Here is a 274,723-nt window from a genome sequence, read left to right as displayed (position 1 = left end):
TCCACCCATCCACCCATCCACCCATCCACCCATCCATCCATCCACCCATCCACCCAACCATCCATCCACCCACCCATCCATCCACCCATCCACCCATCCACCCATCCACCCATCCACCCATCCACCCATCCATCCATCCATCCATCCATCCATCCACCCACCCACCCACCCATCCATTCACCTATCCATCCATCCACCCACCCACCCACCCACCCATCCACCCATCCATCCACCCACCCACCCATCTATCATGCATCCTTCCATCCATCCCTTTATCCCCATGGCTGGGAGGGGCCACAGGCCAACAGATGTCCATGGCCTCTGAAAGCTAGAAAAGGCCAGGAATGGCTCCCCCTAATGCCTCCTGAAGGAGCACAGCTCTACTGATATCCTGATTTTAGCCTCACTTTTGGACTTCTAACCTCTCAAACTTAACAGATCCATGTTATTTCAAGCCACCAAAACAGGTGGTAGTTTGTTACCACAGCAACAGAAGCCTAACCCCAGTCTCCTGTGAGCATGAAACGAGCTGTGGTCAAGGGCTGGCTCCCCTCTGCCCGCCATGCTGGGGCCACCCCGAGTGATCGGCTCCATGCTGGGCCCACCCTGGGTGACCAGTGCCATGCTGGGGCCACCCCGAGTGATTGGCTCCATGCTGGGGTCACCCCGGGTGATCAGGGCCATGCTGGGGTCACACCTGGCGACCAACGCCATGCTGGGGCCACCCCTGGTGATCGACTCCATGCTGGGGCCACCCCGGGTCATCGGCTCCATGCTGGGGCCGCCCCGGGTGATAGGCTCCATGCTGGGGCCGCCCCGGGTGATCGGCTCCATGCTGGGGCCACCCCTAGTGACCAGCGCCATGGTGGGGCCACCCCGGGTGATCAGGGCCATGCTGGGGCCACCCCGGGTGACCAGCTCCATGCTGGGGCCACCCCGGGTGACCAGCTCCATGCTGGGGCTGCCCTGGGCGACCAGTGGGGAGTGCTGTCCCAGGCCCACCTGCGGCCGGGCTGCTGCCGCAGAGGTGAGAAGGGTCGGGAGGCTGATGGAGCCAGCTCCTCGCTGGAATGGAAACTGCTGCCGAAGGAGGGCGTACACATGTACTCGCCGCAGGGACTACAGTCTGGGGTCCAGCTTCACTAGGAAGCAAACTCAACAGCCCAGTCAGGCCCCTGCCTCCCCCCGATGGAGGGGCCTGTCACTCAGGGCTGCCTTCCCTTCCCGGCCGTCCGTCTGTCCTGAGAAGCCTTGTACGCCGTCCTCACCCCGGTTTCCAGGGGGTGAGGAAGAAGTGCCAGGGAGCTGTCCGCACGCAGCCTCCTGGCCCCACGACTGGCGGACATTCACGCTCTCGCCTCTGCTGTGCAGGCCCCCGGGGCACGGCCCCACGTCTGAGTGAGACATGGCCGGGGCTCGGCTTCCTCACGCCGCGGGCTCCGCATCGCTCCCCGCACAGCAAGCTCTTGGGATGCTCTGAGCTGCTCTCTCCATGACGTAACCCTTGGCCTGGATTTTGCTCTCTTCCAAGTTCAAGGCAGCCGTCTTGCGTGTCACCGTCTCCGAGTGGCGAATGGCGGGTGAGGGCTGCTTTCTCGGGCCCGGGCCCCTGCTGCCCCCTCCTCCCCAAGGCCGTCCCTTGCCCATCACATCGCCCGTGGCAGCGGCCCCCTTCTTCTCGGGAAAGCTGACCTTTAACCCTTCATCAGCTTCTCTGAGAAGGACTCAAGGGGACCCCGACTTCCGTGTGGGGCTCCCTCGCATCTGAGCTGGAAAGAAACGTCATCAGAACTTGAAGCAAACTCCGTGGCAGTTTCTTCAGCTCGCGCACCTGCGAACCGGCTCGGCGTCAGAGAGGGATGGCTGGCATGCGGGGCCGGGGAGGGTGGCAGATGTGGAGGTCACGGACAGGGACGTCATGAAGGTCAAACACCAGGCACTGCTGTCGTCCCTGGTCTCGCCCTGAGCGTGCCAGGTGGCAGGCATGGGCCCCAACTCCCTGAATCCCTGCAGCCCCTCCAGGAAGCGGCCCTGTCACCATTCCATTGTACAGGCCAGGAAACTGAGGCTGCCGCGGTCCTGTCCATTCCCCAGCCAAGTCTCCCAGCCTCTGGCTGGTTTTGAGGACTGTCCCCTTCCTCCCCTGTCCCCTCCCTCTGCCTCCCTGGGGCCACGTTAGCTGGAAAGGACGTCTGTGGCCGGCCACCACAGGCCCCGCCCCGCGTGCGGCGAGCCGAGGAGCTGCCCTCTGTCCCAATAACTGGGTCTTTGTTTATCTGCCGCGCCTGAGTCTGCCCCTCAAACCCCACGCCTCCTCAGCCTCCGGTCCCTCTAAGCCTCCACCAGGGACACTCTGCCCTCTTGCCCCGGACCTTTGGCAACGTCTGGGGATATTTTCAGTTGTTGCACCTGTGGAGGGAGCATCGTGGGCACCTCGTGGGCAGAGGCGGGGAGGCTGGCACCCAGCAGCACAGAGCAGCCCCCGCAAGTGCCATCCGGCTCCAAATGCAAACAGTGCCAGGAGGCGGGGCTCAGCTCCGAGCCGGGGGTGCCGCTGTGCTCCTGTCTGACTTGTAGCTCGTCCCGAGTATGAGGGCCTCATGTCTGAATCCCCCTCTTTGGTTAGCCCGTGAGAGCGCCTTGCTGCCTCCACTCACCTTAAAACAATCTCTATTGTTGAAAGTAGGTCATCCTTTTCCCCGTTAACCTTTTCCAGCCGCTCCCGCACCCGCCCCCCCAGGCCCTCAGCACCCCATTGTCCACGGGTTATGCATGTACTGTACACATACAAGTTCATTGGTGGTCTCTTCCCACCCACCCTCACTTCCCACCTTGGGCCTCCCGTGTTCTCGCCCATCCTGACTCCTTGCCCGAGTGGCCACCTGCTCCCTGTCCCCCTCGCCACATGCCACTGACCACGCGGACATCCTCCCACCACCTGCAGCGGGTCCACCCCTCCCACCCGCCCTCCCATGGTGCCAGCCTTGCCACATGGGCATGGCTGCGCCCAGGTCTGGGCCAAGCCCAGCTGCCATCCCCGTGCTCTGCTAAGACATGGACGGAGCCCCGCAGACACGAGGCTTCTCGCTCGGGGACACGGTGTCCCGCTCCGAGCACCCCCCACCCCGCTTCCTGCCCAAGCCATTCATTTCCCGGGCGTGCAGGGCCCAGCTCCCCAGAGTCCGGAGCGGGGGCGAGCCCAGCGGCGGAATGAAAAGAGTCGGTGACCCGGGCCTAAAAATAAACACGCTAGCCCATTGTCAAGGCTGACAGTGCCTGACGCAAACAGCAAAGCCATGGCAACCGAGGAAACACGCGGGGAGCCTTTCTACTCGGTGGACTAGGACAGCTCTCAGCAGGGCCTCTGGAGACGCTGCGCACGGCCCGGCCCGCAGCTCTGGGTTCTGGGCCTGGGCGAGTGCGGGGGAGGGTGTGGGTGTGGGTGTGAGAGAGCAGGGGGCTCCCCTCACCCGCCCACCGGTGAGGGCTCCCGCTGCCCCGGGGCGGAAAGCAGCTTTGGAAGTGGATCTCCGCTAGAACTGGGGGACCTGGAGGGTAACATGGACACTCCAGGTGGGTCCCCAGTTAAAGCCAGTTCTTTCCTTCGGGACCCATGGGAAGTCGGGGCTCCGGGCCAGCCAGGCAGAGCCACTCCTTTGTTCCCCCAAATTCTTTTCCGACTTTCGGTCTTGCCTCTGGTCAGGGCCTTGCCCCAACCATCCTTCCCTGCCGTCTCTGCACAACCAAATCGGACCTCCTTCTGGACCTAGCGAAAATGCCACCTCCTCCAGGAAGGATTTCCGGATTGTTTCCCTTTCCGTCAGCTCTTCCCCGACCATCAGCAAGCAGCAGAGGTCTCGTCTGCCCAGGCTGCCCGTGGCACTTTCTCAGCAACGTGGAGCTGTGAGGTCAGGCAGCCAGCCAGTTCCCAGCCCTGCTCCTGCGTGGCTGTGTGACCTTGAACGTGGAACCCCCCTGCCTTCATTTCCTCGCCTGTAAAATGGACCTGACGTCTACCCTGCTGTGGTTTTAAATGGCACAGTGTGAGAAACTGCCTGCCCCGGGGCTTCCGACAGGGGGCGCCCCCTGCGGTCAGCACCTCAGGCAGACAGAGCCGAGCCCCGCAGGCAGACCCGGGTTTGAGGCGGGGCCCCACCCACAAGGTGTTAGGCGGAGGGAAACGGGCCGATGCCACAAGAAGGCGTGTTGAAGTCCTGACCCCAGGGCCTCAGAATGGGACCTCACTTGGAAGCGGGGTCGTGGCAGATGAAATGGGTTCAGATGAGGTCACCTTGGAGCAGGCTGGACTCTGCATCCAACGTGCAGGGTGTCCCTGTAAGAAGAGGACGGAGACACCCGAGAAGATGCCGTGGGATGTGGCGGCGCAGGTTGGTCATCCCGCTGAGAGCTCGGGGGTGCCGTGGCTTCTGGCCGCTGCCAGGAGCTTGGAGAGGGACAGAGCGGGTTCTCGCCCTCAGCCCCCAGTCCTCAGGAGAAAGCAGGCCTGCTAACACCTTGAGTTTGGACGTCCAGCCTTCTAAGCACCCCAGGAGTACACTCTGGTTCCTCTCTGCACCCAGCGTGTGGTCATTCGTGGCGGCGCCCTCGCTGCCTAGGACCACGGGTCCTCAGCTGTGGCCAGGGGTGCAGGAGGTGACAGACGCGAGCGCACAAGCGCCTGCAGGTGCTGACACGGTATCGATGGGCTCTGAAACGCACCAGCCTGAGGAGGTGAAGCGAGGCGGGAATGTGCGTTCCCAGCCGGCCCAGCACGGCCATGTGGCCCCCGGTGAGAGGCCCATCCACAAAGCCTCTGCTGTGCTCCTGCGTGCACGCACGCCTGGCACCCTCCTGGAGGCGGGCGAGGCGCTAGGCGGCGCACCGGGCAGTGAGACAGGAAAAGAACCCGCTGGAGAAACCCAGCAGGAGCAGCCGCAGCAGCATCTCTGGAAGCCGGCAGATCCCGTGGAGTCCCGCCGGCCCTCCTCAGGCCGCACGGCGAGGGGTCGTCAGCGATCTGCATCTGCCCGCACGCCTTCCCACGTCTTCTGGAAACAGGTGCTTCCTTCCTTGAACCGCTCTGCCCTCCATCCACCTGCCGATCTGGCACCTTGGCCCGATGGGCGGACGCGGCACCCGGGGCGGGCAGTGGGACCTGCGGGGACCCTGTCTGACCACGCCCACGTGGTAGGGGCTGGAGGGGAGGGCTCTGTACCCAGCTCTCCGCGGCCACAGCCCTCTCTCCCCAGCTGCAACGGGGACTCACTGTGGCAGCCCGCAGAGCTGTCCGCACTCCACTCCGAGGGAAGCGGAGGCATGCTGTGCGTGGGAGCGAAACCGGCAGGCGGGAGAAACAGGCCGATGCCACTGTCACAGTCCTCAGGCAGGCAGTCACCGAGTCCCCAGGCACACCGGCCTTGGAGTGCTCATGTTTGCTGGAACCGGTTTGAGTGGAGATCCTGCCATCCACGGTGCAAACGTCCTACTCAACCCAGGAGGGTGGTGGACGCGAAGGGGGTCACGCGGTGCGGCTTTCCTGGAGAGAGCAGCTCCAGGCGCAGGAGCGGTGTGTGTGTGTGTGTGTCGGCGGGGGGGGGGGGGGAGGGGTTGGGGGGGGTGTTATTCCACACTCTAGGCCTGAGCCCAGAGGGGTCTGAGCAGGGCCTGTGTGACCAGCTTCCCGCTTGCACAAGACCCCTTGGGTGGCTGGGCGGGGGGGGGGAGGGGGGGCGGGGTGCAGTTTGTAGGGGCCAGAGGAGAAACGGGGGGCCTGTGAGGAGGTTAGCTTGCAACCCAGGTGAGATAGAAACGGGGTGAGCCCAGACTCTAAAGCACCAGGGACCCACTGGGTGGAGGGAGACGGGGTCTGAGACAGGCCAAGGCAGCGGTGAGAGGCAGGCGGGGGACAGAGGCCTGCCCCGAAAAGCCAGATCTGGGGACAGAGGCTGCTGAAGGGAGAAGCGGGTTTTCAGGAGGGGCCCTGGGCCCCACCCCTGGGCCCTTTAAAAGCAGCGGGTCCCTCTCTGCCCTTTGCTGCAGAGCAATCCATGCTCCACACACGGCCCCCCCCCGCCCCACTTCAGTTTATTTGAGTCGCGTGGAAACGACTGGCTGGTTGGACTCCTTCCACCAGAGACACTGGTCTGCTGGGGGCCGTCACTGCCCCAGCACTTTCGGGGACAGCTAGACTGAGGGGACGGTGGGATCCCCTGCCCAGGCCTCTTCCAGGTGAGAGCCTCGGAGCCAGGCAGGCGGCCGGGTCCTGCCTCCACGTGGGCAGTCCTGGGAGCCTCCTCCGTTCCCTCACCTGGGTCGTCCCTGGGTCACTTCGAGGCCTTGAGGCCCACGGTCAGTGACCGTCCGTCCCCCCTCCGCCTGCTGTGAAAGTGGGGCTGCCTGGGCGCGGGGAATGCAGCCTGGCGCCGGCACCGGGGGTTCCTGGACTCGGGGCACAAACCGCCAGAGGCACCATTGGGTCAACGAACCCTATTGTGGAGTCTCCCGCTCCCCTAATTGTCGGGCAACCCAGAGACTGAGCGCGGATGGCCCTGTCCCCTCCCCCAGGGCTGTCGTTCCGCCAGCGAGCTCTCAGGGGACGGGCGTTTTTCCTGTGATGCTCCCGCGCTCCCTCGAGCAACAGGGGACCCGGGGCCCCCCTTATCGCATCTCATGAGGGTCAGGCCCGGGGTGGCCAGCCCGGGATCACAGCACATCTCCTCGGAAGCCAGAGATAACGGCCACTCGAGACAGGGCTTCAGAGGGAGCGTTCAGTTCCCTGCAAAGCAACCCCCCCCCGCCCCCGCCCCTGCCTCTCCCCGCCCCCCGCCCCCCCTCCCCCCCCCTAAACCGCCTCAGAAACTCAATCCCAGCGGCCCCAGCAGAGAAAATGAAAGCCAGAGCTGAGACGCGAGTGCGTGTTGTGTTGTTCTGTGTGTTCTGTGTGTTCTGTGTGTTCTGTGTGTTCTGTGTGTTCTGTGTGTTCTGTGTGTGCATCTTCAAGAGAGGCTGCAGATACCTGTTGGTTAGGCTCCTGCGTTCAACAGGGTTACACACTGAGCCGTCGTTCCCAGCAGCACGTGTTTGCTTTAGAGGCTTGGAGAGACCCCGGATGCGCAGGGAGGTTCACGTTTAGGGACAGAGGAGGCCTGGATTCCCCTGAGCAGACACTCTCGGTCCCGTGTTCCTGCCCGTAGCCCCGGCCTGCCCAGAGCAGATGCGCCAACCCACCCCCCATGTTTGCCTGAAGGAAAGGTGAGCCATGACCACACCAGCTCGTCAAGCGCTGGAGTGCCCCCACGCTGTCCTCCCCACGTCGACGAAAAGCCCTCCGCAACGCCCCCCACAACGCGAGTCCAGCATGCCTGGCCCAGAACAGACGGCCACCACGGGCCTGCTCGTGGCCGCCTCCACCCCCAGCCCCGCTGGCTGGCCCAGAACAGACGGCACCACGGGCCTGCTCGTGGCCACCTCCAACCCCGGCTCCGCTGGCTGGCCCAGAACAGACGGCACCACGGGCCTGCTCGTGGCCACCTCCAACCCCGGCCCCGCTGGCTGGCCCAGAACAGACGGCACCACGGGCCTGCTCGTGGCCACCTCACCCCCGGCCCCGCTGGCTGGCCCAGAATAGACGGCCACCACGGGCCTGCTCGTGGCCGCCTCCACCCCTGGCCCTGCTGGCTGGCCCAGAACAGACGGCACCACGGGCCTGCTCGTGGCCACCTCCAACCCCAGCCCCGCTGGCTGGCCCCCGTCGGGGCCGACCTGCCTGTCTCTTCTGGGTCAGCGTCTTCTCATTTCTCGGGGAGGAGCGTCCCACAGGCAGAGCCGCTGCCGTCACTGTGTTGTCTGTCAGTTACAGGTAGGCCCCTCCCCTGCAGAAATACTGAGATTCTAGGCCGAGTTCCGAGTCAGGGGCCGCCACGTGTCCAGCTTTGGATCAGCAGGAGCACAGGGCTGCGCCCCACGCTGAGAAGGAACTGCCAGAGGGGCAGTCAACATGGAGCGATATTGGAACCAAGAGACGGAAAGAAAAAGGCAGACAGGAGGGAGGAATAGAGTCAGAAAATTAAAATATTACGTGAAGCCCGGCCGGCGTGGCTCAGTGGTTGAGTGTCGACCTTTGAACCAGGAGGTCCCGGTTCAATTCCCGATCAGGGCACAGGCCTGGGTTGCAGGCTCCATCCCCAGTGGGGGGCATACAGGAGGCAGCCGATCCATGATTCGCTCTCATCATTGATGTTTCTCTCCCTCTCCCTGCCTCTCTGAAATCAATAAAAACGTATTTTTTAAAATCAGGGTTATTGCTGAAATAGGCAGATTAAAGAGCACAGCTTAGCCAGGTGCCTGCAGCCGGGGTCCCTGGTACTTCCCCGCCCCCACGAAGCAGGCACCGCAGGTGCATCAGCCAGCCACACCCCGCCACGCCCAGCACGGGCCCAGAGATGGGGTTTTATTTTATTTATTTATTTTTATTTTTTTCTAAAAACTTATTTTATTGATATTTTACACAGAGGAAGGGAGAGGGATAGAGAGTTAGAAACATCGATGAGAGAGAAACATCCATCAGCTCCCTCCTGCACACCTCCCACTGGGGATGTGCCCGCAACCAAGGTACATGCCCTTGACTGGAATTGAACCTGGGACCCTTGAGTCTGCAGGCCGACGCTCTATCCACTGAGCCAAACCAGTCAGGGCAGGAGATGGGGTTTTAGTTGGGTTCTCTGATAGCAGAGCCTACGACGCAGGCTGGAGTGAGGGGCGGAGGAGACAGCTCACGGGGGCCCGTGGAGGTGGCTGCCACAGGCTGGGGCCCAGTTCCACGGGACCTCCTGCGAGGAACCGGCACAGAACACCCCACGGGACCCTGCCCGACGGGTGACGGCGCAGCTCTCGACTTTCCGAAGGCGGCGAGGTCTGGGCTGGGCGGGCCCACATTTGCAGAGGGATTGGGGCAAAGCTGGCCTCTGCCCAGACGGGGAGGCCCTCGAGGGCAGAGGCATTTTAACGTAACCACTTGGCATGCCGCTGGGCACCAAGCAGGTACGAGTGCCTGCTGCCGGGTAAGTGCTCCCCAAATACAGAGGGAACAGGGCTCCCTCTCTGAGGGCAGGTCCGGGACAGCCTCACAGCCCCCAGGCAGACCCCCGGCATCACAGGGCACCTGGGAGTGGAAGGTCCTCCAAGGAGAGAGGGCTCCTGTCCGTCCCAGGAGGAGCGGGGGAAGCTGGGGACGCAACCTGCCCCAGGCCCAGGCGCTGCGTGGGGCCAAGGTCGGAGGTGAAGGTCGGCGTGTGAAGGAGCCGCAGCAGGTCCATCGCGGGGAGCAAGGAGGCGGGTGGGGCCGGACCTCAGATCTGACCAGCACAGAGGCCCTGGGGTCGGGGAGACGGGGCGCCTGAGCGAGTCAGTAGGTGAGCGGAGGCCTGGGTGCCCGGTGCCCCACCCCGACCCTCGGCCACCCCAGGAGGACCTGTGCGGCCCCCGGAGGCCACCTCCCCTGTCTCTGGGCTGGCCCCCTCTCAGCAGCCGGGGTCACCCTGGGGTACACACCAGGGGCAGCCCTCCATAGTGAGGATGGGGCGGCTGGAAACAGCCGATCTTTCTGCCCCTTGGTGGGCATTGCAGAGGGGTGCCCCTAGCCGTCTCTCTGAGGGTCCCCAGCAGGACTGAGCTCCCACAGCCCACAACAGTCCCTCGCCCTTTTGGCATTTCTCCCTTCCCCGTTCCCTTTCCTCTCTGACATCAATAAAAACATATTTTTTTAAATCAGGTTTATTACTGAAATAGGCAGAATAAAGAGCACAGCTTAGCCAGGTGCCTGCAGCCATTCACTCTTCTTCACAAGCCACCTCCCAACAAGCCAATTACACCCAAGTCTCGGGGTCCACTTCTCGGGGCACCCAACCACTAGTGAATGAATGACGAAAGCAAGGACAGCTCAGATGAGCTGCGGCCTGTGGGGGATGCGCAACGCGGGCGCCGCATGGACCGGAGTCCCCTGTCACGCTCTGGCCCGAGGCCCCCTCAGATCTGTCACGCATAAAAAATAAAAGCAGACTTCTCTCTGGAGCGTCATTGTTTTAAATTTATGATTATTTTAAAAAATATATATTTTTATTGATTCCAGAGAGAGGAAGGGAGAGGGAGAGAGAATAGACACATCAATGATGAGAGAGAATCATGGATCGGCTGCCTCCTGCACGCCCCCTACTGGGAATGGAGCCCACAACCCAGGCATGTGCCCTGAATGGGAATCGAACCTCCTGGTCCACGCTCAACCACTGAGCCACGCCGGCTGGTCTGCGAGCTACTTCTTATTGTTAACTGTGTTAGTCTGCTGGGGCCAGGCACAAAGCACCGTGGGCCGGGGCCACACCCAGCAGACATTTATTTCCCGCACAGCACGGGAGGCTGCAAGTCCAAAATCAGGGAGTCGGCGGGGCTGGGTTCTTCTGAGGCCTCTCTCCCCGGCTTGCAGCAGGCCGCCTCCTTCCTGCTTCTCCCCGGCTCTTCCTTCTTGCCGTTTGTCCTAACCTCCTCTGCGTATAAGGGCCCCCATCATACTGACTCGGAGCCGCCCTAGTGGCCTCATTGTAACCTGATCACCCCTTTACAAACCCCGTCCCCAAATGCAGTCACATTCGGCGGGAGGTCAGGGCTTTAGCATATGGATTTGAGCGACACAGTGCAGTCCATCGTTCTAACTTGAGTCTTCGATTAAGAATAGGTTGGATGGCCCTGCCGCGTGCCTCAGTGGTTGAGTGTTGACCTATGAACCAAGAGGTGGCCATGTTCCCGGGCAGGGCACATGCCTGGGTTGCGGCTCGATCCCCAGTGCGGGGCATGCAGGAGGCAGCTGATCACTGGTTCTCTCTCATCATTGATGTTTCTCCCCCTCTCCCCCTCTCTCTTCCAATCAATAAAAACCATATATCTTTAATAAGGGTAAGGGTGGATGTTCGTGTGGTTTAGGGGCCAACCCAATGGAAACGGGGCCGCACATGCTTCAGGGACCCCGGGGGCAGCCACTTCCTTCCCTGCCTCAGGCGCCTGGGCCACTCCTGCCACGTGTTGTTCTGAGCGGAGAGTGAACTTAACCCCCACTGGTTTTTTAACTTTAAATCCCGGTGCAGAATATTAATCCCACCTGCCTCTTTCCTCTCCGGGTCCCCGAGGAGTTGGCGGTAATTGAGAGCCAGCCATTCACTCTTCTCACCAGCGAGCGAGCGCGGTTCCCGAGGTGCAGCCGACGTGGCGTGGTTTTTATTTGCGTTTTAACGTCCTCCAACTCCAGAGCGGTCCCCTGAGCACCGAGGGCCTGAGCTCTCCTCTCCACCTGCTCCACAGACACAAAGCGCATTTGTCCCTGCGGCCGCGGGGGACGGCTACCCGCCACCTCCTCCACCCACAGGCCACGCACACCCGCGAGGTGAGCAGCAAGACAGGCCGGAGGCGCTGCCAAGCCAAACACAGGCCGCGGCCGGAGAAACCAGATTCCCCTGGAAATCGCGCCCGGCCCGTCTGGGGGCCGTCGGGGGGCCGTCTGGGGGGCCGTCTGGAGGGCCGGCCCCAATAAAGCGTCTCCGGAAGGCCCAAAGGACCCCCGCCCCATCTTGACGGAGATGCCAATAAAAGCCTCAGAACATCCCGCCTGCAGGCCCCTTGCGCTGTTGGGGGCCGTAAACCAGAATATGAGCAGCCGGGGAGCCGGAGGGAAGAGGCCTGCTCGGAGGAAGGCCACCAGCCGGCCAGCCAGCAACAGAGACGCCAGGGGGGACAGGGAGGCCCTAGGGACAGGGGGGCTGCGGCCGGCTGGGCCGAGGGGAAGCCACGGCCCAGGCCTCTGCTTCCCGACCAGGCCGCCAGCAATGGCAGGCTCCCAGAGGAACTGGGGAGGAACGGCCCCAGGAAGCAACCCCAGACCCTGGGGTGTAGATGCAACTCTGAGGCACTTGGGGACCCAACTGTGCTCGGTGACAGCGGGGGAAGAGATGTCTCCTGTGCACGTGCGGTGCCGGGCTCCACGGCTGGACACGCAGCCCTTCCTGTGCTGAGCGTGTCTGTGTGCACGGCGTGTGCCTGTGAAGGCCTGTGCAGGAATGTGTGAGGTGTGTGTACACAGGGCAGCCAGATGTGACAAATAAACATATAGCGTGCCCAGATGCATTTGAAATTTAGACCCAAACAATACTTTTTGGATATAAACATTCCCAAATATTGCATGGGACATAAACAGAAAAATTATTCATTGTTGATCTGAAATTCAAATGTTAAGTGCGTCCTATATCTTATCTGGTCACCCTGCGTGTGCATGAGCGTCCACATTTAGAGTGGAACAAGACATCAGACTATAGGAGGAGTGTTTGGTAATGAGATAAAAAATACTTCTATTAATTACGTTGTTCATCACTATTATGTCATATCATATCTATAATAATGAAAGCGGAATATGCTAGTTAGTCCGGACGTCCTTCCGGTCGAAGCCGGGGCTGCGAGGGGAGCCTGGGTCCCGGGTACCAGAGGGAAGCCAGTGCCGGCAGCGGGGGAAGGATGGCCTACGCTTGCAGGAATTTCTTGCCTCGGGCCTCTCGGTCTATTACTAGCATATTCCACCAGCTTGTAAGTTACTGTGGTAGTCCTCACAAGTTCTGCTAGCAGCAGCGGGTCACTCAGCAAGGAAGGCGGGTGCTTACCTGGTGCAGCTGTAACCTGCGTGCATTTAACTTGCAAATCTACTGAGGCTCCGAGAGAGAAGTAACACATGCAGATTGCTTTTGTTTGCTTTTGCTGCCCTCTCACCTGGTGGGTGAGGTGAGTGCAGGTGGAGGCAGACTCTGTCTCCTCCTCCGGGGCCCAGACCCCTCCCTGTGGCAGCACCAGCCGACGGGTTTTCCAGGCTTCATTCTGCCTGGGACACGGGACCCTAAGCCAGCTCCTTCATTCGGGGCTCACGCTCATGCAGACAGCTGCGTGGAGGGGGTGGGGAAGGTATCTGCACCTTCTGGGCCCCCGAGGACTGAGCATCCGCCTGGGAGACTTGTTTCCTAGGGCCCAGTGGTCGGCAAAGTCATTAGTCAACAGAGCCAAATATCAACAGTACAACGATGGAAATTTCTTTTGAGAGCCACATTTTTTAAACTTAAACTTCTTCTAACGCCACTTCTTTAAAATAGACTCGCCCAGGCCATGGTACTTTGTGGAAGAGCCACACTCAAGGGGCCAAAGAGCCACATGTGGCTCGCGAGCCGCAGTTTGCCGACCACAGTCCTAGGCTAACGGCCAGTGTGCAGAGGCTTCTCTGGCCCAGCACGTGTTTCCTGGACTCAGCAGAGGCAAACCTTCCCCCACATGGTCCCCCAAGTGGGGTGTTGCAGAGCACGCGAGGCTTCGGTGTTCAACCAGGGTGTCCCGCCGGCGCTGTGGACCCGTGGGGCTGCTCACCCTCGTTGGAAGGCCGGCCGGTCCCTGGCAGGACGTTTAGCAGCTGCCCAGCCTCTGTCCACCATATGCTGCAGCTCCCCTCCAGCTGTGACGGCAATGACTATCTCCTGGGGGGCAAACACCGGCTTCCATTTTTTAAAAATAAATTTTTATTGTTCAGATTATTACACTTGTTCCTCTTTTCCCCACCCCCCATAGCTCCCCTCCACCCCGTTCCTACCCCACCCTCTGCCCTTACCGCCCCCCACCCCGTCCTCATCCATAGGTGTACGATTTTTGTCCAATCTTTTCCCGCAGCTCCCACACCCCTTTCCCCCCAAGAATTGTCAGTCCACTCCCTTTCTATGCCCCTGATTCTATTCTATTCACCAGTTTATTCTGTTCATCAGATTTTTAATTCACTTGATTTTTAGATTCACTTGTTGATAGACATGTATTTGTTGTTCATAATTTTTATCTTTATCTTTTTCTTCTTCTTCCTCTTCTTAGAGAATAACTTTCAGTATTTCATATAATACTGGTTTGGCAGTGATGAACTCCTTTAGCTTTTTCTTATCTGTGAAGCTCTTTATCTGACCTTCAATTCTAAATGATAGCTTTGCTGGGTAGAGTAACCTTGGTTGTAGGTTCTTGCTATTCATCACTTTGAATATTTCTTGCCACTCCCGACTGGCCTGCATAGTTTCTGTTGAGAAATCAGCTGACAATCGTATGGGTGCTCCCTTGTAGGTAACTAACTGTTTTTCTCTTGCTGCTTTTAAGATTCTCTCTTTGTCTTTTGCCCTTGGTATTTTAATTATGATGTGTCTTGGTGTGGTCCTCTTTGGATTTCTTTTGTTTGGGGTTCTGTGCGCTTCCTGGACTTGTAAGTCTATTTCTTTCACCAGGTGGGGGAAGTTTTCGGTCATCATTTCTTCAAATATGTTTTCAATCTTGCTCTCTCTCTTCTTCTGGCACCCCCATAATTCGGATGTTGGTACACTTGAAGTTGTCCCAGAGGTTCCTTACACTATCTTCATATTTTTGGATTCCTTTTTTCTTTTTGCTTTTCCAGTTGGGTGTTTTTGCTTCTTTGTATTTCAAATCTTTGACTTGATTCTTGCGATCCTCTAGTCTGCTATTGGATCTCTGTATATTTTTTTTAATTTCAGTCAGTGTATGCTTAATTTCTAGTTGGTCCTTTTTCATATCCTCGAGAGTCTCGCTAAATTTATCGGCCTTTTCTAGACAATTCTTTAAAAACCTTATAACCGTGGTTTTGAACTCTATATCCAGTCGTTTGCTTTCCTCCATTTCTTTAATTTGTGACCTGTTTCTTTGTCTCTGCATTTTGGCTGCTTCCATGTGTTGACAGAGTGGCTTTGTGTGCTAGGTGTCCTATAGGGCCCAGTGGCTCAGCCTCCCCAGTTACCTGAGGTGGACACTCTTGGTGCACCCCTTTGTGGGCTGTGTGCACAGTCTTGTTGTAGTTAAGCCTTGGTTGTTGTTGGTATCACTGGGAGGAATTGACCTGTGAGGATCAGGTCAATTGGCTGTGAGAATCCGCTGTGTCTACGATGGGAGAACTTCTGTGCTGGAGACACCCTTATGAGACAAGACTTGCTTCAGTGGGGCTTTGGTGCTCACTGAGTCTGCCCCCTGAGTGTGTCCCTTATGGATCTGAGGAGTTGTAATCTGGATGGTCCCACTCTGACCCCTGGGTACACTGGCTCTTGGATCTCCAAGGAGGTGCTATTTTAGCCTCTGCCTGAGGCCACCCAGCAGGAGCTATGGAGAGATCTGCAGATTCCTCTTCTTTGTTTGGGTTTTGGAGGTGCCCAGATGAGGCCCAGCTGTGAAGCAATGCAAGCTGATATGGGGCCTTGGGCCTTCTTTTGGATGTTTTGGGTCTCTCTGACTCAGCTGCAGTCTGTGAGGTAAGTTTAAAATTCAAAGGACCAGGCCAGTGGTCGGCAAACTCATTAGTCAACAGAGCCAAATATCAACAGTACAACAATTGAAATTTCTTTTGAGAGCCAAATATTTTAAACTTAAACTTCTTCTAACGCCACTTCTTCAAAATAGACTCACCCAGGCCATGGTATTTTGTGGAAGAGCCACACTCAAGGAGCCAAAGAGCCACATGTGGCTCACGAGCTGCAGTTTGCCGACCAAGCCATTCATATGCAAAAGCCCCTGTGCTCAGCTTGGATGGGGTGGAGTCTCAGGGCAGAGCAATCAGCAATGGCTTCATGGAGCGGGATCTCAGGGCGGAACAAACAGCTATGGCTTCCCGTCAGCCCTGCCCTAAGAGGCCCCGGGTCTCAGTGTCCCTTGGTAATCATTGCAAGCACCTCTGAGAGAAAGCCGCCCTCGAGTTTCGCCCACTGCCAGACAGTCCAGTTTCTCCCCGTATGAGTCTGGGTCCCCAGAGTCTCACCCGGAACTGGAGTTCAGAGCAGTTGGGAGCTTGTGTCTCCCTCCCGATTGAGAAAGCCAGCCACGTACTCAGTTGCCAGCTCTCTCCGTGCGCGCGCCTCCATACCTCTACCTACCGCAGCTCCTGTGAGTCTCAGTGTGCTTTTCTGTTTCCTTCTAGTTGTAGAATTTCCACTCAGCCAGCCTTCCTGTGGTTCTGGATGATATCTGTTTTGCCTTTTAGTTGGAGTTTTGAAATTGGTGTGCGAGGCAGCAGTTTAGGCGTTTATCTATGCCACCATCTTGGTTTCTCCCCACCAGCTTCCATTTGAGGACATTCTCTTGGATTGAATGAATGTGGTGTTTAGTCCCTCAGGAAATTACTAATTTTAGTGGTTTTTTTAAAAAAATCTTTTTAGAGAAAGGATGACAAATTTGCAAGTAATATTTGCTATTCTAACCACCTAGATAACCTAACGAAAGGCTGATGAGCACTGGGGGAAAGGCCATTTATTACGTATGACACTTGAGGCAAACGAAAAGCTAAGGTCAGGGCCCGAGGGCAGAAGAGAGAGGGAGGGAAGCGAGGAGGGAGGGAGAGAGAGCATCCACTGGGGGCATGAAGCCCACAAGGGGAGAACAGGAGGCCAGATCAGAAAGGCCCCGCGGCAGGAGCGGGGCAGAGCTGGGGTTCCCTCTGCTGGTTCCCTACGAGCCCATGCTCCCTTCTGGGGAGGAGAGGGGATGGGGAGGAGGGTGTGGGTTCCAGGAGCCAGGCTGGCCCACCCCCTCCCCACACACAGAGAGGTGATGGGACCTCCTGGAGGACCAGCCATCGTTAAGAAGAAAGCGGGTGCACCCCGAGCTGGTCACGGCACTGGGAGGGGCTTCCTCCCTGTCTCTCTGTGCCCCCTGCTCCATACTCTGGCTCCATCCAATGGCCCCCTCATGTATGCACAGGCGGGTGGCCAAAGAGTGTCAGGGAGACTAGCGAGGGAGATACCTACACAGGTGGCGGGGCCCCAGGGTGAGGCACTACAGACCTGGCATGAGGGCCACTGAGACCACCGGATCCTTGTCTGCTCTCTGTCTCCTTCCCAATGAGCACCTCACGACTTGACTGCAGACAGAGGCTCATGTCTGCTGGACCAGCCCCTCACCCTGGAAAACTGAAGATCACACACCAGCCACCTCGGGTCACGGCCGCCAAGCTAAGCATTTCCGTCCCTGTTCAGATCACGTATGGCTCTCAGAGTGAGGATCGCCTCGTTTCGTTGGCCGTCGTAAGAGGAGTCGAGGCTCCTTCCCAACGGGCCATCCTGGCCTCCGCGCGAGCACACAGGGAGCGTGGTTCTGCCTGCGGTTCTGCGGGAATCTCCAGGCGCCAGAGAGGTTCCTGGTTTCTCGTGGACATCCGACCTGGGTGGAGGTCGGCCCTTCCCGAAGCTTCTCTGTGTGCCAGACGCCCAGGCTCCTGTCCGGTCCGCGGCAAGTGCAGTGAACGCCGGCTGAAAGGGCCTTGGAGAAAGCCGGGCATGACCCTCTCTGCGGGAGAGCTTCCCGCTGAGAAACCTGTCCCCGCGCAGACGCCCCTCTGAGCGCCGGCTCTGCACCGGGCGGAGCGGTGGGGCCGTGGCTCTGAGGCTGCGTGGGGCCCCTTTATTCCCGCAGCCACGAAGGCAGTGGGCCTGTTTCCCACAATGACCCGGCTCCTTTGTGCTGAGTGCTCTCTGCTTTCTTTCCCGAGAGGAGAGACCCGGGGTGAAGTCAGAGAAACGAAGAATGAACCAGAGGCTGCGGCTCCTCCCGACACAAAGGATCCCCCTGGGAAGGGGCCAGCCCGGACGACCTGTGAGCAGCCCCTTTGCCGGGAGGGTCTGTCACACGGGCGATGGAGGTGCCCGCCAGACTTGGGCTGCTCCTGCAGGGGCACCAGCGGTACCAGGGTGGCTGCCTCCACCCCGCCTCTTCAGACTGTCCAGGGAGGGGCAGGATCACCTGCTGCTCTCAGGGTGGCCCTGCCACGCCCTCCCCAGGGCTGGCGGCCTGTTCCTAGCCCCGCGGCAGGCTCAGGGGGCTGGAGTTCGCAGGCCGCCGGGGCCAGGCTACCTGCAGCCCTGTGTGGCGCCTTCCTGGTCAGCGACGGGAGCAGCAATCATCATCATCGCTGCTTTTACTGAGCACCTACGATGTGCCGGGTGCTTTAGCTTCATAGGAGCCCTCTGTGTTTTCTGTAATTACCCCCATTTTGCAGATATGAAAGTCAAGGCTCGGAGGTCCCAGAGTCAATGAGCATCAGAGCTGGGTTCTGCATATCCCAGGCCCCGGCTCCTTCCGCTGCACCACACGGCCCGGATCCTGCCGTTCCGGCAGGTGGCCTCTCTCCTGGGATTCAAGGTTTCCTTCCAACTAACATGCAGCAACAGCACCCCCAAATGGAATCATCCAGGCTCTGGGCCCCAGTGGGAAGAGACCTGGTTCTAAGTCACAGCATGACCTTGGGCAAGTCATTCCTTTAACGTAGCCCAAGAGGATCCGGAGGGCTTCCCGGAGGGGGTGATGCCTCAACTTGGACCTCAGGACCCCCCAGGGTCCTGCATGCGGAAAGTACTCGTGGGTGCTTGCAGGGTGTGTTTCTTGTGCGAACACTTCTGGAATGTTTCCCACCTGCAGACGAGGCCCTGGTGAGCAGGGTCAGGGCCCCTGCAGGCCCCGCAGAGTGCTCCCCGGCTCGGGCGGGCAAGAGCTGGCGCATCCCCTGCCCCGGGAACACATGACCATGTCTGGGCACAGTTCGGGGGTCACAGCCGCAGGGCTGCCTGCTCCTGGCACCTAGGGAGTCCAGGCCGGGGATGCACAGGGCGGTCCCACCACAGAACCGGGACCCGAATAGCAGCCGTGCTGAGGGCGAGAAGCCTGTTGGAGGCCGCTCTTCCGTCTCCTGTCATTTCACAGATGAGGAAGCTGGAGCCAGAGGGGAGACGCCGGCCGGCGGTGCCGAGACCCACGTCCACCACGTTCTGAGTGAGTTCCCTGTGACCGGGCAGCAGCAGTGATAAAGGAGGGCCGGCCCTGTGTGTGTGTGTGTGTGTGTGTGTGTGTGTGGCCGGCCCTGTGTGTGTGTGTGTGTGTGTGTGTGTGTGTGTGTGTGTGGCCGGCCCTGTGTGTGTGGCGGGCTCTGTGTGTGTGGCCGGCCCTGTGTGTGTGGCCGGCCCTGTGTGTGTGGCCGGCCCTGTGTGTGGCCGGCCCTGTGTGTGTGGCCGGCCCTGTGTGTGTGGCCGGCCCTGTGTGTGTGGCCGGCCCTGTGTGTGGCCGGCCCTGTGTGTGGCCGGCTCTGTGTGTGGCCGGCTCTGTGTGTGGCCGGCTCTGTGTGTGTGGCCGGCTCTGTGTGTGGCCGGCTCTGTGTGTGGCCGGCTCTGTGTGTGTGGCCGGCTCTGTGTGTATGGCCGGCTCTGTGTGTGGCTGGCTCTGTGTGTGTGGCTGGCTCTGTGTGTGGCTGGCCCTGTGTGTGGGGCCGGCCCTGTGTGTGGCCAGCTCTGTGTGTGGCCGGCTCTGTGTGTGGCCGGCTCTATGTGTGTGGCCGGCCCTGTGTGTGGCTGGCCCTGTGTGTGGCCGGCTTTGTGTGTGTGTGTGGCTGGCTCTGTGTGTATGTGGCCGGCTCTGTGTGTGGCCGGCCCTGTGTGTGGCCGGCTCTGTGTGTGGTTGGCATGTGGGATCTGATTAATGCTCATAGCGTGTGGCCTTGCCCAGCGCTGGCCATGCTGAGCCTCACTGTCCCACGGAAAGCAGAGGCTCAGGGCTAGGCTGGCTGCACACGGATGGGCTGAGTCCCAGGGCGTGGTTCCTCCCCAGCAATAGGGATCTGCCCTCTCCCAGACCTCCCCTTTGTAGCGCCGACTGGGGTGTGGTTCTGGGGTGACCGGTGGTCTTTCTCCAAGGCCAGGGTTAGGGAGGCTTTGCATATTTGTGTGGGCAGCTCCTTAGCTCCCTTCCCCCGGCTCTGTGAGCCCCTGAACAAAGAGTCCTCACAGCACCCCCACCCCACCCCCCTCCAGGGTCCACCTCTGGCTCAATGGAGGCTTGTGGCACCGCATTGTTCATTGTGTGGAGCCCATGCAGCCACTGGCGAAGGTCCTTAGATCAAGGTCCCTCCTGGGCTGGACTGGGGAGGGCGGTGTGCGCCAGGAACGCGGGCTGCCTCCGCCGAAACCTTAGCTCCCCGTACGTGTCTCCAGGGCCTCAGTCACGGGGACTTCCCCAAAGGAAGCCTTCCCAGCATCTCCCTGCCCTTGATAAAGGCGCCCAGCATCCCGGGCTACCAGCTCTCAGAGGTCAGAGGGAACCCAGCGGCGCTCGGGCAAACCCCACAACCCCCAACAGAACCCGAGCCGCGATGACCCAGGAAGCCAGGGCGGAACGGACTCTACGCCGGAGCCGGGGGTTCATGTTCCACGGAACCGGAACGGCATCGTGCTTTCCAGACCGTTCCCTGGGACATCCGTGCATGTGTCCTCCCACCTAATAAACACACGGTGGCCACTGCTCAGCGGGTCAGACACAGCTCCAGGCGCAGGGACAGCTGGCAGTAAGCCGTGAGGGGGGCCTGGGCCCCAGAAAGACAGGCCCGTCGGACGACAGCTCCGCCAAGGTCATCCGCCAAGGTCAGAGTAGTGACACCTGAAGAATGGGAGTGGGCATGCGCCGGCTCCATAGCGGGCACGTCATAGGTGCTCAAGATGTGTGTTCACCAAGTGCACAGCAGCGCAGGGGTCATGTGCACGGATGCAGGCATGAGCTCCTGAGTGACGGGGGCTGGACAATGAGCGGGCAGTGTGCCGGCCTTCGACCACACCTGCCAGGCGTGACAGGGCTCCGACTCTGCTCCCAGCCAGGCTTTTCTCTTCTCAGCAGAGTTGGCAAGCCTGGATTCTGGAACTTTGAATCCCCTGATTGAAAGTATAGACTTTGAATCCCCTGATCCTGTCCGTTGGAGAGCACCATGCGCTTTGAACAGAAGCCATGACAATGACCAAAATCACCCCAGGAACGCAAGCCCTCGGCCTGCTGGGTTTTCAAGAGAGTTGGCAGGGGAGGGGCGGGTAGGGGAGCAGACAGCAGGGAGAGCCCCTCAGAGGTGGGAACGGGGTCTGAGGGAGCTGTTTAGCAGAAGGCAGCTCGAGGGTGCTTGGTTGGCAGGAAGCCACCCTTCACTGAAGGCGGGCGAGTCTGAAAGCTGCCCATCAGGGATGTCAGACCGTGGGGTTCCGCATGGCATCCTGGAAGTCAACACATGGACTTTGCCAACCCTCCGTGAGATCCCGCCAGGTCTGCGGTGTGGTGCTTTCAGACCTCCTCCTAGCTGTCCAATACAAAGATGCCCAGCCCGGCCGGTGTGGCTCAGCGGTCAAGCGTTGACCTATGAACCAGGAGGTCACGGTTCGAATCCTGGTCAGGGCACATGCCCAGTGTGGGCTCAATCCCCAGTGTGGGGTGTGTAGGAGGCAGCTGATCAATGATTCTCTCTCATCATCGATGTTTCTATCTCTCTCCCCCTCTCCTCCTCTCCGAAATCAATAAAGATATATTTAAAAAACAAACAAAAAAATCCAAAATGATGCCCAGAGTAAGTGTTTGCAATAGTAAAACGAACTTTTGATGCCTTTACAATTGTTACAACATGCACAATGGAAGAAAAATGAAGAGCAAATCGTGTCAGTGTGTGTTACTAGCTAGAGACATCCAGACTGAATTATCCGGAAGAACCCAAAGTCGCCCACTGCTCCCCAGGCAGAGGGCAAGGGCGTGTGGGGAAGGAAGGGCATTTGTGCTGGGCACCTACTATGTGCCAAGGCCGCAAGAGGCACTGTCGCTACAGTATGCCCGCTCATCCCTACCGCAATCTGGAGAGTCAGTCACTTCACATACTGTCTGAGAAGCTTACAACACTATACTTCCATCGCTTCCCTCCTGGCCTGTTCGCTAATTTGTCCTAGATGTTTACTTCTCTGTATGTTATAAATCCCACACTACAGTGTTAGTATTTTTACCTTAAATATTTGATTATCTTTTAAAGGGATTTTTTAAAAGAAAACATATAGTTTATATTTACCCACATATCTATCATTTCCAGGGCTCCCCGTTCCTTTAAAAAGGCTCTGTCTGTCTGGCTTTAGCTCAGGGGTTCCTTTGCGTCAAGCCTTCCCTTGCCAACCGCTCTTGCTTGAGAGGGTGGGTCAAGGCCTGTGGGCCTCCTCCGGTCCTTTAAAAAATAAAAAATAAAGTGAAAAGACTATGGCAAGTCTCGTCAAGGATGTGGAGCCATTAGAATTGTCATGCCTTGTTGGCGGGAATATAAAATGGCATAACCATTCTAGCAAACAGTTTGGTGGTTTTGAGCTAAAAACTACACCTACATAATCCAACCATTGCACTCCTAGGAATATATGCAGAACAGAGGTCAGCATATTTTCAGCACAAAGACCAATACCGGAATGCTCATGACACTTTTGTTCGTAATAGCCAAACGTGGGAACGGCCCAGATGTCCATCAGCAGGTGATAGATAAGCAAACTGTGGTACATCTATGTGACAGAATAGTGCCGGACAATGCATAGGGATGCATTACGGACACATGAGACAACACAGATGAAGTATGAAATAGTTATGCTGGAAGAAAACAGAAAATAAAGAACAACACATGCTGTACAATTCAAATTATATCGAATTCTGTCTCATTATTGATGTTTCTGTCTCTCTTTCCCCTCTTCCTTCCTCTCTCTGAAATCAATAAAAAATACTTTTTAAAAAGAAATTAGAGATTAATCTATAGTGACAGAAAGTAGATGGGGATGGAGGGTGAGAGTGGAGAATGGATTTCAAAGCACAAAGAAATTTTCAGGACTAATGAGCAAACTCATTATGTTAATTGTAGTGATTTTTTATGGTTATAAACATATGTCAAAATTCTTCCAAGTTTACACTTTAAATATGTAATTTATACGTCAGCAAATTGTAAAAATGTATTGGGTGGGCTTAAATCAGAATGGACACGGCAGAAGAAATGACAGCAAACTGGAATCAAACACAATAGAAATTATCCAAACTGAGAAAATAATAAGTTAAAATAAAACAATGAAGAGGGACTAAATGATCAGAGGACATATCCAGCAGGTTAACATGTATTCAATCAGAGTCTCGGAAGAAGAAGAAGAGAGAGAAGGGGACAAAAAAAAAAAAAATACAGAAAGAGATAATGTCCACATTTTTCTTTTCAAATTTCCAACAAACTATTGATCCAAAAAAAAGGTCAACAAGCCCCAAGCAGGAAAACTATGAAAAAATTCACATCACTATCAAATGTCTGACGACCAAAAATAAAGAGAAAATCTTAAAAGCATCCAGAAATGTTTAAAGGATACATTAATTACAGGGAATCAATAATAGAATGAACAGCTGCCTTCTTAATAGGAGCAGAGGACAGAAGACAATGGGAGCACATCTTTAAACTGCTGAGAGATGCCCTGGCTGGTGTTGCTCAGTGGTTATGGCACTGCCTCACTCACTGAAGGGTTCTGGGTTCAGTTCCCAGTCAAGGGCATGTACCTGAGTTGCATGTTTGATCCCTGGCACCAGTCAGGTCACGTTAAGAAGGCAACGAATCAATGTGTCTCTCTCCCATGCATGTTTCTCTCTCTCTCTCCTTCCCCCTCCCTCCCTACCTTCCACTCTCTCTAAAAATCAATGGGAAAAAATATCCTCGGGTGAGGATTAACAAACACAAAAACACTGCTGAAAGGAAGTAACTGCCAACCTAGAATTCTATACCCAGTAAATGTTTTCTCCAAAACTACAGGGGAATAAAGACATTTTCAGATAAACAAACCACTGAGAGAATTTACTGCCAGCAGATCCGCACTACAAGAAATACCGTATTTTTCTGTAAGAAAAGATGCTATTTTTTTTCTAAAATCATTAGACTGAAAATCGAGGGGTGTCTTAGACATGGAAGTCAGCCCAGGAGGGAGCTGAGAAGGTGCCTCGCTGCCCATACCTTGTCAAATAGGCCTCCTCCAATCACGAGCCTTATTGTTACTGATGTCAGCTGATGCCGTAATTGGAGGTAGAGGTGGAGAGTGCACAGATGCAATAGGGACCTGAGTGTTCTGAGCCCATAAAGATGTCAAAAAATAAAAAGATAAATACCGGTAAGTGATTGTCTTACTCTGCAAAATTCAAACTGAATGTAATCAGCTGTGCAAAAGGGCATGGAAATAGAGCTGCAGAGAGACAATTTGGACCTCCTCCCACTGAGTGTATGATTGGACAGTGGAGAAAACAGGAAGAACAACTCCTTAAGATGCCAAAAAAGAAGAAGGCCTTAAGAGGAAAACCAGCAAAAAGTTTAAAATATTGATTTCTTAATTTTGGGTTGGAAAAGTGGGGGGGGGGGGCGTCTTATACATTGGAGCATCTTATACATGGAAAATACAGTATTATAATAAACTAGAGGCCTGATGCACGAAATTCATGCAAGAGTAGGCCTTCCTTCCCCCGGCTTCCTCTGGCACCCAGGACCCAGGCTTCCCTTGCAGCCCCGGCTTTGTCTGGAAGGACATCCGGTCTAATTAGCATATTATGCTTTTATTATTATAGATCCTTCTGGCTAAAGGGAATGATACATAAACATACAGATCAAAGGAAGGAAAGAAGAGTACTGGGAATACTCAATATGAATGACTGTATTTTCTTAATTTCTTTAAAATATGAGTAAGCATTTAAGGCACAAAAGTACATGTATTTAAGGTTTATAATTTATGTAGAGGTAAAATATATGACAAGAAAAGCACAAAGGACCAGAGAAGAATACATGGATTTATGGCATGGTCACATTTGCATTTTACATAAACTTATAAAATATTAATTCAATGTAAACTGTGATAAATTTATTTATTTATTTTGCACAATTTTATTTTTATTTTTACTTATTTATTTTTTAAATATATTTTATTGATTTTTTACAGAGAGGAAGGGAGAGGGAGAGAGAGTTAGAAACATTGATGAGAGAGAAACATCAATCAGCTGCCTCCTGCACACCCCCTACTGGGGATGTGCCCGCAACCAAGGTACATGCCCTTGACCGGAATCGAACCTGGGGCCCTTGAGTCCACAGGCTGACGCTCTATTCACTGAACCAAACCGGTTAGGGCTAAACTGTGATAAATTTAGGGTGCCTATTATAATACCTAAAGTAACCCCCCAAAATAATACAAATGCTAAAATGTCCATAGAGAAGAGAAAATGGAACACTAAAATTATTCTGCTATCCCAAAAGAAAGCCAGGAAGAAGAAATAAAGAAGCAAAGAGAAAATGTAAGGAAAAGAAAACAAGTAAGAAAATGAAGGCTTTCACCCAACCATATCAATAACCACATCTATACTAATAAAAGAGTAAGATGCAAATTGACCGTACCTTTGTGACACCCACCAGCCAATCCGGAGTGAGTATGCAAATTAACCCAACAAATATGGCGGGTTAATTTGCATATGCAGGCACCGAGGGGGCGGGGTGGGATGCTTGCATCCTTGCCATGGTGATGACGCAGGCATTCCGCACTGCCCAGCCGCTCTGGGCCTCTGGGCAGCATGGGAAGGCGGAAAGGCAGCTCCGGGCCTGAGCGAAGGTGGTGCTGGCAGCCAGGAGAAGGAAGGCCCATTTTTGCACGAAACTTCATGTATCGGGCCTCTAGTAGAAAATAAACACTCCGATGACAAGACGGCAGTTGTCAGGCTGGATGAAAGAGTAAACCACAAAAAATTAAAGTGAGATTCACTTCTATGCTGTTGACAACAGAAAACTTTCAATAGAATGAAAACATCTGAAAGTCAAAGGACAGAAACACACGTCACATGAAGACACTAAACATGAAAAAGCTAGTGCAGATATACTAATAGCAGAGCAAGGGTATCAAGACAAGGGGTATCACCAGAGGAAAGGAGGAACATTCTAGAATGTAAAAGGGATCAATTCATAAAGAGAAATCCTAGTAACCCTACATGCATGTGTGTGAGTAATAGAGCTTCGAAACGGGGGAAGCAAACATTCCCAGAATTAGGGGGAGAAGTGGGAAAACCCACAGTCACAGCTGGGGATTGTAACAATTACTCTGTCAGTCCCCAACAGAGCCAGGGCCAGGGCTTGGGTCAGGCAAGTGAAGCTCTTGGTGCAAAAGTTAAAAAGCACCGAGAAACTCTGTAATCGAGATAAACAATGTCTTAAGACAATATTTTAAAAAAATACTGATTTCTGAGCTCGGGCTCCTCCCCGGGCTCCTCCCTGGCCGTCTGTCGCTTTAAAAAATATTGATTTAAAAATTTATTTTTAGCCAAAACCGGTTTGGCTCAGTGGATAGAGCGTCAGCCTGCGGACTGAGAGGTCCCAGGTTCGATTCCGGTCAAGGGCACGTAACTTGGTTGTGGGCACATCCCCAGTAGGAGGTGTGCAGGAGGCAGCTGATCGATGTTTCTCTCTCATTGATGTTTCTAACTCTCTGTCCCTCTTCCTTCCTCTCTGTAAAAAGTCAATAAAATATTTTTTTTTAAAAAATTTTTTTAAATTTTAAAAAATTAAAATTTTATTTTTTTCTAAAAATGAAAATCAATGCAAAAAAAAAAACCAGCAGGAGCAAAACATCAACACTTTAAACACCGACAGGATCAGGATGGCTGCTTTTTCCTTTTGCTTCAGGCGACAACATGGATGAGACAAGCACCTTTACTGACCCTTCTTTATTTAACATTTTTATGTTTTCTGTAGCACTTCTACCCGTGTCATTCAAAAAAGCCACCAGGGGAATAGGAAGACATTCTAAACTGAATGATAATGAATATAGAACAGTACTATATGTGGGATGTAGCTAAAACACTTCTATGAGAAAATGTATGCCTTTCAATGCTTGTATTATTTAAAAAATGAAGTTTTAAAATCAATGATCTAAGCTTTCATGTTAAAAAGCAAGGAGAAAAAGAGCAAGATTTAACTTTTGCTAACACAAAGTTAGTTATAAAGAGAAGCAGAAATCAATGAATTAGAAAGCAAACAATAGGAAAAATTAGCAAGGTAAAAAGTTTAACTAAATTTAGCCCTAACCAGTTTGGCTCAGTGCATAGAGCATCAGCCTGGGGACTGAAGGGTCCCAGGTTCGATTCCGGTCAAGGGTCTGTACCTCGGTTGCAGGCTCCTCCCCGGCCCAGGCCCTGGTCAGGGCTCCAGCAGGAGGCAACCAATTGGTGTGTTTCTCTCACAACGATGTTTCTCTCTGACTTTCCCTCTCTCTTCCACTCTCGCTAAAAATCAATGGAAAAATATCCTCGGATGAGGATTAAACCCCTCCCCCCCTCCAAAAAGATGAACAGATGGACAAAATTTATAAATCTCCAGCTAGATTGAGGAAGAAAAATGTGAAAGAAATACACACACACAGAGAGCATTGCATTGCTACAGACGTTACAAATGTTAAATGGATCATAATGAACAACTTTATGCCAATAAATCTGACAATTTAGGTGAAATGGACCAATTGCTTGAAAAGCCCAACCTATTAAAACTGACTCAAGAAGAAACGGAAGATCTGAATTAGTTAGCCTTGCTCTTGCACACGCTCCCTGTCCCTCTAGCTCCAGACCCCGCACATCTTGTATCTCAGGGTCCCTGGTGTCCAGCCCTCCTCCTGGGAGAGCTAGTAAACCAAGGTTGTTAGCTGCTGTGTTTTATTGCAAAGCTTTACTGGGGGCCCAGTGCACAAATTCATGCACCAGTGGAGTCCCTCAGCCTGGCCCGCGCCTCTTGCGATCCGGGACCCCTCAAGGGAATGTTGGACTGCCGGTTCTGGCAGTCTGACCTTCCCCTGGGGGATGTAGTAGCGGGCAAAGCGGCAGACGGCCAGGGAGGAGCCCGAGCTCAGGCCGAGTACCACTCCCGCTCACCCCGGCCCCACCGCGCCTGCCACTGCCACCGCTCGGTAGCGCCACCACAGCTGCACTTGCCAGCCACGAGCCTGGCATCTGGCACCCATCCGTCAGCTGAGTGGCGCACCCCCTGTGGGAGCGCACTGACCACCAGGGGGCAGCTCCTGTGTTGAGCGTCTGCCCCCTGGTGGTCACAGTGCGCGTCATAGCGACTGGTCAATCGGTCATCCGGTGGCTTAGGGTTCTATGTATATAGATGTCACCTGGTGTAGATTCATTCCCTGATTAATTCAACCAAGGTTTGTTGAGCATCTACTGGGTGTCAGGCTCTGTGTTAGGTATTAGACCTATAATAGCCCCTTATACTAGTTAATGGGTAATTAAATCCAATCATTCATGCTTATTCTTATGAAAATTTGGGCCTTGGATTCTTGGTGAGGGACACAGTCCATCATCATGCCATTGTTTCTATGGAGACATTAGATTTGGTTGATGTTCTTCCTGTGCAGCATCTTTGCATTGGAAATCAAGTTCATTATAAACTTGAGGGCTGTCTGTATTCTATTGAGGCAGTAGAGGCGTGCATGATACGATTTAGAAAGTTTTTTGTTTTTTTTCTAACCAAAAAGACTGAAACGGTGGTCAAGGATTTAAGAGAGCTGGCAGCGATCTGAGAAACAAATACCCTTGGAGGCTGGTTCTAGAACAGTGTGCTTCTGGTTTGCCAGGGTCACGTGGTCCACCTGCTGTGGTGCCGATCTTCACCCAGACGCTGGGGAGTGGGGATGCGGTGGGGGCTGGGCGGGCGGGGGGTAGACCGAGGAGGAAGCTTGGGTCCTCAGGTGAGCAGTTTTCACAGCTCTTCGGAGAAGGCATTTAGCAGTAAGAGCCCCCCTTGGGGTGTTTGAGAATTGCAGGGGAGCATGCGCTCAGACCTGCCCTGCGTGTGGCTTGTGCTGACCCAGCCCCCTGCTCTGACCTGGCCCCTGGGCACCAGCGCAGCTGGCAGGGCCCCTAAAACACCTCCCTGCCGGGCTCCGGTCCCACACCCACACACGGTGCATGACCCGTTCCTACTGCCCCAAGTTCCACCGTAAGATGTTAAGAGGAGGAGCAGCTGGTGTGGCTCAGGGAGCATCGCCCTGTGATCCAGGAGGTCACGGTGCCATTCCTGGTCAGGGCACATGGCCAGGGTGCAGGTTCGCTCTCCAGTAGGGGGCGTGCAGGAAGCAGCCTATTGATGATTCTCGTCATTGATGTTTCTATCGCTCTCTCCTTCTCCCTTCCTCTCTGAAATAAAAACATATATATATTTTTTTTATAAAAAAGGGGAGAAGGAGCTACTTGTAGGTTTAGGATAACATCCATGTCTTTACCCGTGCGTGCAGTTTGCCCCTTGTGAAGCCCTCCCTCTTATCCCATTTGATCTTCACTACCACCGTTCTAAGGGCCTTGGAAGGGTAAGAAGCGTGTGCCCATTTCACAGAAGGGAAAACTGTTCTCAAAGGGAAGTTGACTGGCCAGGGTCCGCAGTGATTAGCTGGGGCTCAGACCTCCATACCATTGACCCGAGGAGTTGTTGGGGAGCTGGAGGTGCAGCTGGGGCTCTCCTGCCACGTCATGGAGGTGTGCAAATAGCGCTGGAGCCAGGTGGGGCCCGTAAATGCTAAGCAAATAAGGGCCATCTTTCAGGCAGGTGGTTTCTCTAGCCACTTCCTGGAGCCCGGGCCAAGCAGGCGAGGTGACGGGGTGACGGGGTGATGGGGGGGAGGCGCCTCTCCTTCTGTAAAGGAGCCGAGAGCAGCCCAGGGGGCCAGACTTCAGGGATGGGCCCCTGGTTTCTCTCCAAACCTGGGTAAACATCAGGAGGGTGTCCAAGGCTACGCAGCGTTTCCCAGGGGACACAGCCAGCCACAGGAGGCGCGGGAAGGCAGCTTGTCCCGAGAGGAGGGGCGCCGAGAGGCTGTTCTGGGCTCGGGTTTCCCCACTGTGCGCCGTGTCCCCCAGCTCCTGCCCCTGCTCCCTCAGACCCCGCGGGTGACAGGGGCGCCAGGCCACACTCCCCCTGGGCTCGTGTTCCTGGCTGTCTTCTTCCCGCCCCCTCCCCTCTGGGTCTCTGGAGCTTCCTGACACCTGGGTGTTTGGCTTTTTCTCCCCACCCATGAGCATGAACTTGCTTGTTTTGGGGAGCAGAAACCGGGACCTCTTCCTGCAGCCTCCTCTCCCCAGCCCACCCTGGGGTGCCTTCCAGACCCTTTCTGTCTCCTGAGCTCTTCCCGGCGCCTCCAACCCAAGCAAAAGGCCTCGCACCCAGACCCACCCCAGGACGGTTGCACTGCCTTGGTCTCCCCTGAGGTCCCTCGAAACCTCCCCCGAGGGGCATTGGAGGAGAGAAAGCACTGCCCTCGTCCCGGATGGAAGGAAGGTTCGGGACGGGGCACGGGGAGGCTCAGGGGCCGCACCCCAGGCCCCTGCCTCCTCTTGGTGGATGAAAGCTCATAAAACCAGCGGCCAGCCTCCCCCTTTGCAAGTTCCACCTGGCGACCTGGTACCTCTCCGGAATGTGGGGGTCCGTTCTTAAGCATAAAACAGAGAGTGAAATCGTTCGGCCTAAACACTACAGAGTAGAATGCTCTCTTCATGGAAAAGGGCCCAGCGCACAGCAACGTGCAGTCCGTGTCACTACCGACCACCGGACAAACGGCAGCCAGCGCTCTCACCCCCACGGCTCAGCACCAGCGTTCCTGTGCGGGCTTAGCCTCGGGGGGCCGCTCTGCAGTTGGGGCTGAACCCTCCCAGCACCTGTGGGCCCACCTGCGCGCGCCGTTTCATCTGCCCCGCGCGCCTTCCCATCCCAGGGGGCGGACTTTACCGATCCCTCCAGCCCCGTGGTCGGCAAACTGCGGCTCGCCAGCCACATGCAGCTCTTTGGCCCCTTGAGTGTGGCTCTTCCACAAAATGCCACAACCCGGGCGAGTCTGTTCTGAAGAAGTGGCGTTAGAAGAAGTTTAAGTTTAAAAAATGTGGCTCTCAAAAGGAATGTCAGTCGTTGTCCTGTTGATATTTGGCTCTGTGGACTAATGAGTTTGCCAACCTCTGCTCCAGCCCATTGCTGTGGCCACAGCAGCAGGCTATCTGTCCCACCGCCCCCACGAAGCTGAGCCCTCTCTTGTTCTGATGCTCCCTGCAACCTCGAATCTGTCCTGCCTCCATCCTGGCGCTAACCCGCCCACCGCGTGGCCTTCACCTGCTGCCAGGTCCCCGTACATGTACACACGCGCACACACACAACGTTGAACCAGCCCTAGGGTGCCTGTAGTCAGCAAGGATGGTTGAATGAATAATTGATGAGCGAATGAGTGAATGGATGCATCAGGGCAGTGGTCGGCAAACTGCGGCTCGCGAGCCACATGCGGCTCTTTGGCCCCTTGAGTGTGGCTCTTCCACAAAATACCACGGCCTGGGCGAGTCTATTTGGAAGAAGTGGCGTTAGAAGAAGTTTAAGTTTAAAAAATTGGGCTCTCAAAAGGAATTTCAATCGTTGTACTGTTGATATCTGGCTCTGTTGACTAATGAGTTTGCCGACCACTGCATCAGGGAATTTAAAAAATCAACCAATCAAGTAATTAATCAATCAATGTGCTAGAAAAAGAAGTGAAATCCTCGCAGTAACTCTTGCCCTAAGTTACTGCCTCAGCCGGGCTTGTAAATGAGACCTCAGCGGGTAAAGTCCAGCACAGAGAACATGGTCAATGATATTGTCATGGCCATGGATGGTGTCAGGGGGTAGCAGGCTTATGGGGATGATCACTTTGTAAGTTATGTAAATTATTATGTTGTATCTGAAACTAATAAAATATTGTATGTCAACTGTAATTGAAAAAAAAACACCCTACCAACAAAAAGAAATAGATAAAATAAAATTAATCTCCAGATCTTCTCTGCATACAAAAAAAAAAAAACACAAAACTATCTACATTGTTCTACCCTATCCACCTGCAAATATAAACCAGTGAGCGCGGTCCCAAGAGTGTGGGTCACTTCAAGTCTTAGGGCAACGCATCCAAGTGCCTGACCCCAGACCCCAGCCAGCACTTAGCTTGGTGATGGCTGGTCCTTCGCTCTTCACTGGGGTCGCCATTCTCGTGATCTGGGAGCTACAGGGGCCTGTTCCCTGTGGCCCAGGTGCCGTGGGTAGGAGCACCACACCTGGCAGGGACCAGGCCCTGCCCTGACAGCTTATGCAGGAAGGCGTCCAGCCAGTCTCACGGTGAGTCAACAGTCTGTAGACTTCCCATTTGCCAAACCCAGTGGCCGGTTCTCCTCCTCACCTTCCTGCCGGCATTTAACGCTGTTGCCTCCACCTTGAAACACTTCCTTCACTTACTTTCTGGGACACAAGCGCCTGATTGCCTCCGACTTAGCGGGTTGCTCGTTCCAGATCCTGCCCTCCTCTGTTCTCCTGTCACCTCCTCTCTTTTCCTCTCCTCTTCCTACCATCGCTTCCTCAGTGCCTTGTCCATTCTCAAGGCATTAAATATGATTTTACACCAGGACGTGGGAAAAGATACTAGTTATTGATATATACCCAGCACACACATGTTTGGCCATGTCCTAGAAACATATACACTCATGCTCCTAGGTTATGTGCCTAATGGAAATGCTTACATCCGTGTGTGGAAAAACCTTGAACAAAACTATTACCAGCAGGATTATTAAGAATAACCCCAACCTGGAAACTACCCAAATGTCACTCAACCCTCACATGGGTGAATAAATTCAGGTAGCGTTATATAATCGCTACTGGAAGGGAAAAAAACAGAAGCAAAGAATCTGCGAAATCCGGTCACTCCAGCCCTTAGGAGAACTGTCCCGTCTTGACGGTGATTGGGTGTGAGTCAGTGTGTGCCCATAAAAGCACATTTTCCTGGTTCATTCCCTCCCGAGCCCTTCCAGGACTCACAGCAGAGAACATGCCCCAGGCAGCCACCCATCCGTGCTGCGCTGGGGACCTGCCAAGCTCCCCCACATGCCGGAGCTTTCCAGCAACTCACCACGGTCCTTTGTGGGCTTTCTGACGTCAGCCCTCCCGGACCTTGCCAGGTAAACATCATCCTCATCATCGTCACTATTTACCGAGGGGACGGCAGGCAGGTGGTTAGAGCCTGGAAACATGCCCAGGCCACGGGCAGCCCGGCTGATGCCCAAGCCTGTTAGAAGTGGCTCTGCCCAGCGCATGAGCGAGCTGGCGAGCCCCAGGCCTGCTCGGAGCCCCACCGCCTCAGAGCCAGCACGGGGCTTCTCAGGATCTGTTCCTGGGGCTGGAACAGTTTTGGGGAAGCATCGCATTGAAGCGGATTTGCTCACTGGGACTTAGTTTCCAGGTCTTGGTGGATAAACAGACAGTTCTCACCTGCAGCTCTGGACCCTGGCTTCCCCTTGAAATGCTTAAATAGAGGCAGGGAATGGCACCCACGTACACCTATAAACATAGGTGCAGACACAGCTGTAAAGATAGGGAGTTGTAGAGAGGAGAGGAGGAAGTGGCCACGGAGCTATTTAGAGGGAACTGACCCACCCAGAAGGACAGAGACAATAAGTCACCTGGCACCCAGCACAGCATCCGCAGAGGGATGTGGACAGATGCAGACATTTAGTCAAGTGGCTCCCGACTGAGTGCAAAGGTCTCTGGGTGTGTGCCCAGCGCGCCTCCGCCCAGCGGGGAGCGCAGTGGGCAGGGGCAGGGGCGTGGGGGCGGGGGGGGGGTGCGGGGGGTGCAGGACATACTCTGGGAACAGGCAGCTCAGGTCAGTGCTCCCCGGCCTGGAAGGTGGCAGGCGGTGGGTCCTGGATCAGCCCTGGAATTGGAACCCCACGCGGGATCCTGTGGCTCTGCAGGCCCCAGGCTGGCGGCCCAGGGTCTCTGCAGGCCCCAGGCTGGCGGCCCAGGGTCCTGGGAAGAGCAGGCGCTGGGGAAACAGGCATCCTGGTCCCGCCCCCCATGGACGGAGGCCCGAGCAGTGGGCTGCCTCCCTGGGCCTTCTGGTTGGGGAGTGGTTAACTGTCTGTCTGCCCGGCTGGATGTGAGCGTCAGAAGGCTGGTGCGGGAGGGCGGGAGGGCGGGAGGGCGGGAGTCCCGGGCTCCGTCCTGAGTCTGCACGGAGCCGGCTCACGGGAGGAGCGCGGCAGAGGTTTGGTGGCGGGAACACGTGTACGCCCAGCAGCCGGGTCAGCGGCGGGTTCCGCCCTCGGTGGACACCCTGGCCAGCTTGCAGCCCTGCAGGTGCTGCCATTTGCAAGTGTCCAGCCCCTCAGAGCACAGAGAGAGATTCAGGGCTCACAGCTGAGCACCAATGACACTCCTCCGGGAGGCCTCCCCACACCGCCCCGTGCTTTCATGGCCCATCATGTGCCTCTACCATCCCCTGAGTGTGGCGGGGCAGCTCAAGGAACCCCGTGGGTCTCCCCGGGGAGTGAGGAGTCACAGGACGGCAATGCCATCTGAATTAAGTGTTTCCACCACGGGGGATGGAGCCACAACCCGGGCATGCGCCCCTGCCCGGAGTCGAACCCAGGACCCCTCAGTCCGCAGGCCGACATTCTATCCACTGAGCCAAACGGGCCAGGGCAAATTGTTCTTTAAAAAATCATTGGAAATGAACTCTTCCCTGTCACCATTTTGTCTTGCGCAAGAGAATCCCTTTGTATTCAACTAAACTTTGTTTCCAGAGTAGGTTCAGAAAATACAGAAACGTAGAGGGTGGCTATTAGCCTTACATGAGACTTCTCTATATACTTTTAAGATTTTAATTCTTGCCCTGACCGGTTTGGCTCAGTGGATAGAGCGTCGGCCTGCAGACTGAAGGGTCCCAGGTTTGATTCTGGTCAAGGGCGTGTACCTTGGTTGCGGGCACATCCCCAGTAGGGGGTGTGCAGGAGGCAGCTGATCGATGTTTCTCTCTCATCGATGTTTCTAACTCTCTATCACTCTCCCTTCCTCTCTGTAAAAAAAAAAAAAAAAAAAAAAAAAATCAATAAAATATATTTTAAAAAAAGATTTTAATTCTTGTGGCACATTTAAAATACAATATGATTAAATAAAATGACAACACGGATGAAACAATAAAAATAAAAAAAAAGTGAATCAAGTGTTTCCAGGGTCCGTCCGCTTGCTGAGCTGAGCCGACCGCAGCGGGGACCCGGGGCAGAGGCGGGGAGACTAGTGGGGAAGCAACGGCAATAATCTCGGCCGAGGACCGGGCCGCCGGCATGGCTCAGGGGTTGAGTGTCGACCTCCGAACAAGGAGGTCATGGTTGGATTTCTGGTCAGGGCACGTGCTTGGGTTTTGGGGGCATGCAGGAGGCAGCCGATCAATGATTCTCTCTCATCATTGATGTTTCTATCTCTCTCTCCCTCTCCCTTCCTCTCTGAAATCAATAAAAATATACGTTTTAATAAGAGAGGATGGTGGCAGTGAAGGTGGGAAGAATGGTTACGGGTTTGTTTGTTTGTTTGTTTGTTTTTTAAATATATTTTATTGATTTTTCACAGAGAGGAAGGGAGAGGGATAGAGAGTTAGAAACATCGATGAGAGAGAAACATCGACCAGCTGCCTCCTGCACACCTCCCACTGGGGATGTGCCCGCAACCAAGGTACATGCCCTTGACCGGAATTGAACCCGGGACCCCCCAGTACACAGGCCAACGCTCTATCCACTGAGCCAAACCGGTTTCGGCTGTTTGTTTGTTTGTAGGTAAAATGGACAGGATGTCCTAGGCAAAGACAGGGTCCCCAAATACTGAGATCTGAAAGACTGGGAGCGGGCGGGGAGTGCGTGAGATGGAGGCGGGCCAAGGAGCTAGTCCCAGCTTGAGGACGCGGCTGAGCGTTTGCACTGCGCCAGCTCCGGACCAGGAGCTGCGGGAGGGCGCGGATTTGGATGAGACCCAGTTTGGACCTCACGCAGCTCAGAGCCCAGCAGGGAAGCTAGAGCTCCATTTCACCCGCAGAGCCTAGGACCTGGGCACATGGAAGGACCCTGACCTCGAGCCGGGCAAACCTGGGCTGCACCCTCCCCCCCACGGGGCCTCCCACTGCCGCCCGCCGCCACGCCTTTCCCCGGTTGTAGGACTAGCTCTGGGCCTCGGTTGGCTCCTCCGTGAAATGGGGACAGTTACCCACCCTGGCAGAGAAGGTGCTGAGAGCTGTACAGAAAAGGTGTGCCCGGCACACAGGGTGCTCAGCAGCCTGTGCTTGTCTGCCGGAATGGCCCCTGGCCCGAAGCCCCGGAGCCCCATTTCCATGCACAGTATCGGTTAGGTTTCCAGGAATGGGCCTGGGGACCCCCTTGCCCGCTGCCTGGCCTTCCACCATGACTGATGCTGCCTCGGGTGGGCTGGGGACGTGCGGTGGCAGGGTCAAGGCCACGCGGCCCTTTAAAGTAATTGACGATGACAAGGGTATTTTGTGTCTCAGGGAGACTGTTGGAGATCAAAGGCAGCAGGAAGGAGCTGCTGCGACAGGCAGGAATTCCCTGGCAAATGCCACCAATTACCGAAAATTGGCTGCAGTTACGGCCATTACCATGAAGGGCAGCCTGGCTTCTTCCAAACGCAGCGGAGGCGCTCCTGACAGCGGTCCCTGCAGGACGCGGCGCGGAGTTCTAAGGGTCCCCCTACCACATGATTTGGAATTTTAATCAGCGGCCACAGAGCATGAAATCTCAAGCACGGACCCTTCAGAGCAACTGCGCTGGCAGCCCGTCCATGAAGAAGCCCCGCCCCCCCACCCCCCCCCCCACCCCCCGCCCCGCCAGCAGGTAGGTAGAAAGGAGGCTTTACCCACAGCCTCTCACCCTTTTCCCCTGAAGCTCTCAGGGGCCAATGAGATGAAAGCGACATTTCCACTATCACCTCATTGGTCAAATGGGGTCTGTGGCTACTGACAGCTACAAAGGAGCCTGGGAACAAAGGTATCCAGAGTTTTGAGCTTCTGTCGGAAGAGGTGGGCGAAGAAGAAGCTGGAATAGCTACTGGGTAGACCAGCCATTCGCAGCCTCTTTCGTCTCGTGGCACACATCAACCAGTTACTAGAATTCTGCAGCATACCAGAAAATGTATTTTCAGCAGATGTGACTTTTAGAAAGGCGTACTTCCGATTCATTCACACCGGACGGCTGTTGTCGTATTGGCTGTTGTCATTTTTTTTTAATTTGACAATCTAAGGGCAAAAGGTCAGCGCCCTGACTAAATAGTCAGGTACTGCATGTTTTAAAAACTCTTACGGCCCACCAGCGGAGAGTCGCGGGTGTAGACAATCAACAGGGGCTGCGGAGCAGGATGGGACCTGCCACCCGGATCCCTGAGGCCAGCGGGGCAGCAGCAGAAAGGCGTTCAGGGCCACTGGCCTGCGGAGGGCGGGGCCAGGAAGCTCCAGGCATCAGGTTCTCGGACACAACGCCCCAGGCTGCGGGTGGGCGGTGCTCACCCACTTTTTGCAGATTCGGAAACGGGGACTCCCCGCTTGAGGTGGTTGTCCTGTGCCACACAGGGAGGGAGTTAAGTGAACATGGGTTGTCTAACTTGCGGACCGTGGCCACAGCCCTCTTCCAGTCCCGTGCACGCTGAGGACAAGACGGTTTGGGTCACTTGCCTGTAGGGGTGCTGGGGGGCAGGACTCCCAGCCAGGCTGGCATCCTTTTCACTCTATATCGCTTCAGCTCTTTGCAGGAAGGGTCCCTATTGCACCATTAATAGGTAAGATGTGGAAACCTGTTTCAGGAAGGTCTCCACTTCGGCTTTTCAAAATATGTGACGAACTGAGGACTTGAGTAGCACAACAGTTTGCTGCCAGGAACAACAAAGATATCCCGTAAATACAACAAAAAAGGGCCCGGCTGGTGTGGCTCAGTGGTTGAGCGTCGACCTATGAACCAGGAAGTCACGGTTCAATTCCCAGTCAGGGCACATGCCTGGGTTACGGGCTCGATCCCCAGTAAGGGCGTGCAGGAGGCAGCCGGTCAATGATTCTCTCATCATTAATGTTTCTATCTCTCTTCCTCTCCCTTCCTCTCTGAGATCAATAAATGTATTTAATTAAAAAAAAAATACAACCAAAGAGGGTGTGTGGCCCCACTATGTGCATGGCTACGGAGGCTTTCAGGCTTCCACAGTCGGCCTCCACCCGATGCCTCCCCTACCGGATGTCTCCTCTACCGCATGTCTTCAGAGCTCTGCTCCAGCACATGGGCCTCCATGGCCGCGCGGTGACGACGAGGCCACGTGAGTTGCCCTCAGCAGCCTTTGCTGATGCTGTCCCCCACCACCCAACTTAGAAGGCCCTCCAGGTGGCAGGACCACCCCAAGGCCGGCATGGGGCGAGGGGGGAAGAGCACTGTCCAGGCAGCCTGGTGATGTGGGTCCTCATCCTGACTCTGCCACTCCTAAGCGGGGTGACCTTGAGGAGTCACTTCCTGTGTCCGAGCTCGGGGATGCAAGCCACAGACAGACACCGATCTAATGTACGCAGGAAAGGGCAGGCCCGAGAGGGTCTCAGAATTGGAGGAAAAGTGAAGGAGCAGACAGATGGGATAAGGCTGCTGGGGGGTGATGGGGCTGGGGGGTCCACTCACAGGGAACCGACAAAAGGGCGGGTCTCCTTAGCATGTTACTCCTGCCCCCCACCCTCCCCCGCTTCCCAGTGACAAATCAGCTTCAGTCATTTTTATTGCTGTTGGCCCTTTGCTTGAGATAGAACCTCTGATGGGCTGAGCTGCGTCCCAGACCCACTCCTTGGCCAGAGGATGTGGGCACCTTGATTGACAATCCCACCAGCCAACCCATCATGGGAAGAAGGTAATTTCCCCAATGAAGCCAGGGTAGTACTATCAGGAGGAGTGGAATCGATGTGGGACAGGAAAAACGAACAATGTCTACTGCCCTTGCCCCTTCCGGAGGCTCAGTTTCCTCTTCTGTAAAATGGGGACAAGGATAGCCACCTACCGGCAGGCGGTGCGAGTCAGGGCACCTGGGTGGGCCTGGCACAGGGCAAACAGCAGCTGTGGGTGTCCTGCCCACGGGGTGGCACAAGATATGGAGACCACCCCTCCGTCGATGACAGGGTTGGCGCTCAGAAGGTGTCTCCTCCCAGGAGGAAAGGGGAGGGTCATACGGGCGTTCATTCTCGTGAGTGCTCACAGCTGGGAACCGCGCCTCCGAGAAGCTCAACAGCTCGCTCGTCATGGGCATCGCTGGATCCCACGCAGGTCTGTGTGCCGCCCGGTCACGGTGGCCATCACAGTTGGGGCCGTGCTGCGCGGCCAAAGGCGGCATCCTGGCTCCCGGGGGACACCGCACCCCTGGGAGGGCCTGTGTGGAATTCCTCTGTGAGTCTCACGTGCCCGGGGCCCTACAGATGGTACTACTTTTCCTCCGAAAGAGCGTTACTTGGATCCACTTGGAGTCATTTTGGGGGTGAACGAGTTACCAGATGCTGGGACGCGGCCTCCCCTCGCTCTTCCTGAAAGGTAAGAGGCTTTAATTTGTGCTTTTCTTGCCTAATAACGGTGCTGGGGGCGGGAGGACACGTGAAATCAAAGGGAAATTGTAGGCAGCGTGCAGACAACTCCCGATTTCCAGATGCTCCGCAGGCGGCCCCAGGGGCCCCCTCACGGTAGGGGCTGCACAGCATCCGGCAGGAGAATTAGCGAGAACCAGGCCTCTCACCGGCACGGCCCTGGATTGAGCGGCTTTTAAGAAACAATCCCCCCATCACTGCTGGTTAAAAGGAACATCAATTTTAAAGGGAAGGTGTCACCGAAATTTGGCCACATGGCCTCGCTGGCAAAGGTCACCCTTTCTCAGAGTGTCTGCCTTCCCTACTCGGCACAGTGTGTGGGAGGGGGCCGCCTTCCCTGGAGAGTGGCCCGCCTCGGTCACTTCACAGGACTGAGTGTCCTCCTGGCAAAGACGCGCCGTGGCCAGAAGGGTCCTCTGTACAGGCCGTGGGCCGATGCTTCTGGTCCCCAGGCCTCCCCTAGGCACTCTGGGAAATAGGATAATCCCTCCCCCAACTACCCTCTTGTGAGGTTCCTTTGTGGGCTACTTCGTGACTGTGTGCATGTCCCACAGCCACACAAATCGGGGTGCCTGCCAGCTGCACCCTGTAAAAGCAAAGAGAAGCCGAGCATCTGAGTTGGCCCCGGCCTCCCAGGCTGCATGTTCTCTGCCACCTCTTTACCAAGGCCTCGCTGAGGCTGGAGAAGACGGGGCAGGCTTTCTGCAAGTGAGGGATGGAGGGCGCACTGGCCACCGCGCCCGAGCGCGTCCATCCCACGCGCTGGTTATATCGCTGTGTTTTGTAAGCGCAAAGACAAGGCATTGACGAGGGGATTCATTCCACGGCCCGAGCTGCACGCCAGTGCCGGTCACGGTGCTGAGAGCTGGGGGTGGGACAGATTGAGAAATGAGAGTAATGCAGGAGCAAGGCTTCATCTGTTCAGTCACTCATTAGCCATTCATTCATGTCCCCAAGCAACTTTAACTGAGGGCCTGCGAAGCGCCGGGCTGCCCGGTAAGCACTGGCATCCAGCCATGAGCAAGACAGACAAGATCCCTGTCTCCAAGGAGCTGTACCTTAGGGGGTGCAGCACCAGGGGCAGGGAGGACGGAGGAAACGAAGAGAAGCAAACACACAATGCCATAAAGATGCACAAACTGAGGAAGCAAAAAATAAAAATAACGTAATATAGTAATAATAATAATAATAATTAATAATAATGCCAGCTTGTGAGAAGAAAGACCCAGGGTAGTGAGGCAGTAATGGATTTCCTGTTGCAGGTTAAGGCACATGGATGTTACATGTACAGAGATGCATGTGTGTGGAGTCCAGTTCCACTGGGCAGCGGAGCGAGGGCCGGACCCTGAGTGAGGGCCGGGGCCGGGAGGCAAGGGGTGACCTGGGTCCAGGTGGAGCTGTGACCTGCATGAGCCTCTGAAGGCATGAGCCCTGGGTCACAGCATCCTTGAACTTGGCCCACGCAGACAGGAAGGACCTGCGAGGTCTCGGTGGCTGCACACGTTTCTTGCACAGAAAGTGTTTGCACCTTCTGCTCTGCTAGTCCCCCAGCCCTGGGCGGCCGCTTCAGCAGCCACTGGCTGTGCTAAATGCCTCCTGCGCTGCTGCAGACACCGTCCATCCACCTCCAGCATTTCGCCTGCAGCGCAGACGCGGCAGGTTGTTATGGGGTGGCTCTCATGCTGTCTCCTCCCTCCTGGGCTTGGGGAACCCGCCCACCGTCTCAATAACTGGTCTCGTCCCCTGAGCTGGTCACGAGCCCAGGAAGCTGGGCGTGGAGGTGGAAGGAAGGGCCGGGAGGAGGCAGGAAGGACAGGGCGTGACCCAAAGGTCACTGCCTTCCCCTCGTGAGAATCGGGCTCATCTGTTCTGGGAGCAAGCGGGAGCCCAGCCCGCTTTTCGTTCCGGGGGCGACGTGGCCCTCACTGCCCACAGGAGCGTCACCCAGGCCGGTCCCTCCAGGACAGCCCCTGGCTCCAGGCTCCAGGGCGGCTCCACCGGCCCCTCCGCTGCCCTCTGCTGCTCCTGTCCAGAGGTCAGGCCCCAGGCCCCAGCTCCAGGGCCTCTTCCGCTCCCCTCCCCGCGGAGCAGCCACGTCCACCGGACAGAGGAGGGAGCCCTCCCTTCCGGGGCGCAGGATTTCACTGCGGCATCGTGGTTTGGGGACTCTGAGCCGGACTGAGCTCGGCGCCACATCTTGCCGGCGGGTGATCATGGCCACAAAGCTTCCCTCAGCCCCGCTCTCATCCATCCCATAGAAATATGGATACTTCGCCCTAACCGGTCTGGCTCAGTGGATAGAGCGTCGGCCTGCGGACTCAAGGGTCCCAGGTTCGATTCCGGTCAAGGGCATGTACCTTGGTTGCGGGCACATCCCCGGTGGGGAGTGTGCAGGAGGCAGCTGATTGATGTTTCTCTCTCATCGATGTTTCTAACTCTCTATCCCTCTCCCTTCCTCTCTGTAAAAAATCAATAAAATATATATTTAAAAAAAAAAAAAGAAATATGGATACTTCTCGCCCAAATTCCTCACGGGGCTGCGGGGTGTTCGAGATTGGGACAGGGCGTGTTCATGCATAACAAAACCATTGAAACCTGTGAAGAATTTGTGTGAGTTTATTTGAGCCAAACTGTCGACATTTGCCAGGAAGCAGAACCTCAATGGATTGAGATAACGCTCTGGAGAATGGCAGGTTACATCTGTTTTTATACATTGCCATCGAAGGAAGGGACTTAGGTGGGTTACATGAAGTCCACTGGTGATAGACTAGAGAGGCGGGAGAAAGCAAAGCGGGGTGGGGTGGGGGAACCCCTGGGGTTGGATAAAAGGTAAGATGATAGACACACACGTAGGTGGGTGCAGGAACAATGAACATGATAATGAAGGAATTTGTGGCATCTGTCCTGGCGCCCAGCAGGTCCAGAAAAAGGGAAGTTACAAGTTACCCAGACATTTCAAGGGTGTGTTATCCTAGATGCAAAAAGACAGAAAGGCTCAGTGAAGGTCAAGGTTGACCTTGTCAGGGAAGACACCGGCCTAGGAGGTGACTACCCACCATCACTGCGTTTAGTTCAAGTTTCATCTCAGACCATCCTTGTGGTGACTTTAGGTCTCTGAGTTTGCAAGACGGCCACGCAGGCCTCCCCTGAGCTGGTCAGGTCAGCACTGGCCCCTTCCGTCCACAGGGGGCAGCTGAGCCATGTGGACAGCAGGAGGAAGGGATGGAGGCAAAGACGAAATGGGGACCTGGAGCCGCCACCCCCTGAGGCACCCAAGAGCTGAGCAGGCAGAAGAGCGAGGGCGGGAGGGCAGCCAGGCGAGAGGGACAGCGGAGCCACACTGCAGAGGCCACAATGAGAACAGCGAGTGGGGGGAACAAGGGCACCGCCTCCCCGAGATGGCCCAGTCTGCCCTCTGCCAACGAAATGCCTCCTTCTCCATTTCCTCCCTCCCTCCCTCCCTCCCGCCCGCCCGCCCTTTCTTTTTCCCTTTCTCTTCTTTCTACTTCCTTCTCCAGATCTGTATTAGTAATACCATTCCCAGCCCCGGTGCTGGCCACGGTGCATCCACACCAGCGCGGCCTGTGACAGGGAAGCGGGAGAGGAGGGACAGCTCCCTGTACAACAGCCCTTTGCCGCGGGGTGTGCCAGGAGGGACCGTTCAGGGGCCCGAGCAAGTGTAACAGGGAAGCTCTTCTCTGTGGGGCGGGGCAGGGCAGGGAGGTAGATTGTTCAGAGGACAAGGCCATAAGGATTCCTCCCACCCAGGGGCAGAGTTCATGTCTTCGGTGCTGGCATCTGAACTTGGCCGTGTGACTCGCTTTGGCCAATGGACTTGAGCAAAAGAGACACCAGCAGGGGCTTAAGCAGCACTGTGCATTGAGGCTGCCCGCTCTGTGGCCCTGGCATCCTGAGACCATGATGTGATGAGCCCAAGCTGGTCTCCTGCAGGGGTCATAGGGAACAGGACCCAGGCGTCCCACCAACAGTGCGCCACGTGGCACACACCGGAGGCCATCCTCAAGTCTCCAGCCAGCCAAGGTGCCAGCTAACTGCAGATACACGAGCGCACCCAGGCGAGACCAGCCCAGGACCCATCCAAATCAGCAGCCATAGAGTCATGGGCTAACCAGCGGCCGGTGCTCTAAGTCACTACATTTGGGTGGTTTGTTACACAGCCATGACTGACTGATACAACCAAGGAAGGTCTGTGCTAGATCGGAACAACTGGCAGGAAGTAAGCAGGCAAAGACTGAGAACGCATGGAGAGTTGCAGGCGGTGCAAAGGATGTGTGCGAAAGCCGTGTGGCAGGAGGTGGAGTGGTGCTTTTCCAAACACTTCACCTGAGGCTCAGATGGGCGAACCGTAACACAGTGAATGAACACGTGTGTAAGCAGACCCACAGAAGAAACAGGTCACGACCAGCATCACAGGGGACCCTCAGGTCTCTTCCCACCCACACCTCCCCCCTCCCCGAGGGCCGACCGCTGCCCTGGATTCCACCCCCACGGAGAAGTGCCTTGGAACTTCTGAGTTTGGGACTCCATAGGGTTAGCTTTTGACCAGCAGAACCCTGTGGCTGGCTCTCTCCTGTGTCTGGTTTCGTTTATTCCACATGATGGCTCTGAGATGCATCTGTGTTGCTCTTACCACTCTCATTGGCAAATTCCATCATTTACCCGTTCTTCACCTGACGGATTTGGGTTGTTTTGGCCATTAAGAATAATACTGCTGCCCCGCCGGCATGGCTCAGGGGTTGAGCGCTGACTTATGAACAGGAGGTCTTGGTTTAGTTCCTGGTCAGGGCACATGCCTGGGTTGCGCCCTTGATCTCCAGGGTGGGGCGTGCAGGAGGCAGCCGATCCATGATTCTCTCTCATCATGGATGTTTTTATCTCTCTCTCCCTCTCCCTTCCTCTCTGAAATCAATAAATACTTTTTTAAAAAGAATAACGCTGCTATGAATACTCGAACACATCACTTGAGGAATTATACAGGGTGTCCCCCCGAAATTGTATACACGTTTTAATAGCTGATAGCTCAATTTTGAAAATGAAATATATTCTAAAGAAACTGCCTTTATAATTATTCAAAGTGTGTGTGTACATTTTGGGGGGACACCCTCAAAATTTCACAGACTAGCAGTGAAATCGCTGGGCTGTGGGGTTTGCGTCTGAAGAACTGAAGGGCACAGGGTCTTGAATGGGGCAAGTGAGGAGGGGAAGTGAGCTCTGTGGGGGCGTGGGAGGAGGCTGGCCCTTGGAGAGTGCTGTGGGGAGCCAGGAGTGGCAGGCTCCCTCCCCCTGTGGGCTGCGTGGGGCACGGGCTGGGGTGTGAGGCTGGACACTCAGAGCAGCAAGGAAGCGGGCAGGTGGAGATGGTGGTGGCCTGGACCCCAGGCCAGCGGAGATGGAGACGGGGCGTCTGGTCATCCCGCACAGCAAACGCAACTTCGTGCCTTAAAACAGCAGCACCTTTTCTCCCACGGATTTGGGGTGGATTGGGCTCTGCTGGGCGGTTCTCACTTGGGGTCTCCTACAGCTACAGGCAGAGGGTCGCTGGGGCTGGAGTCATTCAAGTTCAACTGGACGGAAGATGAGCTCTTGTTCAAGGTGGCTTGCCTGGTGCCTGGGCTGGGCTGGGCTGGGCTGGCTGGAGAGGCCGGGCTCTCTTTCTCTGTGCCCGCGCCCCCCCCGCCCCCCATGACCCGCTAGGGTTCCTTCACAGCATGGCCGCTCAGATGACAGGGCCCCTGGCTCTCCCCAGAGCAGGCGTTCGAACAGGCCGCAAGGGCTCTTGGGACCCAGCCTCAGAGCTCAGAACTTCGCTTCCACCACATTCTCTGGGTCAAGCAAGTCCTGAAGGCCAGCCTCGGTTCACAGGAAGGGGGTTAGCCTCAACTCTTCCCGTGAGGAGCAGCACCCACACGGGAGGGAGGGTTGATGATGGCCGTCGGCGGGCACTGGCTGCCCAGGATGGATGTGGAGACCAGATAAAAGTGACAGGACCTGCTGCCGGCTTGGGACCTGCGTGTTTAGAATCCATTTGAACAGCACAAACATACACACATATATACATACATACATACACACATACATACATACGCCCAGGGTTCTTCACAAAGATCTCTGATCCGTCTGAGAGACTCAGGGTCAGAAACCCGCCCAGCAACTGCACACAGACCTAAGAGCCTCCCCGCGGAGGGAAAGGAGCGAGGCTTTCCTTCCTGACCCGAGGGCACACGGGCCCCTGTGGTCAAACTGGCTGCACTTACTCCGCAGCGAGTCTCCCGCATGGCCTGCTCCACTCAGCAACCTGGGCCAGGGCCAAAAGGCCAAGGCCTCGTGCAGACAAGACCAGACTTCGTTTCTGCGCCGCGTCTGGGGGCCAGTCCCTCCTCTGCTCACCTGTGACCCCGTGGCCTCAGGGATGTTTCTGAGCTTTTTGTCCTTGTTTCCTCGGAAGTGAGATCGGGATGATGATAGAACTGCCTTCAAGGGGCTGCTGATGAGATTAGATGAGATAATGCAAAGCCCTGGGCGCCATCCTCAGCACAGAGTGAGCTCCCGGAATGCTGCCTGCACGCAGACCTGATCCTCCCTACTCTGCTGAACCTGACTTGCCTGTGCAGGGAATGTGTGTGTGTGTGTGTGTGTGTGGGGGGGGGGGGGGGGGGCTGGCCCTGGGATTTTATTTGATCTTTTTTTTTTTTTTTTTTTTTTTTTGCACCAACCTGTGGCTTTCCAAGCATCCTTCCTGGGATTATAGCAGCAAAGTTTACTTTTGATTCCAAAATGTTTTTAAAAATTATATACACTGAGTGGCCAGATGATGATGATCTCTGAATGCATAATAATCTGGCCACTCAGTGTATATCCTATATAATAAAAGGCTAATATGCAAATTGTCCTCTCGACCAGGAGTTCGATCAGCAAGCAGGCTGGCCAACTGCCCATGTCCCCTCCCCCTGGCCAGGCTGGCCGGACCCCACCCATGCACGAATTCATGCACCGGGCCTCTAATACACACACACACACACACACACACACACACACACACACACACACTGAGTGGCCAGATTATTATGCATTCAGAGATCATAATAATCTGGCCACTCAGTGTATATATATTGTACTAGAGGCCCAGTACACGAAATTCCTGCATGGGGGGGGGGAGGGGCGGGGAGGGGTGTCCCTCAGCCCAGCCTGCACCCTCTCCAATCTGGGACCCCTCAAAGGATACCCGGGCTGTCTGACATCCCTCTCACAATCCAGGACTGCTGGCTCCCAACTGCTCACCTGCCTGCCTTCCTGATTGCCCCTAACCGCTTCTGCCTGCCAGCCTGATCACCCCTAACCACTCCCCTTGCCAGCCTGATTGATGCCTAACTGCTCCCCTGCCAGCCTCTTTGCCCCTAACTGCCCTCACCTGCCAGCCTGGTCCCCCCAACTGCCCTTCCCTGCAGGCCTGGTCGCCCCCAACTTCCCTCCTCTGCCGGCTTGGTCACCCCTAACTGCCCTCCCCTGCAGGCCTGATCACCCACAACTGCCCTCCTTTGCAGGCCTGGTCCTTCCCAACTGCCCTCCCCTGCTGGCCATCTTGTGGTGGCCATCTTGTGTCCACATGGGGGCAGCCATCTTTGACCACATGGGGGCAGCCATCTTGTGTGTTGGAGTGACGGTCAATCTGCATATTACTCTTTTATTAGCTAGAATATTTCCGCAGTGCTGTCACAAACACATCAGGCCGGTGTTTCCTCTCCCTCGGCTGCATCTGGCCTCCCCCCACATCTCCACGTGGTCAACCTCTCACTTTGTGGGGAAGAAAATCTCTTACCACTTGTTTTGCTGCAAAGTGTACACTTCTTAGCTAGTGTTCTAATACCAGCAGAAAAGCAAGCAAGTTAGCAGGCTGTCTCCAGGGGAGCTGCCTCTGACTAGTGGGGCCTGGAAGAAACGGAGGGTTTTATTTATGGAAATGGGGCACCCGGAGCTGTCTGCTTCAGAGAGCAGGAGCTTTTCAAACCACCCACCGACACCTCCACCCCCCAGGAAAGCACTAAAACCCCAGAGGACACACTCATATTTTACATGACAGGTCATCGCCCCAATCCAGGGCGTAGTATGTAACTACCATGTATTGAGCACTTACTATGTGTCCAGCATGGTACTGGGCTCTGGGGGTACACAGCTGACTTAGGCAGCCCTGCTTGCAAGGCATTCTGGAGGAGTCTGCAGTGAAGTGGCTGTAGAGGCACGCGCAAAACTGGAAGCATTAGCGGAGGGACCGGGGCTGCACCGCGCCATGGCCGGCCACCAGGTACTGTCAGTTCCACGGCCTGCACGACCGGAGAATCCGTGTCCGTGACTTCCGCTCTGGTGTAGGCCGCCACCCGCTCACACCCGTGTCCTGCACCCAGCAAGGCCGCCCGAGATCTGCCTACACCTCTGGCCCTTCTCTGCGCTACCACTGAACGGACAACCGGACCCACTTCACCTTCCAAGGCTCCTCTCTGTCTGCACAACGGAGTCTAAACGCCTGAGCCGAGGCCCCGCCCTGCAGGCCGCGTCTGGGTCTTGACCACCGTTGGGTCCTCGCAAGGGCCAGGCCATGGGCGGCCATTCAACCAACGTTTGTTAAGTGACTATACGAGGCCAGGGTGGGGGTGGGTCTCTACCCTGCAGTGGGGCCTTGTGACATCATAATGCAGACCCCCCGCCCAGGAGAGAGCATCTTGGTCTGTTTACAGGATAACCTTGTAACTGGGGTTAATGGGAAATTCCTATCAGTGTTTCGATGCAGATGACAGCTATGATTTTAATGGAGCTGAGACTTTGAAAATGCTATGTAGACATGACCATATAGGCAAGAATGGCTGGTACCAAGTGGGTGTGCTAGTCTTGTCTAGAGCGTAAGTCCAGCCATACTGGGGACTGCAATGGGGGGGCAGTGAGGACTACAGCCCCGACTCTGGTTGGGGCTACTCTGTGACCTGGAGCCGTTTCCTCAGCAGCTTTAAGCTCCATCTAAAAATGACCCCTGCTGCCCGGCCGGCATGGCTCAGTGGTTGAACATCGACCTAGGAAACAGGAGGTCACAGTCCGATTCTGGGTCAGGGCATGTGCCCGGGTTGTGGGCTTCATCCCCAGCGTGGGGCGTGCAGGAGGCAGCCGATCCAAGCTTCTCTCATTGATGTTTCTATCTCTCTCTCCCTCTACCTTCCTCTCTGAAATCAATAATAATATATTTTTTAAAAAAAAACTTAAAAATGACCCCTGCCCAGTGGGCCTAACGCGGCCGCTGTGAAGCCCAGCGGAGCCCTGCTGAGGAAGGGCTGTCCGAACCCGAAAGGGCCGGGCACACCGGAGAGACGGCCACGGCTCAGTCCAGAGCGGGCGGCTCTCTGTGGGGAGCCCTGACACCCCTCTCCTGGCAGTGGCTGGAGTGTGCACTGGGCTTGTCTTTGTTGTTCTTATTCTGGCCGGGGGGGGGAGAGAGGCAAACCTTCTGCCGGGCGTCGGGGCCTCGGTGCCCAGTCCCCGCGAACAGAGGCGGGAAGGACACGGGCCGCCGCTCAGGAGCTCCTTCCACGAGGAGGGAAGCTGGACTCGATGATCCCGAGGGGCAGACCCGGCATTCTCCCTGAGTCTCGTCCTTTCCCTTGGCAGGGCCCCGTTTCAGACAAAGACAAGGATTCTAGCAGAATTGGGAAACTCCCGAAGCCAAGCCTCAGACAGAGAACTTGTTCTTCCCCCAAATAAAAGGGCCATGAAAACCGGTACTGCCCTTTCGTTCATGCAAGAGGGCGCACACCTACCCGGGCAGTCACACGCCCCCGCCCCGGCCGGAACTCGGGCCCGGGAGGCTGTGCCGCCCAGGAAGCAGCAGCACACGGCCTGGCACCTGCCTGGGCATTGCCCGGCGCCCGCATGTGGACATTTCTGTGATCGCCCCTCAGCAGTTTCCTTGGGGCCAACTGTTTGCTGTTCGGTCCCTGCTTTCCAAGTTCAGGCCGATGACGAGAGGCACCCCTCATCCACTTGCTCAGTATCGAGACTGTCTCTGCCAGGCTCTGTGCTGAGTGTGCGGACAGAGAAATGACCTACACACAGCCCTTGTCCTCAGTCTCTGGGGGACCAGCCAGGAAACATGAGGACCACGCAACCTAGACACGGGAGAGTGGGGAGACTGTACTCAGTATCATGGGTTGGAGAAGGTTCTCTTGAGGGGGACTCGATGGAGCAGGCGGCCCTGTTGCCATTGACCCCTGACCCCGGCTGTCTCAGGGGTGGCTCCCTTCATCTCCCTGCTCAGCCCCAAGGCCAGACCTCAGAGACGTCTCCCGACCCCTGTCCCCATCCCAGAGATGTACCCCAGTTGATTTTCTCCCTGCTCAGCCCCAAGGCCAGACCTCAGAGACGTCTCCCGACCCCTGTCCCCATCCCAGAGATGTACCCCAGTTGATTTTCTCCCTGCTCAGCCCCAAGGCCAGACCTCAGAGACGTCTCCCGACCCCTGTCCCCATCCCAGAGATGTACCCCAGTTGATTTTCTCCCTGCTCAGCCCCAAGGCCAGACCTCAGAGACGTCTCCCGACCCCTGTCCCCATCCCAGAGATGTACCCCAGTTGATTTTCTCCCTGCTCAGCCCCAAGGCCAGACCTCAGAGATGTCTCTTGACCCCTGTCCCCATCCCAGAGATGTACCCCAGTTGATTTTCTCCTTTCCGGGATCACTTGCCACTGTAATGACCTTGTGTCCTTGTTTACTGGCTGTCCATCCCCTCCCCCCCTTGCCCACCGCCCCCCCCCCCCCCCAGCAATCTACCTGAGGTGAAGGTGAAGAGTGGGGAGCAGGGGAGGGAAGGGCATTTTATTTTTTTATTTTTTTAAAACATATTTTATTGATTTTTTACAGAGAGGAAGGGAGAGGGATAGAGAGCTAGAAACATCGATGAGAGAGAAACATCGATCAGCTGCCTCCTGCACATCCCCTACTGGGCATGTGCCTGCAACCAAGGTACATGCCCTTGACCGGAATCGAACCTGGGACCCTTCAGTCCGCAGGCTGACACTCTATCCACTGAGCCAAACCAGTTTCGGCAGGAAGGGCATTTTATTTTATTTTATTTTATTTATTTTTTAAATGTAAATAATTGGTTTCTTTTTCTTTTTTATTTATTTTTTTATTGATTTTTTACAGAGAGGAAGGGAGAGAGATAGAGAGTTAGGAACATCCATGAGAGAGAAACATCAATCAGCCGCCTCCTGCACACCCCCTACTGGGGATGTGCTTGCAACCAAGGTACATGCCCTTGACCAGAATCGAACCCGGGACCCTTCATTCCACAGGCCGACGCTCTATCCACCGAGCCAAACCGGTTTCGGCGGGAAGGGCATTTTAAAGGGAACAGAATGAGCAGAGGCCTGGAAGTGTTGGGCGTGGCCAGGACTTACAGCATTTTGTCAGCACTGGATCCAAAAGTGTAAACCAGAATTGATGGGCAAGGTGGTGGCACAGAGACCCGTGAGGGAGGCCCGAGCTTGGAGACACTGAGGGAAGAGGGGTGGATGGACACGTCAGAGAATGAATAGGAAGTACCTCTCAGAGGCCACCCTTGTGTTCAGTGCTGGCTCAGGCTCCTAGTCCACGTTACAAACCACCTAAAATTCCCGTTGTAGTTTTTCTTTTTTTTGCTCTAGGACTAGGTTTATGCTGCTGATGTAACGTCTGGTACAGTTGGTGCTCAGTCTAAGGTGGTCAGGCCCTTCCCTGCCTAAGCCATGTTCCCCAGAGATGGATGCAGTGGTGAATCTGTTCATAGGAACAGTCGGCCCAGCCCTGCAGCTACCATCCGCACTGCGCTGTTCCAAGCCTCTGTCCCGAGACCTGCCTCGGGATGGAAGGGGAGGCGGATGCTCTTAAGCTCTTTGCTTTGGAAGGAAACTTATTTTCAGCCCGACTTTACCCCATGGCAATTACGGAAAATAAAGTGTGAAAAACAAGAGATGACCAGCAGATGGGGCACAATCAGGTGCCGCCAGATACCCGCGCCCTGCCCTCCCGCACAGACAAGCAGACCCTGCTCCTTGGAGTGGGAAGTGACTGCGCGCTTTCTCATCAAGTCGGGGAGAAGGCAGCTCCCGCCTCAAGCCTGGGAGCATGGGCCGAGGCACCCGTGAGCCCCTTGGCATCCATGAGCCCCATGGGCACCAATGAGCCCAGGCACCCATGGGTCTCCCTGGCACCCATGAGCCCCACTGGCACCGTGGGGCCTCCATTGGGCCTCCAGGCCTGCTCACGAAGACCGCGGGGCAGGCTGGTGACTCCTGGAAAGGCCTCGAGAGGTTCAAAAGAGCGTGCTGGTTTCCTGATAGCAGAGATTGTGCTCACGGTGGGCCATGGAGAGCAAAGGATGCCTCTTGCCATTCTCCGCCTCCGTCCTGTGAACCGCCTCCCCACCAGTGTCAGCGGGCGCATGCCGCCTGTCCTGTCCCGGCTGTGCCCTGGTACCTCGAAGAACGAAGCGCACAGGGAGCCAAGGCCCTGTTTCCACTGACCCCTGACCCCTGACCCAGCTGTCTCAGTGGTCAGCCCCAAGGGCGGTCCTCGGAGACCTCTCCTGACCCCTGACCCCATCCCAGTGACCACCCCCAGTTGATTTTCTCCTTTCTGGAACCTCTTGCCACTGTAATGATCTTGTGTCCTTGTTTGCTGTCTGTCCATCCCCTCCGCTCCCCAGCCATCTACCTGCGGGGAGACTCGCTCGCCTTGAGTCGGGCCTCAAGGGCCCAGGTGGGCTCACCGTAGGGCTCTTAGTGAGGGAGGAGGCCATCCGTCCCCGTTGCCCGCATTTCAGTGAATAAACACAGCGATGATGCACAAGGCCCAGGTTTAAATGCTCAGTGAAGCCTGGCCTCCTCCCCGCCCCCCGCCCCTGCAATATCCCATATATAAGCCATTGTGAGTGCGTGTGTGCGCGTGCGCATGCTCGGGAAAGGGTCACAGCCCTCATGCCCCCAACTCATTCCCAGCCCTGGGCAAATTCCAGGGCTCCAGACAGTCGCCGTTCCCGCCTGTAACCCAATAAAGAACTCGCCTGAGTATGTTGTGAGCCCCAAACAAGATAAGATCCTGGGACTCTCAGCGTTAAAGAGACACAGGAATGGGAGGGCAAGGCCCAGCACTCATCTTCCCTAAAGCCCCAGAGGGGGTCGCACGGGGGTGCAGCGGCCCAGGACTGCCCGAGGCACCCCAGCAGCCCAGCGTTCACTGCTTCTCCCTCCCCCCCAGACCCGAGGCCGTGCCTGGACTGGATGCCCCCAGAAAGGTTCCCCAAATCCAAATCAGGAAAGAGGTCCTTTTTGCCATGCTCCCCTCACCGCCCCGATTTGGAGATAGAGGAGAGCCTCCCCCCAACTCCACTTCCACACTCTTCACCAGCTCCCCAGGCCCTGGCCCCTCCCCAGGTGCCCTTAGCTGCCCCTCCTAACTGCCAGGGGCAGGACCTGCCTTGGAGGCGTGTGTAGGAGGGGTCAGCCGCGGGACAGGGCGCAAGGGATGGCGCTGGGGCTAGAACTAGGCCCTAGGACCCGCGGGCTCAGGGCGCACCCCGCGGTTGCGTCACGCGGCCCACCGCCCCCTGAGATCACAATCTAGGGGCCGGGACCCCGCGCCTCATCACAGCCCGTCTGCAAACAAATAATCCAGCCAACAAACACTGGGGGCGAGGACACCAGCCCAGCCCAGCCTCCACCTCCGCTCCTCCCAGCGCCCCCCGGGGCCCCCGCCCCCACATGGGGGAGTGAGTGCGAGCCAGGGCGCCCGCACCCGCCGCCCCGCGCCCGCCAGCTGCCCGCCCGCGGCGGGGGCGGCCCGAACGCGCCCGCCCCGCCCGCGCCCCGCCCGCGCCCGCCGCTCCTCGGCTCCGCGGCGCCCTCGCCGGGTGCGTGCCGCTCGCGCGCCCGCCCGCCAGGCTCCCCGCGCCCGCCGCCCGCGCCCGCCCGGCGCCCGGCCCGCCGCCCGCGCTTCATGGCTGCTCAGGAATGGGACTGGTTCCAACGCGAGGGGCTCATCGGGCAGATCAGCGACATCCGAGTCCAGAACCTACAAGGTAACGCGCAGCCCCGCGCAAAGGGCGCCGGATGGGGGTCGCTGGGAGCCGCTCCCGCCCCCGCCGCCGCGACCCGCCGCCCCCTGCCGGGTCCTGACCCCGTGTCCGTCACTGGCTGGGAGGAAGAGGGCTTGAAGCGCCCGCCCCCAAACCCCAGCATCGCCGGCCCCGGGGGTGGGGCGGCACACGTGCGTGTGTTTGGGGGAGGGGGGTCCCCTTTTTTTTCTGCGGAGCGTCACGAGTCCCCTCCAGCCGCAGCGGAGAGTTTGGAGAAGTTTGTACGGGGCGCTGGGGGCGGCGGCCCAGGTCAGGGAGGGGAGGAGAAAGCGCGGTTGCGTGCGCCCCCGTGTGAATTCCCTCCCTCCTAAGTACCCCTGGGGCCGGGGATGAACGGGGCGGCGCCCCCGCCGGCGGGCTGGGGAGCGGGGGGCCAGGGGCTGATCTGTGGGTTCAGGAGAGCACCCGCCCCCGCCGGTCAGTCTGGGCCAGGAGTTGCCCCTCCCCTGGCCCCCGCGCTCAGCTCGGGAGGGGCGAGAGGCCCCGCCCACTGGGGGCCGGACCAGCGTCCACCTAGAAAGGGGGTGAAAGAGAAACCCAGGTGGCCAGTGCCTCTGACGCGGGTTGGGGGTGGCTCCCGCCACGGGTGAGGCTTATCTGTCTTCCAAAGGAGTGTATTCACGGTGGAAACTTAGCACAAAACCATTTCAAGGGAAAAAGTCACCCACATTCACCTCCTAACCCATCCGCTCAAACAAAGCTGCTTTGCCTGGAGGTGTATTTCCAATCCCCCCCCCCCCCCTCTCTCTCTCTCTCTCTCTCTCTCTCTCTCTCTCCCGTTCGTATGTGAACTTCGCAGAACTGGACAGAGTTCCACTTCCGGCCTCTCGGCGCACATGGACCTGGGCAGAGGGAGGTGCTTTAGCCGGTTCCCCTGCGGACTTGGGTTTCAGGGATTCCAAGGCTGGGGGTGGCTCAGAGGGAGTGGGAGGCGGGTACCAAGAGGTTTTGGGGCGGCTCTTGCCCCTGCCCCCAGCAGGTGGCATGACTTTATGGCTTGGGGGCGGGGCAGGGAGCCCCAGCTGGGGGGTGGGGGGGGTGGCTGAACAGTCAAGTTTAAACATTACACCCAGAGGAATGTTTCCGGGACCCACGTGGACCAGCTCCACCCCTAGGTTGGGCAAGGACAGCAGCAGGCAGAGGTGACCTAAAGCGGGAGGGAGCCGGCCAGTGGAAAGGAGTTTGCTCTGAGCTCCCCTGACCCCTTCTGGCTGTGATTTGTGTAAAAGGAGGATCTGGCTGGAGATGATGAAAATGATTCCTTTTGATAATGAGCCGCTGGCCTGGATCCGGTTGCCCCAGAGCTGACATCCTATTCAGGGGGCTGGCGTTATTATCTGCTGAGATGGCATCTGGTTTAGGCTGTGTGTGTGTGTGTGTGTGTGTGTGTGTGTGGGTGGGTGTTTAATAAACACCTTCTAAACAATCCTTGGTGCAGCTTCCTGCATTCCTCCAGGTTCAGCTCCCAGGGTGAAGGGATGTTCAGCAACGTGAGCAGGTAGTTACACCTGGAACTGTGAGAGAAGGCTTCGCCAAATGGGGGGAATTTGACCTGGGTCCTGAAGGTTGGGTAGGAGTGCACTGAGGGCTCCTGTCTCTCAGTTCCCAGTGAACTGTCCTCACCGTTAGGCAATGCCAGTTACAATTTGAGCATCAAAACCTTTGCCGTTAAAAAAAAGATAAACTTTAAACGTATGTATATACTTCATATGCATCTTATACATGACTAGTGTCCCCGTGCACGGGTTCGTGCACATTGAAAGAAAATTAGAAGAAATATTTTAATACCGCTATTCGCCCTTTCTCTATAATAGAAGTGTCAACCAAATTCACCATCGACAATGACATATCGAAACACACGTGTGTGATTGGCGCCAGCGAGAGCTTTATATGTATTGCTCATGGGCGAGTCAACTTAGCCTTTTATATATATATATATAGATACACTTGCTTAATTAGACCTGGTTTCTGATTTAGCTAAACTTTTTCCAGCCCAGTGAAGCACCCCAACTTCTCTTTCAGGTAATTGTCAGCAACACAGCAGTAAATATCAACACAAAGCAGATTATTATTGTAGATCACGCAGGGAGAAAAAAGGGCAAAATATTTAACTGCAGCAGTGTTTGACTATGTTCTGTGCAGTGAGAAAACCTGAAGTCATTTTCAAGGTCCACCATTTCTTACTTCTTTTCAGTCGGGCCAAGTTTCTAAATTTTCTAAATCTCCAGTTTTCTGGCTAATGAAAAGAAAATAGGATTCTACTGGGTCTCCTTTCTACCTACTCCAGGAATCAAATGAGATGAGGCACGTGAAAACACTTCACAGACATTTGGTTAAACTGTAAAATGTTTGCACCTGGCTATAAAGCAAGTCGGGTTCCTGGGCTGAAGAAACTTCAAGGAGGCTAGTCGCTAGGGAGAGGAAGCCGGGTGTTGCTATGTGACATCATTACCCGGTGCCCACAGCCACTGTTTCAGGGCTGGGCTGGGCTGTAGGCCGCATTTTGCGCCAAGGGGTCTCGTCGGCTGTGATTTGGTGGGCTGTCGCTCTGGGGTGGTGGCGGGGCCCGTGTCCCACTTGGGGGAAGCCGAGTATTGGTTTGTCCGCGCCAGGTCCGTGGTGCCGTTTATTTTGAAATGGCCAGTGCGTGTCGTGGCAGCTCCTGCGTCGAGCATCTGCCCCCTGGTGATCAGTGCGCATCATAGCTACTGGTCAGAGGGAAAGACAGACACTTAGCCTTTTGTATATATAGATTACATATCCTATCTAATAAAAGAATAATATGCAAATTGACTGTCACTCCAACACACAAGATGGCTGTCCCCATGTGGTCAAAGATGACTGCCCCCATGTGGATACAAGATGGCCGCCACAAGATGGCCAGCAGGGGAGGGCAGTTGGGAGGGACCAGGCAGGCAGAGGAGGGAAGTTGGGGGCGACCAGGCCTGCAGGGAAGGGCAGTTAGGGTTGACCAGGCCTGCAGAGGAGGGCAGTTAGGGGTGACCAGGCCTGCAGGCGAGGGAAGTTAGGAGTGACCAAGCCTGCAGGGGAGGGCATTAGGGGCAATCAGGCTGGCAGGGGAGCAGTTAGGCATCAATCAGGCTGGCAGGGGATGGTTAGGGGGTGATCAGGCTGGCAGGCAGAAGTGGTTAGGGGCAATCAGGAAATCAGGCAGGTGAGCAATTGGGAGCCAGCAGTACTGGATTGTGAGAGGGATGTCCAATTGCCCGTTTAGGCCCGATCCAGGTAGGGCATCCTTTGAGGGGTCCCAGATTGGAGAGGGTGCAGGCTGGGCTGAGGAACACACACCCCCCCGTGCATGAATTTTGTGCACCGGGCCTCTAGTATTTATATAAAATGCATTAATCTTAAGGATGAGCCCAACCAATTTTTACATATGGATACACCATCACCCAGATCAAGATGCAGGCGATTTTAACCATCCTGGGTGGGTGCCTCCTCACCCTCCCCAGTCAGTAACAATCCCGAATGCACACAAAGCAGCCATTGCTCTGATCTTTATTATTATTGTTTTGCCTCTGGAACGTCCTATTACATTGAACTGGACAGTGCGTACTCTTTGAAGCTGGCCTTTTTTGTTTCCCGTTGTGTTGGCGCAGTGGGTCCACTTGCTTGCTTGTTTCAGTACTCTTTGGGAGGGGGGAAATTGTAGAACTACTTTGCTAAGGTGTGATGTACTTATCATAAAATTCACCTGTTTTAAGTTTCCGTTTCAATAATGTTTAGTGAATCTACAGCGTTGTGCAAACATCACAGCAGTCCAGCGTGGGAACATTTTCATGACCTGCTGGTGCCCAGCATACGCGCCAGTCCCGCTCCCAGCCCTGGGCAGGCAGTGCGCAGGTCCTGCTGTTGCTGAGGACCGGTCCACCGTGTGCACAGTCATCGATGAGGGACGTTCGGGCTGCCTGTAGTTCGGGCTCCTGTGAGTGAAAGAAGCTGTGAGTCCCGGCCACCTAGCTTTGCTGCTCTGCCCAGCACCCCTGAGAAGGGGCTGGGAGAGGGGGTGGCAGCAGGAATCTGTCTTCTCTCTGTCTCCATTTTTCCCTGGGCTTCCCTGTCTCTTGATTGGATGTTAACAGACATGTTCTCTCCTTATCTCTGTGGTACTCAGGAAGTCCCACAAAGGGCCACACCCAGAAGGCACCCACGCCATGCCTACAGCATCTGCCCAAACCCGCTGATGGGTGTCAGCAGGCCCTGGATGGTCCGGGTGATCAGCTCTGCGGGCGGTGGGCGCGGCCGAATTCATCTGCGCGCTGTGGGTGGGAGCCCGCCCGGGGAGCCGGAGTCCAGGCCGAAGGGTTGTCTGTCTTGTAAGCTGTGTGTTACTTGGAGCACCGGTGGTCGCAGTTGTCATGGTGATGGGAGGGTGGGCACAGAGGGAGCTCACGAACCTGTAATCATAGGGACTCCATGCGCAGGTGGTAGCTGCTGTCCTGGCCAGACAGTCCTGACTCTTTTCAGAAAGCTTCACTCGCCCGTCCTGGGACCAGGTGCTGCCAGGGGCAGGCATGGGGACCCGGCATTTCAGGAAAAATGGTTCAGGAACATACAGACATCTTTACCTCTTTCTCTCTCTTTTCTTTTCTTTTTTAAAATATATTTTATTGATTTTTTACAGAGAGGAAGGGAGAGGGATAGTTAGAAACATCGATGAGAAAGAAATATCGATCAGCTGCCTCCTGCACATACGGGGATGTGCCCGCAACCAAGGTACATGCCCTTGACAGGAATTGAACCTGGGGCCCTTCGGTCTGTAGGCCGACGCTCTATCCACTGAGCCAAACCGGTTAGGGCTCTCTCTCTTAAAAAAAAAACACATATTTTGATTGATTTCAGAGAGGGAGAGAGAGAGAAACATCAATGATGAGAGAGAATCATGGATCAGCTGCCTCCTGTACACCCCCTGCTGGTGACTGAGACCACAACCCAGGCATGTGCCCTGACTGGGAATCAAACCGTGACCTCCTGGGTCATAGGTTGACACTCAACCACGGAGCCAAGCCGGTTGGGCTACCTCTTCCTCTAGAGCTGTGTGTTTACATTAACGTGGAGGCATGCTGACCTCTGCTGAATTGCTCATCTCAATTATTTTCCATGGCCCTGAACTGTGCCATTCTGCAATCCACATGGGTACGATGGTGGCATCGCCAGATCAACCCCCGGGGGTGGGGGTGGAAGGAAGACCTCTGGCTGCCTTTGAGGTCAGGTGAGCCGGGCAGAGAGCATGGCCTCCCCGGGGGGGGGGGGTGGGGGAGGGGGGCGGATCACGCACGCCCCTGGCTGTCTGACACCTGGACAGATGCAGGCCTCCCTGTTGCTGTGTCCACTTTGCGGTTCATAAAAAGGGTGTGAAGGAAGGGCTCTCTGGCAGAGCCCACTGGGGGTCCCTCCGGCAGAGGCTGCCTCTGCTGCCCTCGCAGTGTCCCTTGCAAGGAAGTGGGGGTGGGGGGTGGGGGTAGGGGGGTGGCCCACATAGTTGACCTTCCATTATTTTTTTTTAAATATATTTTATTGATTTTTTATAGAGAGGAAGGGAGAGGGACAGAGAGCCAGAAACATCAAGGAGAGAGAAACATCCATCAGCTGCCTCCTGCACATTCCCCACTGGGGATGTGCCCGCAACCAAGGTACATGCCCTTGACCGGAATCGAACCCGGGACCCTTGAGTCCGCAGGCCGACGCTCTATCCACTGAGCCAAACCAGTTAGGGCTACCTTCCATTAAGGAGAAAACGGAATTGCAGGATGTGGGCAGCCTCCACCTGGCGGCCCCTCGCCCTGGAGCCACGTGGGGTGGGACGGCGGCCACAGGCATTCGGTTACCGGGCTGGGCTGTAGGCGGCGAGGCAGCGCCTTTCTGATGACGAGGTGCTCCGGCTTCCCCTCCCCCTCCGGGACCTGGCTTTGGGGTCCAGCTGAATGTGAATGCGCCACTAGTTCTGGAGTCAAAGGGTGGCGTCCGGGCGGGATTTGGCAGGTGCTCCTGCTCCTGGGAAAGGCTCCTCCACCGCCGACACTCGCTGCCCTTCTCTGTGCACTTGGCCAACGTGCGCCAAGCATAGCGCCCTGCGGACCAGGGGTGCAGGCGGGTCTCTCCCTGCCTGTTAGGAGCCGGATCCGCGGGCGCCCAGCCAGACCGGGGCTGAGATTTTCTGCCTCTGGCAGTTCAGCTTGGGGCTGTCTCCTGTTGCCCTGGTGCCTGCTGGGTCGGATGCTGTGAATTTTGACCTCATTGTTCCCCAGCACCCAGAGCTGGAGGTGGTTGGAGTTAGTGGGGCTACCAGGGGTGGGCAAACTTTTTGACTCGAGGGCCACAATGGGTTCTTAAACTGGACCGGAGCGCCGGAACAAAAGCATGGATGGAGTGTTTGTGTGAACTAATATAAATTCAAAGTAAAGGAGCGGAGGGGAGAGCAAGAGAACCGGATAGAACAGCCGGATCCGGCCCGCGGGAGGAGATGCCCACGGCTGGGCTAGGTTCTGGGGGAGCCAGGGTGGGTGCTCACCTCTGCCGGCTGAGCCTCCCAGCCCTGCCTCAGTGTCTCCTTTAGAACTTTTAGGAAGCAGTACCGTCGGGTTAGCAGATGGGAACCGTGTGTGTGGGGGGGCACTTGGAACTGACCAAACAGAGGTGGGGCGGGCCGCTGTCTGAGCCGGTGCCCGCTGCTAAGGCTTCTTTCCAGGCGGTCCCCAGCCTTCGAGGCTGGTGTGCGTTGCGGGAGTGGAGAGGTGACAGGACTTGCCCAAGGTCATGGGCTTGTAAGTGGAGCTGGGATGTGAAACCAGGTCAGACGGAGCCCACGTATCCTGCGCACACGCTCCGCGAAGCCGGAGGAGAGCTGCTAGCCGGGGGCTGGGGGCTGGGGGCTGGGGGCCGCTCGGGGAGGCTGTTGGGTTGGACCTCCAGGGCTGAGCAGCAGTTTGGCTGCGTGCATGCGACATCTGCGGAGAAGGAAGGGAAGTGGTGGGTAGCCCCGAGGCAGGCTCAGGGCAGAGCAGTGCCTGTGTAGGCGAAAGGTCAGCCCTCGCCATGTTCTTCCTTGCGCCCACTGGCTCAGAGCCACTGCAGGCCCTCTGGGTGCTTGCCCGACTCCCTAGGGACCTCTGAGGGCTCGGGGCCTTGCGTCACCTCCTCCAGTCTACCCGCCACCAGCCACCCAACACACGTCCCTGCTCATCCCCTTCCCTGGGTCTCCATGGCCAACCCGTGGGCAGCCCCTTGGTCCACCCCGGGACTAACAGCATTGCCCATGAATTGCGATGGGCAAAAGGTTGGGCTGCACTGGCTTACAGGGTCAGGTCCAAGGCCCTCAGCCTGGCGTGCCGGGCCCTCTGTGCACTGGGTGGGGGTGCCACCCCAGCCTCCTCTCCCACAGACACCACCCACTCCCCCACCCAGCACCCTGCCCTCCGGTTCCACCTTCGTCCCTCCTGGCTCCTGTGCACACAGCAGCAGCATCAGGGCGGCCACTGAGGCCTCAGGGATCCCGCACCCCGAGCAGAGGCGTCCAGGAGGCTGCTGGCTGCTTCCGCCTCCCCTGGCTCCTGGGGGGCACAGCGAGGGCACTTGGGGGCACAGTGGGTGTGCTGGAGGTTTCTGGGTAAAACCACAGAAAATCAAATGCAGAGGTTTCATGCCCTCCAGGAACTTGCTGTCCGGCACTGCCCCAGGCTGTGTGCTCGGCTCCAAAGGACGAGTCACCGTGGAGAGCACTTCCCGCTGGGGCGAGCCACTGAGCTAGCTCTGGATTCTGCCCGCAAAAGCCATGTTCCCGGCGGCTCATCCCTAACCACGGGCAGGTCGTGTGTGTGTGTGTGTGTGTGTGTGTGTGAAGCCATGTTCCAGGCGGTTCATCCCTAACCACGGGCAGGTCGTGTGTGTGTGTGTGTGTGTGTGTGTGTGAAGCCATGTTCCCGGCGGCTCATCCCTAACCACGGGCAGGTCGTGTGTGTGTGTGTGTGTGTGTGTGTGTGTGTGTGAAGCCATGTTCCAGGCGGCTCATCCCTAACCACGGGCAGGTCATGCGTGTGTGTGTGTGTGTGTGTGTGTGTGTGTGTGAAGCCATGTTCCAGGCGGCTCATCCCTAACCACGGGCAGGTCGTGTGTGTGTGGGGGGGTTGGGGGGCGCACAGTCAGGGCGCGGCTTCAGTCCTGGTCTGGCCCTGGCTTGTTGCTAATTTGCTGTGGGATCTCGGGAAGCCTTCTCCATGTGCTGGGCCTCAGTTTCCCCACCACAGAGTGAGAGGGTTGGGCTTTCAAGCTCCAGCGGGCCCCTGGAAGGTGGACAAGGACAGAGCGTGCCCAGTAAAGCCATCACGTTCCAGTCCCTGGCACACATGGGCGGGCGGCGGTGTGGGCCGCTGGGCACTGCTGAGCGCAGCTGGCCGTGTGCCTGGATTCTTTCACCGTCAAGTGCTGGAGCCTCTCTCCCACTGAGGTCCTGCCCCCACGCTCCATGTAACCTAGAACCGGTAAACGCGCCTACGCTCCGTGTAACCTAGAACCGGTAAACGCGCCTACGCTCCGTGTAACCTAGAACCGGTAAACGCCTACGCTCCGTGTAACCTAGGACCGGTAAACGCGCCTACGCTCCGTGTAACCTAGAACCGGTAAACGCGCCTACGCTCCGTGTAACCTAGAACCGGTAAACGCGCCTACGCTCCGTGTAACCTAGAACCGGTAGATGCGCCTACGCTCCGTGTAACCTAGGACCGGTATATGTGCCTACGCTCCGTGTAACCTAGGACCGGTAGACGCGCCTACGCTCCGTGTAACCTAGGACCGGTAAACACGCCTACGCTTCGTGTAACCTAGAACCTGTAGACGCGCCTACGCTCCGTGTAACCTAGGACCGGTAAACGCGCCTATGCTCCGTGTAACCTAGGACCGGTAAACGAGGAGCATTCTTGGTTCACTCTGGATCAAAGATAGTTTCTATGAAAAGCCTGGGGAAGGTGTGGGACCCCTGCTCTGACCTAGCTGGGCACAGTGGAAGGTGCCCAGGGGCATGGGGTTCCTGCCTTCACCATGGAGGTGCCTGGGGGTGGGGTCCCTGCCTTCACCCGTGCACATTGGCATGGAGGAGGTGCCTGGGGGTGGGGTCCCTGCCTTCACCTGCGCACATTGGCATGGAGGAGGTGCCTGGGGGTGGGGTTCCCTACCTTCACCTGCGCACATTGGCGTGGAGGAGGTGCCTGGGGGTGGGGTCCCTGCCTTCACCCGCGCACATTGGCATGGAGGAGGTGCCTGGGGGTGGGGTTCCTGCCTTCACCCGCGCACATTGGCATGGAGGAGGTGCCTGGGGGTGGGGTTCCTGCCTTCACCCGCGCACATTGGCATGGAGGAGGTGCCTGGGGGTGGGGTTCCTGCCTTCACCCACGCACATTGGCGTGGAGGAGGTGCCTGGGGGTGGGGTTCCTGCCTTCACCCGCGCACATTGGCATGGAGGAGGTGCCTGGGGGTGGGGTTCCCTGCCTTCACCCGCGCACATTGGCATGGAGGAGGTGCCTGGGGGTGGGGTCCCTGCCTTCACCTGCGCACATTGGCGTGGAGGAGGTGCCTGGGGGTGGGGTTCCCTACCTTCACCTGCGCACATTGGCGTGGAGGAGGTGCCTGGGGGTGGGGTCCCTGCCTTCACCCGCGCACATTGGCGTGGAGGAGGTGCTTGGGCTCAGGTGAAGCAGGAGCAGGGCACCTAAACGGTCGGTCGGACGGTCGGTATTGAGCGGCGTCCGCAGACCGGGGCGGCAGGCCTAGGAAGAGGTTTCCCCACGGAATCACTGGTTCGTGGCTGGAGCTGGTGTTGGCCTCGCCTCCAGCAGCCTCGTGGGGGAGGCGGAACTTCTGACCAGCCCCAGCCCCAGCCCCGGGGAGAGGAGGGGGAGCAGGAAGAAGAGGCCCAGGTGATGTGCGCTGCCCTCCCTGACCCTGGGACACGCTGGCATTTAATTTTTGACTGAACAGCTGAGGCACTGGGCAGAGTCCTCCTGCCCGACCGGCCCAAGGTCAGGCCTGCTCTGTCTCCAAGGCAAAGAGAGAAAAATAAAGTCATTGTCTTTTCAGTGGTTGAACCATTAAAAGTAAACTCCCTGTTCCCATAGCAACCTTTTCTGATTGCTCCCGCCCATCCCTGCACCTCTGCTTAAAAACTGTGTCCATCACAGAAGGACTTAGAGGCAGCGTCCAAGGTCACACGTCCGGCTTTAAAGAATGTTTGCCGTGCCCTGGCTGGTTTGGCTCCGTGGATAGAGCGTCGGCCTGTGGACACAAGGGTCCTAGGTTTGATTCGGGTCAAGGGCACATGCCCGGGTTGTGGGCTCAATCCCCAGTAGGGGGCATGCAGGAGGCAGCCAATCAATGATTCTCTCTCATCATCTATGTTTCTATCTCTTCCTCTCTGAAATCAATAAAAGTATATTTTAAAAAAAGAACATTTGCCATTCCCCACCCACCCCCCGCCCCTTCACTGCTCTGTCTCCTTTTCTTTCCTTTTTTAATCAGAGCAGGAATTGGCAAACTATGGTTTGCGGGCCAAATCCGGCTCACTGCCTGTTTTTTTGAATAAAGTTTTATTGAGACATAGCTGTGTCCATCCGTTTGCACGCCGTGCAGGGCTGCATTTGTACCACGGTGGCAGTTTCGTGGTGACAGAGAAGTACCCACAAAGACAAAAACACTTCCTCTCGGGCCCTTAGTGCACACGAGAACCCAGGCACTCCCTGCAGGATGGCTGGGACCTGATTTGCTGGACCCAACTCAGGACACGCGACACGGAGGAGGCCTTGTGATGACGAAAACGGGGCACGCCCGCCGCCCGTGTCACGGGCCAGCCTTGCTTTCAGAGGGCTGACGCCTGCATGGGTGGGCTCCGTCCCGGATTTAGAAATGGACTCACCCACTTGAAGCCTGGCCAGTCGATCAATAGCCGTTCCGGAGTCTTCCCAAAATGCCGGGCGCCGGGATGGAGGACTGGACGGGACACTCGGGTCCCCAGGACACAGAGGCCGCCACATCGTGAGGCCGTGGGGAGGGTGTTAAGACTGAGGGGTGCACAGGTGGGTGCTGCAGGGGAGGGAGGGGAGCCCCAATCCAGCTTTCAGGGCGGGGGTGGGGCAGGGAGACATCTGAAATCGCATGGGCAGGCCGCGGGAAAGCAGGGAGCAGGCAGTGTGTGGTAGCCTGTGCCAGGATGGGGCAGCGCCTGGAGGTGGTCCCACAAGTGGCTGTGCCCTTGCCATTCCCCCTCCTTCTTGCCCTCGCTGAGCCCTGTCATGCCTGCTTTGTGGAGGTGATAGCTCACAGCCCCCGAGGGTGAGGAAGAGCCAGGCAGGACCTGGGCGATTTGCAGAAGCCCTGGGGTCACTGCGGGTCTACTCGGGGGGCCGTTTAGGGCTCTGATGACATCATGCCCACTCCTGCTGCCCTCGCCGGGGCTCTCCAAGCGGGCAGGGTCCTTTGCGATATTTATATCCCTCTCCTGTTTTGGACTATTTTTACTCCTCTTTGGGGTGACATACTTCAAAAGCGGCGCTCTGGGGCCTTCTAGTGGAGAACTGGGGCGAGGGGTGGGGAGGGGCACGGGGATGACCTGCCAGATCGGTGGTGAAATGACGTAACCTCAGAGGGCGTCCTCCGCTCACCCCTGCCCTCCGTGCCACCAGGCCTGGCCCTGAGTCTCCCGCGTGCGCCCATCCGCTCTTGCCCGCTCTTGTGAGCACCCTACCGTCATGGCTGGGACCTGTTTTCCCGCCTCCGTGCCCCCACCCCTGCGTCAGCCCTGCAGCCTAGAGATCTTCCTCTCTCCCTGGCTCAGGAAGAAGCCTACTGTGTGCTCTGGCCCCTCGCTTCTGCAGGCTTCCTGGAATGAACCAGACCCAGCTGCACCCGGTCTCTCCATCTCCCACAGGCCACGCCCTCTCTCCCCCCTGACCCTTTGTCTGCAAGGCTCCTCCCGCTAGGACCGGCCGTGACTGCACCTAGGGTGGCCTCCCAGAACCCCCGCCTGCGCCCGCCGGGTGGATTTCACAGCGGCCTCCCCTGGATTCTGTGGGGCCCACCCCAGAGTAGGTCCCCAAGAGAAGTAGGTTTTCTCAACTGTTGGCCAAAATTGTGCCCCCCACCGATGTCCACAGCCTAATCCCCAGAACCTAGGAATATGGTAGCTGACTTGGTCAAAGGGACTTTGCAGATGTAGTTAAGGGAGCGATGGTGACATGAGGGACGACCTTGGATTACCCAGGTGTTTGGTTGGTACAAGCACCCCTGTAAGAACGAGGCAGGAGGGGCAGCGGGGGCGGGCGGTGTGACGAGGGAAACTGGACGGAGTGATGCGCCGCGGGAGGAGGCCAGGAGCCGAGGCGTGCCGGCCACTTCCTGCTGGAAGAGAGAAGGAAACGGATGCTCTTCCGGAGTCGCCAGAAGGAACGCGGCTCTGCCTGCAACGTCGATGTTCGCCCGTCAAACCCATGTGGGACGTCTGGGCTATGAGATGATCAGTTCTTGTTGTTTTAAGCCACTGAGGATGTGGCTGTGTGTCAAGGCAGCAACAGGGAACTAATGTGAATTACAAGTGGCTCTTGTCTTCCTATGGGAGACACATCTGGGGGGCATTTGCACAGCTGGATGGCCCTTTAGGTTCCGTGGGAGTCTGATGGACACCGAGGGTGGTGGCACTGAGCCTGAGCTGGGACTTCAGAGACCTGGGGAGGCTGCCTGACCAGGGGCAGGAGAGCGGGACTAGGGGACAGGCGAGGGGGTCGGCTGGGTCAACAGAGCCTCTTTGTCCAGGAGTCCAAATGCAGCGGAGTGTGATCTGAGATACACACAGGACGTGGAATAGCCAGGAGCCAATGTCCCAGGACCCAGCCTATGCTCTGTGGTCCTCATCCTGGGTCACGCTGTGGCGACGACAGTCACACAGCACGCCATCTCCATTGTGTCATCGGACTCTACCGTGACCCTCTGCGGCGGCTGTCATGTCCCCACCTTGCGGACAGAGACCCTGAGGCCCGGCAGAGCTCAGCCACGCTGCCCTGTCCCGCAGCTCGTGAGCGGACATCTGCGGTTTCATGCCGCACGCTGGCGTCTGAGACCCCCGTGCCCCCACACCCAGTGGCACCTGCTGGGGCCCGGTCGCTACAGGGGCTCACTTTCCTTCCTGCGCGCAGGGACGGTGCGTGCGCGCCTCGGCACAGCTGGCGGGCCTTTGAGCTCGACTCTGATCCGAAACAAAACAAAACGTGATACCTTCCCCATCAAAGCGGAGGGCCTGGGCCTGGGAGGCGGGGTGCTGGCAGGGCTGGCGATGGCCTGCTGGGTTCTTGCGGGCAAGTGCCAGGAAGTGGCCTGTGATGGCCTAGCGGGGCATTGGAGGAAGGGGACAAGGCCCCACAAAGCCTGTGGGGTGGTGGGCGGGCAGAGGCGCAGACCGCAGTTACCCTTGACGGACTGTGACCGACAGGCGGGCACTGCTGTCCGTGTCCTTGTTGTTAGCGCTGGCTCGTTTCACCGTTGGTTGGCCCGAGGGGACCAGAAGCCCCCCTGGGTTGTGTGCTGGGGCCTGTCCTGCCCACCACGGGTCCTTGGTGTGACCTGTTTAGTCTCTCTGGAACTGAGGAAGGTCCCAGCCCACCCTCCTGCCTTGGGCTCCGTGTGTGTGCAGTGTCTCTGTTGGATATGCGTGCTCCCCCAAAGGGCCAGGTAGACCCGGGGGTCTGGCCGAACCGGGATTTTAGTTCCAGCCTTTTTGAAAATGTTGACCAGCTGTAGCTGTCGGAGCCTGGGATCCCTTTCAGTGACAGGAGCAATCCCAACCCCTCGTGGTGGGTAGAACGTTGAGGGATGTCGCAGGTCTTCAGCAGTTCTGTGTCCCCTTCCCTTGTCTTGGCCACGTCATGCATACCCATAGTTCTCCAAGGTTGGCAGGACCAACTGCGGGTCCCCACGTGGCCCATTTGCTCCCGGGCATCGATCGCTCCGGTTTCCTGTTGGTGTTTTCCTCGGTGTCTCTAACGAACGTGCACGGGGCACTCCGTCTTGCCGCTTTGGCTCCAGGCTCCCGTTCCTTGCTGTGGAAGGTGAGGATGCTGGTCTCCTCTTGGCCTCTTCCGCCTTCTCCCCCGTGCCCCATAGAGTCACATCCGGATTTGGTAAGATCCGCGATCGGGTTACACGGTCACTGCCGGGCCAGTGCCCTCCCGAGCTCAGCCGCGGCGTGAACGCTGCTCCCCTCCTTTCCTGCCCTCCTCTGGTGTCCTTTCCTGCCCTCCTCTGGTGTCTGGGGAGCTGGACGGCGCCCGTCGTTGATGGTGTCGGTGCTTCCTGTTCATCCCAAACTCGCAGTGTCTAGAGAGCCCCCCGGTTGTCCGGGTGCACCAGGTGAATTCCATTCCCTCTTCTTGAGCACGTCGGGGTCTGGGCCTGTGGCCCTCCGCACCTGGGCCTGGCTGCCACCTGGGCCCTCTGTCACCGTCACCAGGATGTCCCTCACCTGTCTCCTGGGTCAGCTCTCCCACTTCCTATCTCCCCAGGACGGCTCCGCCCCTTGAACGCGGAGCCCATGTTCTGAAGAGTGGAAGCCCGAGGCGGGTGCTCGGAGACCTTGCGCACGGGAAGTGACTTCACTCTCTGCTTCTCGGTCGCCAGACCAGCCGGACACCCAGTCCAAGGCGGGAGCCGTCATCGCCGACCCTGCCTGGCGGCCGGTGTGGTGGGGAAGAGTGGCCACTCCCGGTCCTCTGTGTGCCGGTTTTGTTCTCTCTGGAAGCGAATAAGGTCCCGATTTTGTCTCCAGCGCCTGAGACTTCAGGGTGACCGGCTTGTGCTGGTCTCTTCTCACCCCTCATGCCGAGCAGCATCTGGAACTGTGGCCTGTGCTTCTGGGACATGTTCCTGGATTATTCCAGCATGATTTCTGCTCCTGGGCTTTCCCTGCTCTGCCAGAACGCCTTCATTTGGATCTTGGTCCTTGTGGCCTGGCCCTCTGACATTCTTATCTTTTCCATTTCACATCCCTTTGGCATTTTGCTCCACTTTCTGGGAGATTTCCTCCATCTCCCATTCCCTTTTTTATCCACCGCCTTGTTCATTCACACGCGTTCTCTCTCATTCTCGAGAGAAGCCCAGGCGCGCTGCAAGCTGCGGTACCTCTCCTCACACGCCGAGGTGCTGAGGGTGGGCAGGGGCTGCGGGACGCTGTGGCAGGCAAGCGGCTGAGAGGGACCCCATGGCCTGGTGGGAACCCCGGCTCTGCCACTTACTTGGTTTGTGGCTTTGGGTGAGTTGTTTAGCCTCGATGTTCTTCGGACACCTCGTCTGTCGGATGAGAGGAATGATGCTGAGCTCTGCCTCCGGAGCTGTGATGACACAGGCGCTGCGCCGGGGAAGGGCCTGGCCCGGTCGGCCCCCGCTGGGTGTGCTGCGGGTGAGTCTTCTGCCTCTCGCTCTGCACGTGCGCTTGGCCTGGAGCGGTCATGGTGGAGGCTTCTTTCTTTACTGTTTCATAGTCCTGGGCTGTCCTCTCGTGTTTAGAGTTGGGGACTGAAATGTGTACCGCAGGCTCTAAGCGCGGGGGTGCGGAGCTTCTGGCCAGCAGAGTCTTTATATGTATATATATAGTTCATTGATTTCAGAGAGGAAGGGAGATGGAGAGAAAGATAGAACATCAATGATGAGAGAGAATCATTGATCGGCTGCCTCCTGCACGCCCCCTACTGGGGATCGAACCTGTAACCCGGGCATGTGCCCTTGACTGGAATCGAACCCGGGACCCTTCAGTCCGGAGGCCGACACTCCATCCACTGAGCCAACCAGCGAGGGCTCTAAAGCCTCTTTCTCTCCAGCCTTGGGCAAACTACGGCCCGCAGGCCAGATCCGGCTGTTCTATCCGGTTCTCTTGCTCTCCCCTCCGCTCCTTTACTTTGAATTTATATTAGTTCACACGAACACTCCATCCATGCTTTTGTTCCGGCCCTCCGGTCCCGTTTAAGAACCCATTGTGGCCCTCGAGTCAAAAAGTTTGCCCACCCCTGCTCTAGCCACACACGCTGGTTACCTGGGGCCGGGGCCCAAGGCCTGGGGGCCGGTCCAGGTGGGGTGCAGCTGTAGAGGCGGAGACTTCCTCCGAGGAGCTTGCCCGCGGGGTCCTCCCAGGCCTCCGTTCCTGCAGGTGCGTGGCGAGCTCCTCTGGGCTCAGCAGGCGGGCTTGCAGCGGGTCCCGCACTGCACGCCATCGCTCCCTTCCCGGCCTGCTCTGTGCGAAGCCGCAGCCTGTGTGCCCGCAGGGTGCCTGCTCCTTGGGAGAGAAAGCCACCCCGCTGGCGGCCCAGAGCCACAGGCTCCCTGGGGCCGAGCTGGCCGGCGCGAGCTTTTCAAGTCGAGCTGTGCTTTGTGACCAGATTCAAGATTATCCTGCCCGAGCCGCCTCAGACCAGCCAGGCCGACGTTTCTCGATCTTCTAGATTTCTGCGTGGGTTGGCTCACCCGGGGGAGGAGCGCCGTGGACATGACCCCATCAATCCGTGACCCTCCAGGTTCCCTGAACTGATGCCTTTTTATCCCGAAGCCCCCATCGAGCAAAGGCAGGCGATCAGTAAGAACAGAACCAGACCCCGGAGAGCCTGCCTGGCCGCAGCAGAGAGAGGAGGCGTTGGGAGCCGGGGTGGGCCTGATGTTTAGTGCCTGCACGTGAGGCTTCGGAATGTGAGGCTTCGGAACGTGAGCCGATGGACACGTCCCTGTGCAGCTCGGATCTCGTCGCTCTGTGACGGGACTTTCATAATAGCAACACCTTCCCAGGGTTGTTTGGAAGAGTCAGTGACATCCTGAATGCTGAGTGTCCAAAGCTAATCGGGACCATTGGGATAAACGTCTCTTTATTTAAAGAAGAAGGGGAGCCCTAGCCGGCCTGGCTCAGGGGATAGAACGTCGGCCCTCGGACGGAAGGGACCTGGGTTTGATTCCGGTCAAGGCACCTACCTCGGTTGCAGGCTCCTCCCCGGTCCCAGTAGGGGTGCAGACGGGAGGCAACCAATCCATGTATCTCTCACACATCAATGTTTCTCTCCGTCTCTCCTCCTCTCGTCCACTCTCTCTAAAAATCAATGGGGAAATATCCTTGGGTGAGGATTAACAACATAAATAAATACATGAAGTCGGAGGCGAGTTTCTTTGGCGTGGTCGTCAATAATTTGGTAGAGATTCAACTGACCGATGTGAAAGCCTCCATCTGTTAGTTAACATATGAGGTCCGGTGTAGTGTCTACACCATGGGTGGGCAAACTTTTTGACTCGAGGGCCACAATGGGTTCTTAAACTGGACCGGAGGGCCGGAACAAAAGCATGGATGGAGTGTTTGTGTGAACTAATATAAATTCAAAGTAAAGGAGCAGAGGGGAGAGCAAGAGAACCGGATAGAACAGCCGGATCCGGCCCGCGGGCCGTCGTTTGCCCATGGCTGGTCTACACTCAGGATCACATTGTGGAACCCACGGGCAGTAGTTGATAAGCCCTCAGGGAGCTGACCAGTTGGAGGCTTGGGATCCATTGGGGATAGGAAGGATGATGGGGTGAGCCATCCAGCAAGGTGTCCTGCAGCAGGGCTGGTGTTGGGTGGGGGTTGGAGGAGGCGGGGGTGGGCCAGGTGGCTGGGTGAGGATGTTTCTGTGAGCCACAGTGCGGAGAGGGAATGGGCTGGAGTACTCACAGGTGGGAAAGGGCCTGGAGGGGGCGGTGGGGTGGGTCTTCATCAGTACCGAGGTGACCTTGTGGGCTCATTGTTCCCCGCTGCCTGAATCAGCAGGGTGACGTGGATGCCAATGAAAGGGGGGAACTGCTTCTCCAAAGAGCCGTCTCCACGCTCGGACACACAGAGCTGTGGTGACGACGGGGTCCCTCTCGCAAAAGGCCCTTTGATGCGAAGCTCCGGCTTTGAGGCTCTTGGACATCAACAGTTGATGAGATGATGGTTCTGGGAATTACGTGCATTGGCACCGAATTCCCTCTGGTGGTTGTTGGAAGAATCCGGCAAAGCAGCCTGGCCATGGGTGACCCTTTTGGATTATCCTCCAGAAAATGACTCGTGTATCAGGTGCAGATGCTGCCACTTTAAAAAAAAATATGTATCTTGATTGATTTCAGAGAGGAAGGGAGAGGGAGAGAGGAATAGAAACAGCATCGGCTGCCTCCTGCATGCCCCACACTGGGGATCAAGCCTGCAACCTGGGCCTGGGCCCCCATCAGGAATCCAACAGTGAACTCCTGGTTCGTAGGTTGACGCTCAATCCCCGAGCCACGCCGGGCGGGCGATGCTGCAACTTTTATTTCTGTTTTCTCTCTGCGTCAAACCGATCAGAGCCCTCTGATTTCTGAATTAACTTCATCAGCAGCCTCTTGGGCGTGTGCTTGGCGTCGGGCACGCTCCCAGGCACCAGTCAGAGGTGGGCCCAGCCTCCCTCACCGCAGGGCCTCGGTGCCCACCGTCCCATCGGGATATGGGGACAGCTGGGACGGCGGACTATCATGTCTAGTAACGGGACCCCACCAGGTGCCACGGAGGACCTTCAGACAAGGTGGCATTTCAGGTCGAAATGCGAAGACTGCCTGGAAGGGGGAGAGGGACGTTCCCTGCAGAGGCAGCTGTGGGCCCAGGCGCAGAGGTGGGCGGAGCATGGCTCGGGGACAGGGCTGCCCCGGCTGGACCCCACAGAGGTCGCTTCAGGGGCTGTGTCAGACCTGAGCCCAGTGTGCAGAGCCCTGAGCCGCCCACGTGAGGACCAGTGTCTTTGGCATTGCAAGTAGAGCCGCTGGATTTTTTCCCACTCAGCCAAGCCATAGACGGGGGTTCCGGGCCGTTATCAGAGGGACCGCAAGGATTATGATTTGCTGCCTTTAAAATAGGCTCAGCTGCATCGATCTATGACCCAGGAGGTCAAGGTCTGATTCCCGGTCAGGGCACATGCCTGGGTTGTGGGCTCGATCCCTAGTAGGGGGCGTGCAGGAGGCAGCCGATCCATGATTCTCTCTCAGCATTGATGTTTCTATCTATCTCTCTCCCTCTCCCGGAAATCAGTGAAAATATAGTTAAAAAATAAGAATAAAATAGGCTCAGCTGTGTAGAGGCGCTCCCCTCACCTCACCACTCATAGCCCGAGGCTTGGCTCAGATGCTGGCCCATGGGGTTGGGGGGCTCCTGTTTCATCCCCTGTGTGTTAGGGTACAGCGGGTTCTAGTGCCCTGTGGGTGTGTCCTCCCTCCCCCCATGCCCATCGCTCCTTCCCTTTTCCTGCCCCTTTCCCAGGCCAGCAGATCTGCCCCTCCCGCGCCCCCTCTCCCCCCACCGCCAGCGGAGGAGGGACTGCTCCCTTCCAGCATGACTCTCCTGGGTTGGGGATGATTAAAATGTGGACGATGGAGCGGATGACGATGGCAGTGGGTGCCCCACCCGTATCACCAGCATGTCCCCATATTGAACGCCTGCTATGTGCCAGGACCTCTGTTTGGGGTGATAAAATATCCTCGATCTTGCATGTGGTGGTTCCGTGACTTTATTCATCAAAACACACAGAACTATGAACGAAGAAAGGGTGACGTTTACTCCGTGTGAGTTACTCCTCAGTAAATCTAAGGCGACTCGGGCCGGGGCCGCTGGGACGGAGACGGTCCCTGGGAAACTTGTTCAGGTGACACCGCGTGTCCATTGAAACAGGCCTGCACAAAAGGGGCTTTTTTCCTGGCTCTGTGGCCACTGATGCAAGTCCGCATTTCCCAACTGATCTTTGAAATCTCTTCCCCATGAAAGCCACAGGAGTCCCACCGAGCCCGGGGCATAGATTTCCCTTGTAAATGAGACTCGGCAGATTTCTTTCAAGCCCAGTAAAGTGAGACCTGCCGGGGGAGCCACAGGGAGGAGTCAGACCGCCACCCTTTCACTCTGGCCCCGTGGGCACCCAGCCCAGAGGTCCCCCCTCCCTGCCCTTCCCTCCCCCCCCCCCCCCCCCGGAGCGCACCAGCTGGCTGCCTCTACGTTCTCGCCCTCTGAGAGGCAGACCGGGGGTAACTCGGACTCAGTCTTGATTCGCGTTAGCTGTGAGTTACAGAAAGTCCCAGCTAACTGTGTCCTAAACATAGGCATTTCTGTACAGACAGTTCGGAGCTGGTATGGCAACTGTGCACCACAAAATGGGAGGGACCCCGGCTCTCTAGCTCAGAGTACTGCCGCCCCCCCCCACCCCGGCCCCCATGTAGCTTGTGACCGCGTGGCCCGGGAGGGCTGCAAATGCTCCAGCCATTACATTAAGTTTCAGGCAGCGGGAATGAGGAAGGGACCAGAAAGAAGGGTCCCGGGTGGGTGCCGGCTCTGTTAATGCCTGCGGCATTTCTGCTTACACCTGTTGGCCGGCACGTGGTCATGCACTTGCGGATAACTGTGCGGGAGGCTAAGCAGTAGTCTGCAGTGCCCGCCTAGGGACAGGCGGTTCTCCTTCAGTGAAGGAAAGCGGAAACAGGCCTTTGGGGTGGGGAAGACAACCAGCAGTCTCCGCTCTAACACCCGGTTTTGCCAGGTTTTTGCTCTGGAGCCTTGGACCAGTCTCCAACCCCTTTAGGTCTTAGTTTTCCTACCTGTGAAATGGGCGCAGTGACGCCTTTCTCTCTAGCTTGCCGTGGAAATTAAACGAGAGGATGTGGAGGTGACCCTTGGGGCATTCCGTTTCCCCAGGATGACCATGTCTAGGACTCCCACTGTGTGTTAGCTGTCCCGCCCATGGCCTCTGCCCTCACTGTCTCGGCTGAGCAGCCGCCCCGTAAAGAGAGGACACACTTTGGCGTCACCCAAGATCCAGTCATGCAACCGTCCTTATTCCACCCTTAACTCGGACAGGCCCGCGGGGCCGGGCCCCTAATGAAGACACTGGCACCACCGCTGGCTGCTCTGCAGAGGCGCTGAGCTCGGTGCCTTTCTGTGCACGGCACCGATGATGTGACCGTCCCCGATGATGTGACCGTCCCCATTTGGCGCCTGTCCGAGGCCCCGTGGCCAGTGAGAGGCAGGTCTGAGACCAGGCAGTGTGGGGCCCGGGCTCCTGCCCTGATCTGCAGACGCCCACAGCCTCGTGCAGAGACAGACCGCACGCCAGGGCAGAACAGCGGGGCAGTGGGCAGATGCATTCCGTGGGCCGTGGGATCCCCGAGATGGATGTGCCTTGGAAGGAAGAGCACCCAGTAGAGAGCCGGCCGACGGGAGGGGGCGGGCCCCGGCACTGGGAAAAGGTGGTGGTGATGGAGAGAGGTGCGCCCATCGGGGATGGCCAGGAAGGTCAGGGCGATTTACTCCGTGTCCCACTGAACCGCTGGAGTAAGTACGCATTGCGGGGAGTGCCGCTGACCGTGAGTGCAGGCTGATGGGAGTCCCGGCCTGCCGCCAGCCAGCTGCACGGCCTCTGAGCTTCTGCTTTGATTTTCCCCTATCGCGGGCCTGATGCCAGGCTCGGACTCACAGACACGCTCGGGAGGCGCCTGGCACCCAGTGGCAGCAGCCTGTCCTCCGTTCCACCCATCCTGCCCCCCCCCCCCCCCCCCGCTTTACCCCCAGGCTCTGTGGCCTCCTCTGCGCCCAGGCTGGGGACCCACGGTGCCCGTTCCCTGGAGTCCAGAGCAAGACCTTGTCCTGCCTCTGAGCAGGGCTACCGTGCCAGGTGGTCAGTGCGGGGGCCAGCCAGGGCCCAGGGTGGGGGGAGGGGCCGAGCCCCGTCACTGTCACCTCTGACTCCCGCCTGTGCCTTTCCCTGCAATCCCCGCCCTCGGCGGGGGGATGGGGGGGGCAGGGCAGGAGCGTTGGCTGAGTGGAAAGCCCCTGACCGGCCGCTGCCCCGAGCCCTGCGCACTCAGTGGCGCCTGCTGGTCCCTGTTGCCCTCTGTGCAGGGCTATGTCCCTGCCGCCCAGGCGCTGCGCTGTGACTACAGGACAGCAGGTTGGGAAGGACCAGCTCCCGTCTCGGCGTCGGAGCCCTGCCCGGCCCGCCTTACCTGCGGCTCAGCCCACTGGCGTTTCTGCATCTCCATTTAACCTCCGAGATGGCAGTGGAGTTTAGGGAAACTTGTGGATAATTCATATTCCAGAGCAGAGGTCCTCAAACTACGGCCCGCGGGCCACATGCGGCCCGCCAAGGACATTGATCCGGCCCGCCGGGTGCTGCTGCCTGTCCTGCTTAGCAGCCGACTCGTCCCGGGCCCACAGTGCGCATAGGAATTTGTTCATCGTTTTTTTTTTTTAAACTATAGTCCGGCCCTCCAACCGTCTGAGGGACAGTGAACTGGCCCCTGTTTAAAAAGTGTGAGGACCCCTGTTCCAGAGGGAGCGCTGGGTACCTGGGACCCCTCCCGTTACCCGCAGGGAGCGGGGCGGTGAGCTCCATGCACCAGGGGGCCCTCAGCAGGCACCTGGCCCTGCCTCCTCCCCGGCCAAAGAATGGTTGCACTTCGCTGCCTGTTCTGACCCCCTGGCTGTGGCTGCCTAGGCGCAGGCCCCCAGCCAGTGTCTGCCAGGGTGCAGGGTTGGGAGTGTTCCAGGGCAGGAAGGCTTACTGCCCCGGGCAGGGCCAGCTCATGGCAGAACCCAGTGTGAGCGGCCCCCAGGCCGGCCGCATTGTGGGGGAGCCCAGGCACCAGGGGACTGGCCCTGGCCGGTGGCTAAGCAGCCCCTCCAGGAGCTGCTGCCCCAGGCCCGCGGACCAGAGTTCCTTCCGCCAGGACGGACGGACGGAGCGGGGCCTGCTCCCTGCTTGCCCGGCCTCTCCTGTGCCTGGAGGACCCGGGCCCAGCCTTTTGATGCCACCCTCCCTTTGAAGCACCTGCCCTCTCTACCCACCCGTCCAGTCCTTACCCACCAGCGACTCTTCACCCTCCAGCCCTCAGCCTGGGGCGGCGCCTCCACTGCGCAGTGATCCCTGACCGTGACCTCCTCCGTGGGTTGGGAGGGCGACCGTTCTAGCACGAGCGCTTTGGGCGACCGTTCTAGCACGAGCGCTTTGGCCGCCCGGGAGGAGTCGGGGCCCAGCGACGGTGACCCTGCGAGGCAGGAGCTGGCCAGGGTCAGGTTTTCGATCTCGGGGGGCGGGGCCGGGCGGGCCTCTCTTGCCTCCCTCCTTACCTCCACTCCCAGTGCCTCTCTCTCTTTTTTAATGTTTTTATTGACTTCAGAGAGGGAGGGAGAGGGAGAGAGAGATAGAAGCATCAGTGAGGAGAGAGAAGCATTGATTGGCTGCCTCCTGCACGCCCCCTAATGGAGATCGAGCCACAACCCGGACATGTGCCCTTGACCAGAATTGAACCCGGGACCCTTCAGCCCACAGGCCTATGCTGAACTAAATTGGCCAGGGCCGGCTACTGACCTCTGAGATTAGACTAACCGCCCGTGAGCCTCGCAGCCTGTCATCTTGAGCAGCATGGACCGCGGTTAACGAGGGGGCCTTAGCCGCCAGGAGCCCAGAGAGGCTGACGGTGCATCTGCAGGGTTTGCTGGAGGCTGTTTACAGAGCGGGGGAGGGGGGGGGAGGGTCCCAACAGGGAGGCCCAGCATCCCCTCCTCACAGAGCAGGGAGCTGTTACAGGCAAGGAGGGGGCGTGGAGCTGGGGGAACCCCACAGAAAGAGAGCCGGGGAGACTAAGGGGTCTCCTGCAGGAGCTGTGGGCCGAGGTGGATGAATGCGGTCCTGGTTGGAACCACAGCCGAGGACCCGCGGGTGAAGGTGTCATCTGCTCCCTCTCTGCCCCATTGCCCTGCCTGCACCCCCCACTGCCCTGCCTGCACCCCCCACTGCCCTACCTGCACCCCCCACTGCCCTCCCTGTACCCCCCATAGCCCTCCCTGTACCCCTATAGCCCTCCCTGTACCTCCCATAGCCCTCCCTGTACCCCCCATAGCCCTCCCTGTACCTCCCATAGCCCTCCCTGTACCTCCCATAGCCCTCCCTGTACCTCCCATAGCCCTCCCTGTACCTTCCATAGCCCTCCCTGTACCTTCCATAGCCCTCCCTGTACCTCCCATAGCCCTCCCTGTACCTCCCATAGCCCTCCCTGTACCTCCCATAGCCCTCCCTGTACCTCCCATAGCCCTCCCTGTACCTCCCATAGCCCTCCCTGCACCCCCATAGCCCTCCCTGTACATCCCATAGCCCTCCCTGTACATCCCATAGCCCTCCCTGCACCCCCATAGCCCTCCCTGTACATCCCATAGCCCTCCCTGTACCCCCATAGCCCTCCCTGTACCTTCCATAGCCCTCCCTGTACCCCCATAGCCCTCCCTGTACCTCCCATAGCCCTCCCTGCACCCCCCATAGCCCTCCCTGTACATCCCATAGCCCTCCCTGTACCCCCATAGCCCTCCCTGTACCTTCCATAGCCCTCCCTGTACCCCCATAGCCCTCCCTGTACCTCCCATAGCCCTCCCTGCACCCCCCATAGCCCTCCCTGTACATCCCATAGCCCTCCCTGTACCCCCATAGCCCTCCCTGTACCCCCATAGCCCTCCCTGTACCTCCCATAGCCCTCCCTGTACCTCCCATAGCCCTCCCTGTACCCCCCATTGCCCTGCCTGCACCCCCCCATTGCCCTGCCTGCACCCCCCCATTGCCCTGCCCGCACCCCCCATTGCCCTGCCTGCACCCCCCCATTGCCCTGCTTGCACCCCCCATTGCCCTGACTGCACCTCCCATGGCCCTGCCTGCACCTCCCAGTGGCTGAGCCCAGCAGGTGGCGAGGGACAAGGGTGCCCAGCGATGCAGCCTGTAGGGGGGCCAGCCCCCCAGGTGGGGACAGATTGGTGGGAGGGTGTGCGAATGGAGACTGAAGGGCACAGGGACTTAATCCTCACCCAGCGCTTCAGGAGGGTCCTCCTGCCCAAGCCACGCTGCGAGGAAGGGGCAGGAGAGGGAGGGGGGCGCGGCTGGAAGGTGGGGCAGGTCGTCTCCAAGGCCTTGGCGCTCCTTCCATGCAGATCCCGGGGGGCTGGACTCAGCCTTCGCAGGGCCCCGAGCGCCCACTGTGTGCACGGCCTGCCCCAGCACACCAGACGGGCGCCAGCCCCTCCTTCCATGGACACGCTGGGTTTATCTCCCGGAGCCCCGCTTGCTTTCTCCTTTCTTCCTGCAGCAGTCGCCGTGTGTAAGTCTGCAGCTGCGCTGTCCAGATGAACGCCTGCCTGCCCAGGGCGAGCAGGGACCTGCATTTTGCTCATGATTGTCGCCTCGTCCCGTGCCTGGCACATAGTAGGTGCTCAGCAAACACCCCTAGAGATATGGGAGAACACTCTCCGTTCGTTTTAGGTTCTTCAGCAGGCAGGCTGACCGTACCCTCCTGGCTGCTTGGGGAGGGGGTGCCTGGAGAGGTGGGGAGCCCTCCTTACCCTCTTCCTCCTCCATCTGGGAAATGGGCCTGAAGCTGGACTTCTTCACAGGCTTGCCATGAAACTAAAAGACGTCATGGGATTGGACGTCGAGCCCTGGCACAGTGCCAGGCATCCAGTAAGCGCTCAGTAAACGCTTGTCACCGCCATTAGCAATGTCAGTGGATCGTGTGTTACGTAAATAGGGTCTCCTCCTTGTTTCCTTTTGTATTCGGATCTCAGAATTTTCCCACGCCTTAAACATTGGGTGGATTCACGCCCTTCCTGTGGCTGCGTGAGCGTCACCTCACGGTTTACGTGGCCGCCGTGCGCCTTCAGTCTCGGCTTTTCGCGCTTTGTGCTGTGTCCTGCTGCGATGACCTCCTTGCACATCCGTTCTCGTCCCCGTTTCCGATGATCTTTTAGGACCAATCCCGGGATGTAAACATACTGGGTCACAGGCGATGGGAATTTATTTCTGGGGCGCTGGGTCACGTGAGACCAGGGTGCTTTTTCAGGAGGGAGGTGCTGCTTTGCACTCGCAGCCAGAATTGCTGGGACTAGAACCATCTCGCCCCGCCCGCCCCATCACCGCATTCTGGTGGGGCTGATGCTTCTTTGCACAGGGGCCCAACCTGGCCATGCCGTACCTGGGAGCCTCTGGGGGTGAGGGGCACCCACTCTTGGCGTTTCCAGGGAGGGTACGTGGGCCTGGGTTTGTTCCTGGCGTGGGCAGCTGGTGGTCCCAGTCTTAGCTCTGAGAGGGGCGGGCGCTACAGGGCTGTGGGCTGCAGACTGGCATGGGCAGGAGGCGGAATCTGTTTACAGAGCATCGCCAGGCTGCTGGGCTCCCTGGAGGGCCAGCCAAGCCCGGGCAGACAGGAAGTGCCACGCCTCCTGCTCAGCCTTGGATGTTGTCATCTGTAACCAAGGACACTTTCCAGCCGGGTCCCTTCCAGCCGCTGCAGCCTTTTCCCAGGCGGTTCCTTTTTTCTTTTCTTTTCTTTTCTTTTCTTTTCTTTTCTTTTCTTTTCTTTTCTTTTTTCTTTTCTTTTCTCCCTCCCTCCCTCCCTCCCTCCCTCCCTCCCTCCCTCCCTCCCTTTCTTCCTTCTTTTTGTTAATATTCACCCAAGGATATTTTTTCCAGTGATTTTTTTTTTTTTTTTTTTTTTTAGAAAGAGTGCAAGGGATGGGGAGAGACACAGAGAGAGAAACATCCATGTGAGAGAGACACATTGATTGGTTGCCTCCCGCATGCGCCCCAACCAGTGCCAGGAATCAAGCCTGCAGCTGAGGTGCATGCCCTTGACCAGAATCAAACCCGGGACCCTTCCGTCGTGGGTGGACACTGGATCCACTAGGCATCTTCTTTATTTTTCAATTGTTCTTGTTCTTTTGGAAATTAAGAATCCGACGCAAGAGCTTGGTCAGGTGGGTGCCTAGCAGGTGGCTAGGAGGGTGGTAATAACAACAGTGACAACGAGCGCATCATCAGGGGACCCAGTGCGTTCCCAGTGTGTTTTCGTGTGACCTCTGCTGCGAGCCTGGGCACCACGTCCTCAGGGTCCCCATGTCTCTGCCTCATTATTCCTGGGCTGCTGAGACTTACGGGCCCTTTGCCGAACCCCCCTCCGTGAGCACTTAGAACCTGAGCAAAACCAACCCAAACCAGTGCAGGTAAAACAGCACCTGCTTCACCCGCAGGACACGGAGGCTCAGCGGGGTGAGCCGAGAAGAGGCAGAGCCAGGATCTTACCCGGGTCTGTCTGTCTGTCTGTCTGTCTGTCCCCTGACCTGTGCTTCCAACCTCCACCGCCTGCTCCCTTCACACATCCCGCGTTGAGGGTGTTCGTTCGCTGTGGCCGCTGGAACAAATGAGCCCAAACCTGGTGCTTTCAAACCGCACACCTACATTCCCTACACTGCCGTGGTCGGCAAACCGCGGCTCGCGAGCCACATGCGGCTCTTTGGCCCCTTGAGTGTGGCTCTTCCACACAATACCACAGCCTGGGCGAGTCTATTTGGAAGAAGTGACGTTAGAAGAAGTTTAAGTTTAAAAAATGTGGCTCTCCAAAGAAATGTCAATCGTTGTCCTGTTGATATTTGGCTCTGTGGACTCATGAGTTTGCCGACCACTGGCCTACACGCCCTGAGTCAGCAGCTGCTGCGGCCTCGCTGCCGGGACCAGCAGGGCTGTGTGCCTCCTAGAAGTTTCAGGAGAAAAATCGCTGAGCATGATCAGCTCGAAGACACCGGTACACGGCGCTGCCTCCCGGGCACGGTCGGGGCGAAGCTCCTGTGCCCACCAGCCGCAGACGCTGTGCACACTTCGAGGGCTCTGCAGGTGTGCGGGGAAGCGTACAGTGACGCTGTTTCTTTGCCAACAGGATACGTGCTGGGCCAGGACGCGAGAGGGGGCGGGGAGAGGTCCCTGCGGGCCGGGGATGTCTCGGGGACGCCCCCTGGGGCCAGTGGCAGCCTGTTCGCCGGGAGCCGTGGCCATCAGCAGCCCCTGCTCAGTGGAGTGTTTACAACCACAAGCGCCGAGCACAGGCTTGAGGCGACTTCTCTTTAAGGAGAGGCTTAGCCGCCTTCCTTCTCTGCCGGTGGCATCCTTGTGGGGCTCTCTTCCCCGAAAGACATCCCCCAAAGACCGGAAGCCCCGCCTTCAGGGCTTCCACTCCTCGGCTGCTGGGTTTCGCGTCTTCTGCGCCTGTAAACATTTGTTCGGTGAGGATGCAGGGTGGCGCCCCCTCCCCCCCCCCCCCCCCCCAGTTTTAGCTCTGTGCTCCCCGCTGTAGAAATTTCACCCATTTGGCAGGTAAACCCGGTAGTCCCTTCAGAGAGGGACTTGCTGAATCAAATGTCACATTTCCAGCATGGCCTTCCCAGCCACTGTGCTTAGGCCAGGGCTCTGGACCGCGCACTGTAGGCCTCCTGGGTCAGGTAACCCTCTGTCGCGGGCTGTCCTGTGCCCGCAGGGTGGAACTGCCTCCCTGGTCCCTGCCCACTAGAGGCCAGTAGCACCCTCCCCAGTGGTGATGCTCCAAACCCAGTCTAGGAATTGCCAGTTGTCCCCTGGGGGCAAAATTGGCCCAGGCTAAGGACAAGTTTAAGTTTAAATTGGGGAAAATAAAAATCACCCCTTTCTACCCATCCCTCCCTCACCCACCATCTCCCTTCCCCTTAGCCCTCATCCCCAGCTGACAGACTACCAGGGGTGGGCAAACTTTTTGACTCGAGGGCCACCATGGGTTCTTAAACTGGACCGGAGGGCCGGAACAAAAGCATGGATGGAGTGTTTGTGTGAACTAATATAAATTCAAAGTAAAGGAGCGGAGGGGAGAGCAAGAGAACCCTCCGCTCTTTCGGCTCCGCGGGCCGGATAGAACAGCCGAACGGGCCGGATCCGGCCCGCGGGCCGTAGTTTGCCCACGACTGGACTAGACAGTTTCCATGTTTATCCAACTGATGCTGGCCCCTCCGGGCCCGACTGCAGGTCGGCAGAGTCTGTGGGCCACAGCAAGAGTCCACACGGTTGTCCACGGGGCCTGGTGGCAGGCCTTGGAGGAGTTGGAAGGCGGAATATGAGCACAGAGCTCCATGATGTGTGTCCGTTCTGGCCTGGCGCGGGCCTTTTTTCAGGAGGTCTACCCCCGGGAGGGAAGCGGGTTTTCACACCAACACCGACACACTCCCGGATGACAGGCTGTGACGCTTCTTGTTTTTCCCCACTTGCGTCTCGTCTGAATGTGGCGGCCCCAGCAGGGCTCCGGTGCCTCGTGTGTCCGCGGCAGCCCCTCCCATGGCCTGCGTGTGGGAAGGGTTTCAACCGGGAGATGCGTGCTTGCTGCCGCCAGGAAGGCTGTGTGTGGGGCTGTTGCTATAGAGAACACCTGATTATCTGCGGACTCAGATTCATTAAATCAGAACGTCCTCGTTCCTGAAGGCTGGAGAAGGCCCCGCCTCCCTCCTCCTGCCTACGCCAGGCTGCGGGGAGGGGACCGCTCGCAGCGCCGAGCTGAGCGTGAAGAGCACCCTCGCTCCTTCCGATCCCGGCAGCTGCTCGGCATCGGGCTCACTGGGAGGGAAACGAGGCACCGAGGTGGCTCGGCCACTGCCAGTTACCGCCGACAGGAGGTCCCGTTCGCTTGTGGCGCCTTCCTCCTCCCCTGTCCGCACGCGCACCTGCCACAGTGCGTACCTGTGTGCATTCGGCAGGGTTCTCGGAGACAGCCAGCAGGATGGGTAGAGAGAGATGTAGTTTAAGGAATTGGCTCACGCGATCATGGAGGCTGGTGAGTCCAGAACCCAAAGAGTAGGGTACCTGGAGGTTCAGGGGAGGGTTTCAGTTCAGGTTCAGAGGCCACCTGCGGGCAGAACCCCTTCTTGCTGGAGGGAGCTGGGCATTTGTTTTATTCAGACCTTCAACTGGTGGCAGGAGGCCCACCCACATTTTGTAGGGCAGCCTGCTTTATTCAGAGTCCACTGATTGCCATGCTCATCTCCTCTAGAACACACCTTCTTAGAAACACCCAGAATAACGTGTGACTAAAGATCTGGGTGCATGGCCTAGTCGCGCCAACACATGACATCAACGAGCAGACTGCGCGTGTTCCGGATGCGCTCACAGCAGCAGCAGGCGGGCCGGCCTGCCAGGAGCGTGGACGCCGGGAAGCCTGGCTGTGGGCCTTCCTCCTGGATGCTCTGGGCATGGCGTGCCGACCTCTGGGCCTCTGGGCCCAGGTAAAATCCGGGCCCTTTATCCAGCCCCTCCTCCGACTGAGCATGGCGTTTCCGGTTCTCTCCAAGTTCAAGGCAGGGCATTGGAAGGGACGACCCCAGGATTGCACAGCTGCTGAGCGGGAGACCAGGGCCCGGATCCAGGTCTGGCCCGGAGGTCACAGGCTTCCCACCACTGCACACCAGGCGGGGACAAGGACCTATTAGAATAAGGTGCAGGCCCGGGCCCACTGGGAATGGTGGCGTTCCATCTGGACTTGCAGAACCTCAGGCCGTGATGATGGTGGTGACAATGGTAGTGACAGCCAGCACTGCCTGGGCCTTTGTGTGCTGGCCATTTGTCCAGCCTTCACAGGCGCCAATCCAGAGGTGGGCATGGCAGTTACCCCACTTTCCGGGAGAGTGAGGCTCCGCGTCTGTGACTTGTCCCCAACGTCTCACTTCTCCTCCCGGCACCTCCCGCGTCCCTCGTGGCTCCTCCCGGCTCTGCAGCGCCTCTGTCTCGGGCAGGTCGGCTGCTGTAAGAAGGTGTCAGGGCTGGGTGTTTATAAACAACAGAAATGGCCCTAACTGGTTTGGCTCAGTGGCTAGAGCGTCGGCCTGCGGACTCAAGGGTCCCGGGTTCAATTCCAGTCAAGGGCATGTACCTTGGTTGCGGGCACATACCTGGTAGGGAGTGTGCAGGAGGTAGCTGATCAATGTTTCTCTCTCATCGATGTTTCTAACTCTCTGTCCCTCTCCCTACCTCTCCGTAAAAAATCAATAAAATATATTTTAAAAAAATAAAATAAAATAAAATAAATAAACAACAGAAATGTATTCCTCGCAGTCCTGGAGGCCGCAGTCCACGTCAGGACTCCGGCAGACTCGGTGTCTGCTGAGAACCCACACCTGGCTCGCTGATGGCATCTCGTCCCTGTGTCCTCACCAGGAAGCCCTCTGGGCCCCCTAATGATCAGGCACCGAGGGCTCCATCCTCATGGCCTGGTCACCTCCCGAGGCCCCACCCCCTAGCACCATCACATTCGGAGTTAGGGTTCAGCATTTGAGTTTGGGGGGGACACAGACATTCAGTCCGCAGCGCTGTCCCCTCCCTTCCAGCTCAAATAGCCGGTATTCTACATGTGTGATCACACGCCGAGTAAATGTCCCGGCTTCGTGGCTGCAATTCCGCGTTTGGGGTGAAGAGAGCTGACTCTTCAGTCTCCTCTTGGGCCATGGAGCCCCCTCTCTGGACAGCGGTGGCCGCTCCGTTCTCTCGTGGTGCCCAGGCCATTCCGGCCTGCTGGGTTCCTGTCCCCGACGAGCCACATGCCCGCCAGGCAATGGGTTCAGCCTCCACTGACCACACCCAGCGTGGCGCTCCCTGCGTGGCAGCCCAGAGCTGGACGCTGAGGCCCAGCCCTGTCTTCACATCCCGGCTCCCGGACAAGCGGTGTGACCTGGAGCACTGCCCCGAGTCCTCCCACCTCCCGGCTCAGCAGGAAAATGGGGGAAGCATGGCCCGTCCGCGCGGCCGGGGCGGCTCAGTGGTTGAGCATCGCCCATGAACCAGGAGATGACAGTTCGATTCCCGGTCAGGCACATGCCAGGGCTGCAGGCTCGATCCCCAGTATAGGGGGCATGCAGGAGGCAGCCGATCCATGATTCTCTCTCATCACTGATGGTTTTGTCTCTCTCTCCCTCGCCCTTCCTCTCTGAAATCAATAAAAATATGTATTTTTTAAAAAGCCCGTACCTCAATCTCAGCAAGATTCGGTAATACCTGTAAAGTGCGAGCACGTAGCGCAGTGCCTGCCCGGCACACAGCAAGCACTGAGCAGACGGCCTCCGCTGTTCTTAGGCATCCACCAGATGCCACGCGGACCCCCCTGGCTGACTCCGCTTGTTCTGGAGCAGTGGTCGGCAAACCGCAGCTCCCGAGCCACATGTGGCTCTCTGGCTCCTTGAGTGTGGCTCTTCCACAAAATACCACGGCCTGGGTGAGTCTATTTTGAAGAAGTGGTGTTAGAAGAAGTTTAAGTTTTAAAAATGTGGCTCTCCAAAGAAATTTCAGTCGTTGTCCTGTTGATATTTGGCTCTGTGGACTGATGAGTTTGCCGACCACTGGTCTAGATGATTGTTCAGGCCCGAGCTTGCTGAGCTGTGTCCTGGTCACTGGAACGTGTTTGTCTCTCGTGGAGGGAGCTGGGGTTGGTGTTCTGGTGAGCAGACCAGCTGGGCAGAGCTGGTGGTGCTCAGTAGCCAGGCCAAGATCCGGTTCACCCAGGCGGGCCTGGTGCTCCGAGGGAATGTCAGCTTCGGGAGCGTCCCCGGAGCCGGCTGCTGAGAACGACTTTCATGCTGTTCAACAGGTGAAGACACGGATGCTGACGCCCACACGCTGCGGGGAGACGCGTGGGGAGTTCAGATTGAAGCCCCGGGACGTTTGGGAGTGGAGATGCGGGTGCTGGCCCAGCCCCAGTGCCTGTCAGCCAGCCTTTGGATGCTGGCTCTCCTGAGCCTTGAGCCCTGAGCTGCTCCGAGGAGAGATTCCTGGGAAAGTGGGGCGGGGGGTGGGGGAAGAAGGGGGGAAGCTGCCTGCAGGTCGTCAGGAGTCCCTCCTCCTCAGAGCAGCGTTGACGGATGCTCTCAGAGGCGGGCGGTGAGAGAACGGTGATGGTTTCCAGGTTCTTGCTGCGGCGGAAGACGGGCTGTGGGGACCCCGTGCTGTCTGGGGCACGCAGGGGGTGGGAGGAGCCAGCACACCTGCAGGCTCTTAGGATTAAGGCTGGGCTCGGAAGAGCACCCCAAGGGCAATTATGTGCTCTGCTGGGTCCCACTGCAAAGACTCCGGTCCTGGTGACTCTCAAACTGTTGGAAGTGAACTACAGCCCGGCCGGCGCGGCTCAGTGGTCGAGCGTCCACCTATGAACCAGGAGGCCACAGTTTGATCCCCAGTCAGGGCACAGGCCCTGGTGTCGGGCTCCATCCCCAGTAGGGGGCATGCAGGAGGCAGCCGATCAATGATGCTCTCATCATTGGTGTTTCCCTGTCCCTCTCCCTCTCCCTTCCTCTCCGAATCAATAAAAATGTATTAAAAGACCAAGAAAGTGGACCAGAAGCTGCTGTCCATTACAGTCCGTGCTTGTTACTTACCGATTCCATATCTGCCGCTCCCCTGCTCGCTAAAACTAGCCGTGACCCTCAACCCATACCTGAGCGGCTGTCATGGTCACTCGCAGACATGCACAGAGTGGCAGCCATCCGAGTCATCGGCTCCACGTGTCCCAGCCGCGATGGGACGGGGCGACGGTCCGGCTTCTCGGTGCAGCTCTCGCTCCGTAAACAAGTGTCCTCTCCGAGGCATGGTGCCAGCTGTAGCACGTGTGTGCGTTTTGTTGGTGAGCTTGCCGTGCACGCCACGCAGTGCTCAAAGCGCGAGAGCCGCCATGTGCCTGTCGGAGAGATCCGTGCGTTAGGTGAGCTTAGTGAGGCGTGAGTGACAGCGCTGCTGGCCGTGAGTTCAATATCAATGAGTCAGCAATATGTAGCGAATACGGTGCCTTTAGACCAGCCGTGGGCAAACTATGGCCCGCGGGCTGGATCCGGCCCGTTCGGCTGTTCTGTCCGGCCCGTGGAGCCGAAAGAGCGGAGGGTTCTCTTGCTCTCCCCTCCGCTCCTTCACCAGCAGCAGTGTTAACATGGCAACATCGGGAAACACGGCCGCAGCTCCTTCTTCTGAGTGGGCGGATTTATATCCCCATTCAGTAGAAGGAACAACCTCTCAATCTTCCAGAGGCTCCTTGGAATGCCCGCGGACGATGCGTCCCCCGACATCACCCTGGGAATGCGGAGACACGTTATCGTGGTGATGTAGGGAGACACGCCCCTGGAGAGCACAGGATCAGAGCATTAGCTAAAAAGGAGACCAACAACACTGTTCCCACTGAAGTGGATGTTTTAAAGACCAAAAACCTTTCAACCCAGTCTACATTGCCATCTACATCTACGTCCCGGGCATAATTTGGAAGTTGCACTAAAGAAAATGTTTAATTTACTGTTTACACATTTTGTCCTTTTCTATTTGTTTTCGTTTTAAATTATTTTGTGATATTTAAGTTTAATTTGCAAGGCTTTTGTGCCTTTCCTTTGTCAGGCAATTTTATTTTGCCTTTGCCATCTTCAATATAAGGTATGTTATTGTGCTATGATTCCTCCATTTTTTGAAGTTTCAAATTATAATAATTAGTGTTTACATTCTTCTTGTTAAAATGTTTGAAATGAATAAAACTATTGAAATAAAAAAAAAAGAAAGACCGTACCCTTTTATGTAATGATGTTTACTTTGAATTTATATTAGTTCACACAAACACTCCATCCATGCTTTTGTTCCGGCCCTCCGGTCCAGTTTAAGAACCCATTGTGGCCCTCGAGTCAAAAAGTTTGCCCACCCCTGCTTTAGACAGACACACACATAAAACAAGGTACGCATCGATCGGCTGACAAAAGTGTGGTGTCCGGAGGCTCACAGGAGCCTAGCCTATTTCCCCCGGGAGCAATCATTTAGTTATTTACTAATCGGTGTTCATGGCGACCTTCTAGATCATAACCACGGTAAATAACGAGGATCGACTCTATTGGGGTCAATAGGGGTAAATGAGGTCATGTAGTCACTCAAGACCTGACTCAACGCCGCCGCCTCCAGGAAGCCCCCAGGGTCTGCCCAGCCCCTAATGACCTTTTCCCTACCCATCTTGCCCCACAATATGTTTTATGTTTACCATGGACTTGACCAGGGGTGGGCAAACTTTTTGACTCGAGGGCCACCATGGGTTCTTAAACTGGACCGGAGGGCCGGAACAAAAGCATGGATGGAGTGTGTGTGTGAACTAATATAAATTCAAAGTAAAGGAGCGGTGGGGAGAGCAAGAGAACCGGATAGAACAGCTGGATCTGGCCCGCGGGCCGTAGTTTGCCCACGGCTGGACTTGACACATAACAGAGACTGCAAGATACGAGTCTTTTTCCCCCGTACGCTTATCTCATCGAGCGACAATATGATGATCCCCTGAAGCTGGGAATGTGTCGAAGTCTTGGAGCCGTACTTACAGTAGGCAATGCAGTAACCGTACGACTCCACACAGACTTGATTCGCTCGTATGATGTGCGTGTTGGATTTGTTCCTGTGATGGACACGTGAATAGCAGACTGGATGGGTGAAGGAATGATGTGCGCACTGCAGCCAGGCCCCCGTGGGAGGCAGCGAAGCCGGAAGGAGGAGGAAGTCATCATACATAGAATCTTGGGTGCCGCAAAGTGGGGAGCAGAGAGGAGGCCCCCCCCGCACATCTTAGGGTGGACAGGAGGCCTCCTGGGGAACTTGACAGTCGATGGAGAAGTGCGGGGACTGTGTCCCAGGCAGTGGGGCCAGCAAGTGCCAAGGCCTGAGGCAGGGCAAGCGGGCCTGCTGGGGGGGCCACGGAGACGGGCAGCACAAAGGCCGTGGCGGCCTGGGGGAGTGGGGCGAGGAAGGAAGGAGAGCTGGACAGTGGGGTGCAGGCCCGGGGCCACCTGTTTGTCTGTTGAGGAGTCCTGGGTTCTGCAGGGGTGGGGCACTCACGGTTTGTGGGTGGACGATGCTTTTGTCCCTAATCAGCTCAACAGTTAGCACACACTGGGGGGAGCTCTCCACCCCGTGTGGCCGGTGGGCTGAGCAGCCTGTGGTTCTCAGGAGGCCCTGCCCAGGAGGGGAGGGTGGGCGGGACCCGCAGAGGTACCTCCGTCCTGCCCCAGCGGCCAGGCCTGGAAACAGGCTCCCCCACACACCAGGATGGCCCTTCCGGGCTGCTCCCAGCAGCGCTGTGGGAGAGGCGGCGTTCCTTCCCTCCCAGTGGTTCCGAGACCCAGGAGGCCGGGCAGAGGCTGGCATCCCAGGTCCCAGTGAAGGCTTGTCCACGAGGCGTGTCCTCCTGCCCTGGCCCCTGAGGTCGAGCCTGGGGGTGAGCGGTGGGTGGGCGGGGTCTAGCCCGCAGGGAGCTCTCAGGTTTGCCCTGTGTCACAGCCAACGTACCATCACCTCGCTCCCTCCTGCCCACAGGAGGCGCTGTCTGCCCGGCTCCCTCTGCTTCCCAGCCCTGACAGCAGGCCTGCCATTGCTTCCGCTCCAGGCCCAGCAACAACCCCTGAGCGCACACACACACCACACACCACACACTACACACTACACACACACACACACATGCACATGCACCACACACACATACACACATACACCCCCCATACACCACACACACACACACCAATACACACACACACACACCCTCCATACACCCATACACCACACACACACACACCACCCACCACACATGCAACACACACACATACACACGCACCACACACCACACACTACACACACACATGCAAATGCACCACACACACACATACACCCCCCCATACACCACATGCACCACACACACACCAATACACACACACAGACACACCCCCTCCACACACCCATATACCACACACACACACACCACCCACCACACATGCAACACACACACCACACACCACACACCACACATGCACCACACACACACACACATTCACACACACCACACACACATACACAATATATCCCCCATACACCACACGCACCACACACACACCAATACACACACACACACCCCACACACACACCCATACACCACACACACACCACACACTACACACCACACATGCACCACACACACACACCACATACACACATACACCCCCCATACACCACACGCACCACACCACACACCAATACACACACACACCCCTATACACACCCACACACCACATATACACATATACCCCCATACATACACAACACACACGCACACACACACATACACACATACACCCCCCAAACAACACATGCACCACACCACATACCAATACACATACACATATACCACACACACACACACCCCTGTACACACCCATACACCACACACATCCACAGACATACACATATACCACACACACCCCCACACACCACACACAGGAGATACGCGGTTATTGGCTGCGGCCCAGCCCCCACTCGCTATTTCCTCGGAGTTACTTCCTTCCGGCGCCTTCTTTTATGGCTCGTGCCTCTTTGCTGCAGGCCCCGTGGCCTGCGGCTCCCGGCCAGCTCTTATTAATGTCACCCGGGCCTCACTGAGCTCGAGGCCACTGCTCCTCCACACAGCCCTCTGGGGGGCACCTGCTGACCCACCCTCACTCCCATCCCCTCTTCCCTTGGGTGAGTCACTCCGGTGGGGCCAGGAAAGTCCCCTCCCCTCCTCCGCTTCCTTTTGGCCAAGAAATTAAGTCAACAGGAGGCAGCACGATGAGAGAAAACTGCATTCGTATCATGTGCATGGGAGGGGTCCGAGGAAGAAAGGGGTGAGTTGGATAAGGCATCCAGAGCTAGGGATGAGGCAAGGTGCCCTGGGGCTGCGGACGGTCATTGCAGGATGAGGAGAGGGAAAAGAAGCCAGCTCTGACCATCTCACATGGACAAGGCCTCTGATTAGAATCTTTTAGGTAGAGGCCTAGCTGGTTTGGCTCAGTGGATAGAGCGTCGACCTGTGGACTGAGGGATCCCGGGTTCGATTCCTGGTCAGGGCACATGCCCAGGTTGCGGGCTCGATCCCCAGTGTGGGGCGTGCAGGAGGCAGCCGATCAGTGATTCTCTCATTGTCGATGTTTCCGTCTTTCCCTCTCCCTTCCTCTCTGAAATCAATAAAAATATATTTTTAAAAATCTTTAGACTAGTGACTGGGGGAAGGCCAGAACTTTCTCTTGAACCTGAAGCTTAAAGTAATCTGCGTACCACCGAGGCACATCATGGGCGGCTTGGGCTGGACCCAACCTGGAAGCCTCCCAGCCCCTCACGCAGGGACCCAGGTGGCTCCCCACCATCCCTCTCTTGGCAGTCGGGGAAGGAAAGGTGCAAATGCGTCACCTCCTTTTAGAACAGTGTTGCCAAGGAAACCAGGGCTTCCTTGAAGGACCAGCAAAGGGTGGAGAAACTTATGCAGCTCATGGGGCAACGTAATTGTTAGAACAGTAGAGGCCCGGTGCATGAATTCGTGCACCAGTGGGGTCCCTCAGCCTGGCCTGCGGGATCAGCTGAAACCAGCTCTCCGACATCCCCCTAGGGGTCCTGGATTGCAAGAGGGCACAGGCCAGGCCAAGGGGCCCCACTGGGGCATGATCGGAGAGGGACGCGGGAGGTTGGCTAGCCGGGGAGGGACCGCGGGAGCGTTCCAGGGCATGTCCGGCCCATATCGCTCAGTCCCAATCAGCCGGACCCCAGCAGCAAGCTAACCTACCAATCGGAGCATCTGCCCCCTGGTGGTCAGTGCACGTCATAGCGAGTGGTTGAGCAGCTTTAGCATATCATTAGCATATTATGCTTTGATTGGTTGAATGGACAACTGGACACTTAGCATATTAGGCTTTTATTATATAGGACTAGAAGCCCAGCGCGCGAAATTGCGCAGCCCCGCCCACCCGTGTGTGCCTCGCGCGCACGCAGCCTCCTGGTGACTGGCCTTTGGTCATTACGGCATTACGACCACTCGGGTTTTTTTATATAGATGAAGAGCAGCTACACTGAAGGCCTGCCGATGGCACTGGGCCTTGTGTGTGTAATCTCTCATCCTTATCAGGCCCTCCGGGGGTCCCAGGCGTACATCAGTCATTTTACAGGGGGGAGGAGTGAATGCACAGAGCCTGCTAGTTTGCTGGGGCTGCTATGACAAAGACCACAACTGGTCTTCAACAACAGGAGTCTGTTTTCTCACAGCTCTGGAGTCCAGAGGTCCAAGGTCAAGTTCATCTGGGTTGGTCTCTTATGAGGACCCTGAGGGAGCAGCTGTCAGTGCTGGGCCTCCCGCCTTGGCTTGTAGATGCTGTCTTTCCCTGTGTCTTCACACGGTCTCTGTGTGTGGATTTGTTTGTGTTTTTTTAAAAAATATATATTTTTATTTATTTCAGAGAGGAAGGGGGAGAGAGAGAGAGAAACATCAATGATGAGAGAGAATCATTGCCCATACTGGGGATCGAGCCTGCAACCCGGGCATGTGCCCTGACCAGGAATTGAACTGTGACCTCCTGGTTCGTAGGTTGATGCTCAGCTTCTGAGCCACACCACTTGGGCTCTATGGGTGTTTAAGGACCTGGTCACACTGGGTTAGCATCCCCCCTAATGGCCTCATTTTAGCTTGTTACCAAAGAGGGTCAGTTCTGAGCACTGGGAGTTGGGATACCAACATAGGAATTTTGAGGGGACACAGTGCAGCCCCTGGGGGAAGCATCCCCACCGCCGACCATGCAGCCGGTGACGGTCTAAGAGAGGAACCCCATTCTGCTGGACTCCAGAGGGGGGCAGCCACCTCAGAGGGCGTCTCCCGGCCCTCTGCTCTGTGGGGTGGGGGTAGGGCCTTCCTGGGAAGGGCTGGAGGAGAGTGGAAGATGCCAGCCTCCCACATACCTTTATGTCCTTAACTCCGGGATACAGGTCAATCCCAGGGACTGGTTTTCTAGTGCACATGCCCCAAGGTACGCTGAAAAAGATTTGGGGTCAAATTCTAGTTCTGAAACTTTCTAGCAGTGTGGCCTTGGGCACGGGCCCCCAGGCTCACTTTGGCATGGGTGAGGTGGCGATATTACCTGCCTGCTGGGACTCCTGGTGGCAACGGACAGAAATCTAACTGGAGCCCACCCAGGCACAAAAGGGGATACCTCCGCCCAGGGGTTCACCGATGAGAAATGGAGCAGCACCTGGCAGGGCAGGGACGCAGCTGAGCCCCGGAGGCAAACGGGACCGGATTTGGCATCACCAACTGCGTCCCTCCTCTGCGTTTTGTCTAATTCTCTCTCATCCTCTAGACCGGTGGTTCTCAACTTTTCTCATGCCGTGACCCTTGAATACAGTTCCTCATGTTGTGGTGACCCCCAGCCATAAAATTATTTTCGTTGCTACTTCATAGCTGTAATTTTGCTACTGCTAATGAATCGTCATGTAAATATCTGTGTTTTCCGATGGTCTTAGGTGACCCTGCTAGCGGTTCTCAACCTGTGGGCCGAGACGAAAATAATTTTAGGGTTGGGGGTCACCGCAACATGAGGAACTGTATTAAAGGGTCGCGGCATTAGGGAAGTTGAGAACCACTGCTCTGGACGGACTTTCTCCATGGAGTGGGGAAGGTGGCCGCGTCAGCCCTCAAGTTCAAAGCACAGCCTCAGTCCCGGGAGACACTCCCCAGTGGTCTCTGCCCTTCCAGTCCACAGCTCCAGGGGAGAGGCTCATGGCTCGGCCAGGCTCACGTCCTCTCAGCCAGCCTGGCCGTGACCATGGGCGGGGTCCTGGCCTAGACCTGGGGGAGCCACGGTGAAGCAGAATAGCTCCATCCCCCACGCCACGCCACGGGCAGGCAGGGCACACGGGGCAGCCTCTGAAGGGGGAGTTTGCGCCGTCCTTGCGAGAATTAATCAAGAGAGTGTTCCTGAAGCGCTTAGCCGACAGCCGGCCTCCAACATACTAGCGCCCCTCTCCCCTCCCCGCCCCGTGCAATGCGAGTTAATTAAAGGAGATTAATGTGGATTAATGAGGTGCAGGCGAAGTATTTTTAACGCTGAGCACATAGAGGTCCCACTGACAGCATTTTGCACGGCTGTGGCGGGCGCTTGGCCATGAAGAGTGCTCTCTTTTACCGTTGGCTCCTTCGCGTCCAAGAGAGTGGCTGCAACCCGTTATTTGTGGAGGAGAGAGGGCCACGCCTAAGCACAGCCACAGGCAGGTCCTCGTCTACAGGCAGGTGGCCGCAGGGCCTCCGGGGTGCAGGGAGCATCCCGGGTGGAGGGAGCATCGCAGGTGGAGGGAGCATCCCAGGTGGAGGGAGCATCGCGGGGTGGAGGGAGCATCCCAGGTGGAGGAAGTATCCCGGGGAGGAGGGAGCATCGCGGGTGGAGGGAGCATGGCGGGTGGAGGGAGCATCGCGGGGTGGAGGGAGCATCCCGGGTGGAGGGAGCATCCCGGGTGGAGGAAGTATCCCGGGTGGAGGGAGCATCGCGGGTGGAGGGAGCATCCCGGGTGGAGGGAGCATCCCGGGTGGAGGAAGTATCCCGGGTGAAGGGAGCATCGCGGGTGGAGGGAGCATCCCGGGTGGAGGGAGCATCGCGGGTGGAGGGAGCATGGCGGGTGGAGGGAGCATCTCGGGTGGAGGGAGCATCCCGGGTGGAGGGAGCATCCCGGGGAGGAGGGAGCATCGCGGGTGGAGGGAGCATGGCGGGTGGAGGGAGCATCGCGGGGTGGAGGGAGCATCCCGGGTGGAGGAAGCATCCCGGGGAGGAGGGAGCATCGCGGGTGGAGGGAGCATGGCGGGTGGAGGGAGCATCCCGGGTGGAGGGAGCATGGCGGGTGGAGGGAGCATCCCGGGTGGAGGGAGCATCGCGGGGTGGAGGGAGCATCGCGGGGTGGAGGGAGCATCCCGGGTGGAGGGAGCATCCCGGGTGGAGGGAGCATCGCGGGGAGGAGGGAGCATCGCGGGGAGGAGGGAGCATCCCGGGTGGAGGGAGCATCCCGGGTGGAGGGAGCATCCCGGGTGGAGGGAGCATCGCGGGGTGGAGGGAGCATCGCGGGGTGGAGGGAGCATCCCGGGTGGAGGAAGCATCCCGGGTGGAGGAAGCATCGCAGGTGGAGGGAGCATCGCAGGTGGAGGGAGCATCCCGGGGTGGAGGGAGCATCCCAGGTGGAGGAAGTATCCCGGGGAGGAGGGAGCATCCCGGGGAGGAGGGAGCATCGCGGGTGGAGGGAGCATCCCGGGTGGAGGAAGTATCCCGGGGAGGAGGGAGCATCCCAGGTGGAGGAAGTATCCCGGGGAGGAGGGAGCATCGCGGGTGGAGGGAGCATCCCGGGTGGAGGAAGTATCCCGGGGAGGAGGGAGCATCGCGGGTGGAGGAAGTATCCCGGGGAGGAGGGAGCATCGCGGGTGGAGGAAGCATCCCGGGGAGGAGGGAGCATCGCGGGTGGAGGGAGCATGGCGGGTGGAGGGAGCATCCCGGGTGGAGGGAGCATCCCGGGTGGAGGGAGCATCGCGGGGTGGAGGGAGCATCGCGGGGTGGAGGGAGCATCCCGGGTGGAGGGAGCATCCCGGGTGGAGGGAGCATCGCGGGGAGGAGGGAGCATCCCGGGTGGAGGGAGCATCCCGGGTGGAGGGAGCATCGCGGGGTGGAGGGAGCATCGCGGGGTGGAGGGAGCATCGCGGGGTGGAGGGAGCATCCCGGGTGGAGGGAGCATCCCGGGTGGAGGGAGCATCCCGGGGAGGAGGGAGCATCCCGGGTGGAGGGAGCATCCCGGGGAGGAGGGAGCATCGCGGGTGGAGGGAGCATGGTGGGTGGAGGGAGCATGGCGGGTGGAGGGAGCATCCCGGGTGGAGGGAGCATCGCGGGGTGGAGGGAGCATCGCGGGGTGGAGGGAGCATCCCGGGTGGAGGGAGCATCCCGGGTGGAGGGAGCATCGCGGGGAGGAGGGAGCATCGCGGGGAGGAGGGAGCATCCCGGGTGGAGGGAGCATCCCGGGTGGAGGGAGCATCGCGGGGTGGAGGGAGCATCCCGGGTGGAGGGAGCATCCCGGGTGGAGGGAGCATCGCAGGTGGAGGGAGCATCCCAGGTGGAGGAAGTATCCCGGGGAGGAGGGAGCATCGCGGGGAGGAGGGAGCATCCCGGGGAGGAGGGAGCATCCCGGGGAGGAGGGAGCATCCCGGGTGGAGGAAGCATCCCGGGGAGGAGGGAGCATCGCGGGGAGGAGGGAGCATCGCGGGGAGGAGGGAGCATCCCGGGTGGAGGAAGTATCCCGGGTGGAGGGAGCATCGCGGGTGGAGGGAGCATCCCGGGTGGAGGGAGCATCGCGGGTGGAGGGAGCATCGCGGGTGGAGGGAGCATCCCGGGTGGAGGAAGTATCCCGGGTGGAGGGAGCATCGCGGGTGGAGGGAGCATCCCGGGTGGAGGGAGCATCGCGGGTGGAGGGAGCATCCCGGGTGGAGGAAGTATCCCGGGGAGGAGGGAGCATCCCGGGGAGGAGGGAGCATCCCGGGTGGAGGAAGTATCCCGGGTGGAGGGAGCATCGCGGGTGGAGGGAGCATCCCGGGTGGAGGAAGCATCCCGGGGAGGAGGGAGCATCGCGGGTGGAGGGAGCATCCCGGGTGGAGGAAGTATCCCGGGGAGGAGGGAGCATCCCGGGTGGAGGGAGCATCCCGGGTGGAGGAAGTATCCCGGGGAGGAGGGAGCATCCCGGGTGGAGGGAGCATCCCGGGTGGAGGGAGTATCCCGGGTGGAGGGAGCATCGCGGGGTGGAGGGAGCATCGCGGGGTGGAGGGAGCATCCCGGGTGGAGGGAGCATCGCGGGTGGAGGGAGCATCGCGGGTGGAGGGAGCATCCCAGGTGGAGGGAGCATCGCGGGGTGGAGGGAGCATCGCGGGTGGAGGAAGCATCCCGGGTGGAGGAAGTATCCCGGGGAGGAGGGAGCATCCCGGGTGGAGGGAGCATCGCGGGTGGAGGAAGTATCCCGGGGAGGAGGGAGCATCCCGGGTGGAGGGAGCATCGCGGGTGGAGGGAGCATCGCGGGTGGAGGGAGCATCGCGGGGTGGAGGGAGCATCGCGGGTGGAGGGAGCATCCCGGGTGGAGGAAGTATCCCGGGGAGGAGGGAGCATCCCGGGTGGAGGGAGCATCGCGGGTGGAGGGAGCATCGCGGGTGGAGGGAGCATCCCGGGTGGAGGGAGCATCCCGGGTGGAGGGAGCATCGCGGGGTGGAGGGAGCATCCCGGGTGGAGGGAGCATCCCGGGTGGAGGGAGCATCGCGGGTGGAGGGAGCATGGCGGGTGGAGGGAGCATCGCGGGTGGAGGAAGTATCATGTGGTTTACTCTCGCCCTGGCCTTTGGTTACTTCTCCAACTCGAACACGCGTCCTGATGCCAGGGAGGTGTGAGCAGTGGCCTCACTGTGTATTGGCCCAGCTTCGAGGCTCTGTCCCCCAGAACTCCTCTGCCCCTCCCTGCCAGAGCGCGGGTTAACAAGCCTCAGGACCTGCAGTTACTATCAGTCCCACCCCAGCCTCCGTGTCCCCGCCGGTGGGTGCCCTGCCCCTTCCCGAGTCCCACAGATCTGCAAGTGCCTGCCCCGCTCACCCCACGCGGGACGCCCCTGGGGCGGTGGCCCCTCTGCCCAGGTTCCTGGGCCCGTGTTCCGCAGGTGCGGCCTGGGACCCCGTGTTCGGCGGCTTCTCCCCCTACCAGCCCAGACCCACTTGGTGTCCAGCGCGAGGCTCAGTTCCATGGGTGAGCGAATAAAGAAGGGGCCGGGAGCCGGGAGCCTCCTGTCCTCTCTGGTCAGTTAAGGGCCTGAGTGACTATGTGAGACGTGGAGAGGGGTGTGGGTCCCCGGAGCACCTGTGCGCGGGGCCCTGCAGGTGGAATGTGTACGCCCGCCCCCTCGCGGAGGAATCATGTCCTAAGGGAAGCATGTGCCGGGCTGGCCCTGGAATGACCTGTTGGGTCGCAGTTTCCTCAGCAAGACCCACTGTCGCTGAGAGCAGAGTTCGTCCTGTGGAGCGTCCCTGAGCCTGCGATTTGTGCACAGACGCGGGTTTGAGGTGAGAGCCCTGAGTCCATCCTCACCCATGCGGGGCGTGAGCCCTGAGTGCGGAACTCTGTGGGGGCCACCTCGGGGAGAAAGCATGGGGCTGTTCCCCACGGGTCCCCACGTGACCACAGCACATCGCGGTGGGCTGTGTGACTGCAGGCGAGTTCACTAACCTCTCTGTGCCGCCAGCAGCGTCCTCGTGTTTACAATGGGGATGAGAGCACCTGCCTCCCAGGGTGAAGAATTCAGGTGCAAAGCCTTCGCACGTGACATGCTTGGGGAGAGCAGGGTGTGCTGTGCCACGGCCTGCGCCCCTGCATGCCCCCACACTGGGGGACGTGGAGAAGGGAAACAGGCCTGGGGCACGTCTGTCCGTCCAGGCGCTGGAACAGGCTCCCGCAGGCCGGCCCTTCGGCAGCGGGAACGCGTTGCTCAGGGTCCGAGGCTAGAAGTCCCGGATGGAAGGGCTGGCGGGGCCGGGTCCCCTCGGCCTCTGTCCTCGCTCGCAGACGGCCGCCCTCCTGCCGTGTCCTCCCGGGTCTCCTCTGTGTGCGCATGGTCTGGGGTCCTTCTGCGTCCACATTTCCTCTTCTCAGGACACGGTTAGCCTGCCCAGGGCCACGGAGCAGCCCCGAGTTCACCCATCTCCTCTTTAAACACCCCGTTTCCGACGCAGCCGCCTTCAGAGGGCTAGGGGTCGGGCTTCCGCGTAGGGACGTGGCGGGGACACTGTCAGCCCCTAGCGCAGCCGTGGGCAAACTACGGCCCGCGGGCCGGATCTGGCCCGTTCGGCTGTTCTATCCGGCCTGCGGAGCCGAAAGAGCGGAGGGTTCTCTTGCTCTCCCCTCCGCTCCTTCACCAGCAGCAGTGTTAACATGGCAACGTCGGGAAACACGGCCGCAGCTCCTTCTTCTGAGTGGGCGGATTTATATCCCCCATTCAGTAGAAGGAACAACCTCTCCATCTTCCAGAGGCTCCTTGTAATGCCCGCGGACGCGTCCCCGACATCACCCTGGGAATGCGGAGACACGTTATCGTGGTGATGTAGGGAGACACGCCCCTGGAGAGCACAGTATCAGAGCATTAGCTAAAAAGGAGACCAACAACACTGTTCCCACTGAAGTGGATGTTTTAAAGACCAAAAACCTTTCAACCCAGTCTACATTGCCATCTACATCTACGTCCCGGGCATCATTTGGAAGTTGCACTAAAGAAAATGTTTAATTTACTGTTTACACATTTTGTTCTTTTCTATTTGTTTTAGTTTTAAATTACTTTATTATATTTAAGTTTAATTGGAAAGGCTTTTGTACCTTTCCTTTGTTAGGCAATTTTATTTTGCCTTTGCCATCTTCAATATAAGGTATGTTATTGTGCTATGATTCCTCCATTTTTTGAAGTTTCAAATTATAATAATTAGTGTTTACATTCTTCTTGTTAAAATGTTTGAAATGAATAAAACTATTGAAATAAAAAGAAAGACCGTACCCTTTTATGTAATGATGTTTACTTTGAATTTATATTAGTTCACACAAACACTCCATCCATGCTTTTGTTCCGGCCCTCCGGTCCAGTTTAAGAACCCATTGTGGCCCTCGAGTCAAAAAGTTTGCCCACCCCTGGCCTAGCGAGTTGGATGGCGTGGCTTTTCGCGACGTGGTGAACCATGGGAGCTGGCAGGTGTTTGAGGTGCCCAAACCCATGACACATGCGTGTGTGTTTGCATGTTCCACCTGGCTCTGTTTGGCTCCGGTCAGCCCTGCGGTGCCGTGGCCTGTCCCCTCCCCGCACCGGGCGGGTGGGGACGGTGAGGGAAGCACTCGCGCCATCACACAGCTGCAGGTGGTGGAGCGCAGCACCTTGACCCCTTACGGTGGCCGCGTTCGCCTGACATTTTAATTAGTAAGTGGCTGCTCTCCGTCACACGCCTGCTCGCCACCCCGTGCTCCCTGTGGTTTCCGGCCCTGGCAGAGGCGACCACCCCCAGCCGCCGGTGTGGGGCCCACTCGGCGGGAGCTGGAAGGAAGAGGCGCATGGCCATAAAGCAGCCCGGCGGGAAGTTCCTTTCAATCAAGTCGGGCTTTGCGGGCTAATCCTCCTCTTCTGCGGGGCCGAGGCCAGGACGCCTCTGCGTGAGGAGGGCCCCGGGCCTGGCTCCGACCCTCGCAGCTGAGTTTCAACCTGGCCTGCAGCTTGGAGAGAAGCAAAAGAGACGGGACGTGTCCCAGCAAAACACAGGCCTGGAGGGTTCCGGCTGCTGCTCAGGGGAACAGCGATTGAGCGGCGGGAGGAGGGGTGTCACCCACAAAGGCCCCCCAACTCTCTCCGAGACACCCTCGCTCCAGGAATCAGAGCTCATCTACCTGAGCCATTCGGAATTCTTTTTATTGTTTTAATATATTTGTATTAGTTTTAGAGATGAAGGAAGAGAGAGAGAAACATTATTGATGAGAGAGAATCATGGATGGGCTGCCTCCTGCATGCCCCACACGGGGATCGAGCCCACAACCCAGGCATGTGCCCTGACCAGGAATCAAACCGTGACCTCATGACTCATAGGAGTCATGACGCTCAACCACTGAGCCACGCCAGCCGAGCGGAATTCTTTCTTTCTTCTGTGTGATCCGGAGCCCTAAATTCCCTTGCCTGCCTGAGCCTCCGTTTCCTCACATGTAAAACGGAGACACTAACACTGCCTCGCAAGTGCCCCGCTTTTCATAAATGCAGGTTCCTAGTCTTCACAGTCCAGGGCCACAGACAGCCTTGGGGGTTTTGACGGCGGGCGCTCCCTGCTCTCTAATAAGCGAGTTCCGTTTATACACTGGGTGACGCTCGGAATCGGACGAGCGGGGAGCAGATGTGCCTAAGCGAGTGCGGAGGCCACTCTGTTTTTCTAGGGTTGGTCAGCGAGAATACGGGGTTCACTTCATAGCCAGAAGGACTGGACCCCATCGCAAAACGGACACTGGGTGCAGGGGCCCCCGCGTTTTTCAGAATGCAGGGTGCTGGATGGCGGCTGGACCAACATGGTCTATGCGCTAAGAAGGTGGGCGTCATCTGTGGCCCCTCAGTGCCCCCCCCCCCCCACGGGGCCACTGTGTGCAGACACCGAGCGAGGACGCCTGGGAAATAAAAAGCGGCTCAGGAAGCCCAGGGGGTACGGGATGCTGGTTCCAGGTGGTCCCCGAGCAGACTTCCTGTGTTGTCGCTAAGCACAGCCCTCCTAATGCCTTTTCAAGATCTCACGGCCTCGCCCGCTTTTCTTTGTATTTTTATTGATTTCAGAGAGGAAGGGAGAGGGAGAAAGAGAGAGAAGCATCAATGATGAGAGAGAATCATGGATCGGCTGCCTCCTGCACGCCCCACCCTGGGGATCAAGCCCCCAACCTGGGCATGTGCCCTGTCGGGGAATCGAACTGTGACCTTCTAGTTCAGTGGTCGGCAAACTCATTCGTCCACAGAGCCAAATATCAACAGGACAACGATTGAAATTTCTTTTGAGAGCCAAATTTTTTAAACTTAAACTTCTTCTAACGCCACTTCTTCAAAATAGACTCGCCCAGGCCGTGGTATTTTGTGGAAGAGCCACACTCAAGGGGCCAAAGAGCCACATGTGGCTCGTGAGCCGCAGTTTGCCGACCACTGTTCTAGTTCATAGGTTGACGCTCAACCACTGAGCCACGCTGGCCAGGCAAGCCCCCTTTTCTGGTGCAGGTCCTTCCCCACCCCTCACCCCCACTCCACCAGCCCACCCCCTGACACACACATACACAGACTTGTCTCATTATCTCCGAGGATTTTGTCCAGAGGCCCCGAGCAATCGGCAGCATTCCCGAGCCCTTGCGTGTGCCTTGACCTCTTGCGTCCACGGGTTCTTTGCACCCTGCGGTTGGAGACAGGCCTCCCCCAGGGCGACCTTCCCTAGGACCGATCTGCAGGGGTGGGGAGCCCGGATGACAGGAGCCAAGCTCTTCATGCGCTGTCCCTGCGTCTCACTCCTCGCCGGGACTCCGCAGCCACTGTTGACGGAAGTTGGTTGGTTTTGGAGCAGAACCTCGATGCTGGGGGAGCGTAAGGGAGACAGAGGCCATCGTGGATGATGCGTTGCCCATAACTTGGCTGCTGAGCCATCGTATCTTGACCTTCTTCTCTGGTTTCGTGAGGGAATGGAGGCGAAAGCGCGGTGCGGATCATAAAGTGCTATAGAAGCGTCAGGCCTCACAGGTTTATATGCATAAAAGTGCTTTGTTTCTGGAGTATTTACAGAAGGCAGAAGCGATGGAAGTAGCCCGTGTGGTTCAGAGCACGATCTGTTCACAAACACACAGGGTGGGCGTGTAATAGCAAGAAGATGGGGTTGTATCGGCTGGGACTGTGTGCAGCTGCAAGTAACAAACCCAAGGTACGGGGACTTCATCCCAGAGGGTTTATTTCTCTCAGACGATGAAACCCGGGGACCAGCAGCCTGGGGCCAGTTCTGAGGCCCCGCCGTGCCATCGAGGTACTGGCCACCTCTGTCCGCCGCGCAGTCATTCCTAGCATTGGCTGTTGGGTTTTCCAGCTTCACAGCCCATTACAGGAAGCCACGGGGCTAAAGGAAAAGGGCGCACACCAGCACTCTCCATTCCGTCTTCCAGAGCACTCCGGAGAGCCCGCCCCCTAACTTCCCCTTCCCCTTCATTGGCTGAGCTTTGTCACGTGACTACGCCTACTTGCAGGGGAGTCTGGGGAATGATCATTTTTTAAAAGTATTTTTTATTTATTTTATTTATTTTTTAAATCCTCACTGGAGGATATTTTTCCATTGATTTTTAGAGAGAGTGTAAAAGAGAGAGAGGGAAAGACAGAGAAATATCGATGTCAGAGAGATACATCGATTGGTCACCTCCTGCATGTGCCCCGACCAGGGGAGGAGCCTGCAACCGGAAGTATGTGCCCTTGATCAGAATCGAACCTGGGACCCTTTGGTCTGCAGGCCAACACTCTATCCACTGAGCCAAACCGGCTAGAGCTGGAATGATAATTTTTAATATTTTGTCTTGGTTCTTAGAGAGGAAAGGAGAGGGAGAGAGAGAAACATCTATGTGAGAGAGAAACATGGAGGGTTGCCTCCTGTATGCCCCCCACTAAGGATTGAACCCAAAACCCTGGGCATGTGCCCTGACCAGGAATAGAACCGGCAACCTCGTGCATGAGACGACGCCCAACCAACTGAGCCACACTGGCTAGGGCAGAATGATCATTTTTAAACAAGGCAGATTGCTGAGTTAACATCAGCATTCTGTTAGTTGAGAAGAAGGGAAGGGTGTGTATTGGGGAGACAACTAGCAGGGTCTGCCATAGTCGCCCCCATTAGCTACCCAGCATCCCTCCTCCTTTCTTTTCATATCAGAACTCATTCGCCTCCTTCCCCAGGGGAGAGTCACAGTGTCACTGTGTCGTCACAGCCAGGGCTCAGAATCCAGGACCATGAGGGGCTATGCCGGTGCCCCATCAAGTTTGAGTGGGTCAGGTTCCTTGCGCCTGTAAACTACAAGACAAGCTCTTTGCCCTCCTCCCCCAACACAGTGATGGAGAAGGAGCAAGATAAATAAGATCTATACACACACACACACACACACACACACACACACACACACACACTAGAGACCCAGTGCGCGAAATTGTGCGAGACCCAGACCCGCGGTGCAAGAGTAGCTCACTGCCGTGAGCCACCATGCCGTGCGAGCTGCGAGCCCCGCCCTGCCGCCATGAGTGGCTTGCGGGCTGGGGCGAGGGACCGAGAGGTGCTCCATGCACCTCCTGGTGACCAGTCGTTTGGTTGTTACAGCGTTACGGCGTTACGGCCACTGGCCTTTTATAATATAGATAAAAGGCTGATATGCTAAGTGTCCAACCATCTGACCGGCCACTATGACGCACACTGACCACCGGGGGGCAGACGCTCAATGCTGGAGCTGCCATGGCGCACACTGGCCATTTACAGAGAAACGGCACCGCAGACCTGGTGCCCACAAGCAACACTCGGCTTCCCCCAAGTGGGACACAGGCCCTGCCACCACCCTGGAGTGACAGCCCACCAAATCGCAGCCAACGCTGCCGAGACCCCGTGGCGCAAAATGCAGCCCCTAGCCCAGCCCAGCCCGGAAACGGCTGTGGGTGCTGGGTAATGACGTCATGTAGCAATGCCCAGCTTCCTCTCCCTAGCGACTAGCCTCCTTGGAGTTTCTTCAGGCCAGGAACACAACTTGCTTTATAGCCAGGTACGAACATTTTACACTTTGACCAAATGTTTGTGAAACATTTTCACATTCCTCATCTCATTTGATCCTCACAGAAGTCCTGGAGTGGGTAGATAGGAGACTCGGTGGAATCCTATTTTCTTTTCATTAGCTGGAAAACGGAGATCTAGAAAGCTTAGAAACTTGACCTAACTGAAAAGAAGTAAGAAATGGTGGACCTTGAAAATGACTTCAGGTTTTCTCACTGTGCAGAATATAGTCAGACACTGCTGCAGTTAAATATTTTACCCTTTGTCCTCCCTGCATGATCTGCAATAATAATCTGCTTCGTGTTGATATTTACTGCTGTGTGGCTGACAATTACCTGAAAGAGAAGTTGGGGTGCTTCACTGGGCTGGAAAAAGTTTAGCTACATCAGAAAGCAGGTCTAATTAAGCAAGTTTATCCATATACTAGTGCTAGTATATACTAGTAAAGCTCTTGCTGGTGCCAGTTGCACACGTGTGTTTCGATCTGTCACTGTTGATCGTGAATTTGGTTGACACTTCTATTATAGAGAAAGGGCGAATAGCGATATTAAAATATTTCTTCTAATTAATTTCCTTTCAATGTGCACGAATTCGTGCACCGGGCCACTAGTATAATAACAACAAGCTACTGCCATTCAGGATGGTGAGAAAATATAGGGGCAGGTGACTAGTAGAGTCCACCCCACGGAACACCACATTGCATATACACTATGGCCAGAGTCATGTTAAAGCAAGCAAGCAAAAGTTTTAAAAAAGTGTAAAAGGAAAAACAGAAGGAAGTAAGCTGCCTTAGCATAATTTAATCCATGTGATTCTTGCTTTCCATTGTATGTTTCATTTTTTTCTGTTAGAGGTAGCTATTAATTACATAAACAGAAAATTTGTCACGTTTTATAAATATTTCCCCCAATGTTGTTGAGGATAATAGCTCAGAAATATTACACCATGCACAGGGTTGAATACATAGTCATTTTTTAAAGTAAAACTTGAAATTTCTATGAACTATATGCACATAGCTTTAAAAATTAAAATAGCTTGCCCGGTGTGGCTCAGTGGTTGAGCATCGACCTATGGACCAGGAGGTCATGGTTTGATTCCCAGTCAGGGCACATGCCCGGGTTGTGGGCTCGATCCCAGTGGCGGGGGGGAGGGGTGGGGGGGGGGGGCTTGCAGGAGGCAGCCGATGAATGATTCTATTTTATCATTGATGTTTCCATCTCTCTCTTCCTCTCCCTTCCTCTCTGAAATCAATAAAAATATGATTTAAAAATTTTAAATGAAATGTGCAGGCCAGCTGATAATAAAAGCAGTAGGCTTCACCCCAGGGCTCCCCACCCTCCGGCCCGCTCCCATGGGAAGCCCGGTGGGGCTTTAGACTTGAAGATGGGGTCCTTCCCTTGCAGAAGTTGTCGCCTGGAGAGGGAGAACCGACTGCAGGAAGTGAAGAGGCGCCCGCCAGTGGCAGGCAGTGTGGCACAGGCAGTGACCCGGATCGGAAGGAGTGAGAATAGTTCCGCTAACCCTTTCTGACCTGGTGCCCTGGGTGTCCGTGAGTCGCTGTGGTGGATGGTGTCCCAGGCACGGGGGAGGTCACGGGTAGGGTGAGGGCTTTGGGGTCCGGCCTGGGCGCGACACCTGGCTCTGCCACCTCCCCGGTGGGCGACCTGACTTGTTCCTGCCTTGGTTGGTGCATCTGTAAAATGGGAACAGGCCCGTTACCATGAAGCACTCCCTGTTGTTTTTTAACGTGTAATGATGTATTTAAATTTCGTATTTCTTCTTTCCCTAATTGTGACAGTTTATATTTGCCTAAGAATTTATTTAGCTACGTTTTTCAAACGTTCAAAATACAATTTCTTTTTATATTTTATTTTATTTTTTATATTTTTTAATTGATTTTTTACAGAAAGGAAGGGAGAGGGATGGAGAGTTAGAAACATCAATGAGAGAGAATCATTGATCGGCTGCCTCGTGCACATCCCCTGCTGGGGATGTGCCCGCAACCAAGGTACATGCCCTTGACCAGAATCGAACCTGGGACCCTTCAGTCCGCAGGCCGCCGCTCTGTCCACTGAGCCAAACCGGTTATGGCCAATTCCTTTTTTAAAAAAACTGTTTGAATCAGGACTATATAAGGACCAGACTTTGCAATCGGTAGGTGTCCCTAAGCCTTTCCTAAAGTACAGGCTTCTCTTCATTTCTCTTTTCCTTTGCAGTTTGCTTATTGAATGAATTGTTGAGGATGCTTTTACTTGTAACGGACAGAAACAGTGAAGCTGCAGAATCGCACTTCCTTTGGGAAAAGCCCAGGGGTCCCACTGAACCCAAAGAACAGGGTGTGGCAGGGCCGAAACCTGTCGTCCCTACCGCCTAACTGTTGGTCCTAGTTTGTACCCTTTGAACTGTCCCCTTTTCTACAAGACAAGCTATGAGATCGTGGGAGCCTGATTTTGGATAGGTACTGAGCTCCTCGTCCTGGGAGGCATTCAAGCAGACTACTGCTGGATGGCTGCTGCCTCGATGGCTGTGTTGGATGGGAGCCACCCTCGGTGTGCAATGACCTCGCCAGTCGGAAAACCGATTGCCAAGTACTCTGACGGGCAGAATAATTCTGGGTTCCTCTTGTGGCTAAGAAATTGGGGGCGACGACTGTCCTTGAACAAAATTTGATCTACTGGGAAATTTTACCTCCCAAGTAGCCTTGTTTGATTTTTTAAAAAAAAAACCACCTGTTTCAATTTAAATTATACAGAAGAAGAATAAATATCAAGTGTGATTGTTTGGAGTCATTTTTCCTGTCCATGTACCCCTTGGATTCTCCAGACAAAGGGGGTGTTCCGTTGGGGACGCGGAGGGACGGGGGTGGGTGATGTGACCTAACTTGATGGGGAAAGTTTCAGCTGCTGAGGAGGGAAAGCAAAGGCAGGAATTACTGAAAAGTCTGGTTGCCAAATTTGACTTTTCTTACTGGTCTTGGTGGTGGGAGGAGAAAACCCGAGTGGATTTCTCGGACTTGCAGGACGAATCCCTCGTTTTTCTGCTGCGTCTGTTTCCCACACACCCCTGCTGCCCCCTCCATCCGTCTCTGCTCTTCAATTTCCTCATGACAGTGAACGTCGTGCAAACAAATCCACTCCTGGAGCCTGACCCCGAATATTCACAGTTGGGCTGAGCCGGGTACAGCCACCAGTAAGCTCTAGAAAGGCTGCTTATTGCTTATATCCACCTGCGGCCCACCGCCTGCTCTTATAAATAAAGTTTTATTGGAACACAGTCATGCCCATTTATGTATGGTCTCTCTGCTTCCGACCATGCTGCAGAGTTGACCAGTGGTCGGAGGCCGTGTGGCCCACAGAGTCTAAAACATCTACTGCCTGACCCTTGACCCTTGGCAGGAAAATGTGGCCAACTCCTGGCCTAGAGCAGTGGTTTCCCACGCCAGCTCAGTGTCAGAATCGCTGTGGAGCCCTAACATAAGGCAGAGGCCTGGCCCGCCCTGGGTCCAGACTCCCTTAGTCTGGAGTGGACCCAGGCCGATGCGTTAACGTTTCCCCAGGTGACGGTCATGTGCAAATCAGGCTGAGAATCACAGGTCTAGTCTCGGTGGGTTTTTTAAGATTACAGAACTGGAATTTGCCATTCTAAGAGTACAGGGACAGTGCTCTGACCTTGACCTCAAGGTCAGAGTGCAGCCTTTGAGGCTGAACCACTGTGCTCTGGCATCCGGGTGACCTTGTCATGATGAATCTCTCCAGGGACCCTAAGGACTCATTCCCTGAAGAGGGCTGAAGGTGAGCCCATTACGGCGAGGGGAGTGTGTGTGTGTGTGTGTGTGTGTGTGTGTGTACACACGCAGGAGCATGCATGAGTGTGTACATTTGGATGATTTACGTGAGTAATAACTTTCGTCTGTTTTCAAACCAATGTGTCTCACAAAGGCCCCAGCGGTGTGTGCAGCGCTCGTGTGTGCTGTCTTGGCACAGCTCGGTCCCTGGGCCCCGGCTCCGGCACCCTCTGTCCTCTCCTGTTAATTAACATGAAATGTTGGTGACGCATCAAGCTCTGGGAGAATGTGACACCTCTTGCCTTTCCCCATCACAGTTTCCAGTCGTGCCTCGTCCGCTCAGGAGAGGAATTGAAACACTGGTGTCACTTTTGTTGGCAGGTAGACGTTGTAAGTGGGAATTTCACAGTTTGCTTTGTCCCTTGCAGATATTAACCACCTTGCAGATATTAACCACCTTGCAGATATTAACCACGTGGCCTTCATGTCTTCTCTCCCAGGAGCTTCCCAGGGCCTCCCGCCCTCCCTGCTGCCGTCCCTTGCGGGCCTGCTCTCCGGAACACACCCCGGGGTCTGTTCCCTAGAGCGACCGACTCATCCTGGTTTGCCTGGGACCTCCCCAGTTTTGTCACTGAACGTCCTGGGCCAGTTGGTTCACACAGCCGATGGGCCTTTGCATGTACCTAAAAATGTTGGTATTCAAAGGGTGAGGGTGGGTGTTTCTAAGACAGGTGTCCTTGAAAATGCAAATCAAGGTCATTTGTATGAAGTGAGTGTTTTTAATGTCATTTAAAAAAAAAATAGCTGAACCCAAGAGGTTGGGCTAATGCTTTTGCTTTGGGTTTTTAGAAATATATTTTTATTGATTTCAGAGAGGAAGGGAGAGGGAAAGAGAGAGAGAAACATCAATGATGAAAGAGAACCATTGATTGGCCGCCTCCTGCACGCCCCCCCTAGCCCACAACCCAGGCATGTGCCCTGAATGGGAATCAAACCGTGACCTCCTGGTTTGTAAGTCGGTGCTCACCCACTGAGCCCCGGGGGGCCCCGGGGCCGGGCATGGGCTGATGCTCCTTATCAGCCTTGGCAAGCTCTGTGCTCAGGGGCAGCCCCAGGTCAGCCTCCACTCTGCAGGGGAGCCATCCTGCACCTGGCAGATTCTTCAGGAAGGTTCTTCAGTAAGGTTTGCTCTGCAGGGGCTCACCCTTCCCGTCATGGTGCCGGGGAGAGGGGCTCGGCTCACAGTGACTGTGTTGGACTCCTGTCCGAGTTTTTCCGCCGAATGCTGGGGCCCGTGCCTCCCTCTCTGAGACATTTCTCGTCATTCCTGCCTGCCGAGGTTGCCGCAAGGATTAACAGGGACGTCCCGCGAGCCTCCCTGCCTGGAAGGGGCTTCAGAAATGTTGCCTTCCCCCCTTCCTTCCTCGCAGGGGCGCCTGGTTCTCACCCCAGGCCGGCGTTATGCGCCAGGGTGGGCAACGGCTATAGCAACAACCCCAAATGACGGCGAAGATGTATTTCTCACTCACCCAGCGGCCCAACCCTGGCATTCCTCGTGGGGCATCTCTACGGGTGATCCTTGTCCACGGGGGTCCCGGGAGGCTGGCCTCCTTCCTCTTGTGGCTCTGTCTTCTCCGTCCTGGGCGCTGCCTCTGTGTAGTGGCGCCAAGCACGCAGGATTGCTGGCCCTGTCTGAACGTGGCATGCCTTGGCGCCCGCCTGTGCACATTGCATCGGCCCAGCCACCTCAGGGGAGGCTGGGAAGTGCAGTTTGGCTGAGTGCCCTGGAGGAAGAGGAAGCCAAGTTTGGGGACTGTGTGGCAGTCTGTGTCACGGGAAGCGTGGCTGCCTGACTCAGTGGCTGTGCAGACCCCTCTAGTGAGCGTCACGCCCCATTCCCAGAGCGGGGTTCTTGCAGGGAAGTGTGATGATGTGGACCCAGGAAAGGGGTCTGGCTTCCAATGAGCTTAGTTTAGACAAGTGGAACCAATGTCTTGATCACAGGACTTGTCAGAGCCTTTGCTCTCCTGGTCATAAACCTCCACGGCGGGCAAGTAGGCAGGATTTCCAGACACAGCGCCTCCTCTTTAGAGAGGGCTTTAGCACTAGGACTCGCCGCATGTGGTTTGGGAAACACTGCTTTAGAAGTTCCTCAAGTTTGTATTGAGAGACCAGAATGTTTTCCAGAAAACACTGGTATAAAAAAGTCACCAAAATTTGCGGTCCCCGACAGAAGGTTCGGTGCCCCAGGGATCGGGATGCCAGGGGCACATGAGGTGAGACTTCCTGATGTGTGAAGAGAGCGTTTTTCCCTCTCCCTCCCTTCCCTCTCTCCTTTCCCCGCGTCAGAAGCCTGGGCTAAGTGTTCCCCGGGGTTGAGCATCCTCACTGTCCGCTGCCTGCGTGGGTGCGGGCGCGCCCCGGACAGCCCGTCTCTCACTCCGGCTGCTCACCTCGGGGCAGTCTGCCGGGGCTGGGGATGCCCCGGTCTCCCCATCTGGGTGGCTGTAAGGCCCCTTTCCCGAAGCTGGGGTTTTTATGGCTGGCTGGCGTCGTCTGTCATAAATCCAGGTGGGCTGAGGTTGAGCACTGAGGTTAGCGTCGCTCTCAGGAAAAAAAACGAGAGCAGGTTCTTTATTTTGGGTCCAGGCACCAGCCCTACATATGTCTAGAGAGCTTAAAACTTAATTTGGTGTGTAATTGGGACTCGCCCTTCGGAGCCCTGGGTTATGTGTTTTGGAGCAGCTGAGAGGCAGCGGGGGCAGAGCCGTGCGGAACGGGCCCTCTAATTGGTGGCCTCTGGGACCCGTGAGAGAGTTGGATCTAAGTCCCCAGTTGGAATGCGTTTGGCAGTTTTATTTGTCTCCGGGGGGGGGGGGGGGGGCGAGGATCGGGGACCGGCGGTCTGTGCGGGCTCTAGCAGGCTGCTCTCGCTTTGTCCCGAGGCCCGGGGTCCGCGCCTCCCCGGCCTGTTCCGGGGGACAAAGGAGCGAAGGTGCGGAGGAGCCGCAGAGGGGGGCGCTGCCTGCTGGGCCGCCAGGACCTGCTCGGCCGCCAGGACGCTGCACACTGTGTCGGCGTTGCCTGCTGCTCCGTCTGCGGTCCCAAGGAGGGTTTTACATTTTATTACCAAAGTCTCGATAAAAGCGACTTGGGTCAGAGCAAACATTCGAGGAGGAAAAACAAAGGAAATTAAACGCAAAAACTCACTGCTGGTGCAGACCACATGGAGCCCCCGCTTTAATGCCGCCAGGGCCGGTGGGGGAGCGGTCCCCAGGAGTCGGAACCAAAGGACGCCGGCCCGGGATTCCTGCCGCCTGGCCCCTCTCCTGTTTGAAAAGCAATTGCCATTTAATTTGTTTCTGAGTTTTATTTCTCAAGTGAGCCAGCATGGGGCCATGTAATGAGGCTGTGTTTCGGGGAGGTGTTGAAAGATGGGAAAGGAGCGAAACCACAGGGCACGGCCTGGCCGTGGGGGCCTGGCCGCGTCCAGACGGGGTGGCCTCTTCTCCGAGCCGCCCTGGACCCCGGGAGTCCAGTGGCACCACGGCTGGAGGGGACAGGCAGGGGCCGCCCGGCTGGCTGCTCTGGGCACTGTCTGTGGGCTGGGATGCCCATGTATGGGGCTGGGGGCAGCCTGGCTGGTGCACTCTTTGTCACTCGCTTGCGTGTGGTGTGGTAAGGCAGCTGGGATGCATTTGACCCTCAAAACCGCTGAGTCCCTATAATGATTCCGCCGTCCCGGGCACTGGAGGGTGTGGAGCAGCATCCTGGGCCTCTACCCCCTAGATGCCAGTAGAATGCCCCTCAGTTGTGATCATCCAAAGTGTCTCCAGCCCCTGCAATGCCCCCTGGGGGCAGAGTCCCCCCCTGGTTGAACTCCCCGGGCCAACCTGCACGGAGTGTTCCTCCGTGGGGCACTGCGGCCAGCAGCCTGCTGAGGGCACCCCCGGAGGACCCTGCAAACGTGGGAGGCACATGGGGCAGTGTCACCCTGGCGCCCGGGTTCAAATCCCGATCTTCCAGTGAGAGGCCAAGTTACTTCAGCTCTGTGCCTCAGCCTCCTCCTCTGTGAAATGGGTCCGTTCCAGACCAGCTTCGGGATGTCAGCAGACAGCAGGATGGCTCCTTTGGTGCTTGGGCTCAGGAAGCGTGGCCGCTGCCGTCAGCCCCCCACTGCTGCTTTCAGGCCTTCCCGGCTGCTGCACGGGGCGGGCTCCCTAAATCACAGGTCTCCTCCTGCACCTCAGCTTCCCTGGGGGAGGGGAGTGGCTTCCTGTAGCTTGCCCAGAGCCTTCGTCCTGGTGTCGATCGGGGTCCGCGGGCACCGAGGGCGGATACCCTCCGCCTCCTGGTCTCTGGCTTGGAGGAGTGAGCACAGAGCGGTGGGGCCACCGTTCTCCCTCCTCCTGCCCTGGCAGTGCCCTGCAGCTGGCAGTAGATGCCCCCCACGGACCCACCTGGACGATGTCACAGGAGACGGCTCCCTGTGGGAACGAGTCCTCGCAGGGGAATCCTGACTCCTCTCTCAGGATCGGAGACCTCCCGGCTGTGTGCGGTCAGTGACGGCGGCCACTGCCTGGAGGTGCTTTGGCCACAGAAGGAAAGGAAGCGACGCTCCTGCCCAAGCGATGCCGCACGTAACCGTGGCCAGCCGGGGGGTGGCATTCCTCCCCACCCCGAGGTCTATGGCCGGCCCTGTGCTGCCTGCTGCTTCTCCTGGGCCGGGTGGTATGCCCCTGCATTCTCTGCTCTGCCCAAGGGGGAGCACGGAGCTGTGGCACTTGTCTCTGCCCAGCTAATACCCTGCTTCTCAAACTATGCACCGTCGTCACCCCCAAGCTGGTTAAAATGCTTCACCGAAGAGGGAGTGAGTCATAGGTCATGGGGGGCTTGGTGGCGGGGGATTAGCCTGTCAGCCGTCGATGCTGTGATCTGTCGGCTGCTTCGAGGAGCGTCGTTCACTGATCACGTTGAAATGGTGCGCAGTAATATCTCTCTCCAGCCTAGCTGATAGGCAATAAAATGCCAATAATAGTGGTGATCTCTGGGTATGATGAGAGTTCAAGATATTTTAGATATATTTCTATATGCTTTCCTAATGGTTTTAATTGTTTGTAATCAGTATACAGTTTTTATAAACAGATTAGAGGCCCAGTGCACAAGATTTGTGCACTTGAGGGAGGGGGGTCCCTCAGCCCAGCCTGTGCCCTTGCACAGTCCAGGAACCCTTGGGGGATGTCCGACTGACGGCTTAGGCCTGCTCCCCCGGGGGAGCGGGCCATCGGGACATCCTTAGTGCTGACTCAGGGGCGGGAGAGGCTCCCAGCACTGCCACTGTGCCTGCAGGCCGTGAGCAATGAACCGGCGCTCCCCCTGTGGGAGCGCACTGACCACCAGGGGGCAGCTCCTGCGTTGAGCGTTTACCCCAGGGATGGGCAAACTTTTTGACTCGAGGGCCACAATGGATTCTTAAACTGGACTGGAGGGCCGGAACTAAAGCATGGATGGAGTGTTTGTGTGAACTAATATAAATTCAAAGTAAAGGAGCGGAGGGGAGAGCAAGAGAACCCTCCGCTCTTTCGGCTCCGCGGGCCGGATAGAACAGCCGAACGGGCCGGATCCGGCCTGCGGGCCGTAGTTTGCCCACGGCTGGTCTACCCCCTAGTGGTCAGTGTGCGTCATAGCTACCGGTCGTTCCAATGTTAGGTCAATTTGCATATTACCCTTTTATTATATAGGATACAGCCACCAAGCCTTCCTTGTGGGCGGGAAGAACGGGAATTTTACGGAGGAAATATGACATAAGATGTGGGTGTGAGGGGACCGTGGGCAGAGGGAAAGAAGGCCACGCCTTCTGTGTAAATGGAAGTGTTTGCGCTCAGAGCTGTGTTCCTCCCTCTGTGGCTCCCACCTCCTGAGCCTGCCACCGACAGCTTGCAGGGGGCAGGAAGGCCCGCCTTCTCATTTCCACACTGTCTTGTGTTTGGCAAAGCAGGGACTCCACTCACGCCTGGGGATAGTGCTTGTGGGTGAGCCTGAAGGCTGGGCCTCCCTTTCCGTCTCTGTCCGTGGAGTCCTGGGCGTGGCGAGCTCCTCGCCCATCCTGGCCGGCACTGGGCGCCCTGGCCCGCCAGGCGGAGCCAGGGATGGCCATTTTACAGCACTGTAACTACTCTTGTTGCCCAGGAAACCCACAAAGGGCCCCACAAACACCGTGTGGGAAGGCCAGACCCTTCCCGGGCAATGGTTTCCTACACCTTTACAACGTGATCGGTGTGGTGGAAAAAAGGGGCCGTTGGATTTATGGAAACTATATAAAGTTTATGGAGTCTGGGCAGGCCAGAGGTAGCGAAGGCCTGCGGCGTGGGGGTGGGGCCTTGGAGGTGGAGAAAGCCATGAAAGAGCAGCGGACCTTGGTGTGGGACACCAGACACCGTAGCCGGAGGCCGGGGCGTGCCCGTGGACCACGGGGGCGGGGAAAGTGGAGATGACCCAATCGAAGTCCGTGTGAGCGGGCTCCGTCACCTTCCTTCTGTAGAGGGAAGACGGAGGCAAAGTTTTTTGAAAGCAATGAACTTGCCAAGGCCGCCCACGTGGATGGCTCTCACGTGGATGTTCTAAATTCACACACTCTCTGCTGTGTATTGAGTGATGTGTCCCAGTTTCAGGTCCAAAAAATATGGTCTCTGCACCCAATTTCACTTTGGGACTCGTCTGTTATTTGTGGTTTAGTCTTTTTTTTTTAATGTTTTTATTGATTTTTTAGAGAGAGAGGGATAGAGAGAAACATCGATGAGAAAGAAACATCACTGATAGGCTGCCTACTGCACGCCCCCCCCCCCCCCCCGCCCGCCACACACACACAGGGGATGGAGCCCATAACCCAGGCATGTGCCCTGGCCGGGAATTGAACTGGTGGCCTTTTGGTTCCTGGGTCAATGCTCAACCGCTGAGCTACACCGGCCAGGCTGTGGTTTAGTCTTACGGTTCCCTCATAACTTCAGTCACCACCTTGCGCTCCTGTGGGTCAGCTTTGCTGTCCACGCTGAACTGTATGTGCTCAGATTTGCCCCCTGGCCATGGCTGGAATGGAAGGAAAGCCTCCCGGAGCTTGGCTCTGGGTCAGGGCAGAGTGAGAAACATGTCCTTGTCTTCAGGAGCCCTACGTGTCCCACTTGTACTGTGGGATCCTCTCGTTCCTGGAGGAGTACCCCCTGGGGTCTGAAACCATGCCCTCACCTGGAAACTTCTAATTCATTTCTCCTTCCATGTGTGCTCCGTGCTGTCCATGTTTTCTCTCCTACTTGGCTGTGAGTTCTTGGAATGCTGATTCTGTGAATACTTAATTCTTTATCTGATTTTGCCTGTAGGGTCTGGCATAGTTCCTGGCATGTCATAATCATTGAATAAGTATCAGCTGGGAGAATGGGTGGATGGATGGATGGATACATGATTGGGTGGAAAGATGGGTGGATGGATGGATGGATGGATGGAAAGATGGATGGATGGTTACATGATTGGGTGGAAAGATGGATGGATGGTTGGATGGATGGAAAGATGGATGGATGGATGGATGGATGGATGGATGGATGGATACATGGTTGGGTGGAAAGATGGATGGATGGATGGATGGATGGATGGATGGATGGATGGATGGAAAGATGGATGGATGGTTACATGATTGGGTGGAAAGATGGATGGATGGATGGATGGATGGATGGATGGATGGAAAGATGGTTGGATGGATGGAAGGAAAGATGGGTGGGTGGAAAGATGGATGGGTGGATGGATGGATGGATGGATGGATGGATACATGATTGGGTGGAAAGATGGATGGATGGGTGGGTGGGTGGGTGGATGGATGGATGGATGGATGGAAAGATGGATGGATGGATGGAAGGAAAGATGGGTGGGTGGATGGATGATACATGGTTGGATGGAAAGATGGGTGGGTGGGTGGATGGATGGATGGATGGAAAGATGGTTGGATGGATAGAAGTAAAGATGGGTGGGTGGATGGATGATACATGGTTGGAAGGAAAGATGGCTGGGTGGATGGATGAGGCATATACAGACTAACAGACACCGCTTCCTCATTTACACCTTTCTGCACAGTTACCCCAGCAGCCTGACCCAGGTTCTCTCGGGCTTCCACTGAATGCACTTCTGTTTCGTACTCTGCTCTCTCTGACGCCATATGGAGAAACCAGCCTGAGTGCTGGAACGTGTGCATAAATACTTTACAATCCCCATAAACTTGTTTAAAGACAGTTGGGGGCGAAAGTATAAACTGGGGCAGCCTTTTGGGAGGGCAATTTGGAAGTAGCTATTAAAATTTTAAATGTGCCTACCACTAAGACCCAGCAGTTTCCCTTTTAGTTGTCCAGCGTGAGACATACAGGCACAGGCTTGAGCACAAAGAACCGCACGCCGGGTGCTTACACAAGGGTGCTCGTAACCGTGACAACAGGAAATAGCTAAGTGCCCATCGACAGAGAGATGGTCCCTAAACTGTGGGACACCCACCTGTGGAAAAAGCTGCAGAGGCACCAAGGTCTCCAGTGGGATTTGGGGAGGGTGTCTCCAACCTTCCGGAAAGCTCCGAGACTCTGAAGCTCATGCCCTCAGCAAATGCCCCCCTTCCTACCTCATTTCTCTCAACTTCCTTTCTCCCTCCTCTTCCTATGCACCAATTACCTGAATTAGACATTTAATCCTTTAGGCCTACTTGCCAGCGACCTTCCCTTATAGAAAAGGAGGAAAACGAGAGAAAAGTCAGTCTCATAAAGTGTAATTACTGTCTGCTGGCCCTTCAATTAAAAAGATTGAAGGGCACAATATTAAAATTTGATTTATGGGCACCACTATCTACCCAGTAATGAGGCCGGGAGGGAAAAAAGAACCGCAGTCATTAGAGAAAACTGTAGCCCTCTTTCTCCCGCAGGAGATAAATGGCCTCTCATTTGCTTATGAAATGTTTTCTAAAGAAACGTGAAATGGTCTTAAGTACGTGTGATGTGTCCACGGCTTGTTGAAACCCAGGACTCCGCGAGGAGAGAGTCAGCTTCCTGAGAGGCGTAGCGGCTTGAGCTGGCGGGGCTGCTGGCGGGCCCAGTCCTGGGACCCAGACTGCCCCATCGTGAAACAACCTTCGGGTCCAGGGGCGCCGGGCCAGGGACGCCACAGAGCTGGGGAGGAGCGCGGCCTCCGCTCCAAGTCCCGCTGTTGCTGCTTATTCGTGACTTGACCCTCCATTTCTTCATCTGCAAACTAGGAGCCGTGACCTTGGCCATCCTGTGACCTCGGCAGGTGCCCCAGGTTTCCCATCCGCCTCCACGCGTGCTAGGAAGGTTTAGAACAGTGAACGAGGGGGAAGGGCCTAGAGGGGTACCTGCCCCAGAGCGAGCGCTTGGTAAATATTTTTCAATCCCTGTCGCTATTATTGCCGATGTTTCTGCTGTAATTGAAAGACCTGGGATTTGAACCCAGACCCCTCCCCCCCCCCGTTTCCGAGTGCCCGTGGGGGGCAGACAGACCTGAGGGTGATGCCCAGTCCTGCCTCTCCAGCAGGTGCCCTGGGCAGTCCTGGTGCCTGTCTGGGCCCCGTTTTGTTCATCTGTAAAGTAAGTCTCTCCTCGCGGGCAGTGCTGTCAGGTGTCAAGATGAACAGAAACAGAGTTGATGGCGGGGACCCCTGAAATGGGGAGCTCTTTCCCGAGAAGCCTGTGCGGGGTGCTGTCGGTGGAGGAGGCACCGTCTGGCTCCTGTCCTCCGGCCTCGGTGGCTCCCCAGGAGGCTCCTTCAGGTCCCTCCTCCCGGGAGGAGGTCACATGTTTCTCGACTCTAGAGAGAATAGCAACAAAAAACTGGGGGGTCCCAGGTTCGATTCCGGTCAGGGGCAGGCATGTACCTTGGTTGCGGGCACATCCCCAGTGGGGGGTGTGCAGGAGGCAGCTGATCGATGTTTCTCTCTCATCGATGTTTCTAGCTCTCTATCCCTCTCCCTTCCTCTCTGTAAAGAATCAATAACATATATTTTTTTAAAAAATAAATAAATAAAAGAAAGTAGATGAACAGCCGTTGTTCCGGGTGCTGTGTCGAGTCGACCTGCAGGATTGCGGGTCTCTCGGGCAGCCTGGGAGTGAGCAGGTCCGTCGTGGGGACGGGTGGCTGGCCAAGAACACCACGCTGGGAGATGGCAGGGCCGAGTGAGAGTCCAAACCCAGGACTGTCAGTTCTCTCCACCCCACGCTGGCACACCCCAGAGCCCGCATCCCAATCCCTCATCGCTGGCCTCCGCCTGCCCTGTCTCTCCTGGGCCCCTGCTCCTCAGCCCCATGGCTCTGGCCAGGCGGGTGGGCAGCGCCGTCACCTGTAGTTAATTTGTATCTTACCACCAGCGCTTCTTTTTAAAAAAAATATATCTTTTTTTAAAAATATATTTTATTGATATTTCACAGAAAGGAAGGGAGAGGGATAGAAAGCTAAAAACACCGATGAGAGAGAAACATCGATCAGCTGCCTCCTACACACCTCCCACTGAGGATGTGCCCGCAACCAAGGTACATGCCCTTGACCGGAATCGAACCTGGGACCTTTCAGTCCGTAGGCCGACGCTCTATCCACTGAGCCAAACTGGTTTCGGCAAAATATATCTTTATTGATTTCAGAGAGGGAGAAACATCAGCGATGAGAGAGAATCATGGATCAGCTGCCTCCTGCATGCCCCCTACTGGAGATGGAGCCGCAAACCGGGCATGTGCCCTGACCGGGCATCAAACTGTGACCTCCTGGTTCATAGGTTGACGCTCAACCACCGAGCCACGCCAGCACTTCTGAGGCTGCAGAGTCCAATGCCCAAATGCTCACGCGAGGTCGTGTAGAACATTTTGTGGGTGCTTAATCGACGGGACGTGCTGGGGATAATGGATGCGAGGTGCCACCCAACCCCTTGCCGGCCCCCTTGGGCTGTCCAGGGGACCCTCCGGGCTGTCTGCCGTCCGCCCACGAGCCCCTGGGGAGGAGCAGGTGGGGCTTGGTGCGTGTTGCTCTGTGCCGGCTGACGCGTTCCTTTGTTCTCAGTGGAGCGGGAAGATGTCCAGAAGAGGACCTTCACCCGGTGGATAAACCTGCATCTGGAGAAGGTGAGCAGGCACCTGGGTTTGGCTAAGGGAGGGCTCATCCATAACTGAGTACAGCTCGGAGCCCGGTGAGGGGACGCGGGGACGAGGGTCTTCTGTTGTTGTTGCTGTTGGCATTCACTCATGTAACCCTCCGCCGAGTGTGTGCTCACGGCCTGGCATCGTGCTCGGGCCGGGAACGGGGTATAAGGCGCAGTCCTGTCCTGGGGCTGTCAGTCTAGCTGGGCAAGGAAAGGTCTACCTTTTTACTTATTTTATTTTTTTTTAAATATATTTTATTGATATTTTACAGAGAGGAAGGGAGAGGGATAGAGAGCTAGAAACATCGATGAGAGAGAAACATCGATCAGCTGCCTCCTGCACGCCTCCCACTGGGGATGTGCCCGCAACCAAGGTACATGCCCTTGACCGGAATCGAACCTGGGACCCTTCAGTCCGCAGGCAGACGCTCTATCCACTGAGCCAAACTGGTCTTGGCTTTACTTATTTTTATTTATTGATTGATTTCAGAGAGGAAGGGAGAGGGAGAGAGAGAAACATCAACGATGATCGGCTGCCTCCTGCACGCCCCCCCGTGGGGGATCCAGCCCGCAGTCCTGGCATGTGCCCTGACCGGGAATCGAACCAGGACCTGCCTCTGGGTTCCTAGATTGATGCTCAACCACTGAGCCACACCGGCCGCGCTGTTTTATCAGAAAGCTGACCTACCAGGACTCACCCCACCCACGTCACTTCTTTCTCCTGACACCCCACCATCTGGGTCTCCCCAGGCAGCGGCAGCCTCCATGCCTCCCGAGCCCGCGGGTCCTCGCGGGTTAGTGCAGGCAGGCGTGTTTGCTTCGCTCCTGCCCTCGCACAGGGACGATCCTTAGATCTAACCCAAATGTGGTTTGTGGCGAGTGGGACTCTTGGCTGAAATTCTCATCCACGGAGTTGGTTTTCGCAGCCTGGGGTATTTCCCCGGCAGCACTTGGCCACCCACACCTCTGTCCCCCACCTGTAGGATGGGGGACACTTGACCCAGGAGGCCCCTAAACTCTTCAGGTGACAGACTCCCTGTCGTGGATGAAGCGGTAAAAACCATTTTCCCGTTATTGGACGGTGGGTGCGTTTCTGGCAGGGCTCAGAGAGAGGAGCTATTTCTGGAAAAAAGCCCCAGTCCCGCGTTCACTGAACTCCCGATTCCCCGATGTGGGTGTGGGTAGCCGTGGCGGCTTTCTTCCGTTCTTTTTTTTTTTTGCTTTTAATTAAAAAATAAATATAGGGAGGTACAAAGGGGAATAGAGCCAATCCCCGCGCACTCGCTCACCGCCCCCCCCCCCCAAGTGCGCCCCCGTTAGCATTTATCCTGTGGGGGCTTCTCCCCCTGGCCTGGCCCGGCTCGGCCACGTCCGCGGGCAGGTGGGCCGCACCCACTCTGAGGATAAATCAGGCAGCACCTGGAACTGATGCCTAATAAATGGAGCAAAATTAACAGCCCCGTTTCCAACCCCGAGACTTTCAAGAGCAGCCTTTCATGTGAAGGAAACCCAGGATCTCCTTGGGGAATCGGGCTTACCTGCAATTTGAAGGCTGTCAGAAATATTTACCGAGGCTCTGGCTTCTGGAAAAAGTCCTTCATTTACCGAAGGGGTTAGATCATGAAGAAAGCCCTGGGGGTGCTGTTTGCTCGGCCATACCGATCTCATGAAGCCCACGGAACGTTCGGGCCCTGGAGTGTTTGTCCTGGAGCCGTTTCAACCCCCTCCCCCCCCCCCGCCCCGCCCCCCGCCTTCTCGCAGGGTGGACTGCGGCCAAGGCCCATGAGCTGCTGCCGCCGCCGCTGCCCAGTTCTACTCGCACACGAGGCTCAGCCACAGCGGGGCTGCTCGCTGGAAACGTTGTTTGTCCGTCCATCAGGGGGTGTTGGCTCGGGTCTCTCGATGGCTGCCTCCCATTAGCAGGAGAAATATTTCCTGGAGGCTCCGTACGCCGATGCCCGGTGCTCGGCCTGGAACGCGCCCCAGGAGCTGCGGGAGTTTGCAGAGCAAATAACCTGCCTGTGGCTCACAGTCAGTCGCTGTTGCCCTGGAAGCGAAGCCCTTTGCTGTGCACCTGTGGGTGGGATCGCCCTGTGTTTGGACCCCCCTTCCCCTCACAAGACAGACACCACAGGCCTCCCAGGCTGGCTGGGGAGGGGCCTTCCTGGAGGAAAGGGTGCCTGGGCCCCAGCTCCACCGTGGGTCTCCGGGGTCACAGCTGCCCACCCCCACTTACACCGTGTCCTCATCACCTCTGTGGACACCCCCTTTCATTGTCCCGGGAGCAGAGAGCACCAGCCTAACTGTTCAATGTTGCCAGAGGCCCCAGCACTGAAAGGTAGAGGGAATCTGTGCTGGGTGAGGTTCATTAGCATCGGGTGGGGCTCATTAGCATCGGGTGGGGCTCATTAGCATCGGGTGAGGCTCATTAGCATCTGGTGGGGGTTCATTAGCATCTGGTGGGGCTCATTAGCATTGGGTGGGGCTCATTAGCATTGGGTGGGGCTCATTAGCATCGGGTGGGGCTCATTAGCATCGGGTGGGGCCCATTAGCATCGGGTGGGGCTCATTAGCATTGGGTGGGGGCTCATTAGCACCGGTGGGGGCTCATTAGCATCGGGTGGGGCTCATTAGCATTGGGTGGGGGCTCATTAGCACCGGTGGGGGCTCATTAGCATCGGGTGGGGCTCATTAGCATTGGGTGGGGGCTCATTAGCACCGGTGGGGGCTCATTAGCATCGGGTGGGGCTCATTAGCATCGGGTGGGGCTCATTAGCATCGGGTGGGGCTCATTAGCATCGGGTGGGGCCCATTAGCATCGGGTGGGGCCCATTAGCATCGGGTGGGGCCCATTAGCATCGGGTGGGGCCCATTAGCATCGGGTGGGGCTCATTAGCATCGGGTGGGGCCCATTAGCATTGGGTGGGGCTCATTAGCATCGGGTGGGGCTCATTAGCATCGGGTTTGTGGACCCTGTTCCGGAGGTTCTGTTGCAGTAGCTCTTCACCAGGCGGCATTAAGGCTTTAGTTCCCAAAAACCTTTCTTTAAGCAAAGCCTTACATGAGACCCTGAACAAAGGCCCCTAGGAGCTGGGCCTCTCTGATGAAGGGGGTGCAATGGATCAGCCTCCTTCTTGGCCCCCTGCCCCCAGAGGGCACCCGGAAGCTGTTCTGCTGAAGCCCAGGGGCCCAGGAAGCCCAGTTTGCAGATCCCTGTGCTGGAGCATCCGACCGACCAGTTCCAGCTGGCCCCGTGGACTCCGGGCCACGTCAAGCCAAACCCTTGGTGGGCGCAGCACACCTAGACAGCAGGCCCTCCAGGTCTAGGCTCAGAGAAGAATGCCGGGCTGGGAGTGGGGTGTCTACCTCCTCCTGGCCAGGCCCCTCCCCACCCCAGGTCCCATGTGGAGAGGAGCCTTTTCCTCTGGGCAGCAGGGAGAACCTGGTGAGCTAGGGGCCGGGGTGCCATTTCCTGCCCCCAGGAACCCAGAGAGAGAAGCAAGTGGGGCACAGAGACGATGCTTCAAGGGTGGCTCCCTGCGGAGGGGCACCAGCTAAGGACGCTTTCCTGCAGGACTCACAGCCCTGAGGCGTCCATGCCTGGGCACCCCAAGACTCTGCAGGGAGGAAGCCACTCAATAGGAAACTGGTTTGACTGGTGGTTTTGGTCTGGGGCATAGGTGCTGTGGGGGGAGGACAGGACTTGTACCCCATTGCAGCTCCCGTCCCCTGTGGTGGGTCAGATTCCAATCCTGACCTTGGCGTCAAGGGTGCTCAGGGCCAGGGAGGTGAAGGAAAGTGCCCAAGGCCAAGTTCAGTTGCGGGTAGACCTGGATTTGAACTCAGGTGTGTCTGACCCCCTTGCCTCTGAGTGGGACGGGCGGAAGGTGCATCCTGAGAGAACAGTGTATCTCAGGAGGCCTGGTGTGGTGGAGGAAAGAGGCAGGCACATTCCACCGGTTAACTTTTGAATACAATTTTTTAATTAGTTCAATTTGCTCTAATGAGCAAGTGGTACGTTGTCTAGCTAAACGTATAGATGTACATCTAATTCAGCCTCTCAAACGTTGAGATCCTGGCGGACCCACAGACGTGGGGGTGGAAGGAAAGGTTCTCTCCCTTCATCCAACTACCAGCAGCCAGCGGGCCAGCTGTGTGTCCATCAACACCAGCCTCCTTCCGGCTTCCTCGGTGGGGGTGCCCCACCTCCAGACTTGGACTACATATTGATGACGTGACCACAGGCCCCTCAGGAAGTCCTGATGCTTGGACCGAGCAGCGTTGGGGGTCGGGGAGCTCTGCCGCCATCGGGACTGAGGCCCAAAGGGTCACTGACCAGGGTCACACCCTCACGGGGGGGGGGGGGGGGGGGGGTCCGGGCGGCGCTGTGGTCAGCCAGTGTGTCCTGATGAGGAACAGGACTGTACCAAAGAGCCGACTCATCCAAACACCGGGCACGTCGCTCAGCCTCTTGGACCCTCGGGGTCCCTCCCCAAAGCTGAGGTGAAGGGCTTGCCCCAGGGCGTTTGATGTGAGCCCTGCTTCTAGAACAGCCATGGGCAAACTACGGCCCGTGGGCCAGATCCGGCCCGTTCGGCTGTTCTATCGGCCCGCGGAGCCGAAAGAGCGGAGGGTTCTCTTGCTCTCCCCTCCGCTCCTTTACTTTGAATTTATATTCGTTCACACAAACACTCCATCCATGCTTTTGTTCCGGCCCTCCGGTCCAGTTTAAGCACCCATTGTGGCCCTCGAGTCAAAAAGTTTGCCCACCCCTGTTCTAGAATCAGTTCGGTCGACGGAAGGCTGTAACTCTGGCATGCCTTTTCTTTCTACCCTGAAGAGCAGCGTGGGTGTAATGTGACTCTGGGGTCTGAGATCTCATATCAGAAGGGGTCCCCAAGGGTCACTCGCTTGATGGGGCCCCTGACACCGTCTCCCTGCAGCTCCCCAGGCCACCCGCGGCTCGGGCATGCCCTGGGGAGGGGGGCTTATGCCCTCTGTGGATGGACCTGCCTGCCTGTGGACAGATATGGGTGTTGGGAAGTTCTCTCTTGAGTGACAGCTGCACAGGGAACTGGTTCTGGGAGTTAAGGTCTCTAATCGCCCATCCTCTCCCTCTCCTTGCGCAGTGCGACCCTCCTCTGGAAGTTAAAGATTTATTCCTCGACATACAAGACGGCAGAATCCTAATGGCGCTGTTAGAAGTCCTGTCCGGGCGAAATCTGGTACGTACGGCACGGAAGGGCCAGAAAGAAAGCCAACGCCAAGGGAAGCGGTGCTGGCGTCTTCGGTTAGCACAGACCCACGTGCGTGTGCGTCCCGGCCCTGCGCACGTCCTATGGCACGCAGCCGTGGGGGGCATTCCCTCCTCGGTGATCAGACTGACACGGTCCTGCGGAACCACGCAGTATCTCCCTCTTTTTTTATTTTTTTCTATAGCAAATGTACTTTAGTAAGTAGATGAATAAATGCCCAGTGTTTTCTGTGAATATGGTAAGGCAAAGAGTAAGAACTGGCCAGCCATTGTATTAACCAGAGGGATAGCGAAGAAGCAGGGTGTTGGCCATAAAAAAAGAGCCTCCCCGCTTGGAGACAGCATGGAGGGACCTGGAGAGCATCATGCTAAGCGCCATAAGCCCGTCAGAAAGACAAGTCACGTGATCGCACTCACATGTGGAACGTAATGAACAAAATAAACTGATGAACAGAACAGATCCAGAGACACAGAAGCATAGAACAGTGCAGAATCTCAGAGGGAAGGCGGGGTGGGGGGGTGAGAAGTGATCAAGCAAAGACCTTGTGTGCACATATGTATCACCCTTGGACACAGGCGGTAGGGGGGTGGAGGCCTGGGGGGGGTGCACGGGGGCGAGCTAGAAGCGGTCAATGGGGGGAAGAGGGGGACATGTAATACTTTCAACAAAGATTAAAAAAAATAAAAAATAATCAGGATGATGGGAAGGTATATTACAACCAAATTTTATCATCCATCCCAAGGCTGAAACGAACTGCCAGCTTCTAGAAGCTTCTTATAAGTATGACCAGAATGGAATTGAAACCGCTGACCTTGAGGCTGTTTCACTTTGATCGGAGCCAACCCCCTCCACGTGGGGCGTCTGCCGTGCACAGACGGCTCTGTCCCCTCACAGCCGCGGCTGCTGAGGATTCGGTGGGAGAGTTTCTATGGGGGGGCCGTCTGCGTTCTGCAGGCTGTTCAACGCATCCTTGGTCTCCACCCACTCGGTTGGATGCCAGTGGTACCCCCAGGCATGACAACCGAACGCGTCCCCACAACACTCCAGATGTCCCCTGCGCGGAGCGGGGGATGGGTGGGGTGGGGGGAGGGGGCAGTGACCTGGCCAAAACGATCCCTCCAGGGTTTGATTTGCCCTGAGTGGCTCCTGGTGGCGGACTCAGAGGGGCAGTCATGACCCACGAACGTGGCCTGGCACTTCATGCCGGGGGACACCGACACCCCCTGGTTTGCCTTGTCATGTCAACACCCTCCTGGAGGGGTGGGGGCATCAGCTCCTCCCGCCCAGGCCCTGGAGGGGCACGAGGGGATGGGGTGTAGGATGCTCATCCTGATGGTGCCCCAGTGCGTAGCGGGCATCGCTGGGGCTGGGGCTGGGGCTTCTGCAGGCACCTCCCCCCTCCCTGTCTCTCTTCCCCCTTCTCTGTCTGTCTCTTTCTCTCCCTGTCTCTGTCTGTCTCCCCCTCCTCTCTGTCTGTCTCTTTCTCTCCCTGTCTCTGTCTGTCTCCCCCTCCTCTCTGTCTGTCTCTTTCTCTCCCTGTCTCTGTCTGTCTCCCCCTCCTCTCTGTCTGTCTCTTTCTCCCCCCCCCCCGTCCCTGTCTCCCCTCCCCCCTCTCTCTCCTCCTTCTCCTCTCTGTCTGTCTCTGTCTCCCCCTCCCCCTCCTCTTCTCTGTCTCTCTCTGACCTGGGATCACTGTTCACGAAGCTCTTGGCCAGCAAACGGGAACATCTGCCCCCCAGGGGGACCGGCGGATGATTTAGCAGCTGCCGGTGACGCTCGCTCCCGCAGAGGCTCCTGCTCTGACGGAAACCATCAGTGGGAGCAGAGCACGTTGCTGGGGCGCTGCAGGGGGAGGCCGATCAAAGGCCAGGAGCTGGGTCAGAGAGAAAGAGCCTGACTCATCTGTCCCCCGCTTAACCCCTGGGTCCCCCACGCACCGGCTCAGCCTTGTGAAGTCCCAGGAACCATAAATAAAGGGTGGGTTCAGCTGGGACCCCCGACTTCCCCTAGATTAATGTGAGCCGGGGAAGGAGAGCGGGCGGCCGCGGGCTCCGCGGGGCCGGGATGCGCTGTCTGACGCGCTCTGTCTGGTCTGTTTCAGCTCCACGAGTACAAATCCTCGTCCCACCGCATCTTTCGGTTGAACAACATAGCGAAGGCACTTAAGTTTTTGGAAGATAGCAACGTAAGTATGTGACACATCTGGCGAGCAGGCCCTTTCCCGCAGCTGCAGGGACGCATGAGGTTGAGTGCTGGTCACGGAGAAGCGTGGAGGGAGCCTGGGAAAAGGCAACCAAGTTCAAAGTGAACGGAACCCGCTACCAGGGGTCCTCAAACTTTTTAAACAGGGGCCAGTTCACTGTCCCTCAGACCGTGGGAGGGCCGGACTATAGTTTTAAAAAAAAAACTATGAACAAATTCCTATGCGCACTGCGGGCCCGGGATGCGTCGGCTGCTAAGCAGGACAGGCAGCGGCACCCGGCGGGCCGGATACATGTCCTCGGCGGGCCGCATGTGGCCCGCGGGCCGTAGTTTGAGGACGCCTGCACTAACCAGTCTGTTGGCGATGCGGCCCGTCCCGTCTCCCCGGCCCCTGGGTCTCCCTCAGGACCACGCTCCGTGGCCACCCGCCGGGGGAAGGGCGGGCGGCTGACTGGGTCAGCTCTTTAGGGCCAGCTGACGTTTTCCTTCCTTTGGATAAGCGCGCGGTGAGCATCGCAGGGTAACCCGCCTCTGAGAACCCCGCATCCGGGAGAAGCGCAGGGCGAGAGGAGAGACGAAGGGAGCCAGGAAAACTTACAGAATTCTCCCCTCTTGGATAGAACTTTCTAGACTTCCATTCGCTTTTTCTGTTTTGACGCTGCTCCGTGTCCTGCACGGGCACGGGTGGCCCTAGCGGGATGCGGTTTCTGGAGCGCCCCTCAGGAAGCCTCCGCAGGCAGTCGGGGTAAGACTCTGTGCGGCTTGGTCATGAAGCGCCATTCACTTGGCGTCCCTGGCAGCCGGCAGCAGACGCTCCGATTGGCGGATTTTAGCAGAAAAGGAATTTATCGAAAGCACGCTGGGTAGCGCACAGAGTGACTTAAAAGCTGGGGGGACCAGAGACAGAACCCAGGGATGCCAGGCGCCCACTGCAAAGCTCCCCACGCCCCCCTCATCCAAGGGTTGAGTGGGCCTGGCCGCCCCCGCAATGTCCCCCCGCGGCTGGGAGAAGGGCCTCCCAGCCCGGGAATGAACGCGGTGTCACACATTCAGAGTCCAAGGCCGGGCGCCCGAGCATCCATCCCTGCCCACGGCCCGGCTCCCGAGGCGGGTGAGGGAAGCACTGCGGGTTTTGAATGGGGGGTGCCCCTGCCTCCCACACTGTGGGGAAGGCCCAGACACAGGACGGGTTTCAGAAGGGGGGCGGCCAACAAGCTCCCACAGTTCACAGCAGCATCACTCAGCGTAGCCAAGAGGTGGACGCAGCCCAGTAGCCATCCATGGAATACTATTCGGCCATGAAAAAGGACCAAGCACCCGCCCCGGCTGCCACATGGATGAACATGGAAAACATGATGAAAGATGCCAGGCGCAAAGGACGCCGTGTTCTATGACCCTGTTCCTATGAAGCGCCCAGGTCAGGGAGGTCCCTGGAGTCGGAGGGTAGATTCGTGGACGGTTGGGGTTGAGGGGACGGGGGCTCGGGGAGAGGGAGCTAGAGGACAGGGTTTCTTGTCAGTGGCATGACGATGCTCAGAAATGGACTGCGGTGATGCTGCGTGTACCTGTGAACACGCTAGAACCCAGCGAAGCGCCTACTTTCAGTGGGTGGATGGGGTGGAGTGTGACTCCCCTTGCCCCTTCCGTCCCCTGAAGAATGGAGTTCACATGTATGAAGGGTGTAAGGGGAGACGTGACAGACAGGTGGCCTGCAAGGTCTTGCCTATTCCTCTCTGATCTGCGGGTTCTGTTTGCAGAATAAAAGGACTAAGGGCAGTGGTTGTCATTCTCACCCGGAGGGCTGGCGGAAACGGGCATGGGGGCCCCCTCCCAGAGCCGCTGATTCAGTAGGTCTGGGGCAGGATTTGCGTTTCTGAGGGGTTCCCAGGAGATCAATCTGGGGCCCACACTTCGAGAACCATTGCCTTGAGAACCATTGCTAAGAGCGTCATCCGGGGTCAGCAGCTGAATAAGTAGCTAATGTCCTAAGGGTTTCTCAGATGGGCACGTTTTAGCCAATCAGTAGGCTATTTGGTCATGACGCCGAAACTCCGGGTGCAGCCTTGTCCGGCACGCGGTGGCTGATTACCCATGGGTGATTCTCGTTCCCATCGTGGCCCAGGATGGCCAGTGTCGTTGCTCTGCGCTTGTCCACAGCCGTGTTCAAGCTGCAGGGGTGGGGCTCATAGTGTAGCATGCACAGACCTGCTGGGCTCTCACCACCTGTCCTGGAGAAGGTGGCTGACCCTGGGCACATCACGTCTGACCTCTCTGGAACTTCCTCACCGGAAGTACACGGCTAATGGAAGTGCCTACGTGGAGGGGTTGGTGGGGCGAACTGAGGTAATACCAGGTGTACCAGTTAATGATGCGGATTTTGTAATCAAAGAAAACAACCATTTCAAAAGAAACATCAAAAGGGCTTTATTCAAAGTAATGTCCATCACTAGCTACACATTTCCCCATCTTTCAGGTAATTTGTGGATACTGTCCCAATAGAACTTGGCTTGTTTTGAGGCAAACCATTCAGAGACCAGTGGTGGGCAAACTCATTAGTCAACAGAGCGGCAAACCGTGGCTCACAAGCTGCATGTAGCTCGTGAGCCGCAGTTTGCCGACCACTGCACTACACCTTCCTGATCCCATGAAATACAAAATATTGTCTTCTTTCCGAAGCGATTTGGCCTTGCAGTTGATGTTAATGGTTGACCTGGATCAACCCATGATTTTGTGCGTTTGAGATTCTCAAAATAAATCCACTTTTCATCGCCAGTCACAAATTCGATGCAAAAAAGACTTTTTTTTGTTCCATTGAAGCAACATTTTACTGATGACTTTTCATTTTTCCATTTGTCTTTCGTTCAGTTGATGTGGCACCCATTTTCCTTCCTTTAAAATCCTTCCCATTGCTTGTAAATGATCAGAAATTGCTGAGCAACATTTAATCTTTCTGCAAGTTGTTTCTGAGTTTGACACACATCTTCATCCAATAATGCTTGTAATTGTTGGTCTTCAAACTTGTTCGGTTGACCTGTACATTCTTTTTCTTTCACATCGAAATCATCACTTTCAAAGCATTTAAACCAGCGTTCACAAGTATCTTGAGATGGAGCATGTTCACCATAAGCTTCCTGAAGTGTACGATAACTTTTTCTTCAAAATAAAGGATTACAACTTCCCGCAAATGCTCTTTTTTGAGGGGGGGCCACGAAATTCGACATTTTTAAGCGTAAAAATATCTATGATGTTAACACCTTCAGCAAATTTGACATATGAAGTTTTGAAGCTTGCTGTCAATACAACGAAAATAACATACGTATCAAATCGCATATACATCCTCATATGTGTAACTCTCCTCGAGTGAAAAGAATCCGCATTATTAACCGGTGCACCTGGTCCTTGTACGGAGCTTAGCCTGGTGCCTGTGCGGGGTAAGTCCTGTGTAGGTGATGGTGAGTCACCCCTCCGCACACTTCTGCCTGCTGGCCCTGAGAGGCGGCCGTGGGCGATGCTGAGCAGCGCAGGTGACGGAGAGACAGGCCCACGAGGCATCAGAAAACCACCCGTTTTCCTCGCACGTGGCCACCCCGCTAAGCTCCTCCGTTGCTTCCCTGCAGGTGAAACTGGTGAGCATCGACGCGGCAGAAATAGCAGACGGCAACCCCTCTCTGGTCCTTGGGCTGATATGGAACATCATTCTCTTCTTCCAGGTACGAGCACTGCCTTTCCGTAACGCGCGGTAACAGTCTCCTCGCGTCTGCTCGGGGCCAGCGGCACGGAGTGGGGCCAGATCGAGGCGACAGTGGGGTTCAGTTCCCAGCAGGTTCTGCCTTCTCTGTTTCCTGAAAAAAAAAAAAAAAAAAAAACAACGGAGGGCTCCGGTAGCGAAAGATTTGAGTCCCCATGATTTTAAAAGTGGTGAGAGCTCTGTTCCCCAGGAGAGGCTATCCATCCTCTTGGGAATGGAAGAATTAAATATTTGCCTCGAAAAAAATAACTTCATTCTAAAGTGTCACAAGAACTGGGGAAATACTTCCCAAGATGGAACATGGTAGAGTTCCTTTCCTACAGAGAGCCGGGCTCATCGGAGAGGCGTAAAGGCCCGTCCGAAGCAGCTGTAGGAAGAGGCACGTGGGGCGGGAGACCGTCGCTTTCCATCCGTAGCAACGTCAGCCTCCGCTTGGACGTGCAGGCTTTACGGAGAGAGGACGGGGCGGTGGCCGGGCTGCGAAGGCGGCGTTGAAAACCACGCTCACGTCCTTCCCCCGGGTCGAAGGAGCTGCCGGCTCACCTTCTCACGCCCCTCGTTTGAAAGGGAACGCGTGGCGCCTCACTTGACTGCCCTCCCGAGTAAAAGTGACCTCGCCGGCGGCCATGGGCTGGGGGGTTGGGCTCAATGCTTACGTTTCAGGGAGGGACGAGCCCAAACAAAGTCTGGATGGGACAGATCAAGTTCTAGGTGAGCCTTGAACTTCCACAACCAAAGACTCTCTCTGAGCCCCAGTTTCCACATCGAGAGAAAAGGGGGCATGGTCATAATGCGTGGTGAGCAGGAAGAGATGCTGTGTGGTCAGCTGTCGTGTTATTTACAGGCTCAGTTACTCCCTGAGAGCTGCCGGAGACATCCTGGAAATGTGTGCAAAGTCAAGGCCTTCCGTCCCCCGAGACCATCACCCATTCATTTCGTTCCTGTCTGTTGAGTTTCTGCTATATGCCAGGCTCTGGGCATGCCCAGTCCTCGGTCATGACCTCCAGGATCACCAATGAGTCCGCCACATCTTACAGAGCTGCTTGGGGCAGGCCACCATCCGGGTGTGAGCCGAGTGCTGGGAGAGCCCCAAGCAGGGGCCGCTACCTCGGAGGGGAGAGGGCAATGAGGACACTTCCATCCGTCACGTCAGCCTACAGGGAGGGACATCCGGGCTGGGTTTTAACGGGTGGGTAGGAGTGTGCTGGACCAGTGCTTCTCAGACTTGACTGTGCACACGAATCGCCGGGGCGCGGTGGTGAAACGCGGATTCTGACTCGGCGGGTCTGGGGCAGGGCCTGGGCGTCCGCCTGTCTCACACGTGCCCCGTGATGGGAACCACCTTTGGAGTGGCCGGGAGTTCAGTGATGTAGGAAGGGACATCCAGGCAGCAGGACCCGGAAGAGCACAGGCAGTGGGCTCGGAAGAGCGTGCCACGTTCTGGGAGCCATAGGCCACGATGGGCGAGGACAGGGGGAGTCCAGTCAGGAAGACCTGTGTGCGGAGTCTGGCCACAGCTAGAGAGACTCGGGGAGCGATGGCTCCCCGGGACTGTGTCACTGCCCGCCCTACCAGACACACACAACAGGCAGGCCGCCATGCACGCAGCCCTGCCCCCTGCCCCGGCGTCGGGAAGGGGCCTCTCCCCGTCTGCATGAGCTGCTCCCTCCACTCGGGGTGCCTAGGCTCCCCGGGGTCAGACGAGGGTTTGCTCGGGGTCTATCTCGGGGTCTGAAATGGGTTTTTTCCCTCCAGATTAAGGAGCTCACGGGCAACCTCAGCAGAAACTCTCCACCGTCCAGCCTGTCGCCCGGCTCCGGGGGCACCGACTCCGACTCCTCCTTCCCCCCGACGCCCACCGGCGAGAGGAGCGCGGCGCTGTCCGTGAAAGACCAGAGGAAGGCCATCCGGACGCTGCTGGCCTGGGTGCAGCGGAAAACGCGCAAGTGAGCCACCGCCTGGGCGCGGCCAGGCAGGGGAGTGGGACCCCGGGTGGGCGAGCGAGGGGGCGGCGGCCATGAAGCTCTGCGCCAGTGCCGTGCCTGCTGCCGCGGGGAGCCTGGCAGGGCGGGCTGCGGGGCCTTTCCAGGGTCTGGGCGCAGAGAACTGTGTTTGCAGAAGGTGGTTCGCAGAACGCCCATGAGAGGACGTGAATACCAAGCAGAGCGCCTGCCCCCGCGTCCAGTCCCACAGCGGGGCTGTCTCTTGGGTCCTAAGAGCACGGACATATTTCTTACGGAGGTCCGAGGTGTCGTCCCGTCTGCACCCACTTAAAAGCCAGTAACAGTAAAGGCCAGCCATGGGCAAACTACGGCCCGCGGGCCGGATCCGGCCCATTCGGCTGTTTCATCCGGCCCACGGAGCCGAAAGAGCGGAGGGTTCTCTTGCTCTCTCCTCCGTTCCTTTGCTTTGAATTTATATTAGTTCACACAAACACTCCATCCATGCTTTTGTTCCGGCCCTCTGGTCCAGTTTAAGAACCCATTGTGGCCCTCGAGTCAAAAAGTTTGCCCACCCCTGGTAAAGGCGGTCACTGAGCAGAGTTAGGTGTGGCCTTTCCAAAATGCACACCGCGAACTGGAGCCAAGCTCCTGGCCTCCTGTGTGACCCCGCGCGGTGGCAGGCAAGGCCTTTTAGCAGTTTGGTATCGGGCCTTCCACTGGCGGTGGCCGACAGCCCCGGGGCCTCTGGGCGGTGGGCAAGGCTGGCGAGAAAGCCAGGCCACGCGGGGCGAAAGCCACAAAGCTCAGGGCCACCTTGGCTCTGCCGTGCCCACGCTGGGTGAGCTCCTGGTGCATCGCTTTCCCGCCGGCCACAGCTGCAAGGTGGTAACTCTTCACCCGCCGCCTCGCAGGGTGGTTAGGCCGAGGTGATAGAGACCCCGGGGGAGTTCCAGCACCACAGAGATCCAGTCCCTTCTCCCAGGTGCAGGGTGAAAGGTGAAAGCAAGGAGGTGGGAGTGAGGCTGGATCTTTGGCGTTTTGATTGAGGGGCAGAGCACGGTGGAGTTGATGTATGCGAACGGTCATTACCTGTCGTTTAAAAAAATAATCAACCCCATGAACCAGGAGATCGTGGTTCGATTCCCCGTCAGGTCACAGGTCCGCGTGGCAGGCCCGATCCCCAGTGGGGGTAGGCAGGAGGCAGCCGATCGACATTTCTCTCTCTCATCCATGTTCCTCTCTCTCCCTCTCCCTTGCTCTCTGATTAAAGTAAATCAACCCAAGAGAGCCGGGGAAAGGAGGAAGGGAGGTGTCCTTGGGGTGATGCCGCAGTTCTGAGTCTCCATGGCTGCAGGCCAGGGCTCCAGGACTCTGGGCCTGTGATCAAATGTCACGGGGCGTACACCACCCCGTGAAAAAGAAGCTGGTGAGACCCGCCAGGCCTGGAGCTTCATTCATCGTCTGCCCCGGCGTCGGTGCCCTGGCTGAGACACGCTTGGGGACGCACGGTGCTCCTGCTTGGCAGCTCCTGCGAATCTTAATGATTCCTAAACAAAAGAAGGCCGGGCTGCTGGATTGTGTCCAAGAGGACGCGGTGACCACAGTGGGGAAGCGGGCCGGTCTCGGGATGGTTTCTAAAGGAAATCGGTGCCGGCAGGGTCAGCTCTTGGCGTCCCTCACCGATGACATTCGCTGCCACTTAGTGGGTAGGTCCGGGTGCTGCCTGGGTGGCCCATTGGGTGTCCGCCTGCCGTGGCCGCTCTTGGGGTTCAAGCTAGTATTCTCTACGGCCGCCACCAGGAGGTCACGGGGCGGGGGCGGGATCCCTGTTTATCGCGGAGGAGCCTGAGGCCTGGCAGGTGCAGGACCTGCCCAAGGCCACGACCCAGGAAGCGCACAGGGGCAGCCGGGGGTGCAGGGGGACATTCTGGCTCCACGTTATCGCAGCACATGCTGCCTGCTGTTCTGAATGTCCCTGATAAGATCGACATTACGACATTGCCCCCTATCCATCTGGACCTCGGGGAACACGAGTCCTGTGTGGCCTCCTTGTAGGACGCGTACCTTCCTCTTCCACGTGTCCGGAGGGAAGTGTGACGGCTCCGTGCAGCTCTCCGGGGCTCGGGCTCAGGGCCCCCGGCCTCGTGCGCTCAGCCGCTCCCGGCCGCACCCGGAGGGAGGCCCGGGAGGCTGCTGCGTGCTGACCCCCGTCAGCGGCTCTCTTTCCTGAGCCGGGGGGCCGCCCGCTGCTTTCCCGCAGGTACGGCGTGGCGGTGCAGGACTTCGCGGGCAGCTGGAGGAGCGGGCTGGCTTTCCTGGCTGTGATCAAGGCCATTGACCCCAGCCTGGTGGACATGCAGGCGGCCCTGGAGGACTCCATGCGGGAGAACCTGGAGAAGGCTTTCCGCATCGCGCACGACGCCCTTCACATCCCCAGGCTCCTGGAGCCGGAAGGTAGCGGCGGCTCTCGCGCTCTCTTCCTTCTTAACGATTCTCGCTGCCTGCGTCGCACAGGCTGTCCCGGTAGAAAACACAGAACAATCCAACGGAGACGTTTTGTAACGCCTCCGTTCCCACCGCTGAGGTCATTTCTCCAGTATTTTTCTAGGCATTTAATTACATTTTTAAAAACATGATGGGACCATTCCGAGTATGCCTGGTTTTGTCTCTTTTTTTTACTTGACATTTTAGTGTTGACATCCGTGTTTTGCGTGTGGCTAGCATGTCTTCATTGTCTACTTGTATTGGCTGCATCACGGACCATCGCGTGGGCTCTCCTGCCACGGGTGCGCCCTGGGCTGTTAGAAACGGTCCCGTTTGCATCTCGCTGCGCGTCTCGCTGCAGGAAGCCCGGTGCCTCTCAGTTACTCCCTCGGGCCCAGGCCCGTCCCTGTAGCGACATGTTGGAAAGGACACGCCCTTTCCCGGCCCGTGGCTGTCGCTGTCAAATGGCTTCCCAGTGGGTCAGGCTAGTGCGGGGCGCCCTCCCGCAGCGAGGAAGGGTCCTGGGTCGCCCTACCGCTGACAGCTGCAGCGGGCTCGCGGCTCCCAGTGGAGGGACGGAGGGATCGTGGATGACCTTGGCGATAAGGAGCCCTGGGTTCTGCACTCGGGCCCCCGTTCACCAGCCTCGGTCCAGCGACCCCCCTCTCGGCCTGCTTCCCCTCCAGTGTAAGACGGGAAAAACCGCAGCAGCCAGGGCTCCTTCACACCAGGCGCCCCGCGATCCTCTTTGAAGACCGCGTGTCCGTGTGTCCTTCTAACACCCGTGTCTCTCTCAACAGACATCATGGTTGACACGCCGGACGAGCAGTCTATCGTGACGTACGTGGCACAGTTTCTAGAGCACTTCCCGGAGCTGGATGCTGTATGTTGGTTTTCCTTGCCTTTAACTCTGAAACCGTACGTGTCCATCCCCTGAACCCGGGCTTGGGCTGTGTTGTTCGAGGAGCAGGCACCATCAACACTCGATCTCAAGCCCCTTGAGCGTCGCCCTGCCCCATGTTAAGTTCAAAATCACGGGTGACGTGTATTATGTGAAAAGCAGGATGGGAAGTTAGGCAGCCACGCCTCTCGCAAACCTCTTCACATACCGAACTGTATTAAGGGTATAAAAGATGCTCGCATGTAATAAGGGTGACTTTCCTGATTTTTTAGATGTCAGATAGAACGTTTTAGCAGCCTACCAGATTTTATCAGAGGGTGAAAATTTATAAAAGACAGTGTTCAAAACACACCTTTAACCATTTTTTAAAAATGTTTTTTTATTTATTTCACAGAGGAAGGGAGAGGGAAAGAGAGAGAGAAATGTCAATGACGAGAGAGAATCATTGATTGGCTGCCTCCTGCATGCCCCCCACTGGGGATCAAGCCCACAACCTGGCATGTGCCCTTGACTGGAATCGAACCTGGGACTCTTCAGTCCATAGGCCAACACTATATCCACTGAGCCAAACCAGCTGGGGCTGTTATTATTTTTATAATAATACAATATAATAGTCTAATATATTAAATTGTATGGCTATATACATTATACAATATCTCTATATATAAAAGCCTAAGCAACTGTTCGACCGTTCGACGGGTAGCTCTGATGTGCACTGACCACCAGGGGGCAGACGCTCAACACTCAGGCATGGAAACATGGAACAGACTGATGAACCTCAGAGAGAAGCAGGTGATGGGGGAGGGCGGGAAGAGATTAACCAAAGATCTTCTATGCATACTAGAGGCCCGGTGCACGCATTCATGCACCCGTGGGGTCCCTCAGCTTGGCCTGTGGGGATTGGACGGAAACCAGCAGTCCCCCGAGGGGTCCTAGATTGCCAGAGGGTGCAGGCCAGGCCAAGGGACCCCACTGGTGCACGAATCTGTGCACTGGGCCTCTAGTATGATAAAATAATATTGTGTAAATTTCCTAGCCCATGACTAAACTCGGGGATACTTAGCCCTGAGCTCTTAGAGATGTAGGCAGAGTTTGAAATCAACTCAAACTAATGGTATTTGTAGGCGTCACAGCCAGGATTCAGCAGTTGTGACACTTGGGTCTCCCCAGGACTGCAGACTGGGGCAGGGGAAGGAGAGGTGGGACCTGAGAAAGTCTCCCTGAGTCCCAGAACATAGCGTGTCACCACAGAACAGTCCATATACATCCTCAGGGGACGACAGGCGACAAGTCCCAGCTGATCTAGGCACCCATCGAACTGTTCCTTGGCATCTCAGCTGAGTTTAGTTCATTTCAACAGACATTCTTTAAGCCCTAGCCATTCGTGTACCAGATACTGTGCCCAGCTTGATGCCCCAGGATATGGTGTATTTTGGTTCAATGTACCATATGCACTTGAAAAGAAGGTGTCTTATGCACTGAAAGAGTTCACATTCTTTAAGTATCAATGAGGTCGGGTTGGTTAATGTGCTGTTCTCATATTCTAGAGGCATATTGCTATTTTTTCTTCTCTTCCCATCAGTGAGTGTAGGAGAGACATGTTTAATATCTCCAACTCACGATTGTGGGTTTATTTTTCTTAGCTCTGTCAGTCTTTGCTTCGTGTATGCTGAAGCATGCTATAAACGCGTACACATTTAGGATGGTTGTATCATCCCGGTGACTGATGGTTGTAGTTTTATGCAGGTTCTTTCTTTCTCTTGCAGGGCACTTTGTCAGATAGAAATATGTAGCCATCCCAGCTTTCTCATGCTGTTTGCATGCTATGTCTTTTTTATTTTTTAAAATATTTTTATTGATTTCAGAGAGAAAGGGAGAGGAGAGAGAGATAGAAACATCAATGATGAGAGAGAATCACCGATCGGCCGCCTCCTGCATGCCCCACACTGGGGATCAAGCCTGCAACCTGGGTCCGTGCCCCAACAAGGAATCGAACCCTGACCTCCTGGTTCATAGGTCGATGCTCAACCACTGAGCCACGCCGGCTGGGCTGCATGCTATATCTTTTTCCTTCTTTTTCGTTGCAGCGTGTGTGCTAATATTTACACACGTAAATATTATAAACAGCTTGTAGTCAGGTCTTGCTTTCTATCCGTTCTGACAAGAATTAGCATGTCATTGAATGAGTGTGTTGGCGGCCACGGAAGCGATTCCATCTGCCATCTTGACTGTTGCTCTCCACCGGTCCTGCCTGGGCTGTGCTCCTTGGTTCTCCCTGCCTGACCTTTTCTGGATGATTCCGTTGTTCTTTTGTGTCCATTTTAGCTCACTGTGCGCTTTTGAGCTACATCTCCCGGTTTTATCTTCTTAGGAGTTGTTCCAGGGGTTGTGATACTCATCTTGAACATACCCTCAGTCTGTGGTGAATTCCTATTATAACACTTCCAGTAGAATGCGTTTTTTATATATTTTAAATATGCAAACATTTAATTCCACTCACTTCCTCTCCATTCTTTTGTGCTATTACAGCCATTTACCTCACTTCTCCATATTCTAATCCCAAACCTTTGTCACATTTTTGCTTTAAATAGTTAGGAGGCTTTTTAAGAAAACTTTTTAGTTTTTTTTAAAAAATATATTTCATTGATTTTTTACAGAGAGGAAGGGAGAGGGATAGAGAGTTAGAAACATCGATGGGAAAAAAAACATCGATCAGCTGCCTCCTGCACACCTCCCACAGGGGATGTGCCCACAACCAAGGTACATGCCCTTGACTGGAATCGAACCCGGGACCTTTCAGTCCACAGGCCGACGCTCTATCCACTGAGCCAAACCAGTCAGGGCAACTTTTTAGTTTTTTATATTGACCCTTTATTTACTATTCCAGGCACTTTTCATTCCCTCCTTCAGATCCTGGCTTCCCTCTGTGGTCACTTCTCTTCAGCCCGAAGAACTGCCTGTGTATTTCTCGTAGCATAGGGTAAACAGTTATTTCAGCATCTTTATTTGCTGCTTCTAACCCTGGCTCATATATGGGTCTACTTCGAATGACTGTTGTTTCTCTTCATTATGGGTCTCATTCCCCTGCGTCTTGGTATCTTAACATTGTTTCTTGTATGTCAGACCTAGTGTATAAATGAACATTTCCCTCCCTTTCCCCCGCCCCCCCAAGAATGTGGTGCTTTCCTAAACAAGGATTTACAACGAGGAACTAATCGTTTTGGCCTTCCCAGGACTCAGGAAGGGATATGGTGCAGTTTTATTTAATTTTGGCTTTCTGGTTTCACGTAATTTTTTTTTAAAATATATTTTATTGATTTTTTACAGAGAGGAAGGGAGAGGGATAGAGAGTTAGAAACATTGATGAGAGAGAAACATCGATCAGCTGCCTCCTGCACACCTCCCACTGGGGATGTGCCCGCAACCAAGGTACATGCCCTTGACAGGACTCGAACCCGGGACCTTTCAGTCCGCAGGCCGACGCTCTATCCACTGAGCCAAACCGGTTTTGGCAGGTTTCACATAATTTTAAGATGAGGTCAACACACCGATTCCACCAGTGCACTGGGTGCCAACCACTGCACTACCCCAAGGTTGCTCTCTGCTTTGCAGCCCTGCCCACAGCTGTTTCCTGCTCAGAAAATGGTCCCGTGGGGGAGAATTATCATTCTGTCAGGAGATTTGGTTTTGCATTTGGGGTCCTTTTCGATTCCTACCTGCCCACACCGTCGGTGAAGAGGTGGCTGATCTTTCCTTATGTCCGGCGGGTCAGCACTCCTCCTGTCCTTCCCCAGACTCGGCAGCAGCCCCCAGAAGCTGACAGTCACCTGTCCTGTGTGGCTCAGAGGTTGAACGTCAACCTTTGAACAGGAAGGAGGTCACGGTTGGATTCCCGGTCAGGGCAATGCCCGGGTTGTGGGTTCAGTCCCCGGTCGGGGGTGTGCAGGAGACAGCTGATCAATGATTCTCTCACATCGAGGATGAGAGAGAATCACTGATCTCTCTCTCTCTCTCCCTCTCCCTCTCTGAAATCAATAAAAATATATGGGGGGAATAAAGAAGCCAAAAATCTTTGCTCGCTTAGAAGGGCTCATCCTACTTACAGTTTAGTGCGTTGAGATTTCTTTGTATCCAGAGCTGAGAAAATGTAGTCTTTGTTAAATATTTTGGCAGCAACCGCAGTCTCTGGCAACCACCTGCACGTTAGTTAAAACACGGAGCGTTTGCCGAAACCAGTTTGGCTCAGTGGATAGAGCGTCGGCCTGTGGACTGAAAGGTCCCGGGTTCGATTCCGGTCAAGGGCATGTACCTTGGTTGCGGGCACATCCCCAGTGGGGAGTGTGCAGGAGGCAGCTGATCGATGTTTCTCCCTCATCGATGTTTCTAGCTCTCTATCCCTCTCCCTTCCTCTCTGTGAAATATCAATAAAATATATTAAAACAAAACAAAACAAAACAAAAAAAAACACGGAGCGTTCGATCTGAAGCGGCCCTTCCTGCTCTGGGTTTGCCCTTTGGGAGGGGGTTACGTTGTACTTTAACGCGCTGCTGACGTCATGCTGCCTTGTTTCTCCGCAGGAGGATTTTGTGGACCCAGATAAAGACGCCCCAATCGAGTCCACCTTCGTCCGCATTAAAGAAACGCCCTCGGAGCAGGAGAGCACCGTCTTCTATGTGACTGACGACGGGGAGCGGGCCTACACGGTCAACCACGACACCAGCCACCCGCCCCCGTCCAAAGTCTTTGTCTGTGACACGCCCGAGAGCGGGAAGGAATCCCGCCCAGGTGGCGGTTCCGGCCCCACGCCCGCAGACAGCTTCGCCGAGGTCACACGGCAGGGCACGGACCGGGACACCCACGGGGCCTCAGAGAGGACCTACAGCCTCAACGAGCCACCTCCAGAATCTTCCATCTTATCCAGAAAGGACAACTACAGGTCCAGCTCCCTGCCCATCAAGAAAACGGTGCACTTTGAGACGGACATCTACAAGGATGCCTCCTGCAGTAAGGACCCTGTCCACAGCCAGGACTGCGGCTTCGAAGGCGGCCCGAGAGGCACGAAGGACTTGTGGAAGCAGGACGGGCGCGGCCCGGAGGTCGCCGAGGAAAAGCCGAAGCAGGAAGCCCCCAAGGCCCCGGAGGCAGCCTCGGACAAGGCCCTGGGTGACGTTTCCCTGGCGGACAGCAAGATCGGGCCTTCTCACCCTCCCCAGAGCTCTGCCCCCTGGAACAGGGCCTCGGAGCGGCCGGCCGGCCCGGGCGAAGAGAGCTGCCCCCGAGCGCTCCTCGGGGAGGAGACCGTGACGGCCGATTCCTCGGAGATCGAGGTGAAGCTGCAGACCGTGGAGGCGATGGATGAGGAAGACGATTTTGAAGGCATTCCCCTGAAAGCCTCTAAATTTAACAGCGACCTCGTCGACTTTGCCTCCACCAGCCAGGATTTCGGAGAGGACCCCCCGCCTCCTGAGGACAGGCCCGCGGAGGCGGAGGGTCCGGAGGAGCAGGCCGAGAAGCTGGGCAAAAGGAGAAGCAAATCCGCCCACAGGATGGAGGCTTCCGACGAGCCGCCGGGGAAGCCTGAGCAGGAAGACCACAGCTGCGTCTTGGCCCCCGAGGAGGAGCCGGCGGACAAGAAGCCAGAGGTGTACGAAAAGGCGAAGCGCAAGTCCCCGCGGCCCCCGCGTGGGGAGGAGGAGGGGGAGGCCGAGGACCCCCCGGAGTTCGATGGACACTTGCCCTCCAACCCGCCCAGCAGGCAGGTCAGCCTGGAGACCCTGGGGAGCCACAGCGAGGAAGGCCTGGACTTCAAGCCCTCCCCGCCCCTCTCCAAGGTCTCCGTCATTCCCCACGACCTCTTCTACTACCCACACTACGAGGTGCCCCTGGCCGCGGTCTTGGAGGCGTACGCGGAAGGCCCGGAGGATTTTAAAACCGAAGACATGGACTTTGAAGACCCGGAGGACTACCTGTCTGACCTGGAGCAGAGGGAGGACGAGGACGAGCCCGAGGCCTCCGAGAGCAGCGGCAGCTTCGGGGGGCTGGGGGAGGACCTCTCGCACTCCCCGACCCAGGAGCCCGACCGGGGCCGGGGGACCCCGGGGGCCAAGCCAGCCTCGGACCCTCCCCCCGCCCTGGCCCCAGAGGACCACCAGCAGAGGGAGGCCAAGGCCCGCGCCCCTGCGGAGAGCCAGCAGGTATGGGGCCGCCACCTGGGGACTTCTGCCTCTGAGAGCTCAGCTCCTGCCCCAGCACAGCCTCCCTCCCAGGGCCCCGCCAGTCTCGTGGGCTGGGATGGTCCCTCCCAGGAGAGGTGAGCGTTTGCGATTAAGGTTTGGGCTCTGGAGACCCCCCCTGACAGGGCCTGCAATCGGGAGACAAAGGCGTGTTTTGCATGGTAGTTTGGGGTGAAAGGTGAAGGTAGGGTGCACTGAACCCCAAGATAGACGACGATGCTCTGGCTCATGCAGTGGTGGGGGGGGGGGTGTGGAGGGAGAGGCCCAGAGGTCTCAGGGGAATGAGCCGGCTTGCCGCTGGGAGGCCTAAGGAGGAAGGGGTCTGAGCAGCCTTATGAGGCGTTCAGGCTTAGGCCAGCGTGGTCGCTTGCGTGCATGGATTGCCAGCTCTGCACAGTGGTGCGTGGCCCCCAGGAGAGCAGTGGGAGCTCCTAGGTGGCGAGCGTGGCAGGGCCATTGGCCCTTGGAGTGGGGGGCACTCACTCTCTCTCCATCTTGGGATGGAGAAGAGGGCTGGATGGTTCCCCAGGGGCCCACTGCCATCTCCCCGTTTGCCCCCACGTGAAGGAACCCGATCCCGGTCCTCCACCCCACCCTACCTGCTGTCTGCTGGCTTGTGGGAAGCCAGCCCTGTCCCAGAAGGCTCTTCCCGCCAGAAACCCCAAGATCCAGGGGTTAGAAATGTCCCTCAGGGAGCTCAGGTCTTGGGGTCCTCAGATTGGGGGGGCCATGACAGCAAATGGGGCTATTCTCTGGGTGGTTATGAGCCAAGAATCTCTTTTAGGACAAAAGACGGGGCCGAGTGTTGGTGGAGAGAAAGCCCGTGTTGCCTCTGCCCTCTGTGATACTGGAAATGGCTCATGAGGGGCTCAGCCCCCTCCGCCTGCCCCTGGCCGGCTGAACGCGGCCTGTGGAATCGCGGATGTGGCGCTTCGATCTCTTCCGCTTTCCTTGCGGTCATTGCCAAAAGCAGGTTGCACACCTGCTCGTGTGCCCCACAGGTGGCCAGGTGATCTGGGGTGGAATGGAACCAGAAGACCTGGACTGGAACTCTGATACTGAGCCGGGTCTGCCTCTCTCGGCCCTGATCTGCTCCCTCTGGCTTTCACCTGTCCACCGAGCAGGTGCCCACTGCACTCAAGTCCACCTTGCCATTGGCCCCCGAGTGTAGCCCTGACCTTGATCCCTGTGGGTCCGCGGAGGGAGGGGGTGCAGCTCGGAGTGGCAGGGGAGGTCTGTGGGCCTTGGCCCCTGGCAGCCAGGACAGCACAGGAGGGAGCATTTCTCTGGTACCTGGCCCTCCGTGAAAAAAATATATATATGCCTTCAAAAGAGACCAGAAAATGGCAGGTTCTTCTAGTTTTTTTTTTTTAAAAAAAGGTGTCTCCTCATTTCACCTCTCAGAAAAGGTCCCATTGATGACGGAGGAGGGGCTGGAGTTTCAAATTGCCGAGGGCGCTTTACTTTCTGCGCGGAGCATTGTTCTGAGGCCGCACAGGCCTGGCCAGCTCAGTCCTCTTAGTCCACCTTCCGTGGAGCAGTTTCCTCCGGCCGCGAAGGAATTCTCCAGACGCGGCTCCGACAATCCCCACGCTTCTTGGTCTCCCTCGCGAGCACTGCCCATGGGTTTCACAGTGTCGGCTGAGGACGCGGCTCAGAGAACGCTCCTTATCCAGTAAATGCCCGCGGTGCCCCAGAACCCACCTTCGGCTGAGGGCACCGTGAAGTGTCCTCCCCGCAGCTGTGCGCGTGTCTGTGTGTGCACCTCTCCAAACTCGGCGACCTTGGCACCCTTGGGCCCACCTGCGTCTCTGTTTAAGCGGGCGATGGTTGTGTGAAGGGTCCAACCCCTGCCCAGTGTGAGGGACCTCCTTTATAGGAAGCACTGTCGTGTTGTGGGAAGAGGTTGGTAATTATTATACCCATTTGACAGACAAGGAAACTGAGGGTCAGAGAGATCAAGTCGGTCGCTCAAGGTCAGAGAGCTGACTTGGTCGGGGTTTTAAACTAGAGGCTGCGGACTCTAGACCTCATGCCATTTCACCTCGCCCGTCTGGGGCATTTGAACTCTGCACGGGACAGGTATTGGGGGGCGGGGGGCGCCTCCCTTCCCCGGCAGGCTGTGCTGGAGGGAACTCGTGGGAGAGGCAGAGTGAGAGGGGGCCTTGGAATCCAGGCGCTGGGTGGTGTCCCTCACTTGGTATCTCGGCATGAAATGCTGACTTCCATTTGGTTGTCTTGTCCTTAATCCCAGGAACCCCCAAACTCGGAAAACGTAAGAAGCCCTTCAGAAGAAAAAGGGATGGAGGAGTGGGTCAGCAGCAAAAAAAAGGAGAAAAAGAAGCACGTGGACGACGTAGAAAGTTCGATACTGCTCGCCCCCGGGGCTGTGCGGTCCTCGGATGACCTGGAAGAAGACCCGGGCTTCCACAGAGTCCCCTCCAGGTACGCGTCGCCGTCTCCTTGCCTGGGAGACGCAGCTAGAGAGAGAGGGTCTCGAACCCAGCACATTGTTAGTTTCTGACGTGACGGGGTTGAGGGGTGGGACTGGCAGCAAAGGAAAGTTCGTAAGAAGGTTCTTCTGATTCACACCAAATTCGTCTGGCAAGGTGGCCTTTTGCCAGAATCAGAAACCGACTCCTCAGCTCTCCACCTGGGTCCCCGCCGGCCCTCACCGTCAGGGGACCTGCTGAGGAGCAGCACGGGGGAGACGGGGGCCTGCCTCCTTCCTCCTCCAGGTCCCCGCGGGGGTGTAGCCGTGAGCAGGACGTGGCTGGCCCGCGGGAGGTGCGGGGTGTGAAAAGCAATGGCCTTGGACGCTCGGCCGGCCGGCCGGCCTGCAGACGACCACTGGTTGGGCGGTTAGAAATGGAACTTCGCTGACTATCAGCGTCTCCCAGACTTGGAAGCGCTGAGCCGCAGGGGTCCGCAGGGGACCTTGCATAGCTGTCACGTGGAGTTTGGACTTCAGCACTGTGGCGTCGCCCAGGAGTTCGGTTCTAAAGAGCTAAGGATGGTTCCTTTATCTCAGGGAGGATCATGAACGTGAACTGCTCAGCCCGAGGTGTGTAGCGTGCATCTACTCTGTCACTCCAAGGCCACCAGGTGGGCCGGATCTGTCCCAGGGAAAATGCTTAACTGCTGACTTGAGGGGACCCTGGCCTCTCCCCATTACCACTCCTTGTCATGGTGGTCTCTGCGTTTCCTCCTTAACTCCCCCGGCACCCCCAGAGGCAGGGGCTAGGATTGGCCTCATGATGGTGGACAAGGAGGCTCGCAGCCCTCAGCCTAGGACGCCACAGCGCGGGGTCTCGGACTCAGACCTGTGGGGCTGCACCACCCACATGCTTTCCTGCCCCTCGTTGCCTGTGCAGGGGGAGCCATCCTGGCTGCAAAGGGAAGCTGTTGAGGTTTGCATTTGGGGTGGTGATCAGTCCAGACCAGAGAGCCGAGGTGTGGCTGGCCCAGCCTCCCGCCTCCCCTCTGCCCTGCTTCGGTGGCGGGAGGTGGGGGGCTGGGGGTGGCCCCACAACGGGAGACTGCTACCAACGTTGGCCCTGACTCCAGAGTCCCTCCCCCTGCCCCTTTCGTGACTGTCCAGCAGACACGTATGTCTTAGCATGGAGCCGGGCCTGCTGTTCCTGCTGCTGGCACTGTAGGCACACGGCCCGGCTGTCACCTACTCGATCGCAACCTGGGGAGGGGCCGAGGGTCACTCGCCAGGCCGCTCAGCTTCTCCTGAAGCAAGTTAGTTCTCAGTAATCTGTGGGCAGCCACCCCGGGAGGGTGTCCGCTAGGCCTGGGGACTTCGGAGGAGGTGAGTCACAGCGGGGTTCAGGCTCAGCTCTGTCCTCCAGGGCCTCCCAGCTGGAGAGAGAGAAGACGGCTCCTTCCGGCCTCCTAGGACTAGGACTGGAGGGGACACCTCAATGTGAAGAGGCAAGCGGGGATTTTACGGTTTAGGCCTCAGAGGCAGGTGGAGGCTCAGGACGGCGTGGGGGTGACCTGTCGTTTGCGGTGAGCGCTGAGGATTATGTGGGATTGGACCTGGGAGCGGGAGAGAAGGGAAGGCATTGCTGGTGAAGGGAACAGCTGGGCAAGCAGCTGGCACACTGCGGGCACTCAGCAAAGATTGTGGCATGTGACGGGGGAGGAGAGATGGCCACGGGGAAAGGGAGCGACGGGCTGTGTGCTGTGTCAGGAGGTTCCAGCAAAACCCGTCCTGTGGGGGGAGGCACGGGAGAGATGTGGGAAAGTAGGCGGACTTCTGTGTGGGAGGAGGCCTGGTTACCCTTCATCGCAAAGCTTTCACCTGCTCTCCGCACGGAGCGGCTGTTCCCTCCCAGCTCCTCCTCGCATAGCCTTGGGCAAAGCTGCAGCTAAGGCGAGCAGTGCGCCAGCAGGAGGCGTGTACAGGGGTGTGCCCCATGGAGGTGTGTGCAGGGGTGTGCCCCGTGGAGGCGTGTGCAGGGGTGTGCCCCGGGGAGGCGATGGATATGCAGGGGTGTGCCCCGTGGAGGCGTGTGCATGGGTGTGCCCCGTGGAGGCGATGCATGTGCAGGGGTGTGCCCCGTGGAGGTGATGCATGTGCAGAGGTGTGCCCCGTGGAGAAGATGCATGTGCAGGGGTGTGCCCCAGGGAGGCATGTGCAGGGGTGTGCCCCGTGGAGGCGATGCATGTGCAGGGATGTGCCCCGTGGAGGCGATGCATGTGCAGGGGTGTGCCCCGTGGAGGCGATGCATGTGCAGAGGTGTGCCCCGTGGAGGCATGTGCAGGGGTGTGCCCCATGGAGGCGATGCATGTGCAGGGGTGTGCCCCGTGGAGGTGTGTGCAGGGGTGTGCCCCGTGAAGGTGCATGTGCAGGGGTGTGCCCCGTGGAGGTGTGTGCAGGGGTGTGCCCCGTGGAGGCGTGTGCAGGGGTGTGCCCCGTGAAGGTGCGTGTGCAGGAGTGTGCCCCGTGGAGGCTTGTGCAGGGGTGTGCCCCCTGGAGGCGTGTGCAGGGGTGTGCCCCGTGGAGGTGATGCATGTGCACGGGTGTGCCCCGTGGAGGCGTGTGCAGGGGTGTGCCCCGTGGAGGCGTTTGCAGGGGTGTGCCCCGTGGAGGCGTGTGCAGGGGTGTGCCCCGTGAAGGTGCGTGTGCAGGAGTGTGCCCTGTGGAGGCTTGTGCAGGGGTGTGCCCCCTGGAGGCGTGTGCAAGGGTGTGCCCCGTGGAGGCGTGTGCAGGGGTGTGCCCCGTGGAGGCGTGTGCAGGGATGTGCCCCGTGGAGGCGTGTGCAGTGGTGTGCCCCGTGGAGGCGTGTGCAGGGGTGTGGCCCGTGAAGGTGCATGTGCAGGGGTGTGCCCCGTGGAGGCGTGTGCAGGGGTGTGCCCCCTGGAGGCGTGTGCAGGGGTGTGCCCCCTGGAGGCGTGTGCAGTGGTGTGCCCCGTGGAGGCTTGTGCAGGGGTGTGCCCCGTGGAGGCGTGTGCAGGGGTGTGCCCCCTGGAGGCTTGTGCAGGGGTGTGCCCCATGGAGGCGTGTGCAGGGTTGTGCCCCGTGGAGGCGTGTGCAGGGGTGTGCCCCGTGAAGGTGCATGTGCAGGGGTGTGCCCCATGGAGGCGTGTGCAGGGGTTTTCCCCGTGGAGGCATGTGCAGGGTGTGCCGCGTGGAGGCGTGTGCAGCGGTGTGCCCCGTGGAGGCGTGTGCAGGCTTGTGCTCCTGGGTGTGACTGAGTGAGGACCGCGGGCCCTCCTGGGGCCAGGCCAGCTCACCTGCTCCCTGCAGTGTCCATGGTGCAGAGTTTAAGTCAGGACTTGGCCCCAGGCGACTGAATGGGACTGAGCTCTGGGCATCTCTCTTCCCAGGATGCTTTTCCGACTGTCCCTTGGCTCAGTCACCACCTGTGGCTTCCTATTGGTCAAGGCAGGAAGGCCCATTGTCCTCAGCCTGCTGGACCCTGGTGACCTGTCTCCCAGCTTCGTCTCCGTCCACCTCAGGCACCCTCCCCGCCCCCCCCCCCCCCCCCCCCGCGCGCACTCCCCAGCTGGTTTTAGCTGAGGTCCTGGAATGCCCACCTTCATCCAAGTTCCTTCACCTGTGAGGACCCTCTGGCCCTGCCTGTCTCCTGCCGTGCTGCTCCCTTGGGTCCATCCCAGCTTCCCTTCCACTTCCTCCAGGCAGCCTTCTTGGATTCCTCCAGGCTGTCTTTTACCCGCCTTTCTATGTTCTCACGGCCCCTGCTCTTGCCAAAGCAGGGTTTCTCTAATCATTTGTGGAAGAGCATGTTTACCAGGGGCTCCCATCTGGAGGCCAGCGAGCGCCCTGGGGGCAGGGGGGGCACACCAGCATTGCACTGGCACGTCGCACAGCCTGGCTGCAGCTGGCACTCAGGAGGACGCCTGTGGGTGGACGAATAAAGGAAGGAACGTGTGCTTAGAGGCAGTGGCCGGCTCCCGGGGAGAGCCGGGGCTCGGCACCTGGCCCAGTGCCTGGCGCGCAGTAGGGTGCTGTGCTTGCTGGGAGAACCACGTTCAGGGAGCGGACCTCGTTAGTCCCTGGGGATGGTCCTGTCACACACAGCCGCTGGGCACGGGGTGGAGGGAGAGCGGGAGACCCCTCCCTGTGGGGATGCGCTTTTTGCCCGAAAACATCACAAATACGGGAGAGAGTGCCTGCACCCGGGGCCCTCGTGCTGCGCCCGCTCTCAAGGACACCTTTGTGGGCGCATTTGCTGTTTCGTTCTTGTGCCGTGACACCCGCCAGCCAACCAGCACAGGCTTTGGGTGAAGGACAAGGGCTGCGGTTCCCCGAGGCCTGGCCCAGCGCGCAGGCAGGGCTGGGTGAAGTCGCAGAGCAGCAGGGGGGAAGCCAGGGCTTCGCTGGGGAGTTCCTTTAGGGTCAGCTCTGCAGCAGATGCCTTGCTTCCGGGCCCCAGGCTGCCACCCAGTAGGTCTCCTAGGAGCTCACCGAGATGACTGTCTGCTGAGCAGCCGGACGGGGCCCCTCTGACCTGCAGGGCCCTGTGGCCCCCCAGCTCTGTGAAGTGCGGGCGATCCATTTTAGAGATAAGGAAAACTGACCGTAGGAGGTCAGAGATCTGTTCCACATCAGCCTCAAAGCCACGGTCAGGAAAGGAGCCTCCTCGCGCACGAGCAGCGGAGGTCTACCCAGGGGCTAGAGGAGCGGCGGGCAGCACGGCGCCTGGGACGCAGCCCTGGGGGGGTGCTGGCTACCAGGTCGTGGCCCAGGTCTGGCCTCTGCTCTTCTACCCCGTGGGGGTGGGCCTGCAGAGGGCACCGGGCAGGCCCCAGACGTGGGGCTGCTGGGAAAAGAGAGCGCTTTCTGCTGCGAAATCCCGTGGCTTTCGCGAAGGCGTGCTTTGCTTTCTGTGTGGCATGCTTGCTCACTGTGTCTTCTTGTTGACGAGGGCCCGGTGTGTCTCTCACATCCATCCCAGTATCTGTGGCACGCTCCAGCCCCCGCGTGGCGTCCTGGGTAAAATGTCTCATCTCCCTCGCGGGGCCTGAAGTCATGGTTTGCCTAATTCGAATGCAGAAGCTTCGGGAGGTGGGGGTGCCCAGCTGAGCCGCGAGGAGCTGCTGGTGGCACCAATTCAAAACGTGTGTTTATTTTTCAGGACTAGCCACAGCGACTCCAGCATTTACATTCGACGACATACTAATAGGTCTTTGGAATCGGTTAGTATGCGAATTTCTTCTTCTTCTGAGCGCCACTGCTAATCAATTCCTTTCCATCCTTCCTCCTCCCCAGCATGCAACAACTATACTTTTGGATAGCAGGCAAGCACATCGAAATCTTGTTGTTAAGCACAGTCCAGTCGGATGTCCAGTTTGGGCAATAGGGAATGTAAATAAAGTGATGATTTTAAAGCCCAAAGGTCTCTTTGTGATATAAAAAAAAAAAATGCATCCAATGCCCCCACCCCCACCACCCCCAGAAAGAGAAGTTCAATGACAGGTGCAACAGAAGCAAAGGGTCCTTGATGCTTGCAACAATGTAGCTCTGGTTGTGTTGGGACCCAAAGCACCATGGTCCACAGCCCTAATTCAGGGGATGGGGCCACCAATGGGGGGGAAGGGGGCAGGGGAGAGGGTGGAGTAACACGGACATTGTTTAGCACTTGGATTTGGGAACTAGATGTTTACAAAATTGAGAGAAGCAGGGCGTGCTCGGCTTTGTATGTTGAAAATCATTTTATTTTCTGTTTCAGAGATTTCATCTTTACTAATTGGGTTGCGGGGTTTTGTTTATGAATTTCACTGTAGGATCACTCTAGCTATGTTCAGTTGAGGAATGCAGCCGATCTGGATGACAGAAGAAACCGAATGTTAACCAGGTGGGTGGCTTTCCTCCAAGGGTGGTTGGGGTTTCAAAAACCCTCTTCTATTTCAATTGTGCAGCCAACCTTCTGCAAAAGGTGGGCGCGGGGTGGCTGTTCTCCAGCGAGGCTTTGTCGATTACAAGGTTGAGTCCGAGAGAGTGCCCAAGAATTGAACGGTTCCAGAGAGGATGAATGGGAACTGACAGTGAGTGGGAGGGAAGAGTGATACGAACGCACAGAAAGCGCTGCTGCATTTAGAGCCAGGTGTGGGCCATGCACCAGCATGTCGGCAGCACGGGGGCAGCCTGCGGGGAGAGCCAGGCAGGAGAGGAAGGGATGTGACACGGGGACATGCCCCCGCGCCTGACAGCCCTTTCGTTCTGTCGCCACTGCAGGTATAACACTCAGAGGCTCACTGAGCTGATTTTACAGTTTTATGGCGTCAGAGCAGACATGAAGAGGGAGTGCAAACATGCCAGGATGTCCATGAAAGTATCCCTTCCCGTGGAGGACGAGGCTAGGCTGCCGCACCGCTGTCCACTGCCCACTTAGGACCTAGCGAGCCAGAGAAACCCCCGACACCAAGTCAGACCTGCTCCTGTGCCTGTTGGAGTCGCTGACTCGCTTCACTTTACTGATCTCTTTTAAATGTTTGCCACGGATTTGAGTGGGCTTGGAAGGACTGACATGATTGGAAGGGAAAGCTTCTGCCTGAATATGACCCCGCACCCAGGAGTGCAGTGCCTGGAATTCCACCTCTCGGGCTCCTCACAGAGAGGCCAGACCCGTTTCCCTCTCCTGCCGTGACATGGAAAGAGGAATTCACATTTTCCGTTAGGGTTGACACACTCCTAGGGAAACGGCGCTTAGCTTTTATGAGGGAGTCACTCGGGAAATGGGAACCTGCCGGGGGGGACATGCAGTCAGTGTTCCACGTTGTTTTTTAAAAGTATATTTTTACTGATTTCAGAGAGGAAGGGAGAGGGAGAGAAACATCCGTGATGAGAGAGAATCACGGATCATCGGCTGCCTCCTGCACGCCCCCTCCTGGGGATCCAGCCCGCAACCCGGGTATGTGCCCCAAGCGGGAATCCAACTGTGACTTCTGGTTCACAGGTCGATGCTCAACCACTGAGCCATACCAGCCGGGCAGTTTTCCATGATTTTGAACATTTATTACCTTTGCAGTAAAGAATATAGTTTAAATTTTCTCTAAAAACAGTTTTGAGAAAGAGAAAGCAACCCTGTCTGTTGTCCGTTTTCTGTATGTGAATCGCTGGGTTCCTGGGCCAAGGCTGATGTCAGCCCCGCCTAGCCTGGCCTGTCACTGTGCGGGAGACAGTCAGGATGGAGTAGTGTTCCCTCAGAACCTCCAGCACAAGCCCCCCAAAGTCCCAGTGAGCTTCAAGCAGAGGCTCCCAGCACCCCTTCCAACCAGATGGTGTCCCCCAGCCCTTTCCTTGGTGAAAATTTGGAACTTCTGGGCTCCATCCACCAGGCAAAAGCTAAAGATCACTTTAATGCTGCCTTTTGTTTAAAAAAAAAAAAAGGAAGAAGAAGAAGAAAGACTAATTTGACCAAAACCAAATCTAGTCATTAATTATTTTAAAATATTTTTATTGATTTTTAGAGAGGAAGGAAGAGGGAGAGAGAGAGAGAAACATCCATGATGAGAGAGAATCATGGATCGGCTGCCTCTTGCAAGTCCCCCACTAGGGATGGAGCCCACAAGCCGGGCATGTGCCCTTGACCAGAATCGAACCTGGGACCTTTTCAGTTCGCAGGCTGATGCTCTATCCACTGAGCCAAACCGGCTGGGGTGTCATTAATTGTTTTAAAAGCCCCAAACCAAACTTGGTGGTAGTGTTTGGTGTTTGGCTTTTGTTTCTGATGGCTGTTTTCAAATGAGCTGACATCAGGGAATGCCCTGTTCCTTTCGATGACCCAGGAAGGCCCCTCTGTCCCTAATAACAGGACTGTCGGTGTCCAGCTGTGTGAAGGCCACTGAGGTGGAAAGGAAGGTGTCCTGGTCTAGGAGTTAGACCTGGGCCAGAGCCCGGCTCTATCACAGTCATTGTGTGGCCTGGGCAAGCCCTGTCACCCAGTGAGTCTCAGTATGCCCATCTGCGCAATGGGCTAACAGCTCCCCCCCGCTTCGTGCTGTGGACGCCTGGCCCCTAGCGCCCTCCTTGGGTCTGCATGTGCCCTGCAGGGGCTCTGGGGCGCCTCCCCGGGCTGCCCACAGCTCTCCAGTTGGGCAGCGAGGTTGGAGCTTGGAAGCCGGTGGGGTCCGCTCGCCCGGGGTCCCGCTTGTAACAGCCCGTGTCTCCCTCCTGCAGGAAGGCCAACCACTCCGGCGAAGCCTCGCTGCGGGAGAGCCAGAGCCCGCACAGCGACGCCCTGGCGCAGTTCGTCCAGCAGCCCGACATGATGTACTTCATCCTCTTCCTCTGGCTGCTGGTGTACTGCCTGCTGCTCTTCCCCCAGCTGGACGTCAGCAGGCTCTGAGCGCGTCGGCGCAATAAAGAGACCGGCCCGGGCGGGAGTGCTCTCTCCTTCGCTGTCCCGGGCCCCGGACGGGCCCCTCTGCAGACAGCTGAGGGTCTCCCAGCAAACGTGGGCGCCTCGCTTCTTCTTCTTCGCCATTCCTTTCCCTCCTGTGCGCCCTGAGCGTGCTTCCTCTCAGGCTGCGTCCTCGGCGCGCGGGGGTGCGGGCCCCCCGTGGGCTTTGTTCTGCGTGCCTTGCTCTGTCAGTATCTAGCCATCGCCCGGTCTCAGCCCGCCCCACACGCAGGTCCTGACGGTCCCGGGTGGCCTCGAGGTCCTCTCCCCTCCTGATGAGAAAGGGGGTGGGTGCCCCCGGCAGAGCCTCCGCCTTTTCCTCCAGGAGGGGGCGTTGGAGCAAAGATGCCTGGTGACCGTGCACCTGTGTGGTCTGGCGGTGGGGGGACATCCGAGGGGCACACAGCTGCCACCCCCAGGAAGGCATCTGGGAAAAGCAAAGTCCCAACGGAGTGGCCGCTGGACCGTGAGCTGCGGGCACGGTTTTTGTTCCAGAGCGGGAAGGGTGCGTTTTAAATTCACTTCTGCATTCATTGACTTGGGGGAAAGCTGGACTTTCATATCTTTTCCACCAATGGAACCCTCCTTTCAAATGAATTCTTGGGGCGGAGTGTGGGCAGTCTAGAGGAGAGATAAAAGCAGAGTTCTGGCTGACACGGGGCAGGCCTGGGACCCCTCCCACTTGGCCTGGGCAGCCCCCTGGCTTCCATGGAGGGCTCCTGGGGGGGGAGGGTCTGTGCTAACCCCCAAGGCCCCACCTGGCACTGCAGGAGCCCTGGAAAAAGCCGAAGGAGGACTACGGAAGAGGCTGGGCCCAGAACCAGCTCTTGTCCAGCAGGTTCCTGTCCCCAGACGGCCTGGCACCCCCGCCTGGGCGTGCGGTCTCGGCTCGGGCATCCTTTGTGGTCCTTCGCAACCGTTCCTGAAAAGGCAGGCGGTTTGGGAGAGGAGAGAGGCACCAGCTGCCCTCAACCCTCCAGCTGGGCCCCCTCTGCGCCTGCTTCCTGAGAGAGGCAGGTCACGGGGACTGTGGCTTCCTCCCCATTGAGCATAAATCAGGTGACGCTTGTAAACCACAAGCTGTCAGGTCAGGAGGGACCCTCAGACAGCATCTGGTCCAGCGAACCCTGAGAGGCAGAGGGGATTGGCCAAGGTCGCCCACCCCACCAGGAGCAGACTTGCCAGCACCCCAGGCCACCCAACGCCCAGCCCAGAGTCACCCCTTTTAGGGAACTTCCATTGTGCCCACGAATGTCCTAAAAAAAAAGAGAGAGTGATTAGATAAAAATGACCTGATTGGACGCAAAACCAGATTTTTTCAGGCCAACTTTCAACCTCTGTTTTCTTCTCGGCTGTTTCCCATGAAGAGTTTCTGTTCACTTTCAAGCCCGTCCCCTCCTCCTGCTGGGGACCCCTGACCGCTGACAGGCCAGCCTTGCTCTCACTCCAGGAACCACGCGTGTCCCTTACCAAGCCAAGGACTCGTCTATGTTGAGCAGCGGGGTTCAAGCTGGCAGAATCCCCGCATGGCCCGAGGGACCCGCGGAGCCCATCTGGGTCGGCAGCCGGCGTCTGGCCGCTGGCCCGCTCTGACTCAGCCTGCCTTCTCCCCGCGAGCCGACCCGAGCCTTCTCAGCCGAAAGCTGCGGGGGCCTGGAGCGAGTCCATCCCGAAGGCCGCGTGTCCGTGGAAAATGAGCTGATGATGAGCGCCCGGCATCCCCGAAGGCTCCGCGGCTCAGAGAGTAAAGACGATGCCTGGGATGTGTTAGAACCCCGAGCGCCACGCGTGCTCGCCTCGCTCAGATGCTCCAGCGCCCGGGGAAGGGCTGACCCAAACGTCCAACCGTGTCATGGCCCGTCCGGACCTTGTTCAGAACCCCCACAGGCGGCTCCTCTCACCCCTGACCGCTTGTAATATTGCTTCAAGCCGTCGACTGGCCAGATGCCCAAAAGTCATTGGTTCAGGTTGGCAGCAAACTGAACTCTTTTTTTTTTTTTTTTAAGGAGAAAACATTTCTCATTGGAGTAAAGGCTCGTAGGGAAAATGCTGGATATAAAAGGTGGATAGAGAAGCCTGCCGGACAAACCACCCATGGGTTTTAATTTTTTAAAACAGAACTTACTTTAGACTCTAATCCAAGGCATACGTGTTCGTAGTTTAACAAGAAACAAGGCTGTGGGGCTCCCAATGCAACCAGGAACCTCCCCCCCCTCCCCCTGAGACTTGCCCTCTAGAAGTAACGCTTTCAACTCTCTAGCGCTTGCTTTGCGTGTCTACAGAGCACGCTCCCACTTCAGTTTTTGAGTTAGTTTGGAAGCATCGCTCGCTTGCTTGATGGCACATGCGGCTCGCGCTCTGCCTTGCCAGGGAACGCCGATCATATTGTTTGGTGCATCGCTGTTCAGTGTGGCTGCGCAAGGACTGTTTTTGCTCCTGAACCAAGTAGCGTGCTGTGCTTACCTATTCTTTCCTGTCAAATGTCCCGTTGATTTGATTTTTTTTTTTTTTTTTTTTTGGTGTGGGACATTCCTTTCCTATATATATTGATTTCAGAGAGAAGGGAGAGGGAGGGAGAGATAAAAACATCAATGATGAGAGAGAATCATGGATCAGCTGCCTCCTGCACGCCCCCTACTGGGGATGGAGCCCACAACCCGGGCATGTGCCCTGACCGGGAATTGAACCGTGACCTCCTGGTTCATAGGTTGATGCTCAACCACCGAGCCACGCCGGCTGGGCTGAAACATTCTTTAATAACTTCTCAAGAAAAGGAACTGGGAAGTAACTATGGTAAATATTTTGAGATTTTTGCATAACTTAAAGTATCTTCATTCTGCCTTTCCCCAGTGTGGCTGGGTACAGAACTGCAGGTGGGAAATAACGCCCTCTGCACCCAAATGTGGTCTGCCTCTGGTTCTGCGGCTGGAGTGCGCTCATAGGAACTCTGTCAAGCTCGGGTTTTCTCGAACATCTGGGAGGACTCCCGGAACCCCGCCGGAGTGCTGGGACGGGCCGGGAGACCTCCCTCAGGGGCCTCTGTGGTTCGCTTCACCACCCAAGTCTCTGGAGTGGACAGAAGGTGGGAGTGCCTCCTTCACCCGCTTCCCAAGTGTGGGCCCACCCAAACTGCTTAAACGCCCCTATGCCCACACCACGGTGCCCGAGGAGGCACCCATGTCGGGTCAGCCTATGGCTGCAGATTTGCAAGCAGATGCCCCCAAGGGGCTGTTGGTAGTAACACCTCAGTGTCTGACCTGGAAGACTTCAGTTAACTGTGCAACCTCCCCCGCTCACCCACCACTGGCAGGTGCTCCTCCGAGCAGGAAGGTGGGCTTTCTCTCAGAAAACGGTCATGTCAGCGGCCTGGGCAGAGCACGGTCCCCGTGGGCTGGAGAGCACAGTCCCCGTGGGCTGGAGAACACGGACGGGGCAGAGCACGGTCCCCGTGGGCTGGAGAACACGGATGTGGGGTGGAGAACACGGACGGGGCAGAGCACGGTCCCCGTGGGCTGGAGAACACGGATGTGGGCTGGAGAACACGGACGGGGCAGAGCACGGTCCCCGTGGGCTGGAGAACACGGATGTGGGGTGGAGAACACGGACGGGGCAGAGCACGGTCCCCGTGGGCTGGAGAACACGGATGTGGGGTGGAGAACACGGACGGGGCAGAGCACGGTCCCCGTGGGCTGGAGAACACGGATGTGGGGTGGAGAACACGGACGGGGCAGAGCACGGTCCCCGTGGGCTGGAGAACACGGACGGGGCAGAGCACGGTCCCCGTGGGCTGGAGAACACGGACGGGGCAGAGCACGGTCCCCGTGGGCTGGAGAACACGGATGTGGGGTGGAGAACACGGACGGGGCAGAGCACGGTCCCCGTGGGCTGGAGAACACGGACGGGGCAGAGCACGGTCCCCGTGGGCTGGAGAACACGGACGGGGCAGAGCACGGTCCCCGTGGGCTGGAGAACACGGATGTGGGCTGGAGAACACTGTCCCTGTGGGCTGGAGAGCATGGACGTGGGATGGAGAGCACGGTCCCCGTGGGCTGGAGAACACGGATGTGGGCTGGAGAACACGGTCCCCGTGGGCTGGAGAGCATGGACGTGGGCTGGAGAGCACGGGCTACCTGGATGAAGTCATGATGGGTGGTCTGAGATGGGTGTCGTCATTTTCCTTTAAGTTTAAAAGCCATGATTTCGGCATTGTTGCAAACACATAGAACAGTCTTTTAACCGGTTTATTCCTTTGCAACAGCTACCGCTTCTATCCCTCCCACCACAAGTGAGTCTGAGCATATTCTCCTGCCACGTGTGCTGTGGAACAGGACAGCCACAAAACACAAAACGTTTGTCTTCCTAAACGCCGTGCAAGGTGGAAGCAGCTTTTAAAGGGAACGCTGCGAGTGCCTGACCCAGAGAGCTGACTTTGTCCCAAGCCAGGACAAGCTGGCTGGGCCCCAGGAACCCCCCTCCCGGCTGTGGCTCCCCTGCGGCGACACCTTGGATCATGCATTCACCTCTCTGGGTTGGACGTCGGAAGACTTGTTTTTGAAAAGTCCTAGATTTTAAAATCTAAATCTTAGCAAGTTTAGATTATTTTTATAAAAGCTCAGTACGTGGCCTGTTTGCTTCATATAAAGGTACCTCTGTATTGGCAAGAGAATGCCAACGCTTAGAGCATTGCTTCCTGCTCTGTAAGAAAGTGCCTGGGAAGGGTTAGTAAATAAATGGTAGTTTATATTAAAGGTGTGGGGATGGACGTTTGCAGGAGGACGTGGGGGATCTCCTTCCTAGGGCTCCTAGGACGAACGGGGTTTCCTTACGTCAGCATCAGGGGCAGTTTCCCAGGGGAATTTCTTTCGATGTGAGTTCAGCTGCAGGAATAAATAGCTTTTACCCACTAGCCCTGCCTACCCCTCCCATCTTGTCCCCTTCCCCCCAGCGGACTCAGGGTATGGGCACAGAAAGTCCTCTGGAATCAGAGGCCCTTGGGCATGCTGGCATTGGATCCCGTAAGCCAAAGGCTGGCACATTGGTGTGGCATGTCCCTGCCGTGGGCACGGCACTGGTGGGGGAGGGGTGCCCCAAGAGCCCTTTGCCCTTGGAACTGCACCTGAGGAAGCTGCCTGCATCCCTCGCATGGTGCTGGTGGCATCAGCCGAGGAGGGGAGGTGGCAAAATCGCCGTCTGCGCGTCCTCGGGACAAAGGCCTAAACCTGGGAACGGGAGTTTGCTCCGAGGACGTTGTATTGGATGACAATGGGCGTTTCCCTTTTCCAGGTCAGTCATATGCTTAGCAGGGTTCATGCTAGGGTTCCTTTTAATGCCATGGCAGGACGTCGTGGACACCGCGTGAGGGTTTTCACTGAGGGCTCTAGGAGAACCATTGGAAGAAGTGAGATGCTATTTTGGAGTACGAAGGTTATTTTGTCTATTTAGTCTATACAGAGCTGTAGCTTTGTAAAAAGGGATCTTTGTAAAAACAGTTGTATGGATGTGCACACTTATTTATTGATGATTGTAAATGAAGCTATTAATGACTATTTGCATAATTTATACCTGTGGGAAATTAACTGGAGTACTTGTTGACTGTTTTCTATTAAGGAATTTGAGGCTTGGTGCTATGATGAGTGGTCTTGTAAAATTCATGTATTCTTAAGAAAATTTTTGAGTATAAATTACAGGAACCGACAGTCTTGTTGATGATTTTTATTTCCATGGGCATTGGTGTCTCTGCCAAGCGGAAGTGACACTGTCTTTCCTTCGTCCCAACAAAGAGTGCTGTTGCCAGGGTAAAGGTGAAGCCAGCTGGTGGTAGGGACTGTAGGGATGTCCCCTTCTTAACTTCCACCTCGCCCTGAGCTTTGCACGGGAGGCTCCAAGGAGAAACAATAGTAGTACTACTACTAGTAGTAGGAGTGGTGGTGGTAGTAATAGTATAGTAGCAGTAGCTATACTTGTGGTAGTGGTGGTAATAGTATAGTAGCAGTAGCAGTACTAGTAGCAGTAGTGGTAATAGTATAATAGCAGCACTAGTAGTAGTGGTGGTAGTGCTAGTAATAGTATAGTAGTATTACTAGTAGGAATGGGGGTGGTAGTAATAGTATAGTAGCAGTAGCAGTACTAGTAGCAGTGGTGGTAATAGTATAATAGCAGTAAGAGTAGTAGTGGTGGTAGTGCTAGTAATAGTATAGTAGTATTACTACTAGTAGGAGTGGGGGTGGTAGTAATAGTGCAGTAGCAGTAGCAGCACTAGCGGAGGTGGTGGTGGTAGTAATAGTGCAGTAGCAGTAGCAGTAGCAGCACTAGCAGTGGTGGTGGTGGTGGTAGTAATAGTGCAGTAGCAGTAGCAGCACTAGTAGCAGTGGTAGTAATAGTGCAGTAGCAGTAGCAGTACTAGTATAGTGGTGGGAATAGTATAGTAGCAGCACTAGTAGTGGTGGTGGTGGTAGTAATAGTGCAGTAGCAGTAGCAGCACTAGCGGAGGTGGTGGTGGTAGTAATAGTGCAGTAGCAGTAGCAGTAGCAGCACTAGTAGCAGTGGTAGTAATAGTGCAGTAGCAGTAGCAGTAGCAGCACTAGTAGCAGTGGTAGTAATAGTGCAGTAGCAGTAGCAGTACTAGCAGTGGTGGTGGTGGTGGTGGTAGTAATAGTGCAGTAGCAGTAGCAGCACCAGTAGCGGTAGGACTAGTGGTGGTGGTGGTGGTGGGGAGCGTGGTAGTAGTCACAGTAGCAGTCGCAGCCGCGTGGCCCTGGCGTTAGACTGCCTGCGTGGGTGCCTGGCCTTGAACCCGGCTGTCTCTGACCAGCTGTGTGACTGCGGCCCCCTGGGTTCCCCAGAGAGCAGAGCCCGGGTCCAGCTTCTGTGCAGAGCGCGTCCCTGGGAGGAGAGTGCACTCCCCGGGCAGTGGGCGTGAGGCAGCGGAGGACGGAAAGCAGGTAAAAGGGAGGCAGCGAATCTTGGTCCCCACCTGCTGGGTCTCTGCTTGGGTGCCCAGAACAGTCAGCGAACCCACAGCCCTTGCACCCACAGAGCCCTGTTGCAGCGGGGGGAGCTGGGCATAAACAAAACGAGAGAAATATACAGTCCATCCGCCCTGCATCCGTAGGCGCATGAGAAAGGCCCGGAAGAGGGAGCACGGGGGGGGGGGGGGGGGGAGGGGACAGCTGGGGAGGGGACACAGTGTTGACAGAGTAGTCGGGACGGGTCTCTGAGGAAGAGATACTTGACTAAAGCCTTGAAGATGCGGGACCAGTCACTCGACAGTCTGGGGAAGGAGCTTTCCAAGCGAAGGGAGCCGCATGTGCAAAGGCACCGAGGCGTTCTTAAGGACGGCAAGGGGCCCGCTGTGGCCAGAGCAGCGCGGGAGGGCGAGGCCAGAGGAGCTGAAAGAGGTCAGGTCGGGTCGGCCTTGGAGGACCTTGTGAGGACCTTGGCCTCCACCCGGCATGAGCTGGGATCCACCGGAGAGTCAGCGCGTGTTGACTGGCCGTTGAGCAGGCTCACCCCGGTTGCCATGGCTTCGTCTCGTTTTGGTCAGGGTGGTTATGCCATACAGGACCCACATGGGAAGATGGGGTGACCGTCTCTTTCCATTAATTGCCACAACATCTAGGATTAATGTCAGCCGCCTCCGACAGAAGAACCCACCGGAGCAACGGCTTTACCACAATCAAGGTTTGCCTTGTGCCTCTTAAGAGAGAGGCCATCAAAGCCGGTTGGTTCCGCAGCTTGGCACCGGTCCATCTAAACCACCCATCCCCGTGCCGTGCTGGGAGTGGAAGAGGCGGCGGGCTGGGCCGCCCTTGCCTTTCGACGTGCGGAACAACCATACGACACGTCCGCCTTCAGCTGGCTGCCCGAGCCGTGTCCCGGACCACAGCTGCTAGGCAACCAGGAGGGGCCGGCGCCCTCTGGCTGACCGCCGGGCTCAGTGACCTCCCTGACCAGTAGGGAGGGACACAGGCAGCTGGCCACCTGGGTGACACTTGCCCCAGTCTTAGCTGGCAGGTTGGGCCGGAGGTAGGCAGCTTGTGCATTAAACACCCTTACAAAGGACCTACTGGGCGTGTGGGCTCAGCGTTGGGACAGACAGAGGAATGAGGTTAAGTCCGTCCTCTGAAGGTACGTGTGGGAACATGAGGGGGCGCGGTGTGCATGGAGCAGAGCCACCATTTCCCCAGGGCTCTCAGGCCCTGGACCGGAGGCCCATGGCAGGGTCATAAAACTCGCCACGCCCAGGAGGCAGCGGTCTCATCCCGCCCAGGGGAAGGTTAAGGTTGGGGAAAAACGCGTCGTCCATGTGCTGCCCCGCAGAGCAGAGTAAGAGCCTGGGGCTGCCAGGCTTGTACCAACCCGTCAGCCCGCCTGCTGGGCGCCCAGAAGTGGCGAGAGAAGGTGAACGGGCCTGGGGTCCACGCGGTTCCCAGATGAGGCCGCGGACCCACCAGGCCCGAGAGCGCCCCCTGCACCTGCACCGGCGGGTCCTGCATCCAGGACCTCGGTGAGTCTCCGCTTTCCCAGGCCTCGATTTCTCCCAGTGTGAATTGGAACAGACAGCTGCCCCGGGCTGAGGTTTGAAATGAGCTCCTGTCTTTGAAAATAACCAGGAAGTAATCCAAGGACCAATGTTCATGTATGATTAGAATTGCATTCTTATCTCTTTGCCTCTTAAAACAGAATCTTAAAATTCCAATTATTGTTTTATAGGACTCAACCCCCTCCTACCCAATATTCCTCACTTGCAGACATTTTTTTTTTTTTGCCACTGCCATAGTCCTTGAAATGTCCCGACAGCCTTGAATGTTTCCAGAGGTGGGGAATGAGGCCCGCAAAATCATTGTTCTGGCCCTGCCAAGGCATTAGAGGTGAGTTAATTAAATGTTAGGCCAAATATAGCAGGCTCATTTTATATATATTGATTTCAGAGAGGAGGGGAGAGGGCGAAGAGATAAAAACATCAATGATGCGAGAGAATCATTGATTGGCTGCCTCCTGCCTGCTCCCTTCTGGGGATGGAGCCCACAACCCAGGCATGTGCCCTGACCAGGAATCAAACTGTGACCTCCTGGTTCATAGGTCGACGCGCAACCACAGCCTCCCCGGCTGGGCAAAAGCAGGCTAATGTTTAAGTTGATAATTTTGTGTGGCCTGTGACGGATGTCATAAATATCCAATGGCCATTGGCAGGAAAAAGGTCCCACCCCTGTTGGGTGGACAGTCTTTGGCACTGTGGTGCTCTCTGGCCCGAAGGGACAGAATTCTTGTAATGGAGTCTTCAGGATGCCATTGTATCTCAAGCTCTTTTTTTTTTTTTTTAAGTCTTTGTTTTTTAGAGCAATTTTAGGTTCATGGCAAATTAGAAAAGTATTCAGATTTCCCACATACCCTCTGCCCCAGACACGCACAGTCTCCCCCGCTGTCAGCATCTCCCACCAGGGTGGGTTGTTTGTTGCGACTGATGAACATACACGGATACATCGTTATCACCCAGAGTTCAGTAGTTCAGTGGTTGACGTTAGGGGTTATCTCTGGCCTTCAATAATGTGTATTATTTGTACCGATTGATTTTAACCACAGTTCAATTTTCAGGAACACTTTTAATCACAGTTTCTAACAATTTCGAGCTAACAGGGATAAACAGGTCAAGGGAGCCCCATAACTTCTCATATATTTAAGCAGGAAGTATCATGAAAAACCCGCCAAAATGTTAGTAATTGCACCTGATCAATGAATTCCCGAGTGGAGCACAGTGAAATACATACCTCCATCTACTGTCAATACTCTGAAGTGGCTACCTCTGGGTTTCATACGTTACGGATCTTAGTTTACTTCCATAATGTTTTTTAATATATTTTATTGATTTTTTACAGATAGGAAGAGAGAGGGATAGAGAGTTAGAAACATCGATGAGAGAGACATCGATCAGCTGCCTCCTGCACGCCCCCTACTGGGGATGTGCCCGCAACCCAGGTACATGCCCTTGACCGGAATCGAACCTGGGACCCTTCAGTCCGCAGGCCGATGCTCTATCCACTGAGCCAAACCGGTTAGGGCTACTTCCATAATTTAATTTAGGGATTTTGTAAGTGATGCTGTGCTTGGACCACGCTTGGGGCACTTTGCGAGATGCTGAGGGATGTGAACATAGTTAACAGGGAGTGGGATGGAATGAACGACAAGGGGGGGAAAGGACTTTTGGAAAGTGTCGGGGAGGTGGGTAGAGAAATGGAAATCCAGAGGCAAGCTAAGGAGAGGCCACGAGGGTCTCATTGATCCTGGGCTGACCAGCCTTTCCAGACAGCGATAGGTCATGATCAAAGGTGATGGTTCACCCAGAGCAGCTCTGTGCCTAGATCAGGCCACGTGGCATGCTGACCCAGAAGAACCCTCAACAGCTGCTGCGTAGTGACGAAAAGGATGCTCAAGTGAAAACCATGTCCTGTGACAGATGCTAGGATGGAGGTACTGGCCATGTGCCTTGAGAGCAGAGGAGAAAGACATCCAAAGGGGCTGGGCCAGTGGGGAAGCAGGTCTCAGAATGGATGACCTCGTGAGAGAGGAGATCCACACTGAAGAGCGGGAGGATGTCTAAGGGCGCAGAAAGAGAGGAAGGGCATTTCAGGCCAGGTAACAGCATGAACGACTGCGCAGAGGTGTGGAATTTCATCATGGGTTAGGAAACGGGGCGGCCTGGCTGCAGCTGAAGCCCAGGGAGATGGCAGGGCAAGAAGTTACATAAGCAGCCACCAGCTTCTGCGGGACCTTGAACTCCAGAGTGCAAAGTCTGCAGACACCTGGGAGCCGTGGGGAGCTCGGAGGCTGGGCGGAAACGGAGAACAATGAGGACACACAGCAGAGGATGGACAGCAGCAGCTGAGCCTGGAGGCCAGGGAGATGGGGAGGAAGCTCTTGTAAGGAGGTCAGAGAGAAACAGACCAGGGCCAGGGCAGGGACCGTCTAAAGCAGGAGACAGCGTCACAGGAGGGAGTTGAAATTCTCCTTCGGAATGGCCAGCCCTGGGCCGCTGGCTGGGCTGGAGTGACATCTTAACCAAGGCAGGGCAGGCAGAGGAGTAGTCAGGCATTTGATATGACCCACCTGTTGACACAGGAAATGACACATTAAGTCAGGGGTCCTCAAACTACAGCCCGCGGGCCACATGCAGCCTGCCGAGGACATTTATCCGGCCCGCCGGGTGCCGCTGCCTGTCCTGCTTAGCAGCCGACTCGTCCCGGGCCCGCAGTGCGCATAGGAATTTGTTCATAGTTGTTGTTTTTTAAACTATAGTCCGGCCCTCCAACGGTCTGAGGGACAGTGAACTGGCCCCCTGTTTAAAAAGTTTGAGGACCCCTGCAAGTGTTCTAGCCCAGCCGGTGTGGCTCAGTGGTTGAGCATCCACGCAGGAGCCAAGAGGCCACTGGTTTGATTCCCGGGCAGGGCACATGCCCATGTTGGGGGCTCAATCCCCTGTGGGGCCCCATCCTCTTTCTCTAAAAAAATCAATAAAAACATTTTTTTTAAAGTGTTCTATCCATGGTATTCATTATTGTTACTACTCATATATCTTGAAGATTAAGTCATCTTTGTGATTTTTTTCATAGATAATTTTTAGGACAGCCCCATCCTTGGATTTCTTTATAGTAAGCAAAATACCAGGGGCCACTAGAAAAGCGTTTTATTGCCTTTACGATCATGAAGCCTCAAATCAGAGCCTTTGTAACTCAGTCTGTTTAATGCCGCCCCGTGAAGCAACCGCAAAGCATGAGGCCATCGCGACACCTCATTGGCCTCTGTCTCCAAAGTCAGACACAAGGACTCATTTGCCCTGGTGGCCCCAGTTTCAAGGGGGATCTTAGACCATGGCCAGGACTGCAAAGCCCTGTGATCAAGAATGAAGGAATAGCCCTGACTGGTTTGGCTCAGTGGATAGAGCGTCGGCCTGTGGACTGAAGGGTCCCGGGTTCGATTCCAGTCAAGGGCATGTACCTGGGTTGCGGGCACATCCCCAGTGGGAGGTGTGCAGGAGGCAGCTGATCGATGTTTGTCTCTCATCGATGTTTCTGACTATCTATCCTCTCCCTTTCTTCTCTGTAAGAAATCAATAAAATAAATTAAAAAAAAAAGAATGAAGGAATAAATGGATGAGTGGGTGGATGGATGGATGGATGGAACCATAAAAACCATTGAATCTCTTCTTTAAAAAAATTACTTCCTTTTGGATTGAATGGAATGTGGATCCTTCTTGGAAACTGCCCAGTGACGCAGGTCCTTCGGCAGCCTGACCCTGCCTTCCTGGGCCGGCCGCTGCCGGCAGATGTGCTGTTCTTGGCGGAAGATGCGGAGCTCTGGGTTCCAAGCCACCGTGTGGACTCACTTTGGCTTTTGGCTTCTCCCCTGCGTTGTGTGCTGCACGTGTTAATGAAACATTTGTTTTCCTCTCGTTCGTCTGTCTTTTATTACAGGGGTCTCAGCCAGGAACGGAGAAGGCAAACAGAGAGTGGATGTGTCTCCCCTACAAGCACAGGGCTGTTAACTGGGAGGCCACGGCGCTGTGGAGTGGGGTGCTGGGGCCCGCCCGAGCGGCTCCATCGGGCGATGCTCTCAGCCTGATCGTTGGCCGAGGAGCCCTGAGTGACCACCAGTTTGCAGGTGCCCCCATCCTCCAGCCTCGTTTGCCCAACTCTGCTTCCCGGCTGCTACCCAGGCTCTCGGTCGCCCCTTCGTTCTCCAGGCAGAGATTCAAGAGCAGCCCTCCATCTCGCCGATTCGGCTGGGACTGGGATCCTTGGCTGGGCCTTCCCTAGCTCGTTCCTTGGAGCCCAAAACTACTGTCCAAATAGCCTGTTAGTTGCTGTCCTATCACAAACCGGAAAATGAGGTGACGTCCCGACGCTCTCTGAGAACCCCATCTGCTACCCGTCCTAACCCAGCAGGCAGTGTTCTTGGACCGAGCCCAGACCCAGCCACCTCCTTTGGACCCTGGGAGCCTGGCGGATTCCAGTCTATGGGTACACTAGCCTCCCGAACCCTGACCCCCATCCTGTCCCTACGCCCGGCCCCTTCCCTCTGGCTCACCGCTGACCCCACGCTGGCTTGCAGTTAAGGCCATCAGTCAACCAACAGCGAAGTTGGGAAGACCCAAGACGAGTCTTCGGGACCTGCAGAGGTGGTTTCTACGGATGTGGGGGTTTTTATGGGGTGGGGTGTGGACTCTAGAACAGCGGCGCCAACCGTTCGGACCACCGGTTGGCGACCGCTGATCTAGAAAGGCCTCCACCTGAAGTATGTCTCATTCCTCCTTCTATTTCCTGCTCTCTCATTTCCCCCCAAACACACACCTTGCCCCATCCTCTCTCCAGGCCGGAAATATTACCATTTGTGGTTTTTCCTTTGGGAGTTACACCGTTGTGACGGCAGAAATCTCTTTCAGAACCCTAAGACGTACCCCCGAAGGGGAGAATATGTTATTTCCATCCATTAACACCTTACACTGTCGCGACCCACAGGTTGAGAACCGCTAGCAGGGTCGCCTAAGACCACCGGAAAACACAGATATTTACATGACGACTCATAACAGTAGCGAAATTACAGTGATGAAGTAGCAACGAAAATAATTTCATGGTTGGGGGTCCCCACAACATGAGGAACGGCATTAAAGGGCCGCGGCGTTAGGGAGGTTGGGAACCACTGCCTTACAGAGTCTTATATCCGCCGTGCTTTCCACAGCTGTCTGCAAATGGAGCCCAGGAGCTCAGTGGCAGAACACGTAGGTGTGGGCTGACTATGCGTCCTGCTTGCCCGGGGCAGTGCCAGTCTATGCGTGTTGTCTTGGTGTTATTTTTATTAGTGTCCCGTTGCACTCTTGCCCAGGTTTGGCCATGGGTGGATATGCGTCTAAGTCCTAAGTCCTCCCTCCCTCCCTCCTTCTTCCCTCTCTTTCTTTCTCACTTTTTGCTATGAGTGGACCCTGCAGATACAGAGATGAGTAAGACACCCCCACCCCCACTATGTGCGCCCTTGAGGAGCTCTGCTCAGCGGGGAAGTGGCTGGGGATGCGGGTGGGGAGGCAGAGGGAAGAGGGTGTGTATGTGCTCAGGGTTACAATTGGGTGGAGTTGCTGTGGATAAACCTACGTAGAAGCTGGGTCACGGGGGACCTTGAAGGCACGCTAAAAAGTTTGCCTGGGGTGCAAGGGGATGTTTTGCGTAGAGGAATGACCCAACCAGCTCTCAGTGTTAGAAAAGCTGGTCTAAAAGCAACGTGGTACATGGAAGGAGAGAGATGAGCTCGAGCTTAAGGAGATCGCAGGGAATTCCCACCTAGAATAGTAGCCTTTTTCCTCCGAGTTACCAGGTGAGAGGGAAGGTCCTAACTGGACAGTGAACGAGTGAAAAAGGTGTCTCCCACCAGTGTTGCGAGTGGGAGGGCATTCCAGGGGCCAGCTGCGGGCATCCTGACACCACCGATGGCAGGAGCACCGTATAGCGTTGTGGGCTGGATTGTGTCCCCACAAAATTCACATTCTGAAGCCCTATACCCCAGTAGTTCAGAAGGTGACTGTATTTGTAGATAGGATCTTTAAAGAAGTGATTAAGGTATAATGGGTAAATGTGGGTGGCCCCTAATTCAATATCATTTATAAGAAGAGGCAATCTGGACACATAAAAAGAGACGGGAGGGATGTGGTCCTACAGAGGAGACCATATGGAAACACAGGAGTGTAGGGAGCAGTTATAGGGTTAAGCCTCGGACTGACCTGCTGGCAAAGCTGCAAACAAGTCCCAGCTTAGAGGGCACAGCCCTCTTAGCATCATTAAGCATGACCTTACGATGCTCCCTAGATCCTTCCTGGGTAGCTAATGGGCTGTGGGAGGTGCAGCAAGTGCTGCCAAAACAAGTGAAACTCACCAGAACATTGTAACTATGGTGACCACTACCTTGTTTACCTCTGACTACAAAATAAAGGCTCAGCTTGTCGTCTGGATCTTTTTCTGTGGTCTCAGCCAGGCACAGAAGATCCACCTAGGCCAGGGGTGGGCAAACCTTTTGACTCGAGGGCCACAATGGGTTCTTAAACTGGACCGGAGGGCCGGAACAAAAGCATGGATGGAGTGTTTGTGTGAACTAATATAAATTCAAAGTAAACATCATTACATAAAAGGGTAAGGTCTTTTTTTTTTTTATTTCAATAGTTTTATTCATTTCAAACATTTTAACAAGAAGAATGTAAACACTATTATAATTTGAAACTTCAAAAAATGGAGGAATCATAGCACAATAACATACCTTATATTGAAGATGGCAAAGGCAAAATAAAATTGCCTAACAAAGGAAAGGTACAAAAGCCTTTCCAATTAAACTTAAATATAATAAAATAATTTAAAATGAAAACAAATAGAAAAGAACAAAATGTGTAAACAGTAAATTAAACATTTTCTTTAGTGCAACTTCCAAATTATGCCCGGGATGTAGATGTAGATGGCAATGTAGACTGGGTTGAAAGGCTTTTGGTCTTTAAAACATCAACTTCAGTGGGAACAGTGTTGTTGGTCTCCTTTTTAGCTGATGCTCTGATACTGTGCTCTCCAGGGGCATGTCTCCCTACATCACCACGATGACGTGTCTCCGCATTCCCAGGGTGATGTCGGGGGACGCGTCCACGGGCATTACAAGGAGCCTCTGGAAGACTGAGAGGTTGTTCCTTCTACTGAATGGGGGCTATAAATCCGCCCACTCAGAAGAAGGAGCTGCGGCCGTGTTTCCCGACGTTGCCATGTTAACACTGCTGCTGGTGAAGGAGCGGAGGGGAGAGCAAGAGAACCCTCTGCTCTTTCTGCTCCGCGGGCCGGATAAAACAGCCGAAAGGGCCGGATCCGGCCCGCGGGCCGTAGTTTGCCCACGGCTGACCTAGACCCAGCTTATTCTCTTTGTCTGTCTTTTCTTCATCCTTCGCCAGTCCTCCCTCAGGCTCGCCGAACCCTTGGCTGTGCTGGCGCGGCACACAGGAGGAAGATGACCATCTGCGAGCCAAAGAGAGAAGTACGTGAAGAAACCAAACCTCTGGACATCTTGACCTTTGCCTTCCAGACCGTGAGGAAATACATGTCTGTTGTTTAAGCCACCCGGGCTGCAGCATTTTGTTATGGCAGCCCAAGCAAGCTAATCCACACAGTCTGTCCAAGAGACTCCAGAGACTAGTTGTACACATACTAGTAGGTCGTGTCTTAGTCTGTTCGGCTGCTGTAACAACATTACCATGGACTGATAATAACAGAAATGTGTTACCCACAGTTCTGGAGGTTGGAAGTCCAAATTCAGGGTGTCAGTCTGGTCGGGTTCTGGCGAAGGCCCTCTTCTAGGTCGCAGACTGCTGACTTTTTGCTGTGTCCTCACGTGGCAGAGGGGGAAAGCAAGCTCTCAGGCATTCCTTTCATAAGGGCACTAATCCCGTTCCTGAGGGCTCCACCCTCATGACCTAACCACCTCCCCAGAGCCCCCCTCTGAATACCATCACCTTGGAATTTCAACATCTAAGTTTGGGGGGTGGGGGGGGGTGCACAAAAACATTCAGACCATAGCAAGGAGCTCCCTGGCCGTGGCCTTATCTCATTTGTTTGACTCATATCACACGGGAAGGTCTCAGAGAATTGCCTGGAAGAAAATCTGGAATGTGAGAACCAAGAGAAAAGCACAGGAAGGTTCATTGGCCCATGAGAGCAGGTTGGGGTATGTAGTGAAGACAGCAGGAATGGAGGATAAAGCTACTTAGTATCAGTTTTAAAGTAGACAGTAGTTCTGTTTCACTGTCTTTTTAAAAAAAATCTGGGCAAACCTGATCTTTAATTCCAAGCTTCTACAGGCATTTGACTTGCGGAAGTACGAATGCTGCCCGATGATGGTTTACGGAGTGACAATTCAATTCGATGTAAATTAAGATGACAGCATTTCCTTTTCCAAATGAAAAAAAAAAAAAAAAAAAAAAAGCTGATACTAAGATATGGGAAAACCGTTTCTATTCCAGTTGAGGGGGCCTGTCAGCCACATAGTGTACCACTGATCTGGTGACCACACGCCATCCTTCTGTGGTCTTTCCGCTGTGGGAGTGAGAAGACCCCGAAACTGTAGGGGAGCTGCTCAGGGGCCTGGGTGGGCAGGAGGTGGTTTCAGGGGGCTTTCCCTGGGGCAGTGCGCGCAGCCTGCAGGCCGGGTTCTTTCGCTCTAGCAGGGGTCCTCAAACTTTTTAAACAGGGGGCCAGTTCACTGTCCCTCAGACCGTGGGAGGGCCGGACTATAGTTTAAAAAAAAAAAACTATGAACAAATTCCTATGGGCACTGCGGGCCCGGGACGCGTCGGCTGCTAAGCAGGACAGGCAGTGGCACCCGGCGGGCCGGATCCATGTCCCCGGCGGGCCGGATCCATGTCCTCGGCGGGCCGCATGTGGCCCGCGGGCCGTAGTTTGAGGACGTCTGCCTAAGGAAGCACGCCTCGGGGCTCAGTACTGCAGGCAAAATACACGGTGGAATTCCAAGTCGCCCCCAAAGAGATGCCGAGAAATATTGAGATAATGTTACTCCTCAAGTCGAGAGAGGCCGATCTGATCTGGGACAGTGGAAAACGCCCCGAGTGTGCCTGGTTGGTGTATATTTTTCCTCTGTTTTATTCTAACTATACTTGGTAAGATGAAGATTCGTGTATCTCTGTGTTATTTATTTTGTTACGAGGCAAACTGACAACAAAAGGAGTGTGGCCCCGTGGCGAAGATGTCTCCCGGTGTCACAGTGGACACTGACCTGGTCAGATCAGGGAGCCCCCGGGCCCGGCAGTGCTCTGCTCTCACGGGACCCTCTACTTTCTGGAGAGAGCATTGTGGTGGCCTTGAAACCACAACTAGAAAAGAGGAGCGTTGAAATAGTCACATGTTTATGTCCTGGATATCTCTAATTCAGCGGCATTGCTCTCCTATCCAGGCCATGCTCGTCGGAGCCACCACATTTTTACAGGATTGCAAATGGACGCTTCCCCACTTCCTACACAGGCTGGAGTTACCTTTTAAAAAGGTGCATCTTGTGCTCATGAACCTTTCTCTGGCCTCCCTGCCGCTGAGATGAAGGAGTAAGTCCTGAACATGACCCACAAGTGCTTTCTGTCCCGCTGCCCTTTCCTGCCCTTCACCTCCTGCTCTGTGGGTGGGTCCACCCTGGGCCCCCTTCAGTTCCTTGAATGAGGCACACTCCATTTATCCTATCTAATAAAGAGGGAATATGCGAATTGACCGTCACACCCTCACAAAGATGGCAGCGCCCACAGCCAATAAAAAGAGAATATGCTAATTGACTGCCATGCCCTTAAAGATGGCGGCACCCACAGCCACAAGATGGCAGTGCCCAGTCCCCTCAGCTCCACTGGGGCGGCAGGCGCGTGGCACGGCTGGGCCTGCCCGCAGGTGGGTCCAACCCCTCTGCGTGCCTGCCTCCAGAGTCCCCCAGTCCCCTCAGCCCCCCAGCCGCCCAGGGCCGGTCCGAGGTGCAGGAAAGCCTCAGATGGCGGCTGCCCAGCCGCCCAGGGCCGCCCGAGGCTTGCGCTTCCGGCAGTGGCAACAGCAGAGGTGTGATGGGGGCGTCGCCTTCCCCTGATCATCGGGTCGCCTCCCACCCCGGACTGTAAGAGAGGGCAGGCCGGGCTGAGGGATCCCCCCTCCAGTGCATGAATTTTCATGCACCGGGCCTCTAGTTTATTCAATAAAAAAATATCTGTGTGGTCTCATGCATTATACTTTATTACATGGACTATATTCTCCTATTATAATTTACTAGAGGCCTGGTGCACCACATTCGTGCACTCAGGGTGGGGGGTGAGGGGAGTCCCTCAGCCCAGCCCGCACCCTTTCGCAGTCTGGGAGCCCTCAGGGGATGTCCGACTGACGGGAGCGGGCCTAAGCCAACAGTCAGCCATCCTCAGTGCTGCGCCACCGCCCCTGCGCTCGCCAGCAAAGAGCGGTGCTCCCCCTGTGGGAGTGCACTAACCACCAGGGGCCAGCTCCTGCGTTGAGCGTCTGCCCCCTGGTGGTCAGTGTGCATCATAGTGACCGGTTGTCCCGCCATTGGGTTGATTTGCATATTAGTCTTTTATTATATAGGATTTTGAAGCTCATATTGTCCCAGACTTGGCCCCTTCAAGATGACTGCTTTGTCTTTTTGAAATGTCTCCAACATTCTTTGTGCATTTCATACTTTCTGACACAATAAGATGTTCCAGGCCCACCTCTATGGCACTTAAAATACATTTACATTTATAGTTATAGCTACGTATACTGCAAACCTTGAATTCACATCAATACCTCTAATTCCAATCCCATCACACAGCCTTCTTGTTCTTCTCATTGCTGGGTTTGCAAACCCTTCTCCACCAGTGAGCAATCTGGCTCCTGTTTTCCTCGATGTGTTTTTTCTCTCTGTAGGCCTCCCCGCCCCCCCCCCCCTCCCTGCCCCGTCCCATGGAATCAGCCGCCTGCCTTTGGAGGCTGCCCTGCTTCCTTGTTTGGGGTCTGACCTCCACATGGGCCCGACTTCCTAGCTGAATATGGGCGTGGCTATATCATCCTGTGTAGACAGAGAAGCAGAGAACACATTAGAAGAGAGAGATACACGGATGAAGCAGACACACGGGGGGAAAAATCACAGAAGAAGGACACGAGGAGTATCTTTTGGGTTTCTGGACACTTCCTAACCCTGGTCCTCGTCCTTTGCTAAGATGCAGATGTATTCCTGTTCCTGGTTTTGTGAGAAACTCTGACATCCTAACGATAAATTCCTCCCTTTTGGTTAAGCTACTTCAGGTTGGTTTCTGTTACAAACAGAGAATCTTTTTTTTTTTTTTTTAATCCTCACCCGAGAATATTTTTCCATTGGTCTTTTAGAGAGAGAGTGGAAGAGAGAGGGAAAGACAGAGAGGAACATTGATGTGAAAGAAACACATCGACTGGTTGCCTCCTGTCCATGCCCAGACTAGGGCCTGGGCCCGGGAGAAGCCTGCCACCAAGGTACATGACCTTGACCAGAACCTAAGTTGGGACCATTTGGTCCCCAGGCCGACGCTCTATCCGCTGAGCCAAACCAGCTAGGGCTTAAACAAAGGGGTATGGATATCCTGCCTTGTTCTGTGGAATAGTCAGGGCAAGGGGGAAAAATTAACCCACAGAAAATGCTTACCACATGGTACTGCACTGCTGTTTAATACGGGCTGCAATATTAGCGCTAAGCTTTTTAGTGATCTCAACCAAGTATGAAACATTCTCCCTTACAAGATTTCTTCTCCAGATTGAAAACACGAGCAACTGGAGGATGAATAGCTACACCACTGGGACACAATAGTCTAGAAGCGAGCTCTTCAATAAATGGGCAATCATGGCATGCTGTGTAGCCGTCTGGAAAAAATATTAATTTGGATCCATACCTCACCCCATATACCGAGTCAGTTCCAAATGGACCGATGCTTAATTACAAAAGACTGGAAGTCTACCTGGTAAATGCCCATCAATAGAGGATTGGTTAAATAAATTACGGCATATTCCTACAATAAAATGTTATGGGAATTGGAAAAAATTAGTGAGGAGCTCTGTATATACTGCTGTAGACATATTTTTGATACATTAAGTAATAAAAAGCAAGATGTAATAATGGTGTATGGCATGCAACTATTTTTGTAAATTGGGAAATGTCTTGGCTTCTATAGGCATAGAAAGATTACCTAGAAGAACGAGCAAACCATAGTGGTTTCATGTTTGGGTATGGAGACAGGTGTGGGGGAGAGATTCTTTTAACTGTATATCTTTTTATGCTTTCTGATGGATGAACCATATATATACTCAAAAATTTTTTTTAAATATATTTTATTGATATTTTACAGAGAGGAAGGGAGAGGGATAGAGAGCTAGAAACATCGATGAGGGAGAAACATCGATCAGCTGCCTCCTGCACACCTCCCACTGGGGATGTGCCCGCAACCAAGGTACATGCCCTTGACCGGAATCGAACCCGGGACCCTTCCGTCCACAGGCCGACGCTCTATCCACTGAGCCAAACCGGTTTCGGCACTTAAAATTTAAAAAAAAAAAATTGATGAAAATCAGACAAACCAGCTGATGAAGCCCAGCTAGTTTTGACCGACTCAGAGGGCAGCAGGAGGGGCTGGAAGTAAACCTGCCCACGCATTCCCACTGCTGGGGGCCCGTGGCCATCTCCACCCTGGAATGCCATCCTTCCCATAAAGGATGATCTCCCCAAAGCCTGTCCATGTGCCACCGGGGAGATCTACGGACCACAGTGCTCGCCACAGAAGAAGCATTACTTTTAGGGAAGTCTGCCCAGAGCATTCTATTTCCTCATTTTACCCACGGACAGTCCACGCTTCGGTGACTTGACCCTAACTCTGTGATCCACAGGTGCGCGCAGGAGCCAGGAGCACACCAGCTTCCCAGCCAGAACGCCTGGGTTCAGATCTCCGTTGTTCACGTCTTACCTGTTCAGCTGCTGGAGGTTCTTTATGGTGTTCCTCTTAACAGACCGGGGGTGGGGGACAATCACTGCACAGACCTCACAGGGTCCATAGAAAGATCACCCGCTTCCACCAGCCGGCCCAATAGCAACATAACGGGAGCCACAGGAAGGATTAAAACCCGTCTAGCACTCCCATTTTAAAAAGACACAAATGAAACCAACATTTATTCCAATATAGCAAAAAGCATTACCACGTCAACTAGTAGTAAATAGAAACATTACGAGGGAGATGTTCTATAATCTACACCCTTCGTGGGTAACGAGCACATACATCCGAGTTGCAGCCAGCCCGTCTCCACGGGAGCAGCTGTATTGAAAGAGCTCAGTATTGAACCTTGCTGACCTACACAGCGCCCAGCACACAGTAGGTGCTACTCCTGGGCAGGAAAGCATCCCTCTGGAGTGAACCTATCGGGGGCCTCTGGAAGCGATGTCTGCATTGTGGGGTACATGAATAGGATTTTCCTTAAGCCAGTCACTGGGCCTTCCTATTTTAATCCCCAGCTACAAGGTATGGTGCCGGGTAGCAACCTATGCAATGAGCACTTTGCATTAAGTGGGGCCACTGTCCCATCTCGACCGCGGGTGTCCCAGTTCCGGGGTTGGGGTGGGAGGTGGCGTCTGTTGTCCCCCCAAATGCGGAGGACCCTGCGCCACTAGCGGGGTGTAAAGCGACCAAGGGGGAAGGTCTTTGAAACGTGGGAGGGGAGTGGGAAAAGGACGCTGTGCCCTCCGGCCGCGGGCAGGGCCACGTTTAGGGGCGATGGCTGCCACGCAGGGCAGCAAGGGCGGCGGGCGAATTCCGAGCGCCCGGAGGTCCTGACCCGCTGGGCCACGAGGGCGCGGGGCGCGGGGCTGCCCAGGCCTGGCCGCCGCTGGGCCTCAGGCCCCGCCTCAGCCTCCGCGCCGCGCCCGCCGTCTCCCGGCTGCTGAGTGGCTGAGGGGCCGGGGTTAACCTTTCACCGCCGCGCGCCGTCCAATCACAGGCTCGCTCTCATGCCGGCGCGGGGAGCGGCGCGTCGCGGGCGGACGGGGCGGCGTGGGCGCCGGTGGGATTCTCCAAGCGGCCGTGCGCCGTTGCCGCGGGCCGTGCGCGGGCTGCGGGCGAGCCGGACGCTGCGCAGTCTCCGCAGGCGCCGGCGGGAGGGGTCGAGGCGGAGGCGCGGCGCGGCGCGGGCTGCAGCGGGCCCAGGTGAATGGAGTAACCTGACAGCGGGGACGCGGCGACGGCGAGCGGGAGGAAATGGCGGCGGCGGCGGCGGCGCCGGGCGGCACCGGGAGGCCTGGGCTGTGACGCACGCGCCGGAGAGGGGTCCGATGGTTCTCGAAGGCCCGCGGCGCCCCGTGCTGCAGGTGAGGCGGGCTCCCGCGGCGCCGCTTTGTGTCCGGGGCGGGGAGCGCTCCGCCCGGCCCCGCGCCCGGCCCGCGTGGGCGCCCCCGGCCTTGGGCCCGCGCTCAGGCCTGGCCCGTGGGGCGGGGACGGCGCAGGCAGATGGCGCGGCCTGCAGGGTTGTGCGCCGGCCGCGACCCTGGCGCCCCTTCCGAGTGGCCGTTTTGGAGAGACTGTGCGGTCGCTCCGGCTCCGGTTGGGGATGCGGACCGCCCTTGGAGAGCGGGGTTTGACAGGTCCGGGTACGCGCACCGACTGCTGCCGGACGGGCCGCGGCGCCTCCGGGCATCCTGGGACCTGCGGCGGCGGCGGTCACTGCTGTGGCCTCAGTGGACACCTGTGGAAGGGCCGGGGGTGGCGGGGGGAGGACGCCGGGCTGCGGGTGCTGCTGGCAGGAAGCGCGAGCCCTCGGGGCGCCGGGCAGGACTGGGAGGATTGTTCCCGTTTACTGGCAGGTGACCAGGTCTGGGTCCCGGGGGCGCGTGGCCGAGGCCATCTTCCCGCCCCTCCCCTCCGATGGTTTTGCGCCCGAACTTCTGGACCCTGCCAAGGAGCCTTTCCTCCGGGTCTGTAACCTCCGGGCAATCCGTGTGTGCTCTAAGTTACGCGTCAGATTTGTGTGGATGACCTGCAAGAGCCCAGCTGCCCAGGCTTTGCCCGCACGCAGACCCCACAGACGCGCGGAGTGTCTGCCATAGCCCGAAGCCGTGGGGGAGCGGAGGTGAGTGGCCAGTCCTTGCTCTGTGGTGGTCAGGGAGTGTTTTGGTGGAGAAAGTCATGCTGGAAACGCCCGCGTGACTGATCCACGGAAGTCTTAAGTGTTCTTACCACCAGCGCGGTTTAAGGACATGCATTCGGTTTAAGGACATGCATTCGGTTTAAGGACATGCATTCGGTTTAAGGACATGCATTCGCTTTAAGGACATGCATTCGCTTTAAGGACATGCATTCGGTTTAAGGACATGCATTCCTCTCATCCAAGAGCCCTTACTTGGAAGGGGCGCCTCTTGAGGTACTTGGCCCTCTGAGTTTGCTGAATCTCTACAATTCTGACTTTCAGTTGTCTCCGTGTTGCTTATTCCTCAAGTGCAGCACACAGCGAATGGAAAAGGGCAGAAGTTAGGTACTTGGAAATGATGCATTTCTTTTCAGTGTGCTTTAATACAGGGTTAACGCAGTTGAAAAACGTACTGATGTGGACATTAACATTCCTAAGTAAAAATACTCGTCTTAACCAAAGAGCTCCAGTAATTCATTAGAGGGTGGATGCTGGTACAGGATGCTGGAGGAGGTGGCTTGTGCATAGTCATTTCGGCAATGCTGAGACCAGCGGGAACCAGGTTCTGGAAGAATCCGCCTGTTTCGCCAGGTGTTGTCTTTAAAACTAGGTAGCTACGCGTGGCACGTGTATATTATAGGTAATACATGCCACGTCTATATACACACGTAGTTATTTCAAAACTTGGTTGTAGGACATCTTTTAGAAAACTTTGTCTATAGATCAGAAACGCTGAAGATCGCTTTTAATGTGGTCGCTTGAAGCACTTCAATGGTAATGTTGGTGTGTGGGTTTACTCACGGCAACAGAATGCCATTTGAGGAAAAGATGTGTTAGTCACATTTCGTTTGGGGCGAAGAGACGTTTCCCGCACGTGTTGTAGTAAGGGCCTGCTTTTCACGCTGCGATCGCCTCCTCGCAGGCCGAGCTGTGTCTCCTGCACCCTGCTTGTGGAGGGAGTGTGTCTGAGGTGGTTTTGCCATTGCTGAGTGTCGTTATCTTGGTTCCCGAAGGCATTCCGTTTTCGTGTGCTCTCATCTTACTGGGTAGTGATTTTGTGGTGGAGCGTGTTGGCTCGTAGGCTCAGTGTCACCGTCTAGGAAGAGGGACTTTTACGGCATTGCGATGTTTATTCCCTGCCGCTGTCTGACATGTGCGATGCTTGTCTCACTTGCGAAAGTAGACACTTGTGACCTTAACACCCTGCGGTCATTACTTGTGGCAAAGGGGAGAAGTGACCCTGAGGCACTGTCCTTATTTCGCACGCACGCCCGGAAGGAAGACTCAGAGATGACCGCCTGGAGTTCCGCGCCTGACAGCGGCAGACAGGACTGTCGTGGTTTGATGCCAGAGCCCTTGCACTGGGCTCTTTTGGTTGGGTTACATTGGTGCTCTAGGTGGATTGGGGAGGAACAACCGTATCGTGTGTAGGAAGTCCTTAGTTGGATGCTTGTTGAATGAAGGAAACGCTGTCTAACCTTAAACGTTCAGGTGACTTCTCATCTGAGTATTTCAGGTTTCTTTTCCTGTGCTAAATACATACAACGAATTGTATCATTTTAACCGGTTTTAAGTGTATGGTTTTATGGCATTAAGTACACACACATGGTTTTGCAACCATCAGCACCATCACCTCCAGAACTTTTTCCTCTTCCTCAGCTGAAACTCTGTCCCCATTAAACACTAACTCTCACTCCACCCTCCTTCCCGCCCCAGGCAGCCATCGTTCTGTTTTCTCTCCGAATGTGACTGCCCGTGGAACCTCAGACAAGTGGGATCACACCGTGTTTGTCCTTTGTGACCGGTGTATTCCACTTAACGCTTCTTCAGGGCTCATTTGTGTTGTAGCATGTCTCAGGGGTTCCTTTTTAAGGCTGAATAATGGTTCATGGGCTGTGTACACACCACGTTTCACTTACCCATTCATCCGTAGGTGGACACCTGGGGTGCTGCTTCTGCATTTTGGCTTTATGAATAGTTTTTCTGTGTGTGTGTGTGTGTGTGTGTGTGTGTTTAATCTTAACCCAAGGACATGCTTAGACAGAGGGGTGGAATTGGGGCGGGAGAGAGAGAGAGAGAGAGAGAGAGAGAGAGAGAGAGAGAGAGAGAGAGAGAGAGAAACATTGATGTGAGATACATCGATTGGTTGTTTTCCATACATGCCCCAACCAAGGATCCAACCACAACTCAGGTATGTGCCTTGACCTGGAATCGAACCGGCAACCTTTCAGTGCATAGGACCATGCTCAATCAATTGTCACTCTGGTTGGGCCAGATCATCAAACTACTGGACTCAGATTTTATTTTTAAATATATTTTTTATTGATTTTTACAGAAAGGGAGGGAGAAAGAGAATGAGAGTTAGAAACATTGATGAGAAAGAAACATCGATCATCTGCCTTCTGCATGCCCCCTACTGGGGATCGAGCCTGCAACCAAGGTGTACATCCTTTGACTGGAATCAAACTCGGAACCCTTCAACCCTTCAGGCCGACGCTCTACTCGCTGAGCCAAACCAGTGAGGGCTGGACTCAGATTTTATCGCAATATGAGCTTTCTCAGGCCTGTCCTGAAAGTTACACTTTCCCACAAATGGTTCCTCTTTGTCAAGAAAAGACTTTAATCTCCTTGAGACCCAGGATTGACTCATTTTTATGATCTCAGTTCCTGGCAAGCGGATATTCCAATAACAGCTTGTTCAGTTCATCACTCGTGGCGCGAGGCTGTGCTCTTGGCTGCTGGAGGAGGACCCTGGGGAGGGGCGGTCCGTGTCTAGCTTGTGCAAATTGTAAGTTGGAGCCAAGTGATTGGTCTTGTTGACCTTATGCTCTGCTTTTTGAACATTCAAGAGTTTAGGTCACTCTAACAGGTCAGTGAATGTCACTCTGACAGGTCAGTGAATGTACATATTTTCTTATTTGTCTACTCTGGGAGGATTTGAGATGGCTTTACAGGAGTCGGTGTGTGAGAGGACTGAAGATGGTGAAGGTTGAGAGGCGCAGGGTGGAGGAGGCTGGAGGGAATTAGATGAGAAGCTTAGGGCAGGGAGAGCTCAGCATCTGTATGTCGCTAAAGGTTTTTTTAAAATTTAAATTATTAGTCAAAGCGAAAGAGGAAGCAGTACTAATTATAGTTGGCATTGATTAATGAAAGGAAGTATACCAATTAACCAGGAGAAGCAGACTTTTCTCTTGTATGAAGAATAAGTGATTGTTTAAATTCGTATATAAAATGACATTAGTATGTGGACAAAATGTTTTACGAGTGATAGAGAAACATTTTTCACATGCCATTGTAGAGAAGCTAGGTAAAAGCCTCAGGCAGACTAGAAAAGCTTTAGTAATACAGGTGTACATCATCCTGGTGATTTGATTTATTAGAGATAATTTATCTTCCAGGTGACTTCCCTGAAATATCAGTGTCTCATTCAGTTGTCTTTTGACAGATGCTGAGTGACAATCTATTTACAAATGAACTCATTTCTGGATGGTATAGGCCAGGGGTCCTCAAACTTTTTAAACAGGGGGCCAGTTCACTGTCCCTCAGACCGTGGGAGGGCCGGACTATAGTTTAAAAAAAAAACTATGAACAAATTCCTATGCGCACTGCGGGCCCGGGACGTGTCGGCTGCTAAGCAGGACAGGCAGCGGCACCCGGCGGGCCGGATCCATGTCCTCGGCGGGCCGCATGTGGCCCGCGGGCCGCAGTTTGAGGACCCCTGGTATAGGCAGTCAGGGTTTTCCACATGTTCGCTGCCAGGCTTTAGGAATGTGTGTTGGCCTAAAAAGTAGGGCTGCTTTCGTGGTGGTGTATCCTCAGTGAATGAATGCAGAGGAAGTGATACAGTTGATCCTTGAACAATGTGGGGCTTAAAGGGCGTTGATCTCCCCACCCCCGCTGTGAATACCAAATCCTTGGTGCTCAAGTTCCCTATGTGTAATGACCCTCTGCAACCGTGGATCAAAAGCAGTACAGGTATCCTATCTTCCTATCTAATAAAAGAGCAATATGCAAAGTAACCATCACCCTGCTACACCCACGAGCCACGCCCACAAGCCAATCAGGAGCGAGTATGCAAATTAACCCCAACCAAGATAGCTGCGGCCACGGAGAGAGCAGGAGTGAGGCTTGGGTTTTCTCAGCAATGGAGGAAGCCAAGCTTTCCGCACACCCTGGCCAGCCCAGGCCTCCGCTTAAGGCTACAAAGTTTCAATTATAGAAGATAAATAAATCCCAACAGAAATGGCTGCCGCCACCAGGCTACAAAGTTTCAATTGTAGAAGATAAATAAATCCCAGATACCAGGGCCTCTGCTTGGGTTGCCGGGGGGCATGGCCGGCCTGCAAACCACCACAGGCCCCACACCCCAAGGGCACCCCCACCCTGGTCCGGGACACCCTTCAGGGCCAGCTGGCCCCCACCCGTGCACCAGGCCTCTATCCTTCTATCTAATAAAAGAGTAATATGCAGATTGACCATCACTCCAACACACAAGATGGCTGCCCCCATGTGGACACAAGATGGCCACCACAAGATAGCCAGCAGGGGAGGGCAGTTAGGAGGGACCAGGCCTGCAAGGGAGGGCAGTGGGGGGCGATCAAGCCTGCAGGGGAGGGCAGTTAGGAGTGACCAGGCCGGCAGAGGAGGGAAGTTGGGGGCAAACAGGCTGGCAGGGGAGCAGTTATACATCAATCAGGCTGGCAGGGGAGTGGTTAGGGGGTGATCAGGCTGGCAGGCAGAAGTGGTTAGGGGTAATCAGGAAGGCAGGCAGGCGAGCAGTTGGGAGCCAGCAGTCCTGGATTGTGAGAGGGATGTCCGACTGCCTGTTTAGGCCCAATCCCACCGGGATCGGGTCTAAACGGGCAGTAGGACATCCCTCAAGGGGTCCCAGATTGGAGAGGGTGCAGGCTGGGCTATGGGACACCCCCCCCCCCGGTGCACGAATTTCGTGCACCAGGCCTCTAGTCTATACTAATAAAAGGGCAGTATGCTAATTAGATTGGATAGACTGGTCTTCCTTCCAGACAAAGCCACGGTGGCAGGGGCTGAGGCAGAGGCGGTTAGGGTGATCAGGCAGGCAGGCAGGGGAGAGTGGTTAGGGGCGATCAGCCCGTCGGGAGAGTGGTTAGGGGCATCTGGCAGGCAGGCAGAGGTGGCTAGGGGCAATCAGGCAGGCAGGCAGAGGGGTTAGGGGCGATCAGGCAGGCAGGCAGGTGAGCAGTTAGGAGCCAGCGGTCCAGGATTGCGAGAGGGATGTCCTACTGCCAGTTTAGGTCCGATCCCACAGTGCAGTTGGACATCCCCCAAGGGGTCCCCGATTAGAGAGGGTACAGGCCTGTCTGAGCCCCCCCCCCCCCCACTCCTGCACGAATTTCATGCACTGGGCCTCAGGTTTATTGCATAAAAATCAGTGTATAAGTGGACCCTCATTTTGATGTTCGAGGGTCAGCTGTATTTTTTAGGGGTAGTGTAAGAAGGCCTTTGTTATAACATATTCTTGTCAGTGAATTGTTGGTTCTCTTGATATGTGCAGTTGCTTAGGGCAAGGATAGCTTAGCATCATTTAAATACGTGACTAGGAAGATGCCACAAGAAAGCGTTGTTTGAGGTTGTCTATAAAATTTACTAGAGATAAAACATGAAATATTTAAATTTGGCCTTAGTGTTTGATTTTTGAGACTTGTAGTGACATTAAATATCTGTGTTAAGGTTTATAGAATAATAAGGATGGACTAGAACAGTACCTGGCATACAGAATGTGCTCCGATTTGTTCAGTGAATAAATTCATTTTTATTACTTTTTGAAGTATTTAGAAACTAACACAGTTTTATGGAGAATAACATTGCTTTTATGTTAAATTTTTTAAAAGATTATTACTGCCTTGGCTGGTGTTGCTCAGTTGGTTGTGCGTTGTCCGGGGCACTGAGGGGTTCCAGGTTCCATTCCTCAGGGCACATGCTGGGGTTGCTGGCTGGATCCCTGGTAGGGGCGTGCAGGAGGCAGCAGATCAATGTGTTGCTCTCACATTGATGTTTCTCTCTCTCTTCCTCTCTGAAATGTAAGATGAAAACTTTGGGAAATAGTCTTACGAAGTAGATAAAGTCAGATTTTTGCTTTGAATGGATGGCAGAATCTTTCAGAGACAAGTGAGTCTTTTCACCTTCTATATCTCCATCTAGAACAGCTTAGTAAATGTTTGTTAATGGATGAGAACCTGATAGAAATTGTTTAACTTTTTCTCTTTGATCCTTTTGATACCCTGTGCTGTGAAGTCCTTTTTGCCCACTCAATTTGCTTGTCTGCCTTTTGCTTATGGATTTGTAGGAGTTGTTTATATATCCTACTCTGGCTTGCTTTTTCACTCCCTTAATCAGACCATTTAATGAACACAAGTTCTAATTTTATGTAGTCCAGTTTGTCCATGTTTTTCCTTTATGATTGGTGCTTTCTAGAGCTTGTCTAAGAAATTTCAGCTCACCCCAAGGACATAAAGACGTATTCGCCTATGTTTTTTCCTAATAACTTTATTGTTCAATTTTGTACATTTAATCTAACTGGCATTGATTTTTTGTGTGTGATAATGAAGTGGGAATAAAGATTCTTTTTTCTGTCTGGATATACAACCTAGCTTCTATTCAGTACGGTATTGTTTTTGTCATTAAGTAAGTAAGCTTATATATGTGAGTCTTTCCATATTTTATTCTGTTTCATTGTCTATTTTTGTGCCAGCACCCACACTATCTTAATTACTGTAGCTTTATAGTAAGTCCGAATAAATAAATTGATGTTTTTTTTAATGTTGAGCCATCTTTGCATTCCTGTGGCAAAACACAAAGGTCGAGATGCGTTTTCCTTTTTAAATATCTCTGGATTCAGTTTGCTAGGATTTTGTTTAGCATCTTTATGTTTTTTGTTTGAGAGATGGGGCTGTACTTTTACTGTTATTAGATTTTGGTGTCCAGTTTATGCTGGTATCATAGAAAGAGTTGGGAAGTATTCTCTCTTACTTCTGTCCGGAAGAGTTTGTTGTTAAGATTGAAGTTATTTTTAAATATTTAGAAGAATCACTAGTGAAGCCATCTGGGCTTGGAGTTTTTAATAATCCATTTTTAATAATCCATTTTCTTTAAAAGGTAAAGACCTCTTCAAATTTTTGTTTCTTTAGATGTTAACTTGGGTAAATTGTGTTTTCCAAGGAATTTGTCCACTTCATCTAAAGTATTTCCTTGAGTGGCCATGAGAAAGTAATTGATGCTAAAATAACCAAATAAAACTTTGCTTCATTTGGAAAAATTACAACTTTTTATGAGATAATTAAGTAACATAAAGAATATTCTTTGCTGTGTGTATGAAATAATAGTCAGTGGTTAATGACACTTCAGTTAGGTTTTATATATTCTTAGAAGTTAGGCACAAGTGTGATTTATGTGGACAAAGTTAGTTCCCTGAAAACTAATGATATTCAACAGCTATTGGTAGGTTGGGAGCGCCATCCAAGCCAGGGCACATAGAAGTGATGGGGAAAATGAGACATTCTTGGGGGCTAGCTATCTGAATCTGTGAAAGTAACCTCATGCACATTCTTGTTAGCCAATAGTCACTGCCCCTTTAATTATCTGGTCCTGCAAGACCTGTTTACCTGTTTACTACCCCCATTTTAGAGAGGCCATAAACCCTGAACAATGCAGGTTTATCAGTGCTGGCACCAGGCCAGGCTTTAGGTGTGCTCTCACGGCCCCCACCCCAACACACGGGGCTTTTTGCAAAGCCCGCGAAAGGTCTGGAAGTCCCATCCCGTATTTGGGGGACAAAGAAACCCAAGGGTATAAAGGGAAAGCTTCCTCCATATTGGCTTGCTCAGGATTTGGAGAGACACAGTCTTCCCTGAGTCACTGTACCGGTACATGTGAAACATCTGAAAATAAGGGTTTTTCCTGTGTCTCCAAGTGCTCCTGTGTGTTCTTCGGTCGCCTGGTAAATTCTGTAGCAGAAGAATCCACCAATGAGTGCATAAAACATGGAACAACAAATCAGTGTTCCTCTCTTTCTCTTTCTCAAATCAATCAATAAATTTTTTTTTTTAAAAAAAGCTCTTGATTAGTATGTGAAATTTGTAATTAATCGGAAGCTAAATTTCTAATCTGACCAAAATTCGTTTTTGATTAATCCAACCCTGGAATTATAATTTAACATATGCTTTATTGTTCTTTGAAGGATTGTTTCTAAGTAACAGTAAAAATAAAAATAAAGTATAAAGTAGGAGTATCTTAAAAACATTTTGGGAGGGGGACAGTCAATAATTCATATGGCTTCAACTTCCTGCAGTGCATGCAATTCTTTCTCCTCACCAGCATCTTAGGCATTTTTTAGTGATTTGCACATCTGACTTGGCTAATGAATTAAATGTATGTGTTGTGGATTATGTAGGGGAGCGAGAGGAGTCTGGGGCTGACATCGTTGTAGATCCCATTATAGAATGAGGCTGAGACAGAGGTGAGGTCATTGGCCCGAGGTCTTACAGGCAGCAAATGGATTCAAGCACCCCTCGGACTTTACCTTGCTTCCCTCTCTCACGTGGGTTTGTTCTGTAATGTATTGGGTTTAATTGTAACTCAGTTGAGTGAAATAAGACTTGTTAGCTTAGGAGGCTGCATTTATTCTGATGCTGCTGTTTTTTTCTACCCAGAATTCTTGAATTTCTGTAATGGAGGGTTTAAAATTTTGTTTTTTTATTGTATTTAGCAATAGTGAATCTTCATCTTTCTTTTTAGATTAATTTTTGTAACAGCCGGAAGTTCCTTGGCAGCTAAGTGTGGCTTTCCAAGTGGAAACGCGTAGCAGGCAGGCCAGGATAGGGGATCGGAGCAAGAGATGGGGCCCGGGAAGGCCCTGGTTCCTCCAGGGTGGGGTAGGTGGGTGGGGGTTTGTGCTACAAGGGACTTTCAGTGCATAAACAGGGCCAGGCCAGGCCCCCGGTGTGAGGAGAGGAAATGTTTGTAACAGGAAAAGGAATGTCTGCTCTCAAGGAAAGAGTTAGGGTTCGGGAGTCCCCCCCTTGTGTTTAGCTGTCCTCGTCTGTGGGCCTTGGTACATAGTTAGTTGTCCTGGGCTGAGGTTAACGAGGTGAGAGCCCTTGTGTACACTGAGAAGAGAGAATCCGAGGCCCAAATCGCGCGTAGCGGACAGGACGGGGCTCAGTCCCCGCAGCGCCATAGAGAAGACCCTTGTGACCTAGCTCCTGCTGGTCTTAGTTTCATTGTCTCACCGCTCTCCTGTGGACAGTGCTCCAGCATGCTGCTTCTCGCAGTTTCCTCAACTTGACCCGCAGGGAGTCCTGTTCCCAGGATGCCCTGTACTGTCCCCTTCCAGCCCAATGCTGTTATTTCTCCGTCTGTAAAACCGAACTGCAGTCCGCTCTCACCTTCTCCATTCTCGGACTTGTACTAGGGGTGTCTTGCTCAGTAAATATTAGTTGAATGAATGAAAAATTTAAGGGCCAGGAGGTAAAACAAAGGTTTTTAAGTGAGGAAAACCACCTTAAATATTACTTTTTATACTACTCTGAAATGAAATGGGATATACGTTCTATTTTCTGTGTTCTACTGATAGCTAAATACCGATTTATCAGTACGTAGTAGAGTTTTATTTTTAACTTTAGGTTTTAAAAAACTTACAGAGATGTAGGATTGGAATAGCCTACATTTACCAGTATTTATCAATTTGTACATTTGCATTCCAGGCCTTGTGCTCTTCACTACGAAATATTTGAGGTATAGTTTCTAAGAACAAGAGTATTCTCTTACATGTTTGCCATACAGTCATTAAATTCCGATAATTTAACATTGGTAATATGAAATGTCACCAGTGTTCCTCTAGGGGGGCAAGTGGCTTTCCCTCAATGCTCTAGCTCAGCGGACGGGGACCGAGTGAAACGGACAAAGGACGGATTAGCTGGAGAAAAGGGTTATTTTTCATGCACGCAGGAGCTTCCTAGGGAGAAATAAAACCCCGAAGAAGTGGTCAGGCTTGAGAGCGCATATGCCATTTTAATGAAGGGTGGTAAACTGTGGAGACGGGACAAGACAAAGGAAAAGGCGTTTGGACTTCTAAGGGGTGGTAAATTGTGGCAGGTAGACCTGGGAGGGACACTGAGGGAGAATAAGGGTTATTTCAGCAGGTTTGTTTATGCGGATTCGAGGCCCTGGCATCTCTCTCCAGTGATTAGAGTCATCTCTTCCTGGTACTGGGTGGGAGAAAGGGACACCTGTACAATGGGACACGTACGGCCTGCTTCTAGGCAGAAACGGGAGGGCAGGGAGTTCCTCCTGCGTCTGCTGTTTGTCTTGTCTTCGGCTCAAATTAATCCTTATGCCAGAGTGACCTATTTTGAGGTGGCATAGTCTGATCCCCTTTAATCTCAACTATGTACATTGTGTTTAATTGTCATGTCTCTCTTTTTAAATATGTTTTTATTGATTTCAGAGAGGAAGGGAGATGGAGAGAAAGATAGGAACATCAGTGATGAGAGAGAATCATTGATCAGCTGCCTCCTGCACGCCCCCCACTGGGGATCGAACCCTCAACCCGGGCATGTGCCCTTGACTGGAATCGAGCCAGGGATCCTTCAGTCCACAGGCCGACGCCCTATCCACCGAGCCACACCAGCCAGGCCTGTCATGGCTCCTTACTCTTAATCTGATGGTTCCTCAGCTTTTCACTTCCTCGCTGCCGGCATTTTTGAAGAGCACAGCCGTTGTTTCTAGAGAGAATCTCAGATCTGTTTGCACGTTTCCTCGTGGTGAGGTTCGGCTTGTGCGCCGTGAGCAGGAACGCCGCGCGGAGGGCGTTGCTTTGTAGCTCTGCTGTGGCGTTGTTCTCGCGGCTCCCTACCTGTGGTCTTCCAGTTCCTCACCGTTGGGGGAGGTACATGTCCCAACGTTGGTGATGCTAACTTGGCACTTGGGCTAAGTTACAGTGGCATCTGGCAGTCTTCCAGTTCCTCACCGTTGGGGGAGGTACATGTCCCAACGTTGGTGATGCTAACTTGGCACTTGGGCTAAGTTACAGTGGCATCTGGCAGTGTTTCTAGTGAAAAATTTCCGCTCTGGCTGTGGTGCTTTCCATGTCAAATAGGTAATCTGGGCAGAGCTACTGTGACATGACGTTCTTTTGTGACCATCACCCTATAGTTTCAGTGCCCGTTAACGACTCTTGCCTCGATTTTCAGTTGTGATGGTCAAAAATGATTTTTTCCTGTCATTCCTTCTGCACTTACTAGTTGACACTGAACGAAGTTTTATGTGGATTTTAAACCTAATAAAATACATTTCTAAGAAACTATAATGAGAAGAACTATTTGAGTCCTTGGGTTTTCCCAGTTGTACTGGAAACCGCAGAGCTTTAAGTTGTTGCTGAGACGTTTTCAAGGTTCGTGTCGGATCCGATTGCATCCACGGAGGAGACGATTCTGTAGTGGTTGGGCGGTCACCCGGAAGGTTAGGAGGGGAGGGTGAGTGTAGCTGTCTGACGTCAGGATTGCCATTGGACAAACCCATGCCGCTCTGGCTGTGGTGCTTTCAGGTCAGCCTGAACTCTTCTTTCCAGGGGAGATGCGCCAGGATGGAGGCATTAAACTTACTAAAATAATTTGGGCTATGTAAAGTCTTTAAACAGTAGGAAGTATCTAAGTTGAAATTTTCTTTGACCCATAAAGATACATGTTAATTTAAAGTTAGATAAATAAAATTTATTCTCAACATAGTGTTAATCAATGAAAATATATTTATGGCTATTTCCAGCTTTCCTTGAATTTGGTGTAAGTCAAGTATGAGATTATCTTTCATTTCAGAGTTAGCAGTTTTGGGGTGGAGGGAGAGCAGTAGCATCTAATAGGGAACAGAAGATACGATGAAGCCCTGATGTGGGTGGTGTGGATAGCCATGTGTGCTGGCCGAGAGGGAGTCCAATGAGAGAAGTTCGGAAGGAAGCTCGGGGGTGGGGAGGGAGGGGTGTGGCCCCAGAGGGAGCAGCTCATCTGTGAAGGCTGGGAGACGTGCGCCGTGGTGTCTAGAGAAGCAGGTACCATGATGGCTGCTCGGAGTGCACACAGCCGTGGTGTCTAGAGAAGCAGGTACCGTGATGGCTGCTTGGAGTGCACACAGCCGTGCTGTCTAGAGAAGCAGGTACCGTGATGGCTGCTCGGAGTGCACACAGCCGTGCTGTCTAGAGAAGCAGGTACCGTGATGGCTGCTCGGAGTGCACACAGCCGTGCTGTCTAGAGAAGCAGGTACCGTGATGGCTGCTCGGAGTGCACACAGCCGTGCTGTCTAGAGAAGCAGGTACCGTGATGGCTGCTCGGAGTGCACACAGCCGTGCTGTCTAGAGAAGCAGGTACCGTGATGGCTGCTCGGAGTGCACACAGCCGTGGTGTGGCGCTTACTCCTTGCCTGGAACTTTCGATGTTTTCTTTTCTGACTCCACATCGATTAAGCATCCAACATATGGACCAGTCTGTTAGGCTCATTTTGTCTCAGGACCAGACCTGCCTTCAGTATTAAAATGGCCATGTTGCCCTGCCCAGTGTGACTCGGTTGGTTGGGCATTGTTCCACGCACCAAAATGTTGCCGGTTGGATTCCCAATCAGAGCACCTGATTGGGTTGTGGGCTGGATCCCTGGTAGGTGGTGGCATGGAGGAGAAGGCAGCCCATCCATGTTTCACTCTCACATTGATGTTTCTCTTTCTCCCTCTCCCTTCCTCTCTCTGAATAATTAAAGAAAAAGAAAATGTCTGTGTTATATTGTGTTAAAATCGCTTGACATAGAAGTGGCCCCTTTGTCCTCATGGGTGGTCTTACGTGGTGTAGAAGATGGGCAGAATTGAGTAAAATTCCAGTACTTGTTGAACAGTGTTTTTATTGAGTCAAATACAGAAACTTGGAATCAAACCTTAACCTTAAAACTCCCCGTGAAAGCTCGTGGGGTGCTAATTATTTACCTCTCTTGAAGCAAACTGCAGGGGAAAGGTCACGATAGGGAGCTTGGAGGGAAGTGGGGTCTCTGTGCCATTTTGATGAGTTGGAATGTTGTCTTTTTCAAAAGTATTCCAAGTAAAGGAAGGGGCTGTTGGCTGGCAGCCTAGAGATACTTCTATGGAAATTGTGATGGATGGAATTTGTTAAAATGGTATTTGACCTGCATTCAACTTCAATTTCTGACAAATCTAGTTTTAGGCATAATTACATTGCAATGTAAACATAATATATTTATGTTACAGATTTAGAGAAACCCATAAATTTGTTTGATTCATAGAGTAGTGCAAGAAAAGAAGGCTATTGAATTTGTGGTTTAACTTACAGAAACTGGGGTAAAATTTACCACAATTAATAGCTTCAGAAGGGAGAAGTTTTTATTTTCCAGTTCCTAAAACCGAATCATATATCTCTAAACTGTTGTCTTTATACAAACCCTTGAAAGTTTGTTTTCCAATTCTAAAAGTAATAAAGTGCTCAAATTGTAGGGAATTTTAAAATGCAGAAAAATTTTAAGGAAAAGAAATTACTCCTGGCAGTAATCATATCCTCAACTTTTGAGTGAATATTTTCTCTCCATTCGCCCCTCCCTCCCTTTTCTTTTCTTTTTCCTTAGTTTTTAACTTGAAGACATAATCATAATCTTATTGTAAATAAAAATGTTCTGCTTTTTTTCATTGGATCCCATAACATAAGCATTTTTGTTAATTATAAACTCACTATGTTTAATGACTCAATTGAATTGGATCATGTAAAATGAACCATGGTTTACCAAACCATTCCCTCATTCATTGTGAGACAGTTACATTTGGGGTGGGAGTGGGAGGGGCATTATTTGCTGTTATAATTGGTAATGTTGAAGGGAACATTTCTGTATGAAGTTTTTGTATGTGTTAATGTTGTAGGCTAGATTAATATGCAAGGATTTCTAATTAATGACAGAAATGACAAATAAAAATGGAAATCTGTGATTAAGTATCTAAAGATATTGGTGTTTAAATTCTTGAAGTTTGAATTCCTTTTCTCTTCTCTTTGGTCTCAATCTTTGTTTGACCTTAGTCTTTTCATAAGCTATACTCACCAAATAGTAGTTAATAAATCCTTAAAATATTTATTTTGTATACTATAGAAATTTTGGATATTTCCATCTTTTTGTATGTTTTCTTTTTTTACACTTTATATTTTCAAAATGTGTCCATTTTGGTGATGATGATGATGGTAATTTCTTGCCCATCTGGACCATTTTATTGCCTAAGAAACAGTTAAGGGAAGTAATATTTTCAGTGATGTCCGTGGAGCCAACAGAAATAGTATATAGTACTTTTTGTTGTTTTTCTTTGCTTTTAAAGAAAATTGGTGCATACAAATCTATGTAACTTTATTTCACACTACATACTATAGTTTGTGATTTAGATTTGCTTTTTATCCTACCCTAAATTCATAATGTCTAGGTGGTTCAGAGTTCGGGGGTTTTCATGTTTGTTGGGTTTAAATACTGTATAAAATCTTGTATATTTTAAATTTATATGAGAATATATTTTCTGTGCTGAATTTTAGAATTAATAAAATATTTTAGGTTTCTTTAAGACATTCCTTATAGTTTTAAGAATTGTTTCAAAACATGATTCTAGATAGAGATGGGAGTGTGGTTTTTAAGAAACTACCACTTAGTGAGCATTTTCTGTGTTGCAAACACTTTTCTCCACCAGCCTTCATACATACATGCATGGTCCTATTTGACCCTCTAACCGCCAGGCGTTCCTGTTTTGTATGGAAGGAAACAGCCTTAGAGAGAGGTAGTGGAGGCTGATAAGCCTTGGTCTTCCTGACACTGGACTCCCTGCTGGCATGCAGATGACTTTAAATAAAAGATACTTACAAAGATAAAACAGGCCTTGCTTTCTGCATCCCCAGTTGCCTTCCTAGGGGCCCCTCCTACATCCTGGGCCTCTGTGAGGAGGGAGGTGCTATATATGAGAACCTGGTAAGAGGTGAGAGCATCAGCTGGACTTAGGAAGTTATCTTAAAACAGCTGAGCCCTGCCCGGTGTGGCTAGTTGGTTGAGCATCATCCAGTGCACCTATAGGTCCCCAGTTTGATTCCTGGTCAGGGCACATGCCAGGGTTTGGGGCTCAATCCCCAGTAGGGGACCCATCAGTGTTTCACTCTCATCTGTGTTTCTGTCTCTCTCTTCCTATCATTCTAAAATCAGTAATACATACATATATATGTATATATATATATATATCTTGTACATATATATGTATATATGTGTATAATTATATATATACACATACTAGTAGCCCTGCGCAGGAATCTGTGCGCCAGTAGCTCTCTGCCGCCCTCCTGTAGCGCCCCCTGCCCCCCCGCCCCATAGCTTGCTGCCCTGCCCCCTCCTGTAGCTCTCCACTGCCTGCTTGTAGTCTGCTGCGCCCCCCTCCTGCAGATCCCTGATCCAGTCATTGTGCGGTCGGTTGTTATGCCTCTCAGCGTAACAGATAAAAGCATACTCCTCTCTCATCATATAGGGTATATATATTAAAAACAGTGGGACAACTTTGGATCCTTTCTATGTGCAGATTTCTTTTTTAATAAGGCTGTTTGCTCACTTAGCTCCCCCTTCTTTTTAAAACTCTTTTCCCCAGTATAGTTGAAGTTCCATGAAGTGGAATTTTGTTATTTGGCATGCATACTATATAAGAACTGGACGTGGTTTGTTTTGTTTTTAAGCTGATGTGAAAATAGAATTAGAAACAAAATCTCCTTGCAACCCAGAAAATCTCTCCAAAAAGGTAGAAGGAAAGAAAACGGTTTTATTATGAGTGAACATTGAACCAGAATGGGATGTGCATCAGGCCAGCCCCTACTGAGCCGGAGAAGACAGTGGCTATAGCCAGGGGTGGGCAAACTTTTTGACTCGAGGGCCACAATGGGTTCTTAAACTGGACCGGAGGGCCGGAACAAAAGCATGGATGGAGTGTTTGTGTGAACTAATATAAATTCAAAGTAAAGGAGCGGAGGGGAGAGCAAGAGAACCGGATAGAACAGCCGGAGTTTGCCCACGGCTGCTATAGCCCATTCCGTCAGTGCTGTCAAGATAAATTGCTAATTTCTTTATCTTTATCGCTGGAGGTCGGTTTTGCAATTTGGAATCAGGTGGCAAATTGGGCCTATCTTTTCCTAGGAAACTTGGAGAGGGGGCTTTATCTTCCTTTATTTTAAATCCTCACCCAAGGACATGCTCACTGATTTGACATGTTTATTGATTTGAGAGAGAGAGGAAGGAGTCAAGGGGAGGGCGGGGGAAGGGAGAGAGAGAAACAGAGAACCAATGTGAGAGAGAAACCAATTGGTTGCCTCCCTTCAAGTGTCCTGACTGGGATCCGGCCCCAAACCTAGGTCTGTGCCCGGACTGGGAATCCAGCCTCCAGCCTGTGGTGTAGGGGCGATGCTCCAGCCCCCGAACCCCTGGCCAGGGCTGCACTTACCTTCTTGATTACCTTTCAGAGATGGCTCTCAGGTCCCTAAGAAACATTCCTGAGAAGTGAGTGAGAAGGGCTAGAGGCTTAAGGTTCACTGCATTTGAAAAGGACTGAGAAGAATTCTGTAAAAAAGGGATGGGGAAGGAGTCTTTTCCATTTGCCTTACTTTAACTGGGAGAATTAAGCCTCTGATTTTTAATTTTGCCTTCTACCAGCAACCACAGGAGCAGCCACATAAAGCTGTCACTTTGTATCAGAGCCAAGGTTGCCTTTAGTCCTTTAGGCTTTGATGGAGTTAAAATAATGCTTTGGAAAGCCATAGCATATTTGTTAAGTTAAACAAAAAACCTAACTTCCACGGCTGAAAGTCTTTAAAAGAAAGGGTTTATTGGGCCATCGCTGGCAAAAAAGAAGACGGGTCTTGGTGCCTGGAATCTAAACAAACCTCCAGCAGCACGGTTAGGCTGCAGAGACAACCTGCTCGTTGTCCGGAGTTTTGCAGCCGTTTTCCTACATCAAGGAGGGGAGAAAGATGGAAGCCATTCTGAAAGAATCGACGTTGGCTCTAGACCAAGAGGCCAGGAGAAGGTGGCGCTGGACAGGCTGCCTACGTGGGTAGGCTGTGGGCAAGTTTGGGGAGCTCAGGTGGACGTAAGAAGCCCAGGTCTTGGGGTCCGAAGTGCCTGGCTATTCTCTTCAGAATAATCGGGGAAGTAGCCACCTGGAAATTAATCCGAAATTCCAGCAGAGGCCAAGGAGTCTGAGCAGTCTTGCTAGAGCCAGCTCAGAGCTATTACCAGGCTAACTGTTCTGTCTTTCTCTTTCTCTCGCCTCTGTCATTTCAATTAGAACATCTCAGACTTGTTTTTCTGGTCCGTTACTAGGACCAGAGTTCTTCAAACATGCCTTAGTTTTCTCTGTCCGTTTACAGAGTGCTTCTGGCGGTGATTTCATGTCGGTGTTCGCTTTTACTTTGTTCACTGCGGGACCTCGTGGTAGTTGTGCATTTGGGCTTCACAAGAGCAGGGGTAAAACCCGGACATTCGTACTGTAAAGTTAGAGCATCAGAGTCTGTGACACTAAAGCAAGAAAACGAATGAGTTGGAAGTGTCCTGTTACCAGGTTTGAAAGTGTGCACGAGGACGCTCTCGATGCCTTTAGACTTCAGGTGAGCCGGTTAGCTGTCCGTTGGGACAAGCCTTGGTGTGGAAGGTACAGCCATAGAGTGGATTTAGACGCTAACGTGGGGGCAGTGTGTTGGTTTAGTCTAAAACTTGACAGAGTCTGATAGGTGGCTTGTCTTTCACAAAGGGGCCTATCATACAGGAGTTTGCATGTTTGTAATTTAAGTTGTGGTCATCAATTAAAATGAGAAAACGTGACCTGTTGGCTCTGTATTATGAACATAAAGTAAGTTCTCAGTGTACTTGGCATGTTAACTTTCTAATGTGTCTATACGGAACTGTCTAGGGAAATAACTTGGATAACTCGGCAGCAATGGTGAGGCTGCAGTGAATTTTAAAGGATTATCGGTTGATCGTTTTGGTTATGGAGCTTCTAGAAGGAAGGTGAATATGAATTAGAAGAGGGGAGAGTGATGCTGGTGGAGGGAATTTTATCTTACTGGGTGGCAGGGTGGCCTGGACTTACACGTGGAAGTGTGAGGTGTGCTCATGTCAGCGTGACCCTGACGTGCCCTGGTGTCTGAGAGTTCTTAAAGCCCGTTTCGGGGGGGGGGGGGTCATGTAATTTACTGTCAAGAATTCTCCTTTATGCCGGACTACACTAACAACTTGTCAGATTTCTCACTTGTATTAGATCATAATAAATACACACTTGGAAGGGCAGCTCTTTCAGACAGGTACTGCTTTCTTGGCTCCCAATAGATAGCCACATTATTTATCAGGGATCTCATTCTGATAAGTTAAACATGAAAATGTTGTTAAGTAGGAAATGTCTTAAATTCGGTTTTTACAGTGGAGTTTTATGTTCTAAAATATTCTCTCTGATTGCTTTTAGGTTGCCTAGGGTATGAATTAACACAGACTTGGAAACGGGAAGAACTTAGAATCAGCATTTCGAGGTAAATATGTACATACTTCAATAGCGTTAAGATTTCCCCATTCTGCTTGGTTAACTTCCTAGCACAGTAAGTTTGTGTGTGAAATGAGCAAGTTTAACCTCCACAGGAATGTTCTTTCAGCAACTAGACCGGCCGTGGGTGAGTGAGAGGGGACCACTGCCATCTGTTCTCCCGAGCTTGTGCTGGGGGGGCCCTGCCGCAGCTCTGAACGCCGCCGGGTCCGCCCCCCCAGCCCGCGGGTGCTGATACCTTCCCCTTCCCCCTCGTGCTTCCTTCGCCCCTGACTTAGACTCTCTTTTGGGGGGACCACCTCTCAGTTTAAATTTCTCTCCAGCATTGGTGAACTGTGTCTCGGAATTCTTTTACTCATAAGTGAGCTCTGTACTGGTTTATAGTGTGGACTTCACTGTTTTTTGAATTTGTGTTTTCAGTTTCATTTTGAGAAATTGAAATCGCGGGTAACGTTTTATAAATGTATTGAAGACCTATTACTAGATGATTTGGATTTTTCAGCGAAGTTACCTCTTCTGGTGACCTTCGTTATTTCTTTTGTGTCTGTGAATTCAGGAACTAACACATACTTACTCTTTTATTTCTTCATCGTTCTAGTCTCCATCTTTAGAATTTATTTACTTCGTTTTATTTCCTTGTATTCATTTTTAGAATCTTTTCTTGAATTTTTTTCTTTTCCCCCACATCTCTTGGAATTAGGCCTGCTATTGTTCCTTCTTTTGCCCTTTGTTTTAGAATAACTTGGTATCCTAAAATAACCCAAATGTCTTTTGTTTAAAATTTAATACAAAAATGATAGCCTTTATTCAACTCTTCATATCAATAAGACGCTCTGATAGATGTGTTTATATTCAGTTTAAGTACAGGAATCTTAAAATTGGCTATTTTGCATTTATTTTTAGAGTGGAAGCATGGGCATGCTGTGATTTTCCAATAAACTGCTGTCACAATGTCAAAATGCAGTTCAGACAACAGCAACACAGAGATCAGACATTAAAATGGTAAACCAGCGACTTAACCTGTGTGGGAAGTGGAGAGCTTATTGCACGTTGTGCCAAGTTGTTTTAATATATGGAAACTGTGAGACAGCCTCACCGATTTCATGAGTGTAAATTGTTTGACCAGAAATTTAAAATCTGTGATTGAAAAACAGTCACGTGGAGTTACTGTTGGCACTGCTAAAGCAGTTACTGTAGCCAGTTCATCTGTGAACTCTAGCACTTTCACTGACCAGCAGGGATCCAGAGCATTTCATTAAGGCCAAGTGAAGGGGAAAGTCTATTTCAACAGGAAAGTCAAAATCGGCAAAATTACAGGTTTTTCTGTTTTCACGTTATTGGATTACCTGTTGAATTTTTAAATCCTGGTTCTGCTTTCCCTAAATAGGAAGTGTATTGCTGGGGCCAGCCCCTGTATACTAAAAGAATGGAAATTAATGTACATGTTGTAACCTCATGGAAACTATACCTGGGAGGGTTAAATGGCTGGCCTCCATTTCCTTGCAAATCTCTTCTCGTTACACCTTCAAGGCCGGGAGGGATGGGTGGGTGTGGATTTCCAAACCAAATACATACAGTTTTTCCAAACTATCTAGATATAGTCTGTGATTCTGCTCTACACGTTACTGTGTGGACCAGGGGTCCTCAAACTTTTTAAACAGGGGGCCAGTTCACTGTCCCTCAGACCGTTGGAGGGCCGGACTATAGTTTAAAAAGAAAAAACTATGAACCAATTCCTATGCGCACTGCGGGCCCGGGACGCGTTGGCTGCTAAGCAGGACAGGCAGCGGCACCCGGCGGGCCGGATACATGTCCTCGGCGGGCCGCATGTGGCCCGCGGGCCGTAGTTTGAGGACGCCTGGTGTGGACATTCATGAATCTCTGAGTCAGTTCATCGAATATTTATTTACTTCACTGTATGCGTGGTCCGTGCACCAGGAAGCTGAGAGCTCCGGAGAGTGAGATGAACATCTTGTTCCGTGGAGCCCGTGTGCCCGAGAAGAAGAAGGTGTGCGTGCTGTCTGCACATACGCCATGTGGTCTGCATTACGAAAGGCGGAGAGGCCGCGTGGAGGTTTTTGTCACTCACGTGGGCTGTTTTCATTCCACGAGCTGGGTGCTGGTTGCCCTGGCCCGGTGTGACTTGGTGCCGTGCTGGCGCGGGTGTGAGGCCTAACGCTCCTGTGTGCACGGAAATCCTGGCTTAGATGGTCCTATTTCTTTACTTTTTACAACTCTTTATTTGGAAACAGTTTCAGTCTCACGGAAAAGTTGCAGGATAAGAATAGGACAAGAATGCATGCTTTACTCATTTTGCCCATTTGCTGTATCAGTTGCACACACACCCTATCTCTATCCCTGATTTCCTTTCCTGAACCAGTTGAGATAAGTTGCATACAGCATGGCCCTGTACCACGCAGTACTTCAGTGTGTATTTCCTCAGAATGAGGCTATTCTTACACAGCCCAGAGCCATACTGCAGCTGTCAGCCTCAGGGAGGTTAACGGCTGTTTTCTGCAGTTCCTTCAGCGGACCCGGGAATGGACTTCATGGCACGGACCTGCCATCGACAAGGAGATTAGTTTCTGCATTTAGCTGTCCTGTCTCTTGTAGTCTTCTTTAATCTGGAACATGTTCTTTCTTTCTTTTTTTTTTCCTTCTTTTATTTTATGATATATTTTTGAAGAATACAGACCTCCCTTTTTAAAAAATGGAACATTCTTCTCATTTGTCTTTGGACCATTTTTTCCTGGCGTTGTTAATTATTATAATGACGGTCACCTAGATGAGAAGAAATGGTGACATGCAGCAGTGGTAGGGAGGAGGGCTCCTGCGGATTCCTGGCTGTGCTGGTGGAGGAAGGTGTATTTGGAGTTTTACGAACATTGTTGCCCTCTTCTCTTTTTCCTTTTTCCCCATCCTCCACCCGGGTTTAGTCTGATTTCCTGATACTTCCTTCGATGCCTGTGATTTGGGCTGGCTGAGAAGTGAGGGGTCAGGCTTAAGCTACATAATCTCAGGCAGGAAGCAGCCTGCCGTCAGGCAGGAGGCGGATGGGGGATCCCATGAACGTAGCAGGTGGGAGGTGCCTGCAGATCTCAGCCTTGGCCTTCAGAGTGACCTGTGGGTCGCAGGCAGTTAGGTGACATAGGTTTTCATGTTGGATTCTCGGCAGCCTTGTTGAGTAAAAAGCTTGAACGATGAACCTGAGGGTGTGCATCCTGGCGGCCTGCGGAGCCGAGGAAAGTGAACGCTTAGTGTGGGTGAAAGCAGTGGCTGCTGGGGCTCTGGCTCAGTGGCGCATGAGCAGAGTGTTGCTTTGATCCAGGGAGAAGAATGACGTGGTAGTTTTCCGTGATGTGTTCGGGGTTCTCCGCTTGCCGTCCTCCTCCGGAAGGCTAATGAGAGCGGTGGTACTGTCTGGTCCACAGATGGCGCGAGCCTTGCTGAGGTCCTTGGCCCCCGCAGCCGAGTGCCCCCGTTCCCTTTCCTCAGGATCGCACTTGTGCTGGTTGGATGGTGAATTCTGGCCAATTCACCACCCAGGAGTCTCTGCAGTGGCAATTTGTGTGGTGCCTGTATGAAAGGCCCACATTTGAGACTTGTTGCTGGATTCGATGCTACAACTGAGGCCTGTAATGTCAGGGGATGCAGCGTGCTTGTTGTCAAGGAACAAAGAGCCGCATTCTTCCTTTCAGCTTCATAGAGGACGAACAGTGACGCTCCCGGCGGCACAGGGAGAAAACGCCTTCCACGGGCAAGCCAGTTCTGCTGCCCGTTGGGAAAGCTGAGCTGGACTTGGACACAGAGGTGTGACACCCTAGCCCTCTCCCTGCAGGTTGGGTGTTTAAGAAAGACTCAATTTTTACTTTGTCGTTTTACTTACCACGTTTGTCTTTGGGAAAGAAGACATGAAATCCACAGGAGTGCTTAGATGCCATGGAAAACGATCATTTCACAAAGCGGTGTGCCTTGGTTTAGCTGACCTAGGATATGCATAATTTCCTTTTACCTTAGCAGTATTATTTTTTTGATATTTGAATGTGTAGGATATGTATAATTTTAAAGATACATATTTAAATAGTTGGTCATCTATGCTAGGTTGTTATTTGAGAAAAAGACCTGTGTTTTGGTCTTTAGATGAGATAACTGTTGACAGGCATTTGAATTTTTCCTGTGCAGCCACAGTGCTAAGTGCCTTCTGCACATTGTCTCATTATTTTATCAATAATAGCACCATAGACTTTACAAATAACATTTGAAATATGTTTATGTGCATACTTACATGTTTTATATATACAGATATTTAAGAGTTGTTATACTATACATATTAAGGACAGGGTTCTCTGTCAGTAAATATAGATGTGTATTACCTTAATGGATTCAGAGTATTTCATTATAGGCATACCATAATGTGTTACCTAAATTTTTATTAATACATTTAAAATTATTTCTTGTTTGTAGTAATAATGCAGCAATAAATATTTATGTCCTTATGTGTGTACGGTTGTCTAATTCTTTCAGACAAGTTACTAGGGATAGGGTTGGTGGGTTGGAGAGAATAGAATGTTTGACTTTTAAAAACGATCCTCTTAGATCAGGATAAGCTAAAACAGTTACAGAAGAGTCTGAAAGGCCCGTAGGGGTGAGATTCTGATGTTTCTCTTGTTTCTGTGCTCTCTTGTTTTTAACCCTGCATGGGTGTGTAATGGTGTTCTTTTTCCCTCTTGTAGTAAGCTGTGCTAGAACAAAAATGCAATGAAAGAAACACTGGATGAATGAAAAGCCCTGCTTTGCAACCCCTCAGCATGGCAGGCCTGCAGCTCATGACCCCCGCTTCCTCACCAATGGGTCCTTTCTTTGGACTGCCATGGCAACAAGAAGCAATTCATGATAACATTTATACGCCAAGAAAATATCAGGTACTAATGAGAACACTAATACTGGAGCATTTTCACTAAAACAGAATAAATTAGCATTTAGTTGACACAACTTAATAAAACTCATTTACCTGTTCAAGCTTTCCTCTTCTGATTAATTTTCTCATTCCAGATACTTTGTTCTTAATAATCCTTTTCTAACATCTGCTGAGTAATTGATTTGATAGTTTTATTTGTGAAGTCCCTTATTGTCTCCCCTCTGAAAGCCTCATCCATTTGGATGTGTCTGTCCTCATGAGCTGGGTAGGAATTGAGATTGGTTTGAATAACTATGAACTGGCAGAACCCCGGTTACAATAAATGTAGTCACTCACCTAATTCTAGAGAAGTATTCTGTCCGTGCAAAAATCTTACGGAAATTGTAAATGCATTTCAACATGTTTATACAGTACAGCTCTGTATAACAGGCGTTTTAATGGTTATTATTCATATATACAGATGCAGAAAGTATGCTTTTTGGTAAACTTATTGGAGGAAGATACTAGAAAACTGGAATTTCCTGCATTAAAAGAAAATCCCATTTTCTAAAGTCTGTACTTAGATAAGAAGTGTGTAATCTTTTTTCCCACTGTATTTCCAGGTTGAACTGCTCGAAGCAGCTCTGGATCGTAATACCATAGTCTGTTTGAACACTGGCTCAGGGAAGACGTTCATTGCAGTACTACTCACTAAAGAGCTGTCCTATCAGATCAGGGGAGACTTCCGCAGACATGGGAAAAGGACGGTGTTCTTGGTCAACTCTGGTAAAAAGAAAAAGGCTTTTTCAGATTGCATGGAGGAAACTGGATGAGATTAAACTATTGGTTAAATTATTGAAAATGTTGAGTTTCACAAACCATGTACTTGTTGAAATTCTGATGGCAGAGCTGCTTATTAACTTTGTGGTATTTCTCTTAAATATTAGCTGTCTTATCCCATAGGTGTAAAACTTCAGCTTTTCTTTTAGATGTAATAGCATTTAATTCTGATTCTGCATTTCTTTTGAATGGATGACTATTGTAACATGATCTGAGTTGTGTTAGTTACTCTGTTTTTGATGTTTTTGCTTCATAAAACATGTCCAAAGGTGCTTGATTATGACATAGGTAACTTTTTGATTTATGATTGTTCTCTACCAGTTGTAGAAAGAAAGTTAAATAGTTGCTTCTTAATAGTTAAAAATACTGGGTTTTATGTGTTTGGGATTATATATTAAAATAAAAGTTTAAAATGTGAACCTGAGCTGCTAGGGCACTAATACAACCATGTCATTCCTCTCCTTTTTTATATGTCCTCAGTGTGGGATGTTCTTACTGGTGTAAATGCGTGTTAGTCTGTATTGTTTCTTGGTGAAACGATCTGATTTCATTGACCAAAACAGGAGGGGTGGATCTGGAGTAGTTCTCACTCCAGCCTAAAAGTGACATTTCTAGGTTGGGGAAAATCAGCTGTAAAGTGATACAGGGGCTTTGACGTGAGTGTGACAGTCAGGGCGGTGAGTCCAATAAGAGCATTTTGGAAATACCTAAAATGCAGGTGGTTAGGTATGATACCGAGTAATAAGGGTTTCTTTAACTGTCTGAATCATTAGTAGCTCCGAGAACCAACTTCTCCTATTTCTGTTTGTTACCAGCAAACCAGGTTGCTCAGCAAGTGTCAGCTGTCAGGACTCATTCAGACCTCAGAGTTGGGGAATACGCACACCTAGAAGTACATGCATCTTGGACTAAAGAGAAATGGAACCAAGAGTTTACTAAGCACCAGGTAAGACTTACAGAGACATCTCACTCTGTAAATCCCTACAAGTCCTTGACTTGGTTTATAGGACGCCCTGCAGCCTTGGTTGTCTGAGTTGGACTTGAAGACCCTACTCTCCTGTGCTTGTCAGCCCAGAAGCTCGCCCCGTGCACCCTTTAGCGCTGTGGGTCTCATCCCAAAGCCAGACAAAGTGCTCGTTTGTGTTGCTCTTTTCTCATAGTGTGATTGACTTGCTAGGGACGCACACATTCCGACTCTCTCCCACTTGCAGATAACGCGCTCTCAGAAAATGTGCTCTTGAGTGAAGTGTCTTGAGACTGGAGCCATTTCTTGGTGGAGCTCTTCGGGTCTTTGACGAGACTTCCTCTCACTTAACGTTGCCACGTCGCCAGCATGTGTTGAGGGTCTTCTGGGTGCTGAACGTGTGGGTGGATCTGAAGTGGTGTGGAGGGCGGCTGCAGTGTTTGGGCAGGTTCAAGCCTTGGACTAATGAGAGGGCACAGTCCACGTGCAAGTCCCAGCTTGGAGGGCAGGGCCCTCCCAGCACCATGATAGCCAACAGCTATAGTTGTCAGCTTGAACCTATGGCCCCACGTGCCTGAGTGATGTGGGCTTGAGTGAGTTCAGGTGCATGTCATTGAGTAGGATTGAAACCCAGGAGAATGTTGTAAACATCCTGACCACGCCCTTCCTTTGCCTTGAGGCATCTGGCTATAACAGTGGTCCGCAAACCGTGGCTTTCGAGCCACATGCGGCTCTTTGGCCCCTTGAGTGGACCGCAATCAGATTGAGGATGTTTTTAGCAAAGGCCAGCTTAGGAGTGCCCTAATTAAGTTAATAACAATGTACCTACCTATATAGTTTAAGTTTAAAAAATTGGGCTCTCAAAAGAAATGTCAACCGTTGTCCTGTTGATATTTGGCTCTGTGGACTGATGAGTTTGCCGACCACTGGGCTGTAAAATAAAGACCTGGCTTGTGGGCGCTGGCGCTGTGTCTGCATCAGAGAAGCAGCGTCCCACCGAGACCAGCTTTCATTCTCTTGTCTGTCTTTTCTAAGCCTCTCAGCCGCCCCCGCTCAGGGTCACCCTTGGCCGTGCTGGCGCGGCACGAAGTGGTTAAGAGCTGCTTCCTAACTAACCGTTAGCAGTCTACGTACGGTCTGCTGGTATGTCTCACATTTTGGGTTAAGTCCACATTAAAAAAGCACTTCAGTGTCCACAGAATGGTAATCTATAAAAAGAACATTTAACAGCCATAAAAAAGGAGAAAATGTTACCCTCTGCAACAGCATGGATGGACCTAGAGGATGTTATGCTGAGTGAAATGAGCCAGTCACAGAAAAACAAGCACCATATGATCTCACTCACATGTGGAATCTAATGAACAAACGAAACTAACAAGCAAAATAGAGACAGACTCAGATAGAGAGCAGGCGACAGCTCTGGTGGTGGTGGTGGGCGGGGGAGACGAGTGTGGAGGGTTGAGCAAGAACGAGAAAGCTCATGGACACGACAGCAGGGTGGCGATTGCGGGGGAGGGGTGGGTGGAGGTGGAAGAGGGTGTGGGGTATAAATGGTGATGGGAAAAAGTAAAATAGGATAAATTAAATGGAAAAACACATCTGGTTTGTGTCATCTTCCGGAAAACTTTGTCAGTTCAGTGGGGGGAAAGAAAGAAAAAACTGAATTGTTTTGTGATTTGATTCAATTGGCAGGTCTCAGTCAAAATCCGGCCGTAGGAACCTGAAACCCTGAAGGAGATTTCAGAGAGTTAGCAAAACGTGGTCTCTGCTCTTCACAGTCTGCTTCGTGTTTTCCTCATTCCACTTCTTGGTTCCAAAGTCCGAGCGTTCCCTACATGTAGAATTTTTGTTTTAATTTTGACTTCCGGATTTCTTAGTTCTCACCTGCAGTACAGGCTCCCTAACCTCCTTTCATGTAAGGGTATCCCGTCCGGTGAGTGGTGCATTTGTTCACAGTGATGTCCATTTCATTTCAGGTTCTCATTATGACTTGCTATGTCGCCTTGATTGTTTTGAAAAATGGTTACTTGTCACTGTCAGACATTAACCTTTTGGTGTTTGATGAATGTCACCTTGCAATCCTAGACCACCCATATCGAGAAATTATGAAGGTAAGTTTTTATATTTTATCAGTTTTAATAATTCAGGTCAAATTAATGAGCACAAGCAGTGTTTTTATATATCAAAGCAATAGTATTAGTTACTAATTTTGAGAACTTGGTTCCAGTGTATGAATGAATGAATATTAATGTTCATTTACATTTATAGTTTATAATAATGAGCTGTAATAAATAATCTATAATGAAACTAAGTCTATAATAAAATTTTAAGCATAACAAATCTGCCTTTGTGTTAAATGGAACTTTTAAGCATGCTACCATAATTCTGTAAGTAATATTTTTCGTGTTTGTCAGTGTTTTGGACATGTTTTAATATGGTGATGCCTTTTTTATTATGGTCTTGCAAAATGAGTTTCTTACTGTTAGTATCTTGTATTATGTTAGCTCTGTGAAAGTTGTCCATCATGCCCTCGTATTTTGGGACTAACTGCTTCCATTTTAAATGGGAAATGTGATCCAGAGGAATTAGAAGAAAAGATTCAGAAACTGGAGAAAATTCTTAAGAGTAATGCGGAAACTGCAACTGACTTGGTGGTCTTAGACAGGTATGCACTTCCCACGGCCCTGGTGTGGTCAGCCCAGCTAGAACCATTGGAAACCTCCCGTGCCTTGCACGTGCCTTGCAGGAAGTGCCTGCGTCAGAGAAAAGCAGTTCTCTGCCAGGACAGTCCTTTCGAACGCAGAGGTGTAACCCTGTTCACCCAGAGAGAGGCAGATTGAGGTGTTCCTGCCTTAAGAGAGAAGATGGCATAAACCTTGGCCCTTCATAGTTGTTGATGTTGACAAGGACTGGGGACAGGATAGTAAATTTGTGCTCTTTTCTATCAATGTGTGTGCTTTGTTCTTCTGACCTAAATGTCACGTGTGATGGTTTGCGAGAACATTACTTAGAGAATTCAGTATTTTACAATATGCGTTAAAATAATTGGAAACCCCCTGTAGTTCTGAAAATGGGTATGAATTTCTGAGAAAGATGTTAATGATTTCTAGGCTCGTCTCTTTGAGGAGGTTGTTATTTTGAGTTTCATTGAAACACACACACACACAATTTTTGATTTAAGTTCATGGAAGGGAACCTGTATAAATAAGGTTTTTAAGTAAATGAAACAAATTTAACTCATATTAAAATACCTTTATATTCTTAGCAGATATATTCTTTTAACAAGTAAAGACATATTTAAATGCTACAGTTTTCATTATTCTCAGGTTACGGATTTAAATCAGACATGGGCTATGAATACTGGCTCCACTAATTGTAAGCTGTGTGATTTCCGGTCATTTACTGTTCCTGCGTCTGTAAAATGGCATTGGCAGTGGTTTCGGGGGATCCTTCGATGATTAATTACGTAGACACCTAGAAAACACCTAGCAGTGTGCCTGGCGTTTAGTAGAACTTTGGAAAATTTTCTTTGTAGAATGAGAAAAAAAAAGGTAACGTTTCAGGTTATAGAACTTAGTTATCCAAATGCCATACAAAATACAGATCTCATAACCTTTAGGAGATGTTATTTTTTTATTTCCCTGAGCCAAAGCGATCTATGATGTAGCAGTAAAGTTGCTTTTATTCAATTTCAATTAGATTGGTAGGCCTGTACTACAAAGTCTTCAAGAAAAGTAGAGGTATTAGAGCGTTTAAGTAAAACTGATAAGTAATCTGTTGGATTTGGCATTACCTAGTTCTCTAAATGTGGCTCTTTGGTTAGGTAGAAATTCTGGTTGAGAATAATGAAAACTAGTATTTAAAAATGTCTTTACCATATTTTTTCCTTAATTAATTATTGTATGTGCTTTTAGAATATTACGTGCTACTATGTCATATTTTATGAAAGATCCAATGAATGATACTGTAATTGACTGAAAGTTGGGGGAAGCTTTCCCTATATCAGATGTTATAAAAACACATAAAAAGCAAAGTTGACATTTGCAAATGCTATACCTTTCAACTAGTATGGAAATGGATCAATTTAATAACACCTCCCCCTACCATCAAACCCCCACCCCTGATTTCTGCTTCTGAAAAGCGCCATGTTGCGTTTCTTGAGTATTTTGACCAACATTATTCCTAAGGGGGCAAAAGATGAAAGTCTAAACCTAAAAAAAACAAAATAAAAAACCTGGCATAAAAATGAATTCACAAAATTCTTTGTCGGCTTTCTGCAGTCATTCCTTGAGCCCTGACAGGCAAACACACAGCATGGACACAAGAGAGTACCGCTTCAGGGGGGCTGTGAGTCTGCCTGTTGTCCCAAGTAGGTATGCAGGCTGAACATAGGAGGTTGCTTGCTTGGTTTAGATACGTGGTGGGTCATAATGCAGCAGTGCATTTACTGTAGTACTGACAACTTCTGTTCCTCATGTTAAAGATACACTTCTCAGCCATATGAGATTGTGGTGGACTGTGGACCGTTTATGGACAGAAGTGGGCTTTATGAGAGACTGCTGATGGAATTAGAGGAAGCACTTAATTTTGTCAATGACTGTAATATATCTGCACATTCAAAAGAAAGAGATTCTACTTTAATTTCTAAACAGGTGAGCATATGCAAAGTAAGTATAGAACATATAATAAAAGGCTTCTGTTTTTAGTATTGAAATGAAAATATGCTTCTAATGAGGATAGTTTCTATACCTTTTAATTTAAGGCCTTAACCTTATCTCTTTAGACATATATCAGACACATATTGGGTTGAGTTTACTATTACCCAACAGACATTTCTATTAAGTATAGACCTCCCTGATATAAGAGATGACTTAGGATGTTCATGTCATGGCTATTTGAATAAAAGGAATGAGTCCAGTTTTCTTATTTCTTGGTCAGATGAGTTAGTACCTGCTCAGACCCTTTGGATAAACAAATTCTTCTCCTGTTGCCTTGTGTGTAACTGGATATGAGCTCGTCATCTCTGAATGGGATCCAGCTTTGAGAAGAGATCCCTTAGGATAATGGTTCTCAAAGTAGGGACGCCAGACCAGCATCATCGGCACCCCCTGGAACTTGTTAGATAGGCACATTATGGGCTCACCCTTGACCTGCGGAATCTACAACGGGGGGTGGGTCCAGCTGGCTGAGGTTGACAGGCTGTCCGGTTAGCCTGATGCATTAAAACTTGAGAACCAGAGAGAAATCAAGATGGCGGCATAGGTAAGCACCTAAACTACTGCCTCGCACAACAATTTCAAAACTACAACTAAAAGACAGAACGGACACCACCCAGAACCACAGGAAAGCTGGCTGAGTGAAAATTCTACAACTAGAAGGAAAGAGAAAAGCTCACAGAGAATTGGAGGTATGGCAAAGGGTCTTTGTGCGCGCAGAGAGGAAGGGCAGCTGAGAGCCTGGCTGACTTTCTCTGGCGGAAGGGGGAAGGAAGCCCCCGACCGCACTGAACCCAAGTTCTGACTGCACTGAACCCCAGTTCCAGGCGAGCCCCTGGGGACCCACGCTCTTACGGGGGGAATCTGGACTCTCGGGCGGAGACTCGGGAGCCGGGGAAGGCAGAGGTCTGAAGGCGCGCGTGTGCGCGTAAGGGCAAGGCTGACGGGAAGCCAAGACTGTCTGCTCCGCCCTGAGACTCCACCCCATCCAAGCTGAGCACAGAGGCTATTGCAATTTGGCAAGTCTAATCCTATAAGGCTGTCTCCAGCACCGAACTTCTCCCAGCATAGACACAGCTAATCCTTAAAGCTAACTGGCCTGGAGGTCAATTCCTCCCAGTGATACCAACAACAATCAAGACTTAACTACAACAAGGCTGTACACACAGTCCACAAAGGGGTGCACCAAGAGTGTCCACCTCAGGTTAACTGGGGAGGCCGACCCACTGGGCCATATAGGAAACCTAGCACACAAATCTACCCTACCAACTCAGGGAAGCAGTGAAAATGCGGCGTCAAAGAAACAGATCACAAACGAAAGAAATGGAGGAAAACAAACGACTGGATATAGAATTCAAAACCACGGTTATAAGGCTTTTCAAGAATATCCTAGAAAAGGCTGATAAATATAACAAGACCCTCAAAGATATGAAAAAGGACCCACTAGAAATTAAACATACACTGACTGAAATAAAAAATATTATACAGAGACCCAAAAACAGACTAGAGGAACACAAGAATCAAGTCAAAGAATTGAAATACAAAGAAGCAAAAAACACTCAACCGAAAAAGCAAAAAGCAAAAAAAAAAATCCAAAAAGTTGAAGATAGTGTAAGAAGACTCTGGGACAACTTCAAGCTTACCAACATTGGAATTATGGGGGTGCCAGAAGAAGAGAGAGAGCAAGATACTGAAAACCTATTTGAAGAAATAATGACCGAAAACTTCCCCACCTGGTGAAAGAAATAGACTTACAAGTCCAGGAAGCGCACAGAACCCCAAACAAAAGGAATCCAAAGAGGACCACACCGAGACACATCATAATTAAAATGCCAAGAGCAAAAGACAAAGAGAGAATATTAAAAGCATCAAGAGAAAAACAGTTACCTACAAGGGAGCACCCATACGACTGTCAGCTGATTTCTCAACAGAAACTATGCAGGCCAGACGGGAGTGGCAAGAAATTTTCAATGTGATGAATAGCAAGAACCTACAACCAAGATTACTCTACCCAGCAAAGCTATCATTCAGAATTGAAGGTCAGATAAAGAGCTTCACAGATAAGAAAAAGCTAAAGGAGTTCATCACCACCAAACCAGTATTATATGAAATGCTGAAAGGTATTCTTAAGAGGAAGAAGAAAAAAGTAAAGAGAAAAATTATGAACAACAAATACATATCTATCAACAAGTGAACCTAAAAATCAAGTGAATTAAAAACCTGAGGAACAGAATAATCTGGTGAATATAATAGAATCAGGGGCATAGAAAGGGAGTGGACTGATAACTCTCAGGGGGAAAGGGGTATGGGGGGGTTCAGGAAGAGACTGGACAAAAATCATACACCTATGGATGAGGACAGTGCGGGGGAGGTAAGGGCAGAAGGTGGGGTGGGAACCGGGTGGAGGGGAGCTATGGGGGGAAAAAGAAACAATTGTAATAATCTGAATAAAGATTTATTAAACCAAAAACAAAAACAAAAAAAACTTGAGAACCATTGTTCTAGGACTTTGCAACAGTTCACAAGTGCTAACACTGTGTGGCTTCTGCATCTTAATTTCTCTCTTGCTGATTTTTTCTGAAGCAGCAATGCCCAGACTCTCCTTAGCCCTCGAATTTTCACTAAGTCTGTGTTCACCCCAGTCTGTCTTGTACTCGCCTGTGGAAGGTTCCTCAGTCACTTGCTGTGGATTGACATTCTGCTCTGAGCTAGGGTTGTAAGGTGTGGCTCCCTGCGCATAAAGTTAAAGGAAAATGGTCTTGCTCTTTGGTACCTAAAATAAGATGACTCCACTATGGAATTCCTTGTATAGTTACCTGGAAATAAGTGACTCAGTTGTCCTTCTAACTAATCAGAGATCTAAAATGAAGTTTTATTATCTTTATACAATTGCATCTTTTAATATCTATTATTTGATTATTTTTGTTGGGAAAAACAAAATAATGGTTTGTGTGTGTGTGTGTGTATGTGTGTGTATGTGTGTGTGTGTGTGTGTGTGTGTGTGTGTGTGTGTGTGTGAAAAAGTAGAGCTTGGAAAGACGATAGGCCCTGGCCCCAGCCGAGGGCATTGACCTCAGTGTTCACGTGAACATGTGGGGTACACTTACTTTGATGGGCAGGTTGAAGATAACGTAAACCCCAGTTCACCCTCATAGGGAACGGCTACATGACGGTTGCGTAACGTTTGTCTCTTTACGTTCGTTTGCAGATTCTGGCAGACTGTCGTGCGGTGTTGGTGGTTCTGGGCCCCTGGTGTGCAGATAAGGTCGCCGGCATGATGGTCAGAGAACTGCAGAAACACATCAAACACGAGCAAGAGGAGCTGCACAGGAAATTCCTGCTGTTCACGGACACTTTCCTGCGGAAAATCCACGCCCTGTGTGAGGAGCACTTCTCGCCTGCCTCCCTGGACCTGAAGTTTGTGACTCCCAAGGTGATAAAACTGCTGGAAATCCTCCGCAAATACAAACCATACGAGCGACAGCAGTTCGAGAGCGTGGAGTGGTACAATAACAGGAACCAGGACGACTATGTGTCCTGGAGCGACTCTGAGGATGAGGACGAGGATGAAGAAATTGAAGAAAAGGAGAAGCCAGAGACCAATTTCCCTTCTCCGTTCACCAATATTTTATGCGGCATTATCTTCGTGGAGAGAAGATACACGGCAGTTGTCTTAAACAGGTAGGGCTCTGCGTTAACGTGTTCCCCAGAGCGGAGCCAGGCAGCGTGTTGTTCCGTGAGGCTCTGCGAGGATGGCGTCGGAGCTGCAGGGGTGACGGAAGCGTCCCCCTGGCACCATTGCCGCGGCTTGCTCACCTCAGTGCCCGGCAGGGTTGGCAGGGGGCCTGTGTGCCCAGTAGCTTTCCCAAAAGGCCCGATTTCCCAGCCCTGAGGTTGTCTCTGAAGGGGTGCGAACCCCCGCTAACCCCCCCGCAGTGGAGGGCAAGGATAGAAGAGTGAAGTTAAAGCAAAGCCTTTCTCGTTTGGTCTTCAGTTGTTAGCGCCAGTCCAGATATTTCTTTTTACTTATTTTTATTTTATTTTATTTTATTGATTTTTTACAGAGAGGAAGGGAGAGGGATAGAGAGTTAGAAACATCGATGAGAGAGAAACATCGATCAGCTGCCTCCTGCACACCCCCCACTGGGGATGTGCCCGCAACCAAGGTACATGCCCTTGACCAGAATCGAACCCGGGACCTTTCAGTCCGCAGGCCGACGCTCCATCCACTGAGCCAAGCCGGTTTTGGCGAGTCCAGATACTTCTTGTTCTGTGCCGATGTGTTAGGCGTGGTGTTAAGCATTCCACAGCAAGCTTCGTCTCGAAGCTAATCTTTGGGTAAATGTCGTCTCTGGATTTTGTTGTGGCTGATTTTTTTATGTTAGCTTTTTTACCCCTTAAGTGTTAGTTCAAGTTTTCAGTGGAAAAGGTCTAGAACAACTGGATTCACAATTTGGGTTAGTTCGTAGACTGTATATTAAATTTCCTGCATCAGGGGAGAGTGAGATGTTAGGGAAACATTTGGAGAAAATTGGCAGAGGAGACGGCGGGTCCCCACCCCGCGCCCGCCTCAGGAGCAGCTGATCTCTCCTGACGCACACCGCGGGAGCTGGCTTCCGGTTTGTGTCCGACGGTCACCTCAGGGCGAGTTCTCTTGTTTGTGGGCCGATGCTTTATGTGTAAGGGCCAGGTTCTCCCTTGGTGCTTCAGGCAGCCTGCTTTCTGTGACATCCATTAATTGGCCAAAGCTGATCCCTACGGCCTTTCCTGCAAGTAGTGATCTCTGAGGAGAAATTAAGCTTTGTTTCCTGAGGTAGTTTCGGATTTTTTTCCTTCTAAACTGCTTTTGACTGGTTTGGGATTTTTGAGAACGTAGTTGAGTAACGAGAAATTGGGCCCTGGGGCCGCCGTCTGGCAATTTTCACCGTCATTGGGCCTGATCCCTGTGACGAACACGCAGCCGAGCAACGTCGGGAGCGAACTGCACCGAAAGCCGGAGCTGAAGGTTGGGAAGGGACTCGCTGACTGCCTAATCCAGCCCCTGACTGTTGTGAGAAAGAGGAAGGGCCGCGGAGGAAAGGGGTTTGCCCGAGTTAAACTGCTGGTCGGTGACAGACAGGGCCAGGAGCGGACATCCTGCTCCCGGGCTCCAGCTCCCTCTGCAGTCACCGGCCCCGGGGCGTCACAGACCGGAACGGGCTGCGCTCTGCTGGCTCTGCGGCGGGAAGGCTGCCAGGAGGCCGGCCGGCCGGCTGTTGGGATCAGATGGGAGAAAGGCATTTCAGCGTCAGGAGGGTTTGCTGTTGGCACAGTTCTGAGCCTGGTTACAGACACAGGCCCCGCCCCCCTTGCAGGATGGTTTAAGAATTAAGTTTTCTGGGGCTTGGAGAGAAGAAATGGGGCTGTTTTCTTCCTTGCGGCCTCCTCTGCGTGTGTTTTTAAATGTGGAGACGGGCAGGTCTCATTGCAGGAGCATTACCCTGAGAAGGGTTATTGGAAACCAGTTGTTGCTTCCTCTTGACTGGAGGATCAGAGTCATTGTGATCAACTCTCATAAAATGTGGCTGGCATTCAGTGGTGGATGATGAATCAAGAGCGATTTGAGGGTTGACTTTATGGGCAGCTAATTGAATATACAATAGAGGTCTTGTTCCCGTTTTTTAATAAGCTTAGAAAAATTTCCTGAGCTCCAGAGCCTTTCCTTCCATCAGCCTCACGGGAGGAAAAGCCCCTTCGTCAGTGAACAGCTTCCGGGGGGTGTAAGCTATTGTAATACACGGCAGCTTTCCCCTCTCCTGATGAGCAAAATACATCACAGCCGCTTCTGTGTACAAAGGAGGGCTATGCACAGTCTTGGGCTTATCGTTCTCCTTTTGCCTTATACATAGGGCTTTAGGGTTTATAATTTATCTTGGTACATCTGTATTTTTCAGCTTCACAACACGTCATGAGGGGAAGGTAGATAATGTTATAGCCGAGGAAAGTGAGACCCGGTCAGTGACTCCCAAAATGACACTGATAGGAAGTGCAGAGAACGGCTTCCCTTTCTAAGTCCAGCGCTCTCTTCCCATGTGAGCACCAGAATGAATAGCCTAGTGTCAGCTTACAGCCTCATAAACAGACAGGAGTCCAACCGGTTCAATAACTGCAAGCGGGCCAACAGGAGAACCGAGGCCTGTTACCCAGCGCTCCTGTGTTCCTTTGATGTGCCGCCGCCTCTTGTGCTGTAACTTCCTAATACTGGGTGACATTGGACAAACCTGGGTTCACCCCCCCCCCGACTTCCCTGATAACCTTCTGTCTACAGAAAAGTTTACAAAGACAGTGCAGAGCCCCCTGTACCACTCCCTCCCCCCAGCTGTCCCCCTCTGACGCTATTAACATCTTACGTTACCATGGTACATTTGTCACAGCCCAGAAGCTGACATTGGTGTGTTACTGTGAACTAAACTCCAGACTTTATTTGAATTTCACCAGTTTTCCTGTGACCATCCTCTTTTTAATGCATTTACTTGTTACGTCTCCCCAGTCTCTGGTCTGTTACCGTTTCTCAGTCTTTCCTTGTTTTGGATGACCTTGGCCGTCTGGAGGAGTCAGTCCAGTCGGGCATTTTGTAGAATGCCTCTCAGTTTGAATTTGTCTAACGTTTTTCTCAGGGTTAGACTGGGGTTTTAGGGTGTGGAAGAACACCCCAGAGGTGAAGTGCCCTTCCCATGGTGTTAGGGTTCGTGGCGTCAGCGTGAAGCATCGCAGGTGATGTTAGACTTGATCACCTGGCTCCCTGGTGTTTGCTGGCCTCTCCGCCATAGTCAGTCTTTGGCCCTTTTCTCCCTTGATTCTTTGGAAGCAAGCCACCTCGTCCAGTTTATCCTGGGAGGCGGGGCTAAGCTCCGTTCCCGAGAGGGGCTTCTCTGTCAGCTACTGGCATTCTCTGTAAGGAAAGCGGGTCCCTGTCCTCCTGTTTGCCTGTGTGTATTCATTGAATCCGCATGGACTCAGGTTGGTTTATTTTCTGCTTCGGGTTGTAACCTAATAAGGTTATTCATTTCGTTGCTCACATGGTCCACGTCTATGGGGTTGGCTCCTGTGTTCCTTTGATGTGCCTCTTCCTCTTGTGTCTGAGCACAGCCTTATGGTCTGATGCTACTCGGTGCCCAGCTCTTGTCCTGTCCCTGCGTTACCTGCAGAACAGCCATTCCCCCAGGGAGCTCTGGCTCCTTTTATTCTGCCCACTTTGCAGAGGTGTATTTTGTGAAGGTTCCTTCATGCCTCAGCTTCTTCATCTGTGAAATAGTAGCAATAGCTCTCTCTCCTATTGGACACTGTGTGTAAAAATGGCTGTTTTCTCACCTGACACACAGTAGGTGCTAATTCCTCGTGCTCTTCGTGCATGCACTTGGGGAATACAGTGTCAGTGTGTTACAACTATCAGTGATTGTGTTTTTGGTAAGATCTTACAGGAGTTACATTTTATTTTCTCACTTCGATTGATAAGAAAATATAAAGAGTAAGGATAGTATTAAAGGCACTAGAGGCCCGGTGCACGAAAATTCATGCACTCGGGGAGGGGGGTCCTTCAGCCCGGCCTGCGCCCTCTCGCAGTCCGGGACCCCTTGGGGGATATCTGACTGACGGCTTCGGCCTGCTCCCCGTGAGCAGCGGGCCTAAGCGTCAGTTGGACATCTTTAGCGCTGCCACGGAGGCAGGAAAGGCTCCTGCCATCGCCACTGCGCTGGCCAGCCATGAGCTGGCTTCTGGCTGAGCGGCGCTCCCCCTGTGGAAGCGCACTGACCACAGGGGCAGCTCCTGTGTTGAGTGTCTACCCCCTGGTGGTCAGTATGTGTCATAGCAATCGGTCATTCGGCTGTTGGGGTCAATTTGCATGTTACCCTTTTATTTTTATTTTATTTTTTAAAATATATTTTATTGATTTTAGAGAGGAAGGAAGAGGGAGAGAGAGACAGAAACATCAACGATGAGAGAGAATCATTGATCGCCTGCCTCCCGCATGCCCCCCACTGGGGATCGAGCCCACAACCCAGGCATGTGCCCTTGGCTGGAATCGAACCTGGCAGCCAGGGCGCATGTTACCCTTTTATATAGGATTGTTGATAACATATTTCAGTACCTGGCAGACATTTCAGGTGATGTGTTTATATCTTTGAGTTTTCCCCCTTTGGCTGTCTGTAAATTAGCCTGTTCAGTCAAATCAGCAGTACATCTCCTGGTTTTCAGAATGTAGCCTGCCTGCGTGGTTCTTGTTTTGGGCTATGCTGCCTCCACTGTAATTGGGTAGGCAGCGTGCTTTTGCACACAGGGTGGCGTTTGCACAGCCAGTGCCCGCTGTGGTGAGGGAGGGGCAGAGGTGGAAGCATCCAGAAACTCTTTGTTTGGATAGTAAGTATGTCTGTCAGATATAGTGCAACAGTAACGACCTCTAAGATTCATTTTGTTAATTGTCAATTTTCATGGAATTTTACAAAAACATTGGTCTCGGATGGATTTGAAATTACAACAATAACCAGTTTGCTGTAGATAGTTTGAGAAGCTCTGAGCACTGGAGGGCAGCGTAGTTGACCACACAGCTTGCTGGTGGGACGATGCGCATAGACTCAGCAGAGCACTCCCAGTTCTCCCGGAAATCTCTGCAGCTGGTCTGGCTGGCCGGCTCCTGCAGTAGCGGCCCTGTGTCGTTGCTCCGAAACCCACGGCTTCGTCTTGGGCAACTTACGGAGAGAGAAATATGTGTTCTCTCTCTAGCCTTCCCGCCGAGGCATAGGGCCTTTAATTATTGCGCGCAGGAGAGTTTGTTTATTAATGTGCACGCGGTGTCTCCTGTTCTCCGCAGCATCGAGGACAGTCCTTAGGAGAAATGACCCACTCCCAGTGCCTCCGCCCCTCCGCATGGAGGCTGCCAGGCTGGCCGCCTGAGAAGTAAAGCACCGTCTCCGCCTACTTGGGAGTTCCTTGAAATGCACTGTTTTCACCTCTCTTGCATTCTCAGCGGTGCTTGCTTACATAAGCTTCAATTTGGAAGTTCCTGTTTCCAAGACAATGTCGTATTTTAGCTGTGGGTCTGCTATTTGTGCATGTGGCCTTGCTTTCTGTTACAGATGTCATCAGTTTGTTGTAAGAACTAAACAAAGCTTGAATGCCCTAAGGACGTTTCTGATTCTGAACGTGTTCAGTGCCAGGATTGTGGGCAGGCTCCCAGGCTGACCTGGGCATGCCAGGCTGTGCTGATGGGGAGGCAGCGGGATATTTTAGATGGCCACTCAGAGTTTCTTCCAGCTCTTTGATATTAGTCTGTTTCATGTATTTAGAAAAGGAAGAAAAGAATGGTTTGACTTAAAAATGCAATTTTCTATTAGGAATTTGTGCTATGTTGTATGACTTCAGAAGAACCATGTGGAACCACTTACGTCAGGTGTGGAACCATTTATCCTGTGTGCTGAGTTTTGAATGTGGATATTTCCAAAATAGCTGTAATGGCCATGCTAACTGTTCACCTTCTGTACGTGTAATGTGATCTCCGCCTGCAGCTCTTCCCTGTCCCCGCTAGAAGGCCGGCCCGAGGTGATGGGCACCTGGGGTGAACGCGAGGAACAGGCCAGGTCGCGTTCTCTCCTCCGAGGGTGGGATGCGGCCTGGATGCTGTGCCCAGGCCCAGTGTCTGTCCTGCAGAGCGGTGGTCGGTGCCCGGGGCCGGGCCGGGGGCCTGGGGAGGCAGGTGTTCTCTCCCTGGAGCTCTGCTCTCGGGTGCAGGGTGCTGGGGGGAGACGGAAGCCCCGCCAGGCCGCTTTCCGCACGCAGCGGGGCGGCTCAGGCTCCTTAGCTGCAGAGCTTCCCGCTTGGCGCAGGGGGCGTGCGCGTGGCCACAGGCACCAGGGCATGGCTGCTGCCCCAGGTGTGCCAGCGCGAGGAATTGCTGTCTCCGCCTGCTCTGGCTCTGTCCCTTCCGGCCACATTTCTGTGAAGTCATCACTCCAGTGAGGGAGTTTGAGGCAGTGTGACCGCTGTGTCCATCAGGCCCCGCCGGCCTCAGCCCTGAGGCCGTGTTACTAGCGTTGGGCCCACAGACGTGCTCAGTGAGGAGTGAGGGCTTGCTGTTTCAGCTACTGGGGAGGACGCCGTTCTGTTAGGCATGTTGGCAAAAAAGACGCGCATTTCCATTTTAAGGGAGACCTTACAAACAAGGTCTAAATTTTCCCCCTCACCAACGCTTAACTTCAAAATGTATATAATTTTCTCAGATTGATAAAGGAAGCTGGCAAACAGGACCCAGAGCTGGCTTACATCAGCAGCAACTTCATAACTGGACACGGCATCGGGAAGAACCAGCCTCGCAACAAACAGATGGAGGCCGAATTCAGGAAGCAGGAAGAGGTGACTTACGTTAAAATAACTACGGTGACAGTTCTCAGAACACACACGACACACTCGGCCCGTAGGCACCCCTTCCTCACGCCTCAGGCTTTTCCTGGAAGGCAGAACGCTTGTCCACATAGGACTTCTCCTGAGGTGGTAGTGTAGTGGTTCATAAACTCAGAGTTAGAGCTGCCCTGGCAAACCAGTTTTGTGTCTTATTTGTTGTCAACCATTTCACTTCCCTTTGTCGACCCGATGGCACACGACTCGGTTTCACAGGAAATGGCGTGCGTAGCCGTCCCCCCTGTGACTCAGATGGCTGAAGCAACAAATGAGAGCTTTTCCTGGAATGGTTTGGTTTTGTTTTCCAGAAAGATTTTGGCTTCGTTTTTTCATACTTTTTAAGATTTTAATACAGGAAATAGCGTTGTAAAGGTGCGAAAGCCTAACATAGTATTCTGGCTCGCAAACAAAACATTTTTATTTAAAGTTTGTTACTTAACCTAAAAGTAGCAGAATAACTCACCTTGATGCCGTTTTCTACGTCATAGCTTTTTGATGATATTCCATTTGGGGAGTCCGATGGCCAGAGGCTGATAGATCTGTCTAAAACCCAGTTTACTTTATTGTTTAACTTACTCTGAATTGGGAAGTGGTGTTATTTTAAATCTAGGAAGAAAAAGGTTTTCACTTTATTTTTTAACTAGAGGCCCGATGCACGGAATTCGTGCAGGGGCTTGGCCCTCGCAGCCCCGGCTGCCTCGTCCGGCCCTCACATCCCCAGCTTCGTCTGGAAGCTCATCCAGACAGTTGTCCGGACGGTTGTTCTGCTGTTCGGTCTAATTAGCATACTAGCTCTTTATTATATAGGACTCTAATTTCTGCATGATTCCAGAAAATAAAGAATGCCTTGCTTGTAATTTCATCTGATTTAGGGATTTTAGTGAATTTTGACATCTTTGGAGGGATGTTGGCACAGTCTCAGGCATGTTATCATTGTGGGGGGTCAGAATGTCAACAGGACTCGAGAAGTGGATTCATTGGGTCACTTGGTTGGCCGGATTCTTTGTGTTCGTTAAAGAGCCAGCCCCTTCACCCTGAGGCTTCCTCTGATTTGTGCATGGACACTCCTGTAAAGTTGAAAGACACTGATTTCTCAAGTCATCTTCAGTTGAAAACTATTGTTAAATCAGAATTTCTTTGCCCCTGTGTTCATGCAGCATGAATTTTGTTGTATGTCATCTTCCTTAGCTTGGCCTTAAACATTTAGCGTGCCCAGAGTATATGTCAGAAATGACGGTAATCACTTTTACTACATTTTTTGGGGAAAATTTTTTAGAATTGCTTTTATTTGGTGGATTTTTTTTCAGGTACTTAGGAAATTTCGAGCACATGAGACCAACCTGCTTATTGCAACAAGTATTGTGGAAGAGGGTGTTGATATACCAAAATGCAACTTGGTGGTCCGTTTTGATTTACCCACAGAGTATCGATCCTATGTTCAATCTAAGGGAAGAGCAAGGGCCCCAATCTCCAATTATATCATGTTAGCAGATACGGACAAAATCAAAGGTTTTGAAGAGGACCTTAAAACGTACAAAGCTATTGAAAAGGTAAGGTCCAAAAATTAAAGCTATTTCTGTGTGCATAGAAATGGATAAAAACAGAGTTATCCACACAGAATGGCCTCCATCGGCATTTGCAGTGTGTACATAAGAAAGTTGAACATAAGGGTGAGGCAAAAGTAGGTTTACAGTTGTTTGTATGGAAAATAATACAGTAATTAATAAATTACAACTTAAGAATAAACTGTTTTGTGTACTCACAACTGTAAGCCTACTTTTGCCCCACCCTGTAATTGCAAAGAGCCAGCAGCATTTTATAAAGCGCTGGAAAGCTGACAATATAATAGTGAGAATGGTCATGTGGATTATTCAGGAAGAATGCCTGGAACGCATACTGTTAGTGTGGACAGTGTGGTGACAGTTGATGTTTGAGTTCTGGAGTGATTTAAGAATGATATTGCTCCTCTACTAATGAAGGAGACTGTTGTTTGTGTGTGTGTGTGTGCGTGCAGTAAATTGTAAGCCTGTACCTTTATGATGAGTGTCTCCTGTGATCGATTCTGGAAGGATGCGTTGGGAGAAACGGTCTGCAGCAGGTGACTTGGGAGTATTGAAGGGTGTTTGGAAGAGAGCAGTTTCCTGTCAGTGGACCTTTGCTGTAGGGACAGAGGTGGACAGCACACATCTGGCAAAGAAGGCGTTGGTATCCTCACAGATTCTGTTTTAAAATGTTCAGATCTTGAGAAACAAATGCTCCAAGTCAGTTGACACTGGGGAGACTGACATCGAGCCTGTGGTGGACGATGACGACGTGTTCCCGCCGTACGTGCTGAGGCCCGATGACGGGGGTCCACGCGTCACAATCAACACGGCCATTGGACACATCAATAGGTACGCCTGAGCTCATTGGCGTGGAGGTCTCTGAGGATTGCAGGTTTCCGTCTACACCTGTAAGGACTGCGTTGTTTACCTTCTGCAAACAGGGACCAATCTGTCCACGTGTGGCTTGTAATATTTTGATAAGAGAAAAATATGAAGTTGCTTTTTCCCATTCATTCTTCTTTTTGGTCAAGAGGCCAAAACAGTATTGCGCAGTGAAAATGTTTAGTTCCCATTGACAAGGTTGACAGAATGAAGGTGTGCTTATTTTAATTAGATTTCATTTTATAATGCTCACTAATACTTTTCTGAATTCTGAAATTTACTGTTTTGTGCCACAAATATTGGGAGATATTGAAAATTTCATCTGCAACAATTTAAGATGATGACAGATTAACTTGGATAGTTGAGTGTGTTCTAATTTACTTTGTCCTGAGTTGGTAATAACATTTCTAAGAACGAAGAAAAGAGATACATGCCTAGGTTATGTATCAGGACAAATTCTATGCAGAGGTCAGACACAGGAGCAGCCAGCATAAGATTTTCTTTTCAGCCTTTTATTTTGAAATAAATTCAAACTTTAAAATGTTGTAAGAATACTAGGAAGAACTCCCATGCCCCTCACCCGGAGAGGTCTGTCGGAGTTTCGCGGGGTGTGCTTGGTAGGGGAAGAACCCATCGAGGGCCGTGGCTTGTCTGTGGTTCTCATCGCCTCTTGTCTCCTCCAGCCTGGAACTGTCCTTCAGGCTTCCGGGGCCTCAGTGGCCCTGCAGCTTTTGGAGGTCACAGGCCAGTCACTTGGTGGCCTGTTCTCAATGTGGGTTCGTCTGGCAAATGTGAGATAGTTAGGAACAAACGCTGGCAATGTGTTCTCTTCACAGAGTCGGAACATTTTCTGCTCTGTCCAGCATGGTAGTAGTCACTGGACATACGTGACTATTTAAATCCAAATTTCAGTTTTAATTAAAAAGAATAAGATAGGAAGTTTAGCTGCCCGGCTGCCCTCTCCACCTTTCAGGGGCTCCGTGGCTGCCTGGTGGACAGTGCCCTTACAGAGCAGCGTGCAGAAAGTCTGTTAGGCACACTGTCCCTTCCTGTGGACAGTGAAGCGATGAGGCTCCAGCTCCACACGTAAATGCCACTCCAGGAGAGGGGAAGCGGGACATGAGAAGTCACACCTGAGCACGTGAATGTCAGTGCACATGTTCTCATCTGTTTCTCAGTTGTAGGCTCAGCATCAGAATGTCTTTTTCTTCCCAGGTACTGCGCTAGATTACCAAGTGACCCGTTCACTCACCTGGCTCCGAAATGCAGGACCCGAGAGCTGCCCGATGGGACTTTCTGTTCCACTCTGTACCTGCCAATTAACTCACCTCTTCGAGCCTCCATTGTCGTAAGTTTAGAAAAAGAAATGCTGTGCCTTAAGTATCACTGCAAACTCACAGACGCGTGGGACTGGAGTATGTGACCTCTGAAGGCTCCTCTAAGACCTGACTTGTGTCGACATTCCTGGCGGAACCATTCAGCTGTGGCCGAGAGACGCACAGTGACCCGAATTGGAAGCTGTAATTGGGCTGCTCTGTTGCTCTCTTGACTTGAGAATCCGTCTTTGCGTAACGGCTGTCTGTCCTTGGTCCAGTGCTCATTTCCAGATATTCGAAGATGACTAATTTCTACTGCACATTAAAAGGGTTCAGAACTATTACGGTGTATTTTGTAGTCACATCTTGATATATCTTTATTTCATTGGCTACATGTTTGTAGATTAATGAAAATAAAATATATTAAAATTTAAATTCACCAAAAATTGTCAAATCTTAGTTATAATTTATCCAGTTTTTCCTGGGAAAGATTTTTAAAGTTGGCTATTTTAGATGGAGAGTAGAATTTTTTAAACTTGTGACATTTTTCAAAATAAAGTACTTTCCTCTGGTAAATTTCAACTTGAAAGGTATTGGGGCAGAAGTTTTGTAGATATTTTAGGTGTTAATGATAACATAGCTACGTGCATATACAACGGAAATGTTTCTTGTACTTTCAGGGTCCCCCAATGAGCTGTATACGATTGGCTGAAAGAGTTGTAGCTCTTATTTGCTGTGAAAAACTGCACAAAATTGGTAAGCATTTGAAAAGCACGTGCAAATAAAATAAAGTTAAAAACATTGTAAAGCAAGAGCATGTCAAGGACTTGATGCCAGTGGGTCGACGGGTTTGTGGAGCCGTGAGCTGTGCGGGGCCCGGGTGTGACGGGGACACAGCCCGAGGTCTGTGCGGGGCGAGGTTTGGTTTCCCACCGCTGAGCTGCAGACAACTGTCCTTTTTGGCTTTCTTTACGGACCCCTTTTAGACACACAAAGGTTCTCCTATGCTGCTGGACCACGGATGTTTGCACTTTAACCTCAGTCTCTCATGTTAATCCATGTTAGTGTACAGATTAATCCACTTTCTGAAAAACGGCACGACTTGATCTCCATGACTTTCGTAAAGTGACGACAGTGTGCTCTTCCTCTTCAGATGTTTTGTGTGTGAAATCCTGCTCCTATTGAATACATGGATTCAGCGTAGACTTTGCCTTAAGTATCACACAGTTCGATTGCGTTTTTATTAGGAGCAAAGATGCTTTAGTTGTCATTACTCTTCCTCTGCATTATTGACTGACTAGGGAGGCAACGTCTGTATTGTGTACGTCAATTCTCCTTACATTTCGTAGGTGAACTGGATGACCATTTGATGCCAGTTGGGAAAGAAACTGTTAAATATGAAGAAGAGCTTGATTTGCATGACGAAGAAGAGACCAGTGTCCCAGGCCGACCAGGTTCCACAAAGCGAAGACAGTGCTACCCCAAAGCAGTTAGTATTGGTTAGAGCCGAACGAAAATCTGGCCTTTGCCGCTTTCTCTTCTGCTGCATCAAATCCCAGCTCCTCTGCTTGGCTTCCCAGACCCCTGTCATCTGGCCCCCTCTGGGCCTCCGCTGCCTCCCCCACCGCACCTTCTCTCGGATCTGCCCCTGCGCACAGGGTTCTAGGCCTCACCTGTCAGGTTCTATCCAGAATAAGTCTATTCCATTTGAAGAGGTGCTCTCTGTTTCACTCACTGCAGGGATACGATGCGTGCTTTACTTACGTGTGGGGCTAAGACAGAGAGGGTCTGTATGATAAAATAGACACGTGGAAAGAAGGGTACCGTGCAGGCTGAGGACACTGGCGGGCCTAAGTGCAGATACCGTCAGGAGTCAGGATGTGGCCTGCTAGGAGTCAGAATCCCTGCTCTCAGCGCACGTGTCCGGGTTGATGGGTGGCGGTTCATGCACGACAGCAGCCGAGTCTGACTTCTGGTTCCAGCCGTAGACTCAGCGGTGCCTTATGGGTAGGTGACTGTGGGCCTAGGATCGCAGACCTGAGAAAGGCTTATTTACTCTCCAGCGGGCTACGTAATCAGTAGGAGGTCTCGTGCCTCGGTTACTTTAGCAGCTTCTCCTCATCAGCATTTAGCAAAGCCAGGAGGACGTTTCTTTTCTTGCCAACATCTGGAAAAGAGGCCATTATATTTGAGCAGGATGCTTAGTTTTTCTTTCCAATTCTAGATTCCAGAATGTCTGAGGGATAGCTACCCCCAGCCCGATCAGCCCTGTTACCTGTATGTGATAGGAATGGTTCTCACGACCCCCTTACCTGATGAACTCAACTTCAGGAGGCGGAAGCTCTATCCCCCCGAGGACACCACAAGATGCTTTGGAATACTGACAGCCAAACCCATACCTCAGGTGAGGCGCTGCGTAATGACTATGGACGTTGGTTAGAGAGACATCGTTTCTTTCAAAAGGAAATAGGACTGCTGCTTGTGCCCTCAGGATGTTCAGTGTTTACAAGGAGCTGTCTCTTCCGTTCTCTGGTAGCGAGCATCCTTTCTCTCCTGAAGTTGAATAGTGTAAAGAAGTGAAGTAGCTGTTAACCGTGGGCGTTTTGTCTCCCTTTGTGCTAAGATCCCACACTTTCCGGTGTACACCCGCTCTGGAGAGGTCACCATATCCATCGAGCTGAAGAAGTCTGGCTTCACGCTGTCTCTCCAAATGCTCGAGTTGATTACAAGGCTCCACCAGTATATATTCTCACATATTCTTCGCCTTGAAAAGCCGGCGCTAGAATTCAAACCCACAGACGCTGACTCAGCATACTGTGTTCTACCTCTGAATGTCGGTAAGGACCCGACTCCACGGAAGGGGCGTGGGGCTTGGCAGCTGCTTTTGCACATAACACAGGAGCCTGTCACGGTGGCAGCTGTGTTAGACACCTTTGTGAATAGGGAGCTTTGTTAGTCTTTGCCGCATTGGTATTTTAACACGCTGACCGTCGTCTTCTTCCCTCAGTTAATGACTCCAGCACTCTGGACATTGACTTTAAATTCATGGAAGATATTGAGAAATCAGAAGCTCGCATAGGCATTCCCAGTACAAAGTATTCGAAAGAAACACCCTTTGTTTTTCAATTGGAAGATTACCAGGATGCAGTTATCATTCCAAGGTGCGCATTGGTGAGAGGAGCGGGCTGGCCGTGCGTGGTTTCGGAAGAGTCACTTGTGCGCGTGGGAGAGGGAGTGCGCGGTGGTTTTGGCATTGCTGTTCCCCTTCATGGTGGGTTTTCTCCCATTCCGTCCCTACAAAACAAAACCTACACCCTGTAGTTAGGAGACTTGGCTTTGTGAAGATCAGGTCATCTAACGGTGTTGACAGGCTTCTTCCTAAAACCGCCCTCCTTTTAATCCCCAGAGTCTTCTATAATTTGATCATAAATAACTTTGCTTAACATTTTTATACGGAATGATGTTATTAAGTGCAAAGGAAATAAGAAATCTGAATTTTTCTTATTTTGGACAAATGTAGGGAATGGAGGTTGTAGGCACTTTCAGAGTCGGAGCGCTGGCTCTAATGCCCTTCGCCTGATGTTTTTCTTTGTGCGCCATGTTTAGTGTTAGCTGCCATCCCGCTAGCGGGTCAGTAACGGCGCAGTAGCCCACCCCGGTGGCCGTGTGTCACGGTCGCATTAGTGATGTTCAAGTGTCTGCGCAGTTTGGGTATTGGAAGTTTCCTGTGCTGTGTAGGTTGATGGAACTAAGAGTTGCTTACTTATGCCCTTTAGCTTCGATGTGTTACCGAGGTAAAGATACTAAGAAAGTAGGGGAGGATGGTCAGGTAGGTTTGGCTCAATAGAAATGTGGGGCTTTTTTTCAAATCCACTTGAAATATATAATTTGGAATTAAAGTTTTCATTAGTGTTATTTATTTTTAACCTTTTGAACTCTTACTTTACAATCATATTTCCATTTCCATATTAAAAACAGTTGTGTTTTGAGAACAGTTGATTTAAACCACAAGTCACTAATTTTTTTTTCTTTTTTTTTTTTTTTTAGGTATCGAAATTTTGATCAACCTCATCGGTTTTATGTTGCTGATGTGTACACTGACCTTACCCCACTGAGTAAATTTCCTTCCCCCGAGTATGAAACTTTTGCAGAATATTATAAAACCAAGTACAACCTTGACCTGACCAATCTCAACCAGCCGCTGCTGGATGTGGACCACACGTCCTCCAGGTAAGTAAGGGCCGTGCTGAGGCGTTTCCAGCGCTCGGGAGGCACAGGCAGAGGCTCCCTGTACCCCGCCCCTGGGCTCCGAAGCCAGGCGCTGTGCACACAGACTGCCCGGGGTGGTCCGGGGCCTGCGGGGCAGTGAGCTCTCCGGGCGGGCAGGCGGCGCCGGTTGGAGCGTCACTGGGAGAGGGACTTGGGTCTGTTGGATAAAATTGTTTTGCCATTTTCGCAGACTTAATCTTTTGACACCTCGCCATTTGAATCAGAAAGGGAAAGCCCTTCCCCTCAGCAGTGCTGAAAAGAGGAAAGCCAAGTGGGAAAGTCTGCAGAATAAACAGGTGATGTTATCAGCATCGCTTCACATTTTTAAAGACAAGCTTGAATTTTATATTATCGGGTGAACGAAGTGACTTGTAAATATTTTGGAAATTGCCCAACCCTTAGGTTTTGTTTTGGTTTAACTGGTGTTATGTGTTGACTTTTATTTGACTTTTTTTGGCAAGTCTGAGCAGTTTAACTTTTACCTTTGGTCCATTGGTACAATTACACATGAAATCATCCTTATAAATTCTAGGATAAATCCCATTTGGCCCTCAAGGATTATTTGGAAAAAATTTTTTCACTATGTCAGTTATAGCTGACATTAGTTTCAGGTGTACAGCATAGGGGTTAGACGTTATATAACTTTACCCACGTAATCCCTTCCGTAAGTCTCACACCTCCCCGACACCACACACAGTGATTACCGTATTAGTGACTGTATTCCCTGTACTGTACTTCCCATCCCTGTGACTGTTTTGTAACCACCACTTTGTACTACCTAGTCCCTTCACCTTTTCACCCAGCCCCTCCCCCTCCTCACCTAGCAGCCATCAGTTTGGCTTATAATTGGTCCATTGACACAATTATACCATAAAGTCATCCTTACAAACCCTAGGATATACCCCATGTGGCCTTCAAGGATTTGTATAAAAATATTTTTAAAAATAAGATTTTGCTGGCACTTACGGTTTTTGTCCTTAGCCATTAGTGAAAGTGGTCTTAGATCTGCTTTCCATTCTCCTGTGTGTTTGCTGTATATTGGTGTGTTCACGCTTCTTCGTATTCACAGATCCTGGTTCCCGAACTCTGTGCTATCCACCCGATCCCAGCCTCCCTGTGGAGGAAAGCGGTCTGCCTCCCCAGCGTGCTGTACCGCCTTCACTGCCTTCTGACCGCGGAGGAGCTCCGCGCCCAGACGGCCAGCGACGCTGGCGTGGGAGTCAGATCCCTTCCTGTGGATTTTAGGTATGCCTGTTTGCGAAAGAACTGAATTAAGTCTAAACTTTAATTTTATACAAAACGCTTCTTAAAAACACAAGGATGGCCGATACGTGACATAAATGCAGCCTTTGAGTCCTAAGTGAAAAATCTGCATGTTGGGTCCTGTGTTCCTGTAATGTTACAGAGGGAGGAGAGATACTGGGATCAGAAATAGTCATCCCCCCTCCGTGATGGGAGCTGGGATGGAAACGGTCCTTGTAACCGTGCCGACACGCCACGCCTGCCTCCTCCTATAAACCTGAGTTATATTGAAAGGCAGTGCTTGGTATCTTCTTTGTCTTCATTATTCTCTCCCCACGTTATTTTCCCCCGGTGGTAAAGTCTCCGCACTCTCTGAAAATTACTGGTTCCACCACTCAAATTAATCTTGATTATCCAGTTGGCAAGACCACGTGGTTCTGGGGAGTGAGGGACTTCCGAATAGAACGGTAGGAGCTGTTGTTAGCTCCTCTTCCACGCTGGACGCTTGGGCACAGAGAGGTTATGTGACTGGCCCAAAGTTTCCCAGCTCGTTAGCCGGAGCACTGGCCCAGGCTTCAGCGTCCGGCAGCCACACTGGTACCGACGGCGCGTGCACCGTGTCCCGCTCTTCAGTGCAGTGTGCAGGCTTCTTCCTCGGGAACTGGTTTCTCTCCTAAAGCAGGAGCATAGATACGGGGATCTTCATTTATTCCGTATGCAGATTACTCTTGCTCTAAGCCTAGCCCTTTTGAAGGATCTGATGAAAAGTTATAAAACTGTCTTTGCAGATACCCCAACTTAGACTTCGGGTGGAAAAAATCTATCGACAGCAAATCTTTCATCTCAGTTGCTAACTCCTCTTCAGCGGAGCATGATAATTACTGTAAGCACAGCACACTTGCCCCTGAACATGCTGCACATCACGGTGCTAATAGACCCTCCTCTCTCGAAAGTCATCACCACATGCCTGGGACCTGCAGAGCGCTGCTCAGTGAGTCATCCGGTAAGCTCCCCATCGACGTCCCCACAGATCTCACAGCGATTAACGGGCTTGCTTACAATAGGAATCTTGCCAACGGCAGTTACGATTTAGCTAACAGAGACTTTTGCCAAGGAAATCAGCTGAGTTACTACAAGCCGGAAATACCTGTACAACCAACTACCTCATACCCCATTCAGAGCTTCTACAGTTACGAGAACCAGCGCCCGCCCAGCGATGAATGTACTCCCCTGAGTAACAAATCCCGTGACGGCAGTGCTCACACATCTACCTCAGATGGCAGCCCCGCGGGGGCCACGGTGCCTGGCACCACAGACGCTGTTGTCGTGCTCCAGGACAGGCTGGGCTCTGCGCGGAGCCCCTCTCCCGGCTACTCCTCCCGGACGCTGGGCCCGAACCCCGGACTCATTCTTCAGGCGCTGACCCTTTCGAATGCGAGTGATGGGTTTAACCTGGAGCGGCTCGAGATGCTCGGGGACTCCTTCCTCAAGCACGCCATCACCACGTATCTGTTTTGCACTTACCCTGATGCGCACGAGGGCCGCCTTTCATACATGAGAAGCAAAAAGGTAAGAGGGCCTTCTTGCACTTCGCGAGTCGGAACAGTTACCCAGTGGGCCCGGACTGGTTGCACGTGTTGGGGAGTTTCAGAGGGTCAGGAAAGCGTTAACCTCGGGCGCCCCACACCCGGCATGTGCAGCCGAAGCCTGCGGCACGCGTGCCCAGGAGCTGACACAGACCTGCTTGTCACCGATGAAGCGCTCAGGTTTGGGGCTGGCTGATCTGATGTGACTGACCTATTGATGGGCATTCAGTTCAGATGCAGCCGTCCGAGCGGTGGGCCCTGCCTCATTTAGTTGGATGAAGCGTTTACTCGGGAGGGCGCTGTCCTGGCCTACGAGGCACACACACGGGGATAAGACCTGGCTTCCCCGGGGCCCTCGTCTCCGAGGCTTAGGGAGCTGGGGAGGGAAAGAGCAGCACCTCTCCCGGCTCAGTGACCCCGCGGAGGGAGATGGAGCTCGGGCTCTGAGTGAGCGGCGCCTGGTAAGACAAAGGGAGGGCATGTTCTTACTTTCAGTGTGGAGTCAAGATTTAAGGAAGAACAGTAATGAAGGTGAAATCTTCAATGATGATGAAGACAGGTGTCACAAGTCAGCGTGTGCCTGTTTGGCAGGTCACTGAGCTGCCGGTGAGCCTGGGCACTCAGCGAGGGGTGACCACTCGCGATCAGAGGAGGTGTTCGCGGAAGAGGTGTGTTCACTGTGCGTCCGCGAGGTGGACACATGGCAGAGCGTGTGGGCTCTCAGTGAGGCAGCGGTCAGAAGCGGGGGCATTCCTGAGAAAAGACCAGAAAAGGCAGTGGGTCGAAGCCGTCCTGTGGAAGGTCTTGGCCGCGAGGCGAGGGAATCTGCACTTGGAATGCGTAGGTCACTGTGGAATGTGGAAGGCACTTTTTGCCTGGGGGACTATGAATTTCGATAAAGCGGTGGTTTTAAATGATGGATCTGGTAGCGGAATGCAGTGTGAGTTGAAAAGCAGGACCGACCACGCTGAGCGATCCGTTGGCTTTGAAGTCTGAGCCTAAGCGGAAATGGATGTCTGGGGCAGTGCTGTTTCAGAGGAAGGAATCTTAGCCGACACTTAGGAAGTGCTTCCTCTAGCCAGACCCCGCTCTCTGCTTCCATCTCATCGATGAGGGTGCTGAGCAGCAGAGGTGAACTGCCTGAGGCCATGTGGCAGGTAGATGGCAGCCAGCTGCTGTGGAGCCCTCGCTCTTCACCATTGCACTGACCTGCCCCACCAGGCACCAGACTGGGTGTCTGACAGCCCGTCTCCCTTTTCACGGGCCCCTGGGGGGTAGTTAACCTTTTCACGAGCCCCTGGGAGGTAGTTAACGTCTCCATTTTGCAGATGAGAAAACTGCCCAGAGTTCAGCTCATGGAGGTCATCTCGCTGGGCCGGGGTAGTCAGGCGTTCGTCCGAGGCTGGAGCCCATGCCCTCCCTTCACCATCGTCTCTGCTGCATCCCAGCATAGTAGGGAGGCTGCAGTGATGACAACCACACACACACACACACACACACACACACACACAGGTTGGGGCGATAATGGTGCTGGTTGTGAGGTGGACAGAAATGTAGGAATCGGGGTTCAGGTGGGGTTTTTAGACCTCATGGTGTATGAAGTGGGATGTTCAGCTAACTGAGAATTCAGGGCTAAGATACGGTTTGGGGAATAGTCTTTGTATGAGTGATGGTTGAAGCTCTGAGGACGAGTGAGATTTCCCAGGAGTGGTTGGGAAACCGGAGGCTAAGAATGACTACCCTGTTCGGTAAGAAAGACATGATTTTATATTTCGAAAATTGATCCATTCATCTGCTCCGAGAGCTCTGACTCCTATCTCCCGCAGAAGTTCTCCTTCCGTTCGCCTTTTGTGAGACCTTCCAGGTGCTCAACCCCAGATAGGCCTGTCTCCTAACCAGGCTGCGCCCCTGTTCTTCACCTGGGCCCGACCCCAGGGCTCACCCACGGCAGGTGGGCTTCTCGGAGCACTCACCCATTTCTACTTGCTCAGTTCGGCTTGTCCCCCATTGCGCTCCAGGAGTCCTTACTTAGTTCTTCCTTCCTTTTCCCTCCTGCCAACTGTTCCTGTCGCCTTTGCGATTTCCATCCTCTCGGTGGCATCTGGATGCCGTGTCCTCATGCTGTGGAGGAGGAAACTGGCATTTATTTGAGCTGTCACACCGAGGCAGCTTGGGAGAGCCCTCAGCACGTGTTGGGTCAGTGGGCGCCTCTCCCTCCCGGCTGTTCCCCGCAGAGCCCGCTCCGGCCCTGCTGCCCTCGGCCTCTCCGGTGGGTGCTGGTCCCGTGGTGTTGCATTACGCGGAAGACGGCTCAGGAAGCGCTTACATAAAGAGAAACCAGTGTTTAGAAAACAAAAATGAGGTGACAGTTCTAGACCCTGGTTTCCAAGTAAAAATGAGACAGAACGGCAGTAATTTGAGGAGATGGAAGCCTTAGGGAAAACAGAAATGGGCTTTTATTGATGCAAATAAACATGGGAGTTGTTCTTTATTGCTTTTTGCTCTATTTTAAAATGATTGAACAATACTATCTTGAAATACCATTCAAAACAAAGGCCTGAGGCTGGGGAAAACATTCCCTTTGAAATGATTCGTGGCGCCGGTTCTGGCCTCGTGAAGTCATTGGAGCTCTTTCAGTGCCAGCTGCACTTGACTCCATTGAGAAGACTGACGTCTGGACTTCCTATGTGGGTTCTTTTTCAGAAATCTCAAAATCGGCAATTTGCATTTTATATCATCAGATTCTGCTTTCTACAGGTTCAAATTGAACTGTTTCTTCTGACTTTATAAGGAATTTGCATGTATATGTCCGTTTTTTCAGATCTGCATTTAGTACTCAGAAATACTCATCTAACAACACTAAAGGATATAGGACTTGATATTTCCCATCAGTCTTTATAATTGATGACCAGTTACAGTAACTTAGGTTCAAACACGTTAATGTGCCTCATATGAGCTACAGCAGCGATCATGCATAGTAAGTGTCTTGTAAACGTCTTCTGCCGAAGGTCAGCAACTGCAACCTGTACCGGCTCGGGAAAAAGAAGGGGCTGCCCAGCCGCATGGTGGTGTCCATATTTGATCCCCCCGTGAATTGGCTCCCTCCTGGTTATGTGGTGAATCAGGACAAAAGTAACGCAGACAAGTGGGAAAAGGATGACATGGTAAGCTTGTGGTGACTGGAGGGTTTATTTTTTGGTGAGGAGAGAAATTTATTTTTTTAATTTTTTGTTTCTTTTCCCTGGTATGTTTATAACAGAGTATATATTTGATATATTGACTTAATAGCTCTATAAATAGACTGTCTTTTCATTGGGTTTAGAAACAACGTTGCAGTTTTGATAGAAGACAATTTCTCTTCCTTTGTGCACGTTAGAAGGTTATCTAATTTAGTGTCCGAAAGAAGAAAAAGTAAAACCCTGTAACGTTTCACTTTACTGTTGGTGTTACAGTTTAGATCCCTACCTAGCTCTGTTCAGTTAAGTGACTGTTCAGTGACCTGTGATCTCTGGTCTGTGAAATCATAAGATTTCAGTGAGCTCTTGCCTTTTTGCAGCTCAGGGTTTGTGCAGGCTGCTGCTGCTTTTGTGCCCTAGAAGTAGTAAGTAAATAAACCACCGGACATCAAGGTTGCAGGTTTCTGGCAGTCCTTTAAAAGGTGCCTGGTTTCAGAAGCGGCTGCTTCCTGGTATCTTGTCTTGAAGGCCGCCAGAGGGCACCTGGGAGGCCTGGGCCTGGAGCTGGCCGAGCAGCCGGGCTTTGGCTGGGAAACTCCAGTGCCTCTGCCAGGGCAGCAGCGGCTCAGGCAGCCCAGCTCCCAGACAGGGACTGCGCTCCGACCGGTTCGCTGCGGCTCCCCTTACTCCCGGCGACAGCGAGCGTGCCGTTCTTTCCCAGGCCGCCGGCTAGCCGTTCGAGTGTTCCTTCTGACCTGCACGTCCCAGCTGTCTGTCTTCTCTGTTTCCGGGTCACACACGCTGTGACTCTGCCTACACTTTACCTCTGTATTGAGTGTGTTTTTAAGTCATGCAGTTTTTGACTTCTTATAGAAATTAAACTTATGTGGGAAGCATTAGGAGAATATTTTAATAAGAATTGGGTTAGAAAAAGCACATGTTATTAATTTAGAGATAGGTAGAACCTTAGGGGAGGGTATGTGCAGACTCTGAGAACTTTAGAGAAAATACTACATTTTTACACACATTATTCCGCAACAGTTACCCTGCTTTGTAAATACTGTTTTATAATATGATGGACTCTTTAAAAAAACCACAAATATAGAAGAATAAAGTTGATGTTGGCATGTCCTCTTGATTAAAAAAAGTTTTTTTTTAAGATATAGCACACAGTTCTTTTTCTTGACATTTTCAGATGGACTGGCACTTTGGTTCCTGGAGAACATTAAGAACACTGTTCCTACTGTCACCGAGCGGTTTATACTATTGCAGTGGGCCCTTGCGTGCTGTTGAAAGCCAGTGCTTGTTGCATTCTGTTGTACCTGCCTGCCCCTCAGCAGCTAGGTGGCAATAGCTGGCAATAGCTCAGGTAGACAGCGCACTGGGACTGTGGGAGGAGAGTTGCATGCTGGGCCTTTATTTTTAAAGAGCTTGAAGTGCTCTTGGGAGCCACTTAGCGAGGTAGAATCCCACTGTTCTGCAGAGAAACTGAAACCCAGAGGCTTAAAGGACTTGGCCCAAGGTCATACAGCTTCTTTGTGATAAAACCCAGTCCTTTGTTTCGATTTTTGCTTTTCTTGCACTCCACTAATTTTGGCTTATGTTAGCATCTCTATAAAAATATATATGGATGTTTTTAATTAAAAATTACTCAGTCTTGATTTTTTTTTAAATTGTAATTTGGCCCTTTCTTCTAAGGACCAAACAATTAGTCAAAAAAAAAAAAAAAAATCTCATGTTACCAGGAAAGTATAGGATTTTTAACAGGGAATAGTTCCTCGAGGTCTGCCATTGTAGTTTCTTTTAGGGTTCTTCCTTATTCTTGAAAAAGTTCTATAAACTTTTTTTTTTAATTTTAAAAAATACACATAGTTAAAGGTATATGGCTTGGCTCACAGCTCTTATTTCTTTTCAAACAATTACAGTTTGTATCTCTTTTGAGTCTGGCTTAAAATGAAAATATTTGCAGCATTTAAAAAGCGCTTGACAGAAAGTTTGAAAACCTTTCAGAACGCTCTGGAAGGTTGTCACTATCAAAATTGAAGCACAGCCTGCTGCCTCTCTCCCCAAAGTCAAGTCTTGATGTGTGTGGTTTTTCTTGTTTGTGGTTTTTTTTAAAAAAAATTTTATTACTCAACAGAAATTTGGCATCTTCCTAGCATTGCAAAAAAGTTACATCATTACTGAATCCTGGCCCATTATTAAGGTTGTCATTCACAAATAAGCTATTGCCAAAGAAATTGGAATTAGCAAAGATCCTCTGACAGAAATTGGATTGTTGTGTTTCATGTTAGTCTAAATTTTCTTCTATTTTTGTCAGTTATGCTATAATCAGTTACCCTGATTACTGTAGCTCAGTGGAGGGGAAAAGCATAATTCCTCAAATTCATAGCTTAGGTCAGTGATCACTTTGAGTTTTCAAAGTAAAGCAATTTAGTTTTACATTGTAGCAAATGTACTTTGATTTGAAGTAGAAATAGGGACAGACACTACATCATGAAACTTTTGCACATTTTTTAATGTTATAAAGATTTAAGAAATCTATCTGTTTTATGTTATACTCTTAATTGCAAAGATAATGCTTTTTCTGCGTCTGGAATTTAATTTTATTAATTTGAAAATCTTTTTGAAACTTGGTCAGCAAAATGGAAGATCTCTCTGGTTGGCATGTGAGTACTTTCAGTGTGTATTCTGCCGGAGTTAGAGTTCTCAGCTGAAGGTTTGCCTGGCGGCCATTAACTTTAACTTCATGCCATGTATGAAATCCTTAGCTGAAAGCTTCGTGCCGGATAAAGGTCATTTTATAACTCAGAAAATGAACATTCAAAGAACATGTTCTACTTTGTTTATATGATTAAATAACTTATTTTATGTTAATTGAAAACAAATGGCTGTGATTTTAAAGTTGCCTTTTAGTATTTGTGGTTGTCATTTGAAATTATCCATAACCCTTGCTTTTATTGAGTCTCAAACCTTTTAAAACCAGCGGCTATGTCTCCCTCCTGCCCCATTCCCCTCGTTGCAGACAAAGGACTGCATGTTGGCTAATGGCAAACTGGACGATGACTTTGAGGAGGACGAGGAGGAGGAGGGCCTGCTGTGGAGGGCCCCCAAGGAGGACGCCGACTACGAGGACGACTTCCTGGAGTACGACCAGGAGCACATCCAGTTCATCGACAACATGCTGATGGGATCGGGAGCTTTTGTCAAGAAAATCCCCCTCTCTCCTTTCTCAGCCGCCGACGCTGCGTATGAGTGGAAAATGCCCAAAAAGGCCTCCTTCGGTAGCATGCCGTTTGCAGCAGATTTTGAGGACTTTGACTATAGCTCTTGGGACGCAATGTGCTATCTGGACCCTAGCAAGGCTGTGGAGGAGGATGACTTCGTGGTCGGGTTCTGGAACCCGTCGGAGGACAGCGGCGGCGTTGACACGGGGAAGCAGTCCATCTCTTACGACTTGCACACGGAGCAGTGCATCGCCGACAAGAGCATCGCTGACTGCGTGGAGGCCCTGCTGGGCTGCTACCTGACCAGCTGCGGCGAGCGGGCGGCCCAGCTTTTCCTCTGCTCGCTGGGCCTGAAGGTGCTCCCAGCGATTAAAAGGGCCGAGCGCGAGAAGGCCCTGTGCCCGGCTCGGGAGAGTTCCAGCGGCCAACAAAGGAGCCTTTCAGCGAGCCGGCCGGCCTGCGCCGGCAGCCCCCGCGCCTCCGCGTGGAGGGACCTGGAGTACGGCTGCCTGAAGATCCCCCCGCGGTGCATGTTTGACCATCCAGACGCAGAGAAGACTCTGACGCACCTGATATCAGGATTTGAGAATTTTGAAGAGAAAATCAACTACAGATTCAAGAACAAGGCTTACCTTCTGCAGGCTTTTACACACGCCTCCTACCACTACAACACTATTACTGGTAAGGCGCCCGGCCCCGCGGCACTGCTCTGAAAACGCGCCCATGTGTTAATCGCGTTACTCTGGCCTCGTAAAGAAATGACCTACGCATGTTCAGACTTAGTGCTTAACATGTGTGTGTGGGGGAGGCAGGGGGAGGGAGCACCGGCCAGCGGGGAAGCCTGGCCTCTCCTCTCGGGGAGCAGGCGCTGCTCTTCGGGAGGAGGGGGGTGGCTCTGCTCTCCGTGCCCGCTCGCACATGTCCTGTCGTGTGCTGTGGGGTTCCGGGGAGCGGCCGCCTCGTGGCGTGCCTTTCCTGTCTTCGCCCGCCCGGGGGCTCTCTGCCGCTCAGGGCTGCTTGGGGCTGCTGATTTATGTGTGTGTTCTGGGTGTACTCGCACATCCTTTTATCATTCTTCCTGAACAAAAGAGGCCCCCTCTGCAGGCCTGTTTAAGTCTAAAGATGAATAGATGGTAGGGAACTGCTTCTCAGAGGCCTCATGCCCTTGCTCTGGCCGCCGGCGTCGGCGCTGTGCTCGCTCTTCTCCCTGCGTGTGGGCTCCCAGGCGTGGCCTGAGAGCAGGGTCGCCAGCCTTTCGGACCTCACGGGCCCCCGGTTGGCGCCGCTGCCTTAGCAGGAAGAACAGGCTCCTAACAGCTGACCCCGCTTCAGCCCGTGAAACAGCTCGGGTCTAAGTGTCGTTTCTGTATCACAGTAACAAGTGCTTGGCTCCAGACACCAAAGCGAAGCAGAGCTGGTGTAAGAAAAGAACGTAGATTAAGATGGTCTGAGAAACGTGCAGCCGGAGCGGGAAAGGGGTCCAGTCCGCTCTGAGAGATTGGGACATGAAAACCCGTTTTTCTTGGACAGCGTAACGAGGCCTGCTTTTCCACTGCCCGGTCCTGCCGGGAGGCCGGGCTCCATCCTGTCTCAGCCCCTCCCCTCCCTGGGGGAGGCCGGGGCAGATCATCTCATCTGTCCCTGCCTCAGTTTCCTCGGTTGAATGGACTCCTTGTAACTGAGAAAGCTGAGGTGCTGGTTAATATCGGTAACTTTTCACGTTTTGACTTTCAGCTGCTTTTGCTCAAGGTCTTGACTCACTTCCGCAACTTTTATTTCTCAAGCTCTTGGTTTGTGTAAAATTCAGCACTTTTTTAGTTGATCTTTTTCTTAGAGGAGGAGGAAAGGAGGTGGGGAGGGAGAGGGAGAGAAACATCCGATGTGAGAGTGAAACATCGACTAGCTGCCTCCTGCACTCCTTCCACCAGAGGTCGAGTTCGTAACCCGGGAATCAAACTGGCACAGGCCGACGCCCCACCAACTGAGCCCCCCCAACCAGGGCTCAGTGTCACCATTGCTAATCCCAGTGGAGAAGAGGGTCTCCTTATACTAACGGGCATCCTGTGTGACCGATGTGACCCAGCAGTGGCGAGGCGTGGTGCCACTCAGGACGTTCGCGTGAGTGAGCGTGTGCAGCGAGATACCTCGGTGGAGGCGTACACGCAGGGTTGGCCTCCGTAAGGGATGTGTGATCGGGACTTGAGGACGGTGCCCAGCACCTGCCTGCCCAGCTCGGTGCCAGAGGAAGGTTCAGTGATGACGGTGTCACCTGGAAAGGTTTTTCTAACAAGACGTTTGTCTTCGGGCCACTGAGAGGTCTTATGACCCCAGCGCGTATATAAGAAATGTGCTTAATTTGCCATTAAAACGCAGTGGCCAGAGGCTTCAGCAAGTGTGAGAGGTCAAGGGATGTTGTCCTGAGGAGCGTATGAATGAACCCAGCAAAACGTCTCTGGCGTGGCTCTGGGTCAGCCCCCCGCCCGTCACTCGGCAGAACCATGTCAGGGCGTTGCCCAGGCTCATGGCTCCCCTTTGGCTCCTCCCGCAGATTGTTACCAGCGCTTGGAGTTCCTGGGAGATGCGATTTTGGACTACCTCATAACCAAGCACCTTTACGAAGACCCGCGGCAGCACTCCCCGGGCGTCCTGACCGACCTGCGCTCCGCCCTGGTCAACAACACCATCTTTGCGTCCTTGGCCGTGAAGTACGACTACCACAAGTACTTCAAAGCCGTGTCCCCCGAGCTCTTCCAGGTCATCGACGTCTTTGTGCAGTTCCAGCTCGAGAAGAACGAAATGCAGGGCATGGACTCCGAGGTCAGTGCTGCCGAGCGTGTGCACGTCAGAGGTGCAGCCGCCCGCCCGCCGGGGTTCTGGGGAGTCAGGTCTCTGGCTCACAGCTGTGCAGAGGGACGGCCGCAGCCAGGCTGTGGTGCCCACACCGTGCGCTCCTGGGGAGAGCTGGGGTGGGCCGGAGTCCTCGGGGGGGCCTTTTAGGCATGGCCGCCCACGCCTGGGGCATGTGGCCATTCACGGGGAGAGGGAGCCCAGCGCAGTCCGGTGTGGCACCACTCCTGCCTACCCCCGCGGTGGCCTTCACCCAGTGCCCCCGCAGGGTTTCTCCTGTCTGCCTTGCTGTTCAAAATGGGTCCGAAATACTTGCTCAGACCTCAGGTCAGCAGCACAAACATTATTCTGCTCCTCCTGGAAATGGGAACATCTCAGTTAAAGACCAGACTTGTTTAACCATTGGGATTTGAGAGGCTTCTACTGTAAGTTCAGCCAGAGGTTCTTGGCGATGGAGCTGTTTGTGATGTTGTGACTCCTCTGCAGCTTTGCCGGGAAGGGTGTTGCTTAGGTGTTCCCAGCGTCCCGGGGTTGCTTGCCGCCACTCATCTGCGTCCCCGTGTGCCCAGGAGACTGCTCTCGTCCCTCCTCCTCCCTGTGCTGACTCCTCGGTTTTTCTTATTTTTGTAGATTTTTTATAAGGAGTTAAGGAACTTATTCATAAATTTCTCCGATCGCTGTTGTCATTGTTCTTTTTTGATTTGTTCCTTTTTAAATGTCAAACCATTGTTGGGGCGTTCGTGAGTTTCTGGGACTTCCTTGGAAGAGAAGGAAGTCCTGAGGACCAGCTGCAGGCAGGCAGGCAGGCTCTGGGCGGGCGGCACAGGCAGGCAGGCAGGCTCTGGGCGGGCGGGCGGGCGGCACAGGCAGGCAGGCAGGCTCTGGGCGGGCGGGCGGCACAGGCAGGCAGGGCAGCACAGGCAGGCAGGCAGGCAGGCTCTGGGCGGGCGGCACAGGCAGGCAGGCAGGCTCTGGGCGGGCGGCACAGGCAGGCAGGCAGGCAGGCTCTGGGCGGGCGGGCGGCACAGGCAGGCAGGCAGGCAGGCTCTGGGCGGGCGGCACAGGCAGGCAGGCAGGCTCTGGGCGGGCGGGCGGCACAGGCAGGCAGGCAGGCTCTGGGCGGGCGGCACAGGCAGGCAGGCAGGCAGGCTCTGGGTGGGCGGCACAGGCAGGCAGGCAGGCAGGCAGGCTCTGGGCGGGCGGGTGGGTGGCACGGGCTGGCAGCGGCTGATACAGGCTCTTTCCCCAGCGCGGCCTCGGGCAGTGTGAGGGCGAGCATGGAGCAGGGAGACTAGGACTGAGAACCATCTCGCAGTCAGCATACTTCTGGTCTCACCCTCACAAACACTGTAAGCTTAGGATTAGAGAAATTCCCCACATTTAAATGCTCTTTTGCATGACCAGGGGACATACTAGTTCTGTAATCTGCGTTCATTCCTTTCCCTCTCCTTTGTTTATGTAAACATGTATAGAAGTTACAAAGACTAACTGGAAATGGCGTGGTCTGGCTTTTCTAATTTACTGTTGGATCTTAAGAACCCTCTCCACTTTTTTGGGCCTCAGTTTCCTCATCTGTAAAGGGAGAGAATTAGAGTTTATATGTTTTAAAATTCCTTTCCGCCTCAAACCGTCATATATGAACAATAACTGTCTTCTTTTTCCAGTAGTCAGTATTACAATTTGTATATAGGACTTTGTTTCACTAAAAACTCTGTTTAGAAATTACTGTGCCCTCCTTTTAATTTCTCTCTCACAAGTAGTTTGTTTATTTTAGAAAACAAGCAAAACCAAAGTTAAAGTTACCCAAATACACAGCTTGAGAAATAGCCCAGATTAACTTTTTGGGGTGTATTATTGCCAGTGCATGCAGGTGTGAACGTGCATATAAAAGGGGTTATGCTATGCGTTGTCTTCCACACCCTCTTTTTTCACTGAACGTGGTGGTGACTGTCAGTAGCTGCGTGCCGGTCAGTACACGGCTGTCAGGGAGCGCATTTAGTCGTCCTTTGCAGCTGGGCATCTAAGCTGCTTTTAGTTAGGACTTTAATAAACATGGATGTGATAAATATGCTTATAGACCCAGTTACCTCCTTACGCTAATTCCCAGAGGTGGCATTGCTGTGTCAAACAATTGCGAACCTTTAAAAGGCTTTTGATACACGTGTGTGTTTTTATTCTGTGAAGTCGAATGCCTGCTGTTTGTCAGGTACTCTTTTACAGCAAACACGGATTAAGTGTTTCATAAAAACGAGCTTGGAGGAAACTATCTTCCAAATAGGGTTCCCCTGCCCGGAAAGCGGCCCCCGTCTTTCCCTCAGCAGCGTGCGACCTCCCCCGCTGGCCCCCAGCGCTGCCTCTGCCCCCCGCCGCTGGCAGCACCGCCCACGGAGGGGCAGTTCTTTGATGACGAATGAACTTGAAACATTTTAAATATACTTATTTATTGACGATTTCTAATTTTGTGTTAAAATTTTAGTTCTTAGTGAAAAAATAATCTTTTTTTCTTTGCTGGGTATAGACTATTAAAAGGGAGGGGATTTTTTTTTTTTTTGAGAAATTTGAAAACACTTCATTTTCAGGTTAGATACTGTTTGTGAAGAACCTAGTGCCAGCGGAGGCCTGCGGGGGATAGGGGTATCGTTACCTTTGTTAGCGATGGGTAAGAGTGCCAGCCAGGAAAGGAAGCCTGCCTCTGGACTGCCTTCTGGGCCTCCTGCTGACAAGTCACTTCTCTCTCCACCAGCTCAGGCGGTCCGAGGAGGATGAAGAGAAGGAGGAGGACATTGAGGTTCCCAAGGCCATGGGGGATATTTTTGAGTCACTTGCTGGTGCCATTTACATGGACAGTGGAATGTCGCTGGAGATGGTTTGGCAGGTGTACTACCCTATGATGCGGCCACTAATAGGTACTACGGCTCCCCTCCGCAGAAAGCAGAATCGAAGTTAAAAGCAACGTCAGGGTATTATTTACGTTGTTCTTTCACTTTGATTACAGAAAAATTTTCTGCAAATGTGCCCCGTTCCCCTGTGCGAGAACTGCTTGAAATGGAACCAGAAACCGCCAAATTTAGGTAAGCAAAAATGTGCATGGGAAAAATTAACTCACTTCAGATCCAGGGGGATGTTCTCAGAGATGCCGTAAATGAACGATTCCGAAAATATTTATGCTGGGCACGCTCTCCGCAGTTTCCTTGTAGCCTGATCGACTTCTCTTCTGTTTTCATAAAGTGACGCTGAATTAAAGAAGCAACGGCAGCCCGCCTGCCGCTGTGCGTGCGCCACAGTGCACGTTCCCCGGTGAGGCGTCAGCCTGTGCGGGCTCCCGGCCGAGAGCTCCCACTCCAGGCTGATTGACAGTCATAATAAATACTCTGACTTCTAACTCGTGCTGTTTGGCCTCGTTACAGCCCGGCGGAGAGGACCTACGATGGCAAGGTCAGAGTGACCGTGGAGGTGGTGGGGAAGGGAAAGTTCAAAGGCGTGGGCCGCAGCTACAGGATCGCCAAGTCCGCAGCGGCGAGAAGAGCCCTCCGCAGCCTCAAAGCCAACCAACCTCAGGTTCCCAGCAGCTGAAGCCCCTTTTTAAAGTTAAAAAACAGAAACGCAGAATAAGGTAGAAAATATTTAGATTGGAAAGGATGATTTAAAGTTGATACTGAGCGGAATGAGTCGAAGGCAGAATTTAAAGTTTGTTTGATAACAGGATAGATTACAGAATAAAACATTTAACATATGTATAAAAATTTTGGAACTAATTGTAGTTTTAGTTTTTTGCGCAAACACAATCTTGTCTTCTTTCCTCACTTCTGCTTTGTTTAAACCACAAGAGTGCTTTAATGATGACATTTAGCAAGCGTTCAGAACAATTACTGATGGTTTGTTTTGTTTTTAGTATAATTTCCTCACCTTTGCTTAGTGTTAGGAGGCCAGGGAGCTGAAAACTCACACAGTCCCTAGAGCAGTGGTCGGCAAACTGCGGCTCGCGAGCCACATGCGGCTCTTTGGCCCCTTGAGTGTGGCTCTTCCACAAAATATCACGGCCTGGGCGAGTCTATTTTGAAGAAGTGGCGTTAGAAGAAGTTCAAGTTTAAAAAATTTGGCTCTCCAAAGAAATCTCAATCGTTGTCCTGTTGACATTTGGCTCTGTGACTAATGAGTTTGCCGACACTGCCCTAGAGTGATGCTAGAGTCCTCGTGCACCTCCGTCTTCGGAATTGCCAGCCCTCACTGGGGAGCCCGAGAGGACGCTGCGAGGCAGGGAAGTGTGCCCGTGTCGCCTCGGTGCCCACGAGCTGCGTGAAGATGGTGTTCCCAGCGCTATTGCACTTAGAGTGAGGGACAGATGTTAATGGCTGGCAAGCTGGTGAATCCCGTGTCAGTTTTCTCGAGCCACGGTGACAAAGGTTCTTGCCTTAAAAGTAACGTCCTCATGGATACTCTTTAATTTCTGACCCGGTTTGGGACACACCGGTCTCACATTCCCTGCATTTTATTGTGCATTAGATGTTGAGACTGTGGGATTCACAACCCACTAGTGTAGTTGTAACTTAAAACAGGAGATTCGGATTTCTGGCACGTGTATACTGAAGACATTTCAAAAACCAGAATCTGTAGACTGGATTTTTTAAAAACACCATAATAAAAACGATCTTTGGCTAACGACCCAGTTTTACTAAAAAACCTCCTGCTAGGTAGTCCCACCGATAGAAATTGTTTGTGGCCAACAAGTTTGCCCTGTAGGCTGTTTCTCTCACAAAATAAACTTTAGACATATCACACCTAAGATATGCTGCAGATTTTATAACTCATTGGTCACCCAGCACCTTCCCCTTTAGCCTTCTCCGTGAGTGTCTGCTGCGCTGTCCACCACGCTGCGTGTCCTCCACCACCAAAGCTGTGCTGGCTGCGGGAGTTTAGGGTGAGGCAAACTGCCGCAATGGTGATGCACCCGAGATTTAGCGTGTTAATTTAGGGCAACTAGCTCATTCTTTCTATCTCCGGAAAAGAACCAGAAAAAGACCTTTTAGGCATTTGCCTAAGTCTCTGTAATTAGACCGATAGGCACTCTTCACTTAAATAAATACCTCAGTTCTTGTTTTCTTCTGCATGCGTTTCCCCTGTTTGGTGCTATGTTTATGTATTATGCTTGAAATTTTAATTTTTTTGCACTGTACCTGTAATACCTCTTAATTTACCTTATAAAAGCTGTGGGTCGGTCGTGCACTCCCACCAACATACCAGTAGAGGTTTGCTGCAATTTGCCCCGTTCATTATGCTTGAAGGTTAAGAAAGCCGAGCAGAGGTGTCTGATGTTTTCCAGCACATCGTTCTGAACTTGATCTTCTTGCAGTGCTGCATTTCTGTTTAAATTGCAGTGGAATACTGTACCTCCCGCTGTCTGCACCCCTCCCAGAGCGATGCTCCGCGCGTGTTGGCCCGAGGCTGCCGCTTCACTTGCTCGGAGGCCTCAGAGGAGACACCCAGCCCCCAACCTTACTTGTTGTCCCCAATCTTACATTGGGATGGATCCAAATGATTAATTGTGTTTCTGAACAAATTAATTTGGGTGGCCTCATTTTTAAAATACGGAATTCTGATTCGGAACCTTAGATTTCTGTTTCGTTTTTAAAAAATCTTAACATGAGGTCTCGTGGCAAGTTAAAACCAAGCAATTCTTGAATTACAGAACTGTAACCGTGTCCGTGAACGAGGAAGGCTGGGTGTGGATTCTACTTGTGGGGGAGCTTCCTGATGAAGGAAGGCCCCTCACAAACCTCCGAGTAATGCAGCGACGACCCGCGGCCGGGCGCTGCGGGCTGTGCGTTGTCGAACGGCTAATCCCGGTGTCACGGCTCTGCCTCCGCACCAGCATCCGATTGCTTCACAGTTACAGTTCCCGCTGGGAGAAAATGCCTCAATATATTTTGTAACCTTAAGAAGAGTATTTTTTGTTAATACTTTATAAGTTCAGTCTTGGATATGATTAGGTCAGACATTCTCAGGGGTTCAAATTTCCCGCTACCATTCAAAACGTTTTACCAACAGCAAACTTTAGCTCTTTCTGTTTTTGTTGTTTTTTGCTGGAGAAAATGAGCTGATTTTAATTTGTGACTCCCACTTGGAAGCAGTCTCTGACCCCTGTTGCTCTGTTAGGAAAGAAAAGCTATGAGTTAGACGTGTGAAATGGTTATGAACGCTCTGTGCTGCTGATTCCAATGCTGTCACGTCCCCCGTGGAGCTTGTTGAAATGTTTCGCGCCCGTTAATTAAGGAAAAAGATCACTCTGCGTTGCCCCCCCCCCCGCCCCCACCCCGTCCCACCGTGTGTGCCATCCCTTCGTCCTGTGATGGCGGCGTGAGGCGGATGCGGCGTGAGCCTTCCTGCCTGCGGGCGCTGGGGAGGCCTGCGCGCCTGTCCTGACCGCAGCTGACGGCAGAGGCTCCCCAGGGCTGTGTGGAGGTCAGGTGGCGGGACCCTCATTGTAAACGTCCTGAACGTCTGTGTGTACCTTCAGCCGCCCTCACTGCGCTGCGCTTGTAGCCCGCCCCCGTGAGCACAGAGCATTGCACTTGGTACCATGCTTTACCTCATTTCAAGGAAATATGCTTAACCGAGAGCAAAGATGTGGTTTGGCCTTGCTGCTGTTTTGATTTGCCGCATTTGAAAGAGATAGTTCTGATGCCTGCAGTGTGTCATGTATACTTGCACAACTTCAATGGATCACTCTCGTCTGTGGCATTTTACTGTTTGTGAAAGTATGACAAAGATTTGTTAACTGAACTCTTAATTATGTTTAAAATGTTTGTTACTTTTTTCCTTTATATTATGTATGTGATTAAATGTAGAATGACCTCTAACACTCCTGTAATTTTTATTTTTGAACATACTAATACTTTATTTTCTTATTAGCGTGCCCTCAGAGAGATTCAGATTACCCGGCCTAAATCGCAAGAGACGTGGGCTCCTTTGGTTCTGCTGGTTCAGTTCATAAACCAGGGCGCCCCCCCAGCAGCCAGCCCTTCCGTGGGGACCTGGAGCCAGGCGGGGCTGCGGTCGGCAGAGGAATCCGGCTCCAGACCCACCGCCTTCAGTCCCGGGCCAGGGGTTTAAACTTTACATCTCTCTCTGTGAGGGGATCTAATCTTTCACACAGAATGCAACCCACCAGACTGAGACCTTGGTGTGTTATTTAAACTGCGTCTGGAATTACGTCGAGTCCTTAACCAGCTCTGTCGTCTGCAGAGGAGAGGCGCGCGCTGCGTTATCACCTAGACGGTTTGTTAGTTACATTTAAGTAGGTGTATTTCTCAACCACTGATTCCTTTTCAGGAGTTTAATTGTTTCCAAATGAATTCCTTTATTTTATATTGCACATGAAACGTTTTTAAGACACATTGAAGACCGAGATATTAAAGTGATCTTAAGAGTTGGAGACGCTGGCCAGGAGCGATGTCTAGGGAGCTTGCATTGAGACTCCGTATTTTCCACCAGCAGTGAAAATGGTCTCGCGAAACTGACTTGTAAATATATTTTAATCATTAACTGCTTTTTTTCTAGTCTATTTTTATTTGGACATCAACCAGACCGTTTAAGTTCTGTAGATGCGCTCAGAACCCCCTGCGGCAGCCGGTTGGTTACACAGCAGAACTGCGAAGGCGAACAAAAGTAACGTTTCCGGCGTCTCTGTTGTCAGTAGTGTGCAGGAAAATGACTAAAATCCAGTAAAACTAGCGTGTACTTTGATTGACAATAAAGTCTTGACCACCACGCGCTGCAGCTGTTTGTAAGGAACGTGACGTAACTGTTCACTCAGTCATCAGCAGAAGGCTGCCGTCTGCGCTCACGGCCACGGTTACCTCCCGTCCTGTTTTTTTTTGTAATAATTGTAGCCGAGTAAATCTCCAATAAAGTTATGGTCTGTTCACTGCGTGGCCTCTTATCTTTTTCTTTTCTCCATTTGATCGGCTCAAGTGGGCGCTACCTCAAGTAGTTGCAGCAGAAATGGTTTTTAACGTTTTAATTCCGCGGTCAGATGACAATGCACGCTTTAATATGATGACATTTTGTTTACCAAGCTCGGCTTCCCGTCTGCTTGTCGGGTTCTGTAGGAACAATTCTCTTTTTCAAGAGTTAGGTGATCCAGGGTGTTTTTCTGAAACGCTGCCACCGTGACTCTGGGCCCCAGGGCCGGGTTCTGATGGGGGATCTGACGTGTTCCTGCAGAGGACTGGCTTCTTCTGAAATCCGCTTCCGCTTTGCAGGGCCTTGCAAATTGTCGGTTGAGAAAGAACTTGACCCTTCCGGGCTCTGGCCCGCCTCCGTGCAGCCTCAGTAACCTGAGCGCTAGCAGAGAGGGCTTGGCTGTGGGAGCAAGATGGTGAGTGTAAGCTCCGTAGCAGAAAGTCTCAGCGTTCCTTTGTGAGAGCTTACATTAGTCCCTCCTCCCCTCCCTCACGTCCCTCACTGAAGGAGGAGGAGTGCGTGTTCCGCTCCTGGGGAATCTGGCTGAGCACTGCGTGCCTGTGTGTGTGTGTGTGTGGGGGGGGGGGGTGCTGCTGCCCAGTCCACTGGATAGTTCAGGCCAGGCTCAGCCACGGCCTTCCTGCCACCGCGACCCTGGGTCCCACGGCCAAGGACGGCCACACAGCCCGGCCAGGCGGACCAGGGTGCAGTCGTGATGTGCGTGAAAAGAATGCAGACGAAGGGAAGGTTTTTGTTTTAGCAGCTGCACAGCATGATGTGTGTGTGGAAGGGATGGTAGGTGCCCCTCGGCTGGCTCAGCTGTGAGCGGGCTGTGATCCGCGAAGGACCCGGAGCTGGGGGTGCACCAGTGTGTGTGCAGCACGCACGGCTTCCCAGCCTGCGAGGCAGTGTGTAGGCCATGCTTCTGTCTCTCTCATTCTTTTCTTGTGGTAAAATGCACATGAAGCTTACCATTTTAGCCATTTATAAGTATACTAGAGGCCCGGTGCATGAAAATTCATGCACTGGAGGGGGGTCCCTCAGCACAGCCTGCCCCCTCTCACAGTCCGGGAGCCCTCAGGGCGGGAGGCGACCCAGCGATCGGGGGAAGGTGACGCCCCATCACACCTCTGCTGCTGCCACTGCCGGCAGTGCAAGCCTCAGCCGGCCCTGGTTACCTGCGCCTCGGGTGGCCCTGGGTGGCTAGGCAGCCACCATCCAAGGCTTGCCTGTGCTTTGGGCTGGCCCTGGGCAGCTGTGGGGCTAAGGAGACTGGGGGACTCTGGAGGCAGGTGTGCCGGAGGGGCTGAGGAGACTGGGTGCCACCATCTTGTGTCTTTGGGTGCTGCCATCTTTGAGGGTGGGGCAGTCAATTAGCATATTCCCTCCTTATTGGCTGTGGGCGCTGCCATCTTTGAGGGTGGGGCAGTCAATTAGCATATTCCCTCCTTATTGGCCGTGGGTGCCGCCATCTTTGCGATGGTGTGAGGGTCAATTAGCATATTCTCTATTGATTAAATAGGATAGTTCGGGGCATTAAGTTCCTTAGTGTTGTTTTGTGACCATTACCACCATCGCTTTCCAGAACCTTTTCTCTATCCCAAACTGAAACACTGTCACCTAAACACTGCTCCCGGTGCCCCTCCCCCAGTCCCTGGCACCCACCCTCCACTCTCTGCCTCTGAATTTGACTATTCTAGGTCTTTCATTTACTGGAATCCGACAATATACGTCTTTGGGTGTCTGGCTTTTTTATTTCACTTCCCATGTGTCTACAGGCCCATGCATGTTGTAGCATGTCAGTGCTTCCTTTTCAGGGCTGAGCAATGTTCCCTGTCACCTCCTGTGGGATGGCTTCCCCTTTGGCTGGAGCGCGCGGTGCCGCCGTGAGCACGGGGGTGCACACGTCTGTGTGATTCCCTGCTGTCGCGGCTTCAGCGTCAGACCTGGAAGGGGAATGACTGGATCACAGGGTGATTCTGTGTTTAGTATTTTGAGAAACTGCCATATTGCTTAACACGGTGGCTGTGCCATTTTACATTTTTGCCAGCAGTGCACACAGGTTCCCATTCACCACATCCTCACCCACGCGTGTTTTCTTGTCGACAGCTTCTCTTGATAATAGCTATCCTCATGGGGGCGAGGTGGCCTATTGCGGTGTGATTGGGATTTCCCTGCTTAACCGTGATGTTGAGCATTTTTTTCATGTGCTTGTTGGCCATTTATGTATCTGGGGAAATACCTGTTCAAGTCCTTTGTCCACTTTTGAATTGAGTTTGTATTTTTGTTGTTGAGTTCTAGGAGTTCTTTATATTCTGGATAGTAAACTCTTACTAAGTTTTTCTCCCGTCCTGTGAGTTGCCTTTTTACCCCCTTGAAAATTCTCTCTTGAAAACCTTTGAATTGCGAAGCACAGTGGCCTCCCGGGTCTCAGAGAAGGGCTTCTGGGCCTACAGCAGCTCAGGTACTGAACGTGCGCTGGGTGCCTGGTCCGTGCAAAAGCTTTGCACGTTTTACGCACGCACTCCTCCCACGATGCTGGAGAGGGCTCCTTTTGGAGGACGTGAAGCAGAGAGACTGACGTGAGAGCTCGGTCAGACCACCTGGCTCCCGGCACTGTGGCTGGGCACATGATTTGATGGCGGCCCCACCTCCTGGCCGGCACAATGAGGAGCAGTCATTCAGGTCAGGGCAGGTCCACGGAGAATGCTGGGTGCAGTGCCCCTCGCATCCTAAGCCTGTGATAAATGCGAATCGTTACTGTGATACCCATTTTACAGATGGGAACAATAAGGCACGAAGTGAAGTAACTTGAGTGCAGAGTCGGGCTGAACCTTGGACCCATGTCTACCTAAATAAAGACGTTGCGCCATCATTCAGTCATTCTCTAACTTAGGTGGGTTGTTTGCGATGAAGGTGGAATGAAATACGGGACTGTGGGTACGTATGCTGCACGTTTCGTGTTGAGAAGAAAACCAGGTGGTGACCGATGGCCCGCGGAGGCAGCAGTACCAGGATTTGTTTCTTTGCTTTGTATGTAACCCTGGAGCCCGTTTTTTCAGATGAGGGAAGATTCGGTCTTCCTTCGAGAGCCAGGTTAGGACCTGCTGTCGCCCTGTTACCCGACTCCCGTTAGCCTGAGACACTAGGGACGTGCCCAGTGGCCATGGAAGGACTTGGCAGGAGGCCAGTCTTGGTGAGAAAGCCATTGGTTCCCCGCTCACCGAGGAGCAAGCACTGGGCCCTCTGGCTTCCCGCCTGCGCTGCACCGGGAGCGGCTTCTGGAGAAGGGCGAGCCCTCTCCCTCGGAAGCCACTGCTGGGAGCTGCGTTGTGCCGGGACTGGACCGGGACCGTGGTGAGAGGGGCTGGGCTTCCCCTCCAGTGTGTCATGCGCGCACACACACGTGCACACGCCTGAGAGGTTTTTTTCTTTTTTAAGAAGTAATTTTTGATGAGTTGTATATCAGCCTGAATGTTCTCTGGGTTTTAGTTTGGGTTTTTGTTTCGGTGTGTGTGTATGAGAGAGAGAGAGAGAGTGTGTGTGTATGAGTGTGTGTGTATGAGTGTGTGTGTGTATGAGTGTGTGAGTGTGTGTGTATGAGAGTGTGTGTATGAGTGTGTGTGTATGAGAGAGAGAGAGAGAGTGTGTGTGTATGAGTGTGTGTGTGTATGAGTGTGTGTGAGTGTGTGTGTATGAGAGTGTGTGTATGAGTGTGTGTGTATGAGAGTGTATGAGTGTGTGTGTATGAGTGAGTGTGTGTTTGTATGAGTGTGTGTGAGTGTGTATGTGTATGAGAGTGTGAATGTGTGTGTATGAGTGTGTGTGTGTATGAGAGTGTGTGTATGAGTGTGTGTGTGTATGAGAGTGTGTATGAGAGTGCATGTATGAGAGAGTGTGTGTGTATGAGTGTGTGTGTGTATGAGTGTGTATGAGAGTGCGTGTATGAGTGTGAGTGTGTGTATGAGTGTGAGTGTGTGTATGAGTGTGAGTGTGTGTGTGTATGAGAGAGTGTGTGTGTGTGTATGAGAGTGTGTGTGTATGAGAGTGTGTGAATGTGTATGGGTGTGTGTGTGTTTGTATGAGTGTGTGTGTGAGTGTGTGTATGTGTGTGTGTGTGTATGAGAGTGTGCGTGAGTGTGTGTGTATGTGTGAGAGTGTGTGTGTGTGAGAGTGTGTGTGTGTATGTGTGTATGAGACTGAGTGTGTATGAGAGAGAGAGTGTGTGTGTGTGTGTGTATGAGAGTGTGTGTGTGAGTGTGCGTGTATGTGTGTGTGTATGAGTGTGTGTGTGTGTGAGTGTGTATGAGAGTGTGTGTGTATGAGTGTGTGTGTATGAGTGTGTGTGTATGTGTGTATGAGACTGTGAGTGTGTATGAGAGTGTGTGAATGTGTGTATGGGTGTGTGTGTGTTTGTATGAGTGTGTGTGTGAGTGTGTGTATGAGAGTGTGTGTGTGTGTGTGTGTATGAGAGTGTGTGTGTGTGTATGAGAGTGTGTGTGTGAGTGTGTGTATGAGAGTGTGAGTGTGTGTGTGTGTGAGTGTGTGTATGAGAGTGTGTGTGAGTGTGTGTATGAGAGTGTGTGAGTGTGTGTGTGAGTGTGTGTATGAGAGTGTGTGTGAGTGTGTGTATGAGAGTGTGTGTGTGAGTGTGTGTATGAGAGTGTGTGTGAGTGTGTGTGTGTGTGTATGAGAGTGTGTGTGTGTGTTTGTATGAGTGTGTGTGTGTGTGTATGAGAGTGTGTGTGTGTGTGTATGAGTGTGTGTGTGTGTATGAGAGTGTGTGTGAGTGTGTGTATGAGTGTGAGTGTGTGTGTATGAGTGAGTGTGTGTGTATGAGAGTGTGTGTGTATGAGAGTGTGTGAATGTGTGTATGGGTGTGTGTGTGTTTGTATGAGAGTGTGTGTGTGAGTGTGTGTATGAGAGTGTGTGTGTGTGTGTGTTTGAGTGTGAGTGTGTGTGTGTATGAGTGTGAGTGTGTGTGTGTATGAGAGTGTGTGTATGAGAGTGTGTGTGTGTATGAGTGTGAGTGTGTGTGTATGAGTGAGTGTGTGTGTATGAGAGTGTGTGAATGTGTGTATGGGTGTGTGTGTGTTTGTATGAGAGTGTGTGTGTGAGTGTGTGTATGAGAGTGTGTGTGTGTGTGTGTGTTTGAACATTGCCTTTCGTTTGTCAGGCTTCCCACCCATCCCCACTTACTTCGTGGGAAGAGCCGAGCGGTGCCCAGGTGTGTGAGCATGTGATGTGGCAGGAGGTTCCATGGCATCTGGAACTGAAGGGGGTCTTTGCAGAACTTCTGGGGCTCTGGATTATGCTGAACGCACGGGACCCTCAGGGGCTGCCTCCTGTGCTGGCAGCGTCCTGAGCCGCTCCCTGCAGGCAGCCCTGCCCAGCGCATCTGGGCACAGGGGAACCCGCCGTCCGATGGCACCAGGAACTCACCCGGCTGCTCTGGCAGCCAGCGGGCCGGGCTCACGCGTGAAGCTGACCAGCTGTCCCTGCGGCTGGTGGACGGGAAGGGAACCCCAAGGTTTTCGCTTTATGGGGTCACAGGCTCCTCATCCTGGTGGTGAGCCTAGGTCCCGTGGTCCTGGCGAAACTTGGCTTGCGGAGTAGTCACAGCGCAGAACGATGGAAATGTGTGTTCGACAGAAGGGCTCGGCATGCACGTGAGGGGGGGCCCTGACAGCCCTGGAGCCGGAGCCGGAGCCGGACACAGCTGTGGAGTTGGCCTCGCTCAGGGTTGGTGGGCGTCTTCCCAACAGTCCCAGCGTGCAGCTTGTAGGGAGGCCTTCTTTTACTTTTTACTTTTAAATATGTTTTTATTGATTTCAGAGAGAGGAAGGGGGAGAGATGGCGTGTCAGTGATGAAGCATCGCTCAGCTGCCTCCTGCACCCGCCCCCCACGGGGGACCAAGCTCGCAACCCTGGCATGTGCCCTAACTGGGAACAAAGGTCACTTCCCAGTTCCTGGTTGACGGTCGACCACTGAGCCACACCGGCCGGCAGGGAGGCCTTGCCGTGTGCTGCCAGCGCTGCCCGAGACCCCTGGCCTCTTCACACACCTTCACTCGAGTCGCACTGCCCTTCCTCACAGAGGCACCTGAGCGAGCGCCAAGCCCAGAACCCCTCCTGCCCATACCCAGCCTGCCCTCAGCCTGGGTCCCCGCCACAGGCCCGCCCCTTCTCAGCACACGTCAGCCTGCCCCGCCCCCCCCGCCCGCATGTCCCTCAGCTGCTGGGAGGCAAAGGGTCGTCCCAAGCACCGCCCGAGTCCGAAGCACCGCCCGAGTCCCGGGTCCCAGATGCGGCGGGCTGCCCTCTGCTGAGCCCTGTGGGACGAGTGGGGCGGGGGTGGGTTCCAGTGGAGGAGGTGGAGAGAGCTCTGCTTTCTGCCCCGTTCGCCACGGGACAGGCTGTGTCAGTCCGAGGTGCAGGGTGGCTTCCTGGTCGGTCCCTCAGCCGCTCCAGGTGGGTGCAGACCCAGGAGGGAAACGCTCGGAGGGGAGAGCGGCTTTGCCTGAAGAGGGGTGAGGGGCCACGCCATCTTCCAGCCCATCTTTCTGCTTTGACCACCGGGCAGCTCACAGCCAGGCTTCTGGCGGTCCTCTGGGTCCCTGTTCCCTTCGTGGGTACGAGGCGCCTCTCAGCACGCGCTGGGGCGGGCAGCGAGCCCCGTGGAGTCCTCGCCCCGTGGAGTCCTCGCCCCGTCACGGCAGCTGCACCCGAGTGGGTCCTGGTGGGGAAGGCAGGCCACAGCCGCATGGCGGGCAGCTGTCTGGGAAGGAAGCCCTGTGTGTGTGTGACTCTCTTGTTCCCAAGCCCCCATCCCACCCTGTCGCGTCATCTGCACTCAGAGCCCGTCCTGGCCGAGGGGCTACAGCGGACATCGCACCGCAGTCCCAGCACCTGGGCAGGCAGCCCCGAGGCAGCTGCAGGCCGGCTGGGCGGGCAGGGCTCTGGAGGCAGATGGCATTCCACAGCCCCGCTCCGACCTGTGCCAGGGCCTGTGGGCCGCCGCCAAGTGGGCCCAGCCGCAGCGAGAAGGACCGGCGAGGAGCCAGCATGGCTCTCCCGTGACAGCGGGGGCGATCGACGGAGGGGGCGGGGCGATCCACAGAGGGGGCGATCCACGGAGGGGGCGGGGCGATCCACGGAGGGGGTGATCCACAGAGGGGGTGATCCACGGAGGGGGCGATCCACGGAGGGGGTGATCCACAGAGGGGGTGATCCACGGAGTGGGCGATCCACGGAGGGGGTGATCCACAGAGGGGGTGATCCACGGAGGGGGCGATCCACGGAGGGGGCAGGGCGATCCACGGAGGGGGCAGGGCAATCCACGGAGGGGGGATCCATGGAGGGGGAGATCCACGGAGGGGGCGATCCACGGAGGGGGCGATCGGGCTCTCTGCTCCCGCGGGAGCCCAGCCTCAAAAGGGGGCGGACACCGTGGGAGAGAAGTGGCTTTTATGGGAAAGCGTGTTTGAGCTTATGTTCTTTTAAGAGCCATAAAGCCGCCGTGGGTTTTGTTGGGTGGTTAGTTATTTTTGCTTCTATTTACCTATTTTGGAGAAAGGGCTGAATCAGTCCTCTAACAACCCAGAATTCCAGCTTGAGGTTATGTTTATAAATAGAGCTCTAGGCTTTCCAGAACTAAAACCCACTTAAACCAGTTTTGTTGACAAAGGGGAGGTACTGTCAACTAGCGGTCTGCGCTGCGCGTTTCTAGGCATCTGGATTCCCAGACGCCCCGGGGCCATTCCGCTGTAACCCTCCTGCACCGAGGATGCGGGAAGGCCCCGCGGGTGCGGGGGCCTGCTCTGGAGGGGGGCCTCCACCCACGCTCCTGGCCTCTCCCCGTCTCTCCCGTGAAGGAGCGGCTGACGGGGTCCACCAGCAGTCGGTAACCCTCAAAACCATAGAACTGAACTGTGAATGCAGAGGTAAGAGATGTGAACCTTGGCTCTCCGGACGAAACTCCTAGAGGCCAACGTGTGTACGCGTTCACCCACGAGCACGATCCAGCGCCCGCTGTGGGGGCCCCTCTGGGAGCCAGTCAGATGGACAAGCCCGTCGGGTGCGTGGCAGCTACAGTCCAGTGGGCTGGGCTGGGGAGACAGACAGTAAGTAACTAGGTCAGGCTTACGGAATACCACAGGGCGATGCAATCGAGTGCGGTGGGGAGGGGAGAGGGCACGGCGTGGCCAAGCTTAGATAATGAAGGGAACGGCGAACACCTGCTGTTCTCCTCACTTCCGCTACGTTGCATAGGAGTCGGTACCCCTGGCTTTCCGGGTCCGAGGTGAGCCCGACGTGCAGGGGTGCTGGCGAGGCACTCGGGGCTCATGTTATGGTGGGGACAACTGCACATAATTTTAGTCCAATAAAGGACGGAGCAGGCCCAGGAGGAAAAGGTGGGAGGAGCAAGGGGATGTTTGCTGAAAGGTTTTGAGGGGTGCGTAGGAGTTCTGTTCTCACCGTGGTCGCTGGTCTGGGGTGCCGTGGACGTTTGCAGCCTCTTCAGCAGACCACGGAATTCTTGGGATGGTGGGTCTGGGAGGCCCCTAGGATGTGGCTCGTGTTATCTGCCCACGTCGTGAGAGTCCTGGATGTTGGAGGAATTCTTTAAGGAAAGCGATCACTATAAATCTTCAAAATTAACTGGCGCGTTTTAACCCAAATTTACAATTTCAGCATGGGTGACGAAATCATTCTGAGAGCAGGCTGCGTTGCGCTGTAGCTTTAAACCTGAATTTCCTGCGATCCTTGGACGTATGATGGGGACTGAGCCAGACCAGAGAATCGGAGTTAGTAACAACAAAACCAGGATCTCGGAGGGCCGGGCATCTGCACTCCTTAAAGAGTTGCCCAGAGGTGCAGCGCACAGAGGACGAGGGAGAGAGACAGGGTCTCACCTGTGCTCGCAGCCGCCAGGCCTGGGAGGAGGCCGTGGGCTGGGAGGAGGGAGGCCGTGGGGTGGGAGGAGGGAGGCCAGGGCTGGGAGGAGGGAGGCTGGGGCTGGGAGGAGGGAGGCTGGGGCTGGGAGGAGGGAGGCCGTGGGGTGGGAGGAGGGAGGCTGGGGCTGGGAGGAGGGAGGCCGTGGGGTGGGAGGAGGGAGGCCGTGGGGTGGGAGGAGGGAGGCCGTGGGGTGGGAGGAGGGAGGCCGGGGCTGGGAGGAGGGAGGCCGTGGGGTGGGAGGAGGGAGGCCGGGGCTGGGAGGAGGGAGGCCGGGGCTGGGAGGAGGGAGGCCGTGGGGTGGGAGGAGGGAGGCCGGGGCTGGGAGGAGGGAGGCCGGGGCTGGGAGGAGGGAGGCCGTGGGCTGGGAGGAGGGAGGCCGTGGGCTGGGAGGAGGGAGGCCGGGGCTGGGAGGAGGGAGGCCGTGGGGTGGGAGGAGGGAGGCCGTGGGGTGGGAGGAGGGAGGCCGGGGCTGGGAGGAGGGAGGCCGTGGGGTGGGAGGAGGGAGGCCGTGGGGTGGGAGGAGGGAGGCCGTGGGGTGGGAGGAGGGAGGCCGTGGGGCTGGGAGGAGGGAGGCCGTGGGGCTGGGAGGAGGGAGGCCGGAGCTGGGAGGAGGCTGTGGGCTGGGAGGAGGGAGGCCGGAGCTGGGAGGAGGCTGTGGGCTGGGAGGAGGGAGGTCGTGGGGTGGGAGGAGGCCGTGGGCTGGGAGGAGGGAGGCGTGGGCTGGGCCTCCTCTCCCCACCAGGACTCTTCCGATCCGATCCGACCGAGTCACGGGGCTCTCTCAGGACACTGTGTTGAAAGAGAGGATCTACTGTCAAGCACTAACGTCTGAGAGTCCCTGGCACAGAAGCCTGTGAGGAGCCCCCCACTCCCGGGCTGCGGTTCCCTGTGGGGTTCCCCTGAGGTCTGGGTCTGAGTACTGTGTCTGCCCTCTTAAAGGAGCCGCAGCCGGCCCTTTTCTTGAGAGGTAGGCCGATCCCCGAGTGTGGCCACAGGCCTACGGCGAGGGTTTTGATTACCTCGTTATGAGTTACGGCGCGGTGCCCCCGCAAAGGGTCGGAGGTATTTGAGATCCTCTGGGATCCAGTGCGAGATATTACTAAAACGAGACTCCATTTAATAGGTGATAAATCTCGGTGTTGGAAGTTTCATGTAGTTTGATGGCTGTAAATCCAGTGCATCTACTGCAGGACTTGGCTGCGGGCTGCGTCTATGAAATATTTAGTCAGGTGTGTTGGAAGGTACGACTTTCCTCATGGCACCGACTCTCGGGGCTTAACGAGAGGGCGCCACGCCGGTGTCAGCGCCCCGGCTGTCTGCGGCCTTTGCAGAGAACAGGGAAGAGGGTTCGCAGTCTCTCTCCCTGTGTCAGGAGAACGCTCTTAGATAATGTTGATCGTGATAACCAAATCAAGGAGCAGATTTTGGTGTATTTCAGAATATATTTTAAGGCAAGAAATGGTTGGATAAAAGCAACTTAAAAGGAAGCTTCCATTGGATGTTTACCTTAATGCTAGGAAGGGGTACACAGACGGGGTTGACATGTGGCCAGATGGGGGTGTGGGGCAGGTCCGCCCGCTAGGTGGCCAGGAGGCCCTGAGCGCATGACTGTCACCTGTATTTGTTTTGTGTCGCTGCGGAACCACGTCGCATACATTTGATGGCTCAGAAGCACCTAGTTCGTCCCCGGGAGCTCCTGGGGATCAGGGGTCTGGGCGCGGCGTGGCTGCAGGGCCGTCGGGGCTGCGGTAAGGTACCGCCGGGCTGCGGGCTCGGCTCTTTCCGGGCTCACGTGGTTGATGGCCGAACTCCTTTCCTTGAAGGTGAGAAACCCTGGCAGCTTGCTCGTCAAGGCCAGCAGAGAGCTCCCCTCCCACCCCAGTCTCTGCGCTCGGGGACGCTCGGACCCTCGGTAAAGGGTGCGCCTGATTCGGCCAGGCCCACCGACGATGGCGTCCACTTTGATTCATTCAAGGCCAACTGGTTAGGGTCCCTAATGCCATCCGCAAAACCCGTTCACCTTTGTGTCCTATAACATGACCTGACCGTGACTGTGACGTCCCCGCAGAGTCTCAGTCCCGCCCACCCTCCAGGGGAGGGTATTACACAGGGTACCCCCACCAAGGCGTGGGGATCTTTGGGGCCACCTTGCCTGCCACACTCTGGACATGACCTTAGCCACCTCTGCAGGTCTTGGAGCTTTCCTTTTGATCGCTGTCACAGACGGAACCCTACCTGGCGCGGAAGGACGTGTCGGCCTCGATGAGATCGTATGTGGGAAGCCCGTGTGGGGTGCCGGGGGCAGGGGCAGGCGGGAGGCCCCTGACGGGACGAAGCTGTGGGGCGTGCGACTAAAGTTGCAGTTCTTTTGGGGGCCAGAGAGACCAGCACGTCCCTGAGGGGATGTGAGAAGGCAGGCACCACGGACAGAGCGTCCATTCCGCCCTTCAGCGGTCGTCCGAAGGGGCCCCCACATGGCTGATGTCCACTTTTCAAAACAGTAGCCTTCCCAGGTCCCCACCCTCTGGACCAGCCGTGGGCAAACTACGGCCCGCGGGCCGGATCCGGCTGTTCTATCCGGTTCTCTTGCTCTCCCCTCCGCTCCTTTACTTGGGATTTATATTAGTTCACACAAACACTCCATCCATGCTTTTGTTCCGGCCCTCCGGTCCAGTTTAAGAACCCATGGTGGCCCTCGAGTCAAAAAGTTTGCCCACCCCTGCTCTGGACAGTGGCCGCGACATCTCCGTTGGGTGAGGAGTGGATGCAGCGTCCGGCCCCGACCTCGACTCCCCAAGGTCCTCCCGGCCACTCGCCTCGGTGACCGGCCAGCAGGGCACTCGGGGCCACGTGCCGCCCCCAAGGAGTCCCCTGATCACTCTCATTTCACAGCGTGGAGCCCGGCGGACTCGGGTCCGAGCCGGTCCTCGCACAGGGGCTGCGGGTCCCTGGCAGGTGGGCGGAGCGGCCCGCGCCGTTGGCAGCAGAGAGCTGCTGGGGGCCCGGGCACGGCGGCGCCCTGCTCGGCCGGATCACCGGCCTGAACGGAGGGAGAGGCCATCTCGTTTAACCGCGTTCCCGCGTCAGCGAGCACGCGGGCGGTGCCATTAAGCAAGCGTTTGTTGAGGACACGTTGGGCCTGAGGTTTTTAATTTGTTTGAAGTGTTTTGCTAAAACAGAATTATGTTGGAGTTTACATAAAAGTGGAGAATGACATGAAAAGTTTTAACTTAAGCAGCAAAATATAAAGGCTAATCTTATTTAAAAGTAATATGTGTGTCTTGATTGAGTGCCCAGATCCTCTCAGCTGGGACTTTTTAGCGGGATCGGGGCTGAGCTGTTGCACTGAGTTATTCCGAGAGAGCTTTCCTGCATTTATACTGCCAGACCTGAAATACTCCTGTGGCTGCATTTAATAAAGGAACGAAAGTCTTGAGTAAGGGGATATGATTTTTTATGACAGAAGGAATGCAAATAACTTTTAGTCTCGTTGCCTTGACGGGGCTCGGTTTGATTTGATGGCGTTTAATAATGACTTATAACCTGTGCTGACAATACGCAGGCCCGCGCCACGTCACCCCCTCATTTATTCTGCTTGCTGTAAAAACAAAGAGATGGCAAATAAATATATGGAATGTTCATTGTTTGTCAGAGGGCCCAAGCCAAGGGTTTTCAGTGACCTTTTAAAATATGGTCCCAGGCTAGCACTAAAACGTCTGTCACTCAGCACACACGGTTGCACGCTTTGACTCTTGAACCCACGCATCTCGGGCTGCTCCCCTTCGCACGGGCGTGTGCATTTCCAATCAGCTGCCCCGGCGGAGGCCTCTGCGTCGGAGGATTACTGTAAATTGCAGGCTGACAATTACAATGCGCAGGGCACCGGCGAGTTATTGATGGGCTCGCCCACTGATGGCCTTTCAGCGCCCCCTCGGCCCTGCTGAGCCTCAGCCTAATGAGATCCAGGGGCAGTGGCCCCTGCGGATGAGGCCGGGACGGGGGTGGGGGGGGTTTGGGGGGGGTTGCTCCCCGGGACCCCGCCCCCCGCAGAGGAAGATATCAATTGATTATGTATGGCTCCTGTCCGCCATGCCGGGTCTCTAATGACTTGTATTGGCTTAAGGAGCTCTGCCTGATTTGACAGCGTCAGCTCAGCTGACGAAGACCAGCAGGTGACTTTAATTGAGGGCTTCGATGGCAGGAGGTTTATGCAAGACAGAGGCAGTTCGACAGACACAAAGGGGCCTGTGAAAGGGTTCTTTCTGTGTGCCTGGGCCCGGACCTGGAGCTCGCGGCCTTCCTCTCGTTCGGTTCACCGTTCCTTCCCCTCCAGGGTGGGATCGGGGAGGGGACCCCCCCCGGCCCCCGCCACCCCCCTCCCTCCCGCCCCTGGAAATGCTGCAGCCGTCTCCCCTCTCTTGGGTTTCAATATTTATCTTTAGGGATAAATTATGTCCAGGCATAAATTACGTTTGACACATCTCCATGCTGGGGGAGAAATTAAATTTCTCACTCTCCGAGAAACATTCCCCAGAACGACGCCCCGCTCCGGAGCGCGTCCTGAGGGCTCGCGCTGTTTAGTTTTACAGAAGTAAATGGATGGCCTGTCTGCAGGTCGGAAGGCAGGATAATGATCAGGGAGGGAAGGAATGGAGAAGTGACGGCTGATAGGATCGCAGACTCGGAGACCGGGAAGGAGGGGGAGGCTGAGCCGGGCCTCAGGCCTCGGTGTTCCGGGGGCTAAAGGCACTGTGTCGTCCCGGAGGCCGTGCGGCCCGCATTCCCGGCCTCTGCGTGCTCCATTCTAGGGGCTCCGGCGGACTGTCTGCGCCTTTGGACACCCCCGAACCCCACATCCTCACCAAGCACCCCGCTCTCGGCCTCGCCCACCTCCTTGTCAGGCCTCCTGGTGCCCCACCCTCTGCCTGCACCGCTTTCGCAGCCTGAATCCCCCCCCCCGCCCCCCCCCCCCGCTCCCCGCCCCCCGCTTCACCTGGCCAAGTCCTGTTCGCTCTTCAAGACCCGTTTGGTCACCTCCTCCAAGGAGCCTTCCAGTTCCTGCCTTGCCCTCCCCCACATCCTGACTCCAGGCCCACACGCTCCTCCTGGGCCTGCCCCTCCGCCCGAGGGTAAGGGGACATCTGAACGTCCCCACTGACCATCCTGAGCGCAACTGCGCGCCGAGGGGGGCACCAGAGGAGCCAAGGCTGGAGAGAAGGGGGATGAGTCCTGGGGGAGGCGGGGGGGAAGCAGAATCGGGGCCCCTGGGAGGGAGGTGGCCCCCGAGCCTGGGCAGGACGCTGGGGCAGTGGCGGGAGTGGGTACTCTGGGCAGAACTCGGACTCCGGAGGTGGGAGTTCAGTGCCAGGAAGATGAAGGGCTTGGAGTGTTGCCCAGATGACTGGGATGTGGAATGGCAGGGTCCGCTCAGCCGCACAGCCTGGGTGCCCAGGAGGTATGGACGGGCGGCAGAGGCCTCCACCCCCAGAGGAGCAATCCAGCCTTCCGGCCTCCCCCACGGGCCCGCTGCCGCGGCCTCCGCCTCCCCACCTGTCTCAGAGCAGCCTTCTGTCTCCCCGCCTGGCGGCCCCACCCGCTCTCCAGGCAGCCCCGCCGCCGGGAAGCCTTCCAGGACTGCGGCCCTGTCTCTCTAGCACATGTGGTCAGTCTTGCCCTTGGCGCTCCCGGAGCCCCACGGTGAGCAGCGGGGGCGGGGTCAGGTTCATGCGGTGGGTGAGTGAGGAGAGCGAATGAGAAGCAGAATGCAGGCGCTGATCCCCAAGTGCTGTCTCCATCCACAGACTTCGGAAGTTAAGGTGCTTGTTTGTTTTTTCAAAAGTTACAGCTTGGACCTCTTTAATGCTGTGTACCTAAGGGGGTCTCGGGAGTGAACTGAGCATCTGAGCCAGGGGACCGATTGGGTTGCTGAGCATCTACTGTGAGCTGGGCCCTGTGGGGCTTGGTGGCTCCTGGCATGGAGGTGACCCCAGTCCAGTTGGGGAGGTGATACATAGAGGCAAACAGTGAGAAGAAACCCACACTCGGACCAGGAAGATATGGAAGGGTGGGGATGGGGAGGGTGGAAATGGGGAGGGTGGAGATGGGGGAGGGTGGAGATGGGGGAGGATGGGGATGGGGAGGGTGGGGATGGGGAGGGTGGAGATGGGGGGGAGGGTGGAGATGGGGGAGGATGGAGATGGGGGAGGATGGGGATGGGGAGGGTGGAAATGGGGAGGGTGGAGATGGGGAGGGTGGGGGAGGGTGGAGATGGGGGGGAGGGTGGAGATGGGGAGGGCGGGGGAGGGTGGAGATGGGGGAGGATGGGGATGGGGAAGGATGGGGATGGGGAGGGTGGGGATGGGGAGGGTGGAGGGGGAAGGTGGAGATGATCCCATCCTGGATCTTGTCTGAGAGGAAGGAGAAGTTGAGGACTCTGCTTGTCATTCCTGGTGTGTCACCCTCGTCTCCCTCAGCGCCTACTCCAGGCCTGGAACAGGAGGGTTCCGACAGAGAGTGAGGGAGTGAGTGAGCGATGGAGGGAGGGAGTGAGCGAGGGGGAGGGATGTGAGCGAGGGAGTGAGCAAGGGAGTGAGTGAGTGAGGGAGTGGAGTGAGGAGTGAGTGAGTGAGTGAGGGAGTGAGTGAGTGAGGGAGTGAGTGAGTGAGTGAGTGAGGGAGTGAGTGAGGAGTGAGTGAGTGAGGGAGTGAGTGAAGTGAGCGAGGGGAGTGAGTGAGGGAGGGAGTGAGTAAGTGAGGGAGTGAGTGAGTGAGTGAGGGATGTGAGTGAGCGAGGGAGTGAGCAAGGGAGGGAGTGAGTGAGTGAGGGAGTGAGTGAGCGAGGGAGTGAGCAAGGGAGGGAGTGAGTGAGTGAGGTGAGTGAGGGAAGGAGTGAGGGAGTGAGTAAGTGAGTGAGTGAGCGAGGGAGGGAGTGAGTGAGTGAGGGATGTGAGCGAGGGAGTGAGCAAGGGAGGGAGTGAGTGAGGGAGTGAGTGAGGGAAGGAGTGAGGGAGTGAGTAAGTGAGTGAGTGAGTGAGCGAGGGAGGGAGTGAGTGAGTGAGTGCGAAGTGAGCGAGGGAGTGAGTGAGTGAGCGAGTGCGAGCTGAGCGAGGGAGTGAGTGAGCGAAGGAGTGAGTGAGGGAGTGAGTGAGTGAGGGAGTGAGTGGAGCGAGGGAGTGAGTGAGCGAAGGAGTGAGTGAGGGAGTGAGTGAGTGAGTGAGCGAGTGAGTGAGTGAGGGAGTGAGTGAGTGAGTGAGCGAGTGAGTGAGTGAGGGAGTGAGTGAGCGAGGGAGTGGAGTGAGGGAGTGAGTGAGTGAGTGAGGGAGTGAGTGAGGGAGTGAGTAAGTGAGTGAGTGAGGGAGTGAGTGAGGGAGGGAGGTGGGAGGGAGGAGGGAGTGAGTGAGTGAGGGAGTGAGTAAAGTGAGTGAGTGAGGGAGTGAGTGAGTGAGGGAGTGAGTAAGTGAGTGAGGGAGTGAGTGAGTGAGTGAGCGATGCGAGTGGAGTGAGTGAGTGAGTGGGGAGTGAGTGAGTGAAGCGAGCGAGGGAGTGAGTGAGTGAGCGAAGGAAGTGAGTGAGGGAGTGAGTGAGTGAGGGAAGTGAGCAAGGGAGGAGGGAGGGAGTGAGCGAAGTGAGCGAGGGAGTGAGTGAGCGAAGGAGTGAGTGAGTGAGTGAGCGAGGGAGTGAGTGAGTGAGGGAGTGAGTGAGTGAGTGAGGGAGTGAGTAAGTGAGTGAGGGAGGGAGTGAGTGAGTGAGTGAGTGAGGGAGTGAGCAAGGGAGGGAGGGAGGGAGGGAGCGAGTGAGCGAGGAGTGAGTGAGCGAAGGAGTGAGTGAGGGAGTGAGTGAGTGAGTGAGCGAGGGAGTGAGTGAGTGAGGGAGTGAGTAAGTGAGTGAGCAAGGGCGTGAGTGATGTGAGCGAGCGAGGGAGTGAGTGAGTGAGTGAGGGAGTGAGTGAGTGAGGGAGTGAGCAAGTGAGTGAGTGAGTGAGCAAGGGAGTAAGTGAGGGAGTGAGTGAGTGAGCGAGCGAGGGAGTGAGTGAGTGAGTGAGCGAGGAGGGAGTGAGTGAGTGAGCGAAGGAGTGAGTGAGGGATGTGAGTGAGTGAGTGAGTGAGTGAGTAAGTAAGTGAGTGAGTGAGGGAGTGAGTGAGCGAGCGAGCGAGGGAGTGAGTGAGTGAGCAAAGGAGTGAGTGAGGGAGTGAGTGAGTGAGGGAGTGAGCAAGTGAGTGAGTGAGTGAGCAAGAGAGTAAGGGAGTGAGTGAGTGAGCGAGCGAGGGAGTGAGTGAGTGAGCGAGGGAGGGAGTGAGTGAGTGAGCGAAGGAGTGAGGGAGTGAGTGAGTGAGTGAGGGAGTGAGTAAGTGAGTGAGTGAGGAGGTGAGTGTGAGCGAGCGAGCGAGGGAGTGAGTGAGTGAGCAAAGGAGTGAGTGAGGGAGTGAGTGAGTGAGGGAGTGAGCAAGTGAGTGAGTGAGTGAGCAAGGGAGTAAGTGAGGGAGTGAGTGAGTGAGTGAGCGAGGGAGTGAGTGATGTGAGCGAGGGAGGGAGTGAGTGAGTGAGCGAAGGAGTGAGTGAGGGAGTGAGTGAGTGAGGGAGGGAGTGAGTAAGTGAGTGAGTGAGGGAGTGAGTGAGCGAGCGAGCGAGGGAGTGAGTGAGTGAGCAAAGGAGTGAGTGAGGGAGTGAGTGAGTGAGGGAGTGAGCAAGTGAGTGAGTGAGTGAGCAAGGGAGTAAGTGAGGGAGTGAGTGAGTGAGCGAGCGAGGGAGTGAGTGAGTGAGCGAGGGAGGGAGTGAGTGAGTGAGTGAAGGAGTGAGTGAGGGAGTGAGTGAGTGAGTGAGGGAAGTGAGCGAAGGAGTGAGTGAGGGAGTGAGTGAGTGAGTGAGCAAGGGAGTAAGTGAGGGAGTGAGTGAGTGAGCGAGCGAGGGAGTGAGTGAGTGAGCGAGGGAGGAGTGAGTGGATGTGAGCGAGTGAGCGAGGGAGTGAGTGAGCGAAGGAGTGAGTGAGGGAGTGAGTGAGTGAGGGAGTGAGCAAGTGAGTGAGTGAGTGAGCAAGGGAGTAAGTGAGGGAGTGAGTGAGTGAGCGAGCGAGGGAGTGAGTGAGTGAGCGAGGGAGTGAGTGAGGGAGGGAGGTGAGCGAGGGAGTGAGTGAGCAAGGGAGTGAGTGAGTGAGTGAGCGAGGGAGTGAGTGAGTGAGGGAGTGAGTGAGCAAGGAAGTGAGTGAGTGAGCGAGGGAGTGAGTGAGTGAGTGAGTGAGCGAGGAGTGAGTGAGGGAGTTTGTGAGTGAGGGAGTGAGTGAGCAAGGGAGGTGAGTGAGTGAGGGAGTGAGTGAGTGAGTGAGTGAGGGAGTGAGTGAGGGAGTGAGCGAGGGAGTGAGTGAGGGAGTGAGTGAGTGAGGGAGTGAGTGAGTGAGGGAGTGAGTGAGTGAGGGAGTGAGTGAGTGAGGGAGTGAGTGAGCGAGGGAGTGAGGGAGTGAGTGAGCGAGGGAGTGAGTGAGTGAGTGAGCGAGAGGAGGGAGTGAGTGAGCTGAGGGAGTGAGGGAGGAGTGAGGGAGTGAGTGAGCGAGGAGTGAGTGAGCGAGGGAGTGAGTGAGCGAGGGAGTGAGTGAGCGAGGGAGTGAGCGAGGGAGTGAGTGAGCGAGGGAGTGAGTGAGCGAGGGAGTGAGTGAGCGAGGGAGTGAGGGAGTGAGCGAGGGAGTGAGTGAGCGAGGGAGTGAGTGAGCGAGGGAGTGAGTGAGTGAGGGAGGGAGGGAGGGAGTGAGCGAGGGAGCGAGGGAGTGAGTGAGGGAGTGAGGGAGGGAGTGAGTGAGCGAGGTAGTGAGTGAGCGAGGTAGTGAGTGAGTGAGTGAGTGAGGGAGGGAGGGAGTGAGTGAGTGAGCGAGGTAGTGAGTGAGCGAGGTAGTGAGTGAGCGAGGGAGTGAGTGAGCGAGGGAGTGAGTGAGCGAGGTAGTGAGTGAGCGAGGTAGTGAGTGAGTGAGTGAGTGAGGGAGGGAGGGAGTGAGTGAGTGAGCGAGGTAGTGAGTGAGCGAGGTAGTGAGTGAGCGAGGTAGTGAGTGAGTGAGTGAGTGAGGGAGGGAGGGAGTGAGTGAGCGAGGGAGTGAGTGAGCGAGGTAGTGAGTGAGCGAGGGAGTGAGTGAGGGAGGGAGTGAGTGAGCGAGGGAGTGAGGGAGTGAGCGAGTGAGTGAGGGAGTGAGTGAGTGAGTGAGGGAGTGAGCGAGCGAGGGAGTGAGGGAGGGAGTGAGCGAGCGAGGGAGTGAGGGAGGGAGTGAGCGAGCGAGGGAGTGAGGGAGGGAGTGAGCGAGCGAGGGAGTGAGGGAGGGAGTGAGCGAGCGAGGGAGTGAGCGAGCGAGCGAGGGAGTGAGTGAGTGAGTGAGCGAGGGGAGGGAGGAAGTGAGTGAACGAGGGAGGGAGAGAGCGAGTGAGTGAGCGAGCGAGGGAGTGAGCAAGGGAGTGAGCGAGGTAGTGAGTGAGCGAGGTAGTGAGTGAGTGAGTGAGTGAGGGAGGGAGGGAGTGAGTGAGTGAGCGAGGTAGTGAGTGAGCGAGGTAGTGAGTGAGCGAGGTAGTGAGTGAGCGAGGGAGTGAGTGAGCGAGGGAGTGAGTGAGTGAGGGAAGGAGGGAGGGAGGGAGTGAGTGAGCGAGGTAGTGAGTGAGCGAGGTAGTGAGTGAGTGAGTGAGGGAGGGAGTGAGTGAGCGATGTGAGCGAGGTAGTGAGTGAGCGAGGGAGTGAGGGAGGGAGTGAGTGAGCGAGGGAGTGAGGGAGTGAGCGAGTGAGTGAGGGAGTGAGTGAGTGAGTGAGTGAGGGAGGGAGTGAGTGAGCGAGGGAGTGAGGGAGGGAGTGAATGAGTGAGTGAGGGAGGGAGTGAGCGAGCGAGGGAGTGAGGGAGGGAGTGAGCGAGCGAGGGAGTGAGGGAGGGAGTAAGCGAGCGAGGGAGTGAGGGAGGGAGTGAGCGAGCGAGGGAGTGAGGGAGGGAGTGAGCGAGCGAGTTAGTGAGGGAGGGAGTGAGCGAGCGAGGGAGTGAGCGAGCGAGCGAGGGAGTGAGTGAGTGAGTGAGCGAGGGGAGGGAGGAAGTGAGTGAGCGAGGGAGGGAGTGAGCGAGTGAGTGATCGAGCGAGGGAGTGAGCAAGGGAGTGAGGGAGGGAGTGAGTGAGTGAGTGAGTGAGGGAGTGAGTGAGTGAGGGAGTGAGCGAGGGAGTGAGTGAGGGAGTGAGTGAGTGAGGGAGTGAGTGAGTGAGGGAGTGAGTGAGTGAGGGAGTGAGTGAGCGAGGGAGTGAGGGAGTGAGTGAGCGAGGGAGTGAGTGAGTGAGTGAGTGAGCGAGGGAGTGAGTGAGTGAGGGCGTGAGGGAGTGAGCGAGGGAGTGAGCGAGGGAGTGAGTGAGCGAGGGAGTGAGTGAGCGAGGGAGTGAGTGAGCAAGGGAGTGAGCGAGGGAGTGAGTGAGCGAGGGAGTGAGTGAGCGAGGGAGTTAGTGAGCGAGGGAGTGAGGGAGTGAGCGAGGGAGTGAGTGAGCGAGGGAGTGAGTGAGCGAGGGAGTGAGTGAGTGAGGGAGTGAGTGAGCGAGGGAGTGAGGGAGTGAGTGAGTGAGGGAGTGAGCGAGTGAGTGAGTGAGTGAGTGAGGGAGTGAGGGAGGGAGTGAGTGAGCGAGGGAGCGAGGGAGTGAGTGAGGGAGTGAGGGAGGGAGTGAGTGAGCGAGGTAGTGAGTGAGCGGCGAGGTAGTGAGTGAGCGAGGTAGTGAGTGAGCGAGGGAGTGAGTGAGCGAGGTAGTGAGTGAGCGAGGTAGTGAGTGAGTGAGTGAGTGAGGGAGGGAGGGAGTGAGTGAGTGAGCGAGGTAGTGAGTGAGCGAGGGAGTGAGTGAGGGAGGGAGTGAGTGAGCGAGGGAGTGAGGGAGTGAGCGAGTGAGTGAGGGAGTGAGGGAGTGAGCGAGCGAGGGAGTGAGGGAGGGAGTGAGCGAGCGAGGGAGTGAGGGAGGGAGTGAGCAAGCGAGGGAGTGAGGGAGGGAGTGAGCGAGCGAGGGAGTGAGGGAGGGAGTGAGCGAGCGAGTGAGTGAGGGAGGGAGTGAGCGAGCGAGGGAGTGAGCGAGCGAGCGAGGGAGTGAGTGAGTGAGTGAGCGAGGGGAGGGAGGAAGTGAGTGAGGGAGTGAGTGAGTGAGGGAGTGAGTGAGTGAGGGAGTGAGCGAGTGAGTGAGTGAGGGAGTGAGTGAGGGAGTGAGGGAGGGAGTGAGTGAGCGAGGGAGCGAGGGAGTGAGTGAGGGAGTGAGGGAGGGAGTGAGTGAGCGAGGTAGTGAGTGAGCGAGGTAGTGAGTGAGCGAGGGAGTGAGTGAGCGAGGTAGTGAGTGAGCGAGGTAGTGAGTGAGTGAGTGAGTGAGGGAGGGAGGGAGTGAGTGAGTGAGCGAGGTAGTGAGTGAGCGAGGGAGTGAGTGAGGGAGGGAGTGAGTGAGCGAGGGAGTGAGGGAGTGAGCGAGTGAGTGAGGGAGTGAGTGAGTGAGTGAGGGAGTGAGCGAGCGAGGGAGTGAGGGAGGGAGTGAGCGAGCGAGGGAGTGAGGGAGGGAGTGAGCGAGCGAGGGAGTGAGGGAGGGAGTGAGCGAGCGAGGGAGTGAGGGAGGGAGTGAGCGAGCGAGGGAGTGAGGGAGGGAGTGAGCGAGCGAGGGAGTGAGCGAGCGAGCGAGGGAGTGAGTGAGTGAGTGAGCGAGGGGAGGGAGGAAGTGAGTGAACGAGGGAGGGAGAGAGCGAGTGAGTGAGCGAGCGAGGGAGTGAGCAAGGGAGTGAGCGAGGTAGTGAGTGAGCGAGGTAGTGAGTGAGTGAGTGAGTGAGGGAGGGAGGGAGTGAGTGAGTGAGCGAGGTAGTGAGTGAGCGAGGTAGTGAGTGAGCGAGGGAGTGAGTGAGCGAGGGAGTGAGTGAGTGAGGGAAGGAGGGAGGGAGGGAGTGAGTGAGCGAGGTAGTGAGTGAGCGAGGTAGTGAGTGAGTGAGTGAGGGAGGTAGTGAGTGAGTGAGTGAGGGAGGGAGTGAGTGAGCGAGTGAGCGAGGGAGGGAGTGAGTGAGCGAGGGAGTGAGGGAGGGAGTGAGTGAGCGAGGGAGTGAGGGAGTGAGCGAGTGAGGGAGGGAGTGAGTGAGCGAGGGAGTGAGGGAGGGAGTGAGCGAGCGAGGGAGTGAGGGAGGGAGTGAGCGAGCGAGGGAGTGAGGGAGGGAGTGAGCGAGCGAGGGAGTGAGGGAGGGAGTGAGCGAGCGAGGGAGTGAGGGAGGGAGTGAGCGAGCGAGGGAGTGAGCGAGCGAGCGAGGGAGTGAGTGAGTGAGTGAGCGAGGGGAGGGAGGAAGTGAGTGAGCGAGGGAGGGAGTGAGCGAGTGAGTGATCGAGCGAGGGAGTGAGCAAGGGAGTGAGGGAGGGAGTGAGTGAGCGAGGGAGTGAGTGAGTGAGTGAGCGAGGGGAGGGAGGAAGTGAGTGAGCGAGGGAGGGAGTGAGCGAGTGAGTGAGCGAGCGAGGGAGTGAGCAAGGGAGTGAGGGAGGGAGTGAGTGAGCGAGGGAGTGAGGGAGGGAGTGAGCGAGCGAGGGAGTGAGTGAGTGATTGAGCGAGCAGAGGGAGGGAGTGAGCGAGCGAGGGAGTGAATGAGCGAGGGAGTGAGCGAGCGAGGGAGTGAACAAGGAAGTGAGGGAGGGAGTGAGCGAGCGAGGGAGTGAGTGAGTGAGTGAGCGAGCGAGGGAGTGAGGGAGGGAGTGAGTGAGGGAGGGAGTGAGGGAGGGAGGGAGTCAGTGAGTGAGTGAGCCAGGGAGTGAGGGAGTGAGTGATTGAGCGAGGGATTGAGGGAGTGAGTAAGGGAGTGAGGGAGGGAGGGAGGGAGTGAGGGAGGGAGGGAGGGAGGGAGGGAGGGAGGGAGTGAACGAGGGAGTGAGGGAGGGGGGGAGGGAGCGGGCGTTGACTGGGGATGGGTCCTAAGTCTATGTGCCAGCCCTGATATTGCTCAGCCTGATTTCCCAGTCCCTTCCCCCGGCCCTGCCCGCTGGCTGCCCGGCTACAGACCTGCTCTTCTCATCAGGCTGCCTCCCCGCCCCCCTCACCCTTTTGCCTCTCCTGTAGAAACGTCTCCCTGGCCATCACCTTCACCAGGCTCTGCTCTCTGGCCTGTCCGGACCTTTGTCAGCTCCTGAGTGGCTGCCTGACCTCCGCCTTCCTCTCCTGCCATCCCTGTCCCGTGCGGCTGTCAGAATCCGGGCACAACCCCGCCGGCGTGGCTCAGTGGTTGAGCGTCGACCTAGGAACCAGGAGGTCATGGTTGATTCCCGGTCAGAGCACAGGCCCGGGTTGCGGGCTCGATCCCCCGTGTGGGGTGTGCAGGAGGCAGCCAGTCCTTGATTCTCTCATCACTGATGTTTCTCTCTCCCTCTCCCTTCCTCTCTGAAATCAATACAAATATATTTTAAGAAAATTTCGGACAAATTGCTCAGCTCTTGCCCTGCCCTCCTCAAACGGCTGCCCCCTCGCTTCCTCTGTGCCCCCCTCCCCTTCTGCTGAGCACCTCAGCGGGCCCATCACGGCGGTCACCCGGCCCCAGCCTTCCTCTGTCACCTCATCTCCCTCCCCCCTTCTCCCCACTCCATCCACCCCTCCACTTGGGCCACACAGACTGGGCCCCATCCGTTTGCTGGGTGGCCTAGCCCAGCTACTCACCCATGTCCCTCCTCGGCTCTTTTTTTTTTTTTTTAATATATATTTTATTGATATTTTACAGAGAGGAAGGGAGAGGAATAGAGAGTTAGAAACATCGATGAGAGAGAAACATCGACCAGCTGCCTCCTGCACACCTCCCACTGGGGATGTGCCCGCAACCAAGGTACATGCCCTTGACCGGAATCGAACCCGGGACCTTTCAGTCCGCAGGCCGACGCTCTATCCATTGAGCCAAACCGGTCAGGGCCATTTGCCAATTTTTATAATAACCAAATAGCCAGGCCCTAAAACACTGTGCTCCACTTTATTTTTTTATTTATTTTTAAATTTTTTAAATTTATTTTTTTAATTGTTTCAAGTATTACAAATAGTAGTACATATGTCTCTTTTTTTTTTCCCCATTGACCTCCCCCCGGCCTCCCCTTCCCCCCAGTACATGCCTTTACCTGCCCCCCACCCCCAGTGTCTTGTATCCATTGGTTATGCTTATATGCATGAGTACAAGTCCTATGGTTGATCTCTTATAGCGCCCCCCCAAAACCTCCCCTGCCTTCCCGCTGTAGTTTGACAGTCTGTTCAATGCTTCTTTGCCTCTGTATCTATTTTTTCCCCTTTTCTTCCCTTTAAAAAATCTTGCCTCTGCAGACTAGAAATAAACGTATAATAACAAAAAATGTTTGAGTCCCAATTTCAATGTCCAACAGTTCTGAGTCCCCGTTTCAATGTCAAACAGTTCCTTAAGTGTACATGTCAGCAATGATACCTGGATGGTGGGCCTTCTCGGCTCTTGTGTGGCTCAGATGGGTGGCTCGGTTGGAGTGAATGGTCAGAGATGGAGGCGACAGGGCATAGCGGGGAGCAGCACAGCTGTGGAGCCAGGCTGGGCGGGGCTCGAACCCAGACTGTGCCACTTACCAGCTGTGTGACCTTCTGGCAAACAGAGGCCATGACAGCAACACGGGGTTGTTCATGTGCTTAGCCCAGGGCCAGCCCCTGCCCGCAGGAATGCAGGTGTCTGTTCTTGTCTAAGCCACAGGTGGTTCAGACGGTTTCTCACCCCCTGCCAGCTGGCCCCACCCCCAAGGGATGGGAAAGGGTGCTGCTCTTGGCTGCCCCCATTTTTGGGGGGCCACCTTGGACGCCTTTTCCCTAAAGAGCCTAGCCCTTGGGAGTAGCAGGCCGGCCTGGGATGGACCCCTGGGCCCCGCATGCCAGGCAGCTGCCCAGGACACGCTGGTGCCTGCGCCCCTCGCCCTCAGCTCCTCCACCCGCAGCCATTCCCCGCACAACTCAGGCCCGGGGCCACTTGCCCGTGGACGCACGGGGCCCTTGGGCGGCGGGCAGTCACTTGGGGGCTGGGTGGAGCCGGCGGGAGGCTCCTGGAGGAGGGTGTGTGCATCTTGTTCCAGGTCCACAGAGGCGATGGATGGATGGATGGAGGTTCTCTGGCCAAACCTGGCTAAAGTGGACCCCACATTTCAAAGTGCAAAGGCGAGGCTGGAGGCTGAGGTGGGGAGGAGGACATGGGGGCGGGGCTGGCGGAAGAGGGGAGGCTGGGTGTACGGGCTCAGGAGCTCACCCGCAGGGCACAGTGGAAGCTGGCAGAGCCGGTGTGGGCGGGGCTGTCCCTGCAGAGATCTGTGGTGCCTTCCATGCATGACCCCCCTACTGCCCTGGGCCCCACTTAAGGAGGCTCCAGGGAGAGGCGTCCAGAAAAAATGGCCTATCATGGGGTGTGGCTGTCACAGTGTGGCCGTCACTGGGTGTGGCCTGTCATGGATGTGGCCTGTCATGGGTGTGGCCTGTCCCATGATAACCCTCCCCTCCCTCCCCAGCCCATTTTCTAATGGGGATGAGGGGCCGTGGCTGGTCCTGGGTCCCGCCCACCAGGCTGAGGAGCTGAAGCAGCAGCCCACCAGGACCCTTTACACACTGCTCCCTCCTCCCTCCACCTGCACCCCATCCGCCAGGGGTACATTTGTCTCCTCCAGGCTGTTACTCCCCTCAGCGAAAGGAAGAGGGGGTGTGTGAGAAACAACCGGCAACGGGGTGGGAGAACTGGAGGGGGGGCCCTAGATGACCAAAGCCACCTCCTGGTGTGGACGGGGGAGGAAGAGCGGGTGAGGAAGTGAGACACCTGCACGAAGAGAGGGGGCGATGGGGAGAGCCCCGAAGGAAGGCGGCTGGAGACCTCCTCCAGATTGTGTAGTGGCAAAGGCGCTCTGATTTAGCTGAGGTGATGTTGGGTCTGAACAAACAAATGAACGATGGTGATGGTGGTGGTGATGGTGGTGGTGATGATGGTAATGATTATAGTGGAGAAGGTGATGGTGATAATGGAGATATGGTGATGGTGGTGGTGATGGTGGTGGTGATGGTGGTGGTGAGGATGGTAATGATTATAGTGGAGAAGGTGATGGTAATAATGGAGATATGGTGATGGTGGTGGTGATGGTGGTGGTGATGGTGGTGGTGAGGATGGTAATGATTATAGTGGAGAAGGTGATGGTGATAATGGAGATATGGTGATGGTGGTGGTGATGGTGGTGGTGATGGTGGTGATGATGGTAATGATTATAGTGGAGAAGGTGATGGTGATAATGGAGATATGGTGATGGTGGTGGTGATGGTGGTGGTGATGGTGGTGAGGATGGTAATGATTATAGTGGAGAAGGTGATGGTGATAATGGAGATATGGTGATGGTGGTGGTGATGGTGGTAGTGATGGTGGTGGTGAGGATGGTAATGATTATAGTGGAGAAGGTGATGGTGATAATGGAGATATGGTGATGGTGGTGGTGATGGTGGTGGTGATGGTGGTGATGATGGTAATGATTATAGTGGAGAAGGTGATGGTGATAATGGAGATATGGTGATGGTGGTGGTGATGGTGGTGATGATGGTAATAATTATAGTGGAGAAGGTGATGGTGATAATGGAGATATGGTGATGGTGGTGGTGATGGTGGTGGTGATAAGGATGACCTGTGATGATGATGACAATGGTGATGGTGATGATGGTGATGATGATAAGGATGATCTGTGATGATGGTGATGACAATAAGGATGACCTGTGATGATGATGACAATGGTGATGGTGATGACAATAAGGATGACCTGTGATGATGATGACAATGGTGATGGTGATGACAATAAGGATGACCTGTGATAATGATGACAATGGTGATGACAATAAGGATGACCTGTGATGATGATGACAATGGTGATGGTGATGACAATGGTGATGGTGATGATGGTGATGATGATTATAATAAGGATGATGACAATAAGGATGACCTGTGTTGATGATGACAATGGTGATGACAATAAGGATGAGCTGTGATGATGATGACAATGGTGATGGTGATGACAATAAGGATGACCTGTGATGATGATGACAATGGTGATGACAATAAGGATGACCTGTGATGATGATGACAATGGTGATGACAATAAGGATGACCTGTGATGATGACAATGGTGATGATGGCAGTGATGGTGGTGGTGATGATAATGGTGATTATGATGTAATGATGATGGTGATGATAATATTAACTCACTTGTGTGATCTTGGGTAAGTCCTTTATCTTCACTGGCCTCAGTTTCTCCATTTACAAAATGAAGAGGTAGAACTTCCCTTCCTCCTCTGAGATTCTGTGATCCCAAAAAACAATCAGGAGGACGTAGGAAAAAATCTAGGAAAAAAGAAAAAAGGTTGGGGAAGAACAGGCAGTTCGGGCAAACAGGGAGGAGTAGGGGGCAAACAGTGGTGCGGTCACGAGACAAAGGAGCCACCTCTCCTGAAAGCCCCCCTTGGACTGGAGGGGCCGGCGCTGCACTCCGGGTGGAGGGCCGCTCGCGCTGGGCTGGCCGTGGACGCGCAGCACCCCCCCACCTCTCAGCACCTCCCCCTGCCTGACATCATGCCCCATGCCTGGCAGCACCTCCCCCCGCCTGACAGCACCCCCTAACTGACAGCACCCCCTACCTGACAGCACCCCCTACCTGACAGCACCCCCTAACTGACAGCACACCCTACCTGACAGCACCCCCTACCTGACAGAACCCCCTATCTGACAGCACTGCCCCCCCACCTGACAGCACCCCCCCACCTGACAGCACCCCCCTGCCTGACAGCAACCCCCTGCCTGACAGCACCCCCCCACCTGACAGCACCCCCCCACCTGACAGCACCCCCCCGCCTGACAGCACCCCCAGCCTGACAGCACCCCCTACCTGACAGCATCCCCCTACCTGACAACACCCCCCTACCTGACAGCACCCCCCTACCTGACAGCACCCCCCACCTGAGAGCACCCCCCTACCTGACAGCACCCCCCTACCTGACAGCACCCCCAGCCTGACAGCACCCCCCGCCTGACAGCACCCCCCACCTGACAGCACCCCCCTACCTCACAGCACCCCCCTGCCTGACAGCAACCCCCACCTGACAGCACCCCCCTGCCTGACAGCCCCCTCCCGCCTGACAGCACCCCCCTACCTGACAGCACCCCCCACCTGACAGCACCCCCTGCCTGACAGCACCCCCCACCTGACAGCACCCCCCTACCTCACAGCACCCCCCTACCTGACAGCACCCCCCACCTGACAGCACCCCCCTACCTCACAGCACCCACCTGCCTGACAGCAACCCCCACCTGACAGCACCCCCCTGCCTGACAGCCCCCTCCCGCCTGACAGCACCCCCCCACCTGACAGCACCCCCTACCTGACAGCATCCCCTACCTGACAACACCCCCCTACCTGACAGCATCCCCCTACCTGGCAACACCCCCCTGCCTGGCAGCATCAACTCCCCGCCCCCAGCAAGTCTCACCTGCTAATTACATGGACCAGGCCTACCTCCCTGGGGGTTGGCTCCACAGAATCACGGCCCGCCCCCAAAAGGTCTGGAGCAAATCATTAAAATATCAGGTTTCCAGCTGGGGGGGATGAGTAGGTGCTAAAAAGAGGCCACGCTGGATTCGTCAGGAACCAATCAGCTCTCACAGCCAGTGTCCCCTCTCTGCGGTGCTGCGAGCAGCCAGCCTGGCGCTCAGGGTGTGAGAGGCCGTGGGGGAGGAAGGGGGGTCTGGGAAAGCACTTAACTCCAGGGCACTCATTAGCGCCCTCAGGCCAGACAGAGCCGTGGGGAGCGGGGAGGCCCACTGTCCAGCGGGGTCCAGGCGGGAGGAGCCATCGTGGGCAGCACCGACAGTCCAGGCTCCAGCAACGGGGGCATTTGTGACGCCCGGGCTTTCGGCCTGTGGCCGGGGCTCAGGCTCGTGGGAGGCGACCTCAGGGACAGAGGGGCCGTGGCGTGGAGGACACGGCGAGGGCAGGCACTGAGGAACGCAGCCGCCGTGCACTCACTCCTGCGCGGCCCTGACAGGTGTGCGCCCACGTGAAAGAGGAGCGGGAGCTCTGAAGGGCACTTGGCGGCACCCTTTCTCCTCGACCTTCCCCCTGCGGTCTCACCACACCTGCCAGTGCTGCTGTCACCTCTGGGACAGATGCACGCTCCTCCTCCCCGAGAGTCTTATCAATGCCACGACACCCATGCTTGGGGCGGTAGGCAGGGTAGCTGGATAGCTCTGAGGTGTGTGGGCTCTGAGGTGTGAACTGTGAGGTGGGCTCTGAGGTGTGAACTGGGGGTGTGGGCTCCGAGGTGTGAACTGTGGGGGT

The 274,723-nt window shown here is 54.2% G+C and overlaps 3 protein-coding genes across 9 annotated transcripts; all 3 read left to right on the top strand.

The window, feature by feature from the left end:
* Nucleotides 1-4,701: 4,701 nt before the first annotated feature.
* Nucleotides 4,702-8,071, top strand: LOC308255792 (uncharacterized protein; the record flags this gene model as incomplete). The annotated part of the gene is made up of 3 exons (XM_080683716.1): nucleotides 4,702-4,789; nucleotides 4,890-5,058; nucleotides 7,194-8,071. 3 exons carry the CDS (start codon nucleotides 4,702-4,704, stop codon nucleotides 8,053-8,055), a joined length of 1,119 nt encoding a protein of 372 aa, XP_080539842.1. The 3' UTR covers nucleotides 8,056-8,071.
* Nucleotides 8,072-53,316: 45,245 nt separating this feature from the next.
* On the top strand, nucleotides 53,317-154,540 carry CLMN (calmin). 2 transcript variants are annotated; one of them, XM_080669504.1, is made up of 14 exons: nucleotides 53,317-53,489; nucleotides 119,491-119,552; nucleotides 124,699-124,794; nucleotides 126,926-127,009; nucleotides 130,644-130,736; nucleotides 132,530-132,720; nucleotides 134,978-135,171; nucleotides 136,002-136,084; nucleotides 140,680-142,296; nucleotides 144,590-144,780; nucleotides 149,949-150,009; nucleotides 150,598-150,668; nucleotides 151,049-151,145; nucleotides 152,997-154,540. In XM_080669504.1, exons 1-14 carry the CDS (start codon nucleotides 53,408-53,410, stop codon nucleotides 153,159-153,161), a joined length of 3,087 nt encoding a protein of 1,028 aa, XP_080525630.1. In that variant the 5' UTR covers nucleotides 53,317-53,407; the 3' UTR covers nucleotides 153,162-154,540. The 2 variants fall into 2 exon arrangements, with proteins under 2 accessions (XP_080525630.1, XP_080525631.1); XM_080669505.1 differs by lacking the exon at nucleotides 151,049-151,145 and having other exon boundaries at nucleotides 152,993-154,510.
* Nucleotides 154,541-175,800: 21,260 nt separating this feature from the next.
* DICER1 (dicer 1, ribonuclease III) lies at nucleotides 175,801-245,414 on the top strand. Of its 6 annotated transcripts, none has more exons than XM_080671001.1 (29): nucleotides 175,801-175,968; nucleotides 195,477-195,540; nucleotides 196,455-196,553; nucleotides 200,285-200,473; nucleotides 201,072-201,234; nucleotides 202,104-202,234; nucleotides 204,229-204,363; nucleotides 204,757-204,917; nucleotides 206,736-206,904; nucleotides 210,176-210,648; nucleotides 217,221-217,353; nucleotides 218,706-218,948; nucleotides 219,637-219,791; nucleotides 221,040-221,172; nucleotides 221,821-221,896; nucleotides 222,490-222,629; nucleotides 223,365-223,544; nucleotides 223,764-223,977; nucleotides 224,148-224,301; nucleotides 225,188-225,370; nucleotides 225,600-225,705; nucleotides 226,479-226,654; nucleotides 227,440-228,220; nucleotides 231,246-231,401; nucleotides 234,439-235,321; nucleotides 237,189-237,457; nucleotides 240,231-240,393; nucleotides 240,483-240,558; nucleotides 240,895-245,414. In XM_080671001.1, exons 4-29 carry the CDS (start codon nucleotides 200,330-200,332, stop codon nucleotides 241,058-241,060), a joined length of 5,763 nt encoding a protein of 1,920 aa, XP_080527127.1. In that variant the 5' UTR covers nucleotides 175,801-175,968; nucleotides 195,477-195,540; nucleotides 196,455-196,553; nucleotides 200,285-200,329; the 3' UTR covers nucleotides 241,061-245,414. The 6 variants fall into 6 exon arrangements, with proteins under 6 accessions (XP_080527127.1, XP_080527125.1, XP_080527124.1 ...); XM_080670998.1 differs by having other exon boundaries at nucleotides 175,918-176,129; XM_080671000.1 differs by lacking the exon at nucleotides 196,455-196,553 and having other exon boundaries at nucleotides 175,918-176,129; nucleotides 240,895-241,100; nucleotides 244,397-244,497.
* The last annotated feature ends 29,309 nt before the right edge of the window (nucleotides 245,415-274,723 follow it).

Source organism: Plecotus auritus (assembly GCF_963455305.1).
Source record: "Plecotus auritus genome assembly, chromosome: 1".
NCBI lineage: Eukaryota > Metazoa > Chordata > Mammalia > Chiroptera > Vespertilionidae > Plecotus > Plecotus auritus.
Note: the sequence above shows the minus strand (reverse complement) of the source record. Positions and strands in the feature narration are given on the sequence as shown.

Excerpts from the sequence above, each read along its gene's own strand:
- CLMN (XM_080669504.1), top strand. The coding sequence starts at position 53,408 with ATGGCTGCTCAGGAATGGGACTGGTTCCAACGCGAGGGGCTCATCGGG. Across the intron at positions 124,795-126,925 it reads TCCTGTCCGGGCGAAATCTG|CTCCACGAGTACAAATCCTC; the intron begins GTACGTACGGCA and ends GGTCTGTTTCAG. Across the intron at positions 151,146-152,996 it reads ATGCCAGGATGTCCATGAAA|GCCAACCACTCCGGCGAAGC; the intron begins GTATCCCTTCCC and ends TCCTGCAGGAAG.
- DICER1 (XM_080671001.1), top strand. The coding sequence starts at position 200,330 with ATGAAAAGCCCTGCTTTGCAACCCCTCAGCATGGCAGGCCTGCAGCTC. Across the intron at positions 225,371-225,599 it reads GTGGACCACACGTCCTCCAG|ACTTAATCTTTTGACACCTC; the intron begins GTAAGTAAGGGC and ends CCATTTTCGCAG. Across the intron at positions 240,394-240,482 it reads TATGATGCGGCCACTAATAG|AAAAATTTTCTGCAAATGTG; the intron begins GTACTACGGCTC and ends CTTTGATTACAG.